The sequence below is a fragment of the Bacillus rossius genome, chromosome 13 (assembly GCF_032445375.1).
Source record: "Bacillus rossius redtenbacheri isolate Brsri chromosome 13, Brsri_v3, whole genome shotgun sequence".
In the NCBI taxonomy this organism is placed as follows: Eukaryota; Metazoa; Arthropoda; class Insecta; order Phasmatodea; family Bacillidae; genus Bacillus; species Bacillus rossius.
This window is the reverse complement of record NC_086340.1, coordinates 48735115-49023472: the sequence shown is the minus strand read 5'-3', so window position 1 is coordinate 49023472 and position 288358 is coordinate 48735115. Positions and strand designations below refer to the sequence as shown.

Genomic DNA, 288358 nt, shown 5'->3' with positions numbered 1-288358 from the left:
GAGAAGAAGTACTAATAAATCGACTTGAGGCCGACGAATGTGTCACTGCTAAGGGTTTATGGGGCCACCAGTGTTGCCACCTAGTGGCCCGAGACATAAGGATGAGAAAGGTTGTTGTTACCTCTGCGCGAAAGCGCTAGTGTCGGCGCTGCCGATGCCCACAAGTGGCGTTAGTGACCCCAGCCGTCGCTAGATGTCGTTAAAGTCCAGAATCGTCTCTGCGGCTGTCAAGCCTGAGATGGCCTTGAATTCGGTTACCGTCCCCGTGAGTTCACAAGCGGTCATCGCTCCTTGCTTCACTTCTGAGAAGAAAGGGGGGGGTGAAGCAGGGGGGGGGGTGTGTGGCTTCAAAAAACGCATGGTCTGTGGGACGCAAGGCCCACGGGATCCTCCTGTCGTGTCTTGCTGCTAGTGAACCTTATACCAATTCGTGACAGAGTTAGCAGGGCTCAGCACTGCTTCACAAGCTGCTGTAGGCAAAAGTAGTCATGCGGAGAAATTAAGTTACCGGCCTCCGACGTGCCTCTAGGCGGGAGAAATATTAGCCAGAATGCTAAGCTAGCATTAGGCTGGGAAAAAAATCTGCTCGCCTCTGAGAACAGAGGCTGAGGGCCTGGCCGTAAAGAAATAAGAAGAGCAAAAAAGAATAAATTTTCAAAAATATATTTATGATAACGAAATTTTAAATAAAACGTGCCTAAATCCCTAATACACGGCACACCTACAAGAAGAGATTTACATGGAACAGCCCCCTTATTTCGAGGAATATGACAAAGAAAACTTTGTTTGTAAACTCAACAATAGCTTATATGGGTTAAAACAAGCAGGGAGTGAATGGTTCAACCATATAACAAAGTTTTTAACCGGATTAGGACTTGAACCCTGTATCAGTGATCCATGTGTTTATGTAGATGAGGGCAGAGATATCATTATAGCACTATATGTAGACGACATTAGTGTGTGGGGCTCAAGGCATAAAATTAACTGGTTTAAGAGTGAAATGTCAAAATCATTAGATGTAAAGTCATTAAGTGACTTACAGTTTCTCTCTATTAGGGTTACCAAGCTTAATGGTGACATCATTGCACTGGATCAGAGCCATTACATAACACAAGTGTTAGAACAGTTTGGAATGGGGAATGCAAAAGGCTTATCCACGTCGCTAGAGATAAGTAGGTCAGGCAGTGTCCCAGGGGAATATGTACGGTTCAGTGAGAACACCTACAGACAAGCAGTTGGCTCTTTATTGTATCTCTCTGCGGGCACGAGGCCAGATATCACATTTTCTGTAAACAAGCTTTCTCGCAAATGTAATGAATCTAAAATGAATAATTGGCGTGATGTACAGCACGTAGTTAGGTATTTAAAGAAAACCATTGACCTTAAGTTGTGTTATTACAAAACAGTCAATCCAATAGAAGTATATTGTGATGCAGACTTTGGAAATGATAAAGTTGATAGAAAATTCTGTACTGGTTATGATGTTATTTTGGCGGGAAATGCAGTTTCATGGCATTCCAGGAAGCAAAGTGTAGTTGCACGGTCCACTGTTGAAGCTGAATTTGTTGCCATGGCTGAAGTAACAAAAGAAGTAGCATGGATAAGGAATTTGTTGTTTGAGCTTAGTCAATCAAAGTATATCAGTACCCCATGTCTTGTACAGTGTGATAACCAGGGTGCTATCAGCCAGGCATCAAACCAAATAATGTCTGAAAAGGCAAAACATATTGACATAAAGTTCCACTATGACCGAGAATGTGTTGTAAGGGTGGTTGACCTTTTACTAAACATGAAGGGAGGCCAGAACCTGGCATGGACTGGGGTTTACGTGAATGGAGCAGATTAGGTATGCAAGGTAAATGGTATCAGGTACACAGACATTTTATTCAAACATCAAATCATAACATTAGGTTACTGAATTAGGTTAAGTGAATACAATTTAGGCAAGGCTAAATACAAAAATCAAAAAACAATGATTTTAGACTAAACGGGCTTGTTAACAACAAGCTTCGAAGGTAAGCCGGCTACACCGTAAGCGATCCCATCATACAACGCGCAGTTAACGCGAAGCAAAAGCAGTGCCAAGTAGGCAGTTAAATTCAGACATTTTACGTTTTACAAACTACTGCAAGGTGCAGTTACAATTAAACAATTAAAGAAAGAAGTTACATTATTTATGTTTTACAAAACTACTGCGAAGTGCAGTTACAATTAAAGAAAGACGTTACATTATTTACGTTTTACAATACTACTGCAAAGTGCAGTTACAATTACAGAACGAATTTACATTAATAAAAAATAATTAAACATGTGTGACGTCGTCTCAGGGGGAGACAGTTACCAATAAAAACGAAGTTGACAGTGAAGTTACGTTATTGTATAAATCCAAACTGAACAATTTTCAAGGTGGCGGCCGAAAAGGAATTTAGACAGACCAATTCAAGAATTAATGACTCTACATTAAGGTAAGGGCCACCGCCTCACACACAACTCAAACCAACATACATTTTTCCCCTGAGGTCACACACCCACGTAGTTCAAACTGAACCTAACGGACTGCATGCTAGTATATTACAACAGATCAGCTACTGCTGACAACCAAGCCTGACTAAAACCAGAAGCAAGAAAGAGGCTCCTGACATGGTTGCAGCTCAATTTATAAGATCGCGCCGCAGCGCGCGCATGCGCCAATCAAGGAGGGGGGGTGAACGAGTAGACATAGAACAACCACTAGGAGGGGGGAAAAGAAGGGAGAAGGAGGAGGGGAGTGGAGTGCCGAAGTCCGATGCGGCGCGCGCGATACGGCGCGCACTACAACTCCCCTGCCCTTAAACCATGGTACCCGCGCCTTCTCCAGCTTCATGACAATGTCAAAGTCAAAGTTCGATTTCAAAACGAACGCAATTTCAACTGTCAGTCTAAACTTATTAACATACAAAGTTAACATGCCGTATATAATGTCCAAGGATTCTTGAAGGATTACATAGGTCAAATACAAAGACCAAAAGGAGCATCTTCAGCCCTAAAGACTTTTCTTGATCTTGAGGGACGTCCCAGGAAAGTTCATTTTTGAAACAAATTGTTACAACGAGCTCCAAAGCTTGTACGTCGACAGACAGACGCAATTCCGGACGCAACTGCCGCAGGCGTCCCCAAGGCAGCTGATGCCGATGCTGATGCGGTACTCCGAATGACGGAGTCGCATGGACGTATCCACGGACTCAGACAGCGAAAGAGGCGGGCGGCCGCGTAGACGCAGCGAATAGCGGGCGGGCACCAGTGACCACGACGGAGCGGGCAGGCGAAGGAGCCTCAGGTCCGTAGCTGCGCTGATCCTCTTGAGGGCACGGCATCCGTGACGAGGAAGGAGGGGGGAGGAACGATAACCAAACCAAACTAAAAAAAACAACACAAAACCAGACATGCACGCCAAAACAACAGAAAACCCTCAAATTAAGTATTAAACTTTTTTATCTGTCCGACATGAGTCTTTCTAAAAAATTTTAGAACAAGGTGTACAGTGCATCAACACAGTATTCTCACTAAGAAATCTATTGATGATATAAGGTCCAACATATGGCGGTATTAATTTAACATTAATCATTTCAGCCCTATTTGGTAGCAAAAAATTCTTTACTAGGACCAGATGTCCAACAGAAAAACCATGAGGCCTCTGGGAAGCGTTATATGAACTAGCAACTGCTTGCCGAGCCGTCGTGAGATTACAAGCCACACTATCCAGCATGGCCTCCAGTGACTCGTCATCCGAGGCAGCCTCCAGGGGCGGCAGTCCCCACATGTTAACGAGAGGGTGGGTCAGCTCCCTACCTAGAAACGGAATTGAAGGAGGGAATCGAGTAGCGGAATGCACAGCTGAATTAAGCCCTACATTGAAAAAATCCAAGTCGCTGTCCCATAGCGACTAATCATCCCTGTAGAAAGCAGTAAGAATGCTCTTAAGCACTTTATTGACTCGCTCTGATTGGTTTCCCTGAGGACAGTAAGGACTACTGTAAATAGGCTTAATGGCCCATTGAAAACACATGTCTTTGAACAGTACAGAGCGGAAGTAATGTGCGTTATCACACGTGATCATGGCAGGAGCACCAAAAAATTTCCACACTTGATCTCGTAAGGCTTTAACAATGCTATTAGCTTTCATGTTCTTTAAGGGGATTAGCAACACAAATTTCGAAAAAATGTCCAGAATAACCAAAATACAGTTGTTACCTTTTTTAGAACGTGTTAGGGGACCAAAAGTGTCAATGTGAAGCACATGCCAGGGGGCAACTGGAGAATCAGCACAATACAAGCCGACTTTGGCACACTGCGGTGGTTTCGAGAATTGATAATCTGGACAAGTTCGCACGTGTTTTTGTACATCAGCTCACAATTCAGGCCAAGCTAAATGTGCACTAATTCGACGGAACGTTTTGTCGATGCCCAAATGTGCACCCATTAAGGAATCGTGAAAATATTTCAAAACCATAGGGCGGAGGGATGCAGGAACAACAGCCTTCCTTTGCCTACCAGTTGTCCCAGTATAGTAAACAACACCCTGTTCCTCAACATATGGCACGGCTTTACCGGCACTCAAATCCTTCCGGATTTGAACACACAAAGGATCCTCCTGTTGACACTGATGAATACTAAGAAATGATTCCGGAAATACTTTGCAAACAGCCGCACAAATCGGCTGTGTTTCATTCGCAGACGAAACACGAGTCGCAAATTCATCAGGCGAAAACATTCGCGAAAGCACATCTGCCACAGCGTTGTCACTACCCTTAATATGATGCAGTTTGAATTTGAAGTGGGACAGTCTTAACACCCAGCGCCCTAGTTTACCGAGCTGGTTCGGATGGTTAAACAGCCAACTGAGCGCTTGATTGTCCGTGAATAGATCGAATTCGTGACAATCGAGATATGACGCGAATTTCTCGACCCCAAACAGACATGCTAAGGCTTCCTTCTCATAGGTACCCAGACGTCGTTCCCCTTCAGTAAGTGTTCTACTGGCATAGGCAATAGGGCGCAACCTATCATTTTCAATTTGCCCCAATACAGCACCTACCGCGATGCTTGATGCATCTACCTGGAGGGCGAACCTGCGTTGAAAATCAGGTGGAACCAAGACAGGGGGAGAAGAGATCAAGGCCTTAAGACTGTCAAAGGCCTTCTGTTGAGCGTCGCCCCACTCAAAAACAACATTCTTTTTACGTAAATTATTAAGCGGACCACATACTGCGGCTTAATCGGGGATGAAACGAGAATAATATCCCGTCATGCCGAGAAATCTCTGAACTCCTCTGACATTCCTAGGAGGAGGAAAGTTTACGATGGGGGAAACTTTATCGGGATCCATTATGAGTTTGACTTGCGAAATAATGTAACCTAAAAATTTAAGTAATCTTTTCCCAGATGAATTTTGTCGGGATTAAATGTCAAGTTAGCGGCTCTGAGACGATCAAACACCTGACACAAATGTTGCTTGTGCTGTTCCAGGTTATCACTGAAGACGATAATATCGTCAATGTAATCGAAGACTGATTTAAATTTTAAGTCGCTTAGAATGTGATCTAGCACTCGGCTCATCGCCTGGCTACGAAAAGACACACCCATAGGCACACGATTAAACTGAAATTGCCCCCACGGGGTAGAAAATGCAGTATATTTACGACAATCTGGATGCAACAAACATTGGTGGAAACTAGCATTTAAATCAATGACGGAAAATATTGCGGCATTTCCTAAATGTTGAAGGGCGCTCTCTACGGTCGGCAACTCGTAGCTGTCCTCCTTAATTTTATCATTCAGTTCCTTGTAATTGTGTACCAGCCGGAATTCCCCCGCTTCCTTTTTAGGGCCTAAAAAGGAAGGCGAACAGAAGTCCGAAACAGACGGAGCAATAACTCCTGCTTCTAGGAGTCGATCGATAATGTTTTTCAACTTTTGCAATTTGGGAGGAGAAAATTTGTGTCCTTTAGCCCTAACAGGAGTCGTGTCCTTTAAATAAAATTTATAGGGCATGACGTCACACCTGCCTATCCGGTAGGAAATTACGTCAGAATACCTGTTTATGACGTCAGCAATGACGGTGTCCCTACTAATGACGTCAGACTTGTCGGCGCATGACATGAGGATAGGAGCGGAGTCCTGATGAATAAGTTTAATTTTACGTGCAGGATGAAAACCAAAAACCAGTTCCTGGTTAGCGACGTCTAACAAACATCGCGTCTTCCCCAGAAAATCTAAACCTAGAATAAGCGGGTGACATAACCCGGGAACAACATTAAAGTGCCAGTTCCAAGAGAAACCCGCGATCTTAATGTGCATTTCAACTTCTACGTCTGATGTAACAATCACGCCGTTGGCGACACAAATTTTTACGTCAGAGCCGGTGTTTCCACGGCTTAACAAATGCGGATGTTTGATGCAACATGCATCGAACAATTCGGAACTATTCAAAGAACGAGTAGCACCAGAATCAATTAAGGCCGGAATATTATTTCCAAACAGACGAACGTGTACAAAATTATTGTACAAATAATGACGACCGTGGCGACCACTCGCACACCCGGTCAAGGCCCGTTTCCCGGACATTGATTTCTGTAATGCCCAGTGCGCTTACAACGAAAACATTTTCGCTGCTCACGGCTCACAGCGGGCTGCGTGCACTCAGACACCGCGTGGCCGTAAGTACAGCAGTTGGCACACCTGGGACGGTTAGAGGACGGGCCGGGCGCATTAGCCGACTCATGTCGTCTGCTGGCGGCAAAACTCGCCCCGACAGAGGGATCACTTACACTAGCCGCGCACTCATCTTGCCGCGTTGCGCGCACCGCGCGAGCGGGAACGGTGTTGACTTCAGACGTAAATTGAACATTAGGAGAATTGAATTTAGAATTAGAATTAGAAACAGGAACAAAACTGCCTGGAGTTGGCTTGGAGTGAAAATCCTCGTGATATTTTTTGACAGCTAGCAATCTATTCTCCACTTCTGCAAAACACTTACGGAGAGCACTCAGACTGGAGGGAGGGCTAAGCATGGCGCTATGCTGTAACACTAGCGGAGACACGTTGCTGACAATAGTTTGCGTTAATTCCGCCTCAGGGAGGTTCAACTCCAGTACCTCACCATAGGCCGCAACAGAATTAATGAATTGCAACAGGGGCTCATCAGGCCTCTGAAACCTGAATACAAGTTCACGTTTACACATTTCTAGCACACGTGGCGGACAGGCAAACTGTAGCACAGACATCTTGAACTGTGCGAATGTCTGATTCTGATTGACGACGTCAGTGAGCAGTGGCAAAAACGCCACTCCACACAGGCTCAAGAGAGCTTTCAAAAACTCCGCCTCACTGACTAACTTTAAACCAGCTAAACGTGCCGCGGCACTCAGAAAATCAAGAATCGCACGCGATTCACAACTATCAAGACGAGGGAGAAGTTTCAAATTCGAAAAAAAAATCTTTTCATTAAATCTAGAATTATTCACAACTGGATTAGTGGGGGTGGGGACTGGCCGAGACGGTACCTCGTCTGACGACTCCCAGGCGCTGCGCACGTGCCTGACGAGCAATCCAAGAAGGGTCGCCACATTTGCGTCCTCCTCGAAAGGAACTGCTTCCTCCGTCAAAACCTGGATGAGGTCGTCTCTCCGCAAACGGTATATCCACCCGGTTGCCGGAGTCCCCATGGTTCATGAAAACAAAGAACAGAAACACGTAAGCACCCACAGTCCTGCAGCAGAGTTGCGCAGTTGTAAGGGTGGTTGACCTTTTACTAAACGTGTAGGGAGGCCAGAACCTGGCATGGACTGGGGTTTACATGAATGGAGCAGATTAGGTATGCAAGGTAAATGGTATCAGGTACACAGACATTTTATTCAAACATCAAATCATAACATTAGGTTACTGATGAGGTTAAGTGAATACAATTTAGGCAAGGCTAAATACAAAAATCAAAAAACAATGATTTTAGACTAAACGGGCTTGTTAACAACAAGCTTCGAAGGTAAGCTGGCTACACCGTAAGCGATCCCATCATACAACGCGCAGTTGACGCGAAGCAAAAGCAGTGCCAAGTAGGCAGTTAAATTCAGACATTTTACGTTTTACAAACTACTGCAAGGTGCAGTTACAATTAAATAATTAAAGAAAGAAGTTACATTATTTATGTTTTACAAAACTACTGCGAAGTGCAGTTACAATTAAAGAAAGACGATACATTATTTACGTTTTACAAAACTACTGCAAAGTGCAGTTACAATTACAGAACGAATTTACATTAATAAGAAATAATCAAAAACGTGTGACAACGTCTCAGGGGGAGACAGTTACCAATAAAAACGAAGTTGACATTGAAGTTACCTTAATGCATAAATCCAAACTGAACAATTTTCAAGGTGGCAGCCGAAAAGGAATTTAGACAGACAAATTCAAGAATAAATGACTCTACATTAAGTTAAGGGCCACCGCCTCACACACAACTCTGTTACTCCTCCTTCTTCTCGCACTGAGCCCTCTTGGGTGAGAGCCAGGTATACTGTAGTCGCCAGAACTCGTGATGGCTATCTGCGCGGGGGTGAGGAAACCCTTTTGCGAGGGGAGGTAGGGGTGGAAAAAGGCATGTCTGACGGTTGTAAAACAATTCAATATAAAATTTATAGTTTGAATACTGGTTTGAATAAACGATAAAACGCATTTCAAAGTTGAACCGCCTATTAATTTCATTCGCGTTTGATCTAAGCAGATCTGCTCATAAATTATATGGATATGTATTATTTTATTAGATTCTTTATTTCCCTTCTTTGTATTAATCGTGTTTTTTAATACTGATAAAACTGTAAAATATGCTGCACCACCTACAATGCATTTGCTCATTCGTATGCTTTGTTTGCGCCAAGGATAAATGGAAGAAAATACGAGCATTGGCCATTCACCATTTACACACTGGTCCAATCATGATTGACCAACCATACCGTCAATTTTATAAGCAAGGAAAAGTAGGTTAAGGTAGATGTGGCTGTTGCTGTGTTAACCGGACAAAATTGTTGTTGTTAATGTCATGTTTTGTTTCCGAAATACTACCGATAATCCATAGTAAAGACGTTCCGCTTTGTTGAAAGAATACAACACATAAATAACAATAAGACCTTGTGGTAAAGCATGTTTCGTCCAGCTACCAACTGTTTTATAAAAGTAGACGCACTGTAAAATAAAATGTATGTGTGCGATACAAAATTAGTAGTATTTAATTTTGAAACATTTGTCTACAGATAGTACCTTTAATTATCTCAAATAGTATATTAAGTATTAAAATTTTACCAATGACATCCCTTGGTAATCGACACTTTAGTAATGCAAATAATTTTAGATACATTTAGCCAACTGTATAGTTTTTGCTATATTTTTTTATGTCAATGTATATTATGCTTTAAACATATTCCGAAATGAAAATTAAAAGTAATTGCATTTAAAAATTGTTTTTGTTTGGTTTTATTGACAGCCACGAAATAAAATTTTAATGTTATGTATCACAGTAGTAGAACGACAGTAAACTATCAACTAACTTACATGTTGTTGATTCTATACGCCTCTTCTAATTCGCTTTATTTTATGGGGGATTTAATACAAAACGTATAATAATTATCAATTTTTCAGGTCGCTTTCGCATCAGCTATACTCGTAAACGAAAAGAAATACCTGTTCGATTCATGATTTGACATAGTTGTGTGTGAATTAAATAATGTATATTTTAATAACCATGCAAGTGTGTTTGTTATGTAGATAGCAGGAAGACACATAACCAATATAAAGAGGCCGGAATAATTCGCGGGTTCACTGACCTGAAGGCTAGCCTCCAAGAATAGATGCGTAGCCTACTCATGTAGACTACAGCTGCTCAGGGGGCGACTGAATAGTTTCGACCCGGCGTAGTGACTATTCCGGATTCCCTAAGTAGAAGAACGGATTTTCATCGAATGGAATAGTGACTATTCCGTCTACGAAATAAATTCTGAAAGGTGGCCCGGATTTGTACCGACACGGAATAGTAAGTATATATTCCGCACAATCGTAGGAATGACGGAATTGTGTCGAAACGGCGTAGTGACTATTCTGTTTGTTATTAGCATCTACAAATAGCACACGGAAAAGTGTCGAAATATTTTAGGTGAAATTCCAGTGACTAACCTGTACGCCAGAACCATACCGATCCGGAATTCTGTCGAATCATATATTTTAAAACTAGTTCATATAAAATGACGGTAGATTGCAGGCTTATCCTGTTTGAGCGATGCTGCCACCTGGCAGTGAAGCTAAAAGCTATGAATTTGACTTGAAGTTGAAATACTATCCATGGAGTTTCGCAAGGGTCGCAGAGATCATCAAAATCAACGTTTTCATAATAGGATTATAAATGCCATTAACAGAATCTTAGTATCAGGTTTATTTCCACGTAATTTAAATACAAAAAAAGTCACATACCTATAGATGAAATAATAATTGGTTCATAAATAATAAATTGATAGTTAATGTTTAAAAAAAACCTGCTAAAATATAATTATACATCAGCAAATCTGGATATAAATTTGAACTATTATTAAATCCAAAAAGTACGCTTACAGCAAAGAAATTGGGCTTAAATATTGACTGTACTTTATTTAATTCATGGTTCTGTACATGTTGTATACAAAAATCTAAAATAGTCCCTGTACCCGTACTTATATTTAAAACATATATATATTTTTTTAGTTGAATTCATATTTTTTTAATTTTGAAATGCACTTTCATTGGTTGCCATTTGTAACGTTTCCGTGCATTGTGGAATAGGGATGCAACATCGCTCTTAAAAACATCGATATCACGAACATCGATGTTCAAACGAAAAAGCATCGATGTCAAAAAACATCGTTCTGACAACCGATACATCGATGTTTTAACCGATGTTTTTAAATATCAGGAAAAACATGCCAAAATGATTTAAACTATAGTATGTAGCCAAAAACCATACCTACTACAGATTCCTGACCACAATATCCACAACCTAATTACAGTCGAGTCTCGTGCAGAATAAAAACATGTATTAAAAGCAAATTCTGCTACCAAAAACTTAAAAATCCGCATGAATTACTTGACCAGCTCTCAGTAAACTTCAAAGAGTTGTGGACAAATTTAAATGACTACAACTTTACAACATTAGCAGAAGTGAAGGTAAACATTAAAGGGCATGTCCATAATGTAAATGTATGTAAAGCTGGCCGTCTGTTCGGGGTTTATGTGTGTTAGTGAGGCGGGATGATAAGCGCGACGCTCGCTGGTGCTTCTAGCGCGGTGTCTCCTCTGGACTGGCGGGCAGTCTTCTCGTCGTGCACAGGACAACTGAGAGAACTGAGCGGTGACCGTGACATTATATGGCCGAGAAATGAAGATAAAGGTGTACTGCACTGCCCTTAAGTGGTTTCAAGATTCTGCATCGGTTGTTTTATCCCTAATAATTACTCCGAAAACACGCCTTTTAGCCATTTTCACTCTACTAAAAACACATTTTAAAAACTTAATCCGAATTCAAAAGTACCTTTCGGCATTCAGCGAACACTTAAATGCTTTTTGTAAACAGACCCCACTCCGATATCTTGAGTAGTTTTCAAATCACGTTGGTTTTCCTGAAGCTCTGCGCACCGTGTGTGTCCCCGGGCAGACTGCAGCCTTAAGACACAGGCTTACTTAAAATAAAATTACCCTAGTTTTTTATGTTTTTAGTTATCATTTCATGAATATATATTGTAAATAGTACACATCATGAGAGATCTATTTATCCAAGTTTTCAAGAAACTCTTTCTTTAATTTTCGATACTTATAAAACTTACATTTTTAAGTATAAATAAATGTAGGTAAATGCTAAACCATTTTGGTTGGTATCCATATCATTTTTTTCCCAGTATTTTAAGAAGTCCAAAATCATTTAAAAAATAACTGTTTTTCTACACAATTTATTTTTAATTAAAAAAATAGGGAAAAAGCATGAAGTGTATGTGCAGGTTTAAAATATAACATTAATTTTCTCGATAGAGCTAGCGAGACCGTATCAGTACCAGTGGCGTAGCCAAGATTTGTGTATGGGGGGTGTTAAGAAGCATACCCCCCCCCCTCGTATTAAAGCGGTTGGGAAAATTAGGATTTTAAGGTGTAAAATAGTGCTATTTTAGCAGTTTTCGGTTCTTAAATTTAAATATTGTAATGGTAAAATTTTTATTAATTTTAATATGAAATTTGTTTGAAAGATGAATAATAAATTAATTAAAGATTTGGTGCTAAGGGAGGGGGGTTTGAACCCCTAACCCCCCCCCCCCTGGCTACGCCCCTGATCAGTACCAATCAATAGCTTGTATTTACAACAAGCTATGAAATTGTCCATAAAGTCTCGCTGCTTTTTCCCTATATTTTTCAAAATTTTAAAGAAAATTCTTATGTAAACACATTTTTTTAACGGTATTCATTTTTTCCAAATGATTTTACACATCTTAAAGTACTGGGAAAAATTTATACTGAAATCAACTAAATAGTTCAGTATTTACAACATTTATGATACCTACCTACTTAAAATTGTAGGTTTTTATAGTAAGTATAGACAGTTAAAAAAATTGTATCTTAAAAACTAAATGTCGTATCGTAATGTTTTTTTATATATTCAATAAATATTCATCAAATTATAGCCAAAATATTATAAAAAACTAAGGCAATTTTAATGATGAACGATGTCGATGTTTTTGGACTTTTTCGTCGATGCATCGGCAATGTATCGCTCTTCAAAACATCGATGCTAACATCGATGTTTCATGAACGATACATCGATGTTTTCAAAACATCGATGTATCGTTTGCATCCCTATTGTGGAAGCAGCAGATGCGACAATGAAATGTCAGGAAGATCCTTCTCCGTTTACGTTTTCGATGTCTCCGTTTCCGTGCCATTGTAGAACGGACCTGAGAGTGCATTTCAAGATTAAGAAATAATAATAAAAAAAATTATTATTTTTTAAAATCTAATTACGGGCAGAATTTGTAAATATATAAAATTAACGACAAATTAATAAAGAACACTAAAAATTTTAGTTTTTCAAACAAATGTTAACGTATTTAGAACATAAACTGTAAACATACACAGTAAATTGTCTATCTAGTTTGGCTTGTGACCACTAGGTGCGCACATGTGCAAGTGTATGTACATAACTATATAATAAAACAGTTGACTGTGTGACCTCTAAAGATGCTGTCGTTTGTGTTGTTCCCGCCTGTAATATATTAATTTATCAGGTTATGGGCCCAGAAAATGTCGTAGAAACTAAGTAAGTGTTAATGTTTACGGGAAACGCGATCGGGGAAATTAAAAGTGAATTATGTGCTTAATGTAACGAGAGAAAACAAATGTATTCCATGGTGTAGTCATCAAGTGTGTGAAAAATGGCGGCGGGTCCTTCTACACTTTATCCACAATTAACTGACACTAATTTTAAGAATTGGAAGTTCCGAGTTTTGACTTTGCTCGATGAAAAAGACGTGAGATGGATCGTGGATGGAGAAGTGAAGATACAAGAATGTACAGGAAATGATCTTGAGAGGGCAAAAGCAGCAGATAAGAAAGCCAAGAATCTTATCATAAACTGTGTTACAGATCGTCACATAGACTATGTTAAAGACGCGAAAACAAGTGCGGAAATGTTGTTTGCTTTAAACAATATTTTTGAGAGGAAGAGTACTATTTCGAAACTATTGATAAGAAAGAAATTGCTAACACTGAAGTGCAATTCATCTTTGCAGGAGCATTTCAACAAATTTGATAATTTGATTCGTGATTTAGAGGGGATGGGATCTACACTTGAGCAAGAAATCAAAGAGGCCACCCCTCCTAAACCGTCCCCCCCGGCGGGACAAAAAGAGGAGGAAAACACAACATATGATCACCTTCAACAACCAGAAGAAAACTCAAACACCAGGAGAGAACAACTGCTGGGACATCAGAAGGAAAACCCTACCCTAACAACAAACACAAAAGCAAGAATCCAAAACATTGTCAAACACCAGTTACTGAGAAGAGACAAACTTCTTCACTGCAGAAACATGTGCCTTCTTAATAACGAACCCCTTATCAGGATCTCCCAAGCTCACAGTGACTGGCGTAAGGAAAGAAAGCACGCGGTAAGGACCATCATATGCAGGGCTCAACTTACTGCTAATAAAATCAACCTTTTTACTTAACACGACCTTCCTGCATACCACTAAATCGCCTTTCTTGATTTCTGACTCTATCCTTTCTTTGTTATACTTCTTCGCCATCACAGCGCGCGCCTTCTCTAGAGCCTGATCCGTTTCCATCCAGATCTCTTCCAACTCCTTTCCCGAACTTTCCAAACACTCTGGGGGAATTCCCCAGATACTCAACAAGGGGTGTGGCAACTGCCGCCCAAACATCACCAAACTGGGTGATTTACTCGTAGCACCATGTATTACAGAGTTCAGGGCAACATTAAGAGAAGACAACTCTGAATCCCAGGCTCTTTGATTTCTATGGTGGAAAATGGTCAGCGCCACTTTCACCGTCTTGTTCACCCTCTCTACCAGGTTTGGACAAGGATAGTAGGGGCTTGTGTGCACCTGCTTTATCCCCCATCGGAAACACATATTTCTCATAGTTGAAGAGGTGAAGTATGTAGCATTATCTGAAACGAGGATCTCTGGACTCCCAAAAATTTTCCATACCTCATTTTCCAACTTAGTACTGACCGAAATGGCCTTCATGTCTCTTAATGCTAACAGGATCACGAACCGAGAAAAAGCATCCACCAGAATAAGTATGCAGTTCATCCCTTTGCTAGACCTAGGAAGGGGACCAAATATGTCGATAAACACCCGTTCCCAAACTCTTCGAGGGGTTTGCACGGAGTACTGCCCTACCTTGCTATTTAGCGGTTGTTTAGCTAACTGGCAGTGTTTACATTCCTTCACATACTTCCTCACCTCCTCGTGCATATCGTCCCAGAAAAACTCTTGCCTAATCTTGCTCTCAGTCTTTTTAATTCCCATGTGCGCTCCCACCACGGAATCATGAAAATAACGAAGAAGCATTTCCCTAATAGCCCTAGGTGCCCATACACTCTTCTTCCCCTTCCTATTCACATGGTGGATGATGTCTCTCTGTAAAATGTAATCATTTGTTTCTCCCTTCTCTATTTTTGATCTCAACTCTCGGCCTTCATCATCCTCCTGTTGCCATCTAGCTATATCCACAAAGGACTGGGGAATAGTATGAATTGCCAAGCACCTACCCTCTTCTTGCTTCTGCTGTTCCTTTTCCCAGACTGCACAGGCTTTCTCTACTTCTCCTTCCTCTTCCCCCTTTGTCTCAACTTTGAACTCCCCTGGATCATACATCCGTGAAATTGCATCGGCTACCCCGTTGTTACTACCCTTGACGTGAGCGATCTTAAACCGGAACCTGGATAACCGCATAATCCAGCGCCCAACTTTACCCAGCTGTCTGGGGTGTGAGAATAACCAGGTAAGCGCTTGATTATCTGTAAGCAAGTGAAACTCTGTATGTTCGAGATAGTTTGAAAAACTTTCCATTCCGAAAATGCACGCGAGAGCTTCTTTTTCATAGCTACTATACATCTGTTCGCACCTGTTCAACGCTCTTCCAGCATAGGCAACTGGTCTTAAATTTCCATTCTCTCCTTGCAACAATACCGCCCCTAATGCTAAGCTACTAGCGTCTACTTGAAGCGTGAACGTCTGCTCGAAATCAGGCAGTCTGAGAACAGGAGGATGCGAAATAGCGTACTTCAAATCCTCAAAAGCCTTTTGCTGTTCACTACCCCACACGAAATCAACATCTTTTTTCTTTAATGAGTTTAAGGGAGCACATCGTTCCGCATAGTTTGAAATAAATTTCGAAAAATATCCTAGCATTCCCACAAAACGCATCACCCCTTTCACATTCTTAGGAACAGGAAAATTTATGATCGGCCCTATCTTTTCCGGATCCATCACCAGGTTACCACCTGTCACGAGAAAGCCCAGGAACCTCACCTGTTGTTTGGCCCAAACCACCTTCTCGGGGTTGACTGTAAATCCGGCAAACCGTAACTTCTTCAATACCTTCTCTACATGGACCAAATGCTGTTCAAAGGTCTCCGAAAATACCAAAATATCGTCTAGAAAAGATACAAGAAAGTCAAACTGGTACTCCTCTAGCAAGGAATGCAGAATTCTCGAGTGGCACTGTCCCCCGAAATTTACGCCAAAAGGCACCCTTTCCCATTCATAGTGTCCCCATGGAGTGACGAATCCTGTATACTTACAGCTTGCTTTATCCAAAACACATTGATGGAAGGCAGAGTTTAAATCGAAAACCGTAAAGTATCTCCCTTTACTGAGATACTGGAATAGAACTTCGATGTTGGGCAATGGGAACGGGTCTACCTTAATCTTTCGATTCAGGAGCCGGTAGTCGAGGACGAGTCTGTACTTTCCAGGCTCTTTCTTCTTGACCAAGAAGGCAGGCGATGCATACGGAGATAAAGTTCGTTTGATGATTTTCTGTTCTTCCAAATCACGGATTATTTCTTTAAAAGCCAAAAACTTTGGAGGAGAACACTGGTATGGTTTGCATTTCACGGGTTCTTCGTCGCTGACTTTAATTTGGTATGGTAGCAATTCACACTTTCCTAACCTTGAAGTTAGAACATCAGGGAAAGCCTCAATAACTCTCTGGATTTGCTGTTCTTGTTTCTGGCTCAACCTTCCCTCCTCGACCTGTATTCGAGAACAATTTTCTTTCTTGGACCTCTTCTCCACGACCTCTATAACGAAATCCTTATCAAAATCAAATGTGAGCTGGTGGTTGCCGCAGTTGAGAATCGCTCGAGTCTCTTCAAGAAAATCTAGTCCCAAGATCACCTCACTAATCAGTTCAGGGAGAATCCAAAACCTCCGTGTCCAAGAGAATTTCGCGATTTTAAAATGCATTAAAAAGAAAACTTTGACTTGATAACTTTCCCCATTTGCAACCTGCAACTCGAACCCCTTTCCCACTTGCACCCGGGTCTTCAATTCCGGCATCATCCCCACAAGTTTGCTGACAAAATGTTGGCTGACAAAGCTGGCACTAGCCCCTGTGTCTACCATAGCTTGGAACTTATTCTCACCCACTTGAATATCTACCCAAAAACTTCAATACCTTTTCCCCCCAGACTTGGCTTTAATTACGGCGACTTGTCCTCCATTTTCCTTCTCCGAAGTTTTCTCTGCTTTACTTGGCTCCCTTACATTTCGATTTTGCCACCCCTTTACTACTTGCCCCTCTTGTCCACCCCGAAAGTCTCTCTTCACCTCTCCGTCCCTTCTCATCCTCTCATCAGCAGACTTAATCCGACAATCCCTAACCAGATGCCCCATTTTTCCACAATGAAAACAGCTCTTAGTTTCACGTTTACTATTCCAACAGTCCCTCGAAGAATGCCCCAGTTTATAGCAATTACTACAAATTTCCCTTTTTGGATACCCAGCAACACTTTCCTGAGCACTCCTAACATCTCTTGTGGATGGAACCCTTCCCTCATTCATTCCACCAGTTTGCTCACCATAGACCCTACACGTATACACCAGGTTGTCGACTTGTATGGCCCAGGATCCCAATTCCTCATCATTTCTTGGGCGATTGAGGAAAGCACACTGTGGCCGCACCCCTGGATCCATATTATCTATAACCCACGCGATGAGATCCTCAGTACTCCTACTCACCCCCAAGGCTGTAGCATTTTCTTTAAGAGATTGGATGTACTCAACCATGCGCTCCCCCTTGCGTTGAAAGCGACGGATGCAACGATTGATGAGATCTTCTTTTTCTCTTACAGGACACATCACCCTCCATAACCTACTCTTCACCTCATTCCAAGACTCTTTCTTCTCAACCCCTTCTAGCATCAACTCCAGTACTAAACCGGAACATTTGGATAATAGACCTTGAAGCAGATCTACGTCCGACTCCCATAATAGACTGCGCTTCACCTTATCGACCTCTATGATGAACTGCAAAATGGTGGTTGGCTCGTAACTATGCAAGGAAGGAATATTTTTCATGGATGATAATGCTAACGCCAAATTTGCGTCCCCCCTCATGGACCTGCCACCCCTGTCTCCTTCATCCTGCTCCCCCTTATTTCCCTTTAAATAATTAACAAACTTTTTCCTCAGTGAATCCATATCTTCTGACTCATCTACATCAAAACCCGCAGCTGTCAAATTTACCTTAAGCTCAGCCTTGCTTAACTTCAGAATCCACGCAGTAGGCATGGCGAGAGCTATGAATACCCACAACCGTAGGTCACAGAAATACCCAAAACGTTCACCACTAAGACTACTGCTCTTAAGCAGAGTGGCGCAGCCTGTAACCCCTTCTCTACCTATTACCCTTACAGCAGGGAGAACTTGGCCTAACAAATGGCCCAAGGGTACTAAATCAAAGGGAAAGAAAAGGTTACGTTAAACAAAACAAAGAGCAGAGCTCAGTGGTATAAATATATTTTAATTCTTTGCAAACAAGTACTAATATGCGCATCTCAACAACGCTCAAATACAAACTTTACTACAACAATCAAAGTGAACTTAAAATCTCAAAATTCAGGTACAAGACAAAGACATTAGTAGAGGGGGGTAAAGTTTTCTTTTATAGTGTGGGTTCACAGGCTTCACCACAAGTTCACCACAAATGCGTGAACTCTTACTCCTATTTCATACCCTATAAACAATCACAATTTATTTTAAAATACTGTTCATTTCCATTTATCCCACCCCGAGAGCTCTCCTATAGCAAATCCCGACATTCAAAAAAAAAAAAAAAAAAATTAAATATAGAAATGTACCCACAGTATGCCTATATAGTTCTATAAAATTTAATATAAAACAGAACCAACAATATAAATATATAGTTAAATAAAAAAATTATAAAAATTCACTAAAACATCTAAATAATAATTTATATTTCACAAAAATTTATCCACACTTACAACTCATAAAGCTTCATACCACTCAAAATATCAACAAAATTAATGTATAGTTCTATGAAAAATTTATATATAATATCACTAATTAAGCATGGCAGGTTTTTCTCCAACCTACGGTGGCGGGCTGCATGCAAACAATAAAATGCCTAAAATATTTCCCACAAAACTTAAATCACCAAAAAAAGGTCTAGAAAATAGTTAAGGAATTATGTACGATTTATATCACAAAGTCACGCGGTTTCCCCTTTTTCACAACCCTTAGTCATAACCCTTTTCAATATCTCGATAATACTTTCTGGCTCTTCACCAACCACAGGAACTCAAAAAAAGTTTTCCAAGACTCACCCCTTCAGTTGCCATCGGGAACAGGACGACGCACAGCATAAATAATTTAAAAAGGCCATTTAAAAGAAAAGATCACTACACCACCATTAACTGGACAGCTGGGACGCCGACTGCAACCACCGACTCTCGAACCAGCTGCATTCCATACGACGAACCATTAAACTTCGTGGAATTTCCTTCGCTCAGCTACTGACGAAACTTCATTTCTCCCCAAATTTCAATCCCAAAAAAAAAAATTAATTCGTCGAGACGATCTGTTCTTTTCCTCCGCAATAAACAGGAAAAATCAAATCGTAGACCAAATTTAAGTTCATAACATGTTGTCCTCCTCCTGTGCCAGCTGCTCAAGTTGACTCGGAAAACTAGTCTCACACCTTCTCGCTCATTCCACAACCCACTATGTCGTGTCGAACTCCAAAAAAAAATTACATAAAAAATTTCATAATTTCTTAAAATAATAAATTTCTCGCACGCACCGATGCTTACTCGTCTTTAGAAAAGAAAATACCACAATTATCTTGTTACAAAAATTTAACCACAGCTCATTCGTAGCTTCTTTTCTTCTCCTCGTAACTAGCCCGGGTCTATAGTGATATTTTCCTCGGCGATCGAGGCCTCAACTGGGGGTTAACTCCATTCCATTTCCCCGCACGAGCCTCGCGTCGTGTTGTCCAGCATAACAGCGCCGCAATCTCTCTTCTCCCGTCGTCCACGATTGACACGTAAATCAAGTTAAGTCACAATCATTTCTTGAAGCCGTGAAGTGCATTATTCACCGGAGATACCTATCATAGACCCACTCTGACCGTCTGCTTCCACAGCTAACTCACTAGACACCTCTGTCCAGCGCAGAGCTCGACTCTCTCGCTTACCGCGCATGCGCGGTAGCTAATTCCAACAGTCACCGCCCGCAGCGCTACACGGATTAGCCCGTAGCTAGCGTACAACTCTCGACCCGAAACACTAATAGGTGGCGCGATAAGTCACACCTTCCGACAACGCGCGGACACGATCAAAACAAAAAAAAATTTATTTGTGACGCCGTCACAGGCGTCACACGACAAAGTGTGTCATCTGTTACTTACACTTCCCGAACGTTACGACAACATTATCACAGTGCTGGAGACCATGGATACAGATTTAACATTAGACTTTGTTAAGTCAAGACTGCTTGATGCAGAATTAAAGTTGGACCATCTACAACCAGATGATACGAGTAAGGAATCTTCATTCCTTGCATCAAAACAATTCCGAAAATGTTTTGGATGTGGAGATACTCGTCATTTGATTGCAAACTGCCCCAAAGTGGAATATCACCCTAACACTAGAGAGGGGTTTCGCGATCGATTAAATAAAAGTTACAGAGGCCGAAATCTGAGATACAGTTATCGTGGAGGCAGTGGACATGGCTCGAGCTACGTTTGTTCTGATGAGACAGAAATTTCATTTGTGGCCACAACCAAGACAGAAGAAGCTGTGCTAAGTAGCGAGACTGGAAATGTGGAAGAATTAACATTTGTTCTAGACTCTGGTTGTACAGATCATCTGGTCATGCCAGATTTGCTACCACATATGTTAGATATTAAAGTCATTGAAGATCCTATCAGAATAAGAGTTGCAAATGGTGAAGAGTTGATTGCAAATCAAAAAGGGACTCTAAAACTTCATGAGGGTGACTTGAAGATAAATATAGAAGCACTTGTTGTGCCAAACCTTACATTCAATTTGCTATCGGTGAAAAAAGTGGTAGACTCAGGAAGGAAAGTGATCTTTAGTGCCAGTAGTGCAGAAATAGTAGATGACAGTGGGCTTAAAATTTTATGTAGTACATCTGGTAAATTGTATGTTGTAAAGTTTTCCTTACTGGTAGAGGAAACGTGCTGTTTATTGAATGTCGAAGACCTGTGGCACAAAAGACTTGGCCACCTGAACCGCCATAGTTTGAGATTAATGGGACTGCCGTCATCAAGCAAAGTGTGTGATGCTTGTCGTCAAGGAAAAGCCAACAGACAACCTTTTCCGAGAAGTAGTTCACCCAGGTCCTATAGGATTGGAGAGTTACTGCATACAGATATAGGAGGTCCTGTCTCAACTCCTACAAGTAATGGTGAGCGATACTACCAGACAATCACAGATGATTACTCACATTTCTGTGTTGTGTATTTGCTCAAGACTAAAGCTGAGGCTGCAGAAAATGTAATCAATTATATCAAACGACTAGAATCCCGTTTTGGAACAAATTGTGTGAGTCGCATAAGATGTGACAATGGGGGTGAGTTTTCTTCTGGAAAATTCAAGTCATTTTGTTCAGAGAAGGGTGTGCAGTTGGAGTATACGGCACCTTATTCACCGCAAATGAATGGTGTCAGTGAAAGAATGAATAAAACACTACTCAACAAAGTAAGGTCAATGTTTGTAGAAACAAATCTACCGAAGCATCTGTGGGGGGAAGCCATACGCACTGCAGCATTCCAACTCAATCGTTCCCCAACTACTGCACTTAATGGAAAAATCCCTGCAGAACGTTTTCTTGGAAAGGTGGACCTTGCAAAACTGAAAATCTTTGGCACAAAATCATGGGCAATGAAATTGCCCCAGAAAAACAAGATTGATCCAAAAGCAAAACCTACAAGGATGGTTGGCTATAGTCCAAATGGCTACAGGGTATGGGACCCTGTATCAGATAGTGTGCAGGTATCAAGAGATGTGACTTTTGATGAAACTGATGTGTTCTATAAAGTAGAAGAAAAACAGGTCCCACTAACAGTTAGATTAGGTGAGGAAATCTCTAAACATGTCAGCGCAGGTTCGGAAAACGAAGAAACACTTCCAGACAAAGAAACGCCCACTGTGGCAGAAAGTGACGAGGAGTTTTATGGATTCGCAGATGATAATGAGTGCACTTCACCCACCAGATCTAAGAGGAAAATAACAAAACCAAGGCATCTAGAAAATTATGAGCTCTACGTTGCCTACTGCTTGTTGGGTGAGTGTGATCCACAGACTTATGAAGAAGCAGTACAAGAAAGTGAGGACTGGAGAAATGCGATTCAGAAAGAACTAGATGCTCACAAAAAATTCCAGACATGGACTACAGCTGACCCACCCAAGGAAATTCAACCAATTGAAACAAGATGGGTTTTCCACACCAAACCAGATGGAACCAAGAAGGCTAGGTTGGTGGCAAAAGGCTTTCAGACAGGCAGAAGTGAACAAGTATATGCACCTGTAGCAAAAATGCCCACTATCAGACTTGCATTGTCTTTCTCTCTACAGAAAGATTGGACTGTAAAACAAATGGATGTTCCTACAGCTTTTTTGAATGGGACACTAGACAACGATGTGTACATATTTCAACCAAAAGGAGTTAAAGAAAAGACAAAAATCCTGAAACTTCAGCGTGCTTTGTATGGGCTTCGTGAGTCACCGCGTTGTTGGGACCAAAGATTCAATCAGTTTGCAGCAGAAAACAACCTGAGGAGGTCTAACTTTGATGTCTGTTTGTATATCGGAGATAGTTTGTGGTTGGTCTTATGGGTTGATGACATTTTGCTGTTAGGTGAGACAGCAAAAATAGAAGAAATATCTACACGACTCAGAGAAGAATTTTGTGCCAAGGACCTAGGAGACCTGCACTGTTTCATTGGGACAGAAGTGAAAATAGTTGGAAATCGAATGGAAATAGGTCAGCATAATCTTATTGAAAAAATGACAAAGAAATTCAACATGGAGGGATGCAAAGGGGTTCCCATACCAATGGAATATAGGTTGGAAGACACTGACACAGAAGCTATTGTGGATGTTCCCTATAGAGAGCTAGTAGGCAGCCTGATCTACCTATCGCAGATTAGCAGGCCAGATATAGCATTTGCTACCAACTCGTCCGTTGTGGAATGCAGCTAAGAAGGTGCTTCGGTACGTAACGGGAACCATCGACAAAACTTTGGTGTACCAGAAACATCCAGAACAGTGCTCTCAGGTCATCATGTATGCAGATGCAGACTGGGGAGGTGACAAGAAAGATCGCAAAAGCGTCAGTGGGATGGCAGCCTTCCACTGTGGGAACTTGGTGTCGTGGAGCTCAAAGAAGCAGCCAGTAGTTGCTCTGAGCTCAGCAGAGGCAGAGTACACCTCATGTGCCCTAGCTGCATCTGAATTGCTATACTTAAAAGGGCTTTTGTTAGAATTTGTAGGAGAAGCAGGGGATGTGAAAGGTGACTTAATGGTAGACAATCAAGGTGCAATTCATATGATGAAAAACTACGAAAATACAAAGCGTTCCAAGCATATAGATATAAAATTTCATTTTCTCAAAGACATTGTAAACAAACAGATGATTAGTGTTGGGTATGTGGAGTCTAACAAAAATGTTGCTGATATATTTACCAAACCTTTGGGCGCTACTAAATTTTATCTGTTAAGAGATATGCTTTGTTTGAGTTGATGTACACGTTATTGTGTTAACCTAGGATGTAGCTTTATGCATTTCCAATTTCAAATCTCTTCTTTAGGATATATTCTACAAAGTGTTGTGTGTTCAGTAAGGACCAGTTATTTGTCTTTTTATATTTGCTGTTATTGCATAAAGAGACTTGAAATTGACAGGGGGTGTAAAAATACACAGTAAATTGTCTATCTAGTTTGGCTTGTGACCACTAGGTGCGCACATGTGCAAGTGTATGTACATAACTATATAATAAAACAGTTGACTGTGTGACCTCTAAAGATGCTGTCGTTTGTGTTGTTCCCGCCTGTAATATATTAATTTATCATAAACAACCATGACTACCACCAAATCCAAATACTCGGCGTCTATTGGTCGCACGGAGCAACGTAAACGGAAGAGCTCAGCATTGCGGAGCTAATCCGTGCGGGTCCGTCTCCATCTGCGTGCCGTTGTGGAAACTCTGTTCCGTGAGATCCGTCTCCGTTTACGTGATCCGTCTCCGTTTCCGTGCCATTGTAGAACGGGCCTTAAAAAGAACTGTATCATTATGTTTTTTACAACTGACTTTCTGAATTATGAACATGACTTTTGTAGCCTTATTTTGGATGTCAGGTGCCACAGTAATGAAATTTATTAAGAAATGAGAATTACAATCGTTAGAGTTAATACATTTTTCGCAGTTGGAGCTTTGTTTGCATTAACATTATTTCTTAAATCACGCCTTATTTGAGCCGTGAGCCGGCTGGTGTAAGCAATTTAGCCTTGCGTACATCTTGGATACAACTGTTTCTTAGAACATGCTAGGATTCAAAAACTGTATTTGACACTTCATCGTCGCGTTTAATAGCTCCCTTATATTTTCTGAAAGCAAGTATCCCCTCGAGCCATCAATAACAAGATGCCGGTGTCATCTGTGCAGACGGAGGACGCGCCACACGCCGGGTTTATAAGAATAACTAGCTAAACCCGGCCACGCTTTGCTGTGGCACAGTTTAATATTAATTCATTGTTTAATTTAATATTTTACTGTGCATGGCTGTGGAATGTAATAGAAGAAATAAAAATGTGTTTAGCTTAAATATTTTTATTGTAAAGCTAATGGAAGGACTACATTCCTTGTTTTCCCATTTTTTGCATAAACATATAGATCAGATGGTTTACCGACTCTGGAGCACCCGACATATAACTGTCCATGAGAGAAGCATTCATTTTCTAAATTCAAACCGCACACTTGCAAAGATTGTCCTTGTGCTTTATTGATGGTCATAGCGAACGCAAGGCGTATTGGAAATTGAAGTCGTTTGAACTCGAACGCCATATCTGTCGGAATAAGTGGCATTCGTGGAAGTAATACGTCTTCACCTTTATGAAGTCCAATCAAAATTGTTGCTTCAATAAGATTATCCATTAATTTTTTAACTACTAATCGTGTACCATTACATAATTTAGGCTGACAGATATTTCTAAGCAATATAATTGGCACACCAATTTTCAAATTCAAAATATGTGGTGGTAATCCTGGAACATCGAGTGAATTGAGAAATTCCGTTGGAAAGTTCACTGCTTCATTTTGGTGCACTACTGAATCAATAGATTTGTATGTCATTGTTTCACCTTCGATTCTGTTTATAATACTATTGTTCATATCGTGTACGTCAACATTTTTAGCCGCTAGAATGGCTCTTTCGCTCAACCATGCATGATTTTTGAATTTTGTTTCGATGTTTTGGAATACCTTGTCTACTAATTCCTCTTTTGAATCTACGATGTTGCATAAATCAGATGATAAGCTGATTTTTCCTGTTTCTGGATTTGTAGGTACAGTGCCGTTACCAACTTCAATTAATTGTCTTGAAAATATGACTGCTGTTGGATCGTTCTGAAGTTTAACTCGCATATTCGTGGTTAAATGCATTTTTTTTACTGTGCTCCAAAAATTTGAATATTTTTTAATTTAAACGTATTTTTATCAATAGAGTCGAAAGAATATACTTTCAAATTAAATAAAGTTTTTTATTCTTTCTTGATATATATATATATACATATTTGTGTAAATTATAGTCGTCAAGGCACAATGGTCGAGTAGCCTGATGTGCTTGAACTTCGACAATATGGTACAACATCGTCGAGCGTGGTCACAACTAAGTTGGGTGACCATGATATTTAGTTATAGAAACTTTTTTTTCCGACTTTTCCGGTGGATTTTCCCAAACTTTTATTTCATATAAACACTCTTCTGTTAAGATGCAATGTTCTGTAAAAATTTCAATCCAAACCATCGTATACTTTCCGAGTTTTTCGGCCAAATACATACGGAAGCTAAATTTTTATATATATAGACTAGACCACTTTGTTAAGCAAATCAGTTTGAAAAAATTTTGATATTTCTGTAGCTAGAAACTTAGGTGCGCGAATGGAAAAGCATGGTAAATAAATTGTGGCGTGATAGACCCGGTGCAGGGAGATACCCATGGCACACAACTTTGTTAGAATTAGAGGTGATGATTAGGTCAAGCCACTAACTACCCAGATAGTAAAATAGACTTGAATCAGCTTGAATCAAGCTTGCCATGAGTCATGACAAGCCTACAAGCTTGAATCAAGCTTGCCATGGCAAGTGTGTTAGCTTGAATCAAGCTTGATTCAAGCTAACTAGTTTACATTTGACAAGCTTGCAGCAGCAAGCCTGCCATGATAAGCTTGCAGCAAGCTTGCCATAATGTGATTGAATAAAGCTTGCAGCAGGCTTGCCGCGACAAGCTTGCAGCTGGTTGCCATGACAAGCTTGCAGCAGGCTTGCCTTGACAAAATTGCAGCTGGCTTATCGTGACAAGCTTGCAGCAAGCTTGCCGCGACAAGCTTGTAGCTGGTTTGCCATTACATTTTTGGTGCTGGTTTGCCATGACAAGCTTGCAGCTGGTTTGCCGTGACAAGCTTGCATTAGGTTTGCCATGACAAGCTTGCAGCTGGTTTGCCGTGACAAGCTTGCATTAGGTTTGCCATGACAAGCTTGCAGCTGGCTTGCCGCGACAAGCTTGCAGCAGGCTTGCCGCGACAAGCTTGCAGCTGGTTTGCCATGACATGTTTGCTGCTGGTTTGCCATGAAAAGCTTGCAGCTGGTTTGCCGTGACAAGCTTGCAGCTGGTTTGCCGTGACAAGCTTGCAGCAGGCTTGCCTTGACAAGCTTGCAGCTGGTTTGCCATGACAAGCTTGCAGCAGGCTTATTGCCTTGACAAGCTCGCAGCTGGTTTGCCATGACCAGCTTGCAGCAAACTTACCATGCCAAGCTGTCAGTGGCTTGCCACTAGATGTCATGAGATGCTTGCTATGCAGCAAGCTAGTAGTGAAGTGCTTGGAACAAGCTTATAACAAGTGTGCTTTCATATGCTTGTAGTAAGTCTGATTGAAATTATTATACTATCAAATTGGTTTTGCTGCAAATTTGCAGAAAATTTCAAGACTGCCATTAGTTGTCTGAAGAGTAAAATAAATTTTGTACAATGAGTGCAACACTGCTGCTGATACAGGCGAAAGAACACGTAATGCTTATATTGTTCTGTCAATAATCATTATTGTACATCATTCTACAAAAAGCCAGCTACAAGTAGGTAGAGTTGACTATGCTTAATAAAATAACATACCGAAAGTTTACCGCTGTATACCTTGTGCGTATCACCGAAAATTTGCATTTAAGTCCTTGATGACAGCGACTGACATCAGTCCATTAAAATGCTACCCATTTGTACAGTTTTTAATTTAGACTGTCCATAAAATTACCAAAATAATCTTGAGACTCTAATGCAGCAATTAATGTTGTAAAAAGCATAAATTATTAATTTTAAAGATATGATATTAAGCGATTAATTCATGACTTTTTTTTTTATCTTTGCCACCCAGATAAAAATACGATATACACCAATTTGAAGAGCACAATGCGAAAAATGTCCAAATAAATGTTTATGGTTATACCTTTAGCTTTAAGACAGTATATTTATAAAGAGTCTAACGTAATTAGTTAGCTTATTAAAGCGGCCCGAGCGTTGCAGTGTACTGCGGCCGTACTGATCTCTCACGGCCACCGCCGCGCCGGCGCGGCATTGCGACACACTGCGTACTGCGACACTCATTCAACTTGGTCTTATTTAGGGATTACTTTAATCATAGCTAATTCATATGATAGGGTGTATTTATGTTACATGTATTGAGATTATGCATTTATTTCTTATATGCATATTTTTGATACAATAAAATTAACAATAAACGATTTCTGCTTGGAACTTGTAAATGAAAAACTCTAGAGGACCTCTGGTTTTATATATGCATGGATTTATTCTGTTACAACATTTTTATTATTAAAAATTATTTTTGTAGCAACTATTTTTTTTATTTTTTTATTTCTGATATATCGTTTTATTTTCGATCAGAACAATGCAAAATTTTAATGTAGTCTGTATTCGAAAATATTAAAAATTATATATTTACTTCTTTAAAATCAGTTTGCTACATAAAAATTTAATAAAACGATACATCGTAAATGTACTCTGAGTTTTTTTTCATTTTTATAACATAATTTCTATAATAATAGGTATTACTTTTTTTTTCCAGAAAATAAATAAAACATGAGTTGTGTTGTAAAATGTATAGGTAGCATTACATATTTAGTTTTTTTATAAGTTAATGTATTTGAGTGCTGCGCCTAGCTGACGTCGTTGGATTGCTAGTGGCAAAGAGCGGTGGTGGATGTTTTTGCAAGAGTTTGACCTTATTTTATGACCCTAGCTGTGAGAGGGTGTTCGTCCCAGAAATCCTAACGGTTAAGGAAACTAGTCATTCTCTGTCACGTACGGGTGTGCTACTCGCGCAATATAGTCAAATATCGTCAAATATCACAACTTTCCGGGACGCTCGGTCATTTCTCGGTTAGCTCTGGTTTCACCACAGTAAACGGAACAAAATCTTGTCTGTAGTGATTTCATATTCCTATTACCGTAGCAGTATGGCGTTTGAAGAAAAACCAAGTTTGCTGTATACTGAGAGCCTACTTAAAAAAAGTATTTATGGAGTTATTAAATTATTTACGAAACACAATTTTGTGGATCGTTTGGGAAATTATCATTTAGGACTTAAATGCTCGTTATTGGTGTGATCACAGGGGTTACATCGGTAAACTTTTTACATGTTACTAAGAAACGGTCATTCTACAACTGTACAAAGTTTCTTCTTTGGGAATTATTTTAGAACGCACTTATAGTCTTACCTAACCCAGACGCCTCCCAAACAAATACGCTTAGTTTTAGTTAGGTTACGAAAAAAAGATCCAAATGGACTTTCAGTTTATGACTGAATATAGCTACATAACATAAAAACATACCTACACATAATAAACGATATTATAACAAGACGTAACTTTATTACATTTCATAATTGCTGAAGACAGTTTTGCTGTTACAGAACAAACTTTGAACATAATTCACAGTATATTGTTACAATACCAGCAGAGTATATAGTGATTAGTATATTTTAGCAGTAATTGGTTTTAATGGTTAAATGTAAACATCATCTTCATCCGACGATAAAAGGCTATAATGACCATAAAACAAGTGCACTTTGTAGTCATAATACGGTTTCAAGTGAATTTAGTCAACCAGAGAAAAAGTACTCTTCTCTCGTATGTAACTGATACTTACTTTGCAGTGTTTCAAGAAATTAAAATTTTATTTGTTATTATTGTTGAACGGGCAATTTTTTTTGTGTAAAAATGAGGCAAAATTATTTCTTCCTGGGTTCCTAAAAATAATCTTATGGGCATGAGGTGTAATGGAATACACAAATTGAGAATTTCAAGTTACAGGGAAATAATAATTAAAATGTATGTTTTCAAATTCCAGGTGGACAGACTGTTCAAAAAATGAAATAACAAAAATTTGAGTTTAATTGAACATGTGCTAACTCCTGTTGCAAAAAATTATTTTTATTTCAGGGCTTTCTCGACTATGACTAGGTGCTGACAAATAAGAAGGGCAGTTGGGAAATATTTCTGGAACGGCATCATCACATAATCTTGGGTGTGCCAGTGGAGCAGTCAGATGTTTGCCAGTTCTAGAATCATAACAGCTTGTTTCCTTCAGTATGTAGTCTGACTAGAAATGCAACTCGCACACCTTAAAATAAAGAAAATAATTATTTGAAACAATGCATTCATTTTAACAAGACCAGTTGAGCAAATACAAATTTGGTTTATAGTGTATAATATTTTTCATTTATTGGTGTAGGTTTGAACTTTATTAAGATTTCAGGGTCAGTTAATTGCGTTTACATAGAAAATATAGTTATTTAGCAATCTTTCTTATCCTACGTTTATTATGAAGTTTAACAGTAAACATTTTTCTGCCAATATAAAGAGGAAGTGTAAGTAATTTTCTGACGTTTGAATAGTGTTTTCTAAGATTATTCAGTATTAAACCACGCAATTAAAATATACATCCGAGAAACCTATTAATCAGTAAGTATAAAATACTATAAATTTTTATTTGATACCAAGCAGTGGTATCATTGACTAAGCATGCTCGTTTATTTTACTGGCATTGTGGGGAAAGAGCAAGTTAAATTTGACAGTCTTAGCGATAGTTTTATGCATTTGAAACCACTTAAATCCAATGTTATTAAGAAATCAAAACAATTTCTGGGCATATAATTTTAGTAATGAGAATTAATATTCGTTAATTTTGTTTCAAAATAATACGAAAAAATAATACTACGAAACTTTTAGTAATGTTTATAAAGCTGTAACTAAAAATTATGTACCAACGTAATTATTTCAGGGTCTCACGAATAAATAGACATATTAATTTTGAACCAAAATGAGCTTTAGTTATCAGAGTTACCGAAAAAATGTAAATTTAAATGCAATTTATGTTAACCTGTATTAATTTGTAAAGTTAACAAACAAATAAAAAATCGTTTTCTCTTACACTATGCATCAGAATTCTCATGTTTATCTACAAAAAGGCCCATACAGAAGATATGACCATCTAACATTCTATACATGAAACAAAGATGTAATCGAATTAAAAATGTTTTTTTTCCCTCTAAATTCCTTAAATGATGAATTTTAAAATCAGGCATTTTTATTTTTTAAGAGAAAATTGCTCCTTGAAATGTTTTCAAGTATTTTTAAAGAATTCATAATTTAACATTCATGCATAAAACATTTAAATATTACCTTCTCCTATATATATATATATATATATATATATATATATATATATATATATATATATATATGGTAGTTTAAATATCAATAGCATTATAAATTTGAAAGTGGATGTATATGTATGTATGTAAGTATACATGTTTATATGTAGCGTGAGTATTAGTGACTTGTTAATTTAATGCTTCTAGCAGGAAATTTCAAATATAAATCTAATAGGCCTTTGCTTTACTGTATTATATTTATTTTTTCTCTTTGGTTATAAATGCTTTTGTTTTATAGTTCGTTACATTCGGTAACACAACAGCGATACGGCATGTTAACTGATCTCTCAGTTCCAAATCACATAAGAAACCCACATCCCGACACAACGACTATACGGAATGTTAAGTGATAGCTCGGTTCGAATTTCAGCAAAATCCGACATCGAGTAACAAAGCAGTGAACCAGCATGTGAACTGACCGCTCAGCACGAAATCTGTACAAAAACCGACCTCTGGCAAGCTACAGAAGGGAAGGAACACGTTCGCGCGCTAGGCTCGACCCTTGCCGGCCGGGGCAGGCTAGGACCACTCCTGCTGACGTCACACGCCTCCCTCCGTTTAGAAAGCAGGCCTTGTATCCAGAGGGTGTTGGCCCAGCACATGGTTGTGGATGAGGGGTGGCAGGGGGGCGAGGATGACGCGCGAGGTGGCGGAGACAGGCTGCCGTGTTGCCGGCTCCTTCACCCACCCCTCGCGACTGTGAGCCAGGGAGACGGACACGCCTTGCGCGCGGGGTAGTGACAGTTCTGCATTTACAACTTCAGTGGTTAGTGTTTAACTCTTTACAGGACAGCAAATAAAAACAAAAACTGTTAGCATGATGGTCATGCATTAAAAATAATAAAAATTGTGCTTACGCAGTTCGTCTTCACAAATTAAATTTGTACATTACTTTAAATAGTATTTTCTGTGGTCGTTTTTTATATATAATTTAGAAGGATTTTATGTCACACTGTTATGCACACCGAGGCTTCTTCGAAACAATCCTGTCTAAACCAAGTGCTTATTAATTTTTTTAACTTCACATTTATTATGACAAGAGATCTCAAATTCCTATCTGAACATTTACACACACTTGATAAAATTTTATTTTAATAGCGAGTTTTAAAAATAACACAGAATAGTTTTTGTTATCTTTAGATTTAGGCTGCTCCTGAAAATTCAAATGTTTCTGAAGACGCACAAACGATTACATTTGTTTCAAACTTTGATATTTTTGGTAGAGCCGTGTAGATGAAAAAATCTAGCGACACTCACATTCTGTCAATTAGACTTTTTTTTAAGAAAAAGATTTTATGGCGTCGAGGTCCGTGGCTAGCTGCGCCCTCGGCTACCGAGCATGATGGGAAGGGATGGGGAAAGGTGTGTGACGCCAGCGTCTCACCGAGGTCACTCATTCTCTCTTGTGTAGTATTAGTGTTCGGAACGCTCGACTACGTGTGACTTATTCAACGAAGTTTTATCAAGTCTTGGTACGCAGTGTGCGATTATGGGCAGCACAAAATTCCTCAAGAAACGGCCACAATAAATTGTCAAAGCGAAAGAAATCCGCAAAAAAAGAAAATGCTTCTGGCACGTATGCTAAAAATAAAAAAGGTACCTATGTACATTGAGGGCCTGTATTACCACCTCCGGATAAAGCTCTGAATAAAATTTATTCCTTGAATAGCGTCCACGAACGTATTACGACCTTTAAATAGTGATATTCGGGCGCCTATTCGCTGAATGAACTATTCGGTGGTCGGACGAGCCAATAAGCCCTTATTCAGGGAATAAGCACTTCGAAGGCATCGGGCCGATCAGCTGTGCTACTGAAATCAAATACGGCTGGAAGGAGACAGATGATTGTTGATAGTGATTCTGATGATGAGTTTTTGGAGATTTTGCTTGCTAGAATAAGAATGGCAAAAACAATTAGATACCGTCCAGATAGCTATGAAGAGTGGAGCGACGATGAATTTGTTATGCCCTTCAGAATCTCCAGACATTCAGCAGTTCGGTTGCTTGAAGAAATTAATGGCAATATTGCGTTTAATACCAATAGGTAAACTATGCATTAGTTTGTTTACCTTTAATTAACTTTGTAATAAAATGAACAGATCAAACCTAACCAAAATTTTCCTTATTGTTTAGTGTGTTCAATGTTTTTTTTTTTTTGGTGTGTTAGGGGGGGGGGGGGGGTTAATTTTGTCCATTTATTAAGACCGTGTCGCAATTCAAGAGTGTATGCACTCTCACTGGCCACTCTCCCTCTCAGGATTGTATACTCTGTTGGGACTGGAGAAATTACCCTCTGTGACGTCAAGAGTGGGCGAGAGAGTACTCTTTGGGCGACTTGTGACACAGCCTTATACTTTATTCGAAAATAACCCTTAACGGTTAAAATATTGCCCTAATCCGAACTGCAAATCTGTGATGCAAAACAAATTTAGGACAAGGATTGTTTGTCTATTTGTACCCCTTTTCTCGGGGTACTGTTTTACAAGAAAATTAAAAGGAAGTTTATATTATAGTTTTCCTTTAGTATAGTTTATTTGAGTATTGGTGTTATCCGTACGGCGGTATTATTGAAATGTTGGTAACGTTTTTCAGCGCTAGTGTCGCCTGGGAGCATCTGGTAACAGTTAGTGAGAATATCATTAAATAATTGTGTTTATTAGTTATATTTATAATGTAGTTATATATTTGCATTTGTATAAAAGTATTTTAATTATTAATGCGACTTAGCAAAGTTGGACAAATTGTGATCGGGGTAAAATGAAACAATTCACGAGCACGGCGCACATGCGCGCGAGGGAGACAGACTTTTTCCCCTCCCTTCGTTGAAGGAGGGGAGGGGAAGGCAGGCGATCAGCTGTTATGTACGACGGGCCGTGAAGTGAGGCGGTTCGCGCCAGCGGCCTCGCAAAAAATTACTTTTGCGAGTGTGGGGCCGGCTTGGGCAGCAAAATAACGCGTTGATATGTGTGTGCAAGAGTAGCTGTAAAGCTTGGGAAGATGATAGCCGCTGTACTATCGCGGCGGAACGAGGCTCCTTCCGGCTGGTATAGCCGTCAGCACCGACTGGCCTGAGGACCAGTGGGGTTTAGCGAGGATTCGCTAATCATACGGAGACGTCGAGCCGATACGTGAGTGACTTCCCTTGTGATTCCCCTTGTGCCACGGGGTTATGCTGCAAGAGATTGGTGGCAGAAATAATTACATCAAGCCTGAGAGTGTCATTTTACTTCGGAGGTCTGTTTTCCCCCAGTTACATGTAACAACTTTAAAATATGGACACGTGAAGTAAATAATTGAAATTCAAATGGTAGAGACTCGCGTTGAACGTTTTAAGGGTACCTGTCCCCCCGAACACTTGAGCACGTCGCGTAACCAGGAAGGCGTTTACTAACTCGAACTTGGTTTATTTGAGATTTTAAATAAGTATAAGGTGTCTTTGTAACTGATGTTAAGATTAGGGTATTTTTATATTTCCTTATCATGTGCTGGGTATGAATATATATATATAGTTTATAGCATCGGGCCCGATTTAATTAATAGGTACCGGCGAATGCTTATATTCTTTTTATGTTTGTAATAGTTTGATGTCAGACTTTCAGATTAATAAATATTGTCTTGTCGTATTTGCCGCAAAAGTTGTGCTTTCTCAAGCAAATTCCTTTATTTTGTTGTTTAAATTAAGCCCTGATATTTTCTATACCCGCGTTGAATGCCGAGAGGTTTGGGTGAACTGTGTGCCGTAACTTATTTTGCTGATATGTCGGATGGCGATACACTATACCAGGTAATTCCCGGCAATTTTACGCGGTTCACGACGCTCCCTTGGGGCTGGCGGGGGCGTTATATTTTAAACTGTAATGTAAATGTAAAAAAAGGTTACTTAAAAATACGTTACGCAATGTTTTATGTTGCCTGGCAGGTTAATAAAAAATACGTGATTTGGAACAAAATCTGTCTTCTTGTTTTCAATTATATTTTCGAACGTGCGCACGAATTGAACTAACTTCGTGCATTCTTCTTTACTGTAATTAGAGGAGCGCACACATTTCGCTACTTTTAATTCAGCCATATCTAGCCTCACAAAGCACAAATATGTATTGAATAATATAGTGAAGATGATAGCAGAAAAGTAAAGAAAACAAAAGATCGTCGGAATAACCAAAACTGGCAACACTACAACATTATTTCTCACTATCTTAGCAGAGTTTTTAATACCAACGCTTAAAAAAATACACTAGAGGTGTCGAAATCATCAGATAAATTGCGAATAGCTATTTGGTCACTATTCGGGGATTGTAATACACGAGGACGAAGATATTCAGTGAATAGCTTATTCAGTGTATAGCTATTCACGGCTTTTATCCAGAGTTGGTAATACAGGCCCTTAGTGTTATATTTATTATTATGCATACACGGATATGAGACATTTATGTGTGACCTACTGTAAAACTTTTAAAATAAGGTTAAAAACTGACTGTCCTGGAAATTCATTTTTAACATTATTAACAGTTGAAAAAAAAATATTTGCTCTAAACACATTTCAAACGGATTTAAGGTTTTCTTTAATGCTTAAAAATAATTTCTATATGCCTATATATTGAAAATTTATTAATGATACATTACACTTGTGTGCTAGTGACAATGTTAACCGTAAAAGTGCGGATGCATACGGGACAATTTTGATTTTTATATGCAGCTATAAATACCATTTTTATTAGGATGCAATTTTATGTCTATAAAATTTTTTGTAATCTTTACTGTCAATTTCACGTGCTGGCACTTATTTGCCAGCGACAATAGATTATAAAACAGAAACTGAGAAAACAATCCAGAAATATTTCTGTAAAATATTCTTTATGTTATTCCATTTTAAAATTTTACCATGTGTATATATATTTTTTAGACGTATACGTAAAACAAACTTTTTATTAAAAATTCACTTAATGTAATAATCTATTTACATTAAAAGTAGTACTAAATTAGATTTTCTGAGTTTTGGTGACGACTTTGCCCACTCACCGATGGACTGCCATTGTGATTATACACACGTCTTATATTTGCTACAATGTGACTGAAAAACGTTATATAATTAACGTTTATATAGTTTTATTTAACAGTAATGAATAGTATCAAAAAGTATATTATTAATGTCATGTTATAATTGCATGTCTAACATCTAACAGGTGCACAATGTTAGTATATTTAGGAGTATCATTTCTGTGACAAAACAACTTATGTAATTAATGTTGATTGCATCCCATCACTGCAAGTCACTTTGGAAGAAAGAAATAATATCGTAGAACGAACAAAAATGCAAGCTGATTGTGAGCTATGGCACAAAATGAGACGTGTGCGGTTAAAAGCCAGTCATTATGGCGTTGTTTGTCGCCGGAAAGAATCTACGTCCTGTTCAAATCTTGTTAAACAGTTACCTACTTAACAAGCCCCCGTTTTCGACACTGACAATGGAATACGGTCGTCGCAATGAGCATATTGCCATTCAGAGGTTTCAAGCACAAACCGGATTAGTTGTACAGAAATGTGATTTATTTTTGGATCTTTAATAGGGATATTTGAGTGCTAGCCCCGACGGACTTGTGGTCGAAGAAAATGCGATTGTTGAAATCAAGTGTGTGCCTTTTGTAGTTGACCAAGGGCTCCAAGAATCTGCAATAAGAAAAAGAAAGTTTTTTCTACGTGTGAATGACGATGGAAGTTTAATTCTTAAACGTTCACACCTTTATTTTTATCAGCTGCAAAGGACTTTAACAAAGCGCGAATATTGTTACTTCATAGTAATGTCTGGCGTTCGTCAGAATTTACACGTAGAAAGAGCAGAAAGAGATAAGCTCATGTGGAAAACAGAAATGTTGCCGAAACTGACTAGATTTTATCGTAGGTGTTTACTGCCTGAGGTAGTGGTGCCAAATCAAAGCATAGGCAGAGCCATTAGAGAACCAGACTACATTTTGGAAGCTGAAAAAGCTTGGTAGAAAAAACAGCAATCAAGACGTTAAAAACTGAGCGGGAAACAGCAAGGGATAAATGAATGTAAATATAATTGAAGTAAGATATTTTTGTTCTTTGAAACTCTGGACGATTAGCCATAAAATGTTCTGTTGTGTTCAAATTTGTTTTAACATCGAAAACATTAAGTTAAACGTGAGAAAAAATTATTTTTGGAAGTAACTGTTCATGAGTTTTATATAAGGTTATAATTTTATTTGAAGTTTATATTTTATGTTCTGGGGAGACATACCTTTTAAAATATTGTTTACAGTGAATTTCGAAGAACTGTTATATGTAGTTGTTTATTTTGTGTATACTATGATGTAAAAAAAACGAAAATTGATTTATTTATTGAAATGGATGTTCTAGTAATATGTACATGTCTTTTGGTCTCTATGTTGATGTAAACTGCGTTTCTACTATCAGTGATATGGTTTTTCTTTTCAATATTAGTATGTTTCTTATTTATCAGCTTTTTGTCTATAGTGCTTTATAGAGTCTAGATTACATACAGACTACCAATTTTGAGATATATACAGGTAAATAACTATGCACTGGCAAAACGTCTGTCGGGATCTGAAAGTGATATAAATTATTTTGCACACTTGACATTCAAATTAAGAAGACAATTACTATCTACATCTTATTTCGAAAAAGGTCCCATTCACCCTGTGTTCAGCCCGGGCAACGCCGGGTACTGCAGCTTGTGTGTGTATATATATATATATATATATATATATATATATATATATATATATATATATATAATTATTTTTCATGCATTAAGCACAATTTTTACTCAATTGAAAATCTCTGTATGTATAAATAAATGCTGATATATCATTATTTCCTTGTTAATAGGAAACAAAAAGGAAATATATATATACATATATATATATATAGGCTATATATACATATATATTACTTCAGTTTATAAGTTTGCAAGTTAAGAACAAATATCCATGAACGATACGGGGCTCTTGGTTTGCTTATTGTACTTGCACTTGGCAATTGTTTTATAAACTTAAGTTTTAATACGTCAATGTATTAGGTCCTCATTTCTTACATTTCGTTAAATTGTCAATGTGTAGCAAGTATATGTATGTACATGGTGTTTTATTTCTTACGAAATATTTGTGTCTTGCCTCATCTCGACTACTGTTAAATTATTCAGTATTTTACAAATTGTTTAATATTTCAAAAATAGTCCTGCACTATAACTCGAATCTATATATATATATATATATATATATATATATATATATATATATATATATATATATATATATAGTTAAGATTTACCTGCGGGTTCGTAAAGGATAGCCCAATTAAAGATTTTTATCACACACACAGTTTTATTTATTACCACTACTTGTCACTTACAAATAATCTTTTAAGATGGCAAATAATTAACTACACTTAAAGAAATGTCAATTCCCCAGTCACTCGTTTCACACACCTCGCTGGGCCGCACTTCCGGCGCAACTTTGACCGCAGCACCCCTCGTGGGTCACTGCCGCGGGACTCCGTCGCCGCACTCCGCCGCTGCCGTCACACTCTTCGCCGAGATCCCACGCGACGACTCGCTCGCAACTTCACTCGGGACTCCGCCGCGCCCGCGACTCTATCGCCCGGAAACTCCACCGCGGGAAAACTCCCGACTCCACTGAACTCTCTCACTCCCTGCCCTGGAACCCTCGTCCAAGGACTTCGCCACTCTGCCGCACCCGCGGCACTATCGCCCGGAAGCTCCGCCGCGGGAGAACTCCCCACTCAGACTCTCTGCCCTGGATCCTTCGTCCAAGGACTTCGCCACTCTGCCGCACCCGCGGCACTATCGCTCGGAAACTCCGCCGCGGGAGAACTCCCCACTGAACTCCTCTCGAAGGTCGGCTCAACCTCCTTATATAGCCCTTGGGTTCCCATCCAGAACAATCGGGCATGTCTCCGAGATATCGCGCGACCTTCGCCGTCGAAATGCCCAGAAACGCGTCGTGAGTCCTCGAAGGACGCGGCGGCTGCTCAAAGAACGCCGATAAACGCAACAAGCATCGGGTTCCCACAAAACGCGCCGATAAACATGTCTGAGTCATTTTATTCCGCAGTGCGGCCTCTTTTAAGTAACTCGATCTGAGGCAGGTGCGCGCTGCGACGGTCAGGATGTCGCGCGATAATATGACACGAGATACCAGGGTGAGGATGCAGGTGGAAGGGGGCGCAGACAGGCCGTACGAGCGCGGCGATGCCAAGCACTGCAGCCAAGCGCGCTCGTAACAATATATATATATATATATATATATATATATATATATATATATATATATATATAACATAATTCAAACATTTGGTCACAAGCGTAATATTCGCATACATTATGTGGTGAAGTTAAAATATTCTAAATAAAAAAAAATAGGTTTGCTCATAAAATTAAATGTGTGTTTCTAGGAAAACCCACCAGAGTGTCGGGGCTTATGTTACGGTGTTACGGGACGTGTAAGTGCACGTAATCCTTGAACATGACATGTGATAGAGTCCAGTTTAACTGACCATTGGTTGTAGAATTATAACTAAAAAAATATATTAAAAATACGTTATCAATTTAGTATCTGAATTCATCTCCAAAAAACCCTGCTCTATACGATGCCCAATGAAGATTCCTGCTGTCCCGGGCTTCTAGTGCTGAAACACTGCTGAGTGAGTGTGCCTCGCCGAAAGTCCGCCCCTAGCTAGGCACGCGGCTGTTCTCCTCAGTGGGACACAGAACTGGCAACACCGTATGAACACGTGATCCCGCCAGCACCCCTTTCACCCTTCAGCCTACTCGCTGCCACGGTCAAATCTCTGTCTGCGATCTCTCGCTCTCATCTCCACCCCAGCACTATCTGGTGACTATGATTCACAACCGCGACCTTGAAGCTTGCCCTTAAAACGAAATGTATAGCACTATATGAGAGTGTGGTGGTCATAGAGAAATAACACACAATTGCTGTTTGTATGTCTATGAGCCTTTGTCCTATAAAAAAACTTTTCATTTGAAAAAACAAATATTTAGGTCATTAATTGAGATAAAAACTATCCTACCCCTCAAGTTGGACTAAGTTACGTATATGTGCAAAATTTCATTAAAATCGGTTAAGTAGTTTCGGAGATTAGCGTGGACGAACATCGTGACACGGGATTTTTATGTATAAAGATATATCAATAAAAATATACAGCATTTCAGCTAAGTTACCTATATATTTATATTCAAAATCATAACGACTAAAATTATGTTATTTAAAAAATTCTGCTGTCTGAATATGCTTACTCATATCAGCCTCAAGGGCAATAAAATATTTTATAGTTATTAAAAATCAAAATAACTATATAATTATGTAACTAAAGACCAGAATTTTCAAACAGCTTTCAATCGATCTTAAAAGTTATATTTTAAATGTAGTGCAATAAAATGTCTCACAGAAAACTCATTTATTAAATTAACAAGTTATTGTCATCTTATTTTTCTGAGACATTTGCCCAAAATTTACTTACGTTCGCATGTGGAGCCATAAATATAATTTAATTAAGTACTACAACCATTTTCTTATTGCATACATGAAATAACCTTTGGCAGACCACGGCCATCACTGTTTTCAAACCACGTTATTGCGCACTGCTTCACAAGAAAAAGTCGGCTAGAACTCTGCCACATTAACAAAGGCAGCGCGCTGGAAGTGTGACCCCACCTAATCAATATTTACAAGAACAATATAATATTCAGAAATAAACTCTTAAGTAGGTTTTTTTTTACGAATGTGAACTGATTTATTTTTATTTATGGAAGGGCCACGGGGTGTTGCGCTTCGTCCCGGAAGCCATAGCCTGGCTTTAGCAGAGGTTTAAGGTGAATTTTTGAATTCGTAGGCATCGTCTGCAGTTTGAAGTGCATTTCGGTTTGGAATCGCTGTAGACAGATAATTTTAAATAAAAAATTTTATTCTTGGTAAAATATATATGCACCTATTTGAGATACCAGACGTTTGGGATAAGTTACAATTGAACCTTAAATGTGCAACATTGCAGCTCGTAACCTATAATTCGTACTCAAATCAGAAACGAAGATATTTAACTTAAATATAAAAGATAAACTAGTTTTGAAATAATATCATCTAATCCAGGCCATCATAAAATGGCTTTACAGTTAAAATTATATATAATTATATTTATGAAAGCATGAAAGACAAAGCGAACTTAATCAGAAACACATAAGAATAATCAATATCCAAAATTTAAAACAAAATATTTTTCCAAAAAATTGGTTGTCTGTGAAGTCAGTTTACGGACGATAGTTTAACGTGACAACGTCATAACAAAACATTGATGAAATGATTGCATACTTTTATGAATAAAATTGAATCATTTTTATTGAATTATCGCTATTTTGTATGGATACAAAGAAGGAGTGAAATGAAATCTACAATTTAATTGATAAATTTACTTTTATTTGCACTCATTAATTCAAATATGTTTATTACTTTAACGAAGAGATTATTTTAACTATAACTTTTATACATGTTTGCCATTTAACTTCTTCCAATCTGTCCGTGCAGCCGGCGTTCATCGATTTATTAGATGTTGTCACGTCAAAAGTGTCCCGTAACGCACTTTGTCCCGTTACACTGTGTCCCGTTACGCTCATTGTACGCTTCCACTCGATTGGAACAACCATCGATTTGACTTTTTCGAGGCACATTAAACTTGAAACACTCCCATTCGTTTCCTACTTTTCCTATCACCGTCGTATCCTTAACAGAATAACACAGTTTGGAAGAAGTTAAATAGCAAACATGTATAAAAGTTATAGTTAAAATAATCTCTTCGCTAAAGTAATAAACATATTTGAATTAATGAGTGCAAATAAAAGTAAATTTATCAATTAATTGTAGATTTAATTCACTCCTTCTTTGTATCCATACAAAATAGTGCTAATTCAATAAAAATGAATCAATTTTATTCATAAAAGTATGCAATCATTTCATCAATGTTTTGTTATGACGTTGCCACGTTAAACTATCGTCCGTAAACCGACCTTACAGACAACCAATTTTTTTTCTGAGATGGTGTATTTGTATTTGTTGTAGCTTAAGAATTTACGAAATTATTAGTTTTTTTTTAAGAATTTTTTTTTTTGCAAATAACGTTAGATAAAGGCAGTTAACACACATTGAGCCTACCCCACACAAAACCATCAAATAGGCCTATACATCAGGATAAACCTGAATGTTAGACACTGCAACTGAAACAAATGTTTTCATCATATTAACATAGTAGACTATTTGTTTGTACTATTTTCGAGTCCCCCAAAATTGAGAAAATCTACTCTTCCAACGATGGTCTTTGTATATTAAAAAAAACTCGCTTTATATATTAGACAGAAAATAAATAACTATAAACACACATATACATAACTATAATTTATCGTGTTGCAAAAATAATGTTTTGAATTGATAGTAATTAAGGAAGCATCAAACAAATAACAATAAAAATTTCTCCTAAAAACAGACTTTCCGCCTTATTTTCAACTCATTAAAACATCAAGAAACGAACGAAAAAGATTAACAAAACTTGCTGCCTACTCTTGCAAATTAGTTTTAAAATCTGCGTTTTTCAACCAAAAAGTGTATATTGGCAACTTCAAAAATACACAATTATTTTAAAATCGTACTTAAAAAATTAATTAAATAAATGTGTGGCAACATCAAAATTGCATACATTTAAATATCTTTCTTAAAATTGTTTAAAAAGAAGTTGAATTATAAAATATTTATGCTATATAAGATGCAAGAGAATCGGCAAATTAATTTAAATTTTAAATATAAATCCATCAACATAAATTTCACATAAGTTAGCTAACTTTTGAATTCGTTAAAATTTCAGTAATGATGTGGTAACACGTTTTATAATTTTTTTTGCAGAATTCAAAAAAGCTGAACCTGCAATCGGCTTAATGTTACAATAATAGCATTACTGTATGAATTCTACTCAACTTGTTAATAAATATAATACAATATATTTAATGAAACAGGGCTCACGCGTCTACCACTAAGTCAGTTTTATAATTATCACATCACCATGTGTGGGACACTACAAATATGTACAACATATTATTATACAACATAATACATGCCGTACGTGATCGGTGATCTAGAACTCCTGTCGAGCTGTGTCAACCGATTATAATTGAAGTTTTTGGTCTGGTATTGTGGAACAGGAGATTGGCAGTTTTGATGTTTCAGAGACATTTATTTTTTATATTTAAAAGTAAAAATTTATTCTGTATTGCACAGAAAATAAAGAAACATAGTCAGTGTATGAATTGACAACTTATGCACTTAAAAAGTACAGGCATAAAATACATCATGTGTGCAAATAGAAACCGAGATACACAATAAATTATAAAATTATAAATGGAAAAGGGTATACTGGCGCACCCTGCTCAGTGATAATTCGCAATGAGCTTCAACAATTAGTTATGAGTGACTTGACAGATAGCGTTGCTAAACCACGCGAACACTGCACTCTAACGTCGTTATGTAGGTTCTACTTGAAAAACTCATATTCGAATAAAATCCGGATCGGACCATGTTTGACCAAACTACATGAATTCCATAAAAAAAAATTCGAAACTTTTCCGCATACAACTAACCCGACTTCCACCATACCCGGAATCTTCACTACGCGGAAATGTGTCGAACCGGAATAGTGACTATTCCGGGTCGGCACAAGTCCGTGCCAACTTGTGAGATTTAAATCTTTATGGAATAGTGACTATTCCTATTCGACACAAATCCGTTTTTTGCCATTGCTTAGGCGGAATAGTCACTATTCTTTTCGACACAAATCCGCGTCCCCACTGCGCAGTAGCTAGTCGCTGACAAAGTGATAGCAAACATTTGAGACCTGCATTTAGTTTCGTCTTTATCGTTGCCTCAACACTCTGCACGAGGAGTCAAACAGGATAACAGCCTATCACGAAGGTGGCACTAATTTGTAATAAGTGGAATTCTATCTTGTTCCGGAAAGAAAACGCGAATTTTTCAGGTCTCTACTAATGTACAAAATAATAAATTAAAATAATTAATAAATTTGTCATCAGTATTTTGCAAAGCCTTTTTGTTCTTGCATGAACTTACAAAACTATGTATTAAGTTGTCATTTTCAGTATACTACAGCAAGTATTTACATTGTATTTCTTTTTTTCTCAGGTCAAAAAATGCAAAGAAAATTGAAGTTGATAGCTTTGACAGACGCGTGATAAGGGACACCATAAAAGAGTTTTACGTAGTCAAGAAAATTGTACCAACAGTAGGTAAACTTATGCCAGTTCTGAGAGAAAAAATTGGCTGGAAGTGGAGTCAGTCATCTCTTCGTAGACTTCTCAAAGATATGGGGTTTGTGTGGAAACGGTCGCAAAAAAAGCGCGTGTTTCTCATTGAAAGGGCTGATATAGTTGTTTGGCGTTCGAAGTATTTGACGACAATGAAACAACTAAGAAGAGAAGGAAGACACATATTTTATATTGACGAAACGTGGATCGACACCAATTTAACTTTTAAGAAGTGTTGGCAGAAGAAAGGAGATGTTGAAGGTTTAGTGGAAAGTGTACATGCAGGAAACAGGCTCATTGTTGTGCACATTGGGTCACAAGAAGGTTTTCTTACGAATGGACTGTTGATTTACAAGGCCAATTCGTCAACAGGAGACTATCACGGTCAGATGAATGCTGAAAATTTTGAGAAGTGGGTTTCGCAGCAAGTGTTACCAAATCTTCCACCAAAATCCGTAATAGTTATGGACAACGCACCATACCACTCAAAACAATTACAAAAACCGCCGTCTAAATATGATGTTAAAAAAGAAATATTTGCATGGTTACAAAGAAAAGGTGTCACGTGCGATGAAACAATGAGGAAAGCTACTCTGATTGAGCTATTTGAGCAGCACCGGCCAAGAGAAAAAATATTTTCTGTTGACAAACTGTTCCAGCAGTACGGGCATACAGTAGTAAGATTACCACCATATATGTGTGACTTCAATGCCATTGAACTTGCTTGGGCGAAGATCAAACATTATATTCGAACAAACAACACGACTGGAGATTTGTCACTTCAGTCTTTGCAGCGTCAAACAAAAGAAGCTGTTGAAGCTGTATCAAAGGAAGACTGGGTAGGATACTGCAAACACGTAGAAAAAATGGAAGAAGATTATTGGAAGAACGACTGCATCATGGAAATAGCCGTAGATGAATTCCTGATCAATTTGGAACACGAGAGTGACGACACAGGTAGTGAAAGTGAAGGTGGTAGCTGCAGTGAGGAAGAATTATGCTGTGATAGCGACAACTCTTGTTTAGCTGAACCATTGTAAATAGTCAAAACATACTTTTAGTTTTTCATGATACAGTGCCATCTAACATGTTTTTGTGGAATTTTTATGTCCCTAGTTATTATTTATGCTACGCATGCCACTTTAAGCATACAATTTAACAAATAAGTCAAATATGTGGAGTTAAAGGATAGTCTTACAGATATTTTGAGTTTTTTACGTGACAACGTCTAATAAATCGATGAACACTGGCTGCACGCACGAAAAATTGTCCCACTACGGATGTCCCACTACGGATGTCCCAATACGGATGTCCCACTATGGATGTGTCCTGTTTACGCATGCGTGGCATCTCTCTGGTATGTTGCGGACGGTACAGAGAACTCGGCCGGCACGTGGTGGCGTACTGCTCAGGTTTCACCCCGCCATGCTGCAGGGATAGGCGGGTCGCGCCGGTTGGATCACGCCTGCGCATGTCGCCACACACGGCTTAGGGCAGACAACATAGCGGGGTTCGAGGTTATTGTTGTGCACCGCGCCACGGGAGTATATTCGCAAGGAAATGGTGTTCTTACAAGTACGTATTATTTTAATTACTAGTGTAAATCAGTATATTTAAACAGTGTTGTATGAGTATTGTTTTAGCTGTGTAACTAAATATTTATTGCTGGTATGATACTTTTCACGCTTTAGTTTGACATTGGTAATTATTTGTCAGGAGTTATTATTTGATCAACTAAATCACACACTGTATTATAGTTATGAGCCCACGAGCGTGTAAATATTTCGAGTCCAACAGAGAATATGCTAGTTAAAAGAAATTAAAACAAATATCGTGCATGGAATATTGTTAATTTATAACATCTGAAACAATTAATTGTTTCCAATATGGCCTCGTGGCTTGCGGTCCGCATCGCTGACTGCCACTCTACAGGATGACGGTTCGAATCCCGGCCGAAGCGAAATATTTCTTTGGACTTGTAAAAATAAATAAGACGCGCCCGACACGTCAAAAGTAATAAATATATTTGAATTAATGAATGCAAAAAAAGTAATATATTAATTAATTTGTACATTTGATTTCACTCCTTTGTAGCCATACAAAATAGTGATAATTCAATAAAAATGATTCAATTTTATTCATTAAAGTATGCAGAGGTAGATTTTATCATACAAAATATAGAAAAATTAAAAAAAAAAAAAATTATACCTCAAAGAATATAATATTTTTAATGCCTAAATGGTTTGGTTGCAAAGACCTATTACGGCTCAGTCTCAGTCCGAATATGATATTTCATTTTCTTCTGGATCAATGATTTCATCAATGTTCTGTTATGACGTCACGTTAAACTATCGTCCGTAAACCGACTTTACAAACAACCAATTTTTTTTATGTAGAACTTTACCTAAATTAAAGAGTTTTTAGATATATCCCTTTATTTGTAATCATAGTAAAATGAAAAATGTATAAATGGTCATGACATGTCGAATTTTAAATGATGTTAAAGCAAGAGACTATAAATAAGTGTGCTCTCAATAATTTAAATGGATAAATTTATATATATATTTAATTTTGTCTTCAAAATTATGATACGGATTTAAACTAAAAAGATCAGTAATTTTTGAAATATAATAAAGAAAACATCGTCAATGTATTAGAAACTCTTACCCTACTTACCAGACATAACCATTGAAGAAAAGCAGTAATTTTTTGCTTTTGTCTCATAAATACATATTTTAACGCGTGTATAAAAAAGATCTTTAGTTTTCATTAATTTGTATATAAAACTAAGGACATGTCAACGTTTTTGTACATAGTTTTAATATTACCAAACCTGTACGAGATGAGCCTTGGCGAAAAAAAAAACACACACACATATAATATGTTTCCAGTTTGTGGTGGATGTTATAGACTAGTTTTAAGATGATTTATGACAGCTGTATGCACATATCTGTTATATATTCTACATTTACTCAGCTTAAAGGAGTAGAGAGGTTTTGATCAAAGCTAAAAAGCATGGCTTGAGAGCTTAAGAAGATGATATGAGGTATGAAACAGTAGATTTTATCCAGATCGACAAACTGGAAAACGAATGGTCAGACCATTACATTACCGCTTGAACTTATTAAACTAAATGTATCACTACAGTTTCTCATGCAGAGTTTCGTTGCGTTTATGTATTTATTCGAAAAATTAAATATTGGAATGACAAATATGTTACAGCTTGACTTCGTGTCGACAGAAGGATTATTTGCAACAGAACGCATTTTTTTATCGGGTTTTTCAAAAAAAACAACCAAGTACACTTTGATACGATGGTCAAATGCTTTCAAGACGCATAGTAAGCTGTACAGCTGTTGAACTTCGGGAGGGAGGGGAGAAGCGGCAAGCCTGTCCTGGGGAGTGAGATGGCGGAGTGGGGGGAAACGAGGACTAGGGAGGCCAGCCCTCACGTCGTTTGGTAACAACAGTATCCTGTAGAGAAGGTCGAGCTGTTCTTGCGGCAGGATTCGCAATTGGCTGGATGCACGGATAAGTATGGTTGGGCAGTCTTCTTGGAGGGGCGGCGCAGGGGTTGCGGACGCGTCCGTCTCCGGGCTGGAACGGTATTGAAGAGGACTGTTGGAAGATCCCTGGATGTCCTGGTCTGCTTCATTCCTGGATGTTGTGGAGAGCCGGCGATGGGTGACAGGGGAGCCGGGAAGTGTCGATAGAGACGCAGGATACTTCTTATGCGTCTCTGGCTGGGATCCTGGTCTCTTGAAGGAGGTTCGAGGGGGCTGGTGATCTGTTCAGGAGCATGGGTCCTCGGAGGGCTGGGTATGGGTGAGAGCGGAAGGGGAATGAGGTGATAGGGGCATAAGAGGTGATGGAGCTGATACTAGTTGAGCTCTTCCTCTTCTTGCCTCTTGATGGTGGTGGTGCTGATGCTTGGAAGGGTGGTCTGCAAGAGTTCGCAGAGTCCCCTCGCAGAGGGAAGCTGTAGCGCAGATCCGGGCAGTTCTCCTGGCGTCGGACGAGCTCCTCCAGAGTTGGTGGTGGTCCGGGTATCCGCACCAGGGGTGGAAATAACCCCGGCGGAGGCTTCGCGGAGGTGACCTGAAGCTTCCTCTGCTGTGCAGCCTGCTGGCGTAGATGAATAGCTAGAGGGGTGAGGGATGAGGCTAGGCTATTCATTGAAATATTTCGGTATCTTTACAAGAAAACTTTAATTGACCTGGATGTCAAACAGTTCAATTGGTCGTCTGCAATGACTTTCACATGCACAAAAATTACACTATACAACCTAGCATCAAGGAAGGGGAAGGGGGGGGGGGAAATCCCTAGGCCGAGATAGGTCCTCGGATGGCCTGACTCGCGAAGGAGGGGTGCGAGCAGCAGAAAACGGATAGCCAGTCGTTCTGCTGCTCCCACTATGATCGTCCTATGGTCAGTGGGCGGATTCCAGCCTCTCTGGCCGTCGGGCCGATCAACTGGCTTTCAGGTGGATGACCTCGCCTTTATATAGGGTGAAATGCGCGGGAACGAAGAAAAGGAAGGGAGGGGCGAACTAACTCCTCTTTGGAAGGGATGAGATGCGCGCGCATAACTCTCGCCGAAATTTCCCTGCCCTGGTTGTGGAAGTATAAACTAGATATTAATAATTAAAACGAAAATATAAATGTGGCATAAATAATTATATGTACATACATATATATTCAATCCTATGTATTAAAAAGTATTTAAACTTGCTTTCACAACTTAATTATATACTTTTATAAAATATAAATATAGTTGGTAGTTCGCCGGTCACAAGATGGCGTCACAATGTACATGTTCAGCTGTGGCGAAAGAAAAATATACATTTGTATACATAACTCGTCCATATTTACAATTATATTCTGAAGTACATTAATATGTGTGGTTATAACAACTTAAAAAATAAAGGGCGAAGATGGTTCGTTGCTTTAATGAATTATTCTATTGTTCGTCACTTTGTTTATAACCTACGACATCGCACAGATTCGTCGCCGCATATTACGTGAGTAGGCCTATTGCCGAAATACCTTTTTCCCTGAATTGCTTCTGAACTTATTAAAACTCGTTTTGGGTTTGATTATAATGTAAAGTCACGTGATATTTAATATAGGAAGGGCGGGCAAGCGTCCATTTCCCCCCTAGTGGCGAGGGTTACTTTATGGGAGAAGAAGCTAGGATGTCTTGGAGGAACACTTTACACATAGATAACTGTCAGTCTCTGTAGTGTACGAGTCTCTGGGTTATCACTTCGGATATGGCTTCTTCAGCTTTCTGGAAGTCGTGATTGGGGACAGCTGCCGGTGGTCTCCAGGGAACGCCTATTGGGACAGCTGCCGGTGGTCTCCTGGGAATGCCTATTGGGACTGCTGCTGGTGGTTGTAGGATTCGGCCATTGGTAAGGTTGTCGGTTTGGTGGCCGCCAAACTGTCTCTCGGTACCATCCTGGTAGGTCCTTGGGGTCTCCTTTGCAGCTCCGCCACGGCATCTGGCGACGCTGTGGAGGCTGGTAGAGGCCTAGTTGGGGTTTGACTGGCCTCTGCTGTATGAGCTCCGTTGGTTTTGGGTGTTGTCCTGTGTTGATTTGCTCGGAGTTCAGGGGCTGCCTTGAGGCACACGGTTGCTCTGGAGCGGTTGGTTGTCCTTTCCCTGGGAGATGTTCTGGAACCTTGCCCTTGGAGTGGTTGGTCCAGCCCTGGTTATCCTGGTACTGGGTTGGTTGAACCTCCCTTGGAGTGGTTGGGAGCGGGATTCTGGTCGAGGTCTCCTGTGCTTTCCATGGGTTCGTGGTAGGCATTGCACCTTCTGGCTGGAAAGCCATTGGAGGATAAGTTTCTTTGGTTACAGAGGGCAAGATGATAGGTTTAATACTTGCTTTTCCCGTGGTGACTTGCCGGTTTCTATTGTCAGCTACTGAGCTCGGACAACCTTCATCTTCCTGATTTTCCATTGCTGGGGTGAGGATGCCTCTTCTTCTTACTTGTGTGGGAGGAGGACTGGGAGCCTCCCTCGATATAGTAGCTGATGGTGCTAGCTTGAGCTGGTCACGAGATATTTTCCGTATTTTCCCATGTGGGTCCTCTATCCAGTAGACATTTCCTTGTCGCTGGAGGACTTGGTAGGGTCCTTCCCACTTTGGTGCGAATCCAGCGCAGAATTGGTTAGGCTTATTGCTGAGTGGATGGGTCTTGGCTAGTACCATTTGTCCTTCGGCAAGCTGGTGGTTGGGCGGATTCTTCGGTGTAGGATACTTGCGGGCTAGGTACTCTAGTTGAGCCTTTCGTGCAGCATCTATTCTGGTGGCAGCTTGTAGACAGATCTCTTCGGCTGAAGGGCGGTATGTAGGGTTGGAACACCATTTCCACTCTCCAGGTCGCTGGATCTGTCATCCCAAGTTCAATTCGCTGGGGCTGGTTCCGATTGCTTCATTGTGCCTATGCCGCAGTGTGAAGAGGATTTCTCCCAGGTAGCGATCCCAGTGGCGATGATTGGCCGCAGTACGCAATCTGAGCCCTTTCTTCAGTTCCTGATTACGGCGCTCTGTAGGGTTTGCCTGGAGATGGTAAACTGGAGTGGTCCAGGTTTCTATTTCCCATTTGGCGCAAGTGTCGGCCCATAGTTTGCTAGTGAATTGCACCCCATTGTCTGTAAGTATGCTTTTGGGGTATCCCCATCGAGGGAACACTTCATCTTGGAGTTTCTTTAAGATAGAAAATGAATCAACTTTAGCGAGGGGAAAAGCTTCGATCCATCGTGAGAAAATGTCTGTGACGACGAGTAGGAAGCACTTACCTGTCGTGCTTCTTGGGTAAGGTCCCATCAGGTCAAGGGCTACTTGGTTCCATAGTGTTGTTGGGCGCCTCGGTGTTCCTGTAGGGTGTTGTGTAGCACTTGCTTTGGTTGCTGCACACATGTGGCATTGGTGGACATGTTCTTGTATGTCCCGGGTCATTCCTCTCCAGGAGTATCTTCTCTGGATTTCTCGAATCGTTTCTTGGGTGCCAGGGTGTCCGGCCAATGGGTGATCATGGAAGTGTTGGCAGATGGATACTCGTAGGAATCGTGGTACCCATATCTTCCATTCGGTGTTTTGGTTGGGGCGGTACCAAATTACCCCTTTGTCCTCTTTACAGGTGGATGGACAAGTCTCTATTAATTGGTGAACCTCGGGGTCCTTCTGTTGCTCAGCCATTAGTCTCTCCAAACTATTATCATGCTTGATAATTTGGAGATGGTGGTGAGGTGGTCGGCGCAGTGGTGAAGGTGATGGAGGTAAAGTCTCCTCCCAATTGTGCAGTGGGACTGTCTCATATTTATGAGTGGGTTGTCGGGACAGTGCATCGGGTAGATCATTTTCTCGTCCCGGACAATGCTCTATAGTGAATAGGAACTCTTGCAGTAGTAGTGCCCATCGGGACAGTTTGGTTTTCTTGTCCTTGGCAGAGTTTAACCAGGTAAGGGCTTGGTTGTCTGTCCTCAGTACAAAAGGGCGGTCTTCCAAGTAGTACCTGTATTTGCGTACAGCCCAAAAAATTCCCAAGCATTCTTGTTCATAGATGTAATATTTCTGTTCAGCTTTGGTCATCAAGGTACTGGAGTAACTGATGATTTTTTTTTTGTTTCTGGGGTCCTTCTTGGTATAGGACTGCTCCAAGTCCCCTCTGGCTGGCATCTGTTTAAAGTATTAGAGGTGTTTCCGGTGTTGGCCGGTGTAGCTAGGTTGGTTGCTGGAACTTTTCTTTCAGCTGCTGGAATGCCTCCTGGTGTTGGGGCGTCCACTTCCAGCGCTGGTTTTTGGAGAGCAGGGTGGTCAGAGTTCCCATGTTGGGAGCTACATTGGGGATGTATTCCCTCAACCAGTTGCATAGGCCTAGGAAGCGTCGAAGCTGCTTCCGGTTCCCAGGTACGGGTGCTTCTTGAATTGCCTGGATTTGTTCTGGTGGTGCTTGATTTCCCTGAGGTGTGATAAGGTGTCCCAGGTACTCGATAGTTTCTTGCCCAAAGTGACATTTCTGTAGGCGGGCGGTAAGTCTATGGATTGCCAGGCGTTCCAGTACCAGATGTAGGTGTCTTTGGTGTTCTTCCCAATCGCGAGAGTATATGATGATATTGTCACGGTCTGAAAATTTCATTACTTTTTTTTCTTAAATTTATTTTACTTTTGTATCTCGTCTGGTTAACGTGTTGGTGTACGTGCGCGTTTCCAGGCTCGGCCGGTTGATTTCGACACACGGGTAGCGGAATATAGGTTGCTGCGACGGTAGTTTGCAGGCACCGCGGGCTTTTTCGAGGCTGCGTGGCTTGCTGATTCACGCGGGCCGCTGGCCAGGGCTCGCCGAGGGATTGCACCACGTTGTTCCAAAAAACCCGCTACGCTACGCTAGTTTCTTGTTTGCCGTTTTGTTAGTTCTGCCACGCGAGACTTTTGTGTACTCATTTCGAGGACTCTGCCCTGATTAGTGTTGCCATCTTGCGTCCGAGTTTGGAAATGTGGGCAGAAACAATCGAGCAGCGCGAGAGGGGGAAGGGGGAGGCTCGCTCGCGCCTGCGGAGAGGGAACTGTCGACTTCGCTTGTTTTTGTTTTCCCTTGCGGGAAGGTGGGACAGCCATTTTCCCCGTGGCTAAGTTTTCCCGATGTTCGTGTTTTTTCGGGGTGACCTTGTTCGGGAGGTAAAACCCTCGTCCAGGGAGTGACCGGGGCTTTATCGCCTTTGAGACCTCGCTGGACGGGTGATCCATGACAGTACGGGGCCGTATCGCTGAGACGAAGTGAGGGTAAGTGATTGGCAGTGATGGATAGTGAGACGGAGCCTCAGGCTGGACGATCTTCTTCCAGCACTTAAGCTTTTAAGTAATAATGTAGCGTAAGTTCTTTTCAGGCCAATTATGTTGTTTTGGAAAAGTATATTGGAAAAATCGATGTCTGGTTATAAGCATGCACGTAGTGGTAACTGGGAAGTGGACTATTCCTCAGCGGAGCTGCGGCGACGAGAGAACGGCCATGTTGTTGTAATGATAATTGTTTGCTGGCCGACATCACTTTAATGTGTATTTAATATGTCGCTGAGCGGGCTGATCCCCTTATTGGTTGTGTAGGTTCTTTGGCTAGCTCAGTTGGGGTGGGTTTCGGGCCGCGTGGCAGTTAAGAGGATCTAGCCGGCTAATAATGAAACTACATAGGGTTTCGTGGCACTCACTCTTTTTATTGGCCACTATTTGCACTGGCACGGGGCTATCGCAGTTCCCGCCTACGACCGTTCTTAGGTGAGGCCTGACTACACGAGAATTTCCCCTTACACGGCCGCCTATGGGAAGTAGTAGGCGCCGGCGTCGCGGCGCTAACCGATGGCGTTTGTCTCAAGCCGGCAGGGCTTTGATTTCCTGTCCTATAGCGACTTCAGGCAAGCACTACCTGCGGACACAGTTTCTGAATTGTCCCATTAATATGGCGAGGTCTCGTCCATGACACAATGGTACTATTTTACCCTAGGCAATGCACGACTATACAAGCGAATAAAGATATATATATACATACATACGAGAGGAAAGGAAAAAATTATGTAACGCTAATGAAAAAAAAAACAACTAAACTATCCACAATAAGGTGACCCCTTGGCAATAGTTGATTTACTAATCTCCATAGTTCCGAACTGCCTGACACGACTCGAAGACTGTTGCTGATCTATTCCCCGCGTCACTCTGGTTAAGCCCGGAGGTCTCTATGCTCACCCGTTTCACTCGTCTTGGCGAGAGCTCGCGGCCGTCACGTCTCTGCACCGCGGTTCTCCAGACGCGACTCTCGACTCTCCTCGCGCCGACCCCCTCCCCTCGCGCGTCTCGTGCAGCACCTGACATCCTCGTGGACGGGAACCCGCGACTTGTTCACCCCGTGCATAATAAAATACATGTTATTTACCCTTCTAATTTAAATTATACATGATGGACGATATTATAGTTTTTACAATAAAAATTATGTCCTGCTGAAAGAAAAGAATATATACATAAAAAACTACGTCGGAGGGACATGGTTTATTGAAGGTGGCACCACTGGCTCCCGCACACGCCCGCGCACAGAAGAAGGCGGTGACGCGCCATAACGGCCTGCAGGAGCTAGGGTGGCCTCTGGGTCGACGTCAAATGCCCCCCCCCCCCTCCCACAAGGCCATTATGTGCGTCAACGTCTCTTAGTCGCATCTGCTGTTGCACTCGTTGATCGTGGAGACGGGAGGGTAGGGAGTGTCTTGGCCTCTGGTGTGTATCGTGTGCGGGTGTCTCGCGAAGGGTGGCAGTAAACTCATGACACTGAGTCGGGATCCTGGGTTTGTGTGGTGGCTTGCCTTTGGTAGGTTATTGCACTGAAATTCCCGTTAGTAGGTGGGTACCCGCCGTATCCTCCTAGGTCGGGAGTTTTCCCCAGATTCGCTTCTGCAATGTGATGGGCTGAGTGAACGGTTGGGGCCTAATGTCCTGCCCTTTCCCCCCATCCTCGTGGTTGGGATGGCAGACCACCCCGAAGATCCTGGTTCACCTGTCAGGAGCCCCATCAGCTCTTCCTCCATCCCCTCTGTGTCCCCCCGTTCTGTCTCTGAGTCTGGTTCGGTGACGGTCATAATGAACGACGAGTCCGCCAGACTCGTATTGAGGGGCCAGAGAGGGGTGTCTGGGTCTTTCCCCTCCTCGTCCTCCCCGTCCGTGTCCGGTTCCGTGATGAACTGGATCACGTTTGTGTCGGCGGTCGTTTCGTCTGGTTCCCCAAATGTCTTGGCTGGTTCCATTACGCTCTCTTCTGCCCCTCCTGTCTCCGTTCCTTTCATGGCTGCCCCTGTGTCGGCTGCCGGTCGCGTCTCTGTCACGTCTCCTCGTTCTTTCTGTTCCCCCATGTCCTCGTCCCACCTTCCGTCCATGTCACCGCTGGCTTGGTTTGCGTCGGTGACTGGTGTAGAGGCAGGTCCCTCTCCCCTGTCCGTGTCCCTTGGAGCTTGTCTCTCCCCCGCGGCTAGGCGCAGTTGGTCTCTGTGAATTTTTGCGGGCCTCCCGCTTGGTGTATGTATTAAGTACGATGTGGCCCCCGCCTGTCGCTGAACGGTCCTGGGGCCCGCCCATTTCGGGGCTAGACCTGCACAAAAGTTCTTTGCCCTTGACGACAGAGGATGCTGTCGGACGTACACTTGGTCCCCGGGGTTCAGAGTAGGGAGAGGTCTAGTGGACTGTGGTGTCGTCTGCTGTAGATAGGCCTCCTGTCTCCGCCTAGCCCTCTCCTGCATTCTGGTCAGCTCGGTATTGAGACATTCGCCCCACCCGGCTTCTGTGGCTGCCGCCTCTACCCGGCATTCTCCTGGCAACGCCAGGTTCCGCCCCATGACCAGCTCTGCCGGCGAGTAGCCCGTGGCGGCACTCGTACGACGCCTTAGACAGTATAAGAGGTTCGGCAAATGGGTATCCCATTTTGAATGGTCCTCTTCCAACCGGAGACGGAGCTGAGCCTTTATCTCTTGGTTCCGTCTCTCGGTTGGGTTGGCCCTCGGATGATATGTCGGCCTCGTGTGGTGGCTCACTTTCCACCTTCTGCAGGCCTGTTTCCAGCGGGCTCCCATGAACTGACATCCGTTGTTCGATAGGAGCACCGCTGGGTACCCGAAACGAGGGGCTACCTCTCCGTCGATCAGCGCTATCAACGTTCCCGACCGGACGTTGGAGACCAGATAGGCCTCGACCCATCTGGTGAACAGGTCTGTTAGTACTACAAGGAAGCGCTTGCCTTTGCTGCTGCGGGGATAGGGCCCCATGATATCTAGAGCTAGTGTGTGGAATGGGTGTTGCGGGCGGCGAGGTCGCTGTTGCTCCTCGCCGTCTGTCCTCCGGGCCTTGCGCTGCTGGCAAGTGTGGCAGCGTCGGACGTATTCCCGGACATCGTGTCCCATGCCGGGCCAGTGGAAGGAGACCCTAATTGCCTCCGCGGTTTGTTCGGCCCCGGGGTGGCCTTCTAGCTGGTGGTCATGGAAATAACCCAGTATGGCCGCGCGGGCCCCCTTCGGGGCGTGAGTCCGCCAAGCGTCCCCACCTCCCGGCACTCGCGTCTGCAGGACCCCGTCCACGCAGCACTAGTCCGGTACCACCTGGTTCCCGCACGCCTCCACGGTTTACGTCCCCACCGCTGAACCCGCTGCACGGCGCTAATCAGCTGGGAGAGAGTGTCCACTGCCTCGGGTTCAGTGATTGGTTCCTCCTGTGTTACCGCGTACAATGCCGCGGGCCCCACATGGTCTCCCGTGACGGGTGCCCGCCCTGACAGAGGAAGCAGATCGTCCCACGTGCCCTCGTCCTCAAAGATGTTCTTTGGGTTAGGATGTCGAGACAGTTCATCGGCAAGTTGGTTAGTCCTCCCTGGCACGTGTTCCACTGTGAATGCAAAGTTTTGGAGGGTCACAGCCCACCGGGTAAATTTACTCTTTCTCCCTTGCATCGAGTTCAACCATTTTAAGCACTGATTGTCCGTCCTAAGAGTAAACTCCCGCCCTTCCAGATGGTGTTGGTACCGCTTGACAGCCCACACCACTGCCAAGCACTCCTGTTCATTCACATCGTAGTTCCGGGCGGCCGGCCCGAATTTGGCGCTGGAATACTCCATCACGCGTCGCTCGCCATTAGGTCCGACCTGGTACAACACGGCCCCCATACCTACTTGACTCGCGTCCGTTTGTAGGTACAGGGGTTCGCCCGGCACCAGCCGTGCGAGGTTGTGACTGTCCTTGAACAAGCGCTTGACAGCAGCCAGGGCGCGGTCAGCCTCCGCGGTCCACCTGTATTTTGTTTTGGGGGATAGCAAGTCCGTCATGGGGGCCGTCACCGCTGCGAAGTCCGGTATGAAGGACCGCAGCCAGTTCAGGAGCCCCATGAGTCTTTGCAGCTGTTTTCTCGTCCGTGGAGCCGCCTTGGACGCGATCAGGTCCAGGTGCTCCGGGAGAGGGCGGCACCCCTTCTCACTGACGACATGTCCCAGGAATCTGATCTTCGTTGCCCCGATATGGCACTTGTGCGGGGCGCAGGTCAGCCCGTGTCTGGCCAGCCGTTCGAGGACCAATGCCAGGTGATGCGCATGGTCCTCCCACGTCCGTGACCAGACGATCACGTCGTCCAGAAAGGCCGTGACGAAGTCGCCCACGAACCCATCCAGGACGCGGACCATCATGGCCTGGAACATCGAGGGGGCGTCCATCAGCCCGAACGGCATGGCTCGGAACTGAAACCTGCGTCCGTCCGGGGCCGTAAACGCGGTCTTAGGACGGTCTTACTGCCTGACGGGGACTTGCCAATACCCGGACCTTAGATCAAGTGACGTAAATATACGGGCATCCCCCAAGCCTGCCAACGCGTCTGCAATGTTTGTCAGTGGTGGTGGGGCGGGTATGGTGACAGAGTTCACGGGTTTGAAGTTCACACAGAACCTCAAGGTCCCGTCCTTCTTCTTAGCCATGACGATTTGGCTATTGTACGGAGATTCACTAGCTTCTATTACTCCATTCCGGAGCATTTCGGTTATCTGTTCCTGCACTACCTGACGGTCTTTGAGTCCAAACTCACGCGGCTTTACGTATATGGGACTGTGTGGCTTTGTAGGGATGGCATGTTCCGTCACCGTTGTCCGCTGCAGCATGTCTGTGGCCGCGAACACTAACGGCTGCTGTGACAACATGCCCTCGAACAACCCTGTGTAATTTGGTGGCACGTTGTGAGTGAGGTCTGCCAGCTGGATCTGTGGTGAGGGAGGAACAGGGCCCGCCCGGTCCACGCCGTACAGCATTCGGCGCCCCTGACGGCCCACGTGCAACTTACTGTCCTTGATGTCAATGGCGGCGTCCTCCTGGACCAGCCAAGGCAGGCCCAGGATCAACTCCTCCTGCAGTCCACGCATCACCAGGGCGCTAGTCCGACTGGATAAGTCACGAACACCGATGGTTACCTGTGCGCGTCCAGACGTGGACACGCTTGTCCCCTCCGTTGCCAGTTGCACCTCGTCCTCGTGTGGCTCCAAGTCCTCGTCTGGCACCAGGTGGGCGGCGACAAAGGAGTGGGTCGCCGCCGTGTCCACCAACGCGTGGACGGGATGGCCGTTCAGGAGCACTGGCACCCGGAGCAGCGCCGCCTGGTCCGTGCCCAGCTGTCCCAGCTGTGCTGGAGGAGCCCCCTGCTCCTCTGGTGGTGACCTGTCCCCTGCTGTTGGACTGCTACTGGCTCCCCCGTCTGCTGTGGCGTCCGTGCTGCGGTTCCCGTGGTCCCTCGTGTCTCTTCCGAGCTGCCCAGTGGGGCTGTCACTTTTGGCGGGCGACGTCCCTGTGTTCCTCTCGTCCATGTGGCTGGTTTCATGGCGGGCGTCGTTGGGCTGACTCGTCCTCGGGCTCGGTGAGGTATTTTCTGTCATGTTGTCCGGGTTCGTATCTAGGAGGCAGTGGCCGACTCTGTCCCTGCCCCCTATTGTCCGTTTCCCGGATGGCGTCCTTCCCTTTCCATCTTCCTCCACAACTCCGCCTTGGTTGGACACTCCGCGTGCCAGTGATACTCCGGGCTGCGGCAATACTGACACCTGGGTGGACGGTTGTCACTCGTCCGCTGATTCGTACTCCGCTCCTCTGACCGTGTTCTGGTCTCCCGCGTGGGTCCCCCTGTCGTCCTCTGCCCTTGTGGTGTGGTCCCGCCCCTGTATCGGACCAATGTCATTGCGTCCTCGGGTGCCACAGTCTCTTGTGACATCACTGGTGTCATCCTCGGCTCGTGTCGTGACTCTCTTGCCCAGAGTTCCCTCCTACTTGCTGCCAAGTCCATTTCAGTCTCCCGGGCCAGCTTCACGAACTCGGATACCTCTAGGTCCACGGCCCGTTGCAGAAAAGGGCGTAGCGACGGCAACTGTTCGCATATTACGGGCATGACCTCGCTCACTGTTCTCTCCGGCCCCACTCGCCGGTGCAACCGCACCTTCCTATAGATAAATGATTCGGCGCTCTCCCCTGTGGCCTGTGGTACACTGTAAAGTTGTCGCTGACACTCGGCTCGTGCCAGTGGTCCGTTGAACCGCCTCTCTAGTGCTCGCTCGAATTCTCCCCACTCGGATAGATAGTCCCCCGTGTCCGTCCACCATTTCGCCGCCCGGCCCCGTAACTGGCCACACACTCTCGTCACCCAGTCCCTTCGTGGCACTCCCCTAAGCCTGTCCACACACGCGGCTACAAACGCACTCGGATCTTCGTGCGGTTCTCCCGCAAACTCCGGTAATGGGCTAGCCACCTCGACCACTAGCATCACTGTACTCGGATGACCATGACCTATGGGCTCTCTAACGCCCTCGTCGCGGTGACCCGGTAAATGACTCCCCGATTGTCTGTCATTACTCTCCCCGCTACTCTTCACGTCCGCTAGTCCCCATGGGCATTCGCACGAGAGGTTCTGTCCGTGTCTCCCCCTGAACGGAAGTCCACACCCCACACACGTGTCCATCACCCTCGCCTTTGTCTCATCCGGTCCCTCCATTTTTCCGATCGTCACACGGCTTCACTTGGTTATCCGATCCTTCTCGGCTCGGTCGGTGAACTCGCCTCTCTGCGCGCGATAAGCCGCAGCGCGATACCGTGCGAATTCGAGCCCGGCGTGGGTCGCGCCGCCTTATCTCTCTCCTGCGTGAACCTGATCCCGGCGTGGATGCGTCTCCTTATCTCTTTCCCGCGCCGCTCTTTCCGCCTGCTTCCGCCGCTCCGCCGCGCCAGGCAGCTCCCGCGCCGTTCGCGTGACGCAACTCGCGCTACGTCGCACGCTACTCCAGTCCGTATAATGTCCGTGATGTCCTTTCCGCCCACTTTGTCCGTGTTCTTGGCAACCCGCACTTTGCCAAATTACGCCCTTTGAGACAAAATTTCGAAAGTTTGAAAGTTTTGAAAAATTTGAAAGTTTTGAAAATGCGTTGCCACCTAGTTGGGGGCCACTTGTCGCTGAGCGGGCTGATCCCCTTATTGGTTGTGTAGGTTCTTGGGCTAACTCAGTTGGAGGTGGGTTTCGGGCCGCGTGGCAGTTAAGAGGATCTAGCCGGCTAATAATAAAACTACATAGGGTTTCGTGGCACTCACTCTTTTTATTGGCCACTATTTGCACTGGCACGGGGCTATCGCAGTTCCCGCCTACGACCGTTCTTAGGTGAGGCCTGACTACACGAGAATTTCCCCTTACACGGCCGCCTATGGGAAGTAGTAGGCGCCGGCGTCGCGGCGCTAACCGATGGCGTTTGTCCCAAGCCGGCAGGGCTTTGATTTCCTGTCCTATAGCGACTTCAGGCAAGCACTACCTGCGGACACAGTTTCTGAATTGTCCCATTAATATGGCGAGGTCTCGTCCATGACACAATGGTACTATTTTACCCTAGGCAATGCACGACTATACAAGCGAATAAAGATATATATATATACATATATACAAGAGAAAAGGAAAAAATTATGAAACGCTAATGAAAAAAAAAAACTTAACTATCTACAATAAGGCGACCCCTTGGCAATAGTTGACATACTAATCTCCATAGTTCCGAACTGCCTTACACGACTCGAAGACTGTTGCTGATCTATTCCCCACGTCACTCTGGTTAAGCCCGGAGGTCTCTATGCTCACCCATTTCACTCGTCTTGGCGAGAGCTCGCGGCCGTCACGTCTCTGCACCGCGGTTCTCCAGACGCGACTCTCGACTCTCCTCGCACCGACCCCCTCCCCTCGCGCGTCTCGTGCAGCACCTGACGTCCTCGTGGACGGGAACCCGCGACTTGTTCACCCCGTGCATAATAAAATACATGTTATTTACCCTTCTAATTTAAATTATACATGATGGACGATATTATAGTTTTTACAATAAAAATTATGTCCTGCTGAAAGAAAAGAAAATATACATAAAAAACTACGTCGGAGGGACACTGGTTTATTGAAGGTGGCACCACTGGCTCCCGCACAGGCCCGCGCACAGAAGAAGGTGGTGACGCGCCATAACGGCCTGTAGGAGCTAGGGTGGCCTCTGGGTCGACGTCAAATATATTTATTTATTCGTGAATCTATTTGTTAACTTATTTGTTATTAATTTATTTGTTAAACATTTTCCTGAGTTTGTTCATTCTGATTCTAGTATTTGGCCTAGTAAATAAAATCTGTGCTTGAATGAATTAATAATGTTTCTTTTCAGTGCATAAATCATACCCTAAACTCCCTGTATGGGGAGAAGACTTGGTCTCGGGTATAGCGACTCTACCATCTTAATCAATCCCCCAATGTTATAGCTTATTAATTTTTTTATGTATAGGAGTACGTGGGATGTCTGGCTGAGCTACGCCACCAGTGGTGTGAGGCGCCGGTTAAAAGTTTGTTGTAGGGTTGTTTGTGCTTTATTTTTTTTTTCTCTTTTTCTTTCGAATTTAATAATGTTTTATTATAGAGCAGTTGAAGCAGTGTCGTGTGGGAGCACGCGGCGGACGTGTTGCGTTGTGCTTCGCGTATTTTTATTAGTAATGTTACTGTTGTTTTGTTTAAATTTTATGAATAAAACGTTTTTGGTTTAGTTTAGTTAAGTCAGTAAGTCAGTCATTAGGTCGTTCAAGTCACCTATTAGGTTTTATTAAGTTTTAATTACGCAAATTTTAATTCCGGTTTAATGATTATTTAATTAATTTTTTTTAATTATGTCACCATTAAATTTTTGTAATGAATCTAAGAGTTTGTGTGGACTTTTGGTTTAGGAACGATGTTAAAACTTGTGTTAAGTAATGTTGTAGACAGTGCTTGTTGAGGGCGTGGAAAGTCATGTGTCGTGGAGCTGGCTTGCTACCAACGACGGGAGCGTTGCGTAGTCAAGCAGACATCGCGTGCTATGTGTTAGGGGCGCGATGCTCAGCTGTGCGCTGACCTTGAGCGGTTGCCGGCCTGGCGCGACACGGCTCGTCATGGCGCGGAAAGACTCGTTCCAGCCCGGTGTTTACTGGCCGGCTGGTCTTCCAAGGACACAGATAAGAGTTTCACAGTGAATTTTTTTTAATGATTTGTTTTATTTGCATCATTGAATACACCGTCTATTTTTTTTTATGAGTTAATTTTGACGCCGTCGTCGGTGCTCCCTCTGAGAGCACAGGCCGTTATGTGTCCTCAACACCTGATCAGTGCCGCGCCTAGAACGCGCCCGTGCGTGCAACATAGTGCAGTGCCCCGAACGGCGTGACGTCAGTCACGGCCCCCTACGTGTGCAAAGCGCCCGGCCGGTTGTGGCACTGCGCAACTAAATAATTTGTTCATGCATTTGATAAGATAAACAAAAACTAATACTTGTAAAATAACTAATAATTAATGTTAATTTAATAATCATTTTGTAAACTGGGATCATTCACAAAACTGGCCGAAATCATCTTCCCGCGCTCCGCAGTTTCCCGCGGAATTTCCCCCCTCCCTGGCCCCGGCGGCCAGGGAGGTTAAGCAGTCGCCATTCAGCACTCGCCCGGGCCGGCAGCCCACGCACGGGGAGCCCTCAATTTTTGCGCCAACATCACCAGTCACTACAATAGGTAATTATAGCCAAATCGTTTTAATTCAGCTCCCCGGTCAGCCCAAATCGGCCGTTCGAGACTCCGCGCGGCCCTTTAATAAAATGTGCAGTCCGACACCGGACTTTTCGTGTACTACGTAAATTATTAGGTGACCCATCGTGGCACCCGCGCCTTACGCTAGTGAAATCCCACATCGGGAATTAAATTCATCGCCCCCGCAGGGCGGCAATGCGCCAAATGCGAATCTAAACTTTCAGACGAGTCATTAACTGGGATGTGCCACGGTCACGTGTGTGATATCCTGCAGGATCCCACCGCGCCTGTACCCAGCGTAACGTGGCCCTTGCCACCTCGCGGAGTAGCCGCAATTAGTTAACCAACTGAGTGGAACACTTTATCTAGACCCGAACCCGGGACTAATCACAGTGACTATTGTGTAGTGTTTTGTATCAAGTAATTTTGTATGACCAGTCGCTTACGCATTTCACGTTGCATTCCGCAGACTTTCACGTAGGTAGGAAAAGACTTACCATTCGCCCGAGCATCCCACTCACAACTAGCCGGGAACAACCCCTATCAACGTACTTGCCACCGGGTTACCGTGTGGCCGTAACAAGTCCGCCAATAGAGGGTGGCGTGCGTGGAGCTTAGGTCGACGATGAAGCGGCCAGTTACATGAGCGTGTAACGTGTGAAGTGTGCGACGGAATAAACCAGCTAAAAGTAAGTGTGTGTTTTTATTAATAAGGCATCCTGGGAGGCCATAACAGCCCGGGGGGTCCTTTGTCGACACGTCCCTGCCTGCAGCCACGAGGCCAGGAACCCTGCCCTTGAGAGCAAAGTAAATCAAAACATTTCTAATTCACGTATAATCCAGATCAGGCTTCGGGGACGGCGTCAAAATGGCGCCCAACTAGTGTGGCTAGAACATCAAACTCTTTCGACAAACAAGCCAAGAAAATGAGACGGAAAAATTAGCAGACAAAGGGCTCGATTAGGGATAGGGCAACAGCGCGCAACGTGGCAACACCGCGCGCCGGAGCGGCGCCGCGCCAGCACGATAATCCGGGCCGAGACCAGACATCACCCCTCCCTCGCCCCTCCACTCATGCTATCCACTCGCCTACCATCCCCGCTCGACACCTCCGCCCCCACCCCGCTCACCACCCTCGCTCTTCAGCCCTCACCCGCCCGCACAGCAACCCCGCTCCCCCACCCCGCACCCCTCCTTACCCACCGGCAGTCAGCTGTCAAAAGACGTCATGCAGCCACGTCGCCACAGGCTCCCGCGAGGCAGGAAGCGAGCAAGCATGGAAAGGAACTCTGTTGGTGAGGGGAGGCGAACCCTCTACCTGCTCGCGGCCAGTCATCGACGTCCCCACCCGCCGCTCGGCTCGGACAGCCGCGAGGCAAGCACAGTGGAGAAACAAGGTCATAAATCACCACGAGTCTCTGAAGATGAACGACTTCCAGGAGGCCTACGAGGCATGGGCAAGCGAGGGCTACCCATGCCCAGGGTACAACTGGGAGTACGAGGAACAGGACGAGTGGGAGGACGACGTCACCGCAGAGTACACTGAGGGGCCGGAAGTAGACTGGATGCCTCCACGACTGTACCACATGACACAGCACGCATCGCCGCTTCCACACATGGCCGACCACCACGCTGCTGTCGCGGCCAAGATGCCGCCCACTTTAAGAACAACCGAGACGTCCATCTGCCACTCGTCACAGCCCCCGACATCGCCACCGACGCCGCCCCCGCCATATGGGGTGGAGACATCACCACAGGCGGAGGAAGCCACGCCCTTTCCAGCCCCTGTGGTACAACTGGCGCGCGGGGGTCGGGTGGACACGTCAGGCCGATGCTGACTCGCCACCTCCGACGCCGCCCCCTGTTGCCGCTCAGGTGCCAACCGAGACCGCAGAGACCAACGACACAGAGCGGCACAGCAAAGGGGGCGGATATGTGAACTGGGCGGAGCTGATGCGCTCCACCGTTACACCGCCTCCACTGCCACCAGTAATACCGACGCCGCCCCCGCCACATAGGGTGGGGACCTCGCCGCAGACAGGTGATGCCATGCCCGTCCAGCCCCTATGGTACAATTAGCACACTGGGACCGGGTGGACACGTCAGGCCGACACGCCGCCTCCGACGCCACCTCCGACGCCGCCACCTGTTGCCGCGCAGGTGGTAATTGGGCCAAACAAAACGGCCACTTTGCGACACAGTTGGCCGGATCACCAGGTGGCGGATCACACGCAGCGCCACTGCGGATCCCGAACACCACCTCCGGCACCACCGACGACGCCGCCCCCAGCCGCTGAAGGAGCAACTGGCGTGGCTGCAAGCCTCAAAACGGCCACTTTGCGACACAGTCCGGCAGATCACCAGGTGGCGGATCACACGCAGCGCCACTGCGGATCCCGAACACCACCTCCGGCACCACCGACGAAACCGCCCCCAGCCGCTGAAGGAGCAACTGGCGCGGCCACAAGCCTCAAAACGGCCACTTTGCGACACAGTCCGGCAGATCACCAGGTGGCGGATCACACGCAGCGCCACTGCGGATCCCGAACACCACCTCCGGCACCACCTTAGACGCCTCCCCCAGCCACTGAGAGCGCAGCTGGCGCGGCCGCACGTCGCGAAACCACGACATCGCGACCTAGTCCGGCAGACCACCAGGTGGCGGATCATACGCAGCGCCACTGCGGATCCCGAATACCGTCTCCGGCACCACCGACGCCGCCGCCCCCAGCCGCTGAAGGAGTAACTGGCGCGGCCACAAGCCTCAAAACGGCCACTTTGCGACACTGTCCGGCAGATCATTAGGTGGCGGATCACACGCAGCGCCACTGCGGATCCCGAACACCACCTCCGGCACCACCAACGACGCCGCCCCCAGCCGCTGAAGGAGCAACTGGCGTGGCCACAAGCCTCAAAACGGCCACTTTGCGACACAGTCCGGCAGATCACCAGGTGGCGGATCACACGCAGCGCCACTGCGAATCCCGAACACCACCTCCGGCACCACCGACGACGCCGCCCCCAGCCACCGAGAGCGCAGCTGACGCGGCCTCGTGTCGCAAAACCACCACATTTCGATCTAGTCTGCTGACCACCGGGTTGTCGACGCCGTGCCACAAGGCACCGAGGCGGACTTGTCAGCCACGACGCCGCCGCCGCCACCGACGCCGCCCCCAACTGCCGTGAAGGCTCACGGGACCGGGACCGGGACCGGGTGCTCCCGCCTGATGACGTCAGCGCCTACGCCAACGACACTGACGGACCACTCATCGAGGACGTGACGCATGACAACACCGCACAGGGCGACCAGGTCGACCTGAGTGAACCAGTGGTGACGTTGCCGGAGCCGATCCAGAGACGTGAACGGAGGTACGTCCACCCCTGGGAACGGCGGGTGACGGGGACGTACGTGAGCAAGGACGTGACAGACGGGGTAACGGTCCGGCTCCTCAGTGGGGAGGGCGATGTCGACAGGGCCCAGCAGGTGGTCCTGGACTTGCCTTCCGGGGAGCCGATGATGACCGCTCACGCGGGGAGGGGACCGGCGTTGCGCCGGTCCACGCGTGAGAAGGCGGCCCCCCACTACCTCCGGGACTACGAGTGGGGGAGTCAGCACAAACCCCGAGACGTGAGACAGACGACCGACGGGGTATTACGCTGCAGCGTGATGCAGCTCCTGCCCCAGTTTGCCCGACCCAGACGGAATGACGTGACGAGCTCCGACGACCAGACACGTGGCCGGACGCGGACGCAGCTGCCGGTCTAGGTCAGCGTCGGGGGCCAGGACGGCCTCGGGAGAGGGGGGGCATATTACGACAGTCGTCGTACCCTCCCAGATACAGAGGCCGTACCTGGCCACCGACGCGGGCCTGAGGGGGTCTGTTTTCCCCCCAGTGAACCCCCCAGTGTTGTGCATCGGCCAGGGACGCACCCGTGTGCGCCCTAGCACGCCAGTGGGCCAGTGTTAGTGTGTAAATGTTTCTGTGTGTATATATTTTCTTCCCAAATGACCGTGATTTTTTTAAGTGTATAAATAATGTAATTGTCATGTATTAACTATCGTATAATAATCGTGTAATTCTTGTAAACGTGTCGCAGTGTCTGTATGTAAGCGTGGCCTGGCGCTCAACCGCGTCGCGAGGGGTGGCGCTCTCCACGCTGGCCGATTTCCCCTCCCCTCCCCCGCAGCCCGCGCGCGACGCCCCGAAGACGGGCGGGGGAGAGCAGTTGAACTCAGGACTCGAGTAGCGGCGGACGTGCGCTCCGCTCCCCGCTGATCGCGAGACGGGTTGTCGAGCTCACGGTCCGGCGACACCGCCATAGGACGAGCTTTTTCGCAGCAGCCGTGCTGCCTACGACGTGCCGCCCACGTGATTGGGTGTCCGAGCTGCGAGTACGTAAGTTACGTCACGAGTCGGTCTTTATAGGACGCGTAAGCATGGTTACGTATCGCTGAACTTTCGCCAACGTTACGAGTCAGTACGCAAGAACCGCGCACGCATCACGTGTCTTGGATAGGGACATAGTTACTCACTGCCGAACCATCGCCGACGTTACGAGTCAGTACGTAGGGACCGCGCACGCGTCACGTGCCTTCGCGAAACAGTTGATTATCTGGAACTTTGTTACGTGGGAGAACTGCCAGTACGCGTCGGAACGAGTGGGCCGTACGAGACGGTCACCGGGAGTCCGGGTCATCGTGGGAGGGGCGCGCACCCTGCGACGGATCCGCCAGGCCGCGGCAAGCTCTCTGAACGCAATAAAAGAGCTCGTGAACCGATTAACATCGAGTGGTCCTTTCGATCTACCTGTCATTCTACCTCACCATCCCTCCAGGTCCCGCATTTCCAGGTCCCGGCCACGTCGGCCTAGACCCACACCTCTCCGACGAGAGCAGTACGGGCATAACAGACATTTCTAGCAAACAGGGAAATAGGGACCAGAAGCCGAGGGACGTCATTTGGCGCCCAACTAGTGTGGCCGTAAGCATACGCAAGTGCACGCAAGCGCGCAGGTGCAGGACAGGACTGAAGCAGGTGCAACCGCACGGCGTGGGAGCGGCGCGAACTCGAGACGGCGCGCCGGCGGGAGATAACGCGGCGCGGGAACGTCGCGAACCGGAGACATTCGGCGGGAGATATCGCGGCGCGGGAACGGCGCGAATACGAGACGTTTCGGCGAGAGATAACGCGTCGTGGGGGCGACAGAAATACAAGACGGCTACGCAGCGACGTCTCCGACTGAAGATAACGCGCCGGGTAGGATCGGATTGTGTTACTGGGGAGATTGTGATCACGAACCCGGATCACTAGCACCGAGAGGAAAGGATGGCGTGGAAACAGGCGGGGCAAGGAAGAGACGATCTAATAAGTTTCGAAACAGACTTGCATGAGGAAGGAGGCTCCGCGAAAATTGACGTAAAAGACGAAGTGTGCGGGTCCGGCAGCGCGGCCGAGGGCGCGAAGAGCACGGACAGCACGGACAAGGACTTTAAACGGGAACAGGGGGCAGGCCCGCGGACGTGGAGGGGCCGGTAGTGTGGTACGTGAACACGCAGTTCGAGTTGCCAGTGTTTGCGGGGAGAGCCAACGAGGACCCGCGGGAGTTTTTGCGGGAGTGTGAACACCTCCTAAAACTGTACGAAGTGCGACGAGCGGAGTGGGTGTCGCGAGTGGCGGGACAGCTCCGCGGCGAGGCAAGGAACTGGTGGTCAATGGCCGGGAGTTTGATACCGAGTGGGGACATTTTGTACACCAGGTCGCGACTAGGTTTGATAACGATCAGGCGCGGGCAATGTGCTTGCGGACATTTTATTGCCGAAACCAGGAGGAGGACGAGAGTGCGGAGCAGTTCATTTACGAAAAGTTACGCATGTTCCGCCGATTGGGGACGAGTGGGGACGTGAGTGTGGCGTTGCCAACCATTGTCGAACAATTGCTACCAGAGTTCCGCCCCTTCATGAGAACGGCTGCTGGTCGTGACACGGAGGAGTTCGTGGCCCTCGGCCGCGTGATCGAACGTGACATGTCGCAGTGGAGGACGGCGCTCAGGGGCGCAAGAGCTCCCCGTGCCCGCTCGGGGCCGCGGGGGGTAACCGTCACAGAGGTCACGGACAGTGACATGGCCGTGGTGAGCTACGCCGACGGCACAGGACCGCGCAAGACAACAGACCGTGGTGGCACCAGGGAACGTCCGGAGTTAGCTGCAGCAGGAGGGAGACGTCACGAGCGGACAGCTACGCGGGAGAGGGATGAGCGTCCGCCGCGATGCCTATTTTCCGGAGGCGTACCATTGGCATCGCCTCTGCCCCACCAGAGCCGCGTGGGAGGAGGCGGAAGAAGGCAACACGTCGCAGGCGGGAAACGCAGGACCAGGGGCGGAGGGACAACTGGGTGCCGCTCCCCGGCCCGCCAGCCACCGGCAGACCCAGTAACCGACAGGACTCGTCGACCACCACCGGAGCCTACCACAACAACACCGCGTACGCCGCCAGGGAGCGAGGGGCAACAGACCCGCTCCTCGTCAGCTGTCCCCGTGCCGGGGCAACCTCATGGACAGCCGAATGCCGTCACAACCACCACAGCCCCGAAGCCGGTTATGTCGGTGGCCGTACCAGCCGCCGCGTCGACATGCCGTCGGCGGGGTGGGCAACCGGAGCGGCAGCGCGGGCATCCCGCCAGCAGTTCCCGTGCAGGGGCAACTGGATGCCGCCAGGACCCCGAGGCCGGACCAGCCGCCTCGTCGACATGCTGTCGGCGAGGTGGGCCACCGGAGCATCAGCCCAGGCATCCCGCCAGCAGTCCCCGTGCGGGGGCAACTGGATGCCGCCAGGACCACAGTGGCCCCGACGGAGGTTTTTCCGGGGCCAGACCAGCCGCCTCATCGACCTGTCATCGACGAGGTGGACCACCGGAACGTCAACACATCGGCGCGAGAGCGAGCCGCGGACCCCGCCGCAAGTTCTTCACGCCTGGACGGCCAGGCAGCCAGGGGCGGTGGGGGATGGACGACTGCACAGCTGGGGCAGGTCGGCCCCGAGGAGCCGGAGCTGCTGCGAATTCCCATCCACGCTAACGGGCGGGAGATGCTGGCCCTGGTGGACACCGCCGCCAGCCGAACCTACATCGCGGCCCACCTGGTGGGAGCAGAGGCAGTGACACCGCGGAGGGAGCTGGTGCAGCTGGCCACCAGGGACGCCGTCGTCGCAGCAGGGGGCATCACTCAGGTAACATTGAGCATCGTTGGTCACGTTAGCCACATCGAGGCCTGGGTGGTCCCCGAGCTCCGCGAGGGGCTGATCCTGGGGGTCCCGTGGCTGCACGAGGTCGACGCCACCGTGGAAGTACGAGCCGGCCGGATGCACTTCGGCACCCGAGGGCGCTGGACGGTGTACGGCGTGCACCAGGTTCCCCCCAGTCCCCCTCAGTCAGTCATCCGCCTAGAGGATCTTCAGCACGGTGTCCCCGAGGAGTACGTCGACGTCATCAACAATGTCCTCGCCTCCCAGGCACAGGTATTTGCGGCCGCGGACCGGCTACGACGGACGAACGTGACTGAGCACCGAATACCGATGGTACCGCACCGCCCCCCCTTTTGAGAAGGTATACGGGTTTGGCATCCGAGAACGGGGGGCCATACAGACTCAAATTGACGAGATGTTACGTGACGGGGTGGTTGAACCCAGCACCTCGCCGTACAACTCGCGGGTGGTGCTGGCCACTAAGAAAGACGGAAGTCTACGCTTTTTCGTAAACTTCAAGGCGATAAACAAACTGACCATTCCCGCCCCGCCCCTGCAGATCAACATCACAGACGCTCTGGCAGGACTGGGGGACGCTACTATCTTCATGACACTTGACTTGAAATCGGGCTACTGGCAGGTGCCAGTATGCCCGGAGGACCGCCCTAAGACGGCATTTACAGCACCAGATGGCCGACGTTACCAGTTCTGCGCCATGCCGTTTGGTCTCATGGACGCCCCAGCCACGTTCCAGGCACTGATGGTACTTGTTCTGAATGGGTACATTGGTGAGTTCGCCAGTGCCTATCTGGACGACATTATCATCTGGTCCAGGATGTGGGAGGAGCACGCGCACCATCTGGCACTGGTGCTAGAACATATGGCCAGACACGGACTGACGTGTGCCCCAAAGAAATGCCACATTGGGGCCACGGAAATCGAGTTCCTGGGACACATAGTGACGGCGGAGGGGTGCCGCCCCCGACCTGAGCAATTGGAGCTGATTGAGGGAAAGGGGGCACCAAAGACCAGGAAGCAGCTCCAGAAGCTTCTGGGGCTGCTCAACTGGCTGCGGTCCTTCGTCCCCGACTTCGCCACGGTGACGGCCCCGATGACGGACCTACTGTCGCCGAAGACTAAGTTCCGGTGGACCCCCGCCGCGGACGAGGCCTTGCGACAGGTAAAGCACCGGTTCAGGAACTGTCACACGCTCTCACGCCTGGTGCCCAGCCGCCCCATCTTCATCCAGACAGATGCGAGTCAGGAGGGCATGGGGGCGGTGCTGTACCAGATGGATGACCGGGGCATGAGACGCGTGATCGAGTACGCCAGCGCCAAGTTTGGGCAGGCTGAGTGGAGGTATCACGTGAATGAGCAGGAGTGCCTGGCGGTGGTCTGGGCACTGCAGAGGTACCGTCACCACGTCGAGGGGCGCTCATTCACGCTGAGAACCGACAGCCAGTGCCTCCGCTGGTTAGACTCCGCTCAGGGCCGGAAGTCTAAGTTCACTCGGTGGGCCATGCTGATCCAGGAATTCTCGTTCACGGTCGAACACATTCCTGGACGTGAAAATCAGCTGGCCGACGAGTTGTCCCGGAATCCGGATCCTGAGAATGAGTTCCACGACAATCAGGGCTGGGAGGAAGTGCTCCTCCCTGAGCGTGGGCGCGGGGTAGAGGACTCGGTGCCGCGACCGTGCACGTTGTACGCGCTGACAAGCTCCACTGCTCCTGCACCCGACGCGCGACCTGAGACAATGACTGACCTGATCGCGTGGGTCCACGCGGCGCAGCTCCGGGATCCCAACACCCAGACCCGACTGACAGAGTGTGGGGAGGGGGTGGTACCGGGCTGCCGAAGTCTGAACGGGGTGCTCCAGACCAGGGGGGCTCACAGGACGAGCGGGTGGCGGACCCACGTGCCGCCCGAGGCGAGGCGCTGGGTCCTGAGCTACCTGCATGACCACCCCCTGGCAGGACACCCGGGTGCGGAGCAGACGCTGCGTGAGGTAAGACGGAAGTTCCGCTGGCCTGGCGACGCGGCAGAAGTGAGACGCTACGTGCGGGCCTGCCTGCGTTGCCAGGAGCGGAAGTCCAGGCGACCCGACGGCAGGGAGCAGCAGGTCCCACGACGGCCCCGGGATCCCTTCCACACTGTGGCGGTGGATATTATGGGGCCGTATCCTCGCACGTCCCGTGGTCGGCGATTCATTGTTGTGGTCACGGACGTCTTCTCCCGCTGGGCGGAGGCGTTCGCAGTACCAAACGTGAAGGCCGGCACCGTGATTGCCCTGCTCGAGCGCGAGTTCTTCCCGCGATACGGGTACCCCGCGGTCCTGCTGACGGATAACGGGGTGCAGTTCACGGGGAGAAGCTGGTGAATGTCCTGCGCGGAATGGGGGGTGGAGCATCACACGACGCCCACCTACCATCCGCGCGCGAATCCGACCGAAAGGCGGAATCAGGACATTAAAACTCAGCTGCGCATCCGGTTGGACGAGGACCACACCAAGTGGGACCTGCACCTGCCGACGCTGCTGTTTTGCCTGCGCCGTCGGACGAACGCGGTCACGGGCCATTCCCCCGCTGAACTGGTGCAGGGCCGAAACCTCGCCCTGCCCAGGGAAGCGCGTACACCCCCCGACTCGCACGACGTGACCGCGCACGATCTGCGCGAAGATGCCCGACGTCGCCAAGCTGACTACCTGACTAGACGCACGCCGCAGACGCACCGGCCCCCTGAACGTTTGGAGCCTGGCCAGCAGGTGTTTGTTAAGTGTCACCACCTGTCGGCTGGCAAGAGAGGTTTTTGCGCCAGTCTGGCCCCTAAGTGGCAGGACCACAGGAGATCGTAGACAGACTGAGAACCACCTCGTACCTCGTGCGTCGCGCCGACGGACGGACGACTAAGGTACACAGGGACGACATTCGACTGATAGGCGACCCGCACGACGAGTACGACCACGACGACAGCGGACCAGTGGTCGGTGACGGGGCCGAGGATGACGTCACCGAAGGTGTACTGGCCGACCTCGGCGCCCCTGTGGTGGCACCGCCGGAGCCGGATCAGGGACGTCGACGGGGACACGCCCACCCCAGGACTCAGCGGGGGGGTGACAGGAGCGTTGACGGGGACGACGACACACGGGACAGGACCGATGACAACGTCGCAGTAGGAGTACTGGTCGACCTCGGTGACCCCGTGGTGACGCCACCGGAGCCGGATCAGGGACGTCGACGGGGACACGACCACCCCGGGTCACAGCGGGGGGTTGGCAGGAGCGTTGACGGGGACGACGACACCTGGGGCACGACACACGAACGGGCCCACACGACGACACCGACTCAGCCTCCTACGGGGGGACAGCAAGGGGGGGACGGCGGTTGGCGACTGGCAAGAGGGGGTGGGGAAAGGACGCCCGTCAGAAGGGGCGGAAGGGGTCCGCGTGGCGCAAGCATGGCAGAGCTGGAGCGCTTCGTGGACCGGGTGCTCCCGCCTGATGACGTCAGCGCCTACGCCAACGACACTGCCTGACCACTCATCGAGGACGTGACGCATGACAACACCGCACAGGGCAACCTGGTCGACCTGAGTGAACCAGTGGTGACGTTGCCGGAGCCGATCCAGAGACGTGAACGGAGGTACGTCCACCCCTGGGAATGGCACCACCGACGCCGCCGCCCCCAGCCGCTGAAGGAGTAACTGGCGCGGCCACAAGCCTCAAAACGGCCACTTTGCGACACTGTCCGGCAGATCATTAGGTGGCGGATCACACGCAGCGCGGGAACGGCGGGTGAACGGCGGGTGACGGGGACGGACGTGAGCAAAGACGTGACAGACGGGGTAACGGTCCGGCTCCTCAGTGGGGAGGGCGATGTCGATAGGGCCCAGCAGGTGGTCCTGGACTTGCTTTCCGGGGAGCCGATAATGACCGCTCACGCGGGGAGGGGACCGGCGTTGCGCCGGTCCACGCGTGAGAAGACGGCCCCCCACTACCTCCGAGACGTGAGACAGATGACCAACGGGGGGTTACGCTGCAGCGTGATGCAGCTCCTGCCCCAGTTTGCCCGACCCAGACGGAATGACGTGACGAGCTCCGACGACCAGACACGTGGCCAGACGCGGACGCAGCTGCCGGTCTAGGTCAGCGTTGGGGGCCAGGACGGCCTCGGGAGAGGGGGGGGCATATGACGACAGTCGTCGTACCCTCCCAGATACAGAGGCCGTACCTGGCCACCGACGCGGGCCTGAGGGGGTCTGTTTTCCCCCCAGTGAACCCCCCAGTGTTGTGCATCGGCCAGGGACGCACCCGCGTGCGCCCTAGCACGCCAGTGGGCCAGTGTTAGTGTGTAAATGTTTCTGTGTGTATATATTTTCTTCCCAAATGACCGTGACTTTTTTAAGTGTATTAATAATGTAATTGTCATGTATTAACTATCGTTTAATAATCGTGTAATTCTTGTAAACGTGTCGCAGTGTCTGTATGTAAGCGCGGCCTGGCGCTCATCCGCGTCGCGAGGGGTGGCGCTCTCCCACGCTGGCCGATTTCCCCTCCCCTCCCCCGCAGCCCGCGCGCGACGGCCCGCGGACGGGCGGGGGAGAGCAGTTGAACTCAGGACTCGAGTAGCGGCGGACGTGCGCTCCGCTCTGCGCTGATCACGAGACGGGTTGTCGAGCTCACGGTCCGGCGACACCGCCATAGGACGAGCTTTTTCGCAGCAGCCGTGCTGCCTATGACGTGCCGCCCACGTGATTGGGTGTCCGAGCTGCGAGTACGTAAGTTACGTCACGAGTCGGTCTTTATAGGACGCGTAAGCATGGTTACGTATCGCTGAACTTTCGCCGATGTTACGAGTCAGTACGCAAGAACCGCGCACGCATCACGTGTCTTGGTGAGGGACATAGTTACTCACTGCCGAACCATCGCCGACATTACGAGTCAGTACGTAGGGACCGCGCACGCGTCACGTGCCTTCGCGAAACAGTTGATTATCTGGAACTTTGTTACGTGGGAGAACCGCCAGTACGCGTCGGAACGAGTGGGCCGTACGAGACGGTCACCGGGAGTCCGGGTCATCGTGGGAGGGGCGCGCACCCCGCGACGGATCCGCCAGGCCGCGGCAAGCTCTCTGAACGCAATAAAAGAGCTCGTGAACCGATTAACATCGAGTGGTCCTTTCGATCTACCTGTCATTCTACCTCACCATCCCTCCAGGTCCCGCATTTCCAGGTCCCGGCCACGTCGGCCTGGACCCACACCTCTCCGACGAGAGCAGTACGGGCATAACAGACATTTCTAGCAAACAGGGAAATAGGGACCAGAAGCCGAGGGACGTCAAAGCATGTTGCTCAAACGTGTATAGTCATTGATTTCGGGTTGGAGTCATTCGTGAATCAGGTGCTAGAGGTCAGACCGTCAGAATAATTTAAATTTTGATTGATGAGATTATTGGTAAAATTATTTAGTTTTGGTATTGAAGTTTGTACCTGTGGGTATGTTTAATAATTTTTTTTAAGACTTTTCAAATAGCTAACCTGTACTCATCTTTGTTTAGAATCGTTTAGCTATTAGTGTTGCCCAAGTACAAAAGTATTTTCATTTGCCTATTTGTCGCTGTCATGTTTACCAAGAGAACTTGTATGTAAAACTTAAAATACCTATTGTTCATGTTAATTCCAATTGGAAACTATTTCAGTTTGTGGCGGTACCTTTCCGCTGGAAGAATAACACTTGCCACTTAGAGCACGAGCCCAACTTTTTAGCAGTAAATAATGAGCAACTGGTGACCATTCAGGGTCGAAATTTGTTGGATTGTCATACCTTCGAAGACAGTTTATGTTTTGTTCCCAGATTTTCAGGTGATGCAATGGGAAGTTCTCTATGTCCTAAGGCTTTATTTCAGGGAGTGACTGCAGAAAAACTTGGTGAACTGTGTGCTTACAGATGCCATTCGGGAACCCACCTCATGATTACTCAGGCTGGCCCTGAACGTTATTTTCTAACTAACCCTGTTGGTAAACTCGAAGTACAGTGTTTAGTGAATAAGAACCAAACCTTGTTTTTAGCTGCTGCCGATCGACCTGGCGCTGTGGACATTGAGGTCCCTTGCGATTGTCGCTTGTACATGAACGATGAGCTTAAAATTAATGAACTTTATCCGTGTGATTTTCTTTCTAAAGCTAAATTCCAAATGATTCATGTGATTCCAGCTGCCTGGACTAAATTTAAAAAATTAAAGATTTTACCTTTAACAGATTCTTCACACACAGTTTTTCCTTCATTAGAAAATTGTTTAGACGAGGATTGGCCTTCTGTTATTCCTCACTTGAATTTGGTCGTTTCACGTTCCTTTGCGAGGCCCGAAGAATTACAGCTGCGAGACCCGGTGGAAGTTGTAAGCTTTTTGTTAAAACATTTGCAAAGTATTTCATTATTTGTGATTGGTGGTACTTTATTATTATTTGTTGTAAGAAACCCTTATATAGTGGGGATTGGTACATTACCCCGCGTATCAGCTTTTAGTGAAAACGCCATGTTAACAATGGAGATAAGCATAACTGTATTTATACTTGGGGTCATAATGTGTATGATTCTTTTTCTGCTATGGAAATGGTTGTCACTCAAGTGGAAATTACGAAAAACTGAGGAAATTTCACCTCCTGTACAGACTGTTGTTGCGACTACAATGAAACCTTTAATTTACGTGAGAAATTTTCTGAGAATTGTCAATTAAAATCTAAGTTGGTTAGTGAGGCAGGTGAGGAATTTCATGTTTACCTCACCCTGTGTGATTAATTAACAGAACTGTTGTTTATGTTTGATTTGTTCACCCCATTAAGGGCACATTGTTGTTAAACACTTTTGTGGTTAGGATTTATAATGTTTTTGTAATTAACTGTTCAGTTCAGAAGTTTTCCTTTTTGTTTAAAGAATAAAAACAACAATCGAGGATGAATCTAGGGGTCCAAGCAATTATTAACCTAAGGTTAATTTTTTTTTGTTTATTTGGTTACGCTCGACTTTGACTTAACCTGGGTAGGGATACCTTGTTCCTGGTCTATTCCATCCCCTGTCCAAACCTGTGTGCTCTTGTGCCTCTAAAGACAGTGTAATTTATTTTCCACAGACTCAAGTGAGGCAGAGTTGTTAGCAACAAGTGTTTGCATTTTCTTTTTCTTTCATGAAGAAGAGATAGTGCATCGATGTACCACATCCAGAGACTTCAACGATTACGTAAGCTATGTGAAGAACTTTCCTTCGTCATGCATGTCCTCCTGACTGAGGACCATGTGTTGTGCAGCCATTGAACTTGTGTGGGAGATGGACTACTGTTTCCTCCCCTGTTGAGTGGTGGGCTGCTTATAACTCATGAGGAGTTATACTGTGGAAGCCCCCCCCCCCAAATCGGTTTCTGTGTGTATGTGAACTCTCTGTCTTGAAAGAATGAAGAAACTGATCAGCATGGGGCTCGCTTTCGTCGACTTGTGCCGAACGAAGAAATCAGTTACTCTCGGCCAACCAGTAACAATGCTATATTTTTTTTCTGTTCTGTAGCTAGTAGCTGCAGAGGCGTGTTTTGAAGATCTTGGACTTCACCTAACCCTATGGACATTTCAGGTTCCTTTCCTGATGTTTATCCTTTGTTTTCCTGACTTGTATAATCCATTCCTTTTCTCTTGGAGGCCAAGCTCCCATTTTAATTTAGCTGTGATTGCTTTCATTTTATTGACGTATTTATGATCATCTTTGTTGTTGTTGTTGTTGTTGTTGTTGTTGTTGTTGTTGGATAATAACATGCCCCTGGACTCATCCTTGGTTAGTTATGCTGTTTATGGAACTGATAAAGATGAAATGTGGGGTGGATATTATTTGTGTTACTCAGTCACTTTATTCAGATGTAAAATATTTGACAACATTGTTTGATAATTATTCAATAGGGTCACTTCACAGTTTTATTTAATGGAATAATTTAATTTTTTTTGTTAATTGTTATCGACCTTGTATTAACATAATGTTTTGATATGACGTTAGAAATGAACCCCCCCCCCCCCCCCCTAATTAACTTGTTGAAATAGGCTTGAAAGTGTAGTGTATATTCTTTGGTGAGATTCTGATACTGGTGTTGAAATGTTTGTTCAGTTTCGCTGGGGAGACATCCCCGATGACATGCTGCGAGGAAGGCGGGCTGAGGGCAGAACTGCTCTGAAGGCTGGATCCTGGGTGTGAGCTGCAGATCACACTTCAAGGACTCTTCTCTCCAGCTTCAACTAGGGCTGATCTGTCCACAGTTCACGCCTCTCCTAGTTGTATGTCGTACGAGTAGTTTTACGATGTGCAAGCCACCATCGATTCTAACAGGAAAGAATTGTTTCCTGGGCTTTTTACTAAAATTGTATCCTGTATTGGTTTAACTTTTTCAGTTTAGAGTTTGAATTTAATTGTTGTGATAAAACCCAACCTTCGTGCGCTCTCTTGCTCAAGTAGGCAGATAACTTATAATTCTTTGCCCCTTGGTTTTATTCATTGTTAGGAATTTTTATGGCTTGTGGGGCACAAGCCCTTGTCGATCGGGGTAATGTCACGGTCTGAAAATTTCATTACTTTTTTTTCTTAAATTTATTTTACTTTTGTATCTCGTCTGGTTAACGTGTTGGTGTACATGCGCGTTTCCAGGCTCGGTCGGTTGATTTCGACACACGGGTAGCGGAATATAGGTTGCTGCGATTGTAGTTTGCAGGCACCGCGGGCTTTTTCGAGGCTGCGTAGCTGGCTGATTCTCGCGGGCCGCTGGCCAGGGCTCGCCGAGGGATTGCACCACGTTGTTCCAAAAAACCCGCTGCGCTACGCTAGTTTCTTGTTTGCCGTTTTGTTAGTTCTGCCACGCGAGGCTTTTGTGTACTCGTTTCGAGGACTCTGTCCTGATTAGTGTTGCCATCTTGCGTCCGAGTTTGGAAACGTGGGCAGAAACAATCGAGCAGCGCGAGAGGGGGAAGGGGGAAGCTCGCTCGCGCCTGCGCAGAGGGAACTGTCGACTTCGCTTGTTTTTGTTTTCCCTTGCGGGAAGGTGGGACAGCCATTTTCCCCGTGGCTAAGTTTTCCCGATGTTCGTGTTTTTTCGGGATGACCTCGTTCGGGAGGTAAAACCCTCGTCCAGGGAGTGACCGGGGCTTTTTCGCCTTCGAGACCTCGCTGGACGAGTGATCCACGACAGTACGGGGCCGTATCGCTGAGACGAAGTGAGGGTAAGTGATTGGCAGTGATGGATAGTGAGACGGAGCCTCAGGCTGGACGATCTTCTTCCAGCACTTAAGCTTTTAAGTAATAATGTAGCGTAAGTTCCTTTCAGGCCAATTATGTTGTTTTGGAAAAGTAGATTGGAAAAATCGATGTCTGGTTATAAGCATGCACATAGTGGTAACTGGGAAGTAGACTATTCCTCAGCGGAGCTGCGGCGACGAGAGAACGGCCATGTTGTTGTAATGATAATTGTTTGCCGGCCGACATCACTTTAATGTGTATTTAATGTATTTATTTATTTGTGAATCTATTTGTTAACTTATTTGTTATTAATTTATTTGTTAAACATTTTCCTGAGTTTGTTCATTCTGATTCTAGTATTTGGCCTAGTAAATAAAATCTGTGCTTGAATGAATTAATAATGTTTCTTTTCAGTGCATAAATCATACCCTACACTCCCTGTATGGGGAGAAGACTTGGTCTCGGGTATAGCGACTCTACCATCTTAATCAACCCCCCCAATGTTATAGCTTATTAATTGTTTTATGTATAGGAGTAGTTGGGATGTCTGGCTGAGCTACGCCACAATATCATCGAGGTAGGCAATGCAGAATTTACCTATGTATCCGGCAAGGATAGTGGTGTTCATCATTCTTTGGTAGGTTGCCGATGCATTTTTCAACCCAAAAGGCATGACACGAAATTGCAACTGTTCTCCGTTAGGCGTGGTGAAGGCGGTGAGGTGCCTGGCGTCTTCATGAACGGGAATCTGCCAGTAACCGCTTTGCATGTCGAGGGTAGAGAAGATTTTTGCTTGTCCCAGATCTTTGAGGGTATGCTGGACGTGAATGGTTGGAGGTGCGACCATCTGGGTGATTTTATTGAGGCGAGAGTAGTCTACACAAAATCGCAGCTCCCCACCTTTCTAAGGAACCAGCACGATTCGAGAGTTGTAGGCAAAGTTGATGTGTTCTATTATTCCTTGCCTCTTTATCTCCTCGACTTGTTCTCGAATGATTTGCTGTTTCTATACAGACGGTAGGCTTGGCCGATCGTAAACTGGTGTTGGGCTGTTGAGGTGAATCTGATGTTCTGTTGAGGTGGTTTGCTGGAGCCACTCTCTGACTTTGAATACCTTAATGTGAGTGTTGATGAGATTCAAGAGTTGAGGTACTTGGTCTGGTTTTAACTGGTGTGTTACTTCGCCCTCTGTCAGGGGTTGGAGGGGTGCTGGTTCTTGCGGTGTTTCCCAGTTGATGGCATATCTCTTTGTGTTCCCAAGGTAGATTCTCCTTTCAAGATAGTCCAAGATGCAGTGTTGTTCCAGTAGCCAGGGTTGTCCTAGGATGATGGGTTCTCCAAGGTCTCTGGCTAGGAAGAATTTCACTTCACTGGTCCCAGCTTCTGTGGTTAGTGGTATCTGGAATACTCCTTGGATTGGTAGATATGTGCCTTTTCGTGCTAGGCCTACACGTCCTTGTGGTGGTGAGTAGATCTGCTGAATATCAGGTGGTAGTAAGGTTGGGTTGATGAAATTTGCTGTCGCGGCTGTATCTAATGTGGCCATAGCTTCGTGGGCTCCTACTTGAACTAATATTCGTAGTGGATAGTAGGCTAGGTTTTCTACCTGTTCTTCCTTTAAACTGAGGGCCTGGGGTTTTGTGCCGGGGGTGGCGGCCCGTTGAACTTCCCGGCGTTCCTGTTTCCCTGTAGTTTAGCCAACTCGGTGGTTTCTGGTCGCTGCCATTGTTGTGGCACTGTCTTGGCGTTGATTCTCTGGTGATAAATAGGGCAGTCTCGATGTAGGTGGCGTTTGGGACAGAACCAGCATTGGGGTAGTTCCGTTTTATTTGGTGGAATTGCTGTCTTAGATTCCCTGGGTTTGCCTTCTGTAGAACAGGGTCCCCGATTGCCATGGTTGCGATGGGTCGCCTTGTGATGGTTTTCAATCTCCATAGCTCTCTCGATGAGCTCCTCTAGGTTCTGCGCCTTTGGTATCCGAAGGAATGATCGAATTGGGGCATCCATAAGTCCTAGGATAGTGCTGATACAGGCTTCTTCTGTCCCATGTGGAAACACTCTTTTGTATATTTGAGCCTTTCTTCTGATGAATGTTTCGACATCTACGTCTAGGGTCTGGCGGATACTGTATAGATCCTGGGTAAGCTGGGTTACCACATCAGGTCCAGAGAACTGCCTCTGAAGTCGTGTTCTGAATTGCTGCCAGGTAGTGATGAATTCTCCGTACTTGTCCCACCATTGGATGGCTGGTCCATGGAGTTGTCGCCGAGCTTTCTGTGTCCAGTGTCCTGGTGGTAAGTGATTTGCTTTAAATTCGTTCTCACATTCGGCCAGGAATATTTGTGGATCTTCATGCGGTTTCCCGTGAAACTCTGGAAGTGCGAGATGTTCATGTACACCCCATTGTGCCCGTGATGGTTCTGGGGGTTTGTGATTCTGGCGAGAGGCTGCGTGGACCATTCGGCATGGAGGGCAGCGATAGGTCATATCTTCTAGGCTGTGGATGGTGTCTGGCCACCCTAGACATAAGTTGTGGAACAGCCGTTGGCAGTAATCACACTGAATTCGGTAGCGGCCTTGCCCAGGGCATTGGTCCAGGCTGCAGCAGGATTGTCTCTGCTGGCATGCGAGGCATCGATACTCTAGTCCGGCATGATCTCGGGGCTCGTCTGGCCATCCCAGACAAGAGTGATGGAACAGGAGTCCACAGTGAGCACAGCTGATCTGGTGGATTCCGGTGCCAGGGCAGTCTTCTACAGCGCAGAATCGATGGGCTGCGTCCGCCGTCGTTGGGTATGTACAGGTAGGTGAGTTGTTGGGCGCCAGGAGGGGAAGCTGTTCCCCTCCGCTGTCTGGGTCTGCTTCTCTGGAATCCCTGGTGGTAGGAAGGTCAGGAGCACTTTCCTGCTTGCTGCTGTTCCTGGTGTGGGCCATGGTGTACCTGCTGTTGTTGGTTATGTCTTCTATGAGCTGCAAGTGGTGGCAGGGGTCCATTCCAGTGGTTGTTGGCTAGTCCGTCTGGTAGAGCTTGCAATGGGTCTTCACGGGTATTGTAGAACAATCAACGGGCCCCGCGTTGGTGCGCCAGAAATATTGTTACTCCTCCTTCTTCTCGCACCGAGCCCTCTTGGGTGAGAGCCAGGTATCCTGTAGAGAAGGTCGAGCTGTTCTTGCGGCAGGATTCGCTGTTGGCTGGATGCACGGATGATTATGGTTGGGCAGTCTTTTTGGAGGGGCGGTGCAGGGGTTGCGGACGCGTCCGTCTCCGGGCTGGAACGGTATTGAAGAGGGCTGTTGGAAGATCCCTGGATTTTCTGGTCTGCTTCATTTCTGGATGTTGTGGAGAGCCGGCGATGGGTGACAGGGGAGCCGGGAAGTGCCGATAGAGACGCAGGATACTTCTTATGCGTCTCTGGCTGGGATCCTGGTCTCTCGAAGGAGGTTCGAGGGGGCTGGTGGTCTGTTCAGGAGCATGGGTCCTCGGAGGGCTGGGTATGGGTGAGAGCGGAGGTGGAATGAGGTGATAGGGGCGTAAGAGGTGATGGAGCTGATGCTGGTTCTCTTCCTCTTCTTGCCTTTTGAAGGTGGTGGTGCTGATGCTTGGAAGGGCGGTCTGCAAGAGTTATCAGAGTCCCCTCGGCAGAGGGAAGCCGTAGCGCAGATCCGGGCAGTTCTCCTGGCGTCGGACGAGCTCCTCCAGGGTTGGTGGTGGTTCGGGTATCTGCACCAGGGGTGGAAATAACCCCGGCGGAGGCTTCGCGGTGACCTGAAGCTTCCTCTGCTGTGCAGCCTGCTGGCGTAGATGAATAGCTAGAGGGGTGAGGGATGGGGCTAGGCTATTCATTGAAATATTTCGGTATCTTTACAAGAAAACTTTAATTGACCTGGATGTCAAACAGTTCAATTGGTCGTCTGCAATGACTTTCACATGCACAAAAATTACACTATACACCCTAGCATCAAGGAAGGGGAAGGGGGGGGGGAAATTCCCTAGGCCGAGATAGGTCCTCGGATGGCCTGACTCGCGAAGGAGGGGTGCGAGCAGCAGAAAACGGATAGCCAGTCGTTCTGCTGCTCCCCCTATGATCGTCCTATGGTCAGTGGGCGGATTCCAGCCTCACTGGCCGTCGCGTCGGGCCGATCAACTGGCTTTCCGCCGTTCGTCATCACTGGGGTGAAGCCCCTCAGCGCGGGGGAGGCACAAGCCCCTTGCGGGGCTCTTGTCCTCCCTTTTGTCATCATACAGGTTATTGAGGGGTTGGGGGAATGAACCCCCTCCCCCTCTTGTCAAATTCGTGGTGTTGGCTGGAAGCGAGCACACTCCCAGCTGATCTTCGAACAGAGGAAAAATGTTGCCACCTTTCCCCCGGGTTTCCTTTTGGTTTTCTACCCCCCTCTGCCCACTGAGGATGAGGTCGAACGCAGGTTTACCCCCCCTGCGCATTTGCCCTAAGACGGTCGGAAATTTAGAATATTCGTGGGTCTTTATTTATTTATTGTTTGGGTGAATTTAAACATTAAGCCGAAAGTGTTATTTGCAAGCTAGTCGGTGATCGGGGAATGCGTCCTGGTCTCCAAAAATATAATACAATGATTAGGTAATTTAATTAATTAATTAATGCATTAATTTATTAGTGTTGGCTTGAAATTGATGTTAAGGCATTACTGTGACGAAGTCGGTGCTTCGTTCGTTGTGGAAGGAAATTGGCTCTGGCCAATTATTTGCACAGTTTTTCTCTGCTTAGATTTTAATTATTAAACTTTGTGCGGATTTTGAATAATATTAATTTTAATTTTATTATCTGGTTATGTATGAATTTATTTGTTAATTTATATGTTGGTACGATAAAATATTGCGTGTATTGTGTTGAAAAAACTGGCTAATAGTGTCGAAGTCGGTGCTTCGCTCTGATTGGCTGCTGGTATTTGGCTCTAGCCAATCACAGCGCAGTCCGCTCTGCGGGCTGGCCGCGGTGTTTACTGTGAATTTAACACGCGATGCTGGATTCCCGTGGCTTGGGGACAGGTAGTTACGGTATTGTCATGGAATTTGCGACCTTATTCGCAGCCCGTGAAGGACGTCAGGGCCTGAACGAGCAGGAGGGTTTTCATAGAGGGATCTGAGACTGTATTGGCGAGGAGCATGTATGGTTTGAGGTGCGTCATGAATGAGGCGAAGTTGGTTTCGCGAAGGAATTTTAGGAGGTCCTGTAGGTCGGAAAGTGCGGATGGAATGCCAGTACAGTCGTCACGAGAGGATGGTCCTGGGGTGGGGCGGGCTGAGGAGTTGCCTGTTGGTGTGCTATTGCTGGCCGCCTGTGCAAAAGAAAATGTGGGCCGAACTGGTTTTGCAGGTGGAGCTGACGTGAGGAACTGAAAGCTGGCTGGCGTGACCTGAGGGACATTTTGCTTAATTTTTTCAGCTCGTGCGGTTGCGAGATCCTGTCTGGCCTGGACTTGCTGGAGATATACTGGGCAAAGTTTAGAATTTCCCTCGTGAATTCCTTTCCCCTTGCAATTTGCACAGTTGGGGTTTTTGTCGATGTTTGGACAGGCGGCGTGGGTGTGGGGCCCGGCGCAGTGTTGACATCGTGTTGCCAGGCGGCAGAAGTTTTTGGTGTGTGAAAATTGCCAGCAGTTTTTGCACTGTGCGACGTCAGTTACTCGTTTTCTGTACTGTGTAATGACGACTTTCGTCATGTTGATGACTGACAGTTTCGTGAGAGGCGGCAGTGTGTCGTTCTTACTCGCTGTCACACAGAATCGGGGCAGGGGCTCCTCCCAGGAGTGCGTTGGGTCAACAGGGTCAGTGACTCGTGCATTGAATTGGTAGACATCGAGGACTGAGTACCCGCGCGCCTCGAGGTCCTCTTTGATGGCTGCTGTGGGAGTTTGTTTAGGCATCTTGATAACCACCTTTTGTGGCAGCTCTGAGGCCGTGCTGAAGGTGTAGTACGGCACAGGGGCAGAGTCGAGATACTGCTTGACCAGTTGGTATGCCTGCTCGTGCTCGCATGCGATCTGAAGCCCCTCCCGCACAAGGGCTAGTTGTGCGCCGCCAGGGGCCAAGACTCGCACGCGAGTGACGAGCTGATTGTAGAGGCTAGTGTCAGGAACAACCAGCCTCAGAGCGTGTTTATTCACTTTTCTGGCGCGCGGGGTGTCAGGGTGTGCTGCAGCGCCATGTGTTCCAGGGGGGCCTTGTGACGTCATGTCCTGTGCGGATGCTACAGCTGTCGCGGGCTCACGCGTGTTCTGATTGGTTGTGTGTGCGGATTCAGGAGCTGACCCTGTCGAGGGGGTGGTGGGGGGGCCCGCTGTGTCAGCGAGCGGCTCGTAGCGGTTCGAAACCGCTATTGGCTGAGGCGTGGTCGCCTGCGGGATTTTTCGCTGACGTTTGTGTTGCTGTTGCCATTCAGTAGTTGTCTTGGGGTGCTCCCTTTCCTTCTTTGCTATGTCACGCAAGTATGCCGCGTACAAATACGCAGGGACAGTGATGGAGTTAACAGAGGACCTGGAGGCAACAGATTCACAGTCTGAATCGGGATAGGTTGCTGTGTCCATGTTTGTTTCTGTGTTGTCCTGGGAGGAGGTGAGTAGAGTCAGAGTTCCGTGCCGTACTGGCTGAGAGCTGCCACCAGGATAGACTGCGCCGGGTGTTTGTTTGATTGGCATGGACTGGGCTGGGAGTTAGTCCAGGAAACCAAGACTTAAAAAGGCACAAACCTGTAAAAAATTTGTCCAAAGCTGAATTTTTGCACAGTTGTAGATTTGACTATGCTTAATAACATACCGAAAGTTTACCGCTGTAGACCTTGTGCGTATCGCCGAAAATTTGCATTTAAGTCCTAGATGACAGCGACTTACATCAGTCCATTAAAATGCTACCCATTTGTACAGTTTTTAATTTAGACTGTCCATAAAACTACCAAAATAATCTTGAGACTCTAATACAGCCATTAATGTTGTAAAAAGCATAAATTGTTAATATTAAAGATGTGATATCAAGCGATTAATTCATGACACATTATTTTTTATCTTTGCCACTCAGATAAAAATACTATTTACACCAATTTGAAGAGTCCAATGCGAAAAATGTCCAAATAAATGTTTTTGGTTATACCTTTAGCTTTAAGAAAGTACATTTATAAAGAGTCTAACGTAATTAGTTGGTTCATTAAAGCGGCCCGAGCATTGCAGTGTACTGCGGCCGTACTGATCTCTCACGGCCACCGCCGTTCCAGCGCGGCATTCCGACACACTGCGTACTGCGACACTCATTCAACTGGGTCTTATTTAGGGATTACTTAAAACATAGCTAATTCATATGAGAGGGTGTATGTTACATGTAATGAGATATGCATTTTTTTCTTATATGAATGTTTTTTGATAACTTACAATAAAATTAACAATAAACGATTTCTGCTTGGGACTTGTAAATGAAAAACTCTAGAGGACCTCTGGTTTTATATCTGCATGGATTTATTCTGTTTCAAAAATTTTATTATTAAAAATTATTTTTTTAGCAACAAAATATTTTTTTATTTCTGATACATCGTTTTATTTTAGATCAGAACAATGCAAAATTTGAATGTAGCCTGTATTCGACAAAATGAAAAATTATATATTTACTTCTTTAAAATCAGTTTACTACATAAAAATAGAATAAAACGATACATCGTAAATGTACTCTTAGTTTTTTTCACTTAAAAAACATAATTCCTATAATAACAGGTTTTTTTTTTCAGAAAATAAATAAAACACGAGTTGTGTTGTAAAACGTATAGGTAGCATTACATATTCAGTTTTTTTTAAATAAGTTAATGTATTTGAGTGCTGCGCCTAGCTGACGTCGTTGGATTGCTAGTGGCAAAGAGTGGTGGTGGATGGTTTTGCAAGAGTTTGACCGTATTTTATGACGCTACCTGTGAGAGGGTGTTCGTACCGGAAATCCTAACGGCTAAGGAAACTATCCATTCTCTGTAGTCACGTACGGGTGTGCTACTCGCGCAATATAGTCAAATATCACAACTTTCCGGGACGTTCGGTCATTTCTCGGTTAGCTCTGGTTTCACCAGAACAAAATCTTGTCTGTAGTGATTTCATATTCCTATTACCGTAGTAGTATGGCGTTTGAGAACAAACCAAGTTTGCTGTATACTGGGAGCCTACTTAAAAAAAAGTATTTATAGAGTTATTAAATTATTTACGAAACACAATTTTGTGGATCGTTTGGGAAATTATCATTTAGGACTTAACTGCTCGTTATTGGTGTGACGCACAAGGGTTACATCGGTAAACTTTTGACATGTTACTAAGAAACGTTTATTATACAAATGTACAAAGATTCTGCTTTGGGATAGTTTTCCATGTTTCTTAACAGCGAAATTCGTCCCGACCCCAAGCCGACTTCGGGAACCTCACAGTAGTACACACTACACGGCTGGGATAGCTTCAGGGGTCAAACAAATTGTATGAGACCCTTAACAAATATACCCATTTAAAGAAGAATAAATATGCAACAACGTTTATTGAAAGCGATTTTCACGTAGGGCTCTTTATATTTATGTAAGATGTATTAACTTTTCCGTAAAATTGAATGAAAATGAATTTCTCAACTTTAATGATTTAAAATGTCTATTTTATATAAAGATGTTAAAACTGTGTACTTTTTATTACTATCATCAGATAGGGCAATGTTTCTAGATTATTTTGGGTTCCATACTGTCAGTCTACTCCATAAACTGCATTTGCAATATCCATTATTGTGGATCGTTGCAAAAAATTGACATTTTGGGTTAAACTGCTCGTTTTTTGTGTGACGCACAAGATTTGCATCGGTAAACTTTTGATATGTTACTAAGAAACGTTCACTCTACAACTGTACAAATTTTCTTCTTTGGGATAATTTTCCATGTATTAAAAACCTTTCTTTCTTTACAGCGAAATTCGTCCCGACCCGAGCCTACTTCGACAACATCGCAGTAGTACACACTACGCGGCTCGGATCGCTTCAGCGGTCAGACTAATTGTATGAGACACTTAAAAAATATACCAATTTAAAGATGAATAAATATGCAACAACGTTTACTCGAAGCGATTTCCATTTTGGGATCTTTAAGATTATGTAAAATGTATTTATATTTCCTAAAAATTGAATGAAAGTGAATTCGTTAACTTTAATGATTTAAATGGTCTATTTTATAGAAAGATGTTTAAACTTAGTAATTTTTATTACTATCCTCAAAAAGAGCAATGTTTCTAGATTATTTTGGGTTCCATATTGTTAGTCTACTCCATAAACTGCATTTGCAATATCCATTATTGTGGATCGTTGCAAAAAATTTACATTTTGGGCTTAACTGCTCGTTTTTGGCGTGACGCACAAAATTTGCATCGGTAAACTTTTGATATGATACTAAGAAACGTTCATTCTACAACTGTACAAAGTTTCTTCTTTGGGATAATTTTCCATGTATTAAAAACCTTTGTTTCTTTACAGCGAAATTCGTCCCGACCCGAGCCTACTTCGACAACATCGCAGTAGTATACACTACGCGGCTCGGATCGCTTTAGCGGTCAGACACATTGTACCAAGCTCTCAACAAATAAACTAATTTAAAGTTTAAGAACTTTGCAACTACTTTTTTTAATGTTTTCAAATCGGGCTCTACGTGTTTTTGTAATACGTACTTTCGTTTGTGCCCTTTTTTTCAGAACACCTCTCTTCTAATATTATTGAATAAATATCATATTTAGTCAAACGTAGTGAAAGATTTTTAAATTTAATCATTGAGAATAATGTTTTGAGTAAGTTTTGGTTTGCTATTCTGAAAGTATACTATAGTAATTACGTTATAGTGCCATATTGTTGAGTGGTCAATAAAGTATTATTTAGGACTTAACTTCTCGTTTTCGGTGTTCCGCACAAGGTTTGCGGAGGTAAACATTTTAAATGTTGCTAGAAAACTTGAATGTTACCACTGTTTTAAATTTCAGTTAGGAGCAAATTTTACACAGATTAAAAATCTTCGATTTCGTGGGAGTGAGAGTGGCCACAGCGCTTGCGGCTGTGGCTCTGTCGCAGTGCGTAGACGACATTGATAAGCTCGGGAGTCTCTAGTGATCCTATAAATTAAGCTAGACTTTTGAGAGATATGTCCCTGTAAAGCGTAAGAACTATACAACAACTTTTGTTAAAGAAATATTTGCGTAAGACCCTTTATTTGTAAGTGAATTGTCTTTTTATTGCCTTGACTGATGTAAAAAAACTTATTTCATTAATTTAACATTTTTTTTCTTACCTTTAATATTAACTTTAAGAACTTTATTCATTATCAATGTGAGTAGTAGTGCTTTAAGATATTTTTCATATAGCTATCGAGAGTCTACGGTAAAAAGTGCAAAAATGGGAAGCATTTTAATGAACTGCTGCAAGTCGCTGTCATCTAGGACTTAACTGCAAATTTTCAGTGATACGCACAAGGTCTACAGTGGTAAACTTTCGGTATGTTATTAAGCATAGTCAACTCTACCACTGTGCAAAAATTCAGCTTTGGACAAATTTTTCACAGGTTGAAACCTTTGTTTCCAGGGCTAGTCCAGGAAACCAAGACTTAAAAAGGCACAAACCTGTGAAAAATTTGTCCAAAGCTGAATTTTTGCACAGTTGTAGATTTGACTATGCTTAATAACATACCGAAAGTTTACCGCTGTAGACCTTGTGCGTATCACCGAAAATTTGCATTTAATTCCTAGATGACAGCGACTTACATCAGTCCATTAAAATGCTACCCATTTGTACAGTTTTAATTTAGACTGTCCATAAAACTACCATAATAATCTTGAGACTCTAATACGGCCATTAATGTTGTAAAAAGCATAAATTGTTAATATTAAAGATGTGATATTAAGCGATTAATTCATGACATATTATTTTTTATCTTTGCCACTCAGATAAAAATACTATTTACACCAATTTGAAGAGTCCAATGCGAAAAATGTCCAAATAAATGTTTTTGGTTATACCTTTAGCTTTAAGACAGTATATTTATAAAGAGTCTAACGTAATTAGTTGGCTCATTAAAGCGGCCCGAGCGTTGCGGTGTACTGCGGCCGTACTGATCTCTCACGGCCACCGCCGTTCCAGCGCGGCATTCCGACACACTGCGTACTGCGACACTCATTCAACTGGGTCTTATTTAGGGATTACTTAAAACATAGCTAATTCATATGAGAGGGTGTATGTTACATGTAATGAGGTATGCATTTTTTTTCTTATATGAATGTTTTTTGATACAATAAAATTAACATTAAACGATTTCTGCTTGGAACTTGTAAATGAAAAACTCTAGAGGACCTCTGGTTTTATATCTGCATGGATTTATTCTTATTCAAAAATTGTATTATTAAAAATTATTTTTTTTAGGAACAATTTTTTTTTATTTCTGATACATCGTTTTATTTTAGATCAGAACTATGCAAAATTTTAATGTAGCCTGTATTCGACAAAATGAAAAATTATATATTTACTTCTTTAAAATCAGTTTACTACATAAAAATTGAATAAAACGATACATCGTTAATGTACTCTGAGTTTTTTTTTTTTTTTTCACTTTTACAACATAATTCCTATAATAATAGGTTTTTTTCAGAAAATAAATAAAACACGTGTTGTGTTGTAAAACGTATAGGTAGCATTACATATTCAGTTTTTTTTAAATAAGTTAATGTATTTGAGTGCTGCGCCTAGCTGACGTCGTTGGATTGCTAGTGGCAAAGAGCGGTGGTGGATGTTTTTGCAAGAGTTTGACCGTATTTTATGACCCTACCTGTGAGAGGGTGTTCCTACCATAAATCCTAACGGTTAAGGAAACTATCCATTCTCTGTAGTCACGTACGGGTGTGCTACTCGCGCAATATCGTCAAATATCACAACTTTCCAGGACGTTCGGTCATTTCACGGTTAGCTCTGGTTTCACCATAGTAAACGGAACAAAATCTTGTCTGTAGTGATTTCATATTCCTATTACCGTAGTAATATGGCGTTTGAGGACAAACCTTGTTTGCTGTATACTGGGAGCCTACTTAAAAAAAGTATTTATAAAGTTATTAAATTATTTACGAAACATAATTTTGTGGATCGTTTGGGAAATTATCATTTAGGACTTAACTGCTTGTTATTGGTGTGATCACAAGGGATCATCGGTAAACTTTTGACATGTTACTAAGAAACTTTTATTCTACAACTGTACAAAGTTTCTGCTTTGGGATAATTTTCCATGTTTCTTAACAGCAAAATTCGTCCCGACCCCAAGCCGACTTCGGCAACATCACAGTAGTACACACTACACGGCTCGGATAGCTTCAGGGGTCAAACAAATTGTATGAGACCCTTAACAAATATACCCATTTAAAGAAGAATAAATATGCAACAACGTTTATTGAAAGCGATTTTCACGTAGGGATCTTTATATTTTTGTAAGATGTATTAACTTTTCCGTAAAATTAAATGAAAATGAATTTCTCAACTTTAATGATTTAAATTGTCTATTTTATATAAAGATGTTAAAACTGTGTACTTTTTATTACTATCCTCAGATAGGGCAATGTTTCTAGATTATTTTGGGTTCCATACTGTCAGTCTACTCCATAAACTTCATTTTCAATATCCATTATTGTGGATCGTTGCAAAAAATTGACATTTTGGGCTTAACTGCTCGTTTTTGGCGTGACGCACAAGGTTTGCATTCGTAAACTTTTGATATGTTACTAAGATACGTTCACTCTACAACTGTACAAATTTTCTTCTTTGGAATAATTTTCCATGTATTAAAAACCTTTGTTTCTTTACAGCAAAATTCGTCCCGACCCGAGCCTACTTCGACAACTTCGCAGTAGTACACACTACGCGGCTCGGATCGCTTCAGCGGTCAGACTAATTGTATGAGACACTTAAAAAATATACCAATTTAAAGATGAATAAATATGCAACAACGTTTACTCGAAGCGATTTCCATTTTGGGCTCTTTAAGTTTATGTAAAATGTATTTATATTTCCTAAAAATTGAATGAAAGTGAATTCGTTAACTTTAATGATTAAAATTGTCTATTTTATTGAAATATGTTTAAACTTTGTACTTGTTATCACTATCCTCAGATAGGGCAATGTTTCTAGATTATTTTGGGTTCCATATTGTTAGTCTACTCCATAAACTGCATTTGCAATATCCATTATTGTGGATCGTTGCAAAAAATTGACATTTTGGGCTTAACTGCTCGTTTTTGGCGTGACGCACAAGGTTTGCATCGGTAAACTTTTGATATGTTACTAAGAAACGTTCATTCTACAACTGTACAAAGTTTCTTCTTTGGGATAATTTTCCATGTATTAAAAACTTTGTTTCTTTACAGCGAAATTCGTCCCGACCCGAGCCTACTTCGACAACATCGCAGTAGTATACACTACGCGGCTCGGATCGCTTCAGCTGTCAGACTAATTGTATGAGACACTTAAAAAATATACCCATTTAAAGAAGAATAAATATGCAACAACGTTTACTCGAAGCGATTTCCATTTTGGGCTCTTTAAGTTTATGTAAAATGTATTTATATTTCCTAAAAATTGAATGAAAGTGAATTCGTTAACTTTAATGATTAAAATGGTCTATTTAATTGAAATATGTTTAAACTTTGTACTTGTTATCACTATCCTCAGATAGGGCAATGTTTCTAGATTATTTTGGGTTCCATATTGTTAGTCTACTCCATAAACTGCATTTGCAATATCCATTATTGTGGATCGTTGCAAAAAATTGACATTTTGGGCTTAACTCCTCGTTTTTGGTGTGACGCACAAGGTTTGCATCGGTAAACTTTTGATATGTTACTAGGAAACGTTCACTCTACAACTGTTCAAAGGTTTTTCTTTGGGACTATTTTCCCTGTATTAAAAACCTTTGTTTCTTTACGGCGAAATTCGTCCCGACCCGAGCCTACTTCGACAACCTCGCAGTAGTATACACTACGCGGCTCGGATCGCTTTAGCGGTCAGACACATTGTACCAAGCTCTCAACAAATAAACTAATTTAAAGTTTAAGAACTTTGCAACTACTTTTATTTAATGTTTTCACATCGGGCTCTACGTGTTTTTGTAATACGTATTTTCTTTTGTGCCCTTTTTTTCAGAACACCACTCTTCTAATATTGTTGAATAAATATCATATTTAGTAAACCGTAGTGAAAGATTTTTAAATTTAATCATTGAGAATAATGTTTTGAGTAAGTTTTGGTTTGCTATTCTGAAAGTATACTATAGTAATTACGTTATAGTGCCATATTGTTGAGTGGTCAATAAAGTATTATTTAGGACTTAACTTCTCGTTTTCGGTGTTCCGCGCAAGGTTTGCGGAGGTAAACATTTCAAATGTTGCTAGAAAACTTGAATGTTACCACTGTTTTAAATTTCAGTTAGGAGCAAATTTTACAAAGATTAAAAATCTTCGATTTCGTGGGAGTGAGAGTGGCCACAGCGCTTGTGGCTGTGGCTCTGTCGCAGTGCGTAGACGACATTGATAAGCTCGGGAGTCTCTAGTGATCATATAAATTAAGCTAGACTTTTGAGAGATATGTCCCTGTAAAGCTTAAGAACTATACAACAACTGTTGTTTAAGAAATATTTGCGTAAGACCCTTTATTTGTAAGTGAATTGTCTTTTTATTGCCTTGACTGATTTAAAAAAACTTATTTCATTAATTTAACATTTTTTTCTTACCTTTAATATTAACTTTTAGATTTTTATTCATTATAAATGTGAGTAGTAGTGCTTTTAGATTATTTTCATATAGCTATCGAGAGTCTACGGTAAAAAGTGCGAAAATGGGAAGCATTTTAATGAACTGCTGCAAGTCGCTGTCATCTAGGACTTAACTGCAAATGTTTAGTGATACGCACAAGGTCTACAGCGGTAAACTTTCGGTATGTTATTAAGCATAGTCGACTCTACCACTGTGCAAAAATTCAGCTTTGGACAAATTTTTCACATGGTTGCTACAGAAATAGAATCTTAGAATTCCCTGACTTTTCCCTGTTTTCCAGAAATTTAAGAGAAAAATTCCCTGACTTACTTATGAAGTACATACCATAAATATTAACGTGCATATGATTAAATGTAATATAAAAATTTCAACATGACGAAAAATAAGGATTTTTTATTGTGTTATTTTGACGGCAGAATTGCGAATGTGTTTTTTTCCTTCGACATGGCTGGTGAGAGCTCTTCGACCCATATTGCTGAGTTGAATACTTTTGTAGAACAAAGTGCAGTACGCAGAATTTATGTTTTTAGCGGAGGGTTTGATATGCTGAAACTGTGACTCCTTGAGCCAATTCTACTTAAAAGTAGTTTTATTCGACATCTCTAAGCTAAAAAAATAGTACATATTAATATTTTCAGGTTAGGTTATACAATTATTGTTTATGAATTCTTAAAAAAATATTACTACACAAATACAAAAACTATTACAAATTCACACCTAGCAATATAATGGGCCTACTTAGAGAATTACAATAGCAGCATTACAACATGCAATACTATTACATTCTTACAATGTTAACTAACGATTCTGGGGAAAAACATGTTCAGTTATGCATATTTTTTTATACACAATGTAAGTGTCACGCAACAGAACTCACGGATTATAACGGTTGAAAAAAAAAGTAATTAAAAAAAATAGTTAGAAAAATTGCAAAAACATAACCGCACACAAAATCCACGTGTTTTCGTATCAGCTTGGTAGCTATCAAAATGAGAATTGGTATTGCTTCTTTATCAAAATGCACTTTATTGTCTTATGATCGCATCAAAAACTAACTTCACCTGAAACAACGCCTTTAAATTCACGTAATAAGCTTTGTACTCATCTTATTCCACGTGAAAATAGCCTTCAAAAGATAAACGACGCCCTGTCCGTTCTGTAGATCTCTGCATGGAACGGAACAAAACACAAAGTCTCAAGGGAAAATTAAAAAGGATCAAAACACGAACAAATGAAGGCCGGGTTCGCTAGTGAACAAACGAGTGCCTGGATTGGCCAGAAGTTATGGTGGGTGGTTGTAACAGCCTATTGCAACGGACAATCGTAGACCAAGTAAAAAAAAAAGTTGCAGTTGCCGTGTGCCTTAAGCAGCAGCCTTTTAGCGGAGTCGTTCGGTAGCGGTACGAGCGCATCAAAACAAAGCTTTGTTTGAATTATAAGCAACTTTAAAATTTCCAGAATTCGTAGAATTTTCCCTGACATTTCCCGGAATTCCCTGACCATTTTAATTTCCCTGACATTTCCCGGTTTTCCCGGTTTTCTAGTCCTGTAGCAACCATGTATTCACAGGTTGAAACCTTTGTTTCCTGGGCTATTAGGGGCAGTCTGAAGAAAGTGTTGTAAATCTATTTCGCTGTAAGAGGACTCGCCGCTGACCCAAACGGGCTAGGCTCGAGGTGGCCATTCGGGATTTATAACCTCCCTCAGGCCGGCTGTCACTCTTGTGTCCGCGAGCTAAAGAATCGAAGCGATGCGCAGAGAGGAGGCAGGGCCGCACTCCGACGATGCTCACGACTCGGTAGCTGTGATGGAAGTGGGAACTGGCTTTCAGGTGGATGACCTCGCCTTTATATAGGGAGAAATGCGCGGGAACGAAGAAAAAGAAGGGAGGGGCGAACTAACTCCTCTTTGGAAGGGATGAGATGCGCGCGCATAACTCTCGCCGAAATTTCCCTGCCCTGGTGGTGGAAGTATAAACTAGATATTAATAATTAAAAAGAAAAGATAAATGTGGCATAAATAATTATATAAACATACATATATATATTCAATCCTATGTATTAAAAAGTATTTAAACTTGCTTTCACAACTTAATTATATACTTTTATAAAATATAAATATAGTTGGTAGTTCGCCGGTCACAAGATGGCGTCACAATGTACATGTTCAGCTGTGGCGAAAGAAAAATATACATTTGTATACATAACTCGTCCATATTTACAATTATATTCTGAAGTACATTAATATGTGTGGTTATAACAACGTAAAAAATAAAGGGCGAAGATGGTTCGTTGCTTTAATGAATTATTCTATTGTTCGTCACTTTGTTTATAACCTACGACGTCGCACAGATTCGTCGCCGCATATTACGTGAGTAGGCCTATTGCCGAAATACCTTTTTCCCTGAATTGCTTCTGAACTTATTAAAACTCATTTTGGGTTTGATTATAACGTAAAGTAACGTGAAATTAAATATAGGAAGGGCGGGCAAGCGTCAACTCAAACCAACTAACATTTTTCCCCTGAGGTCGCACACCCACGTAGTTCAAACTGAACCTAACGGACTACATGCTAGTATATTACAACAGATCAGCTACTGCTGACAACCGAGCCTGACTAAAACCAGAAGCAAGAAAGAGGCTCCTGACATGGTTGCAGCTCAATTTATAAGATCGCGCCGCAGCACGCGCATGCGCCAATCAAGGAGGGGGGGGGGGGGGGTGAACGAGTAGACATAGAACAACCACTAGGAGGGGGGAAAAGGAGGGAGAAGGAGGAGGGGAGCGGAGTGCCGGAGGCCGATGCGGCACGCGCAGTTCAAACCGCTACAGTGTAAAATAAAATGTTGTAAAATTTCATTACGTACCCACTAACCAAAACTTGGCAGATCTATTTACTAAGGTACTAAATGGTGTGAAGACCAAGGTTATGACCCAAAAATTGGGATTGATGTATTTATCATGATTGTACAAATCAACTCAACAAGGGGAAGTGTTGTGATGGGAAATTTAATGTGTTGAGAATTGTTTTGTACTAATGTTGGTACAACTGATGATTTTTTTTGTAAAAATGTTTTCGCAGTCTCAAGTGTGATAAATTGTATATATATTTATATATATGTAGGAAGCAGCAATGTTGTATTGTGTTGTGTATGAAGGTGGTTAATAAATAAGTACAAGAAGTATATCTACTTCCATTTCCAAAACAACAGTAACGTCTGAAAGTGTTGACATTACAGCAAAAGACTGTCATTTCGGTTTGTTAAAAATCAAATTCCAAACTATTTGGTTACAGTTATTCAAAGTCTATGGATACATACTTCGATCATTTATGCTCGAAGGATACATATCTATAGTCGTATCTATAGTTGTTGGTTATCAATGGATTGAAAAACAAACTGGTACCCATAGATGAAATATTTGCTAAACAGGTTTTATTTAATTATATAGCTATGTAAAGTGCATCTTTTCGTTGTGTTTATGGATGTGTATTTACACTCCTTAATATTTGACTCACACATTATTTTTAAAAGTGTATGTATTATGGATTACAGATATACCTGGTCTACAACAATATAAGTATTGTTATTAATATAAATTAATATACCTAACTAACTTCCCTGCAGTAGATTTTATTACAATTCCAAAGGTAAATGTACAAAATTTTCTTAATTATTTTGCTAGCCCCTGTTTTAGTTTAGTTAGATTTAATATTGACATTGAATTTTTAATAATATGTTGGTTTATTTAAAGCCTTACCTATTACATCAACACACTTATATTTAAAATCCTACTGTACCATAACCTTGAAAACATGAGTTAAAGAACATTTGGCACAATTAAAGCAATTATGCCTTCTCATTATAGGAATTAGCCCATTTTAATTTACAATAGATGAAAATTAAATGTCGAAAACCAAAAGTTTGTGTTTTGGAATATTCATTTCATAAAATAGCGGTGTCCCAAAACAGTTTTTGGTTCTTAAACAATTTTAAGGTGACAGCTTTGCACACTAGCAAAATTATTTGAAATTGTTTTTCAAAAATTTGCGAAAGTATACCTATTAGAAAAAATTAATGAAGACACGTGCTAAGGGCGGTATTCGAAGACATTCGGCTGAGGTTACGAATTAGCATGGCCTTGGGATACAACCTTAGCCTAACTCGCATACCGTATTCCAGAACATGTCCAAACCGAATCCCAGAACGGAAACAAATTGGCAAACATTTAAATTTACAGTGTCCTGAGCTAAGGTATAACTGTTTTCAATGCATTCTACCCGAATTTTTCAACCATCGATATAATTGTTATGGCAAAACTACTAGAGATAGCAGCACAATGCTACAAAAATGAAACAGTTTTTCTAATTCTCTCAAGTACCTTTTAAGTTTCAATTATTTCTTGATATGATCATTGAAGTGTACAGAATGTTATCAGAATAGTTTTGCTATTAAATATATTAATTACGCACACTAACATGCTTGGTATATACTCCGATGATCATAAAAATGACCATATATGAGTTAATGATGGGTCCACCATCTGGACGAAATCAAAGAAAAAGTAATCTCAACACATGCACAGAATTTGAGCAAGAAATCGGCAATTGATAAGACACCAAAACCCGTCCCCTTAAAACTGGCCTTGTCATTCCGTGCCCTAAGAATACAGCTAGGATATAGGTGTAGCATATTCAACACCAAAACCCTTAGTTTTGTGTCTTGAGAAACAGGCCTAAGTATAAAGAGGATTACCGTATGTTTCTAGATAATTTATACGATAGCACAAGTATTATTTTAGTTTTTTTAATTATCACTTATTCAAAATTTTATTTAAAGATAAATGTTCCGATCGCAGTGACAGCTGAAAGAGACCATGATTACAATAAATGAACATTTCTTGAATAGTGTCACATACTGTTTTCAGTTTCTTAAACTACTATGGTTCTTTAATTTTACATGCGAGCAAATGACCTTAATTTCAAAGTAGCTTTGTCTCATACTGCTCCAATGAGTAACGGACAAAATATTACTAGAGTACAATACCATAATATAGTAATATGATCCACATTTCTACCATAATTTATTTCTGCTTAGGGAAAATCCAAAAGCTAAGAGATACAGAAAATATAGCTTGTACATTATGTGCTTGTGTGTTCCCGATGACGTTTCGATACAGTGGTACTAGCCTAGAGCTAGGAGAGTGTTCGTTAGGCCCCCACCGAATTATGGGTTGTCTGACGAGTCTGAGGGTGACTGAAGAGTTCCAGAAAAATATGTTAGTTTAGGATAAGTGCTAGATAGTGCTCAAGAGTGGGATTTGAGCATGAGCAACTTGCTGGTACAAAAAACATCTCAACCTCAAAGGTATTGCAAAGCCATATGCTGCGCTTATGTGGAGCCCTGGGCCTTTTGGCTAAGAGAGAAAAGTAGCAGAAACACCATATGTATTTATTCTGTATTAAGATGTATGTATATGTTTATGTGTGTATTACAGGAGCTAAAAAAACTGCCAAATAAAGGCAGTGACAGTTTATCGTTCAAAAGCTAGGAAAAAATGACACTCAAAAAACAAAAGTGCAAGTAAGATATGAATGTTTTATGTATAAAATAATTTATTGGGAACAAATCGTGTTCAATAACTCTGATGTACCATGTATGAATCTTGCAAAACAGATGTGTGTAGTTTTGTTTTAATCTTGCACTCAAATTCCATTACATGAAAATAAGTCTTAACATATAATTTATTCAAAATTCCACAATTTCTCATACTTAAACTCTGAATTCACAATCACCAGTAGGCCTATACATTAAAAAAAAATTTCTGAATAGCAGTGATGTACACTTTGGCAAATTACACAGAAGCCAAAACTCAATCTAGTATGAATATATAAAACTAATCTATATAATATGGCGAAAAATTACAATTCTACAGTATTGTAATTTTTCACACGTGATATCATCTGAATTATAGAATTTTCAAAACCAGTTTGACTTCGATCCTCGGATATGTAGTCAGTTGTTATTATAGCTCTTGTCAAAGGCTTGATATGCCGCGATCATCGATGAATCTAAGGCTTACTACAAAATGCATGCCAATATATATTTGCGAAAGTTTGAATATATTTAGCTAAAAAAAACGCATATATTTATGTAACCATAATAAAATATTATGATTAAAAATTCATATTTTCAAATGTTAACATAAAGCACGAAGATTATTTTTATGATATACTGTTATAGTACCTGTTAAATCTAGCTGTTTCGCACACAATGTACTAAAGATTTATGTACAATAACGAAGATTTTAGTGACCCCAAAACACTGTCTTGTACCCTTGAAAAAATTAGGATCAATTGGTTCAGAACCTCTGTTTATAAATAAGTACAAAACTGTTTAAAGATTCATAAAATGAGTTGTTCAACCATATCGTGGTGGCCCATGACAAGCCGTTGCTAGTAATCATTCCAAAATCTTCTTGTAAGGTCTGGCGTGACGATGGAGCCGGAAGTGTCCAACGATCCTGAGGCAGGTGACGGAGGCGAAGACAGCGAACCATTCGATCCATTCGCTAGTCGTAAAGGAAGACATCTCACAACGTAAGACTTCAGATTTTACAGCACTTTGGATGTTTAATGAATTGTGATGAGATGAGTTATTTAGGAGTTATGATATTGCTTTGTTCTTTGTTGTGCAGCATGCTACTTAGATTGTGTTTCTTCTAGCTACGTACTAGGCCAAATCGGAGCAGAGGTGTATGTATATATATATATATATATATATATATAGTTTTGTCGGGCACCAGCGAACCTCAGTTGGCATGCACAGGTACAATGGTGGCTCCAGGAAGACTTCTCGGGCAGGGCTCTCACACACAAGAGGATGCAGTTAACAATCATGACATTGCCCTTGGGATATTCACAAAATATATGGTTTCAAATACTGAAATTTAGTATTTTCGTACAAATTTTGATTGAAAGAAGAGTTTAGCACATTAACGAAAGTATTTAAGTTAACATTAATATTCCCTACAAAGAAATAAGTAAAATTTGGGCTCGGAAGGGGCTATCGCCCCCTCTTCCTCTGGAGCCGCGCTTGCACAGGTAGTCCTTCCCAAACGTGCCAATGTTCTCCCAGTGTGACCCTTTAGCCTCTGCCGAATGCTGTTTGCGCACTCCCGCGAGTACAATGTTCTGCGGAGCACTGTCCCGGACACACTCTACATCTCCGGGGCACGCTGCCGCCCGCCTCTGACTCGCGGGGAGCGAAGTCCACCCGACCAAGGAGCTGCTACACCTCTGCCTCGATGAAGGGAGGGGAACTGGTGCTGGTCGGTTCAAAAAACAAGCCGAACTCTGAATGTTATTATATATAATTAAATATTAGAACAGAGTTATTTTTAGTTATTGTAAAGAAAAAAACAGGCTTCGTAACTGAACTAATCTTTAAACATCTAACACTATAGTATTAGTTTACAGCTGTAAACAGATTTTATACATAAATAGGAAAGGTTGTTTTTTTTTTTGTTTTTTTTTATTACAAAGTTTGGTTTAATTTTCAGCAAGCCAAGAGCATACGTATAATTTCATTTCAAGGGAGATGGAGATACCCACTGTTTGCTTTCAATTTTTTTCTTCCTTTTTTTTGGTGTGAATGATATAGCTAAGCTCTGTCACCGCTCGGTTGCCAAATGGACTCATCATGTTGGTGGTCGTGAGAGGCAAAGGTTGAATTACCCAAAGTAGAAAGAAAATTTTCATAACCTGTTTTCAGAGCAATGAAGTTAATGTTTGTTAAGAAAGTATGATATATATATATATATATATATATATATTTCCCATTTACACAGTTTTCAAGGTGTGAATGGGGTTTGTATTTTGATCTAGGGTGCCATATTTGTTATTTTGCAGCCTTTAATTTTTGAAGTGATATTGAACTTAAAATTTTACTTTTAAATATGATACTCATGAACAATTCGACAATGCATTTAAATATTTACTTAAAAATTATATAACATTTAAATTTTGTTCCAAATGCACCTAATCATTTTTTCACTTGCTCTGTAATCATTTTTATATAAATATAAAAATTGCACAATTTTTTTAAATTTTATTTTAACAGTTTCATTTTGCCTAATCATCCAACACCATAAAATGATTTTATTAGATTTTTTTATTTTAATGAAGTAATTGTTTCAAAACAACGTTGTATTATTCATTAAGACTAATTATCTGAAGATTTAATTAACAATTATCAAACAAATCAACTTAAAGTCAAGGATAATCCAGTCCCACGCTTATCTATTTGCAATCTTGTTATCATTGGATCATACAAACAACATATTAACACAGTATCAGAGGTGTGACCAATTTGAGTAACAAAAGTAGATTATATGTATACATCTCCTAGCCCTTCCAATGAAATTATATGGAACAGAGGTAATCTTTACTTTTGTAATTGTTATTCAAAAACCAAATAGTTTGTGTTGCATATTCTAGAATGTAAGTAGAATAATTCTATTTAGCCTGCAAAGTATAAAAATAAAACAACATTGTCACAAAAATCATATGTTTCTTTAACCTTTTGACATGTAATGTAAGAAACTAAGCTCACTTCCCCGAAACAAAACCCCGAATGTGTTCCTTACATAAAATATACCTCAACTCATAGTTCAAGATACACAATATGCCAAACTTCAAAGCCAAAAGCATTGTTTTTGATTACCTATACAGCATGATAAAACTATAATTTTTTTTTATTAAAAAGTCGTTTTATACCTACCAGGGATTCTGTTCACAATCACCCTCCTCATGACCTCATGCGCTCTGAGACACGACGAATCACATTCCGTACTATTTGCATGGACTGTAAGCGAAAATTTATGAGTTTTCCCCAGCCACCTTGGATTTCTCATTTTTTGCTATAATTCTTCATCTAAGCGTTATGCTGATGATAAACTTACTGACGTGCGGGGATGGAGGTCTGTATAGTCTCATACCTAAACAAAAGAAGTTGTGATTCAAATGGTTATGCCCAGTGTTGACAGCTGAAGGCTACTCTAAGGTGATTGAAATTTAACATAAAGTTACATGCTCACATGATAAGTGATTACATTCACAAATAATTACGCGCCATGGTAAGTGCCCGCGAAATGTGACCATTCGCTACAAACCCTGACATGCAACTAGTACTTATTTTTTTAAAAAAAATACCTCCAATTCATGACCACTGGAAGGAAATTAATACTTCATAGCTTTGGTGACTGCAGCTCACTTAAGTAGTAATTGCAAGAGTTTATCGGCTCTGTCCGACATCCATTCATCCATCACCAAACAATCCGAAACAATGTCATAATATTTTCCCAAATCAGTGCTGAGAACAATTAATATATTTTTCTCAGACATTGTTGTTTTCACTTTTATGTCATGTTCCTGTACATAGAATACTAGCATATCCTCGAAAAATTTCACACTCAAGATTTTATTGTTTGCCATTTAAACAACAATAATTTTACTATGCAAAAAAATGAACTAACAAATAAAAACTCCACAGGTCTGTATTCTTGTGACAACTGCCTGACGCAATCAAACCTGGGATATAATATATACATTTAACCGTCTGTAAACAAGTATGTATTGACCAAACTGTTGAAGAATGGCTAGATGTCATTTTTATGGGCCCTCTGATTGCCTGCAGGTCATGTGATTGACAGAAGGCTATAACTATTATCGGCTCCAAAAACTGTCAAAAGCGAGGTTCTGTGACCTTTCATCAACGAAAGATAAAATCTCTTTTCACCTTCTTTGATGGGAACCCTAAACGAACGAATCTTTAATCTATATATTTACATATCTTAGTAAGCAATTATGGAGTTTTTTGAGATTATTATAATATTTTTTTTAAAAATGAGGGATACTTTAAGATTTAATAAACACTCGTGTTCAACATACTTTTTTTTAAATATTTAACCTGCACTGAATCATCATTTGCATATATGTTGAATATTTCAGGGATTTCGAGACACTGACACACATCCTTAAGGCATCTATAGGCACTGGTATTTTGGGCATGCCAATGGCTTTCAAAAATGTTGGCTTGACCATGGGTGTCCTCGCGACCATCGTCGTCGGCGTGGTCTGCGCCCACACATCAAATATTTTGGTGGAGAGTGCCCATGTTTTGTACCACAAACTGGGGGTGTCTTCACTCACGTATCCAGATGTGGGGGAAAATGCTTTCCTACATGGTCCACAGTGGGCCAAGAAATACTCTCAAGCAGCTCGGTGAGTATAATGGGTTATTACCATACAACACAAAATGTTCAAATACATTACAAAAATTTAGTATCTATTTTGTGAAAGAAGTATGTTACTGCAACAATTCCAGCATTATGAGAATGAACTACATACAACATGACTTTAAGCACATAGATTTTTACATGCTTTATATTAGCTTCACCTGTATGTTTGTTTGTCTGTCCGTCTGTAACTCTTTCGGCTAAGAGTGAGTGACTCTTCACTGTAAAATGTCCCACCAATTTCATTACGTTCGTTAGCCGAGCGGTCTAAGGCGCGCGACTTCTGTGCCGTCAGTTTTCGGATTCAGCGATCGTGGGTTCTACTCCCGGCCACGCCGATAAAGAAAAAGGTTGTTTTTTTCCGGTAAATTCTAAGATTATATCCATACATTAACTGTAAATGATTCGGAGAAACTTTACCATTTCTTTGTGACGTTGCAACTCCAAATAGTTATCTCAGATGGTAATAGGTAGTGTCGGTAACTCATTTTCCTATGATAATTATACATAAATATAGTTCTAAAAACTAAAAAAAACATGCTTTTAAAGAATATCAAACTAAAAAGTTAAAAATAAATATAGTTTAAAAAACTAAAGAAACATGCTTTTAAAGATTATTAAACTAAAAAGTAAAAAATAATTTTAAAATTTAATTTATGACAATAGTATATAAGCAATACTATTGTCATAAATTAAAATTTAAAATTATTTTTTACTTTTTAGTTTGATAATCTTTAAAAGCAGGTTTCTTTAGTTTTTTAAACTATATTTATTTTTTTTAGCAATAGTTATAATTAATTTATTATATCTTCATCAAACAGGATCAAATAATCTAATAGGAATAGAACGAAATATTAATAAAATTCCATTCCACCCATATTTTTCATTAAAAGATCTAGCTGTGAAAAATGTGATAATTTTTGGTTTCAACCTTTATGTGCTAGGTAGAGCTAAAATGCTACCAGACAGATTGAAGTTTCTCTTTGTCATGGTTTAATATCGTCAGTGTGCCATCGATAAATCTATACCAATACTTTGCTTTTAAGCGATTGGTATTGCCACCATCTGAATTGGTTCGAGCCCCTACAGAAGCCCAGTGGTGGTACTTGTACTTAGAGGTACAAGAAGCTGCAGAGGGTGCCAGAGAGAGTTCTGGAATAACCACAAGAGTATGAAGGTCATAGGTCGATTTCCCAGTGGGACCCACCAGACTTTGAGGCATGCACGTCAATCTGCGCAATACTTTAAAATGTAATTATTACTTGCCTCCAATATGTGCCATAACATGCTTTCCTCCCATGTAAAAGGTGCGGGGAAACAGTTTAAAAATAAATAGACAGACAATTCTGTCGGTAAATGTACTCTAACAGGGCAGTCTGGTAGAAACCAAAAAAAAATATTATTAAAACGACACAAAATAACTAACCAGGGATTTTGGCAGCATCACACAAATATTTATCAAAAAGGAGTTTGCTGGGACTTCACCACAGCGATGTGAAAAAACTACCCCATATCACTGTGATGTCGTACTTCCTATGATAGTAAAGCCCAGTCTCCATCCTCTAAGTGCCAGTCCCTGCTGGCGAAACATAACCTTGCATCACATCCGAACGTGTCAAGTTAGTGACTGAGTCTGCAACTAAGTAAGTGCTCTGTGCCATGCGTTTGGCACCTGTATGAGTACCAGTGAATTTAATTCCCATAAGAATTAATGTAACATCATAATATTCACAAAATAATGTCCATCGTTATGTATGTGTGTCACCTCTCAAGAGTACCTGGTTTGACGAACACCTTAATATATTTTGCGGCTCCAGGCCATAATAAATAATTAGTGCTCACCGAGTGTATTTAATAATTTATATAAAGTCTGGCTCCAGGTAACAGAGAAACCCACAAGCGACGAACAGTCTCTGGTTTGACTGGCTTTTTAAGTAAAAATTTGCCATATAGATAATACACACATATTTATAACTTTTGTTGTCAGTTGTTTCCCATAAGGTGTTTATATGTTAAGTAAAACATTTATTAGTGCTTTATGGATGTGGCGCATGAGGGCTCTGACCCTCCTCTCTCCCGCCGCTCCCCTCTTGTGACAGTCTTCAGGAGTTTGTGTTACAAGGCGGACGTGACTGTCACATGTGGTAACTGCAGCATTAGCATCACTGAGATCTGCGTGCCGGTAAATCTTATTAATCATACGAAACCTTTGGTACTTAATTCACCACGAATACATGGACCAGTATGCGGTGCAGAGCGTGACCTTCCCGTCGTACCTTTTTATTCGCCGCGCGACAGCACTGTGGAACTTTAAGTACAGAGCTGACTGATTTGGATCGCCATCTTTCTATAGTGGGATGGCAGCCAGAGGGCGCAGATGAGTAACATGAAGTGAAACATGTGTTAACAGTGTTTCCAGTGTAATTTGTAGCATACCGACGCAGGCTTAGTGCCTGTCCATCGGCTCGTGTGAATAAAACTACGCCAGTAGTTCCAGCCCAACCTACACAGAGAATGGAGCGCTCATGGATGCAGTTAGTTAGTAGGGCCTTCACCAACAGGTGCAGCCACCGAGCTTAGTGAGACACAATGGGGTCAGCAACCCACACAAACCCTGAGGTTAGATGTATGGGCTAACCTGGCGTCCTCCTGGACCAATCTCATATTTAAATTATTGTAAATTACTAACGAGTTACTAAGTTCAACCTGGTTCTCAGTCGCAGGACCGCTGAGCAGTAGAAACTATTACATTCCCGAGTTAAGTTGAAAATATTTGGGTGAATGCTAGTTGGTGTCTTAAGTGTGGGGGTTTTATGATGGTTTACCCCACATCAGCACAGCTTCATCCCCAACCACCTCAAACACTATTAAGGGCCGATATTATGACCTCCGGCTTAATCTTCAGGTTAGCTAGCCTCCAGGTAAGGCTAGCCTCCGGTTAACGAAAGAGGGGTGTATTATATGACCCATACTTAGCCTGCGGTTGGCTAACCGGAACCTGACGAAGCGTGTGGTGTAATAATGGTTGTGTTGGTAATGAAATAAAACAGAATTTGGTAACTTTTGTTGCAAGACAGTTATTTTTTCTGGTAGAATGATAGTCAGCTGTTTGTATTGTGATTCGGAATGTTTACAGCTGCAGTAAAGAAATATGCCGCGAACTTTATCTTGCAACAGATATAATTAAATTAACCAAAAACTACTTTGACGTCAAACCTGCTTTGTATTAAACCATAAAATTTCAATTTACGATTCAAAACCGTGTGTTTTCAACTTTACTCTTGTATTGAAACTCATGATTTTGTTAGGTTATATATTAAGCCAAAACTAACGAAGTAATTCTATACCAACAAATAAATAGGGATGACATTTTTGCTAGAGAACACATTTCTTTCATAAATTTATTTCATAATAAAATAATATAGACCCCGTTTCGGGAAAATACTTGTCGATTTTCATTTCACTGTTGTAGGTTTCATTTTTGTACTAATAGTTTCGTATCACGTATCCAAATTAATCCGATCCTGATGGAATTAGTTTGTGGTATAGGTTGCTTGCTGTTTTAATTTAGTAGGTCGAGAGATCCTAGATATATTCACTGGGGAAATAATTATGATTGTAAAATGTATACGAAAGAAATATATTTTTACAAGACCTGACATAATTTGTTTGCATCGTGATATGTTAGGTATGTTGTGTTATGTACAGGATTTTTCAACATTCTAAATTAAAACAGCAAGTATAATGTAAAACAAGACCAACATATAAAGGGTCATGCCGATAGGATTAAGGGATAAACTTGGATACGGTAAACAGAATAATTCCAGTGCTGTTTTCGTTTTGCACTTGCGTGCCAGGTAGATAATAAGTACCTAATGGTTTGTAAGATAGGGAAGGGATAATTGGGTAACATTTATTTTCACATTCAATTGTATTCATTGAATTAGAACCACGTCTGAAGTCGTATGAAGTGCATTTCATTCCCGGCATATGTCCACTGTATTACGAATAAAAATTCACAGATACAACTTCCACGAAAACACGCATTTTATAGGTAATAATAACCCTCGTTTTGCAATTTTAAAATTCACTTATTTACACATATTCTTAAGCAGGAACATTTAAGTTTATATACATAGCATACGTTTATGTACTTCGTGATCAATTAAAGTCAAATAATAATACACGACTCGACGAGAATAGAAAAGCGTGACTACACTTTCATGTCATGTAATTTTTAATAAAACTTTGACGAATACGGCGAAGCATTTTACATTTAGTAATAAATTATTCCATCGCATCCTGCAAATATTCAATAGAATTCCTCAAATAGTCATCATCACTATCAACAACTAACCTCGCCTGATACATCGCCATTTTATTTTCTGTTGCTTAGCCTCCTAAGCAGCTAGCGGCCGGTTCATCCACCCGCTAGGTTAGCCGGAACTTTAACTGGAAGGTAGACGTTAACAGGGAGTCATAAAACCGAAATAAGAGCTAGCCTGCGGTTAAATTTTAGCCGGAACTTTAGCCGGAGGTCATAAAACCGGCCCTAAATGGTGTATCCATTTCCCAAAAAGTCATGGGAACCCCAGTTGCCTGCGAATCCCCCCCCCCCCCCCACCAAACATTCTTCAAAAAAGTGACATTATGTTAAAGGATCTGCCGTGTTAAGTTTTTGCGACTAGAATGTGTTTTAGCCGTAAGTGACCCAGGGACTTAGCATTAAATTTTAGCATAAATTTAGCATTAAATGTTATTTACTGCCCCAGAATTACTAGATCAGGTGATGCTAGACATCTTTGAAATGCCTCAAGCCATAGGTTGCGATCCCCTGGAGATTGCCTCTGTCACCATCGCGCGACAAACACACACCCAGGAAAAAAAATTGAGGTTACTTTTGCTTATAAACACATATAAAAATGGGAATTAATCTTAAATAAATTTTAATGAATCTTGGTCATTGGCAATCTGCCACATCGCCATATCTCTAACATTTAAATGTTAGTCATGTTCCATGCTGGAGTGGGCACATTCCACCAGTGAGGCTAAGGAATTGTAATGAGTAAATAATACATATCAATTGGATTTCCATGAAGTTTTTTTTATAAAAAGCATTAATAGTGTTATTCACATGAGCTATATAAATAATGAATTTTTACCAATAAAGAAGAAAGGTATTGTGTTTTAATTAAAATGTTTTATGTTTTAAAGATTAATTTAGCATTTTATAGTTAAATAATAATTACAAAGAAATATATACAAATTTACAATGTTAGTTACAATCTAAACAATTTACAATTCGAAAGAAGTAAAGGTTGGTGTAAAATAATTTTTAAATCGTTGCACTTATTTTTGTAGAGTTCTTTTATGCTGCTTGTGACATAAATAAACATATTTAACATCATGTTTGATTTATTGAACAAAATTACCACTTTAAATTTTAATTATATTTGTTTCAGATCCACGATAATTATTGGCCTATTTTTCACTTATTTTGGAACGTGTAGTGTATACACTGTCATAATTGCATACAACTTTCAGCAGGTACGTAATAAATATTAATATTATATTTGTAACTGAAAAAATTGTAGTAAACCACTGACCGATATCAAAGACAGTGATAATACAAGAAATTCATAGTTAATTTTCTAATATTTACCCTCAGGTTAGACTACAATATTGCAGGTACATTGGCAAACCAATGAAGCCATAAAATTGGGGACGACCTATCAAAATAGAAACTGTCTTACTTAGTTGGTTTACTGCCTTCCATTTTTTTGTAGTTAGTATTGCTGACTTTTAGCTATATATGATATTGTTAAAAATAACTATGTAATCCACTGAAACTATATGAACTGACATAGTCTAAATTTATGATTTGTTGACGTATTTTATACATGTTTATGCATGGAGTTACCGTCGTCCGGGTTCTCGTGTTCGAGACCGGGCGTGTATCCTAGCGGGAAATGGGCTCTTATTGAAATTACGTTCCGGGAGGGCGCCAAGTTAGCTGCGGCTAACCAAATGTGGGTCTTGTGGGTGCGTTGCCCCTGCGTGGCCCGCTAGGACCGTCGGCGGAGTTCGTGGTTGGAGGGGCCCTTAGCTGGTGTAGGGATGCTCAATTCAATAACAGACACGAACTCGAGATTTAGATGGTCGTTGGCACGGGGGGTGTAGAGTGGCCGTTTAATTAGATGAATTATTACAGTCACAAATTACACTTGCACTACACTTGCACATCGCACAAATAATTACCCTACAAAGTTACAATTAGTCTAATATGAGTGCTTTGATGCACTGTCACTATGTTAAGCCCTCACGCCAGTCGAGGTTAAGGGGGAGGTTGATTGGAGGCGGCCAATCCCGAAAATTGTTAACTGGGCGGCGTCCGGATTCACTTGTGGGAATCGCGGCTCGCAGGTAAACTAAACACAAAGTTTACTCGTAGTTGTCGTCGGTGCCTGTGCACTCGACCTTAGCGAAAGTTCACTGTTAGCGGGAGTCGGCCCGTGCCGTAAAGCGGACTACCCCACGTAATGTCTCTTGCGGGGAGTTTAAAACTTAAGCGGCTGGGTTAGGCCCTACACCGTAAAAGGACCGGGGACGCACGGGGAGTTAACGTAACGAAGAAAAGAGATTTTGTTTGAATGACTATATTTTCCAGAAGTACTCGGTCGGTGTGGACAAAGGGTGATGGCTCCCCGTGGAACGCACGTCCGCCCCGGTCCGCGAGTCGCTCGGTAATGGCGTCTGGCCTTGGCGCGAGGGAAGGTTTCAGCGTTCTCTCGCGCTAAAGTTGCTAAAGTTCCGTTATTCGGAAATTATTTTAATAATAAGAGGCTGAGAGCAGCTCTAAATTCACACATTAATTATTAATGATTAATCTGATTGGCAGATTCTCTTTAAGAATTATGGTTAACTAATTTACAAAAATTAAATTTAAATATTAAGAGTCACACCAGAGACTGTTCGTCACTTGCTGACTGCTCCAGTGGCTAGTTACACATAAAAAACAGGGAGGTAATATTTACGTTAACACAACACTATAATTAATTAGGCTGAAGGCCGCAAATGAGGCACTCATGAACTTATTAAGGTAAGTTCACACGTGAGTGACTTGGGCCCTCCTGCGTTGCGGGTTTTTTAATTAATAGTGGAGTTTTTATTAATTTGTGTTGGATTATAAGTAACTCGGGTCGAGGTGTTTAAGTAATTAGACACGGCCCTTGATTCTACCTTGGCATCGAAGGCTCGCCTGACTCGGGTGGGCCATGGCTAGGGGTGTGTTCCATTAGCGGGGTCGGATACTGGCGGTTGCAGATCGGGCTTTGGGGTGGCCATAAGATGACATGCTGTGACATAGTTGAAGTCACTATTTTTACCTTGCCATCGTCATATTGTTATGCCAAAAACATTGCGGAAATGAGCTTATCAATGCCTGATGTTGGTTAGTAAGTATTAATTAGAATATCCATCATTAAACACAGTCACACCTAGAAAATACAGTAATTTTAAACTGTTTCCATAATACAAAACGCTACTCTTCAGCGAACAGTTACTGTGTAAACATGCAGACATGACTGACCACCCCTATTTTTATAGTTATGATTTTCTTAACCCTACCAATTATTTCATATCTCCAAAATAAACATTTGATTTGTTTCAGTTAAATCAAAAGTTTACTCAATGTTTAAAACACTTTCCAAAAAAGGTTATCTTAATCATATATCTAACCAATGAACCGAATACCTTAATGTAAAATTTAGTAAATTATATTATTCAGCATTTTACTAATATATGTCATTATTGGCAAACTGCCCCGTGGGTGAATAACTTAATTATTATCTTCTCTTATTGTGGGATTCCATGTGAGTTAACATTTAACTTCTGTTTGAGGGTTTAAATCACCAGAAACTAAGAAATGGTAAAATTTTCTCTTATTTTGAAGTTCTTGATACTCAGCACTGAGATCACTGGCAAGTAGCAAATAATTTGACAGTTCCTAATTTCAGTAACATGGTTACAACATTTTCCTTCTGCCGTTATCACATCTGCTTCTGCTGAGACTTTCTGGACTCTTGCACTACATACAAGATGTGTCCGAATTCACCTGATGTGTGAACAGTAGAGATACATGTTTCCGTAAGTGACATAAGAAGGTCTGAACTGAAAGTGAAGTACCTATGCAAATAAATAAGTCTGTGCACTTCTCGCATACTTCGTGTTAAAGAACCATCGCCATGTTGAAAAAAGGGTTTTAAGGTAATATTTAACACATTAGAAAAATTAAAACTCTTTCATCACCTTCCGGTCGATTAGGCCGTTGTTGAAAATTGCCATTCCTCCGGGGCTGTGGCCCCCCATCTCATGTGGGTTCAGTGCTACGAACATGTGAAGTGCAGTGGAGAGAACGCTCCACGGCCGATATATCGATAGCCGCCTGCACTGCTTTCACATGACATATTCGTGTTCCTCTGCAGGGATGCAGTGTATTAATCCGCCAGATGTTAAATTAAATAATTATTAAATGTTAAATTTAAAGGATTTTGTAGTGTTATTATGTGTCATATATCAAACATTTTATAACACACTATGCACTTCTGTCTATGGAATTGGCCTGAAACATCAAAGCATAATCTTTGGGCACGAACAGAAACCCCGCACCATGCGAGGCCGGATGTGTTTAAGCAATCGGAGCCTTCATCATTCTGTTGTCACCTTTAATTGGAACTGCAATCCGTAAGTCATCCAGAATCGTTTACTTCATTTTTTTGCCTGCTTCCACTCGGCTTGGTACACCCAGTCAGTCACTTAACATTATTATATTTATGTAAACCCCACACGCCGCTAATAAGGAATCTCATAGTTAAGGGGACATATCACGTGGACCCCTTAGTCTCCACGGGCCTGCCGCAGGTATTGAACATCGCCTGCACTGGGCTATCTCCGGGCTTAACCTGTGAAATATCATTTCTTTATTATTTCTCAACTTGGGGTTAAGCAGGAGGGGGTGTAGTATAACTGCGGGACACAGAATTACAAGGGCCCTCCGCACAAAAAAAAACGTAAACAATATGCTAAGTATAAATGGTGCATGCCTAAATACATCTTCATATAAATTAAGTTTCTTGTGTGAACTGATCATCTTTTGTGCCTCCACTGTTGGGTACAATGTTCAGGTACTTTGATTAAAGGCCACATCCTTTGATCCCAGTTGTTTGTCCAGTGGTGCGAACTTTTATTGCGGACTCCGATTTCGTTCGTTTATGCAACATTAAGGGTTAGGCTCATACTGCTAAAAGACAGTGTGATGGAACATGCTTCTGCATTCGCACACGAAAGGCCAGTTCCGTGGATAGCACTGTGTACAGAATTGTTGTGTAAAGTAAAACAAACATAATACAAACTGAGTTTACCATCATTTATCATGGTATCCTGTCCCCCAGTCAAGTGGCCCAGACCCAACCCTTGAGAGCTAGCCTGCACATGGTACTTTGAACCCATGAATCGTCATCTAAAACCGAGGGAATAGGCGGAGCATGTCAAATGGTACCAAACTCGTGTGGATTAAAAAATGTTTTCAAGATTCAAATGCAAACATTTTCCAAATTACAAATATGTGGAAAAAATATAAGTCCAAATTAGGACTATGCAGTAGATACATGTGTAGAGGCGAGATGCGCGGGAGCAAGAATTCGTCGCACCACAGCGACGTAACAAGAGCGGCGATGCGAGATAAGTACAGATTTTATTACAACATATCCCATACCTAAATCCAGTGTCGTGAGTTCCAGGAACGATTTCCCCCCTCCAACTAGTCGAGCCATTCCGAGCCAGTGCGAGGAAGTTTCAGCCGAGCATCGCTGATCGGGCACTCTCACATACCGAGCGACCGCGAAAACGTCGGCCTTCCATGGGGCAGGAGGCAGGCGAACATGGGATCACGACCGGCAGTGAGGGGAGGTGGCCCTCCCTAACTATTTGCGCCCTGCTATCGACGATCACAGGCCGACACTCGGACTGGACAGCCATGGATATGGCCTAGTGTAACGCGTACATAGCAATCAACATGGAGTGGGCATGTAGGTCAGGTACCGAAATAAGTGGCAGTAGGACGATAATGGATGGTTACAGGTGCATGACAGACACATCACTGATGGACATAAAAACCGAACAAAAGTCAGCCGATGGCGAAGGATGCGGAACACTAGTGTTCGGGGCAGTGCGTTGTCAGCGAGGGTAAGCAAAACAGCTGTTTGCCACAAGTATGGACTCATAAAGCCCCGCACATGCACGACTGCATGCGAGTTCCTGTACTTCCACGATGGATTCTACCTATGTACTATGTGTGATGAGCGAGTAATCAATTCCGTGGTCGAACAACCAGTGGTAACTCTTCGCACTGGGGGCGGTGGAGTCACTTTACTGGAGTTCGCAGGCCATGCTCATAAGAATCTGCGAGTATTCATTCGTGTCTGTCGTAACAAGATCACTCAGCATTCCTTACCAGTGGACGAATGGGTAGAGTGCATCAGAGAGCGCTGCGCGGAAAAGCCCATCCCTGGTGGGCAAAAAAAAAGAAGATAATAATGTCACATGGGACGAATTGGAATACAATTGGAGGTGCATTTTTATGGACCCCGCGCACGCGCGTACTGAAAACATACATTGTTTTGTCACATTAAGGCACCAGGAGAGAGAGTGGAGGCTTTAATCCATGATAAGGTGCGGCTACACCGATGAATGTAGTGAGCGACATACTACCCATTGTTGTCGAACTGCTGAAGCTAGAGTTACGACATTTTCTGTGTAGCACTACCTATTATGACATAGAGACCTTTCTGGCAGTGGAATGTGATGTAGAAGAGGACCTACAAGCAGCACAATCAGTGTGTGAACTTGTACCACAAATGACAAGCAGCACCACCACCAACTGCTGTACAACCCATGGGTGCCTTGGTGTTGGTACCTGCCATACATCACCTTGACGATTGTCGATGTCGGCGACATCAACACCACGTCGTGGTGCCGCGCAACCAAATTCTCCTGGTCGATCCTGGCGGCAACTACGACAATAGAAGCATCGAAGTGGCTAATAGGATGTCTGGGAGGAGCACCCTCCCCTTCACAGGTACTGCATGCCGAGTGTCGGCAAAAAAGTACCATGTAAATGAGCAGGAGAGCCTCGTGGTGGTGTGGGTACTCAAGCAGTATGGCAACAACTCGAGGGATGCCCTTTCATCCTCCTCAAGGACAGACAGTGCTTCCAGTGGTTGTAATCCGCTCAAGAGTGAGGGGGGGAGTTAAATTTACCAGTTAGGTCTTAATAATTCAGAATTTCTCGTTTACTGTGGAGCATGTTCCAGATCGAGAAAACCAACTGGCTGACGAACTTTCCAGAAACCCCAACACTAACATTACATTCCATGACAGCAATGGGTAGGACGACCTCCTGCCCCTGGTCCATCACACCACCCACCATACCCCATCACCACAACCTACCATGTTGTACGCATTGTGTGGGCCCAGTGCACCCAAACCTGCTGAGTGCTGGTGGAGGGTGGTGGTGGGGTATTCACGTGCCCTTTGCCACGAAGCCTGCCATACTGCATTTCCTGAACGCTCAAAATTTTGTGGCCACCCCGGAGTGTGTGATGTCCACAGGGCCTTTCACTGGCCATGTGTTATTGCAGAGGTCAAACATTACGAGTGGAAGCGCCAACGCTGCCAACAGCATAAGACATGCAGGCTTGATTAAGTGGAACAGAAGGTGTCCAGGCAACCAGACAAACCAATTCACACCATAATGCTCGACATCATGGGCCTGTACCCTCGTATCACCAGGGGAAAGCTATTCATTATGGCAATCACACATGGACAGAGGTATATGTAGTAGCGAACATCAAGGCAGTAAGGGTAGCTGCCCTGTTGGACAGGGAAGTGTTCCTGTGATATGGTTTTCAATGAGTACTCCTGACTGATGATGCCGTGCAGTTCCTGGGGTATCATTGGCAGGCATCATGAAGGCAGCAAGAGTTCAAACACAACACCACTCCCAACTAGCACTCATGGGCAAATCCTACAGAGATATACTTCATGACCCAGCTACAGATCTGCCAAGATGAGGATCACACAAAGTGGGACATCCACCTCCCCACTCTTCAGTATTATATCTCCCACCAAACCAATGTGGTCACAGACTGCTCCCCGGCCAAACTGCTGCAGGGCCATAACCTAGCTCTGCCAGGTGAATTGAAAACCATTAGAACTGAGGACCCGGTCTCGATAGAGACCCAGAGTGCTGAGTCTCGGCAACTACAAGACAATTTCCAAGCTCATCGAACACCCCAATCCTACAACTTTAACCATCCAACTCATCTCTGGTCAACTGGTCCATGTTAAGCTTCGCCACCTATCTGCTGGGAGCGAAAATTCTGTGCGGGCCTAATGCCCAAATGGTCCAACTCTCGGAGGGTGGTATTATGATTGATAATGGCAAAACAACCAAAGTTCACCGCGACCCGACACAACCTGGGCTGCCTCTCGTGGCGCCAATGGGAGATCACCCAATTCCCGACCGAAACCTGCCGAACACATAAGAACCCACAGACACCAGAACATTTCAGAGAGGCAGCCACACAGGTACTAACTCCGAATTCTCCGGGTCTACCCCAGTAGAAACTCGCACTTGTGCATGACCAGAGACAAATCAGCATGGCATGACCGACTTAACGGGAGCCGAACAAGTCCCGAGTGTCATCGTCAGGGAAAACCACAAAAAAGGTTTGAATCCTGAGGCTTCCGAGTACTACACAGCGGAAGCACGACTCACGAGACGAACCGATGAGGCTACTTCTCCTAAAACCGAACCAGCAGTGGATAGAACTTCCAGAGAGACTGTCCCTCTGATGAAGCCCTTGAACCTTCAGACAGAGACCCGACCAATGACACTTCCTATATATCAAGCTCAACAGAATGGACCTGCACAACCATGCGCAACCTGGGGCAGTTAATGGATTAGCTATATATACCCCAGGGAACACACACTCAGGCCCCGGGGAGGTTGCTCCGATTGTCAGGACGATTCGAGTATCACACTTCAGGTTAAGGGACCTAAATCCCACCAGCCCCACATGTTAATGATTCCAGCTTGGCCTGAGATATGAAGCTAACAGTGGTGTTCCCCAAGGAAACTGTGGAGGAAACACTCAAAAATTGCAGAACCCACCACCCAAACAAACAACCTGGTTATCTCAAAGACCAGGAAGGAGTCACCATATTTCTCAAAGTTGAGGAGGGAGTTGTCAACAGGGCACAGCCAGTGCGCGGCGACATTGAGCAGAGCCAACCTGAAGTCCCCGAGGCAACCCGTCGTAGGGTCCCTATCCATATTGAGTACTACCAGCGGCTGTGAATCTTACTAAAATATGGTCCCTACTCGCATCTCATGCACCATGGTTAGTGAGCCGAAAACCAGCATTTGTCTCGGCTCCAATTGGCCTTTGACTTTATACCAGTTAATTTTGAAGGCCATCCATAGGCTCAAATTTCTTTATTTATTAACTTAACTCATGGACCTCTAGCGGGAATCGTTGTTCTCCAGCCCGAGGACCAGTTTTCGGACCTACCCTTACTCTCAGCCTGTGCCATCCCCGGTGCTTCCGTCGTGTACTGGCTGGCAGGATGAGTAGACAATAAATTTGAAATGTAAAATTTATTATCTCTAGACTCTTTAAAAAAAAAGTAAATAATCAACAGATTGCCACAGAGTGAAGACCTTTCATAATGGACCTTTTAGGATCTTGAGAAATTAGAAAAATAGACAAATATATTTTGGTAATATTATACAGTAATAGGCTTGACTTAATTTAGTATCATGTAAAATTGCTTAATGTATTTTCACAACTAACGGGCCGGCCTGAGAAAAATTATTATTTAAAATTGATAAAATTATAATTCTGTTCTGTAAAAATGAATTGTCGACTGTTACAAATTTAGCATCCATACATGGTGATTGCCTAATTCTAACCATAACTAAAAGTAATCTGTTAATTTTATTTATCTGATATATCTTTGTACGCTTGATTATGGTGACAACGAAACTAGCCAGTAAATTAGAACCAGTAATCCAGTGTTTTTTTGAGTTTGCCTTTGCCGATCCACACTTATACTCAACTTGAGCGGTGTGTATACTAAATTTATGTGCTCCTTCAGATCTCCTCCTCTGGATAAGTAACTGTTCTGCTGAGCACGTTTCCAAGCCTCTCCGATTTGGTTGCATATAAGATGACTTTGTTTATATTTATAAAAGGAGATCGAAGGTATGTTACATCTGGTAGCAGTTAGCGTGGTTACATCTGGTACCACTTAGCGTCGTGTATCGCATTAATTTCTTTTGTTTACTCGGGTTACTTTTAGTTATCACAAAATTTCTAAGATATCTTTTCTACCTAATTTTGTGTAAACTGCTTGCCAGTTCACCATCGTAAGTTTCAGGAGACGTGAATTTTTTTATTATTCATCCAAGAAGACACTTACCACAATAACGGATTTTTGCCCTGCTAGCTATCGCTTTTTTCCAGCATGCAGTGTGTTGTTAAGGCCCATTTCTATTATTTGTATAGCTTAGCAGTGCCGTGTTTGACACGCGTGTATTGACTATTTGAATCTTGACTTAAAAGGGTCAGCCATTTTGACAAGGCTGCCAACTTTGCATACCTCAATTTTTCGCCGTCTAACATCACGTCTTTTGCCGTGCGCGATGCCAGCACTCTATTATCTTTGGGCGTTGGCAGCCCTGGGCCAGCTATCAGCCGCCACCCCTTCCCCCCTGTACAGGGTGGTCGGCGACGTGCGACACCCACGTAGTCTACGACGTTAGTCCTTGTTGATAAACTCCTGTCAGCTGCTAGCTGTAGCCAACACACGAGCCCTGTGTCAGGGCAATTTACCATGTTTCCTTCACTTATATTAACCTAATAGTGTGAGAAATAATGAATACATTTTCAAACTTTGATTGTTGAAAATTTGTAACTTCAAATAATTTTAGTAATAATAGTAATAAAATAAATAAAACAAAATAACTCCCCTAATTTTTTTTTATGTGCAAGGGCATTTACTCTTAAGCATATTAGATTAAAATGAATTTGTTTATACTTCGTACATGAAATATGATTTATTATTTTAAGAAATATATATGTATTAAATTTTATAGATTTTAAGTATACACTAAACATTAATGCATAAAGGTAGCACATAATATCAAAATATAGTGTCTCATAAAATAATATTTAAAAAAAAAAAACAAATTTAATATTTTGCGAATAATCTTTTTTTAAATTTTAACTACATGGAATTTAAGTGTATGCTAAACAGTATTGTTATAAAAGAACATACTAATAATAATAAAATTAAGAATTATTTTGAAATTCCGATGAATAAGTAAATAACAATTAATTTCATTCCCTATGTTTATAGATTAGTCTATTTTCTCTTAAGTAGGCCTACATAATATTCAGAGGGAATGTTTTGTAAATTCTATCCAAAAAAAATCACTTAACATTTAAAGAGGTATCTATTTTTTTTTTATTGAGAACTTGATTGAGACTGAAGGTAGGTACTCTACACATAACTTCATTTGATGCAACATAAAATAATAATAATAATAATAATAATAATAATAATAATAATAATAATAATAATACAGTATTATTCCCATCACCTTTTGTTGTTTACAATGGTACAAAAAATATGTGTGATTTAATTATGTAAAGTACTATACAATTTTAAAATAAGCACCTATCGATGTGTCTAGCTTTATTTTGATAATGTTTGTGAGCGCTGAAAGTGGCGTAATCACAATTGCCTTTCCTGAAAAGGTTCTTAAATAAATTTATGTATGTGTAGGTCAGGTTTTCCACACATTCCCTAGGCTATCACAATAGTAGTATATAATAGGGCATCCGAGATCTGGCTTCTGGCTGTGGATTGAAGATTGTCGGTCCGCCATCTTGGATTGTGACGTCACGACGGCAAAAATTCCTCAAAATTCCTCAAAAATGACTCAAAATGACTCAAAATTTCCCGTTTTAAGAAAAAATTTCCCGTTTTCGAGGGAAAAATTCCCGTTTCGAGGGAAAATTTCCCGTTTTAGTCCTTAAAAATCCCAGCGGCTAGAAATGTCCTGATAGAGGCTTAAGCATCCTTAACTCAAGCCTCAGTTAAGCCTCTATCAGGATGTGACCTTGACCTTTGACCTTGACCTTGACCCCGACGGCCATCTTGGATCCACCATCTTGGATGACGTCATTACGTTTTCTCGAACATTCCGGCATTGTGTTATCCGCCATTTTGAATTATGACGTCACCGTTGCAATTTCCGTTACGGCCGCCATCTTTAAATTTATTATCCGATTTTAATGAAAAAAAAATTTAAAATTATAAAAAATTAAATAGTAAAATTTTAAATAAAATATTTAAAAAAAAACATTTACGACACGGAGCTCGGAGTCCTCGGTTCGAACCCGACGAGTGCAAAAAAATTAAAAATGGTGACCGATCCTTCCCTCACAGTGGACGCAGGCATACTGACTCCCACCACTTTTTTTTTTCAAAGCATATATATCGTCAGGTAGTATGACGTCATGTCCGCCATCTTGTCTTCGATGCTGGAAGCCATCATCATTGTATCGTCGGCTAGAGTGCGCTGACGCCATGTTAGTTTAATTCTTATCCGCTAGTGTGCAGTAATAATTTATTATTGCTGTGACACCCGTCATCTTGAAATTTGACCGCCATCTTGAAAATCCGTTATTATTTAGCTAGAAATTCGGGAAAAATTCCAAAATTCATTAAATAAATTTGTAATCTATATACTGATTAATTAGATCGACTAAGGTCCTTGGTACGATCTAGGACGATGCAAAAAAATTAAATATAACATCAATTTAACATAATAGTAACAGGTTCGAGGAATTAAACACTGCAAGTTCTTTTACAAACATAATATTTATTACATAATTTCTATTCTACTACAGGATCATTTGCGAAAGCCAGCAATCTTATAATCATTTAGTTCCGCAGCGGTGTGAAATGACTAATTCTTAGCTCCAATCGGTTTATACTAGACAGAGTCCAGCCAGAACCTTTACAGACATAGTCCACCTCTTCTTGACAGAGTTTCTGGATACCGTTTTTAACAGTTTGCTTCACATCGTTAGAACTGTAAATTACTGCAGCCGATGTCTTGAATGCACACTTCTTCACTTTGTCATCGAACGGATATGGCTTTCCATATATACAGTCCAACCACAAGTTATATTTCAAAGGTCCGTTTGTTGCTACATCATCAGTAAGCTGATTGATTATGTCCTCTCTGATATCATCAAGAAAATTACAAATGTCTTTCGACTCACCTAACGTATTTAAATAATAATAGTCCTTCAATGTTCCACGAAATGCAGACTGCGCCAAGTAGAAGCTATTATCGTTCACTTGTAATGCTCCGAACACAGTCTTAGGTTTATTTTCCTGTTCAGACGTCATACCAATCGGTTGCTGCACATCGGTTTTCTTGCTTGTACGCTCACGAGCCTTCAACCTAAACCGAGGAGTCGAAATTTCTGCAGGTAGTTCAGCAGTAGGCACACGGACTTCACCTTTACAGTTTTTCGCATGTCGTCGCAAATTATCAATTCGAGTAAACCATTCATGACACTCATCACATCGAAACTTCATGCGAGATGGATTCTTCGTGCATTTGCTCCGCTCATGTCTTCGTGCATCATGGGAAAATGCGAACGACGTATCACAGTAGCTGCAAGGATACCGTGGTGATGAAGACGATCCTTTCAGACCCGATCCAGATACAGGCGTTACAACAGTAGTACCATTTCCAGGCATTCTCTTATGCACATCGATGCATCGTTGTTGCGACGAAACCTTTACTTTCTGCCGAACAGCAGGACCTTTGCATGCCTTCATGTGCGTTTTCATATTATCTTTTCTGGCAAACTGCTTATGACATTTCTCACAAACAAACATTTTACGATATAGGTTCTTGGCACATTCGCTCCTCTCGTGTCGTCGAGCATTGCTGCTGTTTGAGAAAATCTTGTCGCAATAACAGCACCGATGTTCGCTAGTTGTCAAATCAGCATCCATTGAAGTCTCCATCGAGGTCGTATCGTCGATCGTCGTGGTTTCCTGCACATCCAGCTCAGTAGTCGTTAAGCTATCTTCTGCTGGTGGTATCACATCTGTTGAAATCTCCTCCAGTGTTGACATCGACGTTGTCAACGGAATCTGCTCCTTCTCCGTCGTAGCTGTCGTCAAGGTTCCCGTAGACGATGGTACAACCTCCATCGAGTTCGTCGTTAAAGTCGGTAAAGATGCCATCGAGTTCGCAAGAACAGGTAATTACGTGATTAATGCACCAGAAGAAACAAACTAGGTGATCCTTACACCGACGACGTCAGTAACAAACTGAGCGTCCTGTTGTCTAGGACTCGCTTATATACATGCACCGTATGGAATAAAACGCTAGTCAAATCAAGAACCATTTACAATAATACTAGAGTCAAAACAACATTAAAATATAAGGACCATCAACGAAAAGGCAGCACATTTGGAAGCACCGACAACGAAAAGGCAGCACCGACAACGAAAAGGCAGCACATTTGGAAGCACCGACAACGAAAAGGCAGCACCGACAACGAAAAGGCAGCAGCGACAACGAAAAGGCAGCACATTTGGAAGCACCGACAACGAAAAGGCAGCACCGACAACGAAAAGGCAGCACATTTGGAAGCACCGACAAAGAAAAGGCAGCACCGCCAACGAAAAGGAAGCACATTTGGAAGCACCGACAAAGAAAAGGCAGCACCGCCAACGAAAAGGAAGCACATTTGGAAGTACCGACAACGAAAAGGCAGCACCGCCAAAGAAAAGACAGCACATTTGGAAGCACCGACAACGAAAAGGAAGCACCATCAACGAAAAGGCCGCACCGCCAACGAAAAGGAAGCACATTTGGAAGCACCGGCAAAGAAAAGGCAGCACCACCCACGAAAAGGAAGCACATTTGGAAGCACCGATAAAGAAAAGGCAGCACCGCCAACGAAAAGGAAGCACATTTGGAAGCACCGACAACGAAAAGGCAGCACCATCGACGAAAAGGAAGCACATTAATTTGTCATTGACTGCAATATTCATTGGTTCCAATATTCATTGGCTCCAATATTCATTGGCTCCAATATTCATTGGCTCCAATATTCAATGGCTCCAATATTCATTGACTCCAATATTCATTGGCTCCATCAGTCATTGACACCTACAGTCTTTTGGTTCCAAAAGTCTTTTGGCCCCAAATATATTAGGCTAGAATTCTTCGAGTCTAAGAGACTATGAGACCACATGGCTACGAGTCTAAAATGATCTAGCTGGTTACGAGTTATACATGGCTTGCGAGGCTACAGAGCTACGAAGTTTCTAGTACACAGGTTTACATGACTGCGAGGATACAGGACTACAAGTCTGCAAGAGTACTTGACTACGAAGGTACTCGTCTACATGACTCCAGTTACCGCATCTGTCTTCGACAGAATTTTCTCTTTTGCTCCAACTGCTCCATCAGCATTATGTTATAAGATTACAAGGCCTCTTGCTTACGTAGCTTCAAGTCTACGAGCCTCCAATGCATCATGACTACGAGACTACGAGCCATGAGGTTACGAGTCTATGCGATTGCGAGTCTTCTAGGTTACGTGATCGCGAGGCTATAGGACTACGAAGCTTCCAGAACGCATGGTTACGAGACTGCGAGGCTACAATTCTACGAGGTCCCAAGACATCCTGGCTACGCGACTACGAGCCATGAGGTTACGAGACTACGTGACTACGAATCTTCAAGTTTACGAGACTGCGAGGCTACAGAGCTACGAAGCCTCTAGTACACAGGTTTACGTGACTGTGAGGATACAGGACTACCAGTCTGCATGAGTACTTGACTACGAAGCTACTCGTCTACAAGGCTACAATTACAGCATCTGTTTTCGTCAGAATTTTCTCTTTTGCTCCAACTGCACCACCAGCATTATGTTATAAGATTACAAGGCCGCTTGCTTATGTAGCTTCAAGTCTACGAGGATACTTGGATACGTAGCTTCAATTCTACGAGGTCCTAAGACTTCATGACTACGCGACTTCGAGCCATGAGGTTACGAGATTACGTGACTACGAATCTTCATGTTTACGAGACTGTGAGGCTACAGAGCTACGAAGCCTCTAGAAAACGAGTTTACGTGACTGCGTGGATACAGGAATACAAGTTTGCATGAGTTCTTGACTACGAAGCTACTCGTCTACAAGGCTCCAATTGACACATCTGTCTTCGATGGAATTTTCTCTTTTGCTACATCTACGCCATCAGCATTATGTTATAAGATTACAAAGCTACTTGCTTACGTAGCTTCAAGTCTACGAGGCTCCAATACATCATGACTAAGAGACTACGAGCCATGGGGTTACGAGACTATGCGATTGCAAGTCTTCAAGGTTACGTCATCGCGAGGCTATAGGACTACGAAGCTTCCAGAACGCATGGTTACGAGAATGCATGACTAATTGGCCGCATGGCTACGAAACTTTATGTCTCTAACTGACTACAATAGCACTATTCAGTGGTGAGAGTTAATTTATTTCATGCAAAGGTACTTGCTGCAAGCAGTTCCGCTTTTCAACATCAGATGACGTCACGTTTTGCTTGCAGGTAAAATAATATTTATTTATTTTATGCGGGATGCGGGTTGTTCACTATCGATCGCATAAGAAGAATGGCATCGATAGTCTTCAAGGAGAAGGAAGTTCGTCCTTCCTGCTAGTGCTTCTCAGATTTCTCACGGTCCGCCATATTGGATTGCGACGTCACGGCTGCCATCTTGGATGGGTGTGACTTTGACCTTTGACCGAAACCGCAGGAATGATCGCAAGCACTCGGATTAATCATCAAAATATTGATAAGAATAATCAGGAGCACACGGAGAAAACCATCATAATATTGGCAAGAATAATCAGGAGCACACAGAGAAAAACGACACACGTTTTCTTTGATATCATAAAATTACAGAAAAAAATATTTAAAAATAAAAATAAATTAATAACAAATTTAAAATAAAAACAAAAAATACATAAACAGATTCTGCTAGCTTGTAAACTTATCATTGTTGAGCAAAGATAGAGTTCTAGTACAAGCCAGAATTTTATGTATTTTTTGTTTTTATTTTAAATTTGTTATTAATTTATTTTTATTTTTAAATATTTTTTTCTGTAATTTTATGATATCAAAGAAAACGTGTGTCGTTTTTCTCTGTGTGCTCCTGATTATTCTTGCCAATATTATGATGGTTTTCTCCGTGTGCTCCTGATTATTCTTATCAATATTTTGATGATTAATCCGAGTGCTTGCGATCATTCCTGCGGTTTCGGTCAAAGGTCAAAGTCACACCCATCCAAGATGGCAGCCGTGACGTCGCAATCCAATATGGCGGACCGTGAGAAATCTGAGAAGCACTAGCAGGAAGGACGAACTTCCTTCTCCTTGAAGACTATCGATGCCATTCTTCTTATGCGATCGATAGTGAACAACCCGCATCCCGCATAAAATAAATAAATATTATTTTACCTGCAAGCAAAACGTGACGTCATCTGATGTTGAAAAGCGGAACTGCTTGCAGCAAGTACCTTTGCATGAAATAAATTAACTCTCACCACTGAATAGTGCTATTGTAGTCAGTTAGAGACATAAAGTTTCGTAGCCATGCGGCCAATTAGTCATGCATTCTCGTAACCATGCGTTCTGGAAGCTTCGTAGTCCTATAGCCTCGCGATGACGTAACCTTGAAGACTTGCAATCGCATAGTCTCGTAACCCCATGGCTCGTAGTCTCTTAGTCATGATGTATTGGAGCCTCGTAGACTTGAAGCTACGTAAGCAAGTAGCTTTGTAATCTTATAACATAATGCTGATGGCGTAGATGTAGCAAAAGAGAAAATTCCATCGAAGACAGATGTGTCAATTGGAGCCTTGTAGACGAGTAGCTTCGTAGTCAAGAACTCATGCAAACTTGTATTCCTGTATCCACGCAGTCACGTAAACTCGTTTTCTAGAGGCTTCGTAGCTCTGTAGCCTCACAGTCTCGTAAACATGAAGATTCGTAGTCACGTAATCTCGTAACCTCATGGCTCGAAGTCGCGTAGTCATGAAGTCTTAGGACCTCGTAGAATTGAAGCTACGTATCCAAGTATCCTCGTAGACTTGAAGCTACATAAGCAAGCGGCCTTGTAATCTTATAACATAATGCTGGTGGTGCAGTTGGAGCAAAAGAGAAAATTCTGACGAAAACAGATGCTGTAATTGTAGCCTTGTAGACGAGTAGCTTCGTAGTCAAGTACTCATGCAGACTGGTAGTCCTGTATCCTCACAGTCACGTAAACCTGTGTACTAGAGGCTTCGTAGCTCTGTAGCCTCGCAGTCTCGTAAACTTGAAGATTCGTAGTCACGTAGTCTCGTAACCTCATGGCTCGTAGTCGCGTAGCCAGGATGTCTTGGGACCTCGTAGAATTGTAGCCTCGCAGTCTCGTAACCATGCGTTCTGGAAGCTTCGTAGTCCTATAGCCTCGCGATCACGTAACCTAGAAGACTCGCAATCGCATAGACTCGTAACCTCATGGCTCGTAGTCTCGTAGTCATGATGCATTGGAGGCTCGTAGACTTGAAGCTACGTAAGCAAGAGGCCTTGTAATCTTATAACATAATGCTGATGGAGCAGTTGGAGCAAAAGAGAAAATTCTGTCGAAGACAGATGCGGTAACTGGAGTCATGTAGACGAGTACCTTCGTAGTCAAGTACTCTTGCAGACTTGTAGTCCTGTATCCTCGCAGTCATGTAAACCTGTGTACTAGAAACTTCGTAGCTCTGTAGCCTCGCAAGCCATGTATAACTCGTAACCAGCTAGATCATTTTAGACTCGTAGCCATGTGGTCTCATAGTCTCTTAGACTCGAAGAATTCTAGCCTAATATATTTGGGGCCAAAAGACTTTTGGAACCAAAAGACTGTAGGTGTCAATGACTGATGGAGCCAATGAATATTGGAGTCAATGAATATTGGAGCCATTGAATATTGGAGCCAATGAATATTGGAGCCAATGAATATTGGAGCCAATGAATATTGGAACCAATGAATATTGCAGTCAATGACAAATTAATGTGCTTCCTTTTCGTCGATGGTGCTGCCTTTTCGTTGTCGGTGCTTCCAAATGTGCTTCCTTTTCGTTGGCGGTGCTGCCTTTTCTTTATCGGTGCTTCCAAATGTGCTTCCTTTTCGTGGGCGGTGCTGCCTTTTCTTTGCCGGTGCTTCCAAATGTGCTTCCTTTTCGTTGGCGGTGCGGCCTTTTCGTTGATGGTGCTTCCTTTTCGTTGTCGGTGCTTCCAAATGTGCTGTCTTTTCTTTGGCGGTGCTGCCTTTTCGTTGTCGGTGCTTCCAAATGTGCTTCCTTTTCGTTGGCGGTGCTGCCTTTTCTTTGTCGGTGCTTCCAAATGTGCTTCCTTTTCGTTGGCGGTGCTGCCTTTTCTTTGTCGGTGCTTCCAAATGTGCTGCCTTTTCGTTGTCGGTGCTGCCTTTTCGTTGTCGGTGCTTCCAAATGTGCTGCCTTTTCGTTGTCGGTGCTGCCTTTTCGTTGTCGGTGCTGCCTTTTCGTTGTCGGTGCTTCCAAATGTGCTGCCTTTTCGTTGTCGCTGCTGCCTTTTCGTTGTCGGTGCTGCCTTTTCGTTGTCGGTGCTGCCTTTTCGTTGTCGGTGCTTCCAAATGTGCTGCCTTTTCGTTGATGGTCCTTCTATTTTAATGTTGTTTTGACTCTAGTATTATTGTAAATGGTTCTTGATTTGACTAGCGTTTTATTCCATACGGTGCATGTATATAAGCGAGTCCTAGACAACAGGACGCTCAGTTTGTTACTGACGTCGTCGGTGTAAGGATCACCTAGTTTGTTTCTTCTGGTGCATTAATCACGTAATTACCTGTTCTTGCGAACTCGATGGCATCTTTACCGACTTTAACGACGAACTCGATGGAGGTTGTACCATCGTCTACGGGAACCTTGACGACAGCTACGACGGAGAAGGAGCAGATTCCGTTGACAACGTCGATGTCAACACTGGAGGAGATTTCAACAGATGTGATACCACCAGCAGAAGATAGCTTAACGACTACTGAGCTGGATGTGCAGGAAACCACGACGATCGACGATACGACCTCGATGGAGACTTCAATGGATGCTGATTTGACAACTAGCGAACATCCGTGCTGTTATTGCGACAAGATTTTCTCAAACAGCAGCAATGCTCGACGACACGAGAGGAGCGAATGTGCCAAGAACCTATATCGTAAAATGTTTGTTTGTGAGAAATGTCATAAGCAGTTTGCCAGAAAAGATAATATGAAAACGCACATGAAGGCATGCAAAGGTCCTGCTGTTCGGCAGAAAGTAAAGGTTTCGTCGCAACAACGATGCATCGATGTGCATAAGAGAATGCCTGGAAATGGTACTACTGTTGTAACGCCTGTATCTGGATCGGGTCTGAAAGGATCGTCTTCATCACCACGGTATCCTTGCAGCTACTGTGATACGTCGTTCGCATTTTCCCATGATGCACGAAGACATGAGCGGAGCAAATGCACGAAGAATCCATCTCGCATGAAGTTTCGATGTGATGAGTGTCATGAATGGTTTACTCGAATTGATAATTTGCGACGACATGCGAAAAACTGTAAAGGTGAAGTCCGTGTGCCTACTGCTGAACTACCTGCAGAAATTTCGACTCCTCGGTTTAGGTTGAAGGCTCGTGAGCGTACAAGCAAGAAAACCGATGTGCAGCAACCGATTGGTATGACGTCTGAACAGGAAAATAAACCTAAGACTGTGTTCGGAGCATTACAAGTGAACGATAATAGCTTCTACTTGGCGCAGTCTGCATTTCGTGGAACATTGAAGGACTATTATTATTTAAATACGTTAGGTGAGTCGAAAGACATTTGTAATTTTCTTGATGATATCAGAGAGGACATAATCAATCAGCTTACTGATGATGTAGCAACAAACGGACCTTTGAAATATAACTTGTGGTTGGACTGTATATATGGAAAGCCATATCCGTTCGATGACAAAGTGAAGAAGTGTGCATTCAAGACATCGGCTGCAGTAATTTACAGTTCTAACGATGTGAAGCAAACTGTTAAAAACGGTATCCAGAAACTCTGTCAAGAAGAGGTGGACTATGTCTGTAAAGGTTCTGGCTGGACTCTGTCTAGTATAAACCGATTGGAGCTAAGAATTAGTCATTTCACACCGCTGCGGAACTAAATGATTATAAGATTGCTGGCTTTCGCAAATGATCCTGTAGTAGAATAGAAATTATGTAATAAATATTATGTTTGTAAAAGAACTTGCAGTGTTTAATTCCTCGAACCTGTTACTATTATGTTAAATTGATGTTATATTTAATTTTTTTGCATCGTCCTAGATCGTACCAAGGACCTTAGTCGATCTAATTAATCAGTATATAGATTACAAATTTATTTAATGAATTTTGGAATTTTTCCCGAATTTCTAGCTAAATAATAACGGATTTTCAAGATGGAGGTTAAATTTCAAGATGACGGGTGTCACAGCAATAATAAATGATTACTGCACTCTAGCGGATAAGAATTAAACTAACATGGCGTCAGCGCACTCTAGCCGACGATACAATGATGATGGCTTCCAGCATCGAAGACAAGATGGCGGACATGACGTCATACTACCTGACGATATATATGCTTTGAAAAAAAAAAGTGGTGGGAGTCAGTATGCCTGCGTCCACTGTGAGGGAAGGATCGGTCACCATTTTTAATTTTTTTGCACTCGTCGGGTTCGAACCGAGGACTCCGAGCTCCGTGTCGTAAATGTTTTTTTTAAATATTTTATTTAAAATTTTATTATTTAATTTTTTATAATTTTAAATTTTTTTTTCATTAAAATCGGATAATAAATTTAAAGATGGCGGCCGTAACGGAAATTGCAACGGTGACGTCATAATTCAAAATGGCGGATAACACAATGCCGGAATGTTCGAGAAAACGTAATGACGTCATCCAAGATGGTGGATCCAAGATGGCCGTCGGGGTCAAGGTCAAGGTCAAAGGTCAAGGTCACATCCTGATAGAGGCTTAACTGAGGCTTGAGTTAAGGATGCTTAAGCCTCTATCAGGACATTTCTAGCCGCTGGGATTTTTAAGGACTAAAACGGGAAATTTTCCCTCGAAACGGGAATTTTTCCCTCGAAAACGGGAAATTTTTTCTTAAAACGGGAAATTTTGAGTCATTTTGAGTCATTTTTGAGGAATTTTGAGGAATTTTTGCCGTCGTGACGTCACAATCCAAGATGGCGGACCGACAATCTTCAATCCACAGCCAGAAGCCAGATCTCGGATGCCCTATTATATACTACTCACAATCTTGGTGACTCTCAAAATATTTTATGAATTTTCATTTACATCGAACACTATATCTGCTATTAAGCAACAAATTTAATTTTCTAATATGTATGATCAAACATTAATTTTTTTTTAGTAATCATTTCCTTTATTGACTTTGTTCATGTCGCTATGTTGACACAGTTTGGATCGTCATTTTCTTTCTCTCTCGTACCTATGTGTTTAGGTAGCTCAGTGAAGCCTCTCTGATCGCAAAAGTTTATTTTAACCTAATTTTCAATTTATTATTTGACTGTCTTTATTTATTTTGATAACATACGATCACGTTCAATGTGTAAAATTATTTCGTAAATTTTAATTGCGGTATTACCAAGTCTATAATTTACAAAGTAAAAAGGTAATATATTTTTATTTTAGGAATTGAATGTTTCCTGTTCATGCATTTAGCAGTGAATTTTGAGTTTAAATTCTGACAATTTATATTAATTTCTCATTTTTAAATTTAAATAAAAAAATTAAAAAAATAAATGTTGATGTACAGCTATGTACACAAAATCTGAAAACTATAGCTTGTACATCAAGGTACATAAAAACAGAGTTTTTATATTTTTCTTTCGCACTCGCCCCAAAGTTCGTAATTTGTTTTTCATAATTAACATGACCTTGTTTATATAGTTTAGAGCCTCGTGACTTCCAGACGGCAAACTGTTTTTTTATTTTTGTGTGTGCTAAAGTAGAACTTAGGTCACGTTAGCTACAGTGCAGCACTAAATTAGTCACTGAGCCAAAACGCGCCAGGATCCGGGTCCTCTGAGTGAAATATCTTGTGACCACACGAGTGTCCTTTGGGTTCCAGTCCCACCACTCACTTTTGGACGACCTTTGTTCAAATCCCTTTTCAGGCAGTGTAAAACCTAAATGCCTGCCATGGAAGCTCCGATTGCTCAATTAAGTAAGTTCAACCCTTTAAATTTATAATGTGTTTTTTTAGGTTTATGATTTTTATATAACTATTTAAATTTGAGTGCTAAGAGTAATTCATTTACATTTATATTTTTTACAGAAACATTTAAGTAGTAAATATTAAACTAACTATTTTCTAAATCTCAGAGTCGTTTTAGCAGAAGCTCCTACACCTTTTTACAGAAATATGTATTTTCAAAATGTATCATTCTAGAAATTGTAGTTGATTTTTTGGGTTTCAAAACCAATCTAGCTTCCGGGAATTTCCCGCTTAGGCATCACTGTTCCAGCCCGTTGGACTGATCACCCTTCAGAGCATGGACAATAGAATCCTATGCTAAGCTAATAAGTGTCATTCTGGGACCGAGGTTTCGCTTCGCTTTTGAGCAAGCGTCAAATTTATTCCGTCCTATCCATAGCCTGATTGAGCAGGCCAAGTCCCAATGTCTTCGGCTTCTTGTGGAACGACGTTTTGTACAGGGGTTTTCATTCCCATTTCAGTTTAAAGTTACAGGGGTATACATTCCCCATTTTTCCACTGAGATTCCTAGGACAGAGCTCTTTATTTTCCTCAGTGTTATTCGGCTTTCCTCATAGTGCCCATTTTGAGAATGTACACCATGTCCAACATCTGAGATAGACATTCTTAGAGTTCCTCATTCACCATAGAGTTTTTTTTTACAATCTATAATACAGATATATCAAATTTAACTTTTATCATTACATGAAAGTTTACGCAAATTTAATCAGGGTAGTTATCTCAGGAGTCTGACCTATTATCTACCCTGGGCTCCGCCATCAAGCGGGGGAGTATGAGCCGGAAACCAGCATTTGCCTCGGCACCAATTGGCTTTTGGCTTTCTACCGGTTTATTTTGTAGGCGATCCATAGGCTCAAATGTATTTTTTAATTAACTTAACTCATGGACCTCTTTCATATTTCAAGGTCGGTCCGGACAGCTAGTGCATCGCCATTACATCAGGACTGAGAGTTCCAAAGCAGGACTGGCTCCCATCGCTGTCAGCTTCACGTAGCTCTCGCTTCGTGTCACGTACGAGATAGGCTTGTCAGTGCCTCTTCAGCGCCTGCAGTCATGTCTCCCGCTAGTATTTCACTGGTGCCCTGCATCCCTAATCAGTTCTCATGTCTTGTAGTATAACTGTGGGACACAGATTTACAAGGGCCCTCCGCACAAAAAAAAAAATATGCTAAGTATAAATGGTGCATGCCTAAATACATCTTCATATAAATTGAGATTCTTGTGTGATCTGATCATCTTTTGTGCCTCCACTGTTGGGTACAATGTTCAGGTACTTTGATTAAAGGCCACATTCTTTGATCCCAATTGTTTGTCCGGTGGTGCGATCTTTTATTACGGACTCCAATTACGTTCGTTTATGCAACATTAATGGTTAGGCTCATAATGCTAAAAGACAGTATGATGGAACATGCTTCTGCATTCGCACACGAAAGGCCAGTTCCGTGGATAGCACTGTGTACAGAATTGTTGTGTAAAGTAAAACAAACATAATACAAACTGAGTTTACCATCATTTATCATGGTATCCTGTCCCCCAGTCAAGTGGCCCAGACCCAACCCTTGAGAGCTAGCCTGCACATGGTACTTTGAACCCATGAATCGTCATCTAAAACCGAGGGAATAGGCGGAGCATGTCAAATGGTACCAAACTCGTGTGGATTAAAAAATGTTTTCAAGATTCAAATGCAAACATTTTCCAAATTACAAATATGTGGAAAAAATATAAGTCCAAATTAGGACTATGCAGTAGATACATGTGTAGAGGCGAGATGCGCGGGAGCAAGAATTCGTCGCACCACAGCGACGTAACAAGAGCGGCGATGCGAGATAAGTACAGATTTTATTACAACATATCCCATACCTAAATCCAGTGTCGTGAGTTCCAGGAGTGATTTCCCCCTCCAACCTCTAGTCGAGCCATTCCGAGCCAGTGCGAGGAAGTTTCAGCCGAGCATCGCTGATCGGGCACTCTCACATACCGAGCGGCCGCGAAAACGTCGGCCTTCCATGGGGCAGGAGGCAGGCGAACATGGGATCACGACCGGCAGTGAGGGGAGGTGGCCCTCCCTAACTATTTGCGCCCTGCTATCGACGATCACAGGCCGACACTCGGACTGGACAGCCATGGATATGGCCTAGTGTAACGCGTACATAGCAATCAACATGGAGTGGGCATGTAGGTCAGGTACCGAAATAAGTGGCAGTAGGACGATAATGGATGGTTACAGGTGCATGACAGACACATCACTGATGGACATAAAAACCGAACAAAAGTCAGCCGATGGCGAAGGATGCGGAACACTAGTGTTCGGGGCAGTGCGTTGTCAGCGAGGGTAAGCAAAACAGCTGTTTGCCACAAGTATGGACTCATAAAGCCCCGCACATGCACGACTGCATGCGAGTTCCTGTACTTCCACGATGGATTCTACCTATGTACTATGTGTGATGAGCGAGTAATCAATTCCGTGGTCGAACAACCAGTGGTAACTCTTCGCACTGGGGGCGGTGGAGTCACTTTACTGGAGTTCGCAGGCCATGCTCATAAGAATCTGCGAGTATTCATTCGTGTCTGTCGTAACAAGATCACTCAGCATTCCTTACCAGTGGACGAATGGGTAGAGTGCATCAGAGAGCGCTGCGCGGAAAAGCCCATCCCTGGTGGGCAAAAAAAAAGAAGATAATAATGTCACATGGGACGAATTGGAATAAAATTGGAGGTGCATTTTTATGGACCCCGCGCACGCGCGTACTGAAAACATACATTGTTTTGTCACATTAAGGCACCAGGAGAGAGAGTGGAGGCTTTAATCCATGATAAGGTGCGGCTACACCGATGAATGTAGTGAGCGACATACTACCCATTGTTGTCGAACTGCTGAAGCTAGAGTTACGACATTTTCTGTGTAGCACTACCTATTATGACATAGAGACCTTTCTGGCAGTGGAATGTGATGTAGAAGAGGACCTACAAGCAGCACAATCAGTGTGTGAACTTGTACCACAAATGACAAGCAGCACCACCACCAACTGCTGTACAACCCATGGGTGCCTTGGTGTTGGTACCTGCCATACATCACCTTGACGATTGTCGATGTCGGCGACATCAACACCACGTCGTGGTGCCGCGCAACCAAATTCTCCTGGTCGATCCTGGCGGCATCTACGACAATAGAAGCATCGAAGTGGCTAATAGGATGTCTGGGAGGAGCACCCTCCCCTTCGCAGATACTGCGTGCCGAGTGTCGGAAAAAAATTACCATGTAAATGAGCAGGAGAGCCTCGTGGTGGTGTGGGTACTCAAGCAGTATGGAAACATCTCGAGGGATGCCCTTTCATCCTCCTCAAGGACTAAAAGTGCTTCCGGTGGTTGAAATCCGCTCAGGAGGGGGGGGGGGGGAGTTAAGTTTACCAGATGGGTCTTAATAATTCAGAATTTCTCGTTTACTGTGGAGCATGTTCCAGATCGAGAAAACCAACTGGCTGACGAACTTTCCAGAAACTCCAACACTAACATTACATTCCATGACAGCAATGGGTAGGACGACCTCCTGCCCCTGGTCCATTACACCACCCACCATGCCCCATCACCACAACCAACCATGTTGTACGCATTGTGTGGGGCCAGTGCACCCGAACCTACTAAGTGCTGGTGGAGGGTGGTGGTGGGGTATTCACGCGCCCATTGCCGCGTGACCTTGTCGTGGTTGACACCCCCTGTGTCACACCACCACAATCAGACACCCGTCTGGGAACAGCCTTAAAAACTCCACTTTTTAAATTATTATTTTGCGCGCTGCTCCAATAAACGAGTCCCCCAAAATTATTAAGTAAATTATTCAAAGACCTTTTGGAAAAGGAAGAGAACAGAGTAATAGTATTTAAAACGAAAAACACGTAATTACTTGCAATGCCAACAACTTTAATATGGGACTACTTGCGCATGAACATGGCAGGCAATTTAATTGAAAACAAAATCTCAAAAAGATTACAATAATGCCTATAACCTTTTGCCCTATAGTGCTACAGAGGCCTTTAATAGAGCCACGTTTTAGTATATACCAATAAATAAATACTGTAATAAAATCAAACATTGATGACAAGCAGCTCCAAATATATATATATATATATATATATATATATATATATATATATATATATGTATATAAATAATGAATTACAATTCTTTTTAAATAAAAGTTAATAAAAATAAATGTCACTCTAAAATGTCTTAATTACACCCGGGTGATTTTTAATTTACGACGCTTCGCGGCAAGCATGATACAAGGTTCGTTAAAAATGGGTACCACGATGGAACATACACTCGAAGTTGTGATCAGGGTCTTTAGGCAGAAGTTATTTTTCGGATTATTCACTCTTATTTTGGCCAAGTCTAAATCAACGCCCCGGGGTTACAGGGGCAAGGGTTCGGAGCCGGAATCACTTACTTGGATGAACTATGTACGTCGAATCACACCCCGGACCTCCTGGCCCGGAGTTTAGCGGGCTGTAATTTAGCAGAGGTGCTAAATGCTTCATATTAACTCGGCATTCAACGGAAAATGTAGCGTGAACTCTTCTTCTTCTTGGCAGCACCTGTGACACGTAAGTATTTCCCAATGCTCTATACACGTCAGCTGATTTTATTTAAAAAGTATTCGCGAGTCCGCGCCGGCCCAATACCACAAGCCATCATCGCGCTCGTTACGCCCGAAGCGCATACGCGTCACCCGGCGATCAGCTGACGACTCACGCACAGCTCATTCTCTCTCCCCTTGATGTATTTCCCCCACCACCTTATAGTCTTGGAACAGTCCATTTGCATGCTCACAGCGGGGGAGCATCGCACACAGTATTTTAATTAAAAGTCCAAAGCGTTATTATTAAATATTAAGAAACTAAACCATTAACGTAAAAAATAACATAATATAAAAACATATTTAAAAATAAGATTTACAAAACTAATAACAAACCAATACTTTCTTTTAAAAAAAAGGAAAGGGGCAAATATTAAAACTAAAATTACGTAACAGCCATAATTCAAAATTACTTAAAATAAATATAAAATCAAGTGGCCATGCCGCCTATGGCCACAAATCTCCCCGGCCAAAAAAAAAAAAGGATCTAAAAATTGTAACTAAAATACATAATCTTACAGCTACCTAAGTTCCACATAAGTCTTGAACACTTAAAGCAACATAATAATAAGGCAAGTATGAAAATTAGAGTTCGAAAGGAGAGTATTAGAAATAGTCTCAAAAGTCTCAAGGCACATTTAGTATGCTTCATAAGATAGAACAACACGTAATTAGAACACACTCGTGGAACAGGTACAACTATGGTAAACTTAAATCAGAAAACTAAATAGAAATCTAATCAAATATTCCTAAACTTACATACTGCTCACAAAAAACTAAATATTATCTTGTTTAAGTAGCTATTCAATAAGATTACATTATTTGTTATTTTGGTCATCCACCTTTTCTGCGGCCTCTTTATTATTCAACCATTTAAAACACCTATTTTTTAAATGCCCTCTTTTGCCACAAAATTCACATTTGATAATTTTCAATTTCTCGTGACATTCCCTCGCTAAGTGTCCTAACTTATCACACTTAAAGCATTTAACATTTTTTTTTATAACTATTCCTATTGCCTCCATCCCCGGGCCTTTGCGTGTGTTCTCGTCCATTAGGCGTCTTGCTACTACCAAGACCTTCATACTCTTCCTGCGCACTCTTTACATTATCTACTTCTATAGCCCAACCAGCTAATTCATTAACATCGTTGGGTATCTTAATAAATGAACACTCCCTTCTCACTTGGGGACACATATTCTCCATTATTAAACTAATAAGCTCCTTCTCTGACAGCTTTACCCCAACAATCCTAACATGCCGTAAAATATCTTGTACAAAATTACTCGTGCTTTCATGCGGCCTCTGAAACCGCCACACGTATTTATCAAGCAATGCCTGCTTTGCCCGCCGGGAACACAAATTCTCCCACAACATCTCCTTTATTTTCTCCCAACTCCAATTATCAGATAATCCCTTCGCCAAAATTGCACGTGCCACCCCTGAACATTTTCCCATCACACATCTAATCAAGTTGTGATCCTTATTTACAAATTGAGAATCTTTTAATTGCTCAATCGCTAGGCAAAAGTCAATTAATTCCTCCGCGCGTCCAGAAGCCAATCCCGGGATATGATCGATACTTTCTAAAAAAAAATTTTTCTCTACTTGAAAAACTAGATCCTTTTCCCCTACGCTTTCCCCGTTATCTTCACCAACATTACGGCCCTAAATATGATTGCTCAATTTCTTTCTTAAGACATCGATATCCTCGTCTTCACCAAAAGCTACCCCAGCCGCCTTCAAATTTACTGCCACCTCCTCCTTACGGAGTTTGTAAATCCAGGAGGTCGCCATGCTCATACACAAAAAAGTCGCAAATACTATTAGAAATCTGCTCTTCCCAGCAGAGTGGCGCACTTTGTCGTGGTTGACACCCCCTGTGTCACACCACCACAAGTCAGACACCCGTCTGGGAACAGCCTTAAAAACTCCACGTTTCAAATTATTATTTTGCGCGCTGCTCCAATAAACGAGTGCCCCAAAATTCTTAAGTAAATTATTCAAAGACCTTTTGGAAAAGGAAGAGAACAGAGTCCTATTTAAAACGAAAAACACGTAATTACTTGCAATGCCAACAACTTTAATATGGGACTACTTGCGCATGAACATGGCAGGCAATTTAATTGAAAACAAAATCTCAAAAAGATTACAATAATGCCTATAACCTTTTGCCCTATAGTGCTACAGAGGCCTTTAATAGAGCCATTTTTTAGTATATACCAATAAATAAATACTGTAATAAAATCAAACATTGATGACAAGCAGCTCCAAATATATATATATATATATATATATATATATATATATATATATATATATATATATATATATATATATATGTATATAAATAATGAATTACAATTCTTTTTAAATAAAAGTTAATAAAAATAAATGTCACTCTAAAATGTCTTAATTACACCCGGGTGATTTTTAATTTACGACACTTCGCGGCAAGCATGATACAAGGTTCGTTAAAAATGGGTACCACGATGGAACATACACTCGAAGTTGTGATCAGGGTCTTTAGGCAGAAGTTATTTTTCGGATTATTCACTCTTATTTTGGCCAAGTCTAAATCAACGCCCCGGGGTTACAGGGGCAAGGGTTCGGAGCCGGAATCACTTACTTGGATGAACTATGTACGTCGAATCACACCCCGGACCTCCTGGCCCGGAGTTTAGCGGGCTGTAATTTAGCAGAGGTGCTAAATGCTTCATATTAACTCGGCATTCAACGGAAAATGTAGCGTGAACTCTTCTTCTTCTTGGCAGCACCTGTGACACGTAAGTATTTCCCAATGCTCTATACACGTCAGCTGATTTTATTTAAAAAGTATTCGCGAGTCCGCGCCGGCCCAATACCACAAGCCATCATCGCGCTCGTTACGCCCGAAGCGCATACGCGTCACCCGGCGATCAGCTGACGACTCACGCACAGCTCAATCTCTCTCCCCTTGATGTATTTCCCCCACCACCTTATAGTCTTGGAACAGTCCATTTGCATGCTCACAGCGGGGGAGCGTCGCACACAGTATTTTTAATAAAAGTCCAAAGCGTTATTATTAAATATTAAGAAACTAAACCATTAACGTAAAAAATAACAATATAAAAACATATTTAAAAATAAGATTTACAAAACTAATAATAAATCAATACTTTCTTTTAAAAAAAAGGAAAGGGGCAAATATTAAAACTAAAATTACGTAACAGCCATAATTCAAAATTACTTAAAATAAATATAAAATCAAGTGGCCATGCCGCCTATGGTCACAACCTGCCATACTGCATTTCCTGAACGCTCAAAATTTGCTGGCCACCCCGGAGTGTGTGATGTCCACAGGGCCTTTCACTGGCCATGTGTTATTGCAGAGGTCAAACATTACGAGTGGAAGCGCCAACGCTGCCAACAGCATAAGGCATGCAGGCTTGATTAAGTGGAACAGAAGGTGCCCAGGCAACCAGACAAACCAATTCACACCATAACGCTCGACATCATGGGCCTGTACCCTCGTATCACCAGGGGAAAGCTATTCATTATGGCAATCACACATTGATTTACACGATGGACAGAGGTATATGTAGTAGCGAACATCAAGGCAGTAAGGGTAGCTGCCCTGTTGGACAGGGAAGTGTTCCTGTGATATGGTTTTCACTGAGTACTCTGACTGATGATGCCGTGCAGTTCCTGGGGTATCACTGGCAGGCATCATGAAGGCAGCAAGGATTCAAACACAACACCACTCCCAACTAGCACTCATGGGCAAATCCTACAGAGATATACTTCATGACCCAGCTACAGATCTGCCAAGATGAGGATCACACAAAGTGGGACATCCACCTCCCCACTCTTCAGTATTATATCTCCCACCAAACCAATGTGGTCACAGACTGCTCCCCGGCCAAACTGGTGCAGGGCCGTAACCTAGCTCTGCCAGGTGAATTGAAAACCATTAGAACTGAGGACCCGGTCTCGATAGAGACCCAGAGTGCTGAGTCTCGGCAACTACAAGACAATTTCCAAGCTCATCGAACACCCCAATCCTACAACTTTACCCATCCAACTCATCCCTGGTCAACTGGTCCATGTTAAGCTTCACCACCTATCTGCTGGGGGCGAAAATTCTGTGCGGGCCTAACGCCCAAATGGTCCAACTCTCGGAGGGTGGTATTATGATTGATAATGGCAAAACAACCAAAGTTCACCGCGACCCGACACAACCTGGGCTGCCTCTCGTGGCGCCAATGGGAGATCACCCAATTCCCGACCGAAACCTGCCGAACACATAAGAACCCACAGACACCACAACATTTCAGAGAGGCAGCCACACAGGTACTAACTCCGAATTCTCCGGGTCTACCCCAGTAGTAACTCCCACTTGTGCATGACCAGAGACAAATCAGCATGGCACGACCGACTTATCGGGAGCCGAACAAGTCCCGAGTGTCATCGTCAGGGAAAACCACAAAAAAGGTTTGAATCCTGTGGCTTCCGAGTACTACACAGCGGAAGCACGACTCACGAGACGAACCGATGAGGCTACTTCTCCTAAAACCGAACTAGCAGTGGATAGAAATTTCCAGAGAGACTGTGCCTCTGATGAACCCCTTGAAACTTCAGACAGAGACCCGACCAATGACACTTCCTATATATCAAGCTCAACAGAATGGACCTGCACAACCATGCGCAACCTGGGGCAGTTAATGGATTAGCTATACCCCAGGGAACACACACTCAGGCCCCGGGGAGGTTGCTCCGATTGTCAGGACGATTCGAGTGTCACACTTCAGGTCAAGGGACCTAAATCCCACCAGCCCCACTTGTTGATGATCTCAGCTTACTGGCCTGAGATATGAAGCTAACAGTGGTGTTCCCCAAAGGAAACTGTGGAGGAAACACTCAAAATATGCAGAACCCACCACCCAAACAAACAACCTGGTTATCTCAAAGACCAGGATGGAGTAACCATATTTCTCAAAGTTGAGGAGGGAGTTGTCAACAGGGCACAGCCAGTGCACGGCGACATTGAGCAGAGCCAACCTGAAGTCCCCGAGGCAACCCGTCGTAGGGTCCCTACCCATATTGAGTACTACCAGCGGCTGGGAATCTTACTAAAATATGGTCCCTACTCGCATCTCAAGCACCATGGTTAGTGAGCCGAAAACCAGCATTTGTCTCGGCACCATTTGGCCTTTGACTTTCTACCAGTTAATTTTGTAGGCCATCCATAGGCTCAAATGTCTTTATTAATTAACCTAACTCATGGTCCTCTTTCATATTTCTGGTCGGTCCGGACAGCTAGTGCATTGCCATTACATCAGGGCTGGGAGTTCCAAAGCAGGACTCGCTCCCATCGCTGTCAGCTTCACGTAGCTCTCGCTTCGAGTCACGTACGAGATAGGCTTGTCAGTGCCTCTTCAGCGCCTGCAGTCATGTCTCCCGCTAGTATTTCGCTGGTGCCCTGCATCCCTAATCAGTTCTCATGTCTTGTTTGTCCCACGTAGTGTCATGCTCATGGGATAACATATCGCGCTGTCTTTGCAAGTGCACGCAGTTCTCCTCGCTCAACCCCCCCACCCCTTTTCAGTTTCATGCTGAGTCTACAGGAACCATTGGCTCTGCCCAAGAACCTCTGAACATCCCTCCTTCCCCTCTGTAGTCTATGCCTTTAACTGAAGCTATGCGCCATCTCTTGGCAATGTTTATAACTATAATAGGTAACTCCTGGGTTTCCTCACCAGGCGGCGACACCTCCTGGAGTCCTGTATGCTGGGCTACTATCTTAGAGCACCTGCCTAGTGGCGCGAGCCAGTGGCAGCTTCGCGAAGAAAGTCGCGCATCCGTGCTTTGTTTTATTTTCTTGCAGGACCTACCTAGGCTGTACAACTGACCAATCATAAAGCGTTACTCTCTCCCGTAAGTCCTACTAGCTCCGCCTATTTTGGTTCCCTCCCATCCCTTCTGGTCACGACACACTGAGGGGGCAGATCTTTTGGGTACTTGTGACAATTGTTATCGACGAGCCTCGGCTAAACGACCGCCGCGACTACTGATCGTCTTCTACCGCGACGAAGTTCCGCGACCCATCGACTCGGAAATATGTAGTTACCTAAAGTAAGGGAGTTATCCCAACTTACTTTCCAATCTTTAGTAGTATTGAAAGCCATCACCATGTCGCGTGTGGTAGTGTGTTTTGGATCGGCTCCCGCGGTGCTCCGATCCCCATCCATGGAATAAATCTTCTGGATTGTACCCACTTTTGTGGTAAGTGTTCTCTCCCTCTCTATCACTAAGATTTCACTAGCCCCACTTTTGGCCTTATAATTAACCTCTGATCCTTCCGATTTAATTATTTTTCCTTTTCCTACCACTGTTTGACCTTCTGTTTCGCAATGGATTCCATGTCACGAGCGGGAATCGTTGTTCTCCAGCCCGAGGACCAGTTTTCGGACCTACCCTTACTCTCAGCCTGTGCCATCCCCGGTGCTTCCGTCGTGTACTGGTTGGCAGGATGAGTAGACAATAAATTTGAAATGTAAAATTTATTATCTCTATATTCTTTAAAAAAAAAGCAAATAATCAACAGATTGCCACAGAGTGAAGACCTTTCATAATGGACCTTTTAGGATCTTGAGAAATTAGAAAAATAGACAAATATATTTTGGTAATATTATACAGTAATAGGCTTGACTTAATTTAGTATCATGTAAAATTGCTTAATGTATTTACACAACTAACGGGCCGGCCTGAGAAAAATTATTATGTAAAATTGATAAAATTATAATTGTGTTCTGTAAAAATGAATTGTCGGCTGTTACATATTTAGCATCCATAAATGGTGATTGCCTAATTCTAACCATAACTAAAAGTAACCTGTTAATTTTATTTATCTGATATATCTTTGTATGCTTGATAATAGTGACAACGATACTAGCCAGTAAATTAGAACCAGATATCCAGTGTTTTTTTGAGTTTGCCTTTGCCGATCCACACTTACACTCAACTTGAGCAGTGTGTATACTAAATTTATGTGCTCCTTCAGATCTCCTCCTCTGGATAAGTAACTGTTCTGCTGAGCACGTTTCCAAGCCTCTCCGATTTGGTTGCATATAAGATGACTTTGTTTATATTTATAAAAGGAGAACGAAAGTATGTTACATTAGGGATACTCAGATGCCCGAATGCTTCATCATGCAGTACGTGTGACAGAGGCATCAAGAGGGAAATTGGCCTCAGAGAAGGGGGCATTTGAAATCGACTTTAGTACTCCTCTGGTCGCCTAGGCTGTTATTGCCTGTCGCTGTTCCTTCGACGAACGTGTGAAGTGCAGCAGACAGAATAGCCCAGCATACGATATAGTTATAGCCGCCTACACTATCACGTGACATTTTCATGTTCCTCCCCGGTAATGTGGTGTATTAATCTGCAATTTGAAAATTTAAGTAATTATTTAATGTAGTAATAATGGATTTTGTAGTGTTATTATGTTTCATAAATCGAATATTTTATAATCCACTGTGCGCTTCTGACCCTGCAAAATGTGGGGTCAACTCAGTCGTCGCTTTCTTAGTGCAGAGGCCAGATTCATCCAGGCGCCTTCATCATCCTTTCATAACCTTCCATCAGAACTGCAATAGCCATAAGTCACCCAGAACCATTTTATTCGCTTCGTGGCTAGTCTCCATTTGGCTTGGTTCAGACAGTCAGCCGCTTAGCATAATTAAATTTATGTAATCCCTGCACGCCGGTACTAAGGGATCTTGTACTTCAGGTGCTATGTCTCATGAACCTCTTTTCGGCTTCCTGGGCCTACCGCAGTTTTTGAACGTCGCCCGAATTGGGCTACCTCCGGGCTCAGCATGTGAACTATCATTTTTAATTAGGTTTTAACTTGGGGCTGCAGGTTTACAGACTTTCAGGGGCCATCTGCCCAAGCATAATATGTAACCAATACTCTCAATGTAAATGATGCATGCCCCACTGCATGTTCATATGCAACGAGTTTCTTATGTGAATGGATAGTCTTTCATGTCCCCACTGTTGGGTACAATGTATGTGTGCTTTTATTGTGGGTCACATCCTTTGAGCCCCATTCTTGTTGTCTATTGGTGCGAACTTTTGTTACAGTCTCCCATCTCCATCGCTTACGCCACTTTCAGGGTGAGACTCGTACTGCTTAAAGACACTGTGGTGGAACATGCTTCGGCATTCGCACACGAAAAGCAAGTTTCGTGGATAGCACTGTGTACACAGTTGCTGTGTGCAGTAAAACAAACATATTACAAACTAAGTTCCTCTGTCTCCAGCTCATGCTAAGAGGGCTAGGTTAACAAACCAAAAGGGGGAGCAATCCCTTATTCAGTTTTTTAGTCTCCTGTCTCCCAGCCAAGTGGCCCACACCCATCCCTTGAGAGTCAGTGCGTTAGCTAGCCTTTGCATGGCACTTGAACCCACAAATAAGCACCTGTCACTGGGGAGAACAGGCAGAGCATTTCACATAATAAATAACGGACATTAATAATTTCAAAGCAGTATATATTTCTTACGAAGTTTCCACAAAAATTAATGATTCTGGCTGATGGTTGCCGCAGGTGTAATCTGTGAGGCCATGACCTTCTCGCCCCCCAACGAGAGGTGTGTTTCATCTGCCCATAAGCAGCCTGTCAATCACAGCCTTTCCCTGCTCCCTACACTAGCAGTGGCGAGGCGTGAGGTTTACATGAGGGGAAGCAATAACTCCGTTCACACCAAAACATGATGAGGTTGGGGGGGGGGGGGTCGGGGGGCCCTCCGCCGGGAAAATGTGGATTTCAAGGTACAAAATGGTGCTATTTAAGTAGTTTTCTTAACTGAACATTGACTATTCCACAGGTAGAAAAATTGACATTTTTTTAAATACATTATTTTTGAAAAATAATGATTGACTTAAATTATTCTGATAGTAAAATACCTACTCTACATTACTTATATACTAAGTGGGAGTGTAGTATCATCGTACGCCCACAAATCCCCCATGCACTGCCAGCCAACAGCCCGCGGGAGAGATGCGCGCGCCCCGAGAGACGACCGCCGACTGAAACGCGACATCGCCACCTGCCGTGCCGAACTGTACCGGACATAGCCGAAGCAGTCGGCGGAAAAATTCCACCGTCTGCTTCGGCCATGTTCGCTCCAGTTCGGCAAGAAAGCGTTACCTTCGTAGCTTCTACCGCGTATTTTTCCAGCCAATCCCCTCCCTGAACCTTTGTACCATGCCACCCCCCTTCCGAAAGGAAACTACTGCGGCAGCCTTCCTGCTGAAAGCGATCCTACCAGCGCTTCTAAACCTAGCAACGCTTCTAAAATAGCATGATTTTGTGTCAACGAGTTCTTTTTTTATAGCGCACAGCACACAGTATTGGGTCCCAAGAAGATAGTGTAAAAAATACATACACCCAACTGCACGAGCCAAAGTAAAATACTATTCTGAATAAAATATTTATTTAAAAAATACAATGTCTGGAAACTGCCTGGGCAAGCACTGCTTGCCTTGCTTGCCCTGACGAGACGCCACTGTACACTAGTCAGGGAACACGGTCTCGCCAGTTACCAGAGATCCACGATGGCCTGGATGTTGACATCTGGAGAATTCTGGGGTCGTCACCTCGAGGAATAGGTGAGGCCTGCACCATCAGGTCAGGGGCACTCGTGACATAAAACAGGCATCTGGGTGTTTCCACGCCCGACCAGGGTTGCTTACACATGGCTTCTGGGCGCTTCCACGCCTGGCCATCACCTGTATAAAAGATCCCTGCCTCCCAGAGAAAGAAGAATAGAGTGGAGTGGAGAGTTTTTCTACCCACCGGTGAGTAACACCAGCGATAACCGCGCGGCAGTATCAGAGCGAATGTTCGATGGCTGGAGACCTGGCTACCGACGACGAGTATCTTTGGTAGCGATACCAGCGAGGGTGACCTGCGAGAGAGTCTCGAGAGCCTCTTCGGTAGGAGTCGGAACGACAGAAGCGACAGTCTGGGACAGTATTGCGGTGCGGCGTGGAAGATCGAGGAGCGTAGAGCGAAGAGCGGAGTAGTGGAGAGAGATTCTCACTCTGGGAGTGATACTGGCAGTACCCATGTGATCAGCGAGATGTAAAGAGGGCAAGTGGCCCTTGGTTGAGAGAACCGGACCTATCGGGAGGCGATACCTGCGAGTGAAGGCCTGGCGAACCAATCGGGTGAGACGAGCGATGGTTCAGGACTGTGCTGCTGTGTGGCATTGGTGCGTCTGTGGAAGAAGCAGAAAGAGGCGGACAGAGAACGAGCCACTTTCAAGACAAGCTCCACGGGAAAGTGATAGTGTTTAAATAAATGATCAGTGTATGACTAATTGTTGTGGACAGTGATCTTGAAAGAAGTAATTAAATTTATAGTGTAGGCATTAGTAACAAATAAACCTGTACTAATTAAAAGGGATCTCCTTCACGAACACAGTTTCCTCCCCATATTACTCGTAAAAATTTATACTAATCGTTATCTATTAAAGGAATGTCGAATCATAAACCAAACTTATGTAAATTCGCGTGATACTAATAAAGTGTTAAAAATTATTAATTCCAGCTAAGTATAGTTTTTCCAATAACTTTTTTGTTGAATACAAACCCTAAAACATACTGTTTGCTGGCTAATAATGTTTGAAGAGGTCAAACATAGAATCCATCTGGTTTTTTCCCTCAAAGTACACCACAAAGGTGAATGAAGTTCACAATGTCACAAGTACACAATTATTGTGTATTTGAAACCGGACACAGACTTAGAAGTATAGCCTCCAAACCGTACTAAGGGTATTGACTCTTATAAAAATCCAGAGAGGGGTGGCTCGGAATTAAACCATAATCACTTCGAGGTCCAAAATCAAACATTCTATCCATGAGAATAAATGCACTATTAAGTCGTTAAGAAAGAAATAAGGTACCTATAAACAAAAATATTTATTATTCGATTTGGTTTTTTAGTAGCTTAAAATACTTTGAATAAAATCCCTATGATATTCTGTAAAATTTTATAGACCTTATCTCATTCCTCGCTTTTCATTTATGCATTTGTTCATGTGGTTAGGACATTGGCTTTTAAAACCGTCACTTTTTCTACCGTCAAAGCCACACATCTAACCAACCGATTTACGACATGACTTCGTCTGTCGGTCAAAATATTTTTCCAAGTAATTGCTACCAAAAATAAGGGGTTTTCTCTCAGAAAATTATTTCGATGTTGTTTTATGATTTACGTCGTGCTTTTGTATGTTTTGTATTAGCGTATCTTCGGAAAAATTCCTACTCGTGAGTGAATTGTTTGGAAATGATTTTAAAAACTACAATGTTACTATACAAAACATCTGAATGACCGAATACAAACACCATAGGCCTGAATTCTGGTAATAATTATTGCCTGTTGCAGCTAAAACCATAGTTATAATCCACCCATCCGTCCATCAAAAGTATGAGTTTGCCAAACTTTGGATGGGCCGATGGATGAAAATTTTCGAGCCCTCCGAATGGCAACAGGTCATTAGATCCATAGGCGTGCGCACGGTAGGTGCCACAGGTGCCTTGGCACCACCATTAGGGTTAACGTTATTTTATTTTTTACAAGCAGAAATAATACATACTTACAAAAAACCGCATTATTTCCAAAAAAAAATATGTTTTCCAATCGTGTAGAGTTACAGATATGTGCTCATAACACTATCAGTACCTATATCAATTATCAATCGAACCAACTTTACACACGGAAACAAGCACGGTGCAATTACTTGTGTTGTACACGCGGGCCGCGGCTACGAAACTTCTGAAATGTAAATACTTCTCTTAGTTCTCCTCGAATTACATAGAATGCGCGCTCGGTGTCCACTGTTCACTCCACTCGGCAGGCGCACGGAATAATAGCCGCCGTCCGCCAGGTAGCACTACTGTGTAGTGTTTACTTTTACTGTTTACTCATCAGTTTACTGTTATAATGAGTAGGCTACACGAGTACAGCCTGTGTTTGTTACGTTGATCACTCATTAATTAATTATCATTTTATTTTAACTAGTTGACAGTTTTTATGGTTCGTTAATTGCTGTATATCTCTGTCTGTATGATGTATAAATGGGTGATTAAAATTAAAAAGGCCAATCCCGAAAAGGATTACTCGATGACTTATTTACAGTCGCCGACAAAACATTTTTGTTGTATTCCAAAAGTTAAAACTTTTGCCCACTCTTATTTGTGTATTTTTATTATTTTAATATTTTACATATTTGAGGTATGTTACAAAAACTCCCTTGATTTTTTTATTTTAAAACTTAACATTTGAGAATGTTTTTTTCTAGCATTTATTTCGCGTCTTCAGAAAACATGTAAGTACGGTTTTTCAAAGCCACAAGCATGAATTCCGTGCAAACAATTTGTGCAATTTACTTTATGGCTCAACAAAGCTTAAAACTGTAAATAGTTTAGTAGTTTTCCTGGCGATTATAACGTTCAAAGCCATAATTTGTCATAAAAAATGTTAAAATTTTTACATCTGTGTATTTAATGTTTTTGTTCGGAAACACCTTAAATAGCACCATTTTGCGCTTTCAAATCCAAATTTTTCCGGGGGAGGACCCCCCCACCCCCCGCTTTATGCTCGGGTCCGTGAATGATAGGGCTGTTGTGTAATATGGCACCACCACTACTGAAGTCCTGCGCACGCCTATGATTAGATCGATGGACGGATGACGGACAGACAGAGGCAATGGACTATTGTAATTTCGGCCTAATGCTTCTAAACAGAGAAATCTAGAACTATCTGTGATTCCATCCAAAATGGTCGACACATGTTATCGACACTAATGCTGCATAGCAGCAAACAGTGGAATCAAAACGGTGGCAAAGACATGATATGAAATGGCCATCAACAGCAGATGGTCCCTGGTGAACAAACCCTTAATTCTCTCTTAAACCATTCTCTCCCTAGCCCTTTCGGTGTAATATCGTTTGTCAATGTGTGTACTATAATTCCGGTACAGCATACCATAATTGTATCAGACCTACCAGAAAAATTAGTTTATAACTCCATGCTCCCTCTCCTGAATGTAAAGGAATGCTTGTCACTGATTTCATATGTTGACAGTAGAAAAGCGAATGCGGTCTCATTTATCGTACAAGCCCCACCACCAAGATTTACATTGCCGTTATTTGTGGAGATAGTTAATTTACCTATGTTCTGGACTGGCAATGTCTGCTGAGTATGAAATTGTTTAATTCCATTGATCGTTTTAATACTCTGGTGGTCAGTCGAGTTGGTGCATATAAAAGGGGGGAAGTCTGATAAGGCAGTACTGTCCTAACCCAATCAAAGATGGTGGTTGCAACCCCCCATTTTCAATTACTCTCAATACAGTTTACATTACGTGAGTTAATTTTCCCTTATATAAACTTATAATTGTTAACACTGAATATTACAGCATTTGCAAATTAGTAAACCGAGTTATTAATAAACAGTATGAAAATATTCTATTAAGGTTTAAATGTAACAAACTAAAATAAGTCAAAACATTTAAGTTTTCTGAGTCACTGACAAAAGTGTCAGAAAAGTTGATGACAGCTGTGTTTAAAGTTGAAACTGTAGCCTCTTCCCCCATTTTTTTCCTAAAAAGATATACACAGTTGCATCGAGAGAAACCAAGGGCCCAGTGACAAATAATTTTATTGGGCACCCTCCCCTTTAGTTAATGTACAACTTTAGAAACCCTTCGAAATTAAAAATGAAATGAATAAATATATAAATTGAATATTTTCACGGCATAACTGTAAATCTGATCTTCGCATAATGCATAACTTGTAAGGTTTCCAATAGCTATACATGCAATTTTGGTCCTACTAGCAGTGTAAACACACATTAAAAAAAATCGAAACATAACTCTCTTATGCTCGAGCCCTAAAGATTTTTCTCCTTGCCCCCCGCATGGCCCTGCTTATACATACAATAAGATCATCTACTTTTTTTGCTTCCGGGATGGGGACATGGTTTTTAAATATTCGCATCACACTCACACTCCTCCCTTCAACCCAAAAGACCCGTGGTTCGATTTCCAGTGGAGTTAAACCTGGAATAATTATTTTCTGAAAGTGGGACAGGGAGGACATAGTGGGCTTTGACATAAGCCAATGTGTTATTCAAGGAACTCCTGTCCTCCCTCCTTCCGCCCACCCAAATAGTGCATTCTGTCAATGTAATGCTCCTTGATGTTATTGGAATTCCTCTCAAGGAATGATCCGAATGTTTCATTTCACTAGACAGTTCATATAAATGTCTATTTTCTAGAAACTACTATATAAAACACTGGGATCAACATTGACAGGTTAACAAAGAGTCTTTCTTGAGACGTGACATTGTTGCTTTTAGTGTTGATATCACTAGTAGAAGGCCAATCACAATCAGGAATGGGATATTGACCACTGAAGTATGCGTATTTTCCCCTTCCTCCCTTCATCACTATTCTCTGTGGTAGAGGAAGTTGTCATGATGGAATATCTTCCAATAAAACTGCTGCCCTAGTCTCCAAGTTAATAACCTATGCCACATTCCTTTTCACAAAGCATCTGAAGTGCGGATGTCAACCTAATTTATTGTGGAAATAAGTATGCCTACTATAACATAAGTATTCACGAAAAATTTTACAGGCTAATGTGTTTTAGTATTTAAAACACTTATATCACAAGAAAAAAAATTAATTTATAGTTTATGCTTATTTAGCACAAAATTATTTTTTTGTGTACTAGAGGAGGAAAAAAATAAATTTTGTGCTGTGTTTGTTGGTTCAAACGCCTCCACACAATGCAGAATCAGCACCTTGGTGCACAATCGGGCATGTAGTGGAGACATCTGCCATGTCGGTATAGTACTGCATACGTGCACAGTCAGCACGACGACATCTAAACCTTGAGTAAAGTGTCATTGTCGTATGTATTTACTTAGTATTAGCTTCAGAGGCTTTGTTCAACGCAGAAACGTCCACCACGGCAGTATATTGCCGCACATCACGTGCACAGTCAGCATGCAAGCATCTACGTCTTAAGTAAAGTGTTAGGGTTACAAGTATGTGCTTTAGTTTTAACTGCGGGGACTTAGTTTCACAAGAAAATGTTCGCCACGTCACTCTTTGGAAGAGACCTTCACTAGCAATCTAATCAGTGCCGCCACTGGGAGGGGCCACGTTAGTACAGAGACGTCGATCCGATACCAGAAACGGTCAGGAGTATGATAGCACTGTGTACCTCGTGCCAGTATTAATAAACCACTATAAGTTATCCGTGTATACTTATTTTCATTTAATATGGTATCCTGAACAACCCAGTGAGTCCTTCAGTCAGCACGCCTCTGTCTCTGGTCACATGGCCAGACTTAACCCGGGACCCACTTATTTCCTTACGGACTCATAATCTCCACAGGGATGCAGACAGAGCTTTGTCAATATCTTTCAAGAAATATCCTTTCCTGTCCTATTGTTTATTTATAAATAATTGTGTGGGTTTTATTTAATATATGTATGTTGTTTTTAAGGATATAATCAGTTTGTATATACCTGTATGGCAGGAATGTAGAATTGGTTTGTGTGATAGGGAGGGAAATTTTTTTTTATTTTAACAATTAAGTTTTATCAAGCGAAATTCATATATAACTGATCTTATTTGAAGTGCACTTCAATCTCAGAATAGTTCTTCTTTATTACAAATATATAAGCATGGGCTATATAAGCATAATACAAGTTCTGATGCAATAAATACTAAATTTTGCCATATTTAGTGTGAAAAACGAATTTAAATTTCAAACAAATTTAACTAACCAATCTGCGATAGGTCTAAATTTATTATCGATTCGCGAATTTTTATCTGAATATACATAACATAATATAAGGAAGTGAATAATTTATGTCACTGGCCTAACACAACCAACTATCCACACTACTTTACAGTATTTAAACAGAGTAAACAACAAGCAAACTAATTATCGCTATTATATTTAAGTATTTCAGAACCACAATGGAGAATCCAATCTCAACAATTTTAAGTTCCGAAGAACAATTAGCTCTCAAATCTGTACAGAATAAATTATTCAGCCACCAAATGAGGTAGCTGAGAAATCCCAACCATTTGTGACATCATTCCGATAGTGTTCAAGGATAGAATTTATCAATTAGGATTGAAGTAATGCCTCTAGAGGAATTATTCCGACAGCATCAAGAATAAGGGCCCTTGCCCCTGACCAATCATATCGTCACCAGTAATCTTGATGTCAACGAGGTGTTAAGCCCTAATTAATTAGTTCATTTTGCTTCTTACGACGAGTTCCTGTTCATGGTGCAAATCCCAGATGTCCCACTGAGGAGAGGATAGTTGGAAACAGAAGGATACCATATTGGTTTCTATATTTGTCTTTGTTCAGACAAATATCTCACATTAAGATATTTTCACAGAATTATCACAGCTATAATTTCTTAAAATGAGTTCAATACTAAATAAGCACCATTGTATTTACGAGAAAACAGTGGCTAGTCCTGTGTGTCAATGGGTTGGGTTAAAGCTACCCTTTTTCTTAAGATAAAATAAAGTAAAAGAGGGATCAAGATTAAGCAGTTAGGGAAAATTTGTAACTAATCCTCACAAACTATTTTTCAAAAATTTATATTAAGTAAATTATTTCTTTCGTAATTATATATTAGTTTTTGGCACAATGTAAAAGGTTCAATACCGAAATATCGTCCCCCCCCCCCTTTTCTGTTTTGTGGTGTATAGCCCTTACAAGAAACACTATTCTTCGTGCATTAAATTTAAATATACACAATGCTTTAACAAAGCCAATTTTTTAAAACTAATCAACAGAAAATATTAGTTTGCCTAAAAACTGTTGAAACCGAGATGGCTTATTTCTGTAAATAAAGAACCATAATTACTGTCACTGTGTTGGCTATCGGCAGGTGATCGAGCACTACAGCAAGGCGGAAATGGATCCCCGAGTGTACATTGCGGCTCTGTTCATCCCTCTGGTGATCCTCTGCGGGATCCCGAATCTCAAGCTACTGGCTCCAGTGTCTCTAGTCGCCAACGTCTTCATGGGAGTGGCGCTGCTCATCACGGGTTACTATTTGGTCACCAACATCCCTCCTATCTCGGAGAGATACCAATTTCTACCCATCACTGGCATGCCAGTTTATCTGGGCATCACAATTTTTGCGGTTCAGGCGATTGGAGTGGTAAGTTTCTGGGGGATGGCTGTGGCTCATACAAAAATTTATTCAATTACTTTGCAATAAACAGTTAGTTGGATTATTGCATACATTATTACACATACGTGTTTCAAGATGAAGCTAATACAATGATAATGTTAGGATGGTGTAATTTAATGGGTGTTTTAATATTAATTAAATTTCTGAACTGTGCTAAATGTGGTAAAAATTTATATATATATTTATTTTACTGTCGATGTTTTAGCTTTATGTATGCTTAAAAAATTTGTTTTAGCAAGTACATGAGTAAATTTCTCTATAAATAAATATTTGTACCATCGATTTTCATAGGTTTTTATGAAAAGAAGATGAAAAGAATAGCCCACTAATGTTTCAAATGGTTTTTAAAAACAATGCATACTAATATCACCATAACTATTTTCTTTCCTGAAAAAGAGACCCTTTCCACCATAGAAGCACACAGGATATTTTTTCACCTTTAGCACCGGTCATATAGATACGTCTGGCTTCTTCCTATCCTTTGCATTAGCGTGTCTCGTCAGGTTGTAAAGCACGAGTTTACCTGTGAACTAATAGCGCTAGCAGTAGTTAAAACCCATAATTAATATTGTATTAAATAGAGTTTCGTATTAATATTATATTATTCCGAATTCGGTCTCAATAATTGAAATTTTTTCCCAGATTCCTATATTTTCATTGGTTTCGGTGCTAGATAAATGCCTCATCTGAACCAAAGCCTTACAATTATTCCGAATTTGTTATTTATTGAAGAGATGTTTCAGGAATATGTTTTGAAGTATTATCAAGTCAGAGGTGTAGCATAGTGGTAAAGTGCAAAGCCTGACAATCTGTCTGCTCGGGATCGATACCCCTGGTACTGCTTTATTTACATTCAAATTTTTTATTTTAAACAATTAATAAAAAAAATGAAATATATATATTGACAACGTACCGACCATGGCTTCTAAGCCCGTGCTCCGCACCGCTGGTACCGGATCCCATTTCGGAGCGCGCCCCTAGCCCAGCCCGAATTAGTCAAACGAGCGCCACGGGTGTGACCTCAATAAACTCGAATAAACTTCAGGAGACCAAAACCCCGGGGACTCGACTTCATAAAACAGTCAAAAATTAGACACTATAACAATAGTAATTATTCATAAGCATTAAGCAAGTGCATCGTAGGTAATCCGTGCGAGCACCGCACGCACGGAGTGGGCAACGAACCTAATTACCAGTCGCCACGGCCACTGGCCTTAATTACAGTGCCCGTGAACCTGATCAAGTCAGGTTAGGAGAAATCCAACCTAAACAATTTACACTGAGACAATTTGTCACTATATTGACAGTCGCCAACTTGGTGCGACATTTCAAATCATTAAATAATACAAAACAGCTGTTAAGCCTTAAGCACTCAATTACCAGGTGCTAGATTTTAATTAAGTTTCCTGGAATGTGTTTTTGTGTTAAAATTCAACCAATTAATATAATATAAGTTTTTGGCCCCGTCTCACAAGGGAAGGGAGATTTCCCCCCCCCCCCTTGCGAGGCGGCCATGTTCGGCAGTCTCCAACCACTCAGCGCCAGGTCAAGACATGTTCGTCCGTGAGCAGCCTTCACCTTTGTGCTCACCGACCGCTCCTTCTGTAAGTAATGTAATTATGTAACCTTCTAATTCGCTGCTGCTCACATCGACTCGGCGTGTATTCCGTGGAGCTGGGCCTATCCCGACCGTCTTTTAGTGATTCCGCACCACGTCGCGGATCACACCACTTACGGTACTGGCCGACTCCAGCCACAGTGTTTTTATTTAATTCGCCGCGCATATGCCTGCCGGCTCCCACGTCACCTAAAAGTTACAGCTAAATTAGGGTCACGCTCGTCGAGCCCTCCCAGACTCGTTAACTTTCGGTGCTGGCCGTCTCTAGCACATATTAATCACGTTCCCGCGAGACTACCGGGTTGTTGTAGTGTCGTGTTTTGTTTTAAAGTGTAAATGTAATACGGCATAGATGCAGCACAGCACATTAGCGTGGTTTGTGTAGCGACTTTGTACCACATAGTGTATGTGTAGGGCATACCAAGTACCCATGCATACCACCGGAAAGTACATGAATTAAACACCCTTTAATACAAACTGTGTCGTCTACCGTCATTCTGCACCCTTCCGTCCTCCACACGGCCGAGCGCCGCAACTCAGGATAGGTTTCAAGCCGCGTACCTGGCGGGGCATGCGAGGGCAGAGTACCCACGACCCACCATCAACAGCCTAGTATCGCACTAGCCTGGCGCCCCCCAGACATCAGCAGCACCACGAAGCCCGTAGCGCCCGTTAGGCACCTCCGGGGCCTTAATCAGAGGTCAGATGATGGCAAATGGCGCCCTTGCATTGGGCATAATTAATGGAACCAAAATCACAAAAATTGGTTCAAGATCGGACAAAGGCCAAAATCACGAAGATCAGACATTGGGAAAGAAGACTGCCATTTTGGACGTGCGCTGTGGAATTTGGCGTGCAGAGGAGCAGCGACAAAGGGACCACCCAGAAGAGCACGTCACCGCCCGCGTCAACCCTCCGCCAACATTCACTTTCATGACCACCACTCCCCTTCTGTCCTTCAGCGAACATCCTAGCCTGCGAAACCACCCCCACCCCCTCATCACATACTCGCGCTCTCCGCTTTGTGCGGCTGTCTGGGTGATCTCAGCCGCCTCTACACACGGCTATCCGCACCCCCCCTTCGCAGCGGCCAGTCTCAGCCCTCCCTTTTGTGCGGCTGTCCGGGCGCCTCTCAGCCAGCGGACGAATCAGCGCATGCGCCAACACTCCCTCTCCCTTCTTCCTCCACTGGTAGCAGTTTGTCAACAAAGCCATGTGCGCGAGCGGGACCAGATATCCACATCAAAACCCCGCGCGATGCAATAGCAGACAAGCTCAAGCCGAATACATGTGGAGTCTGCTACTGGCCACAGGGCAGGGATCTGATGACGGGAAAGACAAATCTACTACAGACTTGCAAATGCGCGCTGGACAATAATTCGCCGACAGTCAAGACTGAAGCGCTCCTGGAATCGTGGCACGACAGCACGGGAACACAGACACAAGTGAGGACACCACTGGTGAACCACAACCCATTGCTGGTCTGCACCACCCCGGCTATCACCGCCCCTCCGATCACCCACACCTGCGACTGGGGCTTGCACGCCGACCGCGCAACGCACGCGCCGGAGACGACAGAGGCCAAGTGCATGTGGCCTGCCCTGGAAGACCTGGCACGAGTCCAGCCACCCAGCAGAGGGACTCTGCCGGAGTTCGCCGGAGCCCCACATGAAGCCCCAAGGAAATTCCTGGCACTGTGCGAGGCGCGTCTAGTCGGGTGCCGCACGCACCCGTCGGAGTGGACGGATCGGGTCAGCGAGCAGCGGCGAGGGGCTGCTCGGAGCTGGTGGAGCATGTGGGGCCGATTCGCGATGCCATGGAGTGAGTTCGCCCACACACTCAACCACAGATTCGACACAGGATCGTCCCTTATCAAGTGCTCCGCTCACTTCTACGGGACACTACAGAAGGACGGCGAGGCGGTCGAGGCATTCATAGCCACGAAGCTCCAACTGTTCCGTCGCATCTTTCCCGGCACCGAAATGTCCAGGGCATTGCCCGTCATCACCGGCCTAGTGAGGGACAAACTACAGCCATTACAGCGCCGCTGCCACGCCGGTGACATAGCGGAGTACGTGCAAGAAGCTCGGGATACCGAGCATAACTTCCAGTGGGTGTGCAGGCGCGGCCAGGCCACGAACATGTGAGGGAGTGACAGACCACTGGAAGCCCGGCAGAACACGGCACCACATGACACGCCCTCAACCAAACCAGAGGACCACGAGCCATTGAGATGCTGCCATATTGGAGAGCGGATCGGCCGCCGCAGGACGCCGGAGCACAGGAATAAGTCCCCCTGTGTCGCTTGGGGTGCCCGCGTGGCGAACGACACTGGCACAGTGAGTGCCCGCTGGGATACCGGGCAGCACAACCTGCCACACCGCCGCGATAGTAGGCGCCTGCGAGACCACATTCGCCACAGCGCACCAGCAAGCCTGCGCCGGGAAACAGCCCGCGGGGGGACCGGGATTAATGTACCCTCCCCCTGCACCATCCTTCAGCCCCATGCCCAGTGAGGTGGCCGCCCTCCCGACCTTGGGACTGCTGGGCCGCCCGCTGGACAACCTATTCCGCATCCCCGTGGAGGTTAACGAATGACCAGCAGCCGCGCTCATCGACACCGGAGCGAGTGACATGTTCGTGTGCCCCTTGTTCGTGCCCGTCGGCGTGTTGCGCCCGGGAAATGGCGGACTGCGCCTGGCCACCACAACGCACATTGGGCGGATGCTCGGACAAGCCGAGATCGTGGTGAGTACCCAGGAACTGAACAGTTGTGTGTCCGCAGTAGTGGTGCAAGATTTGTTCGAGGAGGTGGTTCTTGGATTCCCCTGGCTGGCCCAGCAAGACGTGGTCCTGGAGCTGGGACCTTCTCGCCCCAGCCTGGTGCGGGTGGAGAGATATGTGGTGTACGCCCTAGGACAGACGCCGCTCCACCAGGACACGGTACTGACCCTAGTGGACTTGCGCCACGACATCCCCCCCACCTACCAGGCTGAAGTAAATAAGGTCCTCGCTGCCCAACCCGAGGTGTTGGCGGTAGACGGGCCCTTAAGACAGACCACTGTCACCGAACACCGCATCCACACTCTGACCGATGACCCACCTCGCGGCTACAGGTTCCGCGAGCAGCGGACCATCCTGGAGCAGGTGGACGAGATGCTGCATAGCGGCGTCATCGAGCCATCACACAGCCTGTACAATGCATGCATTGTGCTGGCCAACAAGAAGTATGGGACCTACCGTTTCTGTGTGGACTTCCGTCCATTAAACGCCGTGACCGTCAGTGCCCCGCCCCCCCCCCCCCCCCCAGATTAGCATCGAGGCCACCGTAGCCAGCCTAGGAAGGGCCAGATCTTCAGCACCTTAGACCTAAAGTCCGATTACTGGCAGGTGCCCATGCGATGAGGGGACCGGGAGAAGACAGTGTTCACGGTGCCAGACGGGTGGCGGTTTCAGTTTCGCACCATGCTGTTCGGCCTGAAGTGCGCTCCTTCCACCTTCCAGTGCATGATGACCCGAGTGCTAGAGGGCTACCTCGGGAAGTTCGCCCTAGCGTACTTCGACGATGTCATCGTGTACTCGGAGAGGTGGGACGACCACTGCCGCCATCTGGCCTTGGTCATGGAGCGGTCGGCCACGAACCACCTGACAGCCAACACTGCCAAATGCCATATCGGAGCCACCGAGGTCGATTTCCTGGGCCACGTGGTCAACGCGGAGGGGAACCGACCTCAACTAGGTCACCTCCAGCAGATCGCGATGGCAGAAGTCCCGCACACCCGGAAGCAGCTGCAGTGCTTTATCAGGTTGCTGAACTGGCTCCGGAATTACACGCCCAAGTCATCGCGCCCAGGTAATTGCGCCCCTGACGGACCTGCTGTCACCCCAAGTCCGCTACCGCTGGGGCCCGCCCACTCAGGCAGTATTTGAGGCTGTCAAAGACACCTTCACGCGGTGCCACACTCTGGCCCGCTTTGACCACAAGCGCCCACTCGTCCTCCAGGCAGACGCAAGGGCCCTGGGCACCGGAGCCGTGCTGTACCAGGTGGACGACCTAGGAAAATGGCAGGTGGTGGACTGCGCCAGAACGAAGTTCGGCTCGGTGGAGAAGAGGTACCACAGCAACGAGCAGAAGTGCTTGGCGGTGGTGTGGGCCGTGAAGAAATATTGCCCACACCTGGAGGGCAGGCATTTCACCCTCCGCATGGACAACCACTGCCTCACCTGGCTCCACACAATGCAGGGGAGGAAGGGGAAGCTGATATACGTTGGGCACTGCTCCTGCAGTCGTTCGATTTCATGGTCATGCATGTGCCAGGCGCAGAAAATCAGCTCCCCGACCTGCTCTCGCGCGAGCCAGACTGCAGTCGGGAGGTGCTGGACGAGGAGGAGTGGGACGAAATCCGGTCCCCCCCCCCCCACCCGCGCCAGCACAAATGCCGACGAGCTCCCTGCCTGCTATCGCTTCACGATCAACGTAGAGGGGGCTGAAAGCCCGCCCAGCACCGAAGCCGACCTAGAGCGGAATGTCCTCACGGCCCATCACGGGATGCCGATAGACGCCGCGAGCAAGTGCGTGGAGGAGACCACCCCTCATGGCAGCTCCGAGACGACCGGGTCCTGAGCAGATCACCAGGGGAGACAGACAGGTGGAGAACCTATGATCTGGAGAGCCGTCTGCCCGTACTACCACTGGCCGGGGGTGAACCGGAACGTCTGGGTCTACGTCCGGGTGTGTGAGACCTGCCAGTGCCGCAAGGCCCGCCGAGGAGACGGTACACAACAATAGCTACCTCGCCAGCCGTCGGCGCCATTCCAGATGCTCGCGCTGTACGTGATGGGGCCGTACCCCCACTCACCACAGGGTAAGCACTTCCTAGTGGTCGTGACAGACATGTTCACCCGCTGGACTGAAGCCTACCCCTGTGGCAACGCACGGGCGGCTACCATCATCGACGTCCTGACGCGCGAGTTCCTCGCTCGGTTCGGCTACCCGGAGTCCGTCCTGATGGATAACGGAAGCCAGTTCCTTTGAGCCCGGTGGAGAGGGTGGTGCCAAGAGGCACACATTGTCCATTACACCATACCCTCCTACCACCCCAGGGCCTACCCGACCGAGCTCAGGAACCAAGAGCTGAAGGTCCAACTGCGGCTGCGCCTAGGGGAGGACCACACCAAGTAGGACCGCCTTGTCGCCAATACACTGTTATGCATCCGACAGCGCGTGAATGTGGCCACTGGGATGACATCAGAGGAAATATTCCAAGGGTGTTACCTGCCCCTACCCGGCGAGTTGGCACCCCACGGTACCCCACAACCGGGAGAGCACCAGGAGGAGCGCGACTAGCATCGCACTCAAGAACACAATGCGGCCCGAGCGCGACAATCGCACTATAGCCAGACCATAACACCGCAGACAGCGCGACCACCGGCACAACTGTAGGCCGGCGACTGGGTGTACACCCGGGCGTTCCCCCTGTTGGCAGCACCGTGCAACTACTGCGCCGGACTCGCCCCTCGCTGGGAGGGCCGCTATACCTTAACACGGCGCCTAGGGACGATGTCCTACATGTTGGACCTAGGCGGCCGCCGCATACAAAAGATCCACCGGGACCACCTGAGAGTGGCAGCGACACCTGGGAACCACTCCTGACCGAACCCGACCACGGGAACCCAGCTAACGAGCCAGACACTCCTCCCGACGCACCCTCACCCGGTAGTCTCGAGCGACCATAGGAGACCGCCGAGGACAACACTCGGGAAGGGCAGGAACACCTCACCGACGGAGAACTGGAGGCGGACCCACCACACGTCCCCTTCGAGGTGTCCTGTCCCGCTGCAACCCCGCAGCGAGGGAAGGCCCCCGAGAGTGAGCTCCCGCAGAGACACTCACCACACCGTGCCGGCTGAGGAGGGGCCGGCCGCGCCATGGCCGGTGCCGGGTAACGGAGGTCACAGAGGAAGACCACGAAGCCCGTAACGCCCATTAGGTACCTCGCGGGCCTTAATCAGAGGTCGGGTGATGGCAATATATATATGTATATATATAACTAAATTTCTATGAATATAAATAATGGCAAACAATATAACGAATGTTAATTAAAAATATTTTTTATTCTTTATGAACTGTATTATTTACAAACTTAACTTAATACGACCCAAACACGAACAAAACAATTGGGCCACTTCTAGTAACTGAATTTACAGCGAACTTAAATGAAGTTAAACTGAACATTACTACTAGTAAGTTAGTGAAACAAAAGAAATGTTTTGTGAAGTGATAAAGTGTAACAGTAGTTTAAAAATGTCAGGTAATTTTTAAGGATCTTAAGTTAAAAATGTTTAACGACTGTGTGCTGAAATTGGTCTGTAAGAATTAACAGAAATAGTTATATTTTATCTTTTTCCTTAAGAATTAAGGGAAGCACCAATCAGAGCACAGTAGAATGTGTTGTTGGCAGGAAATAATATTTCGTTGGAAAATGACGGTTATAATGTAGTGCGAAATGAGTAGGAAATAAAAAATTACTATCATCATGTTTAGAAATGATAAAATAACATGGCACGAAAATTAAAAAAAAAAAATCTGTTTGGAATATTATGTTTTGTGATTTCGTAAATTAATTATTCTGATTTTTTCATGGTTTTTTTCATAATGATAAGAGTGTGTTAATATGTATTAACAATTCCTGGACATATTTCTCACTCTAAAGCCATGTTATGGTGGTATTATCTGCTGAATTTTCCCATGGGTGAAGTTAGGAAAGTTTATACCCTGTGATTTCTCAAGGAGGGTTCCTGGCCACGTGGAGAGTGACAGCAATTACGAAATGAACAACAAATACAGAACGATGTTTTAATGCAGAAAAGACCATTTACATTGTGCTGCCGATGCAGGTTGGGTGAGATTGGTCTCCCTTGGACTTGACAGAGGAAACAGGGGAAGTTCGGCGGCACACACAACCACCTGCATTCACAGGTGGGGTGAGTGGGGGGCTAGATGCCTGGATATGGTTGGTTCTTGGGGCTTCCCTGTTTGTGTTCTCCATGGGGTTCGTACCTGCTGGATACTAATGTTCTCCCCTGGTGGTCACTACACGCAGGTCATCCCTGTGGACCTTGGTGGGTCGTCCACTAGAAGTGTGCACTGCATAGGAAGAAGGGCCGGTTTTACATAGGACTTGCCGGGGCTCCCACCAGTAAGGGCTAGGCGCACAAAAATTGAGGGCAACTGCTGTTAGGTGGTGCTGCTTTACATATACCCATTGGCCGGGCTCGATGGGGTCGGGTGGACGGGTGGACTGGGGAGTGTTAGCTTTGAGAAACTGAAACTGCTCCTGCTCTTTCTTGGCTTCCTCTCACATTATCTCGAGCTCGGGTCATACTACCTCTCCCCATGCATCTTAGGTGGTAGTAGCTGCTACCCAGCACTCTCTTGTGAGGGCTAAGTTCTGTCTCTATAATAACTCTGCTGGCAAGTGGCCGGCGATGGCATTCATGCGCCTTCGCAGACAGTACAACAGTTTTGGTATGTGGATGTCCTATTTAGAGTGGTCTTTTCCCAGGTGGAGATGGAGCTGAATTTTTATGTCCTGGTTTCTCCATTCTGTGGGGTTGGCATATTGGTTATAAGTGGATGTAGTGGGTTATGCCCCATCGATGGCCGTCAACATGCCAGCGCCTTCCCCCGAACTGGCAACCATCGTCTGTTAGTAAAATGTGAGTAAATCTATAATGGGAAAATATTTAGTGCTCTAGTAGTGCCCCAATTGTGCTGGTCCGAACATTGGACACAGGGAACACCTCCATCCATTGGGTGAAGATAATTGTGATAACTAGGAAGTGCTTTCCACTTGGTGTGCATGGATATGGACCCATTTTGTTCTGCGCCACCATGTGCAAGGGCTTGTGTAGCCACCTGTGGCACTGCTGCTCTATACTGTGATACAGGTGCACATTCCTCTATTGGCACCTTATGTCGCAGGCTACACCAGGCCAGTTATAAGTCCAGTGGAGTTCCTTCTGGGTCTGCTCGAACCCTGGGTGGCCCGCATGATCATGGTCGTGGAAAAACCATAAAATAAGGGAAAATTGCAAACTCAGGCACATATGTTCGCCAGGAATTCATATTACCTGGGACTCTAGACTTTATTGCCCCTTCCAGGCACCCTTGGTATGCCTGTAGTTACTCCTTGTGTGCAGATACTCCGGTTCATGTGGTAGCATCTGTCTTCTAAGCCTAGAACAAAACTTGGAGGAGGTCGGCCAGGTTGTCGGGACAGTCAGGGTCAGGAATTATGGCTGGCTGGGTGGTGGCATATAGGGTGGCTGTAGTGATATTTCCCATTAGGGTCGGGAATTTCCCAGTGATGACAGCAGGTCTTCCCAGCTACCATCGTCCCACTAGGAGACCTTCGGTCAGGGTGATGCGACAACTCATCTGCCAACTGATTCTCTCGCCCATGTAATGTTCCATATGGAAGTCAAAGTTATGGAGTGTGAGGCCCACCTTGTGAACTTCAACTCGCGCCCTTGCACAGAGTCCAACTACATAAGGCACTAACTGTCCAACCTCAAAGTGAAGGCCCTACTTTAAAAGTGGTGGTGGTACCTCCGCACTGCCCACACAACTGCTAAACATTCCTGCTTGTTCACGTGGTACCTACATTCAGCGAGCCCGAATGTTGCACTGGAGTACTCAACAAAATGTCGCTCGCCCCCTTCCCCTAGCCGGTACAGGACTGCTCTCATGGATGGCATCGGTTTGGAGGTATATGGGATCCTCGGGTTGGAACCAAGCTAGTGTGTGGCACTCTCGGAACAGGTGTTTCACATCACTGAGGGTGTGGTCTGCCTGGCTTGTACATTTGAACTTAGATTTGGGGGATAACATGTCCGAAATCGGTGTGGTCACACTGGCGAATTTGGCCTAAAGTTCTGGAGTCTATTTAGGAGCTACAGTAGCTGCCCCTCCTGACAGGCGACGATAGTGCACTGGTCAGCCCTTCAGATGCTGTTGGGGTTGTCGGTGGTGGCAGGTGCTCAGTGTTGCTCCCAAACGACCCAGTATGGGACATCGATGCGTGGTGTGTGGCACACCTGCCCTTTCTGATAAGCAGCAGACTGCGTGCTTTGATTGGGCGAGTGGTGCAGGGACGGTGGCCAGCAGGTATGCCGCCCCCTACTGGAAGTATCCCGACAGAGTTGGCCCCTTCTTTGGCATCGTCCACAGCTCCGCCCTAGTCGGGCACACCGCATGCCAGTGGTACTCGACTATCTGGCAGTAGCAGATTCGCGGTGGCAGCTCCTCTCCAGCTTCATGTCGGCCCTCCCGGCACTTGTCGTGTCATGCAGGCCATCTAGGCTGTCCATGCCAGTCCATGACATGCCCTTACAGTGGGTTTGCTGGAGGGGTCGCTATCTGTTGGGTCGGCAGACCCACATAGAGGACATCATTAAGGCATCTTACAGACTCAGTGGTGCATGGGTCACAGTGGAGTGGTATGGAGTAGACAGTGTTTGTGATGAACTGGCCTTGGTCTAGGTGCTGTTTTATCTCCCTTGCAACAGTGGCTAACTCCTCCAGGCTCCCACCGACTGCAACTCGGAGGAACGGCAGAAACTCAAGTATGATTAGTTCCACGACGACAGGGAGAATGTTGCACCTCCCCACCCATCACCAGGTGCTGGCGAACCCTGACCTTCTTCTGTATGCATGACTCTATGCTCTCTCCCTCAGCCTGCGCGTGACAAAAAATTTTATATTGACTGGCCATACATACACATGGTCCATCAAAACCCCTCTCCAGCAGTGTCGCAAATTCATCCCAGCTGGCATAATACTCACCAGTTTTGGGGACACCACGTAGCTGTCAGCTCACTTTTTCAGTGAATTGACCTGGCAAAAGAGGTCACGGCACAATCGGATGAATATTCGCGGTCACTCATGGGTTTACCATGCAAATTCCAGTAGTGAGACAGGCCTTCCGCAGCATGGCGAACCCATCTTGATGGCTCGTGATCAGGTTGTGTCAGCTGTAGTTCACATCAGTTTCACATAAAAAGTAAATCGTAAAAAAAAAGTTTTCTTGCTTCTCGGTGCACATGCAGTGTTTGATAATTGCGCACTCATGACATGCAGCTACCTCCCCTGGTAGGCCGCGGTAGTTGGCCGCCTTGCACACGACGACCGCCTCGCGCCATTATTCCCCGGCGGGACTCCACTGTCCAGCTGACAGTTGCAGCATGCTCCTGAACCTTCCTCAAGCAACCTGCTCTCCCTGCATGGCAAGGAGCACCATGCGCAACTGCCCTCTATTTTGATAGCAACCTGCGTGACATTTGACATTTTGACCCTCGCGGTGGATCGATATGTTGATGATAAGGCATGGACAGGCAGGAAGGACCACCCTCCTCGCTTCTGGTTTAAAGGCTCATACCTGCTCGCTTCTTGCCCCGCTAAGGCTCACTCCGATGTGTGGTGTTGTGGACTGGCGTTGTTCGGCTAAGTTCAGCTGATTTCGGCTCGGCTCGGCTGACACTATCCGTTCGTGCTCGGCTGCGCTCATCGCGATGGTGAGGTGGGAAGAGGTGCTATCCCTGTGGCACTGAGATGAAAGCTGATCTGAGTATAATACCTCCTAACTAGGTGTGCTCTTATCTCGCGCAACAAGGTGATCCCACGCCGTCATGGTGTGCCATCTTCCACTCTCTCACTACATCTGTCCATACACCTTTTTTTGGACTTTGAACATTTTTGTTTTAATTTTCCATTGATTTTTGAAAGTTTTTAATTTGTAAGTTTGTTAGCCGCACTAGTTGGGCACCATTTGTCATCTGCTGTCCCGTGGGTTAAGTTAGGAAAGTTAATGCCTAGTGAGTTCTCAAGGAGAGTTTCTGGTCATGTGGCGAAAGACAAACATTACAAAATTAAGAACAAAAAATACAGAACAAAGTTGTTTTAATTCAGAAAATACAGTTTAAATGGTACTACCACAGCACACTTTAGAACTGCTTAATACACTTGCTTGTCCAACGCAGGGCCAGCGTGTCCATATAGGCGAATAGGCAACCGCCTAGGGCACCAAGTAGCTGGGGGTGGCGCAGCATGACACATAACAACTGATATAATATGTTTAACGATTATTGAAACTAGATGAAAATGGATTTTTGTAACAGTTTGGAATGTTCATATTGATATAAGTAATTATTTTAAGTCCACGGTGACCTGTCTATGATTTGTAATAAGTAAAAAAGTAAAAAAAAACACAGGCCTGCTTACATTTGATTGTTGACAAAATCTTAGGCTTACGTGATGTATTTTGTGGCAAGGATAATTTTTTTGATGGTGCCTGGCCGGGGGGGGGGAAGGGGGGTGGCATTAAGGTTTTTCGCCTAGGGCGCCAATTTACCTTGCACCGGCCCTGGTTCAACGCCTGGCCGAGTCTATTGTCAGATGGTTGCTTCACGATCGGTTCAACACATTGATGTTGCGCGCGAACAGGATAGGCTGCAAACACGTGTATAAACTTCTATATTGAGACCGATACTGACAAAACGAAGGCTGTGGCAAAGTATTGTAGAAATGATAAGTTGAGAGACTATATTTATATGGTAATTGAAGTTATCTTATCCCTGGTTGTGGGACAAGGCAGTGGTGAGCCTCAGGGAGGGGGGGGGGAAACCCTTGGGTGCTTCGCGCCTAAGTGTCGCTGTCGAAGATCTCCTGCAGTCACGCGACACACCTGATGAGCCAAGATGAGCTGTGGCCGTGTGTCTCTGGGTCGATCACCAGCGATGCAGGGTCCGGGTGGATGCCAGGTATGAGGGGGCGGGATATCGATGAGGATGAGGGGACAGATAGGTGGTTTGATTGGGGAGAGGAGAGTCGGGGGATGGGGGAACAGCATCTCAGCAGTCGGTAGGTGCTCGGGTGAGTAGGGGACCGGCACGAAGTCGAAGGAATGCAGGGGACTGTACATTGGGCTGGGCGCCACCGGGTCGTCAGGTGCCGAGAAGTAGCCCAGATGGTATGTAAGCAGCTGCTCCTGGTCCTTGCTGAGACAGGCACCGCACCTCTTGCCATGCCTTTTACCAACCCTCTTGCTCAGCATCTAAGGAGCAGCACAAGAGAAGGGGTCGATGGGCAGGATGATCCTAGAGCGAGTTCCCGAAGGCTGCTCCAGGGGAGGGGCAAGAGAGAGAGCGAGAGCGAGAGAGCGAGAGAGCGAGAGAGCGCGAGAGCGAGAGAGCGAGAGAGCGAGAGAGCGCGATAGCGCGAGAGCGAGAGAGCGCGAGAGCGAGAGAGCACGAGAGCGAGAGCATGCGAGAGCGAGAGAGTGCGCGAGCGCGCGAGAGAGAGAGAGAGAGAGAGGGAGCACTACCATCCTACTTGCTATGCAATGTTTGCATAGATTATCAGACAGGAATGTCATTGATGGTTGCTCCGGGATGTGGCCATGTTGGGGTAGGCAATGAAGTAGGGGGGGATCGGTCGTCGGCTTGGAGTGTCGGCCGAGGCCATAATGGTGGATATGACAAAGTTAAAAATACAATGGAAAAAGTATACGATCAAACATTATTAAACATGATTGCAGTCTAACCTACTGCAATACGAATGTTTCAGATTTTGCATAAGCTCGGCTAGATGAAAATTATACTAGAGTCACAGTTGTTCCTTAAAGTTTGACAAAGTTATTACTCGGTTAGATTGCAAACACATATATTACACAGTCAAAATTAGCTAAATCGAAAACACGTTTACTAAAGAGTTAGTACACCAGGACACTAAAGGCTTGCTAAAAGCCCTTATCAACAACAATTAACTGGCGTCGAAGCCTGGAAAAATGTGTAAGGCTCAAGTCCGCTGTCCGAGTACTTTGAACATAAAATTTATGTAATATGCCCGAATATCCCTGTTGGGATTTAAATGATTAAGCGAAGAGCCGCACGTAAGAACATACGTCTAAGTGGGGTAGAGCGCAGAGCTAATTGAAATGATTAGGTAAACTTACGACTATGGCAATTAACTGGAAAGGTGGTGCGAAAACTGTAGTCTCTGTGTTCGCAAAGTGACCGACCCCTGTGAGCTCCCGGCGGCAACTGGCGCTAGAGTACCGCGCGACCTTGCGCCAAGACGCGTGTAGTGCGGGAAAACATCCCCGACCAGTTTTGGACTTAGTTGTTAAATTTGAAATTACATGATTATTTTACAATTGCACATAATTCTCATATTATTTCAGTATCTTTTAATTGTTATTATTTTAGTTACGAAAAGAGGAATTACATATTTAATTACACACTAGCGCATATCCACACCCGGCCGAGCGCTGTAGTCGACTTGCTGTTCGTCGCGGCGCACTTTAACTCACACGGCGGACATCACGCTCGGGCGTGTTCATTGCACTTACAAGTAAGTGTTGTTGGGACGTAACGGCCTGTGCGACCCAGAGGGAGCACCAGCGGCTGGCGTCAACCTTATTTTAGGAAAGCATTTACATGTTTGGTCTGTGAATGGCCCAGCACTGGCGAAAGTCAACAGTTAATAAATGCAGCTTCCTGCCAGAGGATAAGCTCGCATGTAAGCCCATTGACTACAAGAGTAGTGAAGCTGAAATTCGGGAATGTCCATTTGCGAAAGAAAAAGTATATGTTAAGCAGTGTGCTCTTTAAAGCTGCACCGAGGTGAGGCCGACCACGGGACCGATGAAAAAGGATTAAGATGTACTTACAGTAATGCAACTAAGCCAGAAGAACAAAGCGGTGAGGAACCCGTGGCATGTGCGCGGACGCATCTGGCCTCTGAGCCCGGCAAGATCATGACTGGTGCACTTTCTGTAGCTGCCATCGTGCGAAGTACACAGAGTGAGGGAACGATTAGGGCTGCGTTTTGTGGCCTGATCACACAGTGAATGAACTTTAATTAATTAAGAAGGACAAGTGATGAGATTTCAATTAATAATTAACGAAAACATAACAAAGTTTGAGAACTACATTTAGCTGTTGATATCCACATTGCATGGAGGAGGCACATATGGACATTGCATAGCCACGTGGGCAACTATCATCACATTGACCCCGGGGATGTTCTCCTCGCAGCACTATATTGCACCAGTCTGCCTCGGGGCACTAGTGTAGCACTTACACACATTACAGGGTAGGCATTAATGTGGCATAATGGCCTGTGCGACAGATGAGAACCGATGGTTGGTGTCAAATGTCCCCCTCCATCGAGGCTGATATGTGGCATCGATGCCTCTCTCACATATACTGGAGCAGAATACTAGATCGTGACCCAGGGTCACCAATCAGGAGCGGGACTTTGGACTTATGTATAGTGGACGTTTGTGGCATGACCACATGTAGTAGGCCAAGCATACCATCATGCTACACCTTGGACCTGAGTTCGGGAGTTGCATCTGTGTGTATCCACATTCGAAGTCCCTTAGGTGACTTGGTGCTCTCAAGGTCTGGGTCAAAACACCTAAAGGTTGCGTGACTGCAGTCACTACCAGTTTGTCTCGTTAGGTGGAGACATGGTGTTGTCCCATTGATAATTGTGCAGTTTTTTTGGGGCCCTGTGCATCTGGGTCGAATAGACTTGTGTGGGAGTGACTGTGCTCTCTAGTCTGTCATTGGGTGGTGGTATGGGTGGACAAGCAGCATCTCAGGGCCCATTCACTATGAGTTCCCCAGGCCAGTCGCCCTCCAGCGACTCACCTCTCTTTGCTATCCCTGATTCCTGGTGGCCCTGGAACTCATCCGTGTACATCCCCTCAGTCTCTGGTTCCACTCCTGCAGAGTCCAACTCCACCACTGACACATAAAATGTGGCGTTGCTTCAATTAATGTCCAGTGGCCACAATGTCTCCTCTGGTTCGTATGGCTCCTCATACCCTGGCTGCCAAATGAGTGGTTCCCTTTCTGGCATCTCCTGGAACGGGCTGATTAGTGGATTCATTGGTGGTGATTTGGGCATCCTGTGTTCACTCTCATCAGAACCAGTGGGTTGGAATGAATGATATAACCATTAAATGACCTACTTTTTATATATTAAATTTAAATATCCTTGATCCTGAAATGGGTATAGATTCTAGGTTACAAGCTGAAATGTTGCAATTTTTAGGTTCAAACATAGACATGTGTCTCATTTTTCAAGTACATGGGTGCATAACCAAATTCACCTTGAATGAAAGTTATGCTAAAAAAATTATTAATTAAAAATTATAAACAAAAATCCATTTCAAAATGCTGACAATACCTATGAATTAAAAAATCAAAATAAATAGCATTGCTGTTTACTCACCTGTTTTTAATGGCTGGACCACTAAACCCAACTTTAACTTGATATGAACGTAAACAAACAAAAATAATAGCCAATGGTTGTAATTTAATTTTTAACGAACTTTAATAAAGCTAAACTTTGCTTAACTATGTGAAATTAGGGAAAAACAGGAAATGTCTGATGAAGTGAAAAAGCTTAACAGTATTTTAAAATTTCAGGTAAATTTTCCGTCGTCCGGGTTCTTGTGTTCGAGATCCGGCGTGGTTCCTAGCGGGAATGCTGGTTTTTTACTGAAAGTGTATCCGGGAGGGCACCAGGCTATCTCTGTGTCTAACCAAGAGTTGGGTCGTTGGGTGCGAATGCCCCTGCATGGCCCGCTAGGACCGTCGGCGGTGGTCGTGGTTGTAGGAATCCCTGGCTATTGACACGTTATGGGCCCTACACAGCATAACATGCTGATTCCTGACTGGGTTAGGGAAGTTCACACAATAACATACACGGGTTCAGTTTTGCACTGTCGTATACACGTCGCGCACGGAGTGTGCAGAGTGGATGTTTAATTAATCGAATAGTTACACTTGCAGTTTACAGTTACACGATGCACATTAAATTTCCCTACAAAAATTACACTAAATTGACACTGGGCGCTCTGATGCACCGTCACTAATCTTAAATCCTCACGCCAGTCGAGGTTGAGGGGGAGGTCGATTGGAGGCGGCCAATCCCGTAAATTGCGAAACGGCGATACCCAGGTCCACCTGTGTGGGCCGCGGTTCGCTATTAAATTTATTACAAGTTTTTATGTCGTTGTTGCCGGTGCCTGTGCATTCGGCGATTATCCAAAAGTCTTTGGTGGCGGGAGTCAGCCCGTACTGTATGCTGCACTGCCCCGCATAATGCTTTGTGCGGGGAGTTTAAGTTTAAGAGTGCCGTCAGCCACTGTCTCATGTTCGATGTCGGGCGCAAGTTCTTATTGGGTGGCTGGCTTTTTTAGAGATTTCTGTTCTGGGAGGGCGCCAGGTTAGCTCGGTGTCTAACCGTGTGATGGTCGTGGGTTCGTTGCCCCAGCGTGGCCCGCTAGAACCGTCGGCGGTGATGGAATTTGGTTCCTGATTAGGTTGGGTTGTTTAGGTTAATTTACATACACTGTTCTGGTTGGTTTACGGGTCACACGTCGCGCACGGGAGGTGCGGGGTGGACGTTTTATTGTACACGTTTTACACTGGTTCATTACATTGGGCGCGAGATCTACTCGCGGTACATGACTGCCAGTGAGGCGTCGGAACACGTAGAAGTTTTGGTTACACTATTACACGATTACACTTGAAAAAACTGCACACTGTGGTGCTCTTACGTACACACGATTACACTCCACACGTTATCTAAGGGGGACACCTGCGTGCCTCTATGTGTGTTTACTTATTAAGCCCTCACGCCTGTCAAGGGTGGGGGGGGGGAAGCTTGATTATTTGTCTTACAATCCCGTAAATCGTCTCTACATTGTGGGCCGCAGTCCGAAGGCTAAATCAGGTTCACAAGCGAAGTGTCGTTGTGGCCGGTGCACACGGCTTTTAGTTAAAGTTCTGCGGTGGCGGGAGTCGGCCCGTGCCGTTCGCTGAACTGCCCCGCGTAGCAACTGGTGCGGGGAGTTTTATTAATGAGCGGCTGGGTTAGTCCCTACACCGGAAAAAGGACCGGGGACACACGGGGAGTTTAATTGTAAGAGAAAAGGTTGATGTTTAAATGACTATATTTACCAGAAGTACTCGGTCGGTGAACAAAGGGAGATGACTTCCCGTGGAACGCACGTCCGCCCCGGCCCGCGAGCTACTCTCAACTGGCGTGTGACCCTGGCGCGAGGGAAGGGCTAGGCCGTTCTCTCGCGCCAAAGTTTCCCAAGTTTCGTTATTCAGAAATTACTATGTTTACAAAAGGCTGAAGGCCGCTTAAAATTCCTAATATTATTACTAATGACAAATTCTGACAAAATACTCTCTTAAATAATTTCAATTTAGTGTTTCACGTAATAAAGTTAATTTGTAATGTCACACCAGAGACTGTCTGTCTCTTGTTAACCGCTCTGGGGCAAATCAATTAAGTAAGCACTGGGTTGCACACTGATGTTAATTAGTTGCTGTATTCAAATTAGGCTGAAGGCCGCAAGGGGGGCACTCACACGCGTATTATTTACTTAATACGTGTGAGTGACCCGGGCACTCCTACGTCGCACTCTATTAGTTAGGGGCTTTTGTTTGTTTCTGATTAATTAATTATTGTGTGGGGAATTTTGTAGGCACGGGGAGTGCGTTGCATGTATGATTAAAATGGTTTGCTATTCTCTACCTTGGGCTGCGGTCCGCTCACTTGACTCAGGTGGGCCATGGCTAGGGAGGTTTCCGTTAGCGGAGCCGAGTACTGGCGGGTGCAGGTTGGGCTTTGGGGTGGCCTTCGGCCGTACGATGTCAAGGGGCTGGGTTAGGCCCTACACCGTAAAAAGGACCGGGTGCGCACGGGGAGTTTAGGCACAAAAAGGTTTTGAAGAATGATTATAATTACCAGTAGTGAATTTCGGTGAAGACAAAATATGAGGACTCCCCATGGGACGCACGTTCACTCCGGTCCGCGAGTCGCTCGGTATTGGCGTCTGGCCTTGGCGCAAGGGGAGGTCTCAGGGTTCTCTCGCGCCAAGGTTTCTAAAGTTCCCTTATTTGGAAATTATTAAATTAACATGAGATTGAAAGTGGCTTTAAATTCATACATTAAATACTAAAGATTAACCTAATTTGCAGATACTCTTTAGGAATTAGATTTAACAAGTTTACATTAATTAAGTTTGAATAATACGAGTCACACTGGAGACTGTCCGTCACTTGTTGACTGCTCCAGTGGCGAGTTAAACACAAAAAATGGGGAGGTCATAATTACATTACACAATACTCTAATTAATTTAGGCAGAATGCCGCAAGGGGAGCACTCCTTATGTATTGACGTAAATCCACACGTGAGTGACCCGGGCACTTCTACGTCGCACTTTCCTTGAATGGGGTTTTTAATAAAAAGTGACTGTACCATTAAATTGTGCTTATTTATAATTAACTGGGTTCGAGGTGGCTGGTTAATTAGGGCATGGTCTTTAATTCTACCCGTTTTTCCGGTGCTCGCCTGACTCGGGTGGGCCATGGCTAGGGGTGCGTTCCGTTAGCGGGGTCGGATACTGGCTGTTGCAGGTCGGGCTTTGGGTTGGCCTTCGGCCGGACGATGTCAAATTTAAATGACCCGTAGGTAAACAACTGTTAACAACAGCATGGTAAAATTGGCCCTAATATTTGAATGCAGTAAAATAGTGCTAAAAAAAATAAAACCTTTAAACATATCCTCTTTTCCATTCGCTGCAATTTAGAAAGATTTTTAACAGAGGTGAGCCAAAAATAGGCTCTGGACTGTACTATCATATGTTAAGTTTTAAATATGTATTTACAATCACAGGGCCAAATTTTTTACCTGCAGCTCGTATAAGTTAAAAAATGAATGTTCCACTGAACGATCTAGCAATGGCTGATCTACAGAATGTAAAAACCTACACATTGAGCCGAGCCCACAGAGCTACTGACTCAATGGCAACTACACACCTTGTTACATTCAATATGGTCCATTTCATTAAGGACGGGAAACTCATGTTTCATTTTTCCAATGTTTGTAATCATCGTTTAAAATTACGCACCCTGCGATAATCAAATGTTTTTGTTAATGTTATATGTACAATATTTAAATGAATTCACGACTTAATATAATGAACAAAACAGGATTTTTTTTATGTTTTAAAAGTTTTATGGAGTTTTGCATGAAATTAAGTTGCAGTGTTGCAATCACTACTTATAACCAATGCCCAATTCTATTAAAAATACTAAAACATAATCAAAGTTTAGTTGTACTGATTAATCCATAGACCAGTCAAAACTATTTGAGAATTAAGACTGACCAATCACGAACAACCACTGCGATTCGACTTCGTTCATGTTTGCTTACCAATTGGGCTGCTCGGTGCGAAATTTCAGACAATGAGTTTCAAATGACATGAATGTTAACAATTTTCTTGACTTTATCCACGAGGGGAGGAGTTGAACCCACAAAACAACCCCCCCCCCCCCCCCCTTTCCAAGCTATTTAGCCAATTTAACCCACCATATATATTCGGTCAATGTATTTTTAAGTTAATACATTCGATAACCAAATTGCATGGTTTTTTATAAATAAGTGATTCAAACTAACTTACATGTTTCGCCAATATGAATCAAATTTAATGACTATTGATTTATAAAGAATAATCTTAGCTATACTATTATTATTAATGTTATGGCATCAACTATAGTCAATTATTCTGTCAGTGACTCCAATGTCTGCAAAATCATTGCGCTCATTTTATTTTCAGACTAAGAATACACAATCCCATCAGCTATTGGGTACTTTCATAGGTCCTTCCCTACCAAAAATTTACAACAGAAACCAATAAAATACAACAGGAATTTCAGTGTATCCTGTTGTATGACAGATGAGATTTCAGTGTATTTTATTAGATCCTGTTGAGTTTTGTTGTAAACACACTGACTTCATTGGGTTTCAGTGTATTTTGTTGGGGAAAATTTACACACAAAAAAAATACATCATTGTATTCTAGTAGGTTCTGTTGTCAAAGCCCACATAATTCATTGGTTTTTATTGGATTCTGTTGTAAAAGATATTGGAACAGAAAGTGTTGAGTTTTGTTGTTTTCTGTTGTAAAGCAGTCTGTTGGATTCTATTGTATTTTAGTGTTTATAATTGTATTCTGTTGGGGTTTGTTGTTTTCTTTTGCAAAAAGTTCTGTTGGTTTATGTTGTATTCCAGTGTTTTTCATTGTATTCTGTTCGGTTTTGTTGTTTTCTGTTGCAAACAGTTATGTTGGTTTCTTTTGAATACCAGTGTTTATCATTGTATTCTGTTGGGTTTTGTTGTTTTCTGTTGCAAATAGTTATATTGTATCCTAGTGTTTTTCATTGTATTCTGTTGTTTTCTGTAGCAAAGAATTATGTTGGATTCTGTTGTATTTTAGTGTTTCTCATTGGATTATGTTGTTTTCTGTTGCAAAGAGTTCTGTTTGATTCTGGTCTATTTGAGTGTTTCTCCTTGTATTCTGTTGGGTTCTGTTGTATTCTGGTGCAAGTATTTCTGTTGGTTTCTGTTGTATTATAGTTTTTTTCATTGTATTCTTTTGTTTTCTGTTGCAAAGAGTTTTGTTGGATTCTGTTGTTTTCTAGTATTTCTCATTGTAATCTGTTGGGTTTTGATGTTTTCTGTTGCAAAGAGTTCTGTTGGTTTCTGTTATATTCCAGTGTTATTCATTGTATTCTGTTGGGTTTTGTTGTTTTCTGTAGCGAAGAATTCTGTTGTATTCTAGTGTTTTTCATTGCATTCTGTTGGGTTTTGTTGGTTTTTTTTGTTTTTATTACTGTTCTTTAGTGATTTTTGTATAATTTTGTTTTTCCTTGTACATAACCTGTTTCATGGCGGATGCCTTCGGAGGTAATGCCGATAACAGTGATCACATTGCCGTCCGCCGCAGTCTCGTGTTCGAGGTCGGGCGCAGGTCCTAGCGGGGTGGCTGGCTTTCTTAGAGATTTCTTTTCCGGGAGGGCGCCAGGCTAGCTCGGTGTCTAACCGTGTGATGGTCGTGGGTTCGTTGCCCCAGCGTGGTCCGCTAGAACCGTCGGCGGTGATGGAATTTGTTTCCTGATTAGGTTGGGTTGTTTAGGTTAATTTACATACACTGTTCTGGTTGTTCTACGGGTCGCACGTCGCGCACGGGAGGTGCGGGGTGGACTTTTTATTGTTCACGATTTACACTGGTTCATTACATTGGGCGCGAGGTTTACTCGGCGTTACATGACTGCCAATGAGGCGTCGGAACACGTAGAAGTTTTGATTACACTATTTTTACAATTACACTTGACAAAACAGCACTCTGTGGTGCTTTTACATACACAATTACACTGCACACGTTATCTGAGAGGGACACCTGCGTGCCTCTACGTGCGTTTACTTAAGTCCTCACGCCAGTTGCAGTCGAGGGAGAGCGTTCGATTAGCATCGGCTAATCTCGTAATCTGTAACTTGCGACGTGCGGGCCCACCTGTGCGGACCACGGCTCTCTACTAAATTAAAAACACGTTTAAGCTTGAATGTAGCCTGTGCCTGTGCACTGGGCGATTAAATAAAGTTCTGGGGTGGCGGGAGACGGCCCGTACCGTATACTGCACGGCCCCACGTAATGCTTTGTGTGGGGCGTGTTAAATTGACGCGGCTGGGTTAGGCCCTACACCGGAAAAGGACCGGGCGCACACGGGGAGTATTAAAAAAAAGGTTTTGGTTGTGACTATAATTACCAGATGGACGTTCGGTGAAACAAAGAGATGCTGGCTCCCCGTGGGACGTGCGTCCGTCCCGGTCCGCGAGTCGCGCTGTACTGGTGTCTTGCCCTGGCGCGAGGGGAGGGGTGAGCTCCCTGTCGCGCCAGAGTTTATAAAGTTCCGTTATTCGTAAAAATCTATATAATTAACTAAATTTAAATGGCTCTAAATTCACATAATAATAAAACTTAATGATTAACTTAATATCTATAAATGTTTTAGAATTGACATTTCATAAGTTTGTCTAAAATAAGTTTGAATATTAGAGTCAAGCTGGAGACTGTCTGTTTCTTGATAACTACTCCAGTGGCGAATGATAATGCTAATTTGGGGTGGTTTGCGTTACGTCGCACGTTTCACTACTGAATTTAGGCTGAAGGCCGCAAGGGTTGCACTCACAGCTGTTTTAGTAGAAAACTACACGTGAGTGACCCGGGCACTCCTACGTCGCACTTTATTAATTAGGGGCTTTTGTTTGTTTTTGATTACTTTATTATTGTGTGGGGAATTTTGTAGGCACGTGGAGTGCGTTGCATGCGTAATTAAAATGGTTCGCTATTCTCTTCCTTGGGCTGCAGTCCGCTCACTTGACTCAGGTGGGCCATGGCTAGGGGTGCTTTCCGTTAGCGGAGCCGAGTACTGGCGGGTGCAGGTCGGGCTTTGGGGTGGCCTTCGGCCGTACGATGTCAACATTTCCCATCACTGATCGGCATTACCCACATAATTTTTGGCATTTAAGAAAAACGTTTCTGTTTATCGTTTACATATTTTATTTCCCGAGTTTGATTAGTGTAAAATTACCATTGGATAATAACATTTCTCTAAATACATTTTTCATTAACTATTTAACACATTTTTATGGCTCACTCTCTTGTACAGGCTGGGACACACTGCAAGGTTACGAATGAGACATTTGTTTGCTTCGAAAGTGAATAAAGAAATTGGCAAGAATTATGATTTCTTTTAATATATATTTAGGGGTTATAGATAAAATTGATTGAACATTAAGGCTTGCGTCAAGGATTGACGCTTGGGCTTGGATGCACAGTAGGGAAAATGTAAATTTTTGTTTGTTGTTATTTATGTTACATTGCTTTAATATATCCAAATAAAAAATATGCTTTGTTGTTTTACTTGATGCAACGTAAATAATAACAAAAAATACGCGAGTCCCTACTGTGTACCCAAGCCCAAGCGTTAATCCTTGCAGGGATTTTTTTTAGCAGTATGGAGGCGCGAATTGCCAACGTGTTACGTCCGATAGCACCTAATGTGACGTATAAAAGAAATTATAATCTTTTTCAGGTAACGGGGGATCAAAATGTACAGGGCCAAGTGATAATCTTGGATACGCGATACAGAACTTTTACCTATTGATATTATATCAATATTAATGTACGGGATACATGGTGATGGTAATTAGACTTTACATATGTGCTTCAAAATTATCAGCAAAACAACAGAATACAATGAAAAACACTGGAATACAACAGAAACCAACAAAACCCAACAGAATACAATGAAAAACACTAGAATATAACAGAAACCAACATAATTCTTTGCAACAGAAAACAACAATACCCAACAGAATACAATGAAAAACACTGGAATACAACCTAAACCAACAGAACTCTTTGCAACAGAAAACAACAAGCCCCAATATAATACAGTGAATAACACTGGAATACCACAGAAACCAACAGAACACTCTGCAACATAAAACAACAAAAACCCAACAGAATACAATGAACAACACTGGAATACAACAGAAACCAACAGAACTCTTTGCAACAGAAAACAAAAAAAAAAAAAACAACAGAATACAATGAAAAACACTGGAATACCACTCGTCACCAGATGGCAGTTGTAAAATATAAACAGACAATGTATTATAGTTATGTTAAGACATGTTATGATTGTAAATATTTATGAAGATTATTAAGTGTGTAGTGTAAGTATGTTTCGTAGCCTTGTAAATAATAATGTAAATGCAAAACATCCAAAGGGATAGCAATATGTAAAGTTGTAACATGAACGATTGTAGAAGGGAAATGTATATATCATGCGGGCTATACAAGCCTAGACAGCTCTCTCTTTGCAACATAAAACAATAAAACCGAACAGAATTCAATGAAACACATTGGAATGCCATAGAAACCAACAGAACCTTTTGTATCAGAAAACAACAATACTCAACAGAATACAATGAAAAACACAGGGATACAACAGAAACAAACAAAACCCAACAGAATACATTGAAAATACTAGACTATAACAGAACCCAACAGAATTTTTGCAATAGAAAACAACAAAAAACATCAGAATACATTGAATAACACTGGAATACAACAGAAACCATCAGAATTCTTTGCAACAGAAAACAACACAACCCAACAGAATACAATGAAAAACACTGGAATACAACCAAAACCAACAGAACTCTTTACAACATAAAACAACAAAACCCAACAGAATATTTTGAATAACACTGAAATGCAAAAGAAACCAACAGAACTCTTTGCAACAGAAAACAACAGAATCCATTAGAATGTTTTGCAACAAAAACCAATAGAAACCACTGAAATACACTAAGATTTACAACAGAAACCAACAGAAAGCGGCCAATTCCCGCATTAAATACAACAGAAAATCCTGTTGTATCCTATTGTATTTCAGTTGGTTTCTGTTGTATTTTCTGTTGTTTTCTGTTATAAATTTTTGGTAGGGTTGTACTTTTCAATCCTTATATTTTTGCATTATAAGTACGGTCAATGTTACCTCAACAAATTTTATATTGCCTTATCACCTTCTACTCTTTTCATATAAAGGCAAACTAACGCGAGTTCCAGTAGCAAACTGTTTGAATCTCTTTACAACCCAAAATGTATGCCTGGTTTGTTTTATGTTAGATCTGCCTACTTATGTGGGCATTATTGAACTCAAATATATAATGTATACTCGAGTTCAACAATACCTTAAAAGACCTGGATCTAGTCTTAATTTCACCTGAAGTATGGAGTTACTTAATTCCACTTAATTATTTTATAAGACATGTGCTAACTCTTTCAAATCTGGCACCCTCTGAGTTCTGGTGCCCAGAGTACATGACTCTATATCACAAATTTCTGAGCATAAATTTAATGCATAGCAGGAAGTGCAAAAACACACAATTTCTGGGTACAAATTCCCAGCTACGCCATACTGCAACGTTACCGGTGCAAACAATAAAGCGCAAATTTTAATGTCGCATACATTTGGCATCACTCCACTGGCTGAGAGAATGCACGATCGCAGCGCCTGTGAAGTTCATACTCTGCGGGAAGGAAGCAATAAGCTGGGCGCCGCTATTTTAGAGTTACTCATACATAATAGCAGTCACTAACATTATCGGTACAAAATCTTTAAGAGGAAATTGTTCAAGGGTAAGGTTCATAAAAAAAATATAACTTATATTTTGACCTATCTCTAACCATAAACAAGGAAGATGCCCCCAGAAGGATTACTGACATGAGAAGGATGCGTGCATTGTAGGAAGGCAACTGGTGTAGCAAGGTTGATGAGATGCATGCTATACAGAGACATCTATAGTAACTGGGAGACAATGCGAAGATGTGAGGACAAAGAAGGAAAGTAGGGCACAGTACATATGCATTGTGTCACACATCCCGTTACTATCAGCTGGAGTTCAGCATGGTACCACAAGGAACAAGTAACCCGCCCCTCATGACCTAATCCCTCCTACAGTCTACCACCTTTATGGATCGAGGTAGGACAAAATATCAGTTAACTTTTTCATGTGTTCCTCATCATAAATAATCACCTTCTGATCATAGGCGTGCGCACGGTAGGTGCCACAGGTGCCTTGGCACCACCATTAGGGTTAACGTTATTTTATTTTTTACAAGCAGAAATAATACATACTTACAAAAAACCGTATTATTTCCAAAAAAATATGTTTTCCAATCGTGTAGAGTTACAGATATGTGCTCATAACGCTATCAGTACCTATATCAATTATCAATCGAACCAACTTTACACACAGAAACAAGCACGGTGCAATTACTTGTGTTGTACACGCGGGCCGCGGCTACGAAACTTCTGAAATGTAAAAACTTCTCTTAGTTCTCCTCGAATTACATAGAATGCACGCTCGGTGTCCACTGTTCACTCCACTCGGCAGGCGCACGGAATAATAGCCGCCGTCCGCCAGGTAGCACTACTGTGTAGTGTTTACTTTTACTGTTTACTCATCAGTTTACTGTTCTAATGAGTAGGCTACACGAGTACAGCCTGTGTTTGTTATGTGGATCACTCATTAATTAATTATCATTTTATTTTCACTAGTTGACAGTTGTTATGGTTCGTTAATAGCTGTTATCTCTGTCTGTATGATGTATAAATGGGTGATTAAAATTAAAAAGGCCAATCCCGAAAAGGATTACTCGATGACTTATTTACAGTCGCCGACAAAACATTTTTGTTGTATTCCAAAAGTTAAAACTTTTGCCCACTCTTATTTGTGTATTTTTATTATTTTAATATTTTACATATTTGAGGTATGTTACAAAAACTCCCTTGGTTTTTTTATTTTGAAACTTAACATTTGAGAATGTTTTTTTCTAGCATTTATTTCGCGTCTTCAGAAAACATAAGTACGGTTTTTCAAAGCCACAAGCATGAATTCCGTGCAAACAATTTGTGCAATTTACTTTATGGCGCAACAAAGCTTAAAACTGTAAATAGTTTAGTAGTTTTCCTGGCGATTATAACGTTCAAAGCCATAATTTGTCATAAAAAAATGTTAAAATTTTTACATCTGTGTATTTAATGTTTTTGTTCGGAAACACCTTAAATAGCACCATTTTGCGCTTTCAAATCCAAATTTTTCCGGGTCCGTGAATGATAGGGCTGTTGTGTAATATGGCACCACCACTACTGAAGTCCTGCGCACGCCTATGCTTCTGAAGCCTGTAACAAAAATAATGTATATGTTTAATGAGGGAATTTTAACCTTGTTAAGGCTCGGTCTCAAATGCCAGGGAGGTATCTAATTAAATGTTTATAAAGTCTTAAAAAAAACAATGACTATATTAAGAAAAATTTTCACAATGGCATGAGACCAAGCCTTCAGTAATGAAACTGTCTGAATTAGGTGATGCCTCTTGAAAACAATATGAAAACACCGAAGAGCTTGCTGGGCTTGACTGGGATATTAAGCACCGGTACAGCTGGCATTGCACTGGTGTACATCCTGATTGGCTTCCTTGGCTACCTCAGATATGGAGATGAAGTAGAGGGGAGCATAACACTAAACCTACCCGGGAAAGATGTGTGAGTACAGGCAAATACCAACCTTGGGCAAATTGAAAATAAACCAATACTGGACAGCTTTATGCTATCAACACAGACAAGCATGCGACAAATGACCTGGTGGCAAGATGTGACACTACTATTATTTTTAAAATTTTATATTTTTAATTTTTTTCATCTCATGACATAACATTTTCACTTTTATTAGGAATTTTAAGCATTGGAGGTTTATTTTCACGATAAGTTTAAGGCACAAAAAAAAATTTTAATAAAAAAATAGGCAAGTTTTTTATATTTCTTCTACCATAGTGTTGGTGATAGTGCCCACATATTCTGCCTCATATTGAACACTTGTGTCAAAATGACAGATTTTTCGCACAAAAATCATATAATATGGTCCTGTATTGCTATTTATTTACATCAAGTAGTATATGAGTCGTATAGTTCCAAAACCTGCCTTCTCCCCAAAAATCACAAAATGAGTTAGTGGTACTGGCACCTTCTGTTTTTGAATTCGCATCCTTTGATGTTGTCAGATTATACCAAAAAAAATCTATTCCTATTTTAAACACCATAGCAAATCTAAGTTTTTTTTCCAAAAACTGCCTTCTCCTTTCTAAATTAGTTTCAATACATGCCTACTTCAATTTATTCCAAATGCTGCTTTATCCTCATTTTTAGAAGTCTGCCATATCCATTTCTGTTCCAAAACATGCCTATTTAAAGATTATTATTATGAAACTACCAATGGTTCAGAACAATTGTATTTTTAATAATTTTTCTTTTCTAGGCTGTACATTCTGGCTGTATTCGAATTTATCACATTCATTTGTTGCAGAAAAGAAATCATGTGTTCCTGTGCTCCTGAGTTATATCTGAAAGAAGTTTGTGCTGTGATGTAGATTAAATAGTGTTTTTCTTCATAAATCTCACATAATTGACACACATTCTGAACTAGATGTTTCTGTCATCAAAACTACAGAACGGGGGAGGAAGAGAACAAGAGATCCTGCAAAGTGGATAAAAAACATAAAGAAAGTATAAAGGTAAGTATTGTCGCCACCAATGGGTGAAATATTATTTGCAAGCTTTTGTTTTGAAAAATCACATTATAAAACATTAATATAAATATAACTATAAAGAATATAAATACTTATTACATTTGCAATTTTACAACTCTAAAAATGTCATTTATTTTCAGATACACGTCCAAGTGTCCACCAAAGCAGCCCGAATGTGGTCACAAATCAAACGCATACAAGTGCTGCACATTGACAAAAAGGGATGTAAATCATTTCAATGCTCTTTTCTACAAGACACCAAATAAACTTGTACAGGATTATATTATTATTAAGAACTGCAGTGCATCGTTGCCGAAAAGAAAAAGGGCAGTAAAAGAAGGAAGTTCACGTAAAGGTATATCAATAACGTATTACGTTAAGAAGGCAACATTGAGACCAGGAGAACCTGGTAAGATTCCTGTCTGCCAAAAGACATTTTTAGGCATTTTAGGAGTTAAAAAGACAAGAGTACAAAACATTTGTAAGAAGCATTTCATGAAATGTGAGGTGTTGAATGAACGCCGAGGTGGGGACACCAGGTCGAAAGCTTATGAACCAAAGCGCAAATCTATTGCACAATTTATTGAGCAATTAAAACCACTTGAATCCCACTACTGCAGAGGTAAAAGCAATAGGCATTATTTACCAAGCGATTTGTCGATCAATAAACTGTGGAGAATGTATAATACCCAGTGCACTGAAGTAAGTTTGAAAGTAACAAAATCTTTTTTTCAGGAATTATGTTCATAGAAACTTCAATATAGGTTTTGGCCAGCCGGCAATGGACGTTTGCTCTCAGTGTCTTCAGTTAACAGAGCAAATTAAACGTTGCCACGACAGTGAAAATAAATCTGAGCTGATAATTAAGAAGCGAGTACATTCAATGCGAGCTAAAGCATTTTTTCAGCTTTTGAAAGAGAAAAATGAGGAAACGCTTGTTCTGTCATATGACTGCCAGAAAAATCATGTTTTGCCTAAAGTACCAGACCAGTCAGCGTACTATAGTCGACAAATATTTATATTTAATTTTACTGTTTGCAGAGGATCATCTCGAGACACACTGGATAAAGGGAATGTATTTGTTTATTGTTGGACTGAAAAGGATCATCCTAAAGGTGCGAATGAAATAGCAAGTGCTGTATATCATAATTTATGTTCATATCCTGTGGATCCTTCTGTAAATAAGGTTAGGTTATTTGCAGATGGGTGCGGGGGACAAAACAAGAATGGTATTATCGTCGGAATGCTTTCAAAGTGGCTTCTTTCTAAGGCACCAAAAAATGTGAATACCATTGAACTTATATTTCCCGTGACAGGTCATTCTTTCATGCCTGCAGATCGAGTGTTTGCTCGTATTGAGAAAGTGATTAAACGGAAGGATACGATAATTGAACCATGTGAATACATGCAGATATTTTCTGACCATGGAACTTTACATTGCCTAGGTTCTGCCGAATGCCCAGTCTATGATTGGAAAACAGCTGTGAGTGACGTCCAACTACCACCTGGGAAATGGCACTTCAAATTCAAACCTAGTAAACGTATTATCCTCAGTAAGTCTAAGAAAAGCTCTTTAGTGCTTGTCAGGGGAGAAGAAGCATACAGAAGTGACATTTTATGTGTTAATAGGTCCATTGTTAAGAAACATAATTCAGTACAAGAAATTAGCGCCTCAGTGCTCCCATTCTGCAAAAACAGAATAAAAAAGGAGAAGGTAAAAGATGTTTATAAGTTGCTTGAAAAACATTTTGGAGATTTGTGGCAAAACCTGCCAGTGCTTTCATTTTACAAGAATTTAGATAGTGGTAATAATGAGTTTGAGGATTGTTCATACCAGGAGCACGAGTTTTGTGAAGGTGGCTATGAAGAAAACGATTTGAGAATATAAATATTTTTTAAATATGTATATTCTTTACAATGAAAGTGTAACATTGAAAGTGCTTTTATTTTAAGCTACATTTGTTTGACAGACTGTAACTGTATTTTATAGTAATATTTATGTATAAGATATTTAATTGCATGTAATTGTAACATCGTCATGTCTATAGAGATACGTATTTCTTGATTACAACTTCAAATTTTGTATTTTCAAAACACCTCAAAACCTAAATCTGAAAATTTAAGTTTTCTTGTTATTTTCAAAAGCTGTCATATCCATGTGTGTTTATTCCAAAAGTTTCCTAACACCACTGTTAATTCCAAAACATGCCTTCTTCAATTTTGATTTCATTATAATGCTCACAATTAACATTTTTTGAACATTTAGCTTTGAAAAAACTGCCCTTTGATTCATTTTATTTTGATATAAACACAAATCTTGCTAAATTTATTGTGTGATCAATATGAATACGTTTTCCTTGATTATTGTAAAAACACCAAAAGTGGAAAAGGCAGGTTTTGGAACTATACGACTCATATGATTGGTGCAATGTCTGGGATTGCCATATACAAATTTGGGAAGTAGAATCACAAAAAATATTTTTCGAAAGACCTGCAGCCAAGACAAACTTAAGTGATTTACAAAAATTCCTGACCAATTATTTTTTTGTTTAACTGCGATGAGAATATTCTTTCACACAATGGGAAATACTAAAAACTTTGTCTAAAATAAAGAGTGATTGCATGGTAATAAGTGTGTGAAGCCATTTTCCCTCCCTCAGCTAACTGTTGTGCCATATTGGTTATACACCCAAAACATTGACTGATGTGTAGTGTTTGCATTGTGGAAACAGTTTTAAATGACTGAATTTCATGGAAGTAAGTGTTTTTAATGACATATATTCTAATTAACATTTACTAAATATCATCTGATATTATCAAGCACCATTTCCGCAATGTTTTTATGTGGAACAACATGGCAAGAGCGAAATTAAAAAAATTACTTCCCTCACACCATGCCATATAATGACATTTCCTAACCTCATAAAAATAAAGGAATATGTTAACTGTAAGAATGTAACCACATATGCCAAATTAAACCTAAAATAGACACAATTAAAGGAATTGACAATGTTAGAGATAATGGCAAGAGCCCGTGATCCTTGAACTTTTGAGATGGAGCTAAGATCCCATTAGACTCATAGCTGATGTAATTTCGCTAAAAAAAAAATATTGTGTTACCTTAAAATTTATGGTAGAATTGCAATATGATTTTGCAACATACCCTGCAGTGTTATAGGCTTTTTGGCCAACCAGCCTGAGCAATAAATCTTTTGTGCTGTCATTCATATTTCTACTGAGGTTACTGACCAAGTTTTCAGGCTATCTTCGGTCTGTAAGTGAATCAAGACTGGATCTCTCGGCTTGTGCACCAATAGGCAGGGTCCGGATAACAAATGTCAATTCAAAACAGTCCCGATCTTATATATATATATATATATATATATATATATATATATAGTATATATACATACACACAGTCCGAGAACCAGCATCACTGTTCGGGAACTGGGGACATTCTTCCTTACATCAAGATTGTACCTGCCGGATCTTTCCTAAATAGGAAGCACTGGCCTAAAGCTGACCAGGCCCAGCCAGTACCAACCCACTGTACCAGCCCTTCACACCTATATAAGCTGGCTGCACCATACTAGGTTTTACTGGTCTTATCCCAGTCCAGATCTTTTGATGGATACGGTGTTACCTGCATCCAGAAGGAGCTACACTCCTCCCAGTTGTAATCAGGAAAGTTGTTACAGCCCCTGCTACATCGACAGCCTGAGGCCACACATCCCAGCAGTTATGCCCTCAGGAACCCCCCAGATCGCTTAGCTAAGCAGGCAGTTAAGTGTGTCCTGAACCCTTAGACCCAGTACTGCTGGCGCCTACCCCCAATCTACCATTTCTTCCTGGGACTCCTCAATCACCCAGAAAACCCATGGTCCCGTGAAGGCCTATCCAACCTCTCCTAGCTTTCCAGACTAGTACCGGAGCTGGAACATCGCTCACTACGTCAGCTCTTCTCAGGTGTAGAAAACTCTCCAGGCTTGCTCCAAGCAACAATAGCACCACAACCAAGTGTGAAACCTAACCTACCCAATTCGATCCTGGGCCGACAGAGAACATCTCAGCAGGGATTCATTCACTTCAAAGGATCATCATACACTACTACCAACTTTTAGTGACACTTGTGAGTTGTAGACAGTTCGCTACCAACTGCTAGAATAAACCACTAGCTGTCGGAATGTAGGAGCACCTCAGCGAACCTCGGATGAGTCCACCGATCCCGACCGAACTACCAACTGTATCTCCCAACCTATCTATTACCTTGTTAACCTTGGTCTCTTCACAGTGAGACAGGTTTTGGGCACCCAACCGTTACCAGGGCTCAGCAGTCGATCCCCCCACCCCCACCAGAAACATTTCAATCGCATCTGCTGTTGTCCGCCCATTCACTATTTCTGGTACCCATTTAGACAGTTGAGGATGCATGAGGCTGGGATATGCCTGGCCTCTTTTAGTGGAAACGACTGGTGCCACGAGAAGGCATTGGTGCCGAGAGGCTAAATTTTCGCATCGTTGCACCCTTTCCATGGACTTGGATCAGCCTAAGATAACTAAGGCTGGCAACAGCTCCGACACTTCAGTCGACCTCCCCTTGTCCCACAGGGCCATTAACTCCCACCTCCATCTCCTGCAGATGTCAGGTCCAATTCCAGGGAGATTACTGGCCGGTAGCAAATGGCTATATACACCCTAAACATTCATCATTTAACATACACATCTAAAATCATACGATTTTATTTTTCATATTTACTACCGACATCAGTCTTCATGACTATTTAAAATTCGAGTATTTTGATTACATAGTTTTGCACTGCGAAATTTTTGTGTGAAGTTGTCTTTAGGCATAATCGTATTTTATAAGTTTTGTCTATTTTTATTTCAGAAAAGCTCAGGTCGTAAAAGTATTTATTGGACTTGGTATCTTCCTGACTTACGGACTTCAGTTCTTTGTCACACTGGAGATTGCATGGGTAGGTATAAAGGACAAGTTCCCCAATAACCAGATAATCGCCGAATACATTTTGAGGACAATTCTTGTTGTGATAACAGGTAAGGAAAGATTTCGTATTTTTCATTATCTGAACAGTATTGGTTACTTTACCTAACAGTTTATGAGGGAATTATATCAATGTGGAAGATTCTATGTGATGTACGTCCGCGAATATATATTTTTCTAACCAATCATAATCAACTTATCTGTGGATCAGCACGATCTAAATGCGGATGGGACGGACTTGCTGTCATTCTGCAATCACAATAGCACGACAGAACGAGACAAAGATTTTTTACCAATTATGTTGACACATCTATGATGTCAGCGCGAAAAAAATAGGCCGCGACAGAAATCTCGATCATAAATATAGTATTTATGTTCATAGCATCATGTAAATCATATAAAAATTTTGTTTTCAAAAGATGGTTAACCTGGTACATTGGGAGTAGTATGTAAATGGCGGTACTAGATCAGGCTTCAGGCTGTGGAGCCGAGAGCCGGTCCGCCATATTGGATTTGTGACGTCACGGGCGGCAAAAATTCCTCAAAATTCCTCAAAAATGCCTCAAAATGACACAAAATTTCCCGTTTTAAGAAAAAATTTCCCGTTTTCGAGGGAAAAATTCCCGTTTCGAGGGAAAATTTCCCGTTTTAGTCCGTAAAAATCCCAGCGGCTAGAAATGTCCTTAAAGAGGCTTAAGCATCCTTAACTCAAGCCTCAGTTAAGCCTCTATCAGGACTTGACCTTGACCTTTGACCTTGACCCCGGCGGCCATCTTGGAATGAAATAATAAAATTTTTAATAAAATATTTAAAAAACAAACATTTACAACACGGAGCTCGGAGTCCTCGGTTCAAACCCGACGAGTGCAAAAAAATAAAAATGGCGACCGATCCATCCCCCGCGGTGGCTGCAGGCATACTGACTCCCTCCACTTTTTTTTCAAAGCATATATATATCGTCAGGTAGTATGACGTCATGTCCGCCATCTTGTCCTCGTCTGCTGGAAGCCATCATCAGTGTATCGTCGGCGAAAGTACGCTGACGCCATGTTAGTTTAATTCTTATCCGCTAGAGTGCAGTAATCATTTATTATTGCTGTGACACCCGGCATATTGTCATTTGGCCGCCATCTTGAAAATCCATAATTATTTAGCTAGAAATTCGGGAAAAATTCCAAAATTCATTAAATAAATTTGTAATCTATATACTGATCGATTAGGTCGACTAAGGTCCTTGGTACGATCTAGGACGATGCAAAAAAAATTAAATATAACATCAATTTAACATAATAGTAACAGGTTCGAGGAATTAAACACCACAAGTTCTTTTACAAACATAATATTTATTACATAATTTCTATTCTACTACAGGATCATTTGCGAAAGCCAGCAATCTTATAATCATTTAGTTCCGCAGCGGTGTGAAATGACTAATTCTTAGCTCCAATCGGTTTATACTAGACAGAGTCCAGCCAGAACCTTTACAGACATAGTCCACCTCTTCTTGAAAGAGTTTCTGGATACCGTTTTTAACAGTTTGCTTCACATCGTTAGAACTGTAAATTACTGCAGCCGATGTCTTGAATGCACACTTCTTCACTTTGTCATCGAACGGATATGGCTTTCCATATATACAGTCCAACCACAAGTTATATTTCAAAGGTCCGTTTGTTGCTACATCATCAGTAAGCTGATTGATTATGTACTCTCTGATATCATCAAGAAAATTACAAATGTCTTTCGACTCACCTAACGTATTTAAATAATAGTAGTCCATCAATGTTCCACGAAATGCAGACTGCGCCAAGTAGAAGCCATTATCGTTCACTTGTAAAGCGCCGAACACAGTCTTAGGTTTATTTTCCTGTTCAGACGTCATACCAATCGGTTGCTGGACATCGGTTTTCTTGCTTGTACGCTCACGAGCCTTCAACCTAAACCGAGGAGTCGAAATTTCTGCAGGTAGTTCAGCAGTAGGCACACGGACTTCACCTTTACAGATTTTCGCATGTCGTCGCAAATTATCAATTCGAGTAAACCATTCATGACACTCATCACATCGAAACTTTATGCGAGATGGATTCTTCGTGCATTTGCTCCGCTCATGTCTTCGTGCATCATGAGCAAATGCGAACGACGTATCACAGTAGCTGCAAGGATACCGTGGTAATGAAGACGAACCTTTCAGACCCGATCCAGGTACTGACGTTGCCGTAGTTGCACCATTTCCAGGCATTCTCTTATGAACATCAATGCATCGTTGTTGCGCCGAAACCTTTACTTTCTGCCGCACAGCAGGACCTTTGCATGCCTTCATGTGCGTTTTCATATTATCTTTTCTGGCAAACTGCTTATGACATTTCTCACAAACAAACATTTTACGATATAGGTTCTTGGCACATTCGCTCCTCTCGTGCCGCCGAGCATTGCTGTTGTTTGAGAAAATCTTGTCGCAGTAACAGCACCGATGTTCGTTAGTTGTTGTCGATTCGGCATCCATTGAAGTCTCCATTGAGGTCGTATCGTCGATCGTCGTGGTTTCCTGCACATCCAGCTCAGTAGTCATTAAGCTATCTTCTGCTGGCGGTACCACGTCTGTTGAAGTCTCCTCCAGTGTTGACATCGACGTTGCCAACGGGATCTGCTCCACCATCGTCGACGCTGACGTCATGGTTCCCGTAGACGATGGTACAACGTCCATCGAGTTCGGCGTTAAAGTCGGTAAAGATGCCATCGAGTTCTCAAGAACAGGTAATTACGCGACTTATGCACCAGATGAAATAATCTAGGTGATCCTTACACCGTCGACGACAGTAACAAACTAAGCATCCTGTTGTCTAGAGCTCGCTTATATATACATGCACCGTATGGAACAATACGCTAGTCAAATCAAGAACCATTTACAATAATACTAGATTCAAAACAACATTAAAAATAGAAGGACCATCAACGAAAAGGCAGCACATTTGGAAGCACCGACTACGAAAAGGCAGCACATTTGGAAGCACCGTCATCGAAAAGGCAGCACATTTGGAAGCACCGACAACGTAAAGGCAGCACATTTGGAAGCACCGACAACGTAAAGGCAGCACATTTGGAAGCACCGACAACGAAAAGGCAGCACATTTGGAAGCACCGACAACGAAAAGGCAGCACATTTGGAAGCACCGACTACGAAAAGGCAGCACATTTGGAAGCACTGACTACGAAAAGGCAGCACATTTGGAAGCACCGACAACGAAAAGGCAGCACATTTGGAAGCACCGACAACGTAAAAGCAGCACATTTGGAAGCACCGACAACGAAAAGGCAGCACATTTGGAAGCACCGACAACGAAAATGCAGCACATTTGGAAGCACCGACAACGAAAAGGCAGCACATTTGGAAGCACCGACAACGAAAAGGCAGCACATTTGGAAGCACCGACAACGAAAAGGCAGCACATTTGGAAGCACCGCCAACGAAAAGGCAGCACATTTTGGATGCATCATCGAATAAGGAAGCACATTTGGAAGCTCCATCAACTAAAAAAGGCAAAAAGGAAGCACAAGTTACGAGATCTAAGTCTTAGTAAGAAATCATAATACAAGAAATAAAAACATTACATTCTTATAATTTAAATTATTTATTTTATTGCTTTACATTATACAAATGCAAGTAAAACAAGTCAATATTGTATGTAGCCAGCATTCCTCAGTTCCTTGAGTATGAAGGATATTTCTTTGATGCACGAATAGTTTCCTGCACAAAGCGAACCATGTAGAAGTCTTAGCCGGTCAACCAATATGTTTGGATCTTTCCATGATGTGTAATCATTCTCTTCTACCACCATCTTCCTTGCACCTTTATAATAAATATTATGATCTCTGGTGTCTTCCGTTTTACCACCAACCTCAGGGTAACTTTCATGTTTGAGACGGTGATCATCACAAGCTTGATCAGATTTATTTAATATATCACGTCTTTTCCATCGTTTCGGTCTCAGTACACCGCCACATTCTTCGATCTTGGCAGCTTTAGGTGCTTCATCATAGTCTATGTCTTTGTCAACAGCCTCAGAGTCACTGTAACAATCACCGTAGAAGGAATCGTCTTCACCCAATTTACCGTAATAATTCGATGTTGATGATGTTGAAGTGTCTTCATCGTCTTCATGCTTCCTTTTTAGGAGTCCATCATTTTTACAAAGTAGGAAAGATCTACTTGAATTCGGCTGGAATATATTCTCACTTTTCACGTTAAGGATTCTTCCATTGTCTTCATTCTTCCGTAAATCATCAACCTTCTTCAATTTAAGTTCTTTGTCGAGATCGGAAGAGCCAAGAAAATTATTGTCGTAATGCAGATCACTCTTCCTTAGGCTAGTAGATTCATCGTTGTCCTCTAGCTTGTACGCAGGCTTGGCGCTACAAGTTCTGCCATGTCTTTTTAGGCTCTCTCTCCGCGTAAACGACTTGCTACATCGAACGCAACTTATCATATTGCGCAGTGGATTTTTAACACAGTCATTCTTCTCGTGTTGTCTTTTTTCTTTCTCAAGATAAACTCTTTACTGCAAAACTTACACCTATGTTCTTTCGATACAGCGTCAGATCCCAATTTGGAATTCATATTAGTTACTGAGACTAATGCCAGATACCAATTGAGTGTTTTAAATTAGATTCAATACTTAAATAGAAATTTTTTCATATTTCATCAGCGAGAATTAATATATCTCATGCAAAAGTACTTTATACATGTAGTTCTGCTTTTCAACAACAGATGTCGCCGCATGTTGCTTGCAGGTAAATAATATTTAGTTATTTTATGCGGGATGCGGGATGCTCACTAACGATCGCAAAAGAAGGATGGCTTCGTTAGACTCCAAGGAAAAGGAAGTTCGTCTTGCATGTTGGTGCTCCACAGATGTCTCATGGCGTAATATTAATTTGACTGAGTAATGATATTTGTTAATTCCACCTGATAAAAATATTGCAAGTTTTGATTTAGTAGCAGAAATTATCGAATTAAATGTAACTCCAAATAAAATGACATGTCTCATTAGAACAAAAAAAAATCCATGCAGAGAGCGGTTTCTCAGAATAGTCAGAAACACTTGAAGAAACCACAGGAATGATTGCAAGAACACGGGAAAAACCATCAAAATATTGTCAAGAATAATCAGGAGCACACTGAGAAAACCACTATAATATTAACAATAATAATCGGAAGCACACGGAGAAAACCATCATAATATTGACCAGATTAATCGGAAGCACACAGAGAAAACCACCACATGTTTTCTTTGATAAAATAAAATTACAAGAAAAAATATTTAAAAATAAAAATAAATTAATAAAAAATTTAAAAAATAAAAAAAAATGCATAAACAGATTCTGCTAGCTTGTAAACTTATCATTGTTGAGCAAAGATAGAGTTCTTGTACAAGCCAGATATTATGCATTTTTTTTATTTTTTTAAATTTTTTATTAATTTATTTTTATTTTTAAATATTTTTTCTTGTAATTTTATTTTATCAAAGAAAACATGTGGTGGTTTTCTCTGTGTGCTTCCGATTAATCTGGTCAATATTATGATGGTTTTCTCCGTGTGCTTCCGATTATTATTGTTAATATTATAGTGGTTTTCTCAGTGTGCTCCTGATTATTCTTGACAATATTTTGATGGTTTTTCCCGTGTTCTTGCAATCATTCCTGTGGTTTCTTCAAGTGTTTCTGACTATTCTGAGAAACCGCTCTCTGCATGGATTTTTTTTTGTTCTAATGAGACATGTCATTTTATTTGGAGTTACATTTAATTCGATAATTTCTGCTACTAAATCAAAACTTGCAATATTTTTATCAGGTGGAATTAACAAATATCATTACTCAGTCAAATTAATATTACGCCATGAGACATCTGTGGAGCACCAACATGCAAGACGAACTTCCTTTTCCTTGGAGTCTAACGAAGCCATCCTTCTTTTGCGATCGTTAGTGAGCATCCCGCATCCCGCATAAAATAACTAAATATTATTTACCTGCAAGCAACATGCGGCGACAACTGTTGTTGAAAAGCAGAACTACATGTATAAAGTACTTTTGCATGAGATATATTAATTCTCGCTGATGAAATATGAAAAAATTTCTATTTAAGTATTGAATCTAATTTAAAACACTCAATTGGTATCTGGCATTAGTCTCAGTAACTAATATGAATTCCAAATTGGGATCTGACGCTGTATCGAAAGAACATAGGTGTAAGTTTTGCAGTAAAGAGTTTATCTTGAGAAAGAAAAAAGACAACACGAGAAGAATGACTGTGTTAAAAATCCACTGCGCAATATGATAAGTTGCGTTCGATGTAGCAAGTCGTTTACGCGGAGAGAGAGCCTAAAAAGACATGGCAGAACTTGTAGCGCCAAGCCTGCGTACAAGCTAGAGGACAACGATGAATCTACTAGCCTAAGGAAGAGTGATCTGCATTACGACAATAATTTTCTTGGCTCTTCCGATCTCGACAAAGAACTTAAATTGAAGAAGGTTGATGATTTACGGAAGAATGAAGACAATGGAAGAATCCTTAACGTGAAAAGTGAGAATATATTCCAGCCGAATTCAAGTAGATCTTTCCTACTTTGTAAAAATGATGGATTCCTAAAAAGGAAGCATGAAGACGATGAAGACACTTCAACATCATCAACATCGAATTATTACGGTAAATTGGGTGAAGACGATTCCTTCTACGGTGATTGTTACAGTGACTCTGAGGCTGTTGACAAAGACATAGACTATGATGAAGCACCTAAAGCTGCCAAGATCGAAGAATGTGGCGGTGTCCTGAGACCGAAACGATGGAAACGACGTGATATATTAAATAAATCTGATCAAGCTTGTGATGATCACCGTCTCAAACATGAAAGTTACCCTGAGGTTGGTGGTAAAACGGAAGACACCAGAGATCATAATATTTATTATAAAGGTGCAAGGAAGATGGTGGTAGAAGAGAATGATTACACATCATGGAAAGATCCAAACATATTGGTTGACCGGCTAAGACTTCTACATGGTTCGCTTTGTGCAGGAAACTATTCGTGCATCAAAGAAATATCCTTCATACTCAAGGAACTGAGGAATGCTGGCTACATACAATATTGACTTGTTTTACTTGCATTTGTATAATGTAAAGCAATAAAATAAATAATTTAAATTATAAGAATGTAATGTTTTTATTTCTTGTATTATGATTTCTTACTAAGACTTAGATCTCGTAACTTGTGCTTCCTTTTTGCCTTTTTTAGTTGATGGAGCTTCCAAATGTGCTGCCTTTTCGTTGTCGGTGCTTCCAAATGTGCTGCCTTTTCGTTGTCGGTGCTTCCAAATGTGCTGCCTTTTCGTTGTCGGTGCTTCCAAATGTGCTGCCTTTTCGTTGTCGGTGCTTCCAAATGTGCTGCCTTTTCGTTGTCGGTGCTTCCAAATGTGCTGCTTTTACGTTGTCGGTGCTTCCAAATGTGCTGCCTTTTCGTAGTCGGTGCTTCCAAATGTGCTGCCTTTTCGTAGTCGGTGCTTCCAAATGTGCTGCCTTTTCGTTGTCGGTGCTTCTTAATGTGCTGCCTTTTCGTTGTCGGTGCTTCCAAATGTGCTGCCTTTTCGTTGTCGGTGCTTCCAAATGTGCTGCCTTTTCGTTGTCGGTGCTTCCAAATGTGCTGCATTTTCGTTGTCAGTGCTTCCAAATGTGCTGCCTTTACGTTGTCGGTGCTTCCAAATGTGCTGCCTTTACGTTGTCGGTGCTTCCAAATGTGCTGCCTTTTCGATGACGGTGCTTCCAAATGTGCTGCCTTTTCGTTGTCGGTGCTTCCAAATGTGCTGCCTTTACGTTGGCGGTGCTTCCAAATGTGCTGCCTTTACGTTGTCGGTGCTTCCAAATGTGCTGCCTTTTCGATGACGGTGCTTCCAAATGTGCTGCCTTTTCGTAGTCGGTGCTTCCAAATGTGCTGCCTTTTTGTTGTCGGTGCTTCCAAATGTGCTGCCTTTTCGTTGTCGGTGCTTCCAAATGTGCTGCCTTTTCGTTGATGGTCCTTCTATTTTTAATGTTGTTTTGACTCTAATATTATTGTAAATGGTTCTTGATTTGACTAGCGTATTGTTCCATACGGTGCATGTATATATAAGCGAGCTCTAGACAACAGGATGCTTAGTTTGTTACTGTCGTCGACGGTGTAAGGATCACCTAGATTATTTCATCTGGTGCATAAGTCGCGTAATTACCTGTTCTTGAGAACTCGATGGCATCTTTACCGACTTTAACGCCGAACTCTATGGACGTTGTACCATCGTCTACGGGAACCATGACGTCAGCGTCGACGATGGTGGAGCAGATCCCGTTGGCAACGTCGATGTCAACACTGGAGGAGACTTCAACAGACGTGGTACCGCCAGCAGAAGATAGCTTAATGACTACTGAGCTGGATGTGCAGGAAACCACGACGATCGACGATACGACCTCAATGGAGACTTCAATGGATGCCGAATCGACAACAACTAACGAACATCGGTGCTGTTACTGCGACAAGATTTTCTCAAACAACAGCAATGCTCGGCGGCACGAGAGGAGCGAATGTGCCAAGAACCTATATCGTAAAATGTTTGTTTGTGAGAAATGTCATAAGCAGTTTGCCAGAAAAGATAATATGAAAACGCACATGAAGGCATGCAAAGGTCCTGCTGTGCGGCAGAAAGTAAAGGTTTCGGCGCAACAACGATGCATTGATGTTCATAAGAGAATGCCTGGAAATGGTGCAACTACGGCAACGTCAGTACCTGGATCGGGTCTGAAAGGTTCGTCTTCATTACCACGGTATCCTTGCAGCTACTGTGATACGTCGTTCGCATTTGCTCATGATGCACGAAGACATGAGCGGAGCAAATGCACGAAGAATCCATCTCGCATAAAGTTTCGATGTGATGAGTGTCATGAATGGTTTACTCGAATTGATAATTTGCGACGACATGCGAAAATCTGTAAAGGTGAAGTCCGTGTGCCTACTGCTGAACTACCTGCAGAAATTTCGACTCCTCGGTTTAGGTTGAAGGCTCGTGAGCGTACAAGCAAGAAAACCGATGTGCAGCAACCGATTGGTATGACGTCTGAACAGGAAAATAAACCTAAGACTGTGTTAGGCGCATTACAAGTGAACGATAATGGCTTCTACTTGGCGCAGTCTGCATTTCGTGGAACATTGAAGGACTACTATTATTTAAATACGTTAGGTGAGTCGAAAGACATTTGTAATTTTCTTGATGATATCAGAGAGTACATAATCAATCAGCTTACTGATGATGTAGCAACAAACGGACCTTTGAAATATAACTTGTGGTTGGACTGTATATATGGAAAGCCATATCCGTTCGATGACAAAGTGAAGAAGTGTGCATTCAAGACATCGGCTGCAGTAATTTACAGTTCTAACGATGTGAAGCAAACTGTTAAAAACGGTATCCAGAAACTCTGTCAAGAAGAGGTGGACTATGTCTGTAAAGGTTCTGGCTGGACTCTGTCTAGTATAAACCGATTGGAGCTAAGAATTTGTCATTTCACACCGCTGCGGAACTAAATGATTATAAGATTGCTGGCTTTCGCAAATGATCCTGTAGTAGAATAGAAATTATGTAATAAATATTATGTTTGTAAAAGAACTTGTGGTGTTTAATTCCTCGAACCTGTTACTATTATGTTAAATTGATGTTATATTTAATTTTTTTTGCATCGTCCTAGATCGTACCAAGGACCTTAGTCGACCTAATCGATCAGTATATAGATTACAAATTTATTTAATGAATTTTGGAATTTTTCCCGATTTTCTAGCTAAATAATTATGGATTTTCAAGATGGCGGCCAAATGACAATATGTCGGGTGTCACAGCAATAATAAATGATTACTGCACTCTAGCGGATAAGAATTAAACTAACATGGCGTCAGCGCACTCTCGCCGACGATACACTGATGATGGCTTCCAGCAGACGAGGACAAGATGGCGGACATGACGTCATACTACCTGACGATATATATATATGCTTTGAAAAAAAAGTGGAGGGAGTCAGTATGCCTGCAGCCACCGCGGGAAAGGATCGGTCGCCATTTTTATTTTTTTGCACTCGTCGGGTTTGAACCGAGGACTCCGAGCTCCGTGTTGTAAATGTTTGTTTTTTAAATATTTTATTAAAAATTTTATTATTTAATTTTTTTTATAATTTTTAAATTTTTTTCATTAAAATCGGATAATAAATTTAAAGATGGAGGCCGTAACGGAAATTGCAACGGTGACGTCATAATTCAAAATGGCCGAAACACAATGCCGGAATGTTCGAGAAAACGAAATGACGTCATCCAAGATGGTGGATCCAAGATGGCCGCCGGGGTCAAGGTCAAAGGTCAAGGTCAAGTCCTGATAGAGGCTTAACTGAGGCTTGAGTTAAGGATTCTTAAGCCTCTTTAAGGACATTTCTAGCCGCTGGGATTTTTACGGACTAAAACGGGAAATTTTCCCTCGAAAACGGGAAATTTTTTCATAAAACGGGAAATTTTGAGTCATTTTGAGGCATTTTTGAGGAATTTTGAGGAATTTTTGCCGCCCGTGACGTCACAAATCCAATATGGCGGACCGGCTCTCGGCTCCACAGCCTGAAGCCTGATCTAGTACCGCCATTTACATACTACTATTGGGTATTCTATTATTATGATTACATATGATTTTAGGGTTTTATTTATTAAATTTATCTATGAAAGCTATTAAATGTGTTTATGCACAGTGATTATTACATTTGAAGTTTTAAATTAGTGTTAAACAAATTGTTAAATATAAATTGCAAGCATTGATTACTATCATGTCTTTGGTGTATATGTAACATCAAGAAATATTTTATACCTATACAAAAATTTAGTTTTGGTTGTCATGCAGTTAAATCCCTATTTTCAAAATAACGAAATATTCTACTGTAGCATAATGCCGTCGAGCTATTGTGATTCCAGCATGAAGATTAAATACTGATTACTATATGATTTTATCTTAAATAAACACATATTTTAAGTTAAAATGTATATAATAGTTTCTCCTGCGCCTGGCTGCGGCTTGAGGTGCCGGTGCGAGGCTTCAGTCTGTGGATCGTGATGTCATGGCGGCCATCTTGGATCCAAAAAAAAATTTCTAGAAGAGTCCATAATTTTTATTTTTTTTTTTTAACTTTCTACATCTTCGAATCGAATGCCCGACTCCCTTATGTTGCAATTTTCGTTACGGCCGCCACCTTGAAAATCCATAATTTTTATGCTAGGAAGTCGGGAAAATTTTTAAAATAATAAAAAATGAATTAATGAAAATTTAATAAAAATTATTTTAAAAAATATTGCTGCATATATTGTTACGGTCATCACCTTGTGTACTAGAAATGTTGCCTGTTATGTTACGCTCGCCATCTTGAATGTGTAAGTATGACATCATTGCACTTTTAGTTATGGCCGCCATATTGCACTCAAGAATGTTGCAATTTTCGTTATGGTCGCCATCTTGAAAATCCATAATATTTGTGCTAGAAATTCGGCAAAAAATTTTAATTTATAAAAAAAATTATTAATCAAATATTAATAAAGAATTATTTAAAAACACACTTACATTACGAAGTCCTCGGTTCGAAACCGATGAGAGCAAAAATTAAAAAAATGGTGACCAATCCTTACTCCATGGAAGCTGCCGTCAGACTGACCTCCTCCTACTAATGGCCAGGTGTGTGTGTGTGTGTGTGTGTGTGTGTGTGTGTATAGTTAGCCAGTATGATGACACGTACGCCATCTTGTTTTCGTCTGCTTGAGGTCACCATTAAAGTTTAATTTTTACTCAATAGAGTGCAGTAAACAATTTATTACTGTGTCACCTGCCATGTTCAAATGTGGGCATTATCTCGGAAATTCGTAATCATTTAGCTAGAAATTCGGAAAAAATTATAATATTCATTAAACAAATATGCAATTAATATAATTATTAATTCGATTAGTTCCTGTCCTTGGTTCGATCACTGGTAGGCGCAAAAAATGTAATTTTATGTAAAAAAAAACTATTTAAGAAAATATGTAGAAACGTCCTAAAAGAGAATTAAGTTCCTCATATACCAGCCTCCAGTAAGCCGATATGGCCGTCATTTGGGCAAATTTTATTTATTGACCTAGAAACTCCAAAAAATTCCAAAATTCTTCAATAAATTTACTTATTAAAATAATGATTGGAGTAGTATGTAAATGGGGCTACTGGCACACGGGTCCTGGGTGACGTGCCTGAGGTGCCAACCGCCAACTTGGATTGAGATGTCACGGCGGCCATTTTAGACTCAAAAATTCCTCAAAATTCCTCAAAAATGACTCAAAATGACTCAAAAATTACCGTTTTGAGGAAAATTTTCATGTTTTCTTCCACAAAAAATCAAAAATTAGGATTTCGAAAAACCTCAAAATACTTTTGCCTTAGAAAGAACACAAATTCCTAAAAGAGGCTTAAGGCTAAGATCCTGAGTTTCTCGCGAGCGGGCAAAGACACGTGTAGTTATCTTTGTCCTCAACAGAGCGCATTAGCAGTACTGTTGAACGATGTAGAGCCGCGCGGGAAAAGGAAGGGGGGTGGGAAAGAGGACGCTGTTCTCAGAATTCTTATCGCCCAGCGGGGTGTCATGTTTACGACCGGTCTGGGGGAGGGGGGTGGGGGAAGGGTGTACTCTTCCTCTGCTAGCATTAGATTTCCAATCCCTTTGCCACTCTGTCTCTTTCCCATACACACATCCAAGACTGCTCGATCCTCAACAAAGCGCAAGAGAATAAATATTACTATTTTTGGTACATTTCAGTTAGAAACCCTTACGTAACCGAGTGCAACCCAAGGTAATTATAATAAATATTAATTTGGTGCACTACACATATACGATATACAAATTGTATGTTTTACTGCGGTGATTATGTGGCCAAAACTATCAAGATTTGGTCTCTTTTCCAAGAACGCTCGTTCACAGCTAACCGCTACATTCAAATAAGTTGGCCAGTAATGTAGTTTTCCTGCCCCCGTAAAAAAAATAATAATAATTTTTAACTGTGTACTACAAAGGTTTTGCGCTCCTACAAATTTTATTTCTTTACACATTTTGTCACAGGTGTGTGCGTATGTGTATTGCACAAACAGTTGAACGTTGACCATCTAATAGCATGGCGTTATGTTGCAAAGCGGTATTATTTGCTATATTTGATATCTCATTAGGACTGTATTTTTCTTTGCAACTATATATACAGGTGAATTTTTTATACTTTCGGAGAATATTTTGTAGCTGAATATCTGTCTTCAAAATATTGCAGGTTATTGCATTAATTTTAGTGTTTTAAATGTATTATGTTTTTAAGCATGTATACATGAGGCTAGAGCTAGAAAAATGTTTGGTTTCCGTATTTAGCTGACCTGCAGCTTATGGCTTTTGATTACACTTCCTTTTTTTATATGTGATGTTTAAAAACGATGTTATTTGTAAATGTCCTGGCATTCGTACTTCTTGTAAAAAAACATAATCATATTTTCGAAAAATAAGCTATCATTTAGTAATTTATTATTGCAATATAAATACGTGTGTATGCCAGTCGCGTCTGGCGAAATGAGGAGCTCCTTCACGCTATCCCTATTGGTGACGTCAAGCATCACTGGTAGTTCGTCTTTTATGTATGAACTGGAAGTCAAAGAGGCTCGAAATAAACATCAGTTGTAACTAATAATAATAATTTAATTCTGAAAGGGCCACATACTCGAAGAATCGCCTTCTCTACGCAATCAAACGTGTTGGAAGTAAAATATCTAAGGAGTAGGCTACACGTCATAGGTTGTATAAGAATATTTCGGAGGGAGCTAACCAAAGGATATTTTATCAAGCATACAGATAAAGTGATATTTTAAGAGAAGTAATTCCCCCCCCCCCCCAACACCACCCACAAACTGACGGATTTATTGACACATCCGTACATAAAAAATTACTGCTCCAGAATCTGCACCTGAATCGTCTTAGTGGGGAAAAGGTGTACATAAATTACGATCACTGACTGAGGTTATACAGAAGGTAATCAACCAGAGTAAGTGATTATGAGCAAGGAATACTAATCCAATAAATATGCCATTTATATAATTTAATGATAATTTTTACTCACGTTTTAGAATTTGATATTGCTGAATAGCAAATTTACATTTTAAAATATTGTAACAATGAAAAATTGCGAACCAATAATTTTTTTTTTTTGCTGAGTGTATAATTTGATTATGTCTTAAGACAAATAGAAGCTAGATATTATGAGTACAAAATATTTGTAAGTAATAAAAATTTACATAATAAAATACTTACATTCATACAAAATACAAATATTTTTCTTAGATATACAAGTATAACTTCAATTCATTTTCGGCCAACGAACATAAAGTTATGCTTTGGGCCCTGATAATAAATAATACCTACATAATTACATTTTCACTTTTCACCAAAAGTACATGAGGTACAAAAGTCAACAAACCTTAAAACACAATAAAAATATACCCGGTATACATTATATTTTAATACAAACACCAATGCAATACTAATTTTAACTGAACATTTTTTGGAGGTATGCATAATTTTATTAAAATTAATCAGAAAGTAATGCAGTTACATGTTTACAACCTTGCGTACTTCACTTGCCTTTGACGAATCCGGATATGTTCAATGTTTAGCCGGCCGAAAAGGATGTTTGGATTTTATTTTTAAACACATGTGAAATTAGTCCTTTCTTTTAACACTTCATCGCTGTCACGTGAATTTAAGGCATCTTACATTATTATTGTACTTTTGTTTTGTAGTAACGATCGGTAGGCTAAATATATACATGTGTTTGTTGAAACTTCGTTTTAAACTTCCATAAATTAATTTTGTCAATTTATTTATTGATACCAGTAAAATACAAAATAAATGATATTTATTTTACGACCTCTTAAATTATTTAAATGATATATAAAATATGACCAAATTTTTTTTCAAATGAAGACGTATTTACAACTGGAAGTACGCGAGAATTACACAGATTCATTTACTTGCGTATTGCATAGCATACTTCATGTCCATTTCTGACAGCCTTGCGAAGTCACTTCCAAAGTATCTACAAGTATATTCTTCAGGCGAATTCGGACACGGCATTATAATCTTCCATTATATCTAGAAGACGTGTTCTTACATTTGCTTGGAGTTTTCAATTATTTTTTTGAAATAATAAAGGCAATTTTAAAGTGTAACTCCATTTCAGAAACACTTACGCAATATATTTGGTGGTTCTCTGCAAGTGTATTTTGTGTTTTATTCTATTTCGAAAATGAAGTCAATCTGAATTTATTGCCCTTTTTTCAGATTTGTTTATACATTAGATGTATATAAATATAAAAATGTATGTAACAGGATGAATCTTATATGGTTTGAACAGTTACCTATCTATAATGACTTAGTTGGTTTGTTCATTAAAAGCCTTTCTTTTTTACTGTTCAAGTTGGATTCCTTTATAACTCAAAATAAATTATCACGTAACTAAAAAAATGAATAAAAGAGCAAACTTCTGTTAGTATAAAGGTGTTAATTTTATGAACAAAATGTAATACAATTTGTTCTCTAGATAAGTAGATTTAGAAGTAAGACTTCATATTTCAGTCGTTACCGTGGTACGACTTCCGTAAAAGTTTTACATATATATATATTTTTTTACAGAAGGTACCGGAGCTTGCAGGTTGCGCAGTAAGTAATTGTATTGTTTGCGAGAGTTCTCTGTTGGCAGTAACACCTATGATATATGTTTGATGTTCTGTTTCCAACTCATCGTTAAAACTAAATTTTACAGACTGATTATTATCCTTTGATTTAAAAGCTAAGTTATTTACAGTGTTTTAAATATGCTTTCTTGCGTTTAAGAATATTTCGTATTGTTTGTATGATGTTCGAGTTACCCGCAAAGATAATGACATAGTTATTTTATACTGATTCTTTAGCGGTTTTTTTTTAATTTTAGTCTTGACAATAGGGAATGAATTATTCAGGCTGTGCTAAATAGATAGTTTATGCTTTGTCATTAAGATCAAACTCTTCTGTTTTTGTGCATTGTATAGTATTCCTAGTTTAGTTAATTTATCCAACAATATATTTATACAGTCAAGGGCTTAGATGCTTTATAAAAAACTCAAGTGATTCATAATCAGTTGCCGTGTATAGATATAATTTGTAGAAAATAAGCAGTATATGTTTTACTGCTTAGAGTTGATATAAAACCATGTATAAAATTTGAAAGTATTTTGTACTTTTCATACTTAAAATTATCATGCAATGTTCAAATATTTTTCTATATAAATAAGGACACATGTATTAAGCGAATACATGTCGTGTCAGGCTATTTCACACATAACTGTAGCTTTTTACTTAGAGGTTTGGCGAATTTCGGGCGTGCAGCAGTACGGTAACTACGTCCTCATTGGCCCCGTCAAGTGCGGGAAAACAGCCTTCACCGACCACAGCCAATAATTACAAGAAAAATCTACAGTGTTTTGTAAATACCTTGACACGAAACGTATTCGCGAAATACAGGTTTCCCTAGATATAAAACGTAATTGCTCTCTGACGATAATTTTCTTTACTGGTATTTGGCAGGAGAATAGTTTTTGTAGTCTTGTGATATCCATTCTGAAAGAATTCCAATAATGGAATATGTGTTTATTATAATTAATGGAGAAGTGTATATACTATTAGCAAATGGATCATTAAAAATGTGAAAAGAAATTATAAAAAATTACAAATTAGTCTACTGCACATAAATCACAGATTTTAAAAAACCAAATTTACTATAACATTCAAAATATTACAGAGCGTGCCATGTAGAAAACACGGACGCGTGTTGTTGTCTAAATGAAATAAATAAAATACAAGTCTGCGGCTTTAAATATCAAAGAAATAAAATGTTTCATAAATATTCAACGCTTGTAAGGGTACAACCATACATTACACTGATAGGACATATTTTTTCTAGTACATCATACTGATTCCTAACCAGACACACATATATAAATAATTTGTGTTACACTTCAATTAATTTGGCCATGAATTAAACCTGATAAATAAACAATGCAAACAAGCGAAACTCTACAGAGTATCGTCAAATAAAACCTGGGCCAAAAGTAAATCAATATTTTAGTGCTCAATACAATTCGAAGGAAATGGAAGATTTTTTGTAGTATTATAAATGATCATACAAGGATTGCTGATTTGGTTTTGTATTAATTTTGAGCGTAAAACTACCCCGAAAATATTGAATAAATTTTTCAGTTAAGCTGCATATTAACTGAACTGGTTTGCTAGCTGTCTTGCCATCGTAAACATGACTATGAGTCTGATTGGCCATGTTGGTGATAGGCACGATTTTCAAGGCAGTCTCCCGATATTATATGAAATGTGTTTTATTTTTATACAAAATGAAGCACGAATATGTTTAATATTTCTTGTGTGAGATACCAGTTGCAAAGACTTTGCAGTTTGATTTTATGGGTAGTGAATCAATGGTATAAAATAACTTCATTTATTTTTTCCCGATAACATCTTTTTGACATTAGTATAATTTAATCACTCGCCAAGCAGAGAACCTTATTTTTTGTAGTCACGAAAAAAATTGTTTGTATTCAATATCAGCTAATAACTTTACTATTGCTTATGTCATCAAATACATTTACAGTACTGTTCAATTTGTACAAGCATGAGAAGTAAACAATAATTTCTGCAACAACGTTCTTCCGAAAGAAGGTATAAACTGATTTTGAAGGTGCGTCCCTATTTCTTAATTTTATTTTTTTAGTAATTAGAAAATAAAAATCGGTACTTTTCCGAATTTACTCATTGAAGCTGCGACCCAAATTTCAAATTTCCAGCCTTTTGGTGTGGGTTGGAATTTTTATAGGCCAGTGTGTGAGCGAGTGAATTACTTTTTGCATATTCGAGCAATTCAAAACTTAGGCAATAAAGTTTAATTATAACAATTTCACGTAAGCTAGAAAGCTCAAAGGCTGGTAAAACAATAGAATTTTATTTCATATAATTCTAGATCAATTTCATCTAAGTATAACACACCCATTTAAACACATTTTATATACATAATAATTTTACTTCAGCAAGGTCTTCGGTTTCTTGTAACACAAATAAAATTACCTAAAAAAATTACTGGACATACTTACAAAAGTTTTTAGATTGTAATATTTGCCAAATAATTTAAATAAATCTAACTGAAAATGTAAGAACACAATATAAAGGTCTTTAAAATTGTATTTTGGAAAATTACCTGAATGTTTATTTGCTAAAACTCCTCATTTCACTTGTTCAAAAGTATTTACATGTATACATATGCGTGCGTGTGTGCGCGCACTTGGAACTTATGTTTCTTTGATCATTTATAGTTGCAAATAATGTAGCGGATGTTAAATTGAAAAATATATAATTCTTTCTGGCCAATATTTGTTTACAAACATAATTTTACATGACCCCAGAAGAAAAAAAAAAGAATCGCCACTGCTTTGTAATTGTGTTTCTAACGAACTTGTGTAACTAACGAAAATGTTTAACTGCTCGAGGTTAGTGATACAATAAATGCTTGGGTAGTGAAAAATCTATTGTTAAAAACCAAAGGTAATTTTAAACGACTTTTAGTTTACCATTGTTCAACGACAGCATCGAGAGATTGGCCCTTATTTTTGTATCGTTATATACATAACTAAATCATTACGGGAGGAAGTTGCCATAGGCGGCTGGTCCTTCAGTTACTATTTTTTTTTTTAAACATCTCTATAGAGTTGCAATAGTAACTATTAATATTTTGATCATAACTCATTTATGTAACATTACACCCAGAGGTATAGCCCATTCTACCAGAGCTAAAGTCGAGGTACAAATATAATTAAAGAAACACAATTAAATAAATATAACTAAAGAAATATAATTAAATAAATTTATAGAAAATCATTGTCATTTTGCAAATAAATTTTTTTACAATAATTGAAATATTCTAATAAAATATTAAACATTATTTGAATGTACGATTCTTGAATAGAAGTATAAATAATAATTTAATAATTTAAATTGATTTTGGAAGTTATATTATTATATGAAACCATTTTGCTATTATTGTAATACACCGTGAATGCTAAGGTAAAGAGTCATATCAAAATACATAATGAAGTCACTAAGATAATATGTGAAATAATGTTGTAATAAATGTAATTTGCGACGTTCACGTAGATGCCCGTAAACGAAACAGGTTAGATATTATTATCATATTTAGCACTTTAGTATTTCCAAAATAAGTTTTTTTTAAGACGTCCAACTATTATAATAAATCTCTATATACTAAAACAATTCAGTAATTGTAGTTAGATGATTTTAAATAAAAAATATTCTATGAATAAATTTGTCACGACAAGTGAAGCATATTAATAATAATTTACATCACTGAAAAGCTGACAAATATATCTATAGAAATTGTCGACAACGTGAGACGGTTTTCAATTCATTGATTACTATTGCTGATACTAGTGTTGTGTTTTGACCGTTTCGAAGCGATAATATTCCCGCCTGAACTCCTGCGATATTAGAGCCATCTAGTGAGTAAACTCGGAACTAATCGGAGCTCTAGCGGCAAACTGTTGAACTCGTTCCTTTCATCAGCGGCAAGTGACAGTTAAATCACAGTATTTAATACTCAGATTATTTAAATTCTGTACGTTGTATTAAAAAATTTACTAGACAGAATTGTTCATTGTACCTCCTTTAAGTTGTGTGCAAAGTAACAGCCGTGTACCGTTAAAATATATACCTAATATTTAGTTTTGAAAATTTCAGAATTAAAATTAAATAAGAAAGCATTTTTTGAAAAAACATTTATCGTCATATTTACAAAATTCAAAGTTTTATTTACAATTCTGTCTAGTATGTATTTTTTATCTACTACGATATTCATGGGAGAAATAATTTTCTTGGAGGCTGCAAAACTAAGGATCTTAGCCTATCCTTGTCTATAGCCTCCGATAAGCCTCTTTTAGGATTATGATATCACAGTTGCAATAATTTCCGTTACGCCCGCCATCTTGAAAATCTTTATTTAATATCCGATTTTATAAAAAATATTTAAAAATTTATAAAAAATTAATTTAATAACATTTTAATAAAAAATAATTTAAAAACTTACTTTTACGAGTCCTCAGTTCGAACCCAGTGAGGGCAAAAAAATGGCGACCGATCCTTCTTCCAAGGAAGCCGCTGGCAGACTGACCCCCACCACTTTTTGAAAGTATATATATATATTGTCACCTAGTATGACGTCAAGTCCGCCATCTTGAAAATCCATAAATTTAATTTTATGTAAAAAAATAATCCTTACTAATATTATAAATGCGAAAATAACTCTGTCTGCCTGTCTGTCTGTTTGTCTGTTTGTTTGTTTGTTACCTTTTCCCGGCTGAACGGCTGGATGGATCGTAATGAAATTTGGCAAGGAGATAGATTATATCCTGGGGATGGACATGGGCTATCTTTTGTCTAAAAAAAAATATATTTTAAATGGGTTAAAAAAATATATCTTAATTTTATGTAATGTGTGTCATAGATATACAAACTGTTAGTGTCATTCCTCTATGTATGCCGAGCAATAGCTTTCAAGCCATTATGTTACGTTTTGCTATTGTAAGCAGGGGCGTAGCCAGGGGGGGGGGGTTTAGGGGTTCAAACCCCCCCCCCCCCCTTAGCACCAAATATTTAATTAATTTATTATTTATCACTCAAACAAATTTCATATTAAATTTAATAAAAAAATTTACCATTACAATATTTAAATTTAAGTACTGAAAACTGCTAAAATAGCACTATTTTACACCTTAAAATCCAAATTTTCCCGGGGAGGACCCCCGGACTTCCTCAATATGTGGGGGGGGAGGGGGGGGGGCCATGCTTCTTAACACCCTCCATACACAAATCCTGGCTACGCCACTGATTGTAAGGAACTAAGTAGAGAGTAAGAAAAAAATAAAGATCTTGACAGTTTGTAGTGACGCCATATTTGTTTCAATTTTCAATACCGTTTTTGGTATATTACAATTTAAATTGCAGAAAAATATCACGTTTCATAGACACATAAATAGTGAGTGTGTGTCATTTCTCTATGTCCACGAGGTCTCGCCGCGTCAAATTTCTCCTTGGGGCGAACCCGTCCGCTTAGTTAAATAAACAGCTTTTATCGTTGAATGATTTCATGATTTATTTCATGAAAATCTGCTCTCATAAAAAAGTTAGTTTTATAGACATTCAATAGGTCTCTCTCTCTCTCTCTCTCTCTCTCTCTCTCTCTCTCTCTCTCTCTCTCTCTGAAGATCAATCTATGAATCGTTACAAATTTATTTGCTTTATATTTTTAGTTTGATTTGATACAATATGATTTCACTAAAAATCTATTTCTACCCCTTCCTATTTTCATTTCCACATTACGAAGTTTCACTTCTTCCACGTGGAGGGACTCAACGCAATATTTTTGCATGCAATTAAAAACTATTTTTAATGATGCCAAAGAAGTATAACATCTCATGCGCGTACCTAAGTACACACACCCATTTTTTAAATTTAATTTCTTTCCTACCTACCTACGGCACTTTCCCTACCTAGGGCACTCATAATTCTTTTAAATTTCAAGTGTATGTTTTCAATGTCATTCGAGTTGTACAATTTTTTTTTGTCAAATTGGTCATTATTTATTCTTTGTTTCATTTTGGAAACATACCTACGTATTTTAAGTATTATGACAAATAAAAAAAATTAGTTTCACTAACATTCTTAGGTTTTTATTGTGTGGATAGTTTCAAGTTTAATATTATGTAGGTACATAAATTCTTAAACTTATAAATTTCTTCGAAATTTATTCATAGGTTGGTAGGGCCTACTAATATTTTCTATTTGTCAATATTGTAATTTTTTTACAGTACCTACTTATTTGCAAGGAGTTTGGTTTAGTGTTTATAATTTATCTGCTGAGCGTCAAGAGTCTTAGGGCTGCTGAGACCAAAGTCCAGAAATATTTATCAATTATGTAATATATTGTTGAAAAATTTGAATTTTACTATTTCAGGAAAGTTGATTTTTTTATTAATTAGAATATTTACGTGTAATTGCCATCTTCCTTTATTTCATATTAAACATTATGTTTGGTTGAGTGTGAGATAATTTTATTAATGTATGTTTTAATTTAATTTAATTTCTTATATATGTATATTCTTACCTACCTACTTCTATTAAATTTAGGCGGATGTTAACAATGTCATTCCAGTTGTGTAAATTTTTTTGTCAAATTAGTTGTTATTTATACTTTTTTTTTCATTTTGGACCTTTTTTTTTTTTTTTTTACTTAATTCAAAGGTTTGTGGTGTATACAGGGAGTGATATCTATATTAATTTCTATACTCCTTTGGATAAGCAGAATATTGCCACCACAGTTTTACATATAAACAAATCCTACAAATGTTTTAAACATTATGACAAATAAAAAATAGTTTCACAAAAATCCTTAGTTTTTTTTGGTGTGTATGGTTTGAAGTTTAATATTATGTATGTACGTAAATTCTTAAACATACAGTTATTTATTAATTTATTTAGATAATTATTCATAGGTAGGTAATAAGCTTTCTATTTGTCAATATTATTATGGTAGATATGAGTACAGTAAATGCCTACATTCTTTCTCTTTTCTATGCTTATATTCCTTTATATCTCTTTCGATTTGGAGTGTTTCCGAGCCATTCGGGGTCCTCGAACCCCCCGCCCCCCTCTGGGAATAAAGCCCCAAAATTTCGACAACTTCAGGAATTTCAAATATCTATTCTTTCGAGATGGAGTGTTCCAAACCATTCGAGGTCCTGAACATCCACTTTCCGCAAAAGTGAAAGCCCCAAAATTTCGAAATATAAGAATATATATAATTGGATGTTGGCATGTATGACGTCGATAAACTCATACACCGTTTGACCAATCGCCATGAAAGTTGGCACATCGAAGTATTTTTATCATGGAGAAGGTTTTTATGCTAACCATTTTTTTTGTAACTCGCCGCTAGATGGCGCTGTAGCGCACCAACTTCTAAACCTTTCAACCGATCGCCATGGGTAAACAGAAAACCATAGGTCACAGATACACAAACAGTAATTATGTGTCATTTCTTAATGTCCACCACACTGGACATATCGCTATCCATTTTCCTGTAACTCGCGGACAATATATCACCCGGGTATCAGCCGGGTACTGCAGCTAGTATTTTTATAAATCATGATCAAAGTCCTAAAAGAGACTTAAAATCATATACTACCATCATCCTTTAAACCATTACGACCACCATCTTATATATTTGTATTTATTGACATATCAGTTCGGGAAAAATTCCAAAATTCACCTAAATAAAGATAACGATGACTGTGCTCCAACATCGCGGAAGAGGAACGAAGGCGGAATATTAGACGACAATAATGATTACGAAGAATGTAAAAAAGCTAATGCTAAAAATACTGATATAGATCAAGACAATAATTTAAAATTTAAAACAAACGAAGAAAGTAGCAACCTCATTAGAAATGAAAAGATATTTACACCAATATCTAGTCGTCTCCATGAAACAGTGAAAGATGGAGAACCACCTGAAGCTGACAAGACCGAAGACTGTGATGAATCATCTGAAGCTGACATGATTGAAGATTGTGGTAACCAGTGGCGTAGCCAGGATTTGTGTAGGGGGGGGTGTTAAGAAGCATGACTCCCCCTCCCGTATTAAAGTGGTGGTCCGGGGGTCCTCCCCTGGGAAAATTTGGATTTTTAAGGTGTAAAATAGTGCTATTTTAACAGTTTTCGGTACTTAAATTTAAATATTGCAATGGTAAAAATTTTATTAATTTTAATATGAAATTTGTTTGAGTCATGAATAAGAAATTAATTAAATATTTGGTGCTGGGGGGGGGGGGGGTTTGAACCCCTAACCCCCCCCCCCCTGGCTATGCCCCTGGTGGTGACACATCTGAGGCTGACATGATCGATGACTATGCTGACACATCTAAGGCTGACATGATTGAGTACTGTGCTGAAGCACCTAAAGCAGTCAAGATCGAAGACTGTGATGGTGGCCTGAGACCAAAACGGTGGACACGTCGTAATTAAATAAATTATCCTGATCAAGCTTGTGATGCTGACATGATTGAAGACTGTGGTGACACATCTGAAGCTGACATTGTAGCATTGCAGGACAGCAACTTCCCCGATTTTTCTTTAAGTTTTTATGAATAATAATATTATGTTTTAACAGTAATACAGTATAAGTTGTTTAAATAATGTTGAGGCATAACCTAACTGTGGTACATGTGGTAAATCATTGAAACTTACAATGAATCCTTTCAAATAACTTGGATGGTAATATTTTACCGTTTATAATTGTTTTCCATGTTAATATTTATGTTTGCTTATGTTTTATTAATGTACTTTCTCAATTAATTACCGTTTCTAATATTTGTGTATTGTTTTAGCCTATTTTCTTTATTATGAAACAGCCATGTAACTGTAAATTTACTGAATTCTACCTAAATAATTACCTTTTTATGTGTTTTAAAATGGTGTTTAAAGCTTTAAATATTTTGTTTATATGCGCAAATGCACTGTAATGTATTTTTCTTTTGTAATTTTGTCCGTGGGATGATGAAATCATGTGAGCCAGTTGCGTGACAGTTAGAGTGAGAAAGAAAGGCGTGCGTCGACACAGTGACGCCGAGGCGATAAAACGATAATTATGCATCCTGTGTAAGAGAGAGACAGAGAAAATAGCGTGAGAAAATATTCTGGGAGTCCCCGATTTTGATGTGAAGTTGAAAATAGACAGATCAAGGGAAGCCCCGAGTTATGAGTGTACAGTTTTTTTTTTTTTGTGTATTGTAATTTGTTCTGTGATTGGCTGGTGTTGGAGGGAGTGTTTGATACTGTGCTGTGATTGGCCGAAAGTTACGTCATAGTGCAATCCTTGGTCTCTCCTGAGACCAGTGTATCGTTTTGGTTCTTTAGTCATCTACTGAACAGCGACGGAGGAGGTGGTTAGTTGAGTAGGTAGCTCACAACTTAATTATGAAGATGTAACGAGTAAATTTCGCGGCTGTGGTCCGGGCGTCACCGGTTTTATAATCAACCTTATGTTCGTTTTTTTTTTAAAAAAACAATTTGATTTTATTGACTACAGTCGTCGGTAATCGCCCAAAACAGGACTTACCCAAAATTCGTCACTGTTTCCGAGGACATTGTCCTTCGGCATTGTACCGAAAGTTGAGTGCAACTGCGGAACTTAACTTCGAACTGTTTTAATATTAAATTTTCGGCCAGTCAGCGTGTGACCCAAATTAATGAAGCTTGTTTGTTGTGAGAAAGGAAAATACTGTTTTCAACTTGTAAATGGTGTGGTCGCAAGATGGCGGCAAATGTCTCGTGAATTCGTAAGGTATAAATAAATAATCAGTGATAAACATTTTGTGTACGAGAGACATCATTAAAATTCAACATCGCCCATAACTAATATTCTGAGGGAAACATCACCTCACTTTTCAGCATCCGAATATGCAAGTGTACCTTGTGAGTTACCCTTCGAAGACCAAAACGTAAAATATCTGAGCTGGTCCGGTGGTCTTTGGAGTGTAACAGCATGATCGATGACTGTGCTGACACATCTAAGGCTGACAAGATTAAGTACTGTGTTGAAGCACCTAAATCATGCAAATAGTATATATTGGGGGCTCCTGCGTCCGGCTTCTGGCTGTGGAGCGGGGAGCCGAGCCACATCTCTGACGTCACGCCCATCTCTGACGTCACGGCGGCCATCTTGGATGACGACCTTTGACCTTGACCTTGACCCCGGCGGCCATTTTGGATCCGCCATCTTGGATCCGCCATTTTGGATTACGTCATTTTGTTTTCTCGAACTTTCCACCATTTTGTTTTCCGCCATTTTGAATTATAACGTCACCGTTGCATTTTCCGTTACGCCCGCCATCTTTAACTTTTTTATTTATTATCAGATTTTAATGATAAATATTTTAAAAATTATAAAAAAATTAAATTAATAAAATTTTATTATATTTTTTTTTAAAAAACGTACTTTTTAGACACGGAGCTCGGAGTCCTCGGTTCGAACCCGACGAGGTCAAAAAATTAAAATGGCGACCGATCCTTCCCCCTGTGGTGGGTGCTGGCAGACTGGCCCCCACCACATTTTACCATGTACATATAACATCATCTAGTATGACATCATGACCGCCATCTTGTCTTCGATGTTGGAAGCCATCATCATTGTATCGGCGGCTAGAGTGCGCTGACGCCATGTTAGTTTGATTCTTACCCGCTAGAGTGCAGTAATCATTTATTATTACTGTGACACCCGCCATTTTGAAATTCAGCCGCCATCTTGAAATCATATAATAATGTAGCTAGAAAAGCGGGAAAAGTTCCAAAATTCATTAAATAAATCACTCATTAATTTACATATTGATTCGACCGATTCCTGTCCTCGGTTCGATACTTGATCGATGCAATAATGTTTAATTTTATGTAAAAAATAATAATTTCAATAAACCATGTTCAACATTCTTAAAGAGACTCTAAATCCTCTACTACCATCATCCTATCAGACATAAAGACCACCATATTGGAAATTCGTAATTATAATGCTAGATATTCGGGAAAAAGTTAAAAATTCATTAAATAAATTTGTAATCTATATACCAATTGATTGGATCGACTAAGGTCCTTGGTTCGATCACTGACCGATAAAAAAAACAACTTTAATATTTTAAAAAGAACCACTAAAGTGACAGGTTTGAGAAAATAAAAAACACAAGTTCTATTAAAAAAAAAAAGTTTATTACATAAATTCAATACACTACTACAAGTACATAAAAAAAACACTGACAAATTACTAAAGCCTTTTTGGATTCCTCGATTCAAACAGTCTTCTTATTGTACGGACTAAGCCTTTTACATGTCTTTAAATGTCTATCCGATCAGGTCATCACCGCAGCCAGAGACGGACTAAAGTTCATATCACTTATATTATCTCATTAGCCGGTACAACACATGAGTCAAATCAATAACCATGTTCATTATATGTCTCGGAGCATTTTTTATAATGACGATGTAAGCTATCGAGACGTGAAATTAGTTTATTGCACTTATTGCACTGAATTGTATTCTTTGATCATTATTAGAACAACCGCTTCTTTCATGTCTGCGAGCATTTGAGGTGATAGTAAATGATGCACCACAGTATTTGCACTGATGCGAAGTACGCTCTTCATTAATTGAAGAATCCATTGCTGATGATGAAACTTCAGCTGATAGTGGAACAGCACATATCGGTTCGCAAGAACAGGTAATTACGCGACTTATGCACCAGAAGAAACAAACTAGGCGATCCTTACACCACCGACGTCAGTAACAAACCGAGCGTCCTGCTGTCTAGGACTCGCTTATATACATGCACCGTATGGAATAATACGATAGTCAAATCAATATCAGTTTACTAAAATACTAGAGTCAAAACAACATTAAAAAATAGAAGCAACATCAACAAAAAAGGAAGCAAATTTGGAAGCACCCACAAAAAAGGAAAAACAAAAGGAAGCACCGACAACGAAAAGGAAGCACCGCCAACGAAAAGGAAGCACATTTGGAAGCACCGACAACGAAAAGGCAGCACCGACATCGAAAAGGAAGCACATTTGGAAGCACCGACAACGAAAAGGCAGCACCGGCATCGAAAAGGAAGCACATTTGGAAGCACCGACAACGAAAAGACAGCACCGGCATCGAAAAGGCAGCACATTTGGAAGCACCGACAACGAAAAGGCAGCACCGGCATCGAAAAGGAAGCACATTTGGAAGCGCCGACAACGAAAAGGCAGCACATTTGGAAGCACCGACAAAGAAAAGGCAGCACCGCCAACTAAAAGGAAGCACATTTGGAAGCTCCGACAAAGAAAAGGCAGCACCGCCAACGAAAAGGAAGCACATTTGGAAGCACCGACAACGAAAAGGCAGCACCGGCATCGAAAAGGCAGCACATTTGGAAGCACCGACAACGAAAAGGCAGCACCAGCATCGAAAAGGAAGCACATTTGTAAGCACCGACAACGAAAAGGCAGCACCGGCAACGAAAAGACAGCAAATTTGGAAGCACCGACAACGAAAAGACAGCAAATTTGGAAGCACCGACAACGAAAAGGCAGCACCGTCATGGAAAGGCAGCACATTTGGAAGCACCGACAACGAAAAGACAGCACCGTCATGGAAAGGCAGCACATTTGGAAGCACCGACAACGAAAAGACAGCACCGCCAACGAAAAGGAAGCACATTTGGAAGCACCGACATCGTAAAGGCAGCACCGCCAACGAAAAGGCAGCACCGCCAACGAAAAAGCAGCTCATTTGGAAGCACCGACAACTATAAGGCAGCACCGACAACGAAAAAGCAGCACATTTGGAAGCACCGACAACTAAAAGGCAGCACCGCCAACGAAAAGGCAGCACATTTGGAAGCACCGCCAACGAAAATACAGCACATTTGGAAGCACCGACAACGAAAAGGCAGCACCGCCAACGAAAAGGAAGCACATTTGGAAACACCGACAACGAAAAGGCAGCACCGCCAACGAAAAGGCAGCACCGCCAACGAAAAAGCTGCTCATTTGGAAGCACCGACAACGAAAAGGCAGCACCGCCAACGAAAAAGCAGCTCATTTGGAAACACCGACAACTAAAAGGCAGCACCATCGACGAAAAGGAAGTACATTTGGAAGCACAAGTTACGAGAACTAAGTTTTAGTTATAAATCAGAATACAAGAAATAAAAACATTAAATTTTTACAATTCAAATTATTTATTTTATTTCTGTACATTATACAAATGCAAGTAAAAAAAGCCATTATTCTTTGTAGCCAGCTTTCCTCAGTTCTTTGAGTATGAAGGATATTTCTTTGATGCACGAATAGTTTCCTGCACAAAGCGAGCCATGTAGAAGTCTTAGCCGGTCAACCAATATGTTTGGATCTTTCCATGATGTGTAATCAATCTCTTCTACCTCCATTTTAACACCAACCTTAGGGTAACTTTCATTATCGAGATAGTGATCATCACAAGCTTGATCAGATTTATTTAATATATCACGTCGTTTCCATCGTTTCAGTCTCAGGTCACTGACACAGTCTTCGATCTTGCCCGCTTTAGCTTCTTCAATACAGTCTATGTCTTTGTCAACAGCCTTAGAGTCGCTGTAGCATTCACCGTAGAAGGCATCATCTTCACCCAGATTACCGTAAGAATTCGATGCCGATGATGTCGAAGCGTCTTCATCGTCTTCATGCTTCCTTTTTAGGAGTCCATCATTTTTACAGAGTAGGAAAGATCTACTTGAATTCGGCTGGAATGTATTCTCACTTTTCACGTTAAGGATTCTATTATTGTCTTCATTCTTCCATAAATCAACATCATCCTTCAATTTAAGTTTTTTGTCGAGATCGGAAGAGCCGCGAACATAATCTCTCCCAAGACAAGGAAAATTATTGTCGTAATGCAAATCGCTCTTCCTTAGCCTAGAAGAGCCATCGTTGTCCTCTAGCTTGTACGCAGGCTTGGCGTTACAAGTTCTGTCATGTATTTTTAAGCTCTCTCTCCGCGTAAACGACTTGCTACACCTAACACAACTTATCATATTACGTAGTGGTTTTTTAACACAGTCATTCTTCTCGTGTTGTCTTCCATTCTTTCTCAAGATAAATTCTTTGCTGCAAAACTTACACCTGTGTCCTTTCAATACAGCAACAGTCATCGAATCAGGATTCATATTAGTTACTGAGACTATTGTCAGATGCAAACTGAGTGAATTAAATTAGATACATTACTTAAATAGATTTTCTAAATATTTCAACAGCAAGAATTAAGATAACTCATACAAAAGAAATTGTTTCATGTGGTTTCGATTATTAGCATGAGATGTCGCCACGTGTTGTGTTGAGTCATAATTTATTTAGTTCTTTTATGTGGTATGCGGGATGCTCACTAACGTTCACAAAACAAGGATGGCTTCGATAGACATCAAGGAGAAGGAAGTTTGTCTTTCATGTTAATGCTTCTCAGCTGTCTCAAAGCATATTATTTGTCTGAGTAAAGTTATTATTTTTTATATCCACCTGATAAAAATATTGTATGTTCTGATTTATTGACAGAATTTCACTGATTAAATGTAACTCTGAATAGAAATGTCATGACTCAGTAAGTAAAAAATTCTTCATGCAGAGATAGATCTCTCACAAATAATCAGGAGCACTCGGTGAAAATCATCAGATGTCTAGCCAGGAATAATCAGAAACACTTGGAGAAAGCCATCAATATAATATCAAGATTAATCAGAAGCACTCGGAGAAATCCATCAGATGTCTAGTTAGGTATAATCAGAAGCACACGGAGTAAACCGCCATAATATTGTCAAGAATAATCGGAAGCTCACGGAGAATACCACCATAATATTGTCAAGAATAATCAGGAGCACACGGAGAAAACCACCATAATATTAACAATAATAATCGGAAGCACACGGAGAAAACCAACATAATATTGACAAGAATAATCGGAAGCACACGGAGAAAACCACCACAAGTTTTCTTTGATATCATAAAAATACAGAAAAAAAAATTAAATAAATAACAAAAAAAAATTAATAAAAAATTTTAAATGACAAAATAAAATACAAAAATACATAAACAGATTCTGCTAGCTTGTGAACTTCTCATTGTTGAGCAAAGATCTAGTTCTAGTACAAGCCAGAATTTTATGTTTATTTATATTTTATTTCGTCATTTAAAATTTTTTATTAATTTTTTTTGTTATTTATTAAATTTTTTTTCTGTATTTTTATGATATCAAAGAAAACTTGTGGTGGTTTTCTCCGTGTGCTTCCGATTATTCTTGTCAATATTATGTTGGTTTTCTCCGTGTGCTTCCGATTATTATTGTTAATATTATGGTGGTTTTCTCCGTGTGCTCCTGATTATTCTTGACAATATTATGGTGGTATTCTCCGTGAGCTTCCGATTATTCTTGACAATATTATGGCGGTTTACTCCGTGTGCTTCTGATTATACCTAACTAGACATCTGATGGATTTCTCCGAGTGCTTCTGATTAATCTTGATATTATATTGATGGCTTTCTCCAAGTGTTTCTGATTATTCCTGGCTAGACATCTGATGATTTTCACCGAGTGCTCCTGATTATTTGTGAGAGATCTATCTCTGCATGAAGAATTTTTTACTTACTGAGTCATGACATTTCTATTCAGAGTTACATTTAATCAGTGAAATTCTGTCAATAAATCAGAACATACAATATTTTTATCGGGTGGATTTAAAAAATAATAACTTTACTCAGACAAATAATATGCTTTGAGACAGCTGAGAAGCATTAACATGAAAGACAAACTTCCTTCTCCTTGATGTCTATCGAAGCCATCCTTGTTTTGTGAACGTTAGTGAGCATCCCGCATACCACATAAAAGAACTAAATAAATTATGACTCAACACAACACGTGGCGACATCTCATGCTAATAATCGAAACCACATGAAACAATTTCTTTTGTATGAGGTAACTTAATTCTTGCTGTTGAAATATTTAGAAAATCTATTTAAGTAATGCGTCTAATTTAATTCACTCAGTTTGCATCTGACAATAGTCTCAGTAACTAATATGAATCCTGATTCGATGACTGTTGCTGTATTGAAAGGACACAGGTGTATGTTTTGCAGCAAAGAATTTATCTTGAGAAAGAATGGAAGACAACACGAGAAGAATGACTGTGTTAAAAAACCACTACGTAATATGATAAGTTGTGTTAGGTGTAGCAAGTCGTTTACGCGGAGAGAGAGCTTAAAAATACATGACAGAACTTGTAACGCCAAGCCTGCGTACAAGCCAGAGGACAACGATGGCTCTACTAGGCTAAGGAAGAGCGATTTGCATTACGACAATAATTTTCCTTGTCTTGGGAGAGATTATGTTCGCGGCTCTTCCGATCTCGACAAAAAACTTAAATTGAAGGATGATGTTGATTTATGGAAGAATGAAGACAATGAAAGAATCCTTAACGTGAAAAGTGAGAATACATTCCAGCCGAATTCAAGTAGATCTTTCCTACTCTGTAAAAATGATGGACTCCTAAAAAGGAAGCATGAAGACGATGAAGACGCTTCTACATCATCGGCATCGAATTCTTACGGTAATCTGGGTGAAGATGATGCCTTCTACGGTGAATGCTACAGCGACTCTGAGGCTGTTGACAAAGACATAGACTGTGATGAAGAAGCTAAAGCGGGCAAGATCGAAGACTGTGTCAGTGACCTGAGACTGAAACGATGGAAAGGTCGAGATATATTAAATAAATCTGATCAAGCTTGTGATGATCACTATCTCGATAATGAAAGTTACCCTGAGGTTGGTGTTAAAAACGGAATACACCAGAGATCATAATATTTATAATAAACAAGCAAGTAAAATGGAGGTAGAAGAGATTGATTACACATCATGGAAAGATCCAAACATATTGGTTGACCGGCTAGGACTTCTACATGGCTCGCTTTGTGCAGGAAACTATTCGTGCATCAAAGAAATATCCTTCATACTCAAAGAACTGAGGAAAGCTGGCTACATACAATAATGGCTTTTTTTACTTGCATTTGTATAATATACAGAAATAAAATAAATAATTTGAATTGTAAAAATTTAATGTTTTTATTTCTTGTATTCTGATTTATAACTAAAACTTAGTTCTCGTAACTTGTGCTTCCAAATGTGCTTCCTTTTCGTCGATGGTGCTGCCTTTTCGATGGCGGTGCTTCCAAATGTGCTGTATTTTCGTTGGCGGTGCTGCCTTAAGTTGTCGGTGTTTCCAAATGAGCTGCTTTTTCGTTGGCGGTGCTGCCTTTTCGTTGTCGGTGCTTCCAAATGAGCAGCTTTTACGTTGGCGGTGCTGCCTATTCGTTGGCGGTGCTGCCTTTTCGTTGTCGGTGTTTCCAAATGCGCTTCCTTTTCGTTGGCGGTGCTGCCTTTTCGTTGTCGGTGCTTCCAAATGTGCTGTCTTTTCGTTGGCGGTGCTTCCAAATGTGCTGCCTTTTCGTTGGCGGTGCTGCCTTTTAGTTGTCGGTGCTTCCAAATGTGCTGCTTTTTCGTTGTCTGTGCTGCCTTATAGTTGTCGGTGCTTCCAAATGAGCTGCTTTTTCGTTGGCGGTGCTGCCTTTTCGTTGGCGGTGCTGCCTTTACGATGTCGGTGCTTCCAAATGTGCTTCCTTTTCGATGCCGGTGCTGCCTTTTCGCTTTCGGTGCTTCCAAATGTGCTGTCTTTTCGTTGGCGGTGCTTCCAAATGTGCTGCCTTTTCGTTGGCGGTGCTGCCTATTAGTTGTCGGTGCTTCCAAATGTGCTGCTTTTTCGTTGTCTGTGCTGCCTTATAGTTGTCGGTGCTTCCAAATAAGCTGCTTTTTCGTTGGCGGTGCTGCCTTTTCGTTGCCGGTGCTGCCTTTTCGTTGTCGGTGCTTACAAATGTGCTTCCTTTTCGATGCTGGTGCTGCCTTTTCGTTGTCGGTGCTTCCAAATGTGCTGCCTTTTCGATGCCGGTGCTGACTTTTCGTTGTTGGTGCTTCCAAAGGTGCTTCCTTTTCGTTGGCGGTGCTGCCTTTTCTTTGTCGGAGCTTCCAAATGTGCTTCCTTTTCGTTGGCGGTACTGCCTTTTTTGTCCGTGCTTCCAAATGTGCTACCTTTTCGTTGTCGGCCCTTTTAAATGTGCTTCCTTTTCGATGCCGGTGCTGCCTTTTCGCTTTCGGTGCTTCCAAATGTGCTGTCTTTTCGTTGGCGGTGCTTCCAAATGTGCTGCCTTTTCGTTGGCGGTGCTGCCTATTAGTTGTCGGTGCTTCCAAATGTGCTGCTTTTTCGTTGTCTGTGCTGCCTTATAGTTGTCGGTGCTTCCAAATAAGCTGCTTTTTCGTTGGCGGTGCTGCCTTTTCGTTGGCGGTGCTGCCTTTACGATGTCGGTGCTTCCAAATGTGCTTCCTTTTCGTTGGCGGTGCTGTCTTTTCGTTGTCGGTGCTTCCAAATGTGCTGCCTTTCCATGACGGTGCTGCCTTTTCGTTGTCGGTGCTTCCAAATGTGCTGTCTTTTCGTTGCCGGTGCTGCCTTTTCGTTGTCGGTGCTTACAAATGTGCTTCCTTTTCGATGCTGGTGCTGCCTTTTCGTTGTCGGTGCTTCCAAATGTGCTGCCTTTTCGATGCCGGTGCTGCCTTTTCGTTGTCGGTGCTTCCAAATGTGCTTCCTTTTCGTTGGCGGTGCTGCCTTTTATTTGTCGGAGCTTCCAAATGTGCTTCCTTTTCGTTGGCGGTGCTGCCTTTTCTTTGTCGGTGCTTCCAAATGTGCTGCCTTTTCGTTGTCGGCGCTTCCAAATGTGCTTCCTTTTCGATGCCGGTGCTGCCTTTTCGTTGTCGGTGCTTCCAAATGTGCTGCCTTTTCGATGCCGGTGCTGTCTTTTCGTTGTCGGTGCTTCCAAATGTGCTTCCTTTTCGATGCCGGTGCTGCCTTTTCGTTGTCGGTGCTTCCAAATGTGCTTCCTTTTCGATGCCGGTGCTGCCTTTTCGTTGTCGGTGCTTCCAAATGTGCTTCCTTTTCGTTGGCGGTGCTTCCTTTTCGTTGTCGGTGCTGCCTTTTGTTTTTCCTTTTTTGTGGGTGCTTCCAAATTTGCTTCCTTTTTTGTTGATGTTGCTTCTATTTTTTAATGTTGTTTTGACTCTAGTATTTTAGTAAACTGATATTGATTTGACTATCGTATTATTCCATACGGTGCATGTATATAAGCGAGTCCTAGACAGCAGGACGCTCGGTTTGTTACTGACGTCGGTGGTGTAAGGATCGCCTAGTTTGTTTCTTCTGGTGCATAAGTCGCGTAATTACCTGTTCTTGCGAACCGATATGTGCTGTTCCACTATCAGCTGAAGTTTCATCATCAGCAATGGATTCTTCAATTAATGAAGAGCGTACTTCGCATCAGTGCAAATACTGTGGTGCATCATTTACTATCACCTCAAATGCTCGCAGACATGAAAGAAGCGGTTGTTCTAATAATGATCAAAGAATACAATTCAGTGCAATAAGTGCAATAAACTAATTTCACGTCTCGATAGCTTACATCGTCATTATAAAAAATGCTCCGAGACATATAATGAACATGGTTATTGATTTGACTCATGTGTTGTACCGGCTAATGATTAATATAAGTGATATAAACTTCAGTCCGTCTCTGGCTGCGGTGATGACCTGATCGGATAGACATTTAAAGACATGTAAAAGGCTTAGTCCGTACAATAAGAAGACTGTTTGAATCGAGGAATCCAAAAAGGCTTTAGTAATTTGTCAGTGTTTTTTTTATGTACTTGTAGTAGTGTATTGAATTTATGTAATAAATTTTTTTTAAAATAGAACTTGTGTTTTTTATTTTCTCAAACCTGTCACTTTAGTGGTTCTTTTTAAAATATTAAAGTTGTTTTTTTTATCGGTCAGTGATCGAACCAAGGACCTTAGTCGATCCAATCAATTGGTATATAGATTACAAATTTATTTAATGAATTTTTAACTTTTTCCCGAATATCTAGCATTATAATTACGAATTTCCAATATGGTGGTCTTTATGTCTGATAGGATGATGGTAGTAGAGGATTTAGAGTCTCTTTAAGAATGTTGAACATGGTTTATTGAAATTATTATTTTTTACATAAAATTAAACATTATTGCATCGATCAAGTATCGAACCGAGGACAGGAATCGGTCGAATCAATATGTAAATTAATGAGTGATTTATTTAATGAATTTTGGAACTTTTCCCGCTTTTCTAGCTACATTATTATATGATTTCAAGATGGCGGCCGAATTTAAAAATGGCGGGTGTCACAGTAATAATAAATGATTACTGCACTCTAGCGGGTAAGAATCAAACTAACATGGCATCAGCGCACTCTAGCCGCCGATACAATGATGATGGCTTCCAACATCGAAGACAAGATGGCGGTCATGATGTCATACTAGATGATGTTATATGTACATGGTAAAATGTGGTGGGGGCCAGTCTGCCAGCACCCACCACAGGGGGAAGGATCGGTCGCCATTTTTAATTTTTTGACCTCATCGGGTTCGAACCGAGGACTCCGAGCTCCGTGTCTAAAAAGTACGTTTTTTAAAAAAAATATATTAAAATTTTATTAATTTAATTTTTTATAATTTTAAAATATTTATCATTAAAATCTGATAATAAATAAAAAAGTTAAAGATGGCGGGCGTAACGGAAAATGCAACGGTGACGTCATAATTCAAAATGGCGGAAAACAAAATGGTGGAAAGTTCGAGAAAACAAAATGACGTCATCCAAAATGGCGGATCCAAGATGGCGGATCCAAAATGGCCGCCGGGGCCAAGGTAAAGGTCAAAGGTCAAGTTCAAGGTCATCCAAGATGGCCGCCGTGACATCAGAGATGGACGTGACGTCAGAGATGTGGCTAAGCTCCCCGCTCCACAGCCAGAAGCCGGACGCAGGAGCCCCCAATATATACTACTCATGCAAGAGCGAAGACTGTGATGGTGGCTTTAGACCAAAACGATGGAAACGACGTAATAACATAAATTATCATGTTCACGCTTGTTATAATAACTGGCTCAATGACGAAAGTGACCTTGTGGTTGGTGTTAAAACGGAAGACACCAGAGATTATATTTATTATGCATACAAGGATGATAAACGTAGCAGAAGAGATTGATTATACCTCATGGGAAGATCCTAACATATTGGTTGACAGGGTAAGACTGGTTCGCTTTGTGCAAGAAACTATTCGAGCATCAAAGAAATATCCTTCATACTCAAAGAACTGAGGAAAGCTGGCTACATACAATAATGGCTTAAATTAAATGCATGTGTATAAACTTGTAGAAAAATTAATATATTTTTTTTTCAAAATGGATTTTATCATTTCTCGAAATCTCATCTATAAATAAAACTTATAATTAAAGGCGTAAAAAACGTCACCACTGACAGCCAAAATGTATACTAATAAAGTCATGCAAGTAATCATGTCAAGTTCGATAAAAAAAGTAATTGAAATCAGTTGGAGCCAAATGAAAATGGAGCAGATGGAGCTGTTGGAGCATTTGGAGCTGATGGAGCTGTTGGAGCATTGAAGCTTTTGGCGCATTTAGAGCTGTTGGAGAATTTGGAGCTGTTGGAGCTGTTGGAGCATTTGGAGCTGTTGGAGCAGATGTAGATGTTGGAGCAGATTGAGCTATTGGAGCATTTGGAGCTGTTGGAGCTTGGGAGCTGTTGGAGCATTTGGAGCTGTTGGAGCTGTTGGAGCATTGATTGGAGCTAAGAATTAGTCGTTTCACGTCTATGCAGGGTTAAATGTTTATAAGATTGCTGGCTTTCGCAAGTGATCCTGTAGTAGAATAGCAATTATGTATGTAATAAATATTATGTTTGTAAAAGAACTTGCGGTGTTTTATTTCTTGAACCTGACACTTTTCTGGTATTTAAATTAAATTTATTTTTAGCTTCATCCATAGATCGACCTAAGTATCGATTCAATATGTAAAGTAATGTGTGATTTTTTCGGTGAATTTTGGAATTTTTCCCGAACTAATAAGTCAATAAATACAAATATCTAAGATGGCGGTCGTAATAGTAAAGGAATATGGTAGTAGATTATTTAAGTCTCTTTTAGGTATTTATCATGATTTATTAAAATTATTATTTTTTACATAAAAATAATTTTTTTTTGCATCGTCCAAGGATCGAACCAAGAACAGGAATGATATAATCAGTCATTACTTTAATGAGTGAATTTTTTGATGAATTTTATATTTTTTCCCGAATTTATAAGTCAATAAATACACGATTTCATTATGGCACTCAAATTCCAAGTATGCGGGGCACCTTAGTAATAATAAATTATTACTGCACTCTAGCAGGTAAAACTTAAACAAGTATGATGGTAATGTACTCTATAAGACGAGTACACACACAAGATGGAGATTTCCAGCAGACGAAAACAAGATGGTGGCAATGAAATCTAGCAGGTGGTAGCTCCTGGTAGCATTTACTGAACACAAAATGTCGGATCCATGATGGTCAAGGTCAAAATCAAATTTCAAGGTCAAGGTAAAATTTCAAGGTCAAGGTCAGATTTCAAGGTAAAAAGGTAAAGGTAATGGTTCAAGGTCAAGGTCAATGGTATGTGGCTTCTGTGGAGGAAGGATATGATTTTATTTTATTTTTTTGCTTTTACTGGTTTTGAGCCAAGGATGGGAATCGATATAATCAATCAGTATATTGATTACCATTTTTTTAATGTTTTTTAAAAAATTTCCCGATTTTCTAACATAAAAATTACGTATTTTCAAGATGGCGGACATGACATCATACTAGGTACAATATATATATACTTTCAAAAAAGTGGTGGGGGTCAGTCTGCCAGCGGCTTCCTTGGAAGAAGGATCGGTCGCCATTTTTTTGCCCTCACTGGGTTTGAACCGAGGACTCGTAAAAGTAAGTTTTTAAAATAATTTTTTATTAAAATTTTATTAAATGAATTTTTTATAAATTTTAAAATATTTTTTTATAAAATCGGATATTAAATAAAGATTTTCAAGATGGCTGGCGTAATGTAAATTGCAACTGTGATATCATAATCCTAAAAGAGGCTTATCGGAGGCTGTAGACAAGGATTCTTAAGCCTCTTTTAGGAATTTGTGTTCTTTCTAAGGCAAAAGTATTTTGAGGTTTTTCGAAATCCTAATTTTTGAATTTTTGTGGAAGAAAATGTGAAAAATTTTCCTCAAAACGGTAATTTTTGAGTCATTTTGAGTCATTTTTGAGGAATTTTGAGGAATTATTGAGTCCAAAATGGCCACCGTGACGTCTCAATCCATTATGGCGGTCGGCACCTCAGGCACGTCACCCAGGACCCGTGTGCCAGTAGCCCTATTTACATACTACTGATTGGTGCTATAGATTTCCGTTCTTTGTTTGACCCTCGGCCAGTAATAAGGATAACTTATGCTTAAAATAAATTTTACATTCTGTTTTCCATAACCTTTCGTGGAGTTTATTAATCATTCACTTTTAGAAAAACATCTCTAGACAAAACACATGTCCGACGAATTAAATAGGTAGTCGCTATGCCTAACATGGAAGTCTAACTTTTCGATACTTAGAACTCCAACCAGTTCATGTAGGCTACAATGCACATATAGGCTAAGCGTCTTCGGACCACGAGACCAGGTTATGAACAATGTCGGAGGTATAGGCTAGACATTTCCGAACAACAAGACCTTCTTCGTCGATAACTAATATATCATATTTCAATCAGTCAAAAGAAAGTCTTTGAAATGTCAGACAAAAAATATCGATAAAATAAATTACAAGCTTTTAGACCAACAGAACATGTTTTACGCCTACAAAAGGATAAAGAATTCCTGAAAAAAAATGCTATAAAGACCAGAATGTTTTGAACCAGTAAATATTCAGAGCTACTACAAATTTGACTACGCCAAATAAAAAAAAAACACACATTCAAAAAAAGAAAATAACACACAGTACACACACTGGACACACAGTACACACAAGTAATAAACCACCGACAGTACACACACTGGACACACATTTAACGAAAAACACGCACATTTGAAAGCACAATTAACAAAGAGGAAGCAGAATCAAATAAAAGGAAGCACAATCGGAACCACGTTCAACAAAGAGGCAGCACAATCAACGTAAAGGAAAAACAATTAGAAGAGTATTATCAAAGAAAAGGAAGCACAATTGGAAGCACAATCAACGAAAAGAAAACACAATAACCGAAAAGAAAGCACAAACAACGAAAAGGAAGCACAATGGAAGCAATATCAACGAAAAGGAAGCAAAAACAAAGAAATTAAAGCACAATTTGAAGCATAATCAACGAAAAGGAAACACAATTAACAAAAAGGAAACACAATTAACAAAAAGGAAACACACTTGGATCACAATGAACGAAAATGAAGCACAATAAACGAAAAGGAAACACAATTAGAAGCACAATAAATAAAAGGAAGCACATTCGATAAAGATGAAGCACAATCAAAAAAAGGAAGCACAATTGGAACCGCAATAAACGAAAAGGAAGCACTATCGGAAGTAAAATCAACAAAAAGGAAGCACTATTGGGAAGCACAATCAACGTAAAGGAAACACAAGGAACATAAAGGAAGCAAATTCAACAAAGAAGAAGCACAATCAACAAAAATGAAGCACAATCAAAAAGGAAGCACAATCAAAAAGGAAGCTCAATCAAAAAGTAAGCACAATTGGATGGCTAATAACGATTTTGAAGCACTATCGGAAGCACAAAGAGGAAGAAATATCAACGAAAAGGAAGCACAATCAACGAAAAGGAAGCACAATTGGAAGCACAATCAAATAAAATAAAGCACAACGAACGAAAATAAGTACAATTAGAAGCACAATCAAACATAAGGATACTCTATTGAAAGCACAATCAACGAAAAGGAAGCACAATGAACATAAAAGAACAATTGGAAGCACAATCAAACATAAGGATGCTCAATTGGAAGCACAATCAACAACAAAGGAAGCATAATCAACGAAAGAAAGCACATCCGAAAGCACACTCGACAAAGTGGAAGTACAAACAAAACAATGGAAGCACAAACAAAAAAAATGGAAGCACAAACAAAAAATGGAAGCACAATTGGAAGTGCGATATCGAAAAGAAAGCGCACTCAACGAAAAGGCTATGTTTTCAGTAGTAAAATACGATAATAAAGGCTTGACCATGTACATTTAACAAAAAGTACATAGATTTTCACGAACATTTAACTCAGTAGGATGCGATCGCCAATTTTATGATAGGATATAATGCCTCCAACAGTGTCTTGGCTCCATCAGTCATTGGCTACAACAGTCTTTGACTCCAACAGTCTTTCGTTTCTAAAGTTAATGGCTCCAACAGTCATTGGCTCAAAGAGTCATTGGCTCCAACAGTCATTGGCATCAACAGTGTTTAGATCCATCAGTCATTGACTCCAACAGTATTTGGCTGCATTAGTCATTAGCTAAAATGGTCTTTCGTTCCAACGGTCATCGGCTCCATCGGACATAAGCTCCAACGGAATTTGACTCCACCAGTCTTTGGCTTCAACAGCCTTTACTCCAAACTCTTGGCCCTTTTGGCTCCAAAAAATTATTTTGTCTACAGCAGTCTTTGGCTCCAGCATTCTTTGTTTCCAAAAAGGTCTTTGGCTCCAGCTGTCTTTGGCTGCAGCTCTTAGACTAAGCTGCTATTTTTCTACGAGACTATGTAGCTACCAAGCTGCAAAACTACAGGACTACAAGGCTACAAGACTACTAGGCTAAAAGTCTACAAGTCTACGAGACTACTTGGCTCTAACTGTCTTTTGAGTCCATTCAGATGCGAGAGTTAATTTATCTCATCCAAAACAACTTGTTGATTCTTGCCAACAAATGTCGCCTCGTGTTGTGTTGAGATTAATTTTTTTTATTTATTTTATGTGGGATGCGGGATTCTCACTAACGATCGCAAAAGAACGAAGGCTTCGCTAGACATCAAGTAGAAGGAAGTTTTTCTTGCATGCTAGTACTTCTCAGCTGTCTCAATGCATATTATTTGACTGAGTAATGAATGTTTCTTGTTTGAATACTATCTGATAAAAAATATTGTTAGTGATGATTTGTCAAATAAAATGCAACTCTAAATAAAATTGCATGTCTCATTCAGTAAAAAAAAAAAAATATTCGTGTAGAGATCATCGGTTTCTCAGAAATAACCAGAAGCATTCGCAGAATATCAGTATAAGTCTCGACAGGAATAATAAGGAACACACAAAGAGTACCATCAAAATATTACCTAGATTAATCAGAAGCACACAGAGAAAACAAATGCACATTTTACTTAATGTTACGATTTACCACGGGTTCATAAAGGATAGCCCCATTAAAGATTTTTATCACACAAACAGTTTTATTTATTGCCACTACTTATGTCACTTACAAATAATCTAAAATGGCAAATAATCAATTTCACTTAAAAATGTTGTTTCCCCAGTCACTCGTTTCCACACACCGCACACCTCGCTGGGCTGCACCTCGGGCGCAACTCTTGCCGCAGCACCCTTCGTGGGTCTCCACCGCGGGACTCCGTCGCTGCACTCCGTCGCCGCCGACACTTGCCTTCGCCGAGGATCCGCTCGACGCCTCGCTCGGAACTTCGCTCGGGACTCCGCCGCACCCGCGACACTATTGCACGGAAACTCCGCCGATGGAAAACTCCCGACTCCACTGAACGTACTCACTCCCTGCCCTGGAACCTCCGTCCAAGGACTTTGCCACTTTGCCGCACCAGCGGCACTATCACCCCAGAAGCTCCGCTGCGGGAAGGCTCCCGCCTGAACTCTCTCTCTCTCTCTCTCTCTCTCTCTCTCTAGACTCCACTGACTCCCCGCCCTGACATCCTCGGGCATATATATAGGCCCCGGCGCAATTCCAGAACTCACGAGAGCGGCCGGGACCATTCGCGTCATTCCGCACCAACACGACGGTAGAAATCTCTCGAAACACGTGTCGGCGGCTCGCGTAACTCCCAGCTGTCCGGTGTCAGTTTGTGTGTCAAAGGCAGGGCGCCGCGCGGGGAGTGATGAGAAGGAGGGGGGAAAGCGACAATCCTTGTTATCTTCCAGGCGCGCGCGGCGCATATCATATTGCGGCAGTCGCCAGCCAGCTCTGCACCTGCACGTGTCCCGGCCAATGTTACATTCGTAACATTAATACCATAAAAACACAGAAAAATTCCATAAAAATAAAATAATAATAAAAATAATAAAAAACGTAAAATTGAATGAAAAATTACAAAATATTCTGACTTGTACGAGAACACTATCCTTTCCCAAAAAAGGAGAAGTTCACAAGCTGGCAAAAGCTGTTTTTGACTCCATCGTTTGACGCAATGTACAGGCTGTCGCTCTTTCATGTGGGATGCGGGATGCTAACTCACGATCGGCATAGAAGGAGGGTTTCGCTAGACACCAAGGAGATGGAAGTTCGTCTTGCATGATAGTGATTCTCAGCCATCTTAAGGGTGATTATTTTGTTTCAATTCCACATGATAAAAGTATTGTAAATGCTGATTTAGTAACAGTAATGACCAGAAACACTCGGAGAACATCAGCATAAGTTTCGCCAGAAATAAGTAGGAGCTCAATGAGAGAAACAACCAACAGAAGCATCGTCTTGAATGACCAGAAGAACTCGGAGAAAAAAAGATATTGAGATGAATTATCATGTGCACATGGAGAAAACCATCAACATATTAATAATCAGGAGCACACAAGAGAAAACTAACACACGTTTTCCTAAATAAAGATCAGCGCATAAAAAATAATACAAAAACAGCTTCTAGTTTGTGCTAGTACTCTATCAATTCTGAACAAAGTTAAAGTTCACAAGCTGATAGAATCCAGTTTTGTAATTTTTTTGTAGTTTTTTTTTGTTGTGATTAGCTAATATTTATTTAGGAAAACGTGCGTTAGTTTACTCCGTGTGCTCCTAGTTATTCCTGACGATACTTCTACCGATATTCTCCGAGTGCTTCTGGTTATTTATGAGAAATCAATATCTGCATGGAAAATTCTTTACTTAATGAGACATGCAATTTTATTCAGAGTTACATTTAATTAATGGTATCTGTTACTAAATCAGCACTGAAATAATTTTATCAGGTGGAATTTAAACAAAAAATTATTACACAGTTAAACAATATGCCTTAAGACAGATGAGAATCACTATCATGCAAGACGAACTTCCATCTCCTTGGTGTCTAGCGAAGCCCTCCTATGCCGATTGTGAGTTAGCATCCAGCATACCACATAAAAGAGCGACTACCTGTTCAACATAGCATGTGGCGTCAAATGTTGCAAGAATCGGGACTACTTTCAACAAGTTAATTGCAGGGGATAAATTAACTCACTCTGCTGAATGGAGCTATTGTAGCCAGTTGAAGCCTTGTAGCCTTGCAGTCTTATATATGTGTAGCTTTGTAGCCAAGAAGCCTGTAGCCATGTAGTCTCATAGCTAGTTGGAGCTTGGTAGACTCGTAGTTTCATAAAACTGCTGCTTCGTAGTATTGTAGTCCTGAAGTCTCGTAGTAGTCTCATAGCTTCGTAGCCAAGTAGCCTTGTAGCCAAATGTTGCTGGAGAAGTTAGGCATAAGACAAATGGAGCCAATGACTTTTGGAGCCAATAACTGACTTTTAGAGCCAAAAACTAATGGATCCAAAGACTGTTGGAGCCAAATACTTTTGGGGGTGATCACTTTGGGATCTAATTAATTTTGGAACCAAAGACTGTTGGAGCCAAATATGACTGGAGCCAAATACTTTTGGATATGATGATGTTTGGAGCCAAAGACTTTTGGAGCTAAAGACTGCTTGAATTAAAGACTTTTTGAGACAATGACATTTGAAGGCAAAGACTGATGGAGCCAAAGACTTTTAAAACCAAATTACATTTTTGACACATGTCTGTCAAACCGACTGGCATGCGTAGCTTACTTCAAGACATTGCTGGTCTCCGATTACATGATTGGCCACTGAATATACATGCATGACCACCAAATGGTTGTGCCTTGCCACCTACTGGAAGTGCGTTCCTGCGTAATCTTCCCCGAACTCGACAAGCAGCAGCGCCATCAGCTGCCTTACCACTGGAGGATGCCTTTATGGTGGTACCATACCTCATGCCCCCGTCGCTCCAACGATCGTCGATGTCGGTGGCATCAGCACCAGGTCGTGGTGCCGTGCAACCAAGTTCGCCTGGCCGATCCTGGCGATAACCACAAGACAAGCATCGCGACGGCAGACAGTATGCCCGGGAAGAGCGCCCACCTCGTTGCAGATACTGCTGGACTGAAACAAAGCACTTGCATGCCGAGTGTCCGATCAGGGCCGCCCTGTGGGAGTCCGCACCACTGGGAAAAGGCCGATAGGGCATGGTGATGGAGCTGGCCACTAGCCCCTGAACACTCGCCCAGTCCCAGACCTATACCAGCTGCCCCACCCACCTGATGTCGGCGGTGCTGGCCCGCACTGCCACGATGGGCTTTTCCCCCGAGTCACCTGCTCATGCCGCGAGCCCGTCGACACCTGCTGCAGCTGCCGGACCATGGGAGGCACCATACTAGCTTGGGTGCTTGGGTGCCGACATGGGAGAGCTACTCCGGACCCCTGTCCAGGTGAATGGGCAGGACATGGAGGCACTGGTGGACACCTCTGCGAATTGCACCTACATCGCTGCCCATCTTGTCCCCGAGGTGGAGATTATAGCAGGTGCAGAGACCATGCTATTGGCCAAGGGAGCTAGCACACCCTCGACCATTCGTGCCCAGCTAATGCTCAACATCAGGGACCATGTAAGTCAGACAAACGCTCTAGTAGTGCACGACCTGCGAAAGGAACTAATCCTGGGAGCTCCTTGGCTGGCTCAGGTGGAACACCATCGAGGTCCAAGCCAGGCATATGCACCTGGGAACTCGTGGCTGCCTAGTGTTACCGTGGAGGTCAAACATTACGTGCGGAAGTGCTAACAGCGCTGTGTACAGAGAGGTTCGGTGCAGTAAAGCAACGTAGTACAAATTGTGTCTACCATTATATTTTACAGCATCCATGGTGTCCAATAACTCGGGGTTCCCTCTGCAATGTCTCCCCTGTTTCCAGCAACATGGCCCACATTTAACCCCTGAAACACAGTGCACCAGTAGTTAGCCAGCTCACGGACCTTGAACCCACGACTTGATTATCACCGGGTAAACAGGCAGAGCACCTCAGTACCTTGCCCCCAACTTGATGTGTTAGCCTGACCAACCGACTGGACGTGTGCGCTTGGCCACTGAATAGACGTGTCTAGCCACAGAATGGACGTGGCGGGTTAATCGACCGTCATGTGGAGATGCCTTGAAAACACAGATGTAGGCATGCAAAGGACTCGCTTTGCCTTCTAAGAAGACTGTAAACATCGAGAAATGCTTGACATTTAATTTTTTTATACTTGTTTAATTTCTGTAATAATTTTTTTATTTGTAATTTTTTGTCCCCCCTCCCCTTGAATGTCACTTTTTTGGTAATTTAAAATTAATTATATTTTATTGCATCAAGCAAGGATCGAACCAAGGATGGATATCAATCGACTCAATCATTATTTTAACAAGTGAGTTTTCAAGAAATAATTTTTGGAATTTCTCCCGAATTTCTAACTAAAAAATTTGATAATTTAAAGATGGTGGCCTAGACGATCGACAATATGGCAGGCGCCTTGGCAAGTGGGTAAATATTAAATATGATGAAAGTGCTCTCCACCAGATGACAAAATGATGGTGGATCCACGATGGCTGCCATGACATCATGCTGGCTGGCATAATATCAGCCATGGCATAAGTGGTGTGAGGTCAGTCTGGCAGTGGGTTCCGTGGAGGAAAGATCCATCGCAATTTTTAATAAAATGACCTCCTTTGGTTCAAACCGATAATTCCGAATTCCATTACATAAGTACATTTTTAATTAAAATTTTATTAATAAACTTTTAAATGTTTCCCGTTAAAATTCAATGATTACAGAATTTCAAGAGGGAAGCCACAATGAAAATTGCAATGGCGGGAAAAACGAAATGCGCAACATTTAAAGTATATATTTTATTATTTTAATATTTTTGGAAAATTTTGTTCATAATAAAAGAATACATAGTTTACTGTTAAGGTCATGACCTCAACGGCTTGGGGCGGCTTTCTTTTAAGAGTCTTAATCAGATTTGAGGAATTTAGGTTTTTTCAAAGGCAAAAGTATTTTGAGGCAATTCGAACTTTGAATTTAAGATTTTTTGCTGTAAAAAGAACAGGAAATTTTCCCTAAAAAGGTTTTTTTCCCCCTCAAAATAGGGAAAATTATTAATATTTTGAGTATTTTTTAGGCTTTTGGAAACCAACATGGCCACTGTGACATTGTCGTAGTAGTGGATATCACCCCACCCCCCCATGCAAAGCTCGTGCGATCTCAATACTAGGGTCGGGATTCAGGCCTTGTGGCGGGGGATAAACAACTCCTATCCGCAATAATAACAAAAGTTTGCATGTTCGGGTACAGTTTGTTTTAATGAACTCCTCACAGTCTCTTTACATGGGGCTACCTGAGGCACAACACCAGTGCACCCGCGGAGTGAGGCTCGGCTGCATGTGTTTCGGTGGGCAGGCGCCTAGTGCGGGCTGCCTCCATGGTATAATGATACAATTGTATGATTTGCTAGCTATTGCCCCACCCCCCCTTGTTGATAGTCGTGATGAAGTTACATTAAGGTGTTGGCGACTGAGGCGTTATGTCCTTCCTGCAACTGTGGTGACACGTCCGATGGTACACACAATGTCATGACACTAAAACCCTTATTTACAATTATGAACATTTACAGGTATGATTCGCGATGTACTACACGTAATCCTGATTCAACTTCGCCCTCGGCACAGTCTACTCGCGTACGTCTCGCAGGTCCCCAACTCCTCTCAATGTCCACTAGTCACTGGGTCCTAATGAATATGTCCCTGATTGTCCTAAAGAGTTCACTATACTCCCCACTTATCATGCTTGGTTTCACCAGTCTCTGCTCTCTCCGACCCGTTCCTCTGCTCACATCGCTCGTCAGACGACCACTGCTCCCCTCTCCTCGTGTCGTGCCTCGTCAGCCCGCCACCCCCCCCCTCCCACTCCGCAACATGCGCAGCGCTCGGGTGCTTCCGGGTGTTGGCCTTGGCTACGTCGCCCGGTGGACAATGTTGTACAAATATTTTACATTTATGAAAATCATATAATTAATATTATAAACAAAATATTACATAAATGACACTAGAGTTCATTACATATCGATATGTTCATGTTGTCATATCATGTTTTATTAAACAAATAAACACAATATCACTCAACACACTGCATGGGGCAGGGGTGGATTAGCGGTTGGTGCAGAAAAACGGTCTTTATGAGCCGGGGAGACACTTGGGTTTACGTCAAATGCCCCCCCCCCCCTTCAACGAGACCACTATGTGCGCTATGTGCACTATGAACATATTTACAACAGGTCCCACTCAGGTATGGGCTGCATGCCGTCTGGCCGGCCTAGGGGTGTCCTGTCAGCATCACACGTCCGGGCGAACCAGCGCAGCAGGTTCATTATGCTGAAGCATGGCTTCTCTCCACGGGTGGTTGTATTAGCCTGTAAGGAGTGGTACTCATACTCTTTTAGATAGGCCGGCGCCCTCCGCGCCCGAGAAGGCCTCCCTGTCTCGTCCCCACGTGCTACAGGTCCCAGCCCCTCCACTGATGTCGCGGGTCCCTGGACTTGCTCGTCCTCCACGTCGCATGACGTGTCTATCAAGTATCCCACCGGTACCTCTGTGTGGTCGTAACCCTCTCTAGTCGGGCTCGCCGGACAACACATCTGTTTAGGTGCCTGCCATCGACGTGGTGGGTTCCTCCGCCCCTGGACCGACCCACTCTCGTCCGACTACTCTTCCTCCGAGTCTTGTTCAGTAACCGAAATCGTAAAACTCGAGTTGGTCAGGCTTATGTCTACTGGCCAGACGGGACTATACCAGTCCCCTAAAAAGACTCCGTGTTATCGTTGTCCGATTCTGGCTCAGTGACTCTTCCTTCTTGCCCTCACCCCTCCAGATCGTGGCTTGAAGGCCACGCTACCAAGTTCCTTTCCTCCGATTCCGGTACCTCCGTACCCCTATTCCTATCGCCCGTCACTTCCAGTGACCGCCCTATGTCGGGTTCCTCTTCCAGCCTCTGCTTCCCCCCTCCTGATCTTCCGGACTCGACACCCAATCTGCTTTCCTGTGTTGCGATAAAGCCAGACTTTGGCCCCGCCCCCTTACGCAAGCCATTCCTCCTCCACTAGCCTGCGGGCTCCTCTCTTGCTCCTTCCCAGGGCTCGTGTCCCCTATCTGCACGGTGAAAGCTCGCGCCTGGCTCCTGTGACCCGCTGCATCCTACGTCGGCCCCCACCACTTCTCTCCAGCTCACCCTTACGTGGCATTTCCTCCCCCCGGTCTGCATCTGTCCCTGGTCTCCTGTGGTCTGCCCCGTGGCCCTGTCGTCCCGGACTCCGGCTGATCTCCTCCTGCCCGCCTAAGGTCGTCCCTATGTATTTTCGCAGGTCGTCCGCTCGGTGTCCGTACCAGGTACGTCGTGGGTCCGAACTTGCGGATGATCTGCCTTGGTTCGGACCATTTCGGAGCAAGCCCTGCATTGAAGTCCTTTGCCTTGGATGACAGGTGGTGCTGCCGCACATGCACCATGTCGCCGGGTTTCAGTGTCGGGGGGGGGGGGGGGACATCCCGTCACCAGCGTCGTCTTCTGGATGTACACCTCTTGGCACTGGCATGCCTGTTCCCGCATAACTGACAGCTTTGTTCTGAGTGTCTCCCCCAGCTCCCCCGTCACCATAGCGGCCACCCGGCACTCGCCTGGCAGTGCCACGTTCTGACCCTGGACCAGCTCCATGGCGAGTACCCAGTAGTGGCATTAGTACGACATCTAAGACAGTACAGCAGGTTTGGTATGTGCACGTCCCACTTCTTGTTATCGTTTCCCAGCCGGAGACGGAGTTCAGCCTTGACCTCCTGGTTACGTCTCTCAGTTGGATTGGCGCGGGGGTGTTACATTGGGGTCGTGTGGTGCTCGTGTCCTGCATGCCGCCCGCCAATAGGCACCCTTGAACTGTCCCCCGTTGTCACTTAACAGCACAGCAGGATAGCCAAACCGGGGTAACATCTCCCCCTCCAACAGCGCCACCAGTGTACCCGATCTCACATTGTAAACCGGGTACGCTTTCACCACGCGTGTGAACATATCAGTCACGACCACCAGGAACAGTTTCCCCTTGGCTGTCCGGGTATACAGTCCCATGATGTCAAGTGCTACTGTCTGGAACAGCTGCTGTGGCCATAGTGGTCGCTGTTGCTCCTCCCCGTCTGACCTCTGTGCTTTGCATTGTTGACACATCTGGCATCGGCGGACATATTCACGGACGTCGCGCATCACATCTGGCCAGTGGAATGTCCTACGCACCCCCTCTATCTTCTGGTCAGCCCTGGGGTGTCCCACTAAGCTGTGATCATGGAAAAAATTAAGCACGGCTGCTCGTGCCCCCTTCGGCACATGCATACACCAGGTCCCCATGGCCACATGACCCCATTCACACAGCACTGGAATGGCGAGAACTCTCTATTACATGAATCCATTATTTTCAGGGTGTCCGCATCCCCCACCTGGGTCCGCTTTACGGCCTGCACAAGGTCGTTTAGGGTATCCACTGGCCTCCGGCAGGGGCTGCGCAGTAGCATATAGTACTGCGGGCACGTTGACGTCCAAGGCGGCGTGTTCCCCACCCCCTGGTTGTACAAGGTCGTTCCGACTTCTCTCGTCCTCGTATTCTACTATCGTGTCTGGGTGTTGGGGGAGCTCGTCTGCCAACTGATTAGCTTTTCCCGGGACATGTTCCACACGGAAGCCGTAATTCTGCAGTGTTATGACCCAACGTGCAAACTTGGACTTTCGTCCCTGCATGGTATTGAGCCACTTCAGGCACTGGTTGTCGGTGCGCAGGGTGAATGTACGACCTTCCAGATGGTGTCGGTAGTGGCTAACTGCCCACACCATGGCCAAGCATTCCTGCTTGTTGACATTGTACCTCTGTGCAGCCAGGCCGAACTTCGCCCTGGCGTACTAGATCACATGCCGCTCGTTGTCGGGCCCGACTTGGTACAGCACGGCCCCCATACCCACTTGACTGGCATCAGTCTGCAGGTACAGGGGATAGTCCGGGGTCAGCCTCGCCAAGGTACGACAGTCGCGGAATAAAACCTTGACCGCGGTAAATGCGCGGTCCGCCGCCTCCGCCCACTGGTACTTTGTCTTTGGTGATAGTAGGTCGGTCATTGGTGCTGTCACTATGGCGAAGTCTGGGATGAACGACCTAAGCCAATTCAGCAGCCCCATGAGTCTGCAATTGTTTACGTGTCTTGGGTACTGGCTTGGTCGCAATAGGTTCCAGGTGCTCGGGTAGCGGCCGGCACCCATCCACACTGACAAGGTGCCCCAGAAACTGCAGCTCCGCCGCTCCGAAATGGCACTTACGTGGATTGCAGGACCATGGACAAATGCTGAGCATGTTCCTCCCATGTGTCAGACCAGACAATCACATCGTCCAGGTAGACTGTGACAAAGTCGCCAACAAACCTGTCCAGGATGCGGACCATCATGGTCTGAAACATCGCGGAAGCGTACATTTGCCCGAACAGCATGGCACAGAACTGGAACCTGCGACCGTCAGGAGCAGTGAACGCCGTCTTGGGGCAGTCCTCCGGGCGGACTGGCACCTGCCAGTACCCAGACTTTAGATCAAGTGAAGTGAAAATTTTTGCCTCCCCCAGGCCAGCCAGGGCATCGGCTATGTTGATCAGTGGCGGCGGAGCAGGAACAGTCACAGAATTAATGGGCTTAAAGTTCACACAGAACCTTAGCGAGCCGTCTTTTTTTTTGCCATGACTATGGTGCTATTGTACGGTGACTTGCTAGGTTCTATGACTCCATCATGTAACATGTTTTGATTTGTTCCTGTATGACCCGCCGCTCACCTGGACCGAACTCAAATGGTTTCACAAAGATAGGGGCATATGGTCGAGTCGGGATCTTATGCTTGGCGTACGTCGTGCGCCGCACGAGGTCCGCCTCTGCAAACACCTGCGGCTACTGCTCCAACACCTCCTCAAACAGGGGCGCGTACTCGTTGCGAATCCCTGCCAGACCTATGGATGGGGGCATCGGGGGAGGTCGTGGTGATCCGACACCATACAGTGTATGTCGCCCTTGCCGGCCCACGTACAGCTTACCATCGCTGATGTCGATCGCTGCGTCCTCCTGAATCAGCCAGGGTAACCCCAGGATGAGGTCCTCGCACAAGCCTGGGATCGCTAATGCGGTGATCTGGCTGAGCTTGTCTCATACGGCGATGGTTACCTTTACGCGCCCAGACGTGAGCACGTTTACTCACTCTGTGGCCAGCTGTGAGTCACTGGTTTGTCTTTCCTACTGCTATTTGCCTCCTCTGTATTGCCCGTTTCATCCATGTTACCAAGACAGTAATTTACATTTGTTAACCGACAGGAATTATGGGATGGCTTTAAGTATTTTGTATTGCGATGAAGAACTTTACCTGACTGATCACAAATAATGTAAGAACATGGTGCTACATGTTTTTCCAATACAGTCGCTGGTTCCCATACTTGACCCTTTTGCACTACTACTGTTTGACCAGTCACATACGCTGTGGGTTTTCTTTGTGCAGTCCTGTCATAGTAGGTCTTTACCTTATGTTACTTTGCCATTAACTGTGTTTTTACCCGTGGCTGGTTTTATGGAATTAGGTTATTAACAGTGTTACTGGTATCCTAGTTCTGGCTAATCTAGTCATCAAGATCTCTGATGGGGAAACCTCCATACCTGACAATGGTGTATTTCTATACTCCAACAGTGCCAACCAATATTCCTGGCTATCCTCCTTGCTTTTTCTTAGTATGCTTTTGGCTATTCCCACCCCCTTTTCTGCCATCTCATTTGATTGTGGGTAATATGGACTGGATGTATGAATTTCAAGGTCAAGTGCACGTTCAAAGCTTGCACATTCATATGACTGAAATGGCATATTGTCAGCAACTATTATTTTCGGTATTACATGAGTACACAATATACTCTTTAGGGCCTTTATTACACTACTTGCTTGTTTACTGTGTAACAGTACTATCTATAGCCACTTTGAGAAGTAATCTACTACAACTAAGTAACTCTTTCCCCCAAACTCAAGGATGTCTGCTGCTACTTTCTCAAAAGGGAGTGTTGGCACTGCATGTGGATGAAGTGGTTCCTTCCTGTTTGTGATTCTGTACTTCTCACAAACTCTACATTGTGCCACAAAGAGTTCAATGTCACTTTCCATTCCTGGCCAAAAGAATAACCTCCCACACCAAAATGACCCTCATAAACAGTCTTTAGCATGGTTAGATCTCAACATTTTTGGAACTACTAGTTTATCATTTAGGAACAAATAATCATCTTCCACAAAAAGATAATTTTGCAATGACCAATAGGGGGGATAGTGAGGTAATAACTTAGACTTTTTACATGGCCACCCTACTTTCAATAATTTTATGACATCACTCAGCACTGTATCTGAAGATATCTATCTCCTGAATTCTTGTTTGCGAACTTCACTCATTGGGAGGTGCTTGCTGACACTATGCACAATTTCACACATTTCAGCATCAACTTTCCAGGTAGACATTGCACTTCCAAATGATATATGAGTAGTTTTATTCGTTGAAATCGTGGTGACATGATCTTGGAGACTTGCTTGTTCATAATTGACACCAGAGGTTTATGATCCGTTAGAATCTGCACAGTACGACCGTATATATAATAGTGGAACTTCTTCATAGTGAAGACAATGGCTAAGAATTCCTTTTCAATTTGTGTTCTTTTCTGTGTCTGCAAGGCTACGAGAAGCATATGATATTGGTCGACCGTTCTGGAGTAGACAGCATCCAAGTCCCTCTTGTGATGCATCACACTGAATTGTGATAGGCTTTTTATCATCAAATGTACCTAGAGCTGGAGCCTTACTTATAGTTGATTTAATGTCTGTTACACTTTCCGAATGACAGTAAAGCCACTGCCCGGTACTGTCCGAACGCAGTAGTTTTCGCAGTGGTGCGGTAATGGTGGCCATTTGTGGTATGAACAATCGAAGGTAGTTGACCATCTCAAGAAATCTTTGTAGATCCTTCTTGTTTTGAGGATCAGGTAAGCAGTGAATTGCTGCAACTCTTTCTGGATCAGGTCCAATTACACCATTTGAAAACATATGACCCATGAAACTGACCTTTGATGCATGCCCAACCTCTCTATATAAAATATCACATTACTTTACGTTATAATTAAACCCAACCCGAGTTTTAATACGTAAGCTCAGAAGCAATTCAGGGAAAAAGGTATTTCGGCAATAGGCCTACTCACGTAATATGCTGCGAGGAATCTGTGCGACATCGTAGGTTATAAACAAAGCGACGAACAATATAATAATTCATTAAAGCAACCAACCATCTGTAATGTTTAACACATTAATATTTTGCTGCTTCACTTCAATCTTTATTACTGCTAATTGCGTTACATTCATTCCCGTTACATCTGTTCCACACATCGCCACGTGTCCCGTGTCTTACCAACTACGCCACACACTGTTTCCTCACACTCTGTCCAATCTTAATACTATACATATACCACACTCTCCTGCCTTAATTCACAATACTCTTTTAAATTTAAAGAAAATTAGGTTTTTACAACTTAGCATAAAACAATTCAAAGGTATTACAATGTTTCACTTATTCGTACAGTCTTATTCTATATTATGCAACATTCACACTCATGACAATTACAAATCCAGCATTTGTCTAGGTTTTACTTGTCTGCCTGACCTTCTTACTGTTTTATCCATATTGGCATTATCCACTGCTTCATTTCTCATTACTACAAAACCTTTAAAATCATCGCTCTCATTCCCACTGACTTCTGCCTCCTCCTGACTACCCAACGGTGAATGAACACATTCATTCCCATAACAATCACCTACCCCCTCACTGCTATGTACATTGCTGTCAATAGGAATGTCAATTATAGATTTTTTTTTTTTTACAGAAGGATTGTTCAGACGTTTTACCATTTGATTAACATGCCGTTTGAACACCCTGTTATCACTAGTTTGTACCTCGAACATCACATTACCTAACTTTCTAACAACTTTTGTGGAAAGCCAAGTTACCGCTCTGCTGGTATAGTACTTTGATGTACACTGGACTACCCACAGTAAAGTTACATCTCCTATTTCTCAAACTATCTTTGGCCTGCTCCTGCTGTTGCTTCTCAAAGATGTTATTATTGTCAGGAGTTAGCAAGTCCAATCTTGTGCGTAGCTTACGGCCTAACTGAAGTTCCGCTGGAGAGCATGCAGTCGTTATATGGGGAGTGATTCGATACATAAAGAACGACTGAACTGCTCTCACTGTGTATGCACCTTGTAGTATTTGTTTTTTAAAACTAGCCTTAAATGTCTTCACACAATTTTCTGCAGCCCCATTAGATTGAGGCATATATACAGCTGTAGTTATATGCCTTACGCCATTATTCTGAAGAAATGTTGCAAATTCGCCTGACATAAAACTAGGTCCATTATCTGTCACAATCAACCCTGGTAAACCCCATGTACAAAAATATTGCCGGAATGCGATAATTGTCTTGGTTGATGTAATTTTACTCATCTCAAATACATCCACCCACTTTGAATAAGCATCCATTATCACCAGAAACATTTTACCGTTAATGGGGCCACAAAAATCAGCATTTAATCTTCTATTTGGTCCAGATGGCCAAGGCCATTTACTCAATTCTGCCTTTGGAGGGTTTGTCTGGAAATGTATACAAGCATCACAGGCCTTCACTTGTTTTTCAATGTCTTGGTCTAAGGATGGCCACCAAAAATATGACCTTGCCAAGCTTTTCATTTTTACTATGCCCATATGGCCAGTATGCAAGTCTGTTAATAATACCCCGAAAAGTTTCCTCGGAATCACCAACTTATGGCCCCACATTAAACAACTTCTGTCTACACTCAATTCATGTCGCTTATTCTGAAATGGTTTAAAAACTTCTGGCAGTTTGGTTTCCGGCCAACCTTTTAGAACAAATTGCATTACTCTATTGACAATGATATCCTTCTTGGGTTCATTCGCAACCTCCTGAATAGTTACCGCCGGTACCTCATTTGCAACAAAATTGATATAGGAAGACCCGTCTGCTTCAATTTGAGTTTGATACACATTACTAAGTGGTAATCTAGATAACCCATCAGCCTGATTCTCTTTAGAAGTCACCAGTTTTATTGCATATGCAAATCCCGAGAAAAATACTGTCCATCTTTGCAGTCTACTAGCTGCCATGGATGGAATTCCTTTTTTAGGACCAAATATCGATACTAGTGGTTTGCTGTCAGTTACCAACCCAAACTCTCTTCCATATAAGTACTGATAACATTTTTTTACTCCAAAAATAATTGAGCCTCCTTTTCCACTTGGGAATAATTTAATTCTGCCTTCGATAATGATCTCGAAGCATAAGCTATGGGTCTTTCATTTCCATCTTTACCCACCTGGCTAATTTCAGCACCTAAACCATAACTGCTTGCATCACAAGTTAAAATAATTCTTCGCTCTGGATCATACTGTGCCAACACTGCGTTAGATGATAAAATCTCCTTAATTTCCTGAAATGAACATTCGCATGCCTCCGACCACACCCACTTGGCATCCTTTTTTAAAAGGTCATACAAGGGCCTCAGTTTTTTAGACATATTTGGTACAAATTTAGAGTAATAATTTACTGAACCCAGAAAGACTTGTAACTGATCTAAATTCTTAGGGATTGGTGCATTTACAATGGTCTCCACTTTATCCTGATCCATGTGAAAACCATTTTCATCCACAACATAACCAAGGAATTTCACGTCATTTTTTTAGGAATTCACATTTGTTTAACTGTAAGGTTAAACCACAATCTCTCAGTCGTTCCAACACCCTTTCAGTTCGTTTTATTACTATCTCAGTTGTTTCGCCACTGATTAATATATCATCTATGAAAACAACAGTACCTTGTATATCTTGCAACAATTTCTCCATTTCCCTTTGAAACCAATTAGGTACAGATGCCACACCATATACCAATCGTTGATATTCAAAAATACCCTTGTGTTTGCAATATTTAGTAACGGTTTACTCTGCTGACTCAATTTAATCTGATTATAAGCTCTTGACAAGTCCAGCTTTAGAAATTTTTTGGCTCCATTTAAAGTGCTCAATAGATCATCTACTTTAGGAACTGGATACCTGTCTACTTCCAAATACTGGTTAACTGTGATCTTAGAAAGTTCCCTGCTATTCTTACAGTTTCATCATCTTTCACAATTGTAATAATAGGCGTACCCCAATCTGAGTGATCTACTTGTTTTAGTACCCCCATTTCTACCAAACGTTCAATTTCGTTTTCAACCTTGTCTTTCAAAGCATAGGGTATTGAATATGGCTGATAGTATATTGGCTTGGCATCTTCTTTTAATTCTAAGTTTAGCTCACTTCTGTTATACAAGCCTAACTTATCTGTAAACACTTCTGGATGTTTTGCTGTCAGGTTCATAACCAAGTTGTCAGCTTGTATGTTATGTATTGTCAAACCAAATTCTTTCATCCACATTCTACCAAACAGGGGTTTTTGCCCCCCATTTTTTATTACATGCAATAACATTTTTCTTGTTTTACCATTCAATTTAACATTAACCTCAATTATCCCAACACATTCAATTACATCCCCTAAAAAGCTTCTAAAGTTCCTTTCAGCTTTTTGCATTTCTACACCCTCAAATTTATTAAAATACATGTCCTCGCTTATTGCTGAAACATTTGAGCCACTGTCTAATTCAAACTTAATTAGTTTACCCTCAACTAGTACTTCTATTTCAAATTAATCTGCACTAACATAATTAATGTCAGTTTCAACATGACCATTCTGCATATTTAGTAAGTAGTCAAAGTTGTCCTTCCTACTTGTAGTAATACTGACCTTTACAGTTTGTTGGGGTGTTACCTTATCACTCAGTCTTCTGTATTCCACATTTCTGTCTTCACTAGCAGCACATTTGCAGTTTTTATCATTTTGTGCAGCTTCTATCTTGTGTATCTCCCCTTCACGAGATATCACTTCTTGCTGATTCCTACACACTGCTTGCAAATGACCCTGTTTGCCACACGCCCTACAGTTATATCTTTTGTACTTACACTGATACGCCTTATGATTTGATCTACCACACACAAAACACGATACTGGCGCTTTTTCTGTTATCACTTGCTGTTTAGGTGCCATATTTCTGGAATTCCTTTGAACGCGTGTATAATGAATGTTTATTCCTTCTGTGGAATCTCTTTCATTCTTCATTTCCTCTACTTCACGCACTGATGTTTCAAATGCTATAGCCAGTTCAATAGCTTTTTCATAAGTCAATTTTGGTTCACTAAGTAATCGTTTTTGAAGTCCAGACTCACGCAATACACATACTAATTGGTCTCGAATATTCTCTTCTAGGTTTGAGAATTTGCAGTTAAGCGATAATCGCTTTAGACTAGCCACATATTCTGCAACTGATTCATCTGGTAGTTGTTTTCTCTCCTTAAATTTGTATCGCTCTGTTACTTCAGATGTCTTTGGCTTCAGGTGGTTCGTCAAGAACGTCATAATTTCTGGTAATTTTTATTCTGGCGGCCTCTTGGGTGTACACAAATCCCTTAGCAAGGCATATGCTTCATTATCCAACAATGTCAATAATATTGGCACACGTTTTTCCTCAACAACTTCATTTGCTATAAAATACTGTTCAAGTCTCTCACACCATATTTCCCAGTCATCTTCTCCCAGCTTAAATTGCGTAAAGTTTCCGCTCGAGAGATACCTCGTTGCTTCAGCCATTTTGGCCTCTGTAGTTTTCTTTCTTAAGAGTCAGGATTTGGCACTAAGGACCCATCGGATACACACTGGATTCAATCACTACTCGTCGCCACATTGTAATGTTTAACACATTAATATTTTGCTGCTTCATTCAATCTTTATTACTGCTAATTGCGTTACATTCATTCCCGTTACATCTGTTCCACACATCGCCACGTATCCCGTGTCTTACCAACTTCGACACACACTGTTTCCTCACTCTCTGTCCAACCTTAATACTATACATATAACACACCATCTTTGTTCTTTTTTTTTACATTGCTATAACCACACATATTTACTTACTTCGGGATATAATATTAAATATGGAAGAGTTATGTACACAAATTGATTTTTTCTCTTGCCACAGCTGAACATGTACATTGGGATGCCATCTATTGACCGGCGATCTACCAACTATATTTATATTTTATAAGAGTATAAATTAAGTTGTGAAAGCAAGTTTAAATACTTTCTAATACCATAGGATTGAATATATATATTGACGCCGTCCCCGCTACCTCTGAGTATTTAGACGTGATTTTGTTCAGTTCGTAATCTCAGGGAAGGTTCGGCCTTGTGGCTAGAGGTAGGAGTCAACGCAGTAGGGCCCCCCGAGCTGTTGAGGCCACTCGGGACGCCTGAATAATAACACAAAACTTCTTCAGATAGTTCGTGAATTTAATACAGCACAGCCCAATACATGGTGCTGCCCGTTCTGGCCGTAACGGTTTGCCCGACGCGACTAGTCACACGCGCAGCTCACTTCCTCAGTGGCGGCTCACGATTCTTATGCGCGTGAGGGGCAGACTCGTTTACGTGATGCGAAAGTTACAAAAGACACTCTGACATGGCACACGATATTTTGAAGCACAATACACTACACTAATACCTAGCTCTGGATTAAGTTTGGTGGCGCACTGCCGTACGACGGTGATACATAAGCCCTGACATGACGAATTACACTTAGGCGAACAACTATTCCACTAATACATTACACTTGATAAACTGGGCTAGCAGCACGTAGGCCCGTGTCTCCGGCGACTCTACGTGGTGTCTAGGTGTGTCCCAGGGACTGAATCGTTATTAAGTCTGATAGCACGTGTCGCCTGCTGGCTGCCCCGTGCGGGCCAAAACTAAATAGCCGGTAGGCTAGGTTGGGCGTGAAGCGCCGACGTGAAACCACATAATCTCCCCACAGTACTTACGTATGACGTGGAACACTCATCTTGAGCACTGATTGAATTAAGTTAAGTACCTCATGGTAAATTTAGGCCGACCGCGGAACTGTACAAAAGGTTGAAAAGAAATTACACTATGGAAAACTACATGTCGGTGAATGCAAAGTTTGAAGGTTCCGCGTTGCGCGCAGGCTGCCGGCCTGGTTGAGCTCTCGAAGGACACTGCAGGTGTCGCCGCGCACGACCCCCCTCCCCCGCCAGCCCTCCCGCGGAAACGTGTGAATTTCGCGGGAAACTGAACCGGCCAGGTTCGGGACAAATCGCACATTGAAACATGATTTTGCAAAGACTTAATTATTAATTAATAAAAAATAATGTTTAATAAAATCCTGTGGAAAAACATAATTATAACAATTTGTTGTAGTGCGGCGGAAGGATATGCCACACCCGGCCGGATCCTTGCGCCGGTGTAGCACTCGTTGTATGGCGTTCGCCTCGTCGCACGAACTGCACTTTGCTGCGCGCACGGGCGCGTTCGGTGCACACGCTTTTGCGAGACGTTGATGAGGCATAGCGGTCTATGCGACAGAGGAGCATTGGCGGTCGGCGTCAATATATATATATATATATGTATATATATGTGTATATATATACACACATATATACACACACACACACACATATATATAAACATATAATTATTTATGCCATGTTTATCTTTTCTTTTTTTATTAATATCTAGTTTATGCTTCCACCACCAGGGAAGGGAAATTTCAGCGAGATTTATGCGCGTGCATCTCATCCCTTCAGAGGGGAGTTAATTCGACCCTCCCTCCCTTTCTTCGTTCCCAAGCTTTTCTCCCTATATAAAGGGAAGGTTATCCACCCGCAGTCAGTTGATCGGCCCGACCGCCAGTGAGGCTGGAATCTGCCCACTGACCACAGGACGATCCTAGGGGGAGCAGCAGAACTGGCTATCCATTTTCTGCAGCTCGCACCCCTCCTTCGCGAGTCAGGGCATCCGAGGACCTATCTCGGCATAGGGAATTTGTCCCCCCCCCCCCCCTTACTTGATGCTAGGGTGAATAGTGTAATTTTTGTGCGTGTGAAAGTCATCGCAGACGACCAACTGAACTGTGTCATTATCCAGGACAATTAAAGTACTCTTGTGAACATAACATCATTCTCAATGAATAGTTTAGCCCCATCCCTCACCCCACTAGCTATTCACCTACGCCAGCAGGCCGCACAGCAGAGGAAACTGAAGGTCACCTCCGTCAAGCATCCGCCGGAGTTATTCCCAGCCTTGGTACGGATACCCGGAACACCACCAACCCTGGAGGAGCTCGTCCAACCTCAAGAGAGCCGTCCCGATCTACGCTTCGGCTTCCCTCTGCCGAGGGGACTCTGCGAGCTCTTGTAGACAGCCTTTCCGAGCATCAGTGCACGCACCATCAAGAGGAAGAAAGTGGAGGAGCTCAACCAGCACCAACTACTCCACCTCCTACGCCCCTATCACCTCATACCACCTCCACTCTCAGCCATAACCAGACCTTCAAGAAAACACTGCTCCAGAGCAGTCCATCATTTCCGGAAAAAAGACCAGCCCCCTCGGCCCTGTATCGAGAGACCAGGAACCCAGCGAGAAACGTATACGAAGCATACTACGTCTCTATCAGCACTTCCCGGCTCCTCTGTCACCCATCGCCAGCTCTCCAGGAAATCCCGGTGTGAATCAAACCACCTCATCCAAGGATCTACAAGCAGATCTTACCGATACAGTACCAGCCCGGAGACGGACGCACCCGCAACTCCTGCGCCGCCCCTCCAAGAAGACTGTCCAGCTACAAGGAGAGGGGAACCTCAGACCGACAGCCACACCAAGGTGAGACCCCTCGTCCCCCCCTGCCTGAACCAACGCCCAACCTGCATACCAGCCAAGTGTGAATCCTGCCGCAAGACCAGCTCGACCTTCTCTACCCCTGGAAACAGGATACCTGGCTCTCACCCAAGAGGGCTCGGTGCGCGACCTTTGATACTCTATACTGGAAATTGGCTGGATTAAATTTTATATTATTATCTCTTGCCCTTTGTAGAATCTTGTCAATAATTCTGTCATGCTGAGACACTTTGGGTGTCTCATGTGATTATGTTTAGTGTTTATTATGTTTAATTATAATTTTAACGTAATTTTTTTAAGTAATGTTTTTATATTTATTTTTATATACGTCTTTACTAGTTTTAGTTAATATTTAATCAAGTACTGTGGTTTACCATGCGGCCATTGACCCCTGCTGAATGGACTTGTCCACGCATGAAAGAGGGGGAAATTAGCGGAGGGAGGTGGATGACGTCACGGGAGTGTGACGTATGCGGCGAGCGGACTGTTTGGACTCTAGTCGAGAGAAGCTTGCGAGCGTTGACCGACAGCGGGTCAGTTGTGAATATGGGTTCCCAGGGTAACTCCGTGCAAGGGAGTTGGGACACGACCCACACTTCGGTATGAACGGTTAACCATGGACACTGCTACGCAGAGTTATCGTTGCCGCGGCCCGCATCAGCTGCATTATATTTTTTTATAATTTGGAATGTACGACAACGTATTTCCCATCAACGATTTTAAACTTTTTCGCAAGTCACGAGTGTTAATCCACCACGTCCCGAAGTGCGTCGACCGGGGCCATTTGACTGTGCAACAAGTGTCATCTACGCCCAGTCTACAGCCCGGGTACCCAAGGCGCTACAGTTTGGTAAATTTCTACTGCACGGTGAGTACTAATGTAAGTAAAACTTTATTTTATTAATGGTGGAAGAAGAAGTTGTTTTGGGACGGTAGCCAAGATTTCGTGTGGACTCCCCTCCCCCCCCCCCCCTCCTCGCGCGGCGTTGAAGGACAGACTTAGACTTATGCGATGGCAAGGTTTTTGTGCCGCAGGTAACGTGATCGCTACGGCCGGGCGTCATGTATAGGATTTGTAAATTTTATGTCGTTTTTTATGTATTTTATTCCACTTGTCTGTAGTTCATGTATTATAATTTATCCCGAATAAATTTAGATGTTTGCATATAAAGTAATTGGTTTGAACGCTGCAATAACCTACTGCATACACAATCAAACTTGTAATTTAGTTTTGCGTCTCTACCGCGTTTTCGCAACTAGCCTTGGCGAAGTCAAGGTTAGTGGGGTTGAAAAACAATGCTTGTAACTGGCGGTGCAGGTAGAGATGGACGTGGGCTGTTTGCCCCCGCACGGGGTAATTTTTTACACCCACAAGTGCGCCACTCTGCTTTTAGAGTTGCATTGGTTATTGCAGTTGCAGTAGTTTTACATTTGTCATTGATTCGCTCCACCTCAGACATGGCGGTTAGTTGGTTGTATAAGTTGAATAAGAAAGATTTAATGTCTAATATTCATGCGGCGGATTTGAGCTGTACAGAGGAACAAGACATAGACGAGTTGCGAAAAATATTTTCCACTCATTTGAAAAATAAGTTGGGCTTAGAATTGAATGAGTGCCGGGAGTCAGCGGGTGTTAGTAACACGAGTATGAGGAATTGTGGTGTTGGTTGGATGGATAAAATCGAGAAAAATCAGTTAGTTGAGTATGTTCAAAACATTCCGAAAATCTTGAAGGGGGATGTTGAAGAGCTGATACATTTTTGTGTTGAAGTAGAAAAGGTAAAAGAATTGGGGATTTTTGAACAAGACAAGGATTTGTTGAGGTGTTTGATAGGTAAAGGTAGTGGTATTGCCCGACAAGTAATGGTTAGATGTCAGGAAAATGGTTTAGATTGGGAAGCCACCAAAACGCGTCTATGGGAAAATTTGATTCCGCGACGGTTGAAGGAAAGGGTGATGAAAGAAAGGGTCTATCGTTTTCAAGATGAGTTTGAAAATACAGGGAGTTTTGTAGAAAGCATTTTGTCTATGAATAAGGTGTTTGGGGCCCGTCTGAATGAGCATTAATTGATGTAATTTTGGAAAAAATGTGGGCGGCTAAAAGAAGGGAGTGCTCTTTTGTTCAGAGGCCGGCTAGGTTGTCAGAGTTGTTTGTTTGGGCAATGGAAGTGGAAAATGTGTGGCAAGCCAGGCGTGATGTTCTAATGTCAGATCCGGGTAGCAAAGAAGCCGTAGTGGGTAGGAAGAAAAGTCAGGTGGAAAACAAGGTCGTTTGTTTTAAATGTGGGCAGGAGGGCCATTACAAAGTCAATTGTACCAAATCGAATAAAAATACATACAAGTGTGAGTTTTGTGGAAAATATGGGCACCTGAAAAAGTTTTGTTTTAAGGCCAAAGCCAATCAGGATAGAGGAGGATCGGTGGAGGTATAATGTTCTATGCTTATAGTTTAGGTTTTACGTTGTTATAATTAAAAAACTTGAGGACAGTGTTGCAAAGAAGTTGTTGGCGGAGGAAAATATGAGCCTTTTTTACCCGGAATTGGTTACTAATTGATATAAAAGAGTTGTGATGTAAATAAGTGAGAAAATTTATATACTTGTATATCTATATTTATATTTAAATTATGATTGTAAGAATAAATATATCATAATTTTTGAAAGTGTTTTAGCGAGTCTTTTATATTTACATATTGTGATGTTTGCCGTAATTTTGGCAGGTAGCTGGATTTTTGGACTCTAATAAATTTAGTATGTATTAGACGTGTTTCTAAGTTACCTATAGCCATTTGTGGAAAATATGTTTTGGAAAAAAAAAGTTACATGGTCGCTGTATTTTTTTTTAAATGGGTAAATTTACATCCAGGATTAAATTATTTTAGTTTATTTAATTTTTTTTTGTAAAACCTTTGGAGAGTTTAGCTATGGGTCGCGCTTTACAGTTAATGTTTGGTGCTATTTCGAGTTTGCTATCTGTGTCTTAGTTTTGTGTTTTTCTCTTTCGCGGCTCTTTTGAGTCTTTCTTACTTCGTCTTCTACATGTTGCTTTTAGTGTTACTTACTTTACGCGGACCTAATAGTTAGATAACTCAAAGGGGTAATATATATTTTTTTTTTGTCGGGGAGGTTGAGACACTTCGGGTGTCTCATGTGATTATGTTTAGTGTTATTATGTTTAATTATAATTTTAACATAATGTTTTTAAGCAATGTTTTCATATTTATTTTTATATACATCTTTACTAGTTTTAGTTAATATTTAATCAAGTACTGTGGTTTACCGTGCGGCCATTGACCCCTGCTGAATGGACTTGTCCACGCATGAAAGAGGGGGAAATTAGCAGAGGGAGGTGGATGACGTCACGGGAGAGTGACGTATGCGGCGAGCGGACTGTTTGGACTCTAGTCGAGAGAAGCTTGCGGGCGTTGACCGATGGCGGGTCAGTTGTGAATATGGGTTCCCAGGGTAACTCCGTGCAAGGGAGTTGGGACACGACCCACACTTCGGTATGAACGGTTAACCATGGACACTGCTACGCGGAGTTATCGTTGCCGCAGCCCGCATCAGCTGCATTATATTTTTTATAATTTGGAATGTACGACAACGTATTTCCCATCAACGATTTTAAACTTTTTCGCAAGTCGCGAGTGTTAATCCACCACGTCCCGAAGTGCGTCGACCGGGGCCATTTGACTGTGCAACAAGTGTCATCTACGCCCAGTCTACAGCCCGGGTACCCGAGGCGCTACAGTTTGGTAAATTTCTACTGCACGGCGAGTACTAATGTAAGTAAAACTTTATTTTATTAATGGTGGAAGAAGAAGTTGTTTTGGGACGGTAGCCAATATTTCGTGTGGACTCCCCCCCCCCCCCCCTCCTCGCGCGGCGTTGAAGGACAGACTTAGACTTATGCGATGGCAAGGTTTTTGTGCCGCAGGTAACGTGATCGCTACGGCCGGGCGTCACGTATAGGATTTGTAAATTTTATGTTGTTTTTTATGTATTTTATTCCACTTGTCTGTAGTTCATGTATTATAATTTATCCCGAATAAATTTAGATGTTTGCATATAAAGTAATTGGTTTGAACGCTGCAATAACCTACTGCATACACAATCAAACTTGTAATTTAGTTTTGCGTCTCTACCGCGTTTTCGCAACTAGCCTTGGCGAAGTCAAGGTTAGTGGGGTTGAAAAACAATGCTTGTAACTGACGGTGCAGGTAGAGATGGACGTGGGCTGTTTGCCCCCGCACGGGGTAATTTTTTACACCCACAATGCTCATCAGGAGACTCTGCTGCCACAAGAATATCGTCAAAGTATACCACAACACCAGTAATGTCTCCAAATGCCCGTTCATTTAGCTCTTGAAATTTTTTTTGGTGCACAGGACATACCGAACGGTAGTTTCAAGAACTTGTAGCAGCCCCATGGTGTAGAGAATGTACATAAATCACTCGATTCCTCATCTAGTTCAATTTGTCAAAACCCATCTTTGAGGTCAAACACTGAAAAACATGTTTTTCCTGTCAACTGCTCAATTGTGGGTATTTGATATAACTCTCAGTAAATATTTACTTGGGCGGTATTTCCGAAAAAAAATGTTAAAAATCCGAAAATACCTTTATTTTATGCTCTTCAACTTCCTCTTTTCATTAAAAGTGGCGGAGGTAAGAAATTCCAAATACTTTAGGAGATATCGAATTTTTAAATTTCATCATATGTAGTTGAGCGGTATTTGCGAAAATAAATGTTAAAAAATCCGAAAATACCTTTATAATATGCTCTTTAACTTCCTCTTTTCATTAAAAGCGGCGGAGATAAGAAATTCCAAATACTTTAGGAGATATCGAATTTTTTAATTTTGCAATACAAGACCTGTGGAACCATTCGAGCGGCGCCATTTTTGTTATTTTGCCGTGTGTTCGTGAATACGTGAATCGTGAATGCGTAATTAATAAAATGGTTGATTAGGTCAGGTCAGTTACATTATTAATACTTTCAAACTAAGCCGACATTAAATTATTTTGTGAATTAATTTTAATGGCTGTTTAGTTTTAAAATATTTATAATGTAACTGACCTGACCAAACAAACCCGGACAGACGGTGAACAGTAAACTAAAATGGTCGATTAGGTCAGGTCAGTTACATTATAAATACTTTCAAACTAAGGTGATATTAAAAATAATGTGAATTAATTTTAATTATTCTTTAGTTTTAAATTATTTATAATGTAACTGACCTTACCTAACAAACCCGTAACAAAGGATGTACAGTAACAACTCACGTAAATTTTTTTGTTACTTATTACTTGCGCAACAATATCAAAATAACAAATAAGACTTTAAAATTAGAAACGTTAAAAACTCACCTAAGTTGGAGGCGGTAATTAAACACCGTTTTAAACAATAATTGAACTAAATAATCACGTATTAGTTCATTTGAATTCTGGCCTATCACGAACAATCACGTGACATCATTATCCAATAAAAAAAAATAGATACTCGTACGTAAACAAGAAACAATGGTGCACGCACGCCACAGGAATGCGCTGGTTTTGTGCTGAAATTTAAAAATTCGATATCTCCTAAAGTATTTGGAATTTCTAATCTCCGCCGCTTTTAATGAAAAGAGGAAGTTGAAGCGCATAAAATAAAGGTATTTTCGGATTTTTAACATTTTTTTTCGGAAATACCGCCCAAGTAAATATTTACCCAACCACCAAGTTGTGGACCCATGAGCTTGGCACTTCTACTTTTTGTATGATTTCTCTTTTAACCAGGGATTGAAGAGTGTCTTTCAATTTCTTTGCAACTGTTTGAGGCTGTCTCCTCGGAGGCTGGGCTTGTGGTTGAACATTATCCTTCAAACTAATTTTACATTTGCCAGGAAACTTTCCTAATCCTGTGAATACATCATTGTTGTCCTCAACAAACTTGCTATTGTGTAGGTATACCTGATCAGGTTCATGACTCAGAATTTTCAGAGTGGGGTCATCAGCACCTATCAGATTGACTCTTTTAACCAACTTCAAATCCACACATGCTTGCAGGCCCAGAATTGGAGTGCTGTCAGTGTCTGCAATCCTAAACTCCATGTATTTTACTATGTTGTTTACTTCACATCGCAAATTAACAATTCCCAATGGCCTAACCTTAAATCCTCCATAACATTGTAGCACCTCATGTGTTTCTCTTACTTTCAGTTGTTTAATAATTTTCTTAAACACCATGTTCGGTATAATGTTTACTTCTGATCCAGTGTCCAGTTTGAAGTTTACCTTCCTCTCTTCAACTACTATAGTTTCATGCCACTTTGTTGTGTTGTTTGCATTCTTACACTTCCAATCTGTTTTAGATTATTTGGCCTCACTGTTATACCATTCACAACATAGCATTCCTCATCGGAGCTATCTAGACCCGCATTCTCTAGCATGCTAACATTTTTATTTTTCTTAGGGCCTATACACATTACTGCAAAGTGATTGTCTTTTCCACAGTTGTGACATCGTTTGCCATATGCGGGACATTTGTTCTTTACTTGTGTATAATTATACTGTTTGCACTTTATACCAACATTCTGTTTGTGTTCTACTTTATGACTAAACTCGTTCTTCTTTGAGGTTTTCACAGTATTTACTAACACTGGGGAGGTTGAAACTGGAACAGTTGAGTCTGGTATCTGGTCCTTTTGGGAGTCCCTCTGCATACACTGAAGCTGTTGCATGCTTGTTTCAGCTACCTTGCCTAACTCACATGCCTTCTCCAAGCTTAAATCTTCATTCGCAGCATTTATGTTGCAAGGTAGTGTCTCTGATACCCATAAATATGCAGTCCCGCACAATATCATCCGCCTGTTCACCAAACTCACAACTGTGCACTAATTTTTTTAGATCAGTTACAAATTGCTGGTATGGTTCTTGCTCCTCCTGCTTTCTTGAGTACAGTATAAACCACTCATAAGGTACATTTTTTCTTGGCTTACAATATGCTTCAAAAGCTTCAAGCACCTTTCCGTAATTTGTTCTGTCTTTCTCGGATATCTTAAACGTGTTGAAGAACTCCACAGCATCTTCACCTACGAGGTTAAGTAGAATCGCCGCTTTAATTTCGGACGACTTTTCAGATTTCCCTGACGCCACCCTGTATATTTCAAAGTTTTGTTTGAACTTCCTCCAATTTTCACTTATGTTGCCCGTTAATTCCAAACCGCTTGGTCTGTTTACATCCGCCATTATAATGTTGCGATCCCGCACACACACACTTAACTTGTTATTTCACTTGAGCCACGAATTCAGTCCTTGCCGACTGCGCCATGTTTTGTTTGTTTATATTTTTTTTCTGATACATCATTCGTATGTACACTGTGCTACTAGTTAACAACTTAACATAAAGATATCCTGATCATACTGGCTTCACTTAACATCGCCATCTTCACACTGGTTGCATGCCTACGCACTTTGTAGTACCAACCTATTCATAACATTACCAATATTTAAAGTTAAGGTACTTAAATGAAACAATATCATTTAAAACAAAATATATGCTAGCTCTTGAAAATATCCAAGTAATTGTACGACGACCCATTGAAACTGATTGAATATAATGTGTTGTTCAGTCTAGAGAATATGGTTCAGCCTCATGATTCTACACACGATAATTAGATAAAATATACTCGACTAAGTTCAGGGGAGGGTAATTGGAAAACACTGTTCTTCTAGGACCTCTGGTCTTGTCCCCAGACTGTTCAGGATGTGCTCCAACTTTCGCTGTGAAAGAAAGTCCAGAACGACGACCCAGCAAAACTATTGATGACAGCGACAGCTTGGCTCCGCACAGGACTGGTTGAAAATCCCTTAAAATGGGTGTGTGTCACCAATGAAGACAGGAATTGAATAACAGACTGGAAGTCTCGCAGCACAATGGCTTCGCCCAACATGGTAGTGTAAATTACTGTGAAACACGACCCAATGGTCAGTATGGTAAAAAACCTGGACTTCCTCGACTTAACACTTGCAAAGCTACATAAATCAGCGGTAGCCATTTATCTTCTCGTTCTCTGGGCCTTCTCTTAGACCGAAGGACTGCCCTACACAAAGAGGATGTCTTCTCAATCCAAACCCAACACTTAAGTACTTACTTGTTATTTACCGCAAATAGGCTAGGAAGAATGACTATGTGACCTCGCTTCCTACTTGGCAAGAGAGTAAATACTCGAAGACCATAGCTAACGAGTGCAGTGAAGCGAAATCAGTAATAAATGAAATAATAAATCTCAACTTAATATTCAGTAAAGAAGAATAAAATCCCAAACATGAATAGTAACTGATATGCTATGTAATAAGCCTGGATCGTCGCACTATGCACAACTCAGTAATTAAATACATGAAAGAAAAATATGATTATTCTTATTTAAATGACAAAAGTAAACATATAACTAAACATAAATGAGTATAAACATGTAAACATGTCTCAATGTTTACAGTAGTAACGAGATTACTTCATTCCAGTAGTAACGAGAGTACTTCATTCCAAGAAAATAGGTGTAAAATTTCAATAACTAATTGATATAATAATAATGATAATAATTTGCAAAGCTTAACTAAATCAGAAGGGGTAGCAAGACCTCTGGGATAAAAATTTTTACTACAAGTTGTGGACAAAATCGAACTTTAGACAACTTGTGATACCTTTAAATCAGTTAACATTAAACTTCGGTGAATAGCTGATTTCATACATGGGTTTATTATCAATGAAAGCAGAATAAAATAAAAATTTAGATATGAAAATATTCACATAAAATAAATCTGAACTAGTAGTGGAGTAGGACCATAATGCAAAAATTCAATTTAAATAATTATTTCACTCTAGATTAATCACGCGAAAGACAAAAAAATAAATCGCTATAGGGTGAACAAACCTTGAATCAGTTCTCAACACTAAGAACTGTTGCAAGCGAAAGCTGGATCACTGTCTTCATCCAGAGACACCTAACAAAAAAGTCTATGACATTGGCCGCGGACAGGTTCGAGTATACCAGCAACCCCTTGTCGTACTGGAACCGGATCAATGTCTTTCACTGCCATCGTTGTTACACACCGGCGCCGTCAGTAATATGGACTCTGGTAAATCTGTGGTATCTCATGGTTTGGAACTACTCAGTCTTCTTAGTCGTATTTTACAATTTTTTACCTTAACTTAATAGTCCTTGAGGTAGGTTGTACACTTACATATTAGTTATATTCCACTTGATTGGAATGTTATAAATTTTCTTGTCGATGTTGGTGTACAAAAGTTGCTCTTTCAATTTCCACAGCAACCATCATTTAGTTGGATACATCTACTAATGTTCTTCAGAAAATGCTCAAACTCAAATTCGGGAAGACGTCATGTAGTTGCTCGTCGCAGTAGATACAATTAGTTTTTATAATGTTTCCAATATTAGTTCAGGACGTAGTTAGTTCTCCTTTAGTTAATTAAAACTTCAAACAAATATTGCTCTAATTTATATCCTTTTGATCTATACAATTCTGGTTTCGTAGGAATATTTACAAATCTTTATAAGACGTAAAATCACTCGTAGAATCGTCAATTAGTTAAACACGTTGACTCTGGTTGATTTATATTCCAATTTATGAAATCAGAAATACATGACTGCTTCCTGTAACATTAAGGATTTAACTAAAAGCTTCCAATTCAAACCTTCTTGTTTGTTAATCAGTTTGGCAATGATTTTCATATATTTTAAATAAAAAATAAATAAATTTTAAGCTGCATGAAACTAATAAAATAACAGCGTTCAATCCTAGTCTACATAACAACTTCATATTTATACAACTGCATTACTGGAATCAAATTATTTTATACGACAAATGTTGATAGGTAAAAAAAAAATTCATAACAAACATGCAAAGATAAATACTAAAGAAATGTGTTAAAAGTAATACTGCTAGAAAGACAAAGAGAATAAATCATATAACAATTCCAAAACAAATGTCATGAATTAACACATTATTGTTCATTACTGTTAAAAATGAGAGTACATAATACATAATATACAAACAAACAAACGAACAAACAAACAAACAAACAAACAAACAAACCAACAAACAGAGGGTGGCCACATATGAATGATTACATGCTGTGTGAAGATGGTTTTTTATCTTCAGCTAATTTTCGCGCCATATTTGTTAGTGGATACACTTTTAAATTAGTTATTTTTTTTTAATGTGACTGTTTTTAATGGTGAAAATTCTAATTTATACTAATAACCATCATCAGACGTTATCAAGCACCATTTCCACAATGTTTTGGGCTAATAATATGGCGATGTTAAAAAGTAACTTCAACCACGTCACAGCATGTTCGCCTCCTGACAATTCCTAATTCCATGCATACAAACACTGATCACTCTAGTTGTAACGGAAACCTCACTTACTCTGTCAACAAAATGTGTGAAAATTGAATTTTAAATAGGTTTTTTGTGTTCCAGTGGTTTTAGCCGTGGCTGTGCCAACCATTGGACCATTCATGGGTCTTGTCGGAGCTGTCTGTTTCTCGCTGGTGGGCATCATTGTCCCACCCGTCATAGAAGTTGTCACCTTCTGGGACGAAGGCTTGGGATATGCCTACTACAGGATATGGAAGAACAGTATCATCATTATTTTTGGAGCTATTGCTATGTTATCTGGTTCTTACGTGAACATTCTTGATATAATAGATATGTATAATAAACTATAAATAGATTCTAAAATGAATAATAAAGTAATATGAACTTATTCATTCATTACAATTTGTATTTTTTTTTTTAAGAATCTGAATTGCTTCAGAATAAAATACTTTTATGTGATTGTTACAAGTGCACAAATACAAATGCATTTTGTAATTTCCTTGAATATATTGCTAATAATATATATAATAAATAATTACTATAAAGACTTTGTGAGAATAAATAACATTGTTTTCTGGCCCAGTGAATGCCTGATCAGTCCTTTTTACGGGAAACTGCATCCTGAACAAATCACTAATAATGGATCTACGTCTGCTTCTGGACGGGCCAACGTCAATCCTGAGATTACATCTGCGTCAGCGTCTGCTTCGACGCCTACACTTATGTCCGAGTTGAACTTATCTGCGTCTAATCCTTCCCAGGAGCCCGGAGGAGCTCCATAAATCTTTATTTGTGGCTGTTTCTCCCAAAGAGTGGGTAATCTTCTACCAAAATGTGAGAGGACTCAGGACTAAAGCAATTGAATTTTCAAATAATATTTTACATACAAACTATGATATCATTTGTCTCACCGAAACCTGGTTTACGTCAACGTCTATAAACTTGCACTATTTTAATGATTCGTATCACGTATTTAGAACCGATAGAGACCCTTCTTTAACACTAATGAATAGAGGAGGCGGTGTTTTAATTGCAGTAAATAAAAATAAATTCAAAAATGTATTTATTACTCATGAATACGACCATTTGGGAATAGAAGCCATTTGGATTAAAATTAGAACCAATCATAAAAAATATTTAACACTTGGTAATATTTATTTACCACCTCAAATTACTCCAGAAACTTATGCTCTTTATTTTACACATCTGGAGGAAAAATTTAAAAATTTCCAAGGACATTTTACTCTTAGGAGATTTTAATGTACCTGGAGTTGATTGGTCTCACTTTCACACTTCAAATATTACTCATAATTCTACAAAATCTAAAGCATTTGCATTAATCAGTTTTGTAACCACTTTGGGTTTGAATCAGTTTAACTATACTCAACCTCCTACTCGTCTACTGGATCTTTGTTTCACTAACTTAGATCTATGTTCTATAAATAACGCTCTGGATTATCTTGTTAAAGAAGATGTTTATCATCCAGCACTTTCTGTAAACTTCAAATTGGAAATAGTATCTAATGTTCAAAGTGATTCTGCTTTGTTTTTAAATTATAAAAAGGGTGATTATCTTGGTCTAATCACGGCATTGAAAAATCATGATTGGTCTGTTACCTATAATAATACTTATGACGTAAATACTATGGTGAATCACTCAACATCCATTATGCATGAACTCATAAATACGTATATTCCGACTTCTGCAAATTGTAAATCCAGGTTTCCCTTTTGGTATTCTAAACAACTCATAAAATTATTAAAATTAAAAAAACATTATCATAAATTATATAAAAGAAATTTGAACCCTCATTACTATTCAATGTTTGCACATTTTAGGAAAGAGGTAAAAAAACTGTTAATTAGAGACAAAAAATATTGGTTAGAAAATATAAATAATAAAATTAAACATAACCCAAAAAAATTCTGGAATTATGTTAGGATTATGAGGAAAGGCTATGATCAACAATTATCACTTAAAATTAATGACTCTGTAACTAATGATTCTTCGCTGATGGCCAACAGCTTTGCAGACTATTTTGCTAGTGTCTATTTAACTCCTACCAAAATTAATTATTCATCTACCTTCTCCTCAAATAACCACTTCATACCCATGTTACTCATTTCTGAAAGTCTTGTTCTTTGGAGTATAAAATCCTTAAAGTCCTCTCTCTCAACTGGTCCTGACGATATTCCCAATTTTATAATTAAAGGTTGTGCATTTATTCTTGCACCTATTCTTCAACATATTTTTAATATTAGTATCTCTAGTGGTATTTATCCCACTAAATGGAAAACTGCCAAGTTTATTCCTATCCATAAGAAGGGTAACAAGCTTGATGTTTCTAACTATAGACCAATCTCACTATTGAATGGGTTTGCTAAAATTTTCGATAAAATTATATGTAAACATCTTAATTTTAATCTAAAAACTTGTTTCACTGGGGCTCAACATGGTTTTAGAATTGGAAAAACCACCACAACGAATTTAGTGTCGTTCTTAAATCCAATTTACTCTGAAGTTATCACTCGTGGTCAAGTTGATGCTTGCTACTTTGACTTGGCCAAAGCTTTTGATACTGTAAATCATCAAATTCTTCTTTCTAAATGCTCTTCTTTTGGACTAAGTGACAAATATATAAATTGGCTAACTAGCTATTTAACAAACAGAAATTTCTTTGTTGCAATAAAGAATATAAAATCAACTCTATATACTGCACCTTCTGGTGTTCCTCAAGGTGGTTCTCTTTCTCCCCTATTATTTAATATTTTCATTAATGACATCATTCATCAACTTAATTACTCTACTGGGACTCTATTCGCTGATGATTTAAAGATCTATCGCAAAATATCTTCGTATCATGATTGCTATCTTCTTCAATCCGACATCTCTGCAGTGGCAAATTGGTGCAACACAAATTTGGTACAGCTTAATAAAGATAAAACTACCATTATATCATTTACTAGAAAATACTATCCTATCTGCTATAGGTACAACCTTGACAATTCTCCCATACTAAAAACCAAACATGTAAAAGATCTTGGCATACTTTTGGATTCCAAATTATTCTTTCATTTACATTCTGATTCACTTATTTGTCACTCTAATAGAATTCTTGGTCTCATCAAGTACATCACCTTTCATTCTACTAATATTGATTCAATATTATCCTTATTCATGTCTTTAATCAGATCTAAACTTGAATATGGCTCTATTATTTGGAATAATTTAAATTTAACTGACATTGGGAAATTGGACAAAATTCAAATGAAACTCGGCCACTATATAATACAAAAAACCAATAGTTCAACAACTTAAATAGTCTTCTAGGATCACTTAAGGATAGAAGAAATGTTCTTGATACTCTATTTATTCATAATTGTTATTATAATTACCTTAATTTTCCTTATGTCCTAGAATCAACCGGTATTAAAATTTCTTCCTTTAATTGTCGCAAACCACCTTTTTTATGTACTTTCAATAAAAGGAATGATTTACTATATAGATTGATTTCTAATTACAACAAACTTGTTAATCATTTTGATCAAACCAACAAAAAAATTTGCCTTAAGAACATCTTATCTAACTTCTAATATTTTATTATATTTTTTGACTTCATTGTATTTTAGTTTCCGTGATATTTGTATTATATATATATATTTTTTTTTTGTATTTTTTTTTTTGTATTATGTATTTCCCATTTTTTGTTGTTGTCCAGTTTGTATTATGTTTGTCCATGTGTCTTTGTAACCTCCTTGTATATATGTATGGTGTCTACCACTATGGCCTTAGCTGTTGGTAGACATGTCACAATTTTTAAATAAATAAATTTTTAAATAAATAAATAATCATTAAAAACATTTAGATGAAGAACTAGTCCAAACCACATTCACGTTCTGGAATATGGTCTGATGGCCTGTTAGGCCATATTCACACTGCCTGTTAAGCACAAGGCAGTGCTTATTCGCTACCTTACAAAAATGTCTTGGAATACCACCCTAAATGTAGCTTTTTCGTGGTTTCAATTGCTGCTAAAGACAATACACATAAGAAAGTAAATTTATTAAACAGTATACAAATTAGTTCCTAAAATACGTAATGCATCTTGGTAAAAAGTGGGTAAGATGCATAGTTTAGCCGGTAACAGCATTTTTCTGAAATATTTTTGGCACCAAAAAAAATGAGCAGTTTTGACATTTCAGATGGAAAGGAATATTATAAGAAGAAAATTTCTCTTGGTGAAAAGTGTGTTTAAGGCATAGCTGGAAATTAGGTGTTTTATTCGACCTAAGAGCTGACTTAGTATTTAGTTAGTATAGTTTTGTGAGATGATGCTGAATTTTTTAAAAATATTTTTCTATGTGCCACCAGATAGTCCACGTGATTCTAAGACGAAAGTTCGTCATATTGAAAAGTGCCATAAACATGCATCGTTGGGCTGGCAATAACATTTTCATAAAAATATTTTTCGAAACAAAAAAATTAATATTGTTTAACGCTTTTAAAAAGAGCGGACCATTCCAAGACAAAGCCAGTCTTGGTAAAATTGCTTAAAATGCCAGAAATCACATTTATGTAAACATTCTAAAAAAAAACTTTAAAAAAAAATTTACAATGTTTTAACGTTAAGATTTAGCCGAAAATTCCAGGACTAAAGTTTGTCGTGGTGAAATGTGTGTAAAACGCATAGATTTGCAGGAATACGCATTTTTGTAAAATTTTCTCGTGATGAAAAAAAAAGAAAATGCTGTTTAGATTCCTCGGATGGAGCAGAAGATTCAAGACGGAAATCCCTCTTGGTGAAAATTATGTGCGCCGTCCATCTTTCCTTCACATTGTCAGAAAGTCTAGTAGATAACGCTGGTTACCACATCACCTTAGATGAAGACCTCAGGCAGTACGGCAAGGGATACATTTTCAATGCATAATGAGTTACACTTTGGCAACCATATTTATAATAAAAAAGACATTGCTGAGAATCCTTTGCCTGCACTAGTTTTAAGGTACCTCATCAACATCTCTCAGGAGGCTTATGTACAACTAAGGCATTGCCTCCAACAGCACCACTGCTTTTAGTTCTTCAGGCTGCCTCTTGTGCCACTCTTGCTCTCTCACAGTAGCCTTTAGTTGGGGCTGTGTCTGGCTCGTCTGTTAGCTGTTTTCATCTCCAGATGCCTTTTCTGGTACAGTGCAACAATCATTGTTAGGAATGTAAAGCCTTAGATATATTTTACATTGGTATAATACTTTAATACATACTCAATTTAAATAGATTTTTTTTAACTAAAACATTTATACAAAAAAATTTGTTTTAAGTTGCAAAACATTATAACATATTGACCAGTATAAAAAAAAAATCAAAACTGAATGAAAGTAAAGACAATATTCAAATTATACCTTTAAATGCACACAATATCAGAAAGGAATAATTATGTTTAAATTTTTACTTCAACATAAACTCTTAAGGGTTATCTTAACAAACCGCTTAAGTCGATGAGACTTCTCTTTTTAATTTATTTTTTGGTAAGTTGGTAAAACCGCTCTATTAGATGAACTGGGTAGGTTTTCCTATGAGAATTTGGGTTGTTGACACTGCTTAAGTAGATGAGTAGGCACTTCTAACCTTATGTACTCCCTTAGCAAGGGAGGTTGCAAGACTGCACTATTATAAGAGCCATCTTATCTACTCTGTTGTGCTTCTGTGTTTGAAGTGAAGTGGCAGAGAAAGACTGCTTAAGTAGATTATACTTCAATTCTGCAGAAGGTGCTGCAGAAGTTGAAATCATCTAGAGTTGGTGAGACTGCACCAGATGAGCTGGTTAGTTTATTCTGAGTGCTTCTGGTGTCGAATTCTGCAAAACAGTTGGAGCACGTTATAAAATGAGATGGCTCATCTAACCTTACTTGTTTCAGGGGTTAATGTTACTAAGAGGTGTGGAAAATTATTACATTTTCAGTGTATTTTTTTCATTTTTATCCTTGAATTTTTATCCTTACTAATATTATAAATGCAAAAGTAATTCTGTCTGTCTGTCTGTCGCACTTTCACGCCAAAACTACTGAACCAATTTAAATGAAATTTGGTACACAGATAGTCTAGAGCCTGAGAAAGGACATAAGCTACTTTTTAATGTGAAAAAAGGGTTGTAAGGGGTTGAAAGAGGGGGAATGAAAAGTTGTATGGAAGTATAGTCATTTTTAGAGCTAGAAGCTTGACTTATTTTTTTAGGCTGTTGATTCGATATACAAAATATGTATGACATTCAAAGTTTGTAAAAGTGTTACCCTCAAGGGTGTAAAATAATAACAGGGAATAGGGTATGAAAGTTTGTATGGAAATATGTAAATGTTTTATAAGTTTGCGACAAGAGACAAAATATTAGAGCTATTCTGATGTAACATTTACGGAGTCATTACAAAATGTGAAACGTGAGTAAGAAACTTGCCAAGCACCGCACCGTACACAATGAGCGCTGTGCAGCCGTGGGGAGGGGGGGGGGGGGGAGCACGGCGTGGTACGGCGCGGTGTAGGTGGGGAAATATGCCTCAGTGTGCTTACCCGAACGGGCAGACATGTGAGGGCAGACGACTGTACCACACGCACGCGAATACTGATTTTTTCCGCAGCAAATTCATTATTATTCACTGCAAATTGATTACAATTTGATTTGCCTACATGATTTTTTGTTTATTTAATTAATGTTCTTCGTGAAATACAAATAACTTTAAGTTTTTGGGTTAGGTTATTAATTTTTTTTTTTCTTTGTTGGGTCATTGTTTGGTTTATTTCATTGGTCAAAAGTAGATTACTTTAGAATTTGGTTAGATGTTATTACGTCATTATTATTCGTTGTACATTTGGATATTAGCTAGGTACCTGAGAACGGTAACTCCTTTTGTTTATTTTGTAATAACGAAAAATCTCAGTACAATTTTTTTTTCATAAGATTTTTGTTTGTTTTTGTGAACCATACATAAAATACCATTCTTGACATTAATGTTGTAGTTGGTTTGCGTGTGTATTTTTGTAATACATAGTTTTCACAATCTTTTGCATTCTTTATGTTCTTAAAAAAAATTAAGTAAGTTTATTTTGCTTTGATTATGTTCTTAAGTTAAGTGTAAAAAGTTATAGTATAAAGTTTTGTTTATTTGAGTCAATAAAAGTAGTTGAATACTAATTCATTTAGGTTATTAAATATAATTTAGTTTCTTATAAAATTGACTAAAATGTAAATAAGTTATTTTTGAAATAGGAAGTTTTGTATTCTGTGTTTACGGTCAAAAGTAAAATAAAGTGTAAATAGTTATAGGTATAATGTTAATTTGTATTAATAATAATACAAATTAACTAAATAATTAAAAATGCTACCCAAAGAGACTATTCCACGCGGACAAAGTCGCGGGCACAGCTAGTATCATATAAATTAAAGAGTGGCCAAAACTCCTGAAGCTTCGGACAACTATTGCCAGCATGGAGATAAAGTCTTACCTAATACAGATATAAATGTTGTTTGATAAAAAGATGATTTTTAACTTCTCTTTTTAATATTTTTCGAAACAGAGTTATTTTTAAATTTTATGATATGTTCAGGCAACCACATTCAGTCAAATTGTTTATCAAGCACAGACCGTCCATGTCCTTCTTCTAATGTGAATGACATCACATTGTTGCATGGAAAACAGCCCAATCTACAACTGCGATGTCCAAAGTCCGAATATACCGATTTCTAAAGAAGTCACCAGAGCACAGTAAATATAGAGCGCCAAAATATTTTTTTTTTACTTTTTTCATGCTTTGTAAACATTAAAAAGCTAAGTTTTGATTATTTGGTAACGTGTGAAATAACATTTCTTTATTAAGTCAAAATTAAATGCTAACAAATGTATGTAATTTTGTTTACCTTTTGAAACGGGACCCGAAAATTTGAATATTGTGCGTTTTCTATTGTTGTTCTGTGCTACCAAAGGATACAGACTGGGCACAAAAGTTCAAGTTGACCAATGTATTCGGACCACAGAGATTCAGACCATCGCCCACACCATCATGACGTCAGAGGGTCACGTGGGCCAATCAGTGACCAGCGTCCGTCGGACACAATTTAGGACATTGCAAGTTTAGATGGGCCTTAAAAGTGTCACCTGCATTCAGATTTTTTCCCAGTGATTTGGGTGTTTGGTGAACCTTTACCACCGTGTTGCAGCACTGTTCAACAACAAGGTATCAGTGACTTTTTAAAAACAATGATGCTCATGTATGTGTATTATTTCATGAATGAAGAAAATTTGCTGTATCTCGAGAACCACTGGGCGGACCAGCTTCTCGGGGAAGTGAGACCTCGATCGCCGGGATATAAAAAATTTCCGGTGTACCAGACACCTGGGCGAGGCCTCAATCACCGGGAGAGTAACCTTGACTCGGGGTATAACAGAGAAGCTTACTAAAACTTGTTGTAGCGGATGTTTCCAGCCCGATCATTTAGGGCTCGTGCCAAACTCCTACCCTTTCCTTTATCCTTCGCCTCTGCTAAAAACGTAGTGCATTTTCTACTCCTGTGTTGCTGCGCTTGCGCAGGCAGCACCATCTTTGGACCTGGGCCTCAGTCCGACTCTGCCACAGCCTGCTTTTAGTTTGCACTTATTTTGGTTTGTGCTGTGTCCGCCTAGCCCACTGCCCACGTGAACGTTGACAGTCATTTGCTGCTCTGGTGCAATGTGGCTGCACCCTTAAGGGCTCCGCCTACCCGGGTACACACACGGTGCGCAGAGCTTCAGGAAAAACAACCCGATTTGAAAACTACTCAAGATATCCGAGTGGGGTCTGCTTATGAAAACATTTAAGAGTTCGCTGAGGGCCGAAAAGTACTTTTGATTTTGGATTAAGTTTTTAAAATGTATTTTTAGAAGAGTTAAAAAGGCTAAAACACATGTTTTCAGAGTAATTTTTAGGCGTAAAACAACCGGTAAAGATTCTTGAAAGCACTTAAGGAACTTGCATTACACCTTTATCTTCATTTCTCCGCAATATAATGTTCGATCACTGCTCAAATTCACTGTTATCATGTGAGGACGAGAAGACAGCGTAGTCATTTCACAGCCTTGCGCTTAGAGACGACACCACGCTAGAAGCACCAGCGAGCGTCGTGCTAATCATCTTGCCTCACTAACACAGATATACCCCTGACGAGGTGGGCCCCTAAAAGCAACTGGTTTTTCATCTTAAGTTTTGACCAGCCATTGTAATTTTGTTATGTATGTAACGTAATATTTTGAGCCTAATTCTTAAGGCCATGAGATGTTTAATGTGTCTTGGATTTCGTCATGTTTGTTGTGGGCCATGTTTCACTGTGGCACGTCACGTTCGTCTGAACCAGACAATATTTCAGGGCTTTACGTCCGCCTAGACCTTGGGCTCTGTTTTGATACCATTTTTTCTGAATTGTTAATGTTAAATTATGTTTTTTCTTTAGACATTAGTTGGTCATTGCCTATTTTGGGTTTATGTAACATTGAATTTTTTTGCCCGCTTTGACATATTCAGGTGTTTATGATTGAGCTATTTTGTCAGGTCTCACCGTGACTATTATGTGGCTCTTTCATGTTTTTGAAGTCGTTCATTTTTTTATAAATTTCAAAATTCTATACATTCTTGCTGTACCTTCCCAATGCAAATTTTGAGAGTAAATTTATAATCATACAAATTAAGCCCTGTAAAGTTGGACTAAAAATATTTGATACACATTTTTGGTGTCCAGCTCTTAGGGTAATCATAAATCATAGTGTGATTGCAGGGTTACGTGAATTTGGTAACCTATACTTAAGGACCCCATCCTAAAAATTGACAACTTTATAGTAAAACTTAATGTCTCTACTTTCTAGAATTGCAGCTGGTCAAGACCACTTTTTTTTTTTGAGCACACTTAAGTGGACCTACAGTATTTTGCCTCATATTATTTAATACATTTGAAGTCAATTTACATGCCTAGATATACATACAAATATACATACAATTTGAAGATTTACAAACAGTGAAATTTTTCTACTCAGTTAAGGAAGCTATAAATGGGATCTGGTTTGAGTAACTAACTTTACCAAAACCATACCGAAACAAAATTTCCCAGTTACTGTTGCAATAACTTTACATATTAACAGTGAAAAACCGCAACAAATAAAAGAATCCCAACCAAAACACCCTTCATATATATAATATACTTAATTTAGTTTAAGTATCAGTATTTCTCTCAACTATTGAATTTATGAGAATTCTGTAGTACCTCTTTAAAAAAAAAAAGGAAATTTAAATATAATCTAGTATGTTTTAGTGTCATTGACTACAAAATGTTTTTTGCATTTTGTCACACATTTGTTATTTGTAACTTAATAATCTTTCTTTTATATTATTCAATATATACTTAGAACAAATAATCCAAGTCTTGCTGACAACATGCTATTATTAGCCAAAGATAGTGAAGATTTACAATGACTGACTGATCGTGTCATCAAACTCAGCGAGGGATATGTTTTAACACCTAATAAGTATAGGGAAGACAATATTTATGGTAATTTCTAAAACACAGCAACAAGATAATTTAATAATCAACAACCAAAGAGTGCAGAAAGTTCACAAATGTAAGCACATTGGGGCAGTCCGTAATGAGAATACTGACTGTGCAGAAGAAATAAAGTCGAGAATTGGACAGGCTAGAAAAGAATTTAATAAAATTAAGAAATTCTTCTGCAACAGAGAGCTGAACTCGAATCTCAAGAACAGACTTCTGAGATGTTATGTGTTCTCTACATTGTACTATGGCAGGGGTCGGCAGACTTTTGATTAAGATGAGCCAAATATTAAGTAAACATATTTACCAATTTTTTTTAGAGAGCAGCGGCATGCATTTTCTCTGTACAGGGTTGCTACACATTTTTTAATATTAAATTCCCTGCCTTTTCCCGGTTTTCAAGTCCATAAACGACAATTTTGTTCCAGCATATTTGCAGCACGACTATCTGATAATTTGTTTAAGAGATTTCCTTTCAGAAAGTTAATCTCTTAGCATTAGTTAGCTTAAATAGGCTACTCTTTTTAATGAGTGGTTTAATTACATGCATCTATATTTCAAGTAGATTAAATAAATTAATTGTCAAAAATGTACCCAAAACATGAATTTTGAATATTATATGTATAGGCCCACAACTGAACAAAAATACAATTATAAAAGGATTAAATTAAAAAAATACTTACACATTTCAAAGAAGTAATGGTAAAGTTTTGTTTTGCAAGTTCAAAGTAACGAAGATATAAAATGTGCGTAGAATACTGATAACAAGTCTATACAACCCCATACAACAATAAAAATAAAAACTTGTGATAAGTAGATGAACAAAATCATCATTCACAAAATTTTAAGGTTGTTGCTGCTTGGTAATTGAACAGATTACAACTAATATAGTAGGGGTTCCTTCTGAGCTGCTTCTAAATTTTTTTTTGTTTCTTGTTTTGTTGCTTGAACCATTTCTAAATATAGCTAGGCTATAATCACAGAACACCATGAATTTTTCAGTCTACTGCTCGCATCGATTAATCAAAATCACCAAAGTATCTGTGCTGTCTCAATGTACATCACAGCAATATCAGTGCCTATCGATTAGTCAAAACTGCAGGACACGTGATAAGGTCTATTGTGGTTTGTTAAATTACTGTTTTGTGTGTAGTGTTGGCAACATGACATAGTTAAAAATTACAGGAGAAAACAAACATGTTTCCTTAAACAAATTAAAAAATGCTATCTTAGCAACGTGGGAGATATTATGTATAGTAATTCCAGATATATTTTTCATTTCCCCGACTTTTCCAGGGTACATGGCATTCCCTTACATTTCCAGGTGTTACCTGACGGTAGCAACCCTGCTGTATTTACATAGAATTTTAAGACCATAAAAAAAACTAAATAAAATCAAAATATTTTATTTACAAAGACAACATAAAGTCATAAAAATAAAGACTACTTAGGAAAAAAATGTATATGTAAAAAATATGTTAGTTATTAGTAGACATCTACTAATAAAACAAGAAAACCTAAATGATTTTAGTTAATTAATTATTAAAATAAACGCACCTGGATGAGAGTGGTGGCAGGGGGTGTGATGGTAGGTGCAAGCACAGGTTGAGAACATGCAGTGTTTGATTTTGTTTGGATTTTATTTCGTGCTGCGGCAGAACAGTCAAATCCTATGAAAAGAGCCGCGGTCTGCCGACTCACGCACTATGGAATGGAAACACGGACCTTGAACAAGACACAAATGAACAAGCTAGACTTGTTTGAAATGTGGACATAAAGGAGAATTCTGCGTTAGAGTTGGATGGCACGGGTAACCGATGATGATGTGAACAGAAGAATTGGGAATAAAAAAAATACAAATGAAATCCGAAAACTGCAACAGCTGGACACGTAATACGAGGAGAAAAGTATCGCCTACTGCAGCTCATCATTTGGAATAGAAGGGAGAAGAGAACAAGGTAGAAGATGGATTTCCTGGCTGGAAAATTGAAGGAGTTTGTTTGAATGTACCACCACTGAATTTATCATGGCTGCGAGATCTAAAGCCCAGATATCAATGATAGTTGACGATCTTAGAGGAGCTGGCACATGAAGAAGAAGAATCGAAGACAACATTAAAATTTTTATTAGCTTAATTTTATTTTTATAGTACAAGGTTTCTGTGTCATTGGTTTTAATTTTACAAATATTATTTATTAATAGACATTTCCTTACATAATGTACATACTCAACATTAAAGTCAAAACGTTTTCTTAATATTTGTGGTATGAAAAATATATAAATAGGATTTACCCTCCTACACAACACATATTTTTTAAAAAAAAAAAAAACATTTTTGAGAGGACTATGATCAATAAAATATAAATTTTGTCATGACTAATATGAAAATATTTTCATAAATGGCATTCACCCTAACCTAAAGTAACAAATCTTTAATTCCTGATTCTTACCATCAAATGAATGCCATTAAAAATATTGTACCACAAATGCCTTCGCTAATGCAACATTGCAGTAATTTAAGGACAAATAACAAAAAAACACTTATACAGTAGATTCCCAATTGCCCGGGATAATGACTGGCAAGGGGTCCAGGGATAACCGAAAAACATGGTTAAAACGATGCCAAAAAAACTTATTAAAATTTTTTCATCCCAACCATCTAAACCACTCTGTAACACCCACCCCTCGAAGAAACACCCAATTTCATAACAGTAAGACAGAGTGCTAATCAAAACAGCAGTAGTTAAATACGTTTTTTCCATAAGAGAACACATATTTTGATCAAAATATTTGTTTTCCAATCAGGTTAAGTGAGCTTTGCTGTCTGCCATTTTAATTTCAGTACTTAGGTATGTCTAAAAGACATTTTAAGAACATTTAAATACATGTTGAATAACAATTTAAGATTAAACAACCACGTTTTAACGTACCACATTGTTTAAATAATAGGGCTTGGGCATAACATTCCTATGTAGGTGCTACCAGCACTTCTGAGTTACAAAACTATGGGAGATATATTTCAGTTATAATAATTTTAAAAAAGCATAAACTGAACATTTTATATTGTTAGAAAGATTATTTAACCTGTTAATGTAATTCCGACTCTGTTTAATACACCAGTTTCTGCCATTGCCACTAGCGCATCCTAGTAAACGTGAGGTAAACTAGCCCTGAAAGCTTCTAGTTTTTCTCTCCAGAGATGCTGCTGACACACCTGACGTGTGGGTATACGGAACATATACATTGGCTGAACGCTTTGGCATTGGTGGAAATAAATATGCAATGAAGGAAGTGAATAAATAGCTATTAAGGAAAGAGCAAAATATTGTTGGTTGATTCATTACATTTTTAATTTGTTGTATTACTAATTCATCACATCATTTTTAACGCTACACAAGTGCCATTGTCATTCTGCGTGCACTGAAATAAAAACTCAAAAATTATTTTTGTTTATGGTAGTGAAATATGGCATGGTTAACCCGCAAACCAGATATCCCGCACATGGATAGTTGGGAGTCTAACAAAAATAAAAAGTTATTTATAACATACTCTATTGAAAGAATGTCACAATACAAGTTACCTTGAAAACCCAAAGTATTAAACTGAGGATTGAAGTATGTAGCACAGTCAAATATAAATTAAAGTAACAACAAAGCAAATTACAATTTCAAATTGAAATGACATACACAAGCCTTGGACAAGTATGTACAACTTACAGAAGTCGCCCACGACAATCTTTTGAACCACACAAGCATGTCAGTTCTTTACCTGGAACACTTCCAATGTCATAGTTGTAGTCCCACGTTAGCTCCGAGCCTGCACGGATGTGATTTATGGCAAAAAACGCCACCCACGGAAACCGAAGATCGTGTGTGTCCACAAACACGTTTTGAACAAAAACATTAGGGCTGCACGAATGGTTAATGTACCGTCCTATGTTCCCAGTGATCTTGGCATCCATCACGTAGCAGAAACTGTCTGGAAAATAAAAGTCTCTCACCGAGCGATGCCTCGACCTGAGCTCGCTGCTACCGGTGGTGTCACCAGTCACTGCAAATTTAGATGGTTCACGTTGCTGCAATGTACTCTCATCCTCATCATCGCTGATAACCACTACCAGGTACTCGCTCGTAGGACCTTCACCACCTCTACTGTCGGAGTCATCGGACATTTCCCTGTCGGTGCGCTTTCTCAAACGAGTTTTTATTGAACTACGTCCACTAGAAGGTGAAGGTCTCCGCGTTGCGAGTCTCAGTTCTCTGTTGGTGTCCCGGCCCTCTCTTTGATGCATCGACTCATCCTCTCCAACGTTCACTTCGCCCGTTCTGGACCTTGCTGGAACCAGCATTTTACCAAAATCCTCATCTGAAGCACTCCCATCATCAACCACATCACTCTCGTAGCCAGCTTTGAAGCGTTCCACGACTTCGATGAAGTCCAACTCAGCCAAATACTCGTCACCACAGTTTATCCCACCTTCGTTAGCTGCTTGCTCGGTCAACAGCTGACCTGCGTAGATGCAAATGAAAGCTCCCTTGGGAATGTCATTTATGCAGCGTATGCCCCAGCCACGGTTTTCTGTCTTGAAAACTTGCAGCTTCTGTTGCAAGGGCAGCTGGACAACCCTATTGCTGCAAACGTCTGAGCACTTGCAACGAGAGTTGCACTCGTATATCCCGGTGGGAACGGTGTCCGGTAGGCGCTTCCACACGTAGCCGATCGCTTGATCCAGCATGGACTTATCGACCATTCCGCCCCCGCCTCGTGCGACGGCTGCAGCAGCATTCTTTGCGCCTTCGATGGTCAGTTGCCAGCACGCACACTTCTTGTGGTCGCTACAGTTGTCTTCGCAGTCGCAGCCGATGAGAAAGTTTTCACTTGTGTTCAAGAAGACGCCTTCAGCCGGTTCTCTTTTAGCAGTGTACCTGACGTAGTCTGGTAACGATAAATCATCAACGTAGTTTACGCATGGAATGGGTACATTTTCTACACCTACCGAAAGATCCACAACTTTGATGAAATCGCTAGGAACCTGGTACTCTGCATCTATATTAACCCAATGGTCAAAGTCAAACATATCGACACTAAGAGCAGACTTAACGTGTCTCAGATACAAAAGTAGCTCGTTGTAATTACGCAGTCGGCGTCCACATGGTGCTGTGTACATAACTATTTTGGAGTTCTTGGGGTATTTAATGATATGTCGTTCCCACCCCAAGTAAATTGGAATCTGAAGAGGATTGTTACCCTTCACAGACAACAAGTCATACACATCTGATAGGCACTCCTCTGAACACTGATGAGGCACAAATTTTTTTGGTTTTGTTAAAGGTTCAATATAGTTGCTTAAGACAACACCAGGGTCGTATCTGAAGACTCTAGGATAGGTAGCTTTTCCCAAACTTTGCTCTAGATTATTAGGCAATCTGATTGTGCTTTTCTTTGCAACGGCACGTATCGGCCCTGGAGCCTTATCCTCTTCACCATCCACGTGGTTGGTGTATTCAACATAAGGTAGATTTCTCTGCCTGAGAGACGTCATGCCTGATGTTCTGTGACGAATTGTTGCCTTATCACAGAGGGATGCTTTCTTCATTTCTACATAGAGAGGTCCAAGCCGAGTTGAACCACGATAGATCCACTCTGTTCTTTGATCTGCAAGAAAGTGCATTTTCGCAAGAGAACAATCAATTTCCACCACTTCTGCTAGCCACCACTTGCCATTCCACTCAGTTTTGACGAACTGCCCTTTCTGCAACCTGACCATCGGACGCTCCGGATACTGCTCTAAGTACTTTCGTACAAAGTCCCGAGAGTCTGGGTGCATATCATCCCAGACACATTCAGAACTTTCATACACAAGTAAAACTTTGTCGTGAGGCACATACTTGGCATAGCCATCATCAAAAAATACCAAGTAACGATAGTTGTTCGTCGGTTTGAGGGGCTCCGCAATAACCCCAGCGTAGTAACACTCTTTGATGTAGTCCTCCTCGACAAATACGGCAATCACGCGGGTACCGATGTTGAGTCGCACAGGAGAAGGCGTTGGGTAGGCCAACTGCTTCCCGGTTACAACTTTCACGTTAGTGCTCTTTGAAGTTTCAAATTTCACCTTGAACGTGTCCTGACCCAGGTCTGCACCATCCCCTTTGCTTCCTTTCAGCATCACATCTATCACTCTGGCCCGTAACCACACCCCGTAGAAGCTGAGCTTCATGACATACATCACGTCACCAACTTCCGGCCTTGGCCGAATCAGCGGGCCAAACGGTGGTAAATGTTCATCTCTCTTCTGAGTACCCGGTTCATGCTCAAGAGGCACGATGTCTGCAATCTCCAAGTCAGCCCGGTTCACTTTGGGAGACACTGTGGAGCGAACCTGTCTGACTTTTTTCATTGCTACCCCCTGAGGGTATTTTTTCTGTAAAATAGCTTCACTGGAAGACTTGAGATGTTTACGTAAAGCTGGAAAAGAAAGATTCGAGGGACCTACCGTAGCTGTGGGCACAGGTGTTGGAGAAGAATCCAGTACACTAAAAATTCCAATAGGATCGTGCTCTTCTTGAACATCCATTATCTCTAACGGAGGGAGCTCCCGGTATTGTGGAATATAGCCTTCGTACAACAACTTCCGTACCTGATTTATCGTTTCCTGTATCTTCCTTTGGTCTCTAGCAACTTTACTGACCTTTGCCTTGCAAACTTCCACTTTATCTGCGAGGATTCTTTTACCCTCTGAGATTTGGTAATCCATATTGTACTCCTCATAAACTTCTCGAACCACCGTGTTCATGTTGATATTAGCATGATGCATAAGTTCGGGTGACATCAATGCCTCGTCAGATGGTTCTGTGTCTTCCTCTTCGGAATCACTGAGGACTATTTTATTTTGATTTGGTGGGACAGGAAGCGTAAGTAACGGTATGCGGTCAACCACAGTAGCGACCATCTCTTCTTGGTGTTTCAGAACAGTTTGCAAGCACTTTGCGCAGATCTTCCTTTGTTTTCCATCAACATCCTCAATATTATAATATGACAGTGCAAAACTTAATGCCACAGACAAATTTTTTCCAGAAGTACAGTCGTAGTTGCAACAAAGCTGTTTCCGCCCTCCACTTGAGCTGCTATCCATTGCTTCCTCATCGGAATCAAGGATGATTTCCACAGGTGTATTGCTCCCATGTTTTGAATCCACTTCCATATTTCCTAGAGAGGAAAAAAAAATTAATTTACAGTACTGACCCATCATAAAATTTTTTCTTAACATTTTTGTGAACATAGTTTCAAAATGATTTGATAAGTACATACACAGTGTCATGAAAATGTAAGTTGGTTGTAGTGTATAAAATCATTACAATACTAAAATGAGAGATTAACTTCAATCAATGATGATTTGAAGGCAATGACATCTTTTCTGGGGCCGGGAACAATTAATTTATAACACTGACCTATCATTATTTTTTTTCTTAACTTAACATTTTTATAAATTTTCAAAATGATATTGATAAGTAAGTACATAGTGTCATAGAAATGTGAGTAGGTTGTAGTATATAAAATCATTACAATACTAAAAGGAGAGATTAACTAAAATGATGATTTTCATGGCAGGGAACCATAATTTAGTGTACTAAGTACACAGTAATTATGTGCAAACACTATGCTCGGTAAAAAACAGTTTTAGTTTGGCTAAATGAAGAAAAAAATGAAAACACCAGTACCACCTTAAAACTAAATACTGAATGTATGGAGTTTATCCTAAATATTATTTTAGAATGAACCAATGCAGCCAAAAAAGGCTATTTACTTTTACCAGTGATGTAAAGTAAAATGGTACATCGTAGGGTGCGGTTACACGGGACTCTGAACTACTTCAAGTAAATATGTTCAATTTTTGTGTGGGGTTACACACAGTCTGAACATGTTTCATTCGAGGTAATTTCTCATCCAACCTTAAAAGGTCGGCAAAGTAGTTCAGAATGACATCTCTTCTACATATGTCTCTGATTGGCTGTTGAGTGTATAAACAGTCCTTCGCAAAAAATACAAGATAGAGGGAGAATTTTCCTGGCACAAGTTCGTGTAATATTTTACAGACTGCAACAAAAAAGATTAACAAGTAAATATTTTATTGTTTTAAAATTGATGCTGACTGTAATTCTCTAACTGAGGTACACTTGTTCAAATAAATAGGACCCACAGCAAATTCATTCAATGACATTAGACAATTGGTCTTGGAGTTGAACATACTGTATATACCAACTGCCTGGTAACCATACACTTTCACGTTTGTAAACATGTTTATTTAACCTGTTCACCTGAAGTTGTTCGGCGTTTCGTGCAACCGCGCCATTACAGAAATAAAGAAGAACCTTAATCAATCTGAAAAAAGTACCTAGTCTAGGGCACTTACAGTTGTAATCATCATTAGATCAAATATGATAAGAGTCTGAAACTACATACTTCCATAGCTTGCTTAATTTTATTTATTCAATACCAATATTTATTTATTGTGTCTGCAAGTTTAAATTGCCAGCAAGAAATAATATGGTAAACTACAACTCACAAAAGCATGTAATTAATGCAAAGAAAGAAATAATTGACTAATGGCCAGTTACAAAATTTAAGTTCAGACGTGATCTTGTTTCATAAACTGGTTTGATCATGGTTTGACCACATTTTCTATTGCATCACTGTGTTTGGAGGGCACTGAGTAAAGAAAGTCGAGAACTTCAAGATGAACCAAAGGGGCTCGCAGTTCAAAGCAATGATCTCAGATTGACATAGTGCGAGCAGACACGTCCAGAATGTGTACAGCCTATAGTCAATTGGACGGCTTTTATATAAATGGAACCAAGCGCCATTCAGTCACAACTGAGAAAAGACTGTTCAAAGTATTGATATGTCAAAAAAATAATGAAACATCTACATAAAAAAATCACTGTAGAATATTTTAACATGTATAATAAGGTGCTTTATTATTATGCATAACATTGTGAATTCTCTTCCTATCATAGTTTAATCAGTAAAAATGGCTGTTGGTTCTCTTTGAATAAAATAAATTAGAGTTTCTTTAAAAAGAACCAAGTATAATGGAACATGAATGCCATGGTTACGATTCATCTTCCATTGTGAAGTCTGCGTTATTCCCAAAGCCTTCTATGTCATCTTCAACCTCTGTACTCGACTGAAATTTCTGATAAAAATGCCAGACTCCTTGAGGTATAAGATGACGAATAGATTTAATATCCTTTAGCTTTTCCTTACTTTCCTTAAGGCCACAGGGAAATTAATTTAGATGATTGAAATCCATCTGAGGGTCTCCCTCGTCGCTTGTTTTTGTTAATGTTAACACCAATGAAAGTTTCTTGAGAATGGCTGGTCTTCATCTGAAGAACTTGTGGTTTACATCTCTCCAATTTAATTTGACGAACTGTGAGCCAGTTAATTTTATTTCCTTCTGTGTCAATCTTCCTGTTGGTGATCTCTTTCTCTAATTCACTGGTCCCTTTAAAGTCGTCATTCTGCATTTGTGTCACAACAAATTTTCTCTTTTTACGACATCCTTCCATTACCTTTATGTAGTCCTCCAAAGTATATAGTCGCTGTTGTTGTTTTAGGGCAGATTCCATATCGCCAAAATCAGAATCATTCGGGAGGTAAGTGTGACCTGAAACTAAATATATAAGTGTCACAGATTTCAGTGAGTTTAGATCACCAAACAATGTGTTCATCATTAGTTCCATTTTGATATTCCTATCCTGGCCCCCACACGAGTCAGACCACAAAATGATGTCTGTGACATTCCTTCCGACATGAGTAACAATATGCTTTCGCAAGTTGGAACCCACTTCTTGGGCACCTCTTCCGGCAGTGCCTTCTACCCAAACATAAAAGAAACTTTTGGATTCTTTCCCAGAGTCTATCCCAGTATTATAAACCCATATTTGCCTCTTGTAATAAATTATATTTGTTGGGATTCTAGGCAGAGGCAATGTTTTCTCCATGTCATAACATAACGTTTCCACATTTTCACATTCCTTTGCAGTCTTAAGATCACGATTCATTGCATCTCTTGCTTCTTCAGCTTCTGACTGATGCACATTTAACTCATTCATAATTGTTTCCTTTTTAATGTTGTGGAAGTTTTGCATTACTGCATGAAATCTGTCACATGCATTGCATGTATCTTTTTTGAGCTTTTTCCATTTGATATTAAAATCTCTGTGAAGTATCATTCTGAAGCAACTAAAACTTACTGCTCCATTTCCTTCATTTTCCTCTTTGTATAATTCGTACATTTTTAATTCTGTAAGTTCTGTAGATAGGTATTCTGTATCACCACTCACTTGCTGACAGTAAATTGATTTATACCTAGGAAACTTGTGATCCTTAATTTTTTGAACTGGAGAAATTCGAGGCACACCTTTTCTTTGAGTTCCTCTCTTGTCAGTTACACAATCGGAGCGAATTTTGTTCAGTGATGTGTTGACTCGTTTTGTTGATACTCCCAAGGTATGAGTAAACATTTCTCTGCAGACATTCACTTTATCCAGTTTGTATTTCCTAGTGTATTGTCATTTGTTAGATTATGACCTCTAGGCCTTTCCATGTGAAAGTGAGCCTTACCATGAAAATTTCAAAAATATTTGTATGCCTTCTTAGACTTGTTTTCAATGAAAATAATAATTAAATTGTATGAATATGACAAACTACAGTTGATTTAATATAATTGGCAATAATTATTGTGTTACAAAGTTTACATATGTATTGGCATGAAAAGGTAGTAAATATAACATTGTTTTGTCGGCAGGATTTACTATCCATCCATGTTGTCTTGCCCTTTTCTACAGGCATTTAAAAATGATCTAGAGTTTTGGCTTTTATATGCAGCAACAATATCCAGTACAAGGTAATCCAATTTCATTTTATAAGTATTTGTATTATTATGTGTGTCAGTGTCACACCCGTAACATAAAACAAACAAATTTTTAGTCACAGATCAAAGTAAATAAAAAATTGTTAAATATCCATTCTAAAAGTAAGGTTAAGTATATTGTCAAATCAAGTCTTTCAAGTTGGTGTACTAGAAAGTTATGCAATTTATTTTTACCAATGGCCAAAAATGTGTCACACCCGTAACACTTATTGTAGCCGGCCCTAGAGTTAATATAGGCTGTCATAACCTTACAAAATTATGTTCATGTGAGTTGAAAGCACTCATTACATAATTAGTTTACATATATAACAAAGAAATAAGAAAATTGCATTAAATATTAAATTTTTTAATGCACATTTATACAAACATGTATATAATTTTTCTAATACAGAGGAAAGGAAGTAATGTTAAATATTTTCATGAATTATCACACACAATGATCAGAATATTATAATGCCAATAATGTGTTTGCAGGTTTGATATTTTAAAATAATCCTATGTATTAAATTCAGAGATGAAATCACAATTGTCTTACCCGTACATAGATGCATTGTTATTGTAAATGTTTTGTGTGCATCAGAACTATGATTTTCCCAATGTTATCCAACATATATGATGTGAATTAATTAAAACTCTGGAGATATAGCCGTTAATATAATTAGTTAATATACTGTTTATAGAATTTAGCATATATGATGAGTAGGCCTACCAAATATTGAGAGGACATTGAAATGGAATACATTTTTTTTCAGATAACATGGAACAAATCAAAAGTGCAACGAGGGTTCGCACGTGGAGACAGAAACTTCGAGAAGATCCAGAAAAATTACATGCACATTTGTTAAGAGAACGGGAAAGAGATAAGATTAGAAGGGAAAAACAAAAGGAAACAACATCTGTGAGTAAAAGGAAGTTAAAATTGAAAAGACTCAAAGATGCAGAAAGGCAACGAAGGTGTAGACAAACGAGAAAAGAGAAACAAAAACATGATGATGTGCAACAAAGCTAGGATCCTATAAATGCCCCCAATCTTTGGGCAAAGCAGTTAATAGAGTGAAGAAACACTTACCAACAAGTCCAAGAAAAATTACGGCAGTTGTAAGGAAACTTGCTTGTGACACTATTTCTGAGTTTCCAAAACAGGTTAGAAGTCCTAGGACTGAAACCAACTCAAAACCCAGGAATGCAGTCAGCAAGGAACTTGAGAAAAAAGTTTATCAGTTCTTTGAAAGGGATGATATTAGTGGTCAAGCACCTGGAAAGCGAGATGTCAAGACAATAAAAGATCCAGTAACAGAAAAATGGGAAACAAAGCAAAAGAAACACATGATAATGAGCATAGCAAAAGCCTTTGACATTTTCAAGTCTGAGTATACTGATGTAAAACTAGGTAGATCAAAATTTTTTGATCTAAGACCACAACATGTGCTACCATCATCAAACCTACCTCACAATGTTTGTGTATGTCGCCATCATGCCAATTTTGGATTCCTTCTGGAGTCGTTGAACAAAGAAGTTGAAAACATTCCTATGAAATGTAAAGATCTGTTACAACTTACATGCTGCAACTTGTCAAATGAATCATGTATGACTGGCATGTGCCATAAGTGTGAATGCAAGATTCAAGATATTTTACCTTTGGAATGTAACCTGGAGAAACAGATTCATTGGAAACAATGGAAAAACATTGATGGCCGACCAAAAATAGTGGATATGGAGGGTAGTATTGAAGACGCAGTAAATGAGCTTGAAATGCAAATGCCTGGTTTCAAAGCTCATTATTTTGTTTACAGAGTTCAGGCAACTGCATTCAAAAATAAACGTGCTAGTATTTCAGATGAAGAAGCTGTGCTGCAAATAGATTTTGCCTAAAACTATGCTGCAATGTATCAGGATGAGATACAAAGCGCTCATTGGAGTCATGAACAAACTACAATCTTCACTTGCTGTGCATGGTTTAACAATGGTGTCACAAGGTCTTTTGCAGTTATAAGTGATGACTTATCACACAGTAAAGTAGCAGTGTGGACAATGCTAAAACACATAATCCAAGCTTTGAAGAAAGAATTCCACAAAATAAGCAAGATATTGGTGTTTTCTGATGGGTGTGCAGCCCAATTCAAGAATAAATACACGTTGTCAAATCTGTGCTTTTGGGAAGACGATTTTGGTGTGCAGGGCGAATGATACTTTTTCGCAACATCACATGGCAAGGGGCCAGTTGATGGGCTAGGTTGAATGTTGAAACATAAGGTATGGAGTGAAGTTAAGTCACGGAGAGCAACTGTGAACTCTGCTAAACAATTCTTTGAATGTGCTTCAAGGGTTGTAAAAGGTGTACATATATTGTATGTATGACATGACATAATTTCACACGCAGAAGAGATGCTAAACGCTAGGTGGAGCAAAGTCAATGCTATTCCTTGTCTTTAGTCAAAACACTTTATTGCTGTTTCAAACAAATGGCATTTACTCATTGCTCATACAGCAGTGTCAGAGATTCAGAAATGCTGTGTGTTTGGATCAACAAAATCTCTTTGCTTTGAAGATGTCTACAGTGATGATTCTACTGACTCTTAAAGTACAGATGATGGAGTTAAATGTGCAGAAGGCAGAATTTCAACACCTGTAAACACAGAAAATTTGAAACCGGGAACATATGTTTTAGTGCAGTTTGCAAAACAGGGGAAAAACATTCCTATTAATCATCAGTATGTGGGTATCTGTCAAAGTAATGTTGATGAACAAAGTGAGGTAAAAGTAATGTTTTTTAAAGAAATGTGCTGGGGAAAACACTTTCAGAATGAATGAAGAAGACACCACATATGTGTCTGTGCAGCAAATTATAGGCATTCTTCTAGATCCTTGCTTAAAAGCAGTGGGGAACAGAATTGTTTACATTTTCCCACCAGCAACGGCCATTAGTGTGCAAGCATAGTTTATATATATCTGTCAAAAATGTATGTGAAATGTGTGTTTGTATATGTTTATCCTACACAAATGATAGGCTAACTCATAATATTAGAAAGTTTAATGCTTGCAGTGTCATGTAGAATGTAGGATTGCCAGAGCAGATGTTTATAAATATGTATTTTATACTTAAAATTGTAAAAATTTAATGTCTTCATTTTGAAGAAAATCACCAGTTGTTAAACTCAGATACATACATGACTGTCTTATTAAATTAAAGCATAGTTGCCCTGTATATTTTTACAATAAAGATATGTATTTTTGTGAATTTTTTGTGGACTAGGTCACACCCGTAACAAACAGCGTCACACCCGTAACTAAGTTAGAAAATTTGTTTTTCAGTAACTGTGCTTCCTACCATTATATTTGTTGGGTCTGTGTAAAAGATTTCAAGTAAAGTACTTGCAATCAGAATTGTTTTTTGTTTACCTGGCACTAGTTCACAGAGATTTTATAGACAATTGCTTGCCACGTATAACATGTCCAAAATTTGTCACACCCGTAACACTTATTAACAACAGCATAACCAAAAGAAATATTTTAATTTTGTTAATGGAACAAAATAGAAGATTTTTGGAAGAACTATATCCTTGTGTTTTAAAAAGAGGTACATTAAATTTTGTAAATAAAACTAATATGAAGTTCTTAGATAATCATGCAAATGTCACACTCGTGCGTATGGAAATGCCCCTCTTTCTTTTAACATTTACCTTTTGAATATGTGCAGTAATGAAAGTAGTCTGGCAATCATAAGATCCTAAATCCCAAAATTTCTCAAACATTTTTTTTCTGGAATCAATATTAACATTTCTTTGCATCATTTAGGGCAGTTTCAATTAAAATCATTGAATTTTTTGCGACTACAGTAAGTACCTTTAACTACGAAATGAGGTTTGTTGCTGTCTTTCAGTTTTTTCCGTGTCTGACATGTTTGACTTACATGCTTTCGTTTTCTCCCCTTTTTACGTCTACCTCCTTTCTTATTTTGAGTCGTTTGTCCATCTAACTTTTCAGGTACATTACTATTATCTTCATTGTCTTCCTCTATGTCTTTGGTCTCTCTATATTCACCTTCATTGCCTGAATCTAAATGTGGAGTGTAGTCTGGATCTTGAACACTATCATCCCAGTCTTCATCATCATTTGTATGATCCTTTTGACAATATACATCATGATCTTGTTAAAAAAAAAACACACACACAATAACAAATCTAATATTAACTTATAGAATTTTGTACCCTCAAGAATTTCAAATTCTACATTGAATTAAAAACAAATTGAATCCAACAGCTGTTTGATTTAACAATATTATTACTGTACAATCACCATAATATCACTTGGTTCTTTTTAACTCAAGAAAGAAAATACACATTAAATTTTCTTTAAACAGAACCAACCGCCAAATGTCACTTGGTTCAGTTTAAATAAAAGTAGAAAACCTCTATGCAAAATGGTTGTTGGTTCAAGTGCTCACAGAAAGGAGCACAGCCTAGATATCACTTGGGTCTATTTTTTTAAAGAATTTAGTGTGTTTCATGCATTCAGTTAAGGGTATATCTCAAAAATGTAAAAAATGGCGCTTGGTTCTTTTTATATAAAAGCCGTCCAATTATTATTTAACCAGAAACCTGACATACGTAATAATTAGAGAATTCAGATCATACAGTATAACACAAGTATGAAAAATTATGCTTTTTGAATATTACAACCAGTTCTCAAATGGCACAGCATATTTTAAGTTTTTGAAATCCCCATCATTTTAGTTAAGAGAAATATTTTATTTTGGCAGAATAATTTTCCATATTAAATGGAGGCTTTTTTTTTATCCAAACCTATTCATATTTCAGACTGATTCAGTTTGCAATAGCTTTTTAATACTGATGTATGTTTTTTGGGCATTAAAAATCCTCATTCAGCCGCTATCTTGTGGAAAAATCATAAATTTGCTTTCCACGTCACATTCGATTTCAATGACTTCAAATAGTTCCAGCCCACCAATAGAAATGCACCGAACTTTCTCCGTCACTGTAGTACCGCAGATTGCAAGTGTATGCACTGTGGTTCCAGCATGTGTTGGTGGTATGTTTTGAGGATCGATCTTTAGATCATTCTAGAGCTAAGATTTTTTGATTGTAGATCAAAGAATGGTACAACTGGCCATAAGACAGTCAGAAATCATGGCTGTTCTGGCTAACTCGATAAGTGTGATCCTCGCAATGGCCCAGGTTGGCTGAGCCGTGGTGGCACGGACGTTACCAGACCCGTTTCAAGTCGCGGCAAGAACTCAACTTCACCTCCCTTCCTTTTCAAATCAAACAAACCAAAACCTTTCCAGACAACACCTCATATCATCCACGCCACATATTAGTTCCACTACACTATTTCCAATATATTTGTGATTCAACTTAGATGGTAAATAAATAGATTTATTTACAGTCATTTCATTTTTAACACTATCACAAGTTGGATGGTGCGCGAAAACTACCAGTTTTTAAATATTTTACGATATGTGTGTATGAATCTTTCAATACAAATAATTGAGTTCATCTGCCCTCTAACAATTTTTTTTTTTGTGTTTAAACGCTA

At 41.5% G+C, this 288358-nt stretch overlaps 3 protein-coding genes across 9 annotated transcripts in view; 2 read left to right on the top strand and 1 right to left on the bottom strand.

Annotated features, from left to right (window-relative positions):
- The first annotated feature begins 62463 nt into the window (after window positions 1-62463).
- On the top strand, window positions 62464-74032 carry LOC134538050 (uncharacterized). Its single transcript, XM_063379024.1, has 7 exons — window positions 62464-62491; window positions 64573-64880; window positions 64966-65159; window positions 68537-68597; window positions 69617-70117; window positions 70890-70976; window positions 73904-74032. The coding sequence occupies exons 1-7, from the start codon at window positions 62464-62466 to the stop codon at window positions 74030-74032; spliced, it is 1308 nt and encodes a 435-aa protein (XP_063235094.1).
- A 23813-nt stretch (window positions 74033-97845) lies between these two features.
- Window positions 97846-261691, top strand: LOC134538555 (proton-coupled amino acid transporter-like protein pathetic). Of its 4 annotated transcripts, XM_063379977.1 has the most exons (8): window positions 97846-98054; window positions 100890-101003; window positions 104415-104687; window positions 110164-110248; window positions 153852-154127; window positions 182657-182835; window positions 188764-188930; window positions 261406-261691. In XM_063379977.1, the coding sequence occupies exons 2-8, from the start codon at window positions 100903-100905 to the stop codon at window positions 261651-261653; spliced, it is 1329 nt and encodes a 442-aa protein (XP_063236047.1). In that variant the 5' UTR covers window positions 97846-98054; window positions 100890-100902; the 3' UTR covers window positions 261654-261691. The 4 variants fall into 4 exon arrangements, 1 of the variants encoding a protein (XP_063236047.1); XR_010076175.1 differs by lacking the exons at window positions 97846-98054; window positions 100890-101003; window positions 104415-104687; ... (2 more) ...; window positions 182657-182835; window positions 188764-188930 and adding an exon at window positions 253701-253765 and having other exon boundaries at window positions 261406-261492; XR_010076174.1 differs by lacking the exons at window positions 97846-98054; window positions 100890-101003; window positions 104415-104687; ... (2 more) ...; window positions 182657-182835; window positions 188764-188930 and adding an exon at window positions 253777-254012 and having other exon boundaries at window positions 261406-261493.
- A 12279-nt stretch (window positions 261692-273970) lies between these two features.
- Window positions 273971-288358, bottom strand: part of LOC134538554 (histone-lysine N-methyltransferase SETDB1-B) — an 18784-nt gene continuing 4396 nt past the window's right edge. For 3 of the 4 annotated variants that reach the window (XM_063379975.1, XM_063379973.1, XM_063379974.1), the window contains exon 2: window positions 273971-279072. In XM_063379975.1, coding sequence (XP_063236045.1) covers window positions 275576-279067 — 3492 coding nt within the window. In that variant the 5' untranslated portion in view covers window positions 279068-279072 and the 3' untranslated portion in view covers window positions 273971-275575. Of the gene's footprint in view, window positions 279073-283871 lie in introns of all 4 variants that reach the window. The other variant, XM_063379976.1, reaches the window with a different exon arrangement.

Coding starts and splice junctions, on each gene's coding strand:
- LOC134538050 (XM_063379024.1), top strand. CDS start 62,464: ATGGCGCGGAAAGACTCGTTCCAGCCCG. Junction 64,881..64,965: donor CGCCCTTTCCAGCCCCTGTG/GTACAACTGGCG, acceptor GTTGCCGCTCAG/GTGCCAACCGAGACCGCAGA. Junction 65,160..68,536: donor ATGCCCGTCCAGCCCCTATG/GTACAATTAGCA, acceptor CGGGTCCGGCAG/CGCGGCCGAGGGCGCGAAGA.
- LOC134538555 (XM_063379977.1), top strand. CDS start 100,903: ATGGAGCCGGAAGTGTCCAACGATCCTGAGGCAGGTGACGGAGGCGAA. Junction 101,004..104,414: donor AAAGGAAGACATCTCACAAC/GTAAGACTTCAG, acceptor TGAATATTTCAG/GGATTTCGAGACACTGACAC. Junction 188,931..261,405: donor AATTCTTGTTGTGATAACAG/GTAAGGAAAGAT, acceptor TTTGTGTTCCAG/TGGTTTTAGCCGTGGCTGTG.